The following is a 288,358-nucleotide window of genomic DNA, read 5'->3' on the forward strand; positions in this document are numbered from 1 at the left end:
AAGTTAACGATCGAACGTAGATCATGTTGTTTTGCACGTTCATTAGCATACATTGAACTGTTGTATTGGAAAGCGTAATGCGTAAGAAGAATGTGTTGAAAAAAAAAATAAATCGCATCTTTAAAATGTTGAGTGCGATTCGTTTCCGACGAGTTTCCGTGGGTGTTCGTGTGTACATAAAAATCTTCAACGCATAATGCACATATGCCAACCGGAGTCTTGATGAAAATCGCACTGTATTGTACCAATCATTAGGCTGCCAGCATTCCGATGTACATAAATTGCATCCGTGCTTTGGTTTTAAATTGGCTTTTTTGGGAGTTTTCAACCTCCTTTATCCCCACCATTGCCGGATGTACTTTCGTCTGCATTCGATCGTGTTATATGGAACAAATGATTGCATTTTTTTTCTTTTTTACCCATTTCAATAGCTACCCACGATCAGCCGCGTGCTACGCATTCCTTTCGCCAGCATTTTTCGCGAACGCTAATCGTTGCTGGTGCTTGATTGATCAAGGGGAGCATTTGATTTTTTTTTATAACAACGGGTTCCTGCTTTCAAGTGCCATTTGCATACGTACCGATAATGAAAAGTGCGAACAGTGCTGCAAATTGCACATTTTGCAGCCCAGTGTTAAGTGGTTCGTCCAATGCTTGGGCGAGATTTAATTGGCATAGTGATGCAGCGTGTGCGCTGCTGCAACGCTGTAAATGCATTCACATTTGCCGATGCTTGGATGGTACAATTTATGCAAGTACTGACTGCATTATGGGAGCGTTTACTTGTATGAATTGGTGGGATATTGTTTTTTAAGGTTTATTAGCTTTCATGAGAATAGTGCATTAATCTGATTTGAGTGAATTTTGCATCCAGCACTGCAGTGCTATAAACGACAGTCGTTAAACAGATTTTCTTAAAAAGATGGATACTATTTTATCGCACTGCAGCTATATAAAAGTAATATAGCAAAGAACAGGGCATACTATACCATAAAACAAGGAACGTCTCTGGAGCATTGGATAGTATGCTTAGCATTTCTTAATTGAATTGCTAGTTTATGGCTTCAGAAGGGAAGTTGATGGATAGTATTAGAAATTTACACGCATGTTGTGTTGAAATCTGTAATGATTTTATATTATTAGAAATTTCCTCATATTCAAGCATCAGATTGTTATGAGGAATTCTATTTTAAGGACTTTAGTAATATTAAATCGGCACCCTCAGCCTTACGGCCCCGCCACAGTATGCTTGCAAAATTCCACATTTCGGTTGCAACACTCCATTATATGATTGCAAACCTCCTTGATCCAGTTCCAATAAATTCCAATGGCAGCATTTACATCATCCACAAAACTCCACAAAGCTCATGAGGATAGTCCAAGGGTATGGATTTCCTTCTACTGCTGTTATTCTAATAAACATAGTTCCTCCATACGTGCTTTAAGGAATTTAATATCATACATCTTCCTGTTTGCCGCAATCGAACGAAATGCAAAATGTTTCAAAAGCCTTCTTAACTTCTAATAATAAACTTAAAATCTTTGACAAGAAACGCATTAAGGATGTTATACAATATGACCCCTCAACACGTGACAACATGCTATTTTGAATTGAAAAGGATAAAACAATATTTCATATTGCATACTTTTAGGCGCTCCCAAACAGAGCTCCCAAACAAGGATTCAATTGTTGCGCAATTTTCTGTCCCATTTACTTAGCACAAAATCCAATTAAATATTGCACAATTCGGGTTTCAATGGATTCCCTTCCTTCCCGGGACGCGGCACAAAGTCTCCCATCGCGGCATGATGAAATATTCCAATGGAGTGAGGACAGAGTGGGTGCTGATTTGTTGAAGCAGTCGATTGAGATTTCAAAGCTCAAACAATTTCACCACCATTATGCGGTGCGGAATCCTTAGCCCCAAAGATGATTACAGCTTCGGGAGTGGGCCGCGGAATTGAGAACTCGTAAAAGACAACCATGCTTTTATGGTTACACGTGCAACAATCCGGCTGCTGCGGCCAACAAGCACCATTTCTCTGCCAACTGTGCCGGTAGCCGGAAAGCCTTTCTCTAATGCCCCCCCTGTTCGTGTCAATGTGCCGGTAATACCCGTGCCTCATAAATCCTTATTTGTCGCTCAATAGTTCGGTCGTCGCTGTCACAAAATGTCACCGCAAAATGGCTGCTGCTGCTGCTGGTGCTGGCGCTCCCTACTGCGCCCGGCGGATGGAATGGTTCCCACGAGGGAAGGAGAAACCATACCTATAGGTTCGTTGTACTAATTAATCATTTTGCGAAAATTGTTGTTAAGTCAAGAATAAATGGTCCTGTACGAGCGCGAGGGTCGACCGGGTATAAAATGCCGGATGTCCCGGGACGAAGGGTAACGACACGCAAATCCTACCGGCAAACATTCACGCTCCGTATGGCGTAAGTTAATCGAAACGATAAAATGGTATGCGTCCCGTGTGTCTCCCCGCCGGGGTGTGTCTCCCCGAAGGCACTACATCCATCCGCTGCTTGTTTACAGTTCTTTGAAAGTGGTGGAATAAATTAGAAACCTTTGCGCGGCCCATCTGCCAGTATCACCTTTGAGGCAGTTGGTATGATTTCCCGTCCCGAGGAAAACCGCCCGGGTGTTACAATAATATGCTTCACACATCCTGCCCGAACCTATACAGCCGGAGTAGATCTTCCCGATCCCGGGGAAGGGACGGTGGGTTTGTGTTGTGCTCGGGAGCTATTAGCGCCGTTGTGTTTGAATGAAAGATTTGTCGATAGGCTGCTCGAAAGCGAACCACGCACGTTTCACCTTGTGCCTATCATACCTTCATCACCTTCACGGCAGGTTTACTTACAAGTTATGATTTCCAATGGCATGTGTTCCTGCCATGAGTTTGGGCTTGCTCTATTAGTTGCTGTATGAGTGCAGGGCGGGGCCAGGGGCGAACCGGTAAACGAATATGCTCTACTGTGGCTGACGGGTTTTTTGGGGGCATAATGCTTCGAACAGGAAAAGTTTGCGGTTTTCGCACAGGTTTGGGGTAAATGCGTTCTTTAATGGTTTTGGTTTTGTGAACGCGTATTAATCGCTTACCAGCGTAAGCGGATATAGTTTCGGTGAGTTAGTGGTAGCGCTCCTCCGAATTCTCGGTAAACAAAATATTCGTAAAGCTCGCTTTTTGTTTAGTTTTATTAACTCACTCTTAGAAACGTTTTGTTTTTGAGTTCCATTTCGTCGTCTGATAAAACATTCGTTTTATGGTTTGCTGTCAATAGAATTCTGGAATATTTGTAATGAGTTTGTTGGTTGGTATCAGTTTTGAAGTACTCTTTGAAGTTGCACTAGCGCAAAACGGTGCAAATTTTGCTTTGATAGCTTTGTAGCAACTATAAACCATTTTTTCCGATCGATTAAATCTGTAGGTTTTATATGCTCTAGACTTACCTTAAAACTTGCCCTTTAGGGGTTCAAACCTAATATAGACCAAGTCTGAGGTACTGCTCCAAATGGTAGTTTATTTATTTTGATTTAATTTATTTATTCTAGAAACACCGATTGACTGTCTTGTCATGGAAATACCAACAATTCACACATAGCCATCACACCGTTCCTCTGGTTTAGATAGCCAAGAAAGGATTTGATTGATTACGGTTGGCCAGTAGCTGCATCAGTAGCGAAACATCATTTAATTATAAGGATAGCCATATAGTTAATCCTTGCTGTTCCGGAGGGAATAAATCCTTACTTTACTGCCTACGCTGCTATCAGTTTAGCTCAACCGATTGTCTGTGTATGCAACGATGGATTTTAATTTTGATACAATTTTTTATATTTTATATTTTTATAGATTGCGCCGGTTCCGTACCGTAGCACAGTTGCCAACTCGTGTGATTTAACAACATGCCCGTAATGGTTTCGAGTCCCGTACGGGCGGTGCACACATTAACTAGGACAGATTAACCTGCTGCCAACAGATCACTGAAAGCTAAGCCAATAAGTGGTGGCACATATTCTTGTACGACTGGATAAGTCTGTCAAGCTGACATGACTTCTGCTAGTTTTTAGCGCCGTTTGCCTCAGAGGACCATACATAACCGGTTACAACTATAAACTAAGCAACTTTTCAAAACCCTATTTTTTAGACCACGCTGTATATTGAACCATTTAGGAAACTTAATGCAACAGTCTGTACTAGGGAGTGATATGTGGATCGACTCGCACTCTCCGGGTCGGAGCCATTTGGAGTCGTTCGGGTAGACCCGTAAGGTGCAAGTAGGTCCAGTAGAGCCTAAGAAGAAGCCTAAGCGATTCCACAAGAAAGCCTAAGCGATTCCGACCGGATGTTGCAGCGAGTTGGGGTCGAGCCAAAGAAGGTTCAAGGTTCAATTCCCGACCCGAACATGCTTCACCAACGGGTCAGAGTCGTTTATGTTTTCTTGCACCTACTGATCAGTCGGGTGGATTCGAACTCGCTTCACCAACGGGTCGGATTTTATTCCTATTCTTACCTAGCGCACCCGCTGTAACCACGTGTCCAAATCGATTCCGATTTGCTGGCATCCGACTCCGAGTCAGGTCGTGAAATGAATCGTATATGCCCTCACTACTTGAGAAAAGGTGCCTCATGCGGTAGGATATGTGTCTGTTATTTTTGTTTTATTCTATAATTACACAACTTAATCGTTTTTGTATTAAATTGATAAAATATCACTTATTCCTTATCTGGAATCAAGTAAACTATTTATCAATTATCGATGTTTCATTTAGCAGTTTAAATGATGTGCGTAGATTTCAAATATTTCGATCAAATAAAAATATTCCGTATAATAATTCACACTCATTTTTTATATACACGCTGTCGTTCAAAAATGAAAACTAACCCTGCAATTTGCCGATTACGCGAAAATGTAAACAATGTAAAATTCCTCATTTACATTTTCAAGCCAAACCGTAAGGCATACCAACATGCGTAATACTATAGATTGAACCCAAGATTAGCTGTTTTCAAACCAGTTTGAGCGCTTGAACTGTGCTATATAAACATATTGCTTTCGTAGACATGAAAAAAATGGTTAGACGTATCTGGCTGCTGCTGCATTTTTGGTGTACATTTTATTACACAATTCCAATTTTATTCATTGTGTTACGATAAATATTTATTTTACGTAAAAATAAACTCCTGTTTTGTGAATGTTTCCAAACAAAAGGTTTTAGTGAAGAGATTATCATTGTTTTTGATCTGTTTATTTTTCTTTCTTTCTATGTGTACACGTTTAACCACTGCTTAACATGCCGGGTATTTGTGCAAAACGTCATCCGGCAACTTTGTAGGTTAGCCACGGGAATTCCATCTGCGCGTGCAAAAACGAAGTGCATTGAGCTGAACAAGGGTGAGACGGGCTGACGAAATCCGAGCACGGTGTGTTGGCAGCCGTAGCGCATTTTTGCAACTGCAGCAAATCCGGTCGGTTGTGCAAGTTCATCGATTTTTAGCATTAATTCATAACCGTAGCTCCGAAGCACATCGTTATTATTCGTGCATGGTAGAGGCGAGCAAACGTGTGTCGCTGGATCTAGTAAAGTGAAGATGAATAACATTACGAGCGACGAGATGACGCGGCTGCCGGAGACGATCAACTTTCCGGCGGAGGAAGAAAAGGTGCTCTCCTACTGGCAGGCGGAGAAGGTGTTTGAGAACTGTTTGAAACAATCGAAAGGCAAACCTAGGTAGGTTGTGAACAGCGACAGCAATGGTGACCGACTGGTGTGTTTTGTTGGTGTGTGTTTCATCATGTAATATTGATTTTCTCGCTCCAACAGGTACACGTTTTACGATGGACCACCGTTTGCGACGGGTTTGCCCCACTACGGACACATTCTCGCCGGCACGGTAAAGGACATAGTGACGCGGTATGCGCACCAGCAGGGTTACCACGTGGAGCGCCGGTTCGGCTGGGATTGCCACGGGCTGCCGGTGGAGTACGAGATCGATAAGACGCTGAACATCCGCGGACCGGACGACGTGGCAAAGATGGGCATCAAGGCGTACAACAACGAGTGCCGCAAGATTGTGATGCGATACGCGAACGAGTGGGAGCAGATCGTGGGCCGGATGGGACGGTGGATCGATTTCAAGAACGACTACAAAACGCTCTACCCCTGGTACATGGAGTCGATCTGGTGGGTGTTCAAGCAGCTGTACGCGAAAGGGTTCGTGTACCAGGGCGTTAAGGTGATGCCGTACTCGACCGCCTGTACGACGGCGCTGTCAAACTTTGAGTCGGGCCAAAACTACAAGGAGGTGACGGATCCGGCCGTGTTCGTATCGTTCCCGATCGTCGGCGACAAGGATGGAGCGGCCCTGGTCGGCTGGACGACCACCCCGTGGACATTGCCGTCCAATCTGGCCTGCTGCGTACATCCGGAGCTGGTGTACGCGAAGGTGCGCGAGACGAAAACGGGCAAGGTGTACATCATGATGGAGTGTCGCATCGAGTCGCTGTTGAAGGGGCCGGAAAACTACACCATTCTCGAAAGCTTCCCGGGCTCGAAGCTGGCGGGTGTACGGTACGAGCCACTGTTCGATTACTTCCGCAAGTACGAGAGTGTCGGTTTCCGCGTGCTTACCGACACGTACGTCACGGAGGAATCCGGTACCGGTGTGGTCCACCAGGCGCCCTACTTCGGAGAGGACGATTACCGCGTGTGCTTGGCGAATGGGGTGATCAAGCGCGATCAGGAGATTGTCTGTCCGGTGGACGCGAGTGGCAAGTTTGTGGAACCGGTGACGGATTTTGCCGGCCAGTACGTGAAGGATGCCGACAAGGCCATCATTAAGCTGCTGAAGGAGCGTGGCCGTCTGGTGCTGGCATCGCAGGTAAAGCACAACTATCCCTTCTGCTGGCGATCGGATACGCCGCTGATCTACAAGGCCGTGCCGTCCTGGTTCGTGCGGGTGGAGCACATGAACAAGCAGCTGCTGAACTGTAGCTCCCAGACGTACTGGGTGCCGGAGTATGTGAAGGAGAAGCGCTTCGGCAACTGGTTGCGGGATGCGCGCGATTGGGCCATCAGCCGCAACCGGTACTGGGGTACACCGATCCCGCTGTGGATCTCGCCGGACGGGAAGGAGATCGTGTGCGTCGGTAGCATCGACGAGTTGGAACGCTACTCGGGCGTGCGGGTGACCGATCTGCATCGCGAAAGCATCGATCACATCGAAATACCGTCGGCCGTGCCGGGCAATCCGCCGCTGCGGCGCGTGACGGAAGTGTTCGACTGCTGGTTCGAGTCCGGTTCGATGCCGTTCGCCCAGAGCCACTATCCGTTCGAGAATCCGGCCGAGTTTATGAACAACTTCCCGGCCGACTTCATCGCGGAGGGTATCGATCAGACGCGCGGCTGGTTCTACACGCTGCTCGTCATCTCGACCGCGCTGTTTAACAAGGCGCCCTTCAAGAATCTGAACGTGACCGGGCTCGTGCTGGCGGCGGACGGTCAGAAGATGTCCAAGCGCAAGAAGAACTACCCCGACCCGATGGAGGTGGTGAACAAGTACGGGGCGGACGCGCTGCGCCTGTATCTGATCAACTCACCGGTCGTGCGGGCGGAGAATCTGCGCTTCAAGGAGGAGGGCGTGCGGGACATCATCAAGGACGTGTTTCTGCCCTGGTTCAACGCGTTCCGGTTCCTGTTCCAGAACGTCGACCGGTTCGAGAAGGAGGAAGGCATCCGCTACCGATACGACGCGGTGCGGCACGCCGAGAAGCGCTCCACCAACGTGATGGACGTGTGGATCATTTCGTTCAAGGAGTCGCTGCTGAAGTTCGTGACGGAGGAGATGAAGGCTTACCGGCTGTACACGGTCGTGCCGCGGTTGACCAAGTTCATCGACCAGCTCACCAACTGGTACGTGCGCATGAACCGGAAGCGCATCAAGGGCGAGTACGGCGTGGAGGACTGCTACCACGCACTGGACACGCTGTACGATGTGCTGCTGGCGATGGTGAAGATGATGGCTCCCTTCACCCCTTATCTGACCGAGTTTATGTACCAGCGGCTGCGGCTGCTCTCGAGCGAACCGATGGACGGCAGCGTTCACTACCAGATGATGCCGTGCTCGAACGGGCGCTACATCAACGTGGCCATCGAGCGGGCCGTCGCCCGCATGCAGGCCGTGGTTGAGCTGGGGCGCGTAATGCGCGACCGGCGCACGATGCCGATCAAGTACCCGCTGACGGAGGTGATCGTGGTGCACCAGAGCGAGCAGTATCTGGCCGACGTGCGTTCGCTCGAGGCGTTCATACTGGACGAGCTGAACGTGCGGCGCATTACGCTCAGCTCCGAGCGGCAGCGGTACGGTGTGACGATGCGTGCCGAAGCCGACCACAAGACGCTCGGCGTGCGGCTGAAGAACGACTTCAAGCAGGCGCTCGGTGCGATCAAGCAGCTGTCGGATGCGGACATTACGCGCCAGCTGGCCCAGGGCCACTTCGACATCGCCGGCCACCGGGTGGAGCTGGAGGAGATCCGGCTGATCTATCAGTTCAGCGGCGGCAACGCGTCGTTCGAGGCGCACAGCGATAACGACGTGCTCGTCCTGCTCGACATGACCCCGAACGAGGAGCTGATGCGCGAGGGCACGGCGCGCGAGATCATCAACCGCATCCAGAAGCTGAAGAAGAAGGCGAAGCTCATCCCGACCGATCCGGTGCTGATCTACTACACCGTGAGCGGCGGCGACAGCGAGGTGCGCAGCGTCGCCGAAAGCCATCGCAGCTTCATCGTCGGCACGGTCAAGTCGCCGTTCGTGCCGTACGGCCCGGAGGCAGCCGCCAAACCGGTGCTGATCGAGGAGTCGCAAGAGCTGAAGGGCATTACGCTGACGATCACCATCTGCTCGCCGCACGACCGTGAGGTACCGGCCGCGCCGTGGGTTAACCTTCAGCTCGATGAGGGGCTTGCTCCCCGGTACCAACCTAACCCACCGTCCCGCAAGGCTTCCCTGCTGCTGGAGGGTCGGCTTTCCGGCAAGCCGCTCACGTTCGACCAGCTGCACCAGGAGGTGGTAACGCTGTTCGGGCTAAAGGATGTGCAGTTCAACGTGCTTGCCGGGCCCGACGGGCGACGGTTGGATGCGAGCAGCTACGATCCGAAGGCACTGCACCAGCAAACGCTGTACGTGACGCTGGGGGAAAGCTTACCGGCCGCGGGCTGGACACCGTCCCGCATGCCTTACGCCGCCTTTCGCAACGTACAGAGCGCAAACGGACGAAGCACGACCGTGTTCGAAGAGAATCCGGTTGGCGTGAAACTGCCGGCACCGGCCCTATAAATGATGAACATCCCCTTGGTGGCTTTACCTTACGCGGACACTTGGAATTTGATTTGCGAGAAAACATGTTGTTTGAAACGAACGTTTTAGTTTACACCCACCTAACCCATCTTTCTATCCCCTTCTCCCTGGAACCCTGAGTTGGCTTAATTATGAAGCTTAAGATTGAACTAGTACAATAAAGAATTACCATCATCCTTACGACGCAAGTGTGTGTTCCATCGGTGGGTGTTTCACATTATTAAGCGTCATTGGCGATTAGCATCTCCCTACACATCCACCCGTCCGCTCGGTGCAATCGGTACACCTGCCTCTCGCTTGGTAGAATAAAACTGCAAGTGATGTTAATGTGCCACCTCCTGACCTGCGGGCGCCGATCGGGCTCCCTCCGTGCCCGCCCATAGCGAGTGCGATAGGATGCGACCGATAAGGATCGAGAAGCAAGTGATTAGCTTAATCACCGCCCGGTACTAATGAGAATCAATCATCGGCGTCATTAGCGTGCGATAGTGGTAACGTGTTTCGCCTTGCTGGAATTGATGCGGGCCCTGCAGATTAATTGCATACCATACGGGGAAGTACGGCGAGTTGGCGTGAGCGGGATTTTGCTGTGTGCTAATGCAATTACTACGTGGAATGATGTGAGTGTATTAGACGGAGGAGGATGGAGGGAGATAATTTAGTATTCCATCTCGCGAACGGGGGTTGTACGATTGTTGCAATATTTCCGTTTCCGTTTTACGTGCAGCATTGTGATATTTACCGGGAATTTCCAATTAGTGGGCAATGAATGAATTGAATAGTATCTAAATGTGCGAAAATGCGGTAATTCAATTAGAATGTAATAGTTTTTCTTTGAATTATTATACCATATGGAAGCGAAGTGGAAAGAAGTGATGCAAGGGAATATCTCTCTTACGCCACGAATGAAACTACATTGTAATATGGCAGTGCATTCGCTTCTAGTTGATTATGCAAATATTTATAGATTTACAGGTATGCATCGGAGCACTGAGGGCTTATTCCGAGCTAATTGGAAAGGGTTTCTGGTTCCATGTTTTAGCACGTGCTTTGAAAGTACCGCTGGTATCACCGTTTAATCAAATATGGAAAATCAAGAATGCATTGCTTCAAGGTGATGAGCTTTTTGGACTCCACTGTTCAATTATGGCACTAGAACAAAGCTATCGAAGATTTGGGCGAGAATACGATACAGTGGAGCGCCGTTTATCCGGGTACCTTTTATCCGGCTTTCCGTTTATCCGTGCTGTTGAAAAATGACAGTTCAATACAAAAGTGACATTGGGTTATGAGGAGGATATTTGAAAAAGCGGTTATAAGAGCAGATTGTCATAACAGAAAACACTATAATTCATGGCAAATTTTAAAAATTTTCTTTCAAAAAAGATGAAGTTAATAAAAACTGGGTTATTTTTATCAAAAACTAGAAAAAATTCCAAAAAATAACCAGAAATTGGTAATAAAATATATTATTTGACTCATTATCCGTGTTATTCGCTTATCCGGCCAAACTCAAGTCCCGAGAAGCCCGGATAAACGGCGCTCCACTGTAGTTGAGTTCATGACGATATAGACATGATTGGACTGTGGCTTTTTTACACTCCAATATTGACATCATTATTCAACACACAAGCGAGATGTGTTTCAACAGCTGTTATATGTTTGTGACAGCTGTGCTGTTTTGAAAAACATCTCACTAGCGTTGAATAATGCTGATCATGCTGGGAATTGACACGGAAAACAGTGCCCACCAACCGATCGGAGAACCACAGATCAACGGGGCAACGACCAAATGTGAAACCGCACCAGCTCCAGGTCTCAGTCTACAGACTACAGACTTCCTGCTACTGCTTAGGGCACCCCGCTTACGCTAAACCAGCCAACGTGCGACACTTTGTCGCCAGCGCTCTGGTAGCCGGGGTATGGAGATTGCTTTTTTAATTTGTCCTATACCACACAATGCATTACACTCATGGCCATTTCCTATGCTAGGTTAATCGTGCGTGGGAAAGGCTGATAAAAACGATACCAACTAACGGCTGGTCCGGTGGGTGGTCAAGTGTCGGATAAGCTCTGTTAATTAATAGTAAGTGCGAACGAACGTGGAAGCGAAACAGGGGAACGATGGGAAGGGTTTCATCAGTTACGACATTTAAGACAGACAGATCCGGGGTGAGTAATGATGGGGTTTATATTACAAAGTGATAAATAAGAGCGAAATTCGATATGGCCTTTAATGGAATAACCATTAATGCTGTTAAAAACTTTTCACATTCAAAATTGATAAAAATGACCATTATGAGCAGTTTTTATACATTCAGTGGGTACCAATTGGACTGAGTAGTATAAAGATAAAATAACCATACTCTCACTCACAATATCAGCACGCACGACAAACGATCCACTTGCCACGGAGATGCATAGATGAGCCACATTAAAGTGGGTGTCGAGTTGCATATCATCATGATCGTTTCCTGCCGCGTCATTTCCTCTTTTTTCATCTCCGTTACATCAGGCTCGTGTTTCTATTCGGTTAATAGGCAAGGGCAGAGTTCCATCCGCTGCTACTGCCTCCAGTTGTAAGGCCAGATAAACGCACACACACATCACGGCGACAGAACATCACTGGCAACATATGGATACAATCGATTTAAATATGCTCCAGCCTACCACAAACGCTCACACTCCCGTTTCTCGCCCAGGTCAAACGGTTTTAAGGGATTAGGTGCACAAACCCCAATCGATAATACGAGAATAATGGAATAGACATTGGTGCGATGGATTTACATTGAGTGCAATTTGTTGCCGGTGGCACTCACTCCCCCTGTGCATGGTTTTGTGCAGCTTGTTGACTTTGTTTGTAGGTCAACACGCCGGTGATGCTGTGACACGGTGTACTTTAACCCTACCCCTTTACCCGGTAGATGAGCCCACAAAGTAAACAGATCGTTAAGCATTAATCGCTAACAGCTTAGCCGATGGAGGACAGGGGGTGCGTCAGCGAAACACCCTCTCTAATGTGGTGAAATGGGCCCAGTTTTTATCAATTCATCGATGATGATGTTCGAAAACCCGCGCAGAAAAACAATACCGATCAATCGAAACTCGACAGAGGAATAGACAATGTATTTGAACAGGTGATGGAGGTGCATCGATGCATTCCTTCGTTGGGCGTGCATTAGAGAGGTCCGCCAACACGTTAATGTATGCAAATTAGATTGATTGTGTTGAAATTCTTAAGGGAACATCTATAAATACCGCCACACAAGCACGTTAATATTTAAACCTCGTACTTCTCATTTTGGATAGGTACGGGCTCACCATCTCCTCGTCTTACTGATCGTACATGGTCTTATCGGAATTCAAGTTCTAGAGGCAAACGAGGAATACATCATATCTATTTGTAAAGACAGTAGGAAATACAATTCCTCCGTCAATTGGTACTGTCTAATAACATGTCCGTTCCAGTGGCGGATCTAACGGTAGGCGGATAAGGCGGTCGCCTGGGGCCCCGCCGATTTAGGGGCCCCGTAGATCGCTAGTGTATAGTATGCCGTATGTATTAGATGTATGCCTTATGGACAGAGTAGGGCCCCGGAAGGATAGACGTTGGGGCACCAAGGCTGGTGAGTCATTTGCACCCCCCCCCCCAAATTTAAGCCTGTGACTGATTTAAGCTGTGTGACTGACTGACGATCGTATGGGCTTCAAGTTAACTGTTCGAATCTTCCAACCCAAGTGCCCGAACCACCCCCCCCCCCCACGGACACCATTTACCATTTACAGGGGGCCTCAACTCGTCTTACCGTCTAGGGCCCCCCATACCCTTAATCCGCCGCTGGTCCGTTCTGAACTTAAAGCACATTTAAAAGTAAAAATCGTCACAAATCGTCTATTGGCAATTGGACAAACTACTTTTTTTGACGTGAAAGAAGAACAAGAACCATATTTCCCATTCTCTTTTTCCTCTCTCTCTCTCTCTCTCTCTCTCGCTCTCTCTTCTCTCCTTCTTTTTCTCTCTCTCCTTCTTTTTCTCTCTCTCCCTCTCTCTTGTTGGTGTGCCACAATAGCATGATCCAGGATGTTCGATGCTTGGCTAGAGCTTCTCATGAATATAGGCACCCGATCGACGCTTTTTCTTGCCTTGGATTGCCTGTAAATTTGCTGTAGATCTACATTTATCTTGATTTGGCAAACCCACTTTTACGGATTGAGAACTAATTTTCCGAAGAACACAGTTACTCGTTTTGGCAACACTGAAACAAACCTCCTTCACTCGGCTATGTGTGTTTCGTAATTTATGGACGGCCCGCTAGATAGTCGGGGCGAGTACCGGCTTCGAACGACGAAATCCGTTCGACGCTCATGAGAGAATGAGAATCATGAGATAAAACTGTCAAGCATTTAAAGACGTTTATATCTACGATTCAAGGATGGTTAAGTTTTGAATTTTGATTTTTTTGGCCGTTGGTATTGGATTTCATTCGTTACATCATTATTGGATGATTTGTTATGAATTATAAGGTAGCTTTGCTCACTTTCTTTAAATTTGAATTTAAGTTATTTCATATTTAGGAGGGACGACAGGATTGGATTTACTTTATAAATAGTATAAAAATACTGATTGATTTTACTTTAAAGAGTTATAAACGTTATTTACATGGTGCAAAAGTTTTTCGATATTTTTCTATAAAGTTTTCAGCAGTGTAACAAATTTAAATGAAATACATTAAATTTGACCTTTAAATGCATATTGAAATATCCATATATGTTTATATATATATATATATATATATATATATATATATATATATATTTGGCTACCTCGTGGGTAGACCACTTTTTTATTTGGATTCCCAAGATGTCACAAAATACAATTTTTTACAATGTTTTTTATCACGGGTTACGCAGTTACGGGAGCACGTCCACTAGCGGATGAGAACGAAAAGAGAAGAGAACGCGTGGTGGGAACGACGGCTTTTATAATCTTTTAACGGGAAATAGTTTAGTCTGGCTAAGTTGGTAACTATTGTTCGAATTAGGGTGCTCGAATAAGGTTGCTCGAATTAGGGTGCTTGAATTAGGGTGTTCGAATTAGAGTGCCCGATATTTTGAATTGACGGTTGACGTCAGCTCCGGACTGTGGTGAGGCTATAACGTGGTCGCCACAGTGCTCCCCTGCTAGACTGGAGTTACCGGTAACGAACGGGGATGATGACACGTCGCTGTGAACGCGTAACTCCGGTCGAGAAGTCGTTCGGAGGTGACGGCTCTGTCGGTGGTGGTGAAGCTGGTGGTGGTGGCGCTGATGGTGGTGAAGCTGGTGGTGGTAGCGCTGGTGGTGGTGGCGTATACTCTGCTGCAGATGGTGGCGTAAGCTGTGTCACTGGCTCGGGTTGCTGGAGTGAGTAGCATGGTTTCAGGCGGTCAATAGAGATGTTAGTTGCCCTCTCTTTGATCAGGACTTCGAATGACTTGTCACTACGCCTAAGCACCTTGTAAGGCCCTTGGTACGGCGGGGTAAGGGCTGGGCGGACGGTGTCATTCCGGACGAAGACGTGGCTGCATGTCCGAAGATCCGAATGGACGAAGGGTGTTGGTTTGTCATGCCAGGCCGTTTGTGTTGGGCGAATGGTGTTCATGGCATACTTAAGCGACTTGGTGAACTCGGTGGTGTCTGGCAGGCTGGTCATCGGGCTGCTATTGAAAAACTCCGCTGGGATCTTTAGCGTGCTTCCATAAACCAGCTCTGCTGGCGAAGCTTTGATGTCGTCTTTGTACGCTGTGCGCAATCCAAGGAGTATGATGGGAAGGTGGTCGGTCCAATGAGCGGTGTTTTTGGTACAAATAGCTGCCTTCAGCGTACGGTGCCATCGTTCTATCAAGCCGTTGGCCTGCGGATGATAAGCCGTTGTGCGTAGATGTTTGATGCCCAGTAACTGGTTCAGCTCCGCGAAAAGCGTCGACTCGAACTGCCTGCCTTGATCCGTGGTGATGAACGATGGAACGCCAAAGCGAGCTATCCATCCACTGAGTAGGGCTGCGGCTACAGTCGTTGATGTTATGTCAGGGATGGGAATAGCTTCTGGCCAGCGTGTGAAGCGATCGATGATGGTGAGGCAGTAACGATGTCCATTGCTGATCGGGAACGGTCCAACCAGGTCCAGGTTGATGTGTGCGAACCTAGCATCCGGTACCGGGTAGCGACCTAGAGGGCTGCGGGTATGGCGTTGCACCTTCGTAGCCTGACACGCTAAGCAGTGGCGGACGAAATCTCGCGTATCTCGGCGGATGTTCAGCCAGACGAATCTCTCCGTCATCAGCTTCGTGGTAGTTTTCGCTCCGGGATGACTCATCTGATGAACCGCGCGTAGTAGTTGTTGACGAAACGGTTTCGTGACATACGGACGAATGATGCCGGTGGGGCAATCGCAGTACAAAGCCATGCTGCTGCCAGGTATTGGAACTCGTTGAAGGACCAGGTCCGTCCTTGTCTTCCCGCTGAGGATGTCGGCGAGCTCGGGATCTCGGGTCTGGTCTTCGGCCAATTTCTCGTAGTCGATGGATGTTGATGACTGGATGGGCTCGATTCGGGACAGCAAGTCGGCAGTGACGTTTTCCTGGCCTTCAACATGTCGGATGTCGGTGGTGAACTGGCCAATAAAGTCGAGGTGCCGTGCTTGTCTAGGAGAGGCCTTATCCAGCGACTGGCGGAAAGCATAAACCAGAGGTTTATGATCCGTGTAAATATGGAAAGAACGTCCTTCCAACTGATGACGAAAATACCGGACGGCCAAGTAAACAGCTGCTAGTTCGCGATCGTACGTGGAATATCGGCGCTGTGCGTTGTCGAACTTTCGGGAGAAGAAACCGAGCGGCTGCATCTGCCCGTCGATGACCTGATGTAAGGCGGCGCCGGCAGCGAAATCGGAAGCATCACACCACAGTGATAGTTCGGCGGATGGTACAGGGTGTACCAGCATGGTAGCCTGTGCAAGTTGCCGTTTGCAGTCCTCAAAGGCCGTGTCGGTAGTTGGGGTCCACGTTAGCGATGACTTATCTCGCCGTTTGTTGCCGGGAATCATCTCCAGGAGCGGTCCTTGTGCTCGCAGCGCGTGGGGGATGAAGCGCCTGTAGAAGTTGATCATCGCCAAAAATCGCTTAAGCTCCATGACAGTGTTTGGCTTCGGGAACTGACGTATGGTGTCGACTTTCTCTTCCAGTGGTAGGATGCCTTCAGACGTAACACGGTGTCCCAGGAAGGAGATCTCAGGCTGGGCAAACTCGCACTTCGCAAGGTTGATGGTCAAACCGTGCTGCGTGAGGCGAGCAAATAGCAGTCGCAGGTGTTCGCGATGTTCTTCTGGTGTCTTCGAGGCCACTATAATGTCGTCGATATAGGGAAACACAAAGTTCAAGCCGCGTAGCACATCGTGGATTAGCCGTTGGAACGTCTGCGCCGCATTGCGTAATCCGAAGGGCATCGTCACGTACTCAAATAGGCCGAAAGGAGTGATGATCGCTGTCTTCGGAATGTCCTCTGGATGGATGGAGATCTGGTGGTAGGCTTTCTGTAGATCCACCTTTGAGAAAACGGTTTTTCCTCCCAGTTGCATCGTGAAGTCTTGTAGATAAGGCAATGGATACCGGTCAGGGGTGGTACGCGCGTTGAGGGACCGATAATCACCGCACGGACGCCAGGAACCATCAGCCTTTTTAACCATATGCAGCGGGCTGGCCCAACTGCTACTGGACGGTCTGCAAATTCCTAGCTGCACGAGTGAGTCGAATTCTGCTTTGGCTGCTTGGTACTTGTCGGGTGGAAGACGACGCGAACGGGCGAAAGTTGGAGGACCCGTTGTTTCGATACGATGTACCACCTCGGATTGCATCCGCACACCCGGTGAGTTTGTGATGAGTGTAGGAAACTCGTTGAGCAGGTCGGCCATCGGTGAATTTGCGTCGCATACCTTGACGGCGGTTTGTCGAGTGGTATCCGGAAGTCCTGGCACACGTAGGTTGGTTTGGGCATCCACCAAACAGCGCTGTCGAAGGTCTACTAAAAGATGGTAATGGCGAAGAAAGTCCGCTCCAATGATAGCAGAGCTTACGTCCGCGATAATAAAATTCCACACAAAGGGGCGGCGTAAACTAAAATCAAGTGTACGGAGGGACTCACCAAATACCATGATCGGAGTACCGTTGGCTGCAAACAGTCGCATGGTGGACGGCGTCGGGGGGGTGTAGTTGGCTGGCTTCGGTAACACGGAGACATCGGCACCAGTATCGATCAGGTAACGCTGGTTGGTTCGTCGGTCGATCACCATCAACCGACTGCTCACAGGTGAGATGGTAGCCACCTGCGATCCGATATCTCCAGCGTATCCTCAGGCTGAAGACGACGGCTGGCCGACGCGCTGGCTGACAGGGGCTGGAAACGAACAGGGCTGGCGGCAGGTCCGGGCGGCTGTTCCGTAACGTCGATGGTAGTAGCACTCTCCTTCAGATGGTTCTGTACCGACACGAGATGACACTGGTGGACGTGGGCGCGGTCGACTTTGGCGTTGTTCACGGTTACGACACTCTGTGATGAAGTCGTTAAGTTGCTGTGTGAGTTCGTCCACCTGGCGCGAAATGCGTTGCTCGAAATCGTTGGGTGTGGTGCGCACCCCGGCTACGGCATGGTGCACACTGGCGTTGTTGGATGCGGACAGGCACTCCACCATCGTATCGGCGACAGCAGCTTTCTCAGTTACACTTCCGGGTGCAGCAACGACGGCCGATTGCACATGTGGCGGAAGCTTGTTGATCCAAAGGTCGGTGAGGAGCGTACTGGCCAACGTGTCGCTGGAGGCTCGGTGCATTTCAGCTAGCAGCTGGGATGGCTTGCGGTCCCCTAAGTCCATGCCGTATAGGAGACGATGGAGGCGGCTACGCTGGGATTCCCCGAAATGCTGGAGGATGTTCCGCTTGATGTAATTGTACCGTTCCGTCGCAGGTACATTCTCGATTATCGGCTGGATCTCGTTATACACTCGAAGAGGAATTTGGGCCATCAATACGTGGTAGCGCTTATGGTCCATTTTGGCGGTGATTCCGGTCGCGGCGAACCAATGCTCCAGTGCACAAAAGTACGCAGGCAAATTGTGCAGGTCCATTTCGGGTACACTCAGTCGAACGGCCTGTGCTGCTTCCACTCGAGGATCACTTGCCGTTTCTGCTGCTGGCATGGCATTTGTTGCTTGGGACGTGCCAGTTTTCTCCGTGTTCACCGGAGGTGCATCGTGCGTTGCCGCTTGGGGAGCGGGTTGACGTTCTGGACTATGTTGCATCATCTTTTATTCGCTTGCGAGCACGTGGTTTCACGAGAAGCGAGAACAAAAGAAGTGACGTGGTAGTCGGGAGTTGGGCTTACTTCAGCGAGACAAAAATGGCGGCTGTCAATGGCGTCGAACGTGCAAAATGGCGGCAGTCAACGGCTTTACAAGGAGCGCTTTCTTTTGTCCGGGCTGGAACGATGGGATCGTTGCTCTTCCTTCTCTTTGGGGACGGCGATGTAACCCGCGGCTCGATCCTCTGTAGCGATGCGGGTTCACGATGCAAGGGAAACACGTCGGTGCGTATGGAGAACAATGCACTCGGGACGGGACACTCGCGACACTTACGCACACACGGGCGTGAAGGACACACGCGACGATTACGCACACACGGGCGTGAAGGACACACGCGACGATTACGCACACACGGGCGTGAAGGACACACGCGGGCGTGTAGGGCACTCGCGACGATTATGCACACGCGGGCGTGTAGGGCACTCGCGACGATTATGCACACGCGGGCGTGTAGGGCACTCGCGACACTTATGTACACGCAGGCGTGAAGGGCACTCGCGGAAACCGATCGAACACGGTTTTTGTGCTTGCGAAAAAAAAAGGCACGACACTCGGCGACGCTTGATACACACACTACACGTACCGATTTTACTCGCGGCGTTGACGGACCTGGGCGAACGGGAACCGCGTAGCGTGGAAAGGCGAAAGCGGGCCGATGATGAATCTGTCGATCGGGGAATCTCGGGAATCACGTCGGGGTCACCAGTTTTGGCTACCTCGTGGGTAGACCACTTTTTTATTTGGATTCCCAAGATGTCACAAAATACAATTTTTTACAATGTTTTTTATCACGGGTTACGCAGTTACGGGAGCACGTCCACTAGCGGATGAGAACGAAAAGAGAAGAGAACGCGTGGTGGGAACGACGGCTTTTATAATCTTTTAACGGGAAATAGTTTAGTCTGGCTAAGTTGGTAACTATTGTTCGAATTAGGGTGCTCGAATAAGGTTGCTCGAATTAGGGTGCTTGAATTAGGGTGTTCGAATTAGAGTGCCCGATATTTTGAATTGACGGTTGACGTCAGCTCCGGACTGTGGTGAGGCTATAACGTGGTCGCCACATATATATATATATATATATGTATATATATATATATGTATATATATATATATATATATATATATATATATATATATATATATATATATATATATATATATATATATATATATATATATATATATATATATATATATATATATATATATATATATATTTATATATATTTATATTTATATTACTTTTTTATTATACATATTTGTATGTATATTTATATTCCGATATATTTTATGTTTTTTATATACATTTTCAAAACTGATTTATGATTCAAAACTTTTTTTTATTGGAAATAGATCACAAAACATTTTCAAAATGTTACATACCTCTAAGTTCAATTCACTTCAATCATTTGAAGCAAAATTTGAAGCAAAACGTTACATTGAAAACAACATTCGTTCCAAATCCGCAGCGCAAAACCTCGCGGATTTCTCCCCATACAAACGGGAACGTTCGACCCCGGCAGGTATAACTCATTCTTTCGCGCGCTTCTTACGGTCTCTCAATGGTACGTTATTTTAAAACTGAGCGCCAAGTGAGCGCCTTCTGACAACCGCGGCGAACGGATCTCGTCGTTCGAAGCCCATAGTCGCCCCGAGTGAGCGAGCTTAGAAGCATTTCCGCCCACGGTACGAGAGGATCATCGTCAAAATTGGAAAGAGAAACCGACGAACAGCAACTATTAAATAAACATCATTAATTGTAACAGCTTATTGCTGGAAACAGTTGTTGTGCACAACGAATTTTAACATTAGAATTGCAAATCCGTCAGTTGCTGCTATAAAAGCTGGCTCCGTGTGGTGAAAGCATCAACATTTACTTATTTGCTTCCCACCCAAAATGCCACCGTTGGGCGTTCTCTTGCTGCTGGGGGCGTTGGGCCACAGCACTCAAGGACATCGACCGTTACCGATCCGAAAAGCGCAGAAGTTTGACTGGTGGGAGAGGGGTAATTTCTATCAAATCTATCCACGATCGTTCAAGGATTCGGATGGTGACGGGATCGGTGATCTTAAAGGTAACCCGGTTTGATGCACTTTCTTTACGTTCTTTCATTAATTTTTTTGTTTATCTCTCCCTCGCGCTCCTCGTAGGTATAACGCAAACGATCGATTATTTGAAAACGATCGGCATCGATGGCGTTTGGCTGTCGCCCATCTTCAAATCGCCGATGAACGATTTCGGCTACGACATTTCCGACTTTTACGCCATCCAGGAGGAGTACGGTACGATGGAAGACTTCGAGGAGCTGGCGGCCAAGTGTGCCTCGATCGGGCTGAAGCTAATACTGGACTTTGTGCCGAACCATTCGAGCGACGAGCACGAACACTTCCGGCTGTCGGAGGAGGGCGTAGAACCGTACAAGGATTACTACATCTGGCATTCGGGCGTGCTGGACGCGAACGGTACGCGCCACCCACCGTCCAACTGGATCAGCGTGTTCCGGGGCAGCGCCTGGCAGTGGAGCGACAAGCGGCAGCAGTACTACCTGCACCAGTTCCAGAAGAAGCAGCCGGACCTGAACTACCGCAATCCGGCCCTGGTCGAGGAGATGAAGAACGTGATGCGCTTCTGGCTGAACAAGGGCATCGCCGGGTTCCGGATCGATGCGCTGCCGTACCTGTTCGAGAGCGAGGAGGTGGATGGGCACTACCGGGACGAACCACTGTCCGGGCAGGCGACGGACGATCCGGACAATCCGGCCTACCTTACGCACACGGAAACGAAGGATCAGCCGGAAACGTACGACATGGTGCACCAGTGGCGCCAGGTGGTGGATGAGTACACGGCCCGGGATAACTTTACGCGCATCATACTGACCGAGGCGTACACGGCGGTGCAGAACATGACTCGGTTCTATGGTACGCCGGCCGCACCCGGGGCCCAGATTCCGTTCAACTTTCAGCTCATCACGCTGCTGACGGTGAACAGTACGGGGCGCGACTTTGTCAACGCCGTCCAGAGCTGGACGAGGGCGATGCCGTCCGGTGCGATCGCTAACTGGGTGCTGGGCAACCACGACAACAGCCGCATCGCGTCACGGCTTGGCGTTGCCCGGGCCGACCTGTACAACATTGCGCTGCAAACGCTGCCGGGGATAGCGGTGACGTACTACGGGGAGGAGATCGCCATGGTCGACCAGTGGATCTCGTGGAACGATACGATCGATCCGGCCGCCTGCAATGCGGATCCGGCAACGTACGAGCTGTACTCGCGCGACCCGGTACGCACGCCGTTCCAGTGGAGCAACGGCACGAATGCGGGCTTCTCGAACGCGTCCCGCACGTGGCTGCCGGTGGCCGACGGGTATCGGGAGCTGAATGTGGCCGCCCAGCTGGCGGCACCGCGCAGTCATTTGAAAACGTTCATGCAGCTGACTGCGTACCGGAAGCGGAGACTGTTGGCGGAGGGTAACTTTGTGCTGCGCACCGTCGGCAGGGACCTGGTGATGTACAAGCGCAGCGTGCCGGGAGTTGGGTATGTGGTGGTGGCGCTAAACTTTGGCCCAGAACCGGCCACATTACCGGTGGCGTCGCAATTCCCGGGCACGGGCGAACATTGGCTGAAGGTGATCGCTAGCTCGCTGCAGGCGCAACCCCAGGCCGGCACGTGGATCAATACGCGGCTGTACAAGCTAGCGCCGGACTCGGGCATCGTGCTGGAGCGTCTCACTGGGCGGAATGATTTAATGGCTTGAGTCGGAGAAGCATTGTGTGTGTTGATGGGTAGAATAGAAACGTAGCTAGATGTCATTGTTCGAGAAGATATTTTAAAACCTTATCCGAAATTGGATGTCGTTCTGTGTGACGTAGCGTGTGAGGGATTTGTTGCATTGAGAGGAGAGGCTGAGTTACCTCGATATGGGTGCTGTAACGGGTGAGTGGCTGTTTCGGTGAATTCTACACTTTCAGGACACTCACTGGAAGCGTGAACAGCGACTCACTTCGCAAGCATCCTGTGAGTGCCTCACTCACTTATCACCCGTGCACGTGTCCGTGTCCGTCACCCATAAAAGCAAGCGCTGGTTCAGCAAGTGAGCAGTGATACAAACCCGATGAGCTCATCTCACCGAGCACCGAATGAGAGATGGCCGTGAGAAGAGATGCTGCGCCGAGACGGCGCTCTCACGCAGCATCCCGCACGAGGATTGATTGCGTATGATTGTGACGAATCCGTACCACGGGTCGCGTACGCACGGCCGCTCGTCGACGGTCGGCTAGCGTTCGGCCCGCCAGTGAGAGTTTGTCCGCAACGGTGTAAGGATCGTCGGGTCGATTTGGTGTGAAAACGGCAAAAAAGCGAAAGAAAGAAAAAAACAACAACCACTGACCCCAGTACAGTGCGCGCGTGTACGGCGTATACAGTGCGACCGGGTTTGGCGGGTCAGCGGCGTGCGTGCGTGCGTTCGGAGCACGTTCGGTGTGGTTGTGCCCGTGTGCGGTTGTTTTGCGCGGGGGAGCAAAGGACAATCGACGTCCAATCGGTTCGCGTGATTGCGTTTGTTGCAGGAGCGTTTGAGATGCACAGAGGTAGGGTGGCAGCGCACCGCTTCAGGTCGCTTGGAAGGAGCGCCAATCAAGCAGGGGGCTCCGGTACGGGTTGCAAATTGCGCGATTGATTAGTCGGCGACCGCGCTCGAATGACAGTTATTTGTTTGCGCCGGTCGAAAAAGGGCAACCAGTTTATTGGCCTTTCAACGGTGTGTGTGTGTATGTGTGTGTGCGGCGGGATGGAAGCTGCGGACGACCGGCAAGGAAAGATTGATTGCAAAAATTGGGTAAACCCCTTTTTCTTTTGGCAAACCCCTGCCAGGACCTACAACTCCACAACGCACAATTGCAATCTCGCGGGGGTACCGGGTTGCTGCAAGGTTCCAGTAGGTGTGTGTGTGTGATGATGACGACCAGCATGAGCAAGTGGAATACAAACGCACGTAACGACTGGCACGTGACAGTTGAGTTGGATTTATTGATCGTGCGTGAAATTGCTCACGCCACTTTCATATGTTGGGCGAATTTGCCGGGAACGAAGGTGCTGCCGTCCTCTCCAATCCAAAACCAAACAACCGAACTGTATCGATTGATCGATCTTTAATGTGTCCTTGTGTGTGTGTGTGCGTTTGTGGCGGATGTGTTGGATTGTCTATCACGAGGTACAGATTCACAACGTGTCTCGGTGCGCTTTCGCCACAGCTAAGCGGGCTTTCCGTTCGCTCGTCGGTCGGCCGATTAATCGGGCTCAAGTAGTGCAAGACGGCATAGTAGCGGACACTTCTCGCCATATCGCCGCCTACCCACACCTACCCACGGTCGTGTTCTGCTGGCCGTAGATACACATTTCCGTTCGAACCACTCGGCACAGAGTTTGGATGATGTTCGATTTCATCCTCGACCCTCTTCGCTTTTGATTGGATTTTCTTTGACGCCCGCGCAGGGTGGACAAAGGCCACGGGCGTAGTGGGTGATAAATTAATTAATTTCCACTGCGCCACTGGGCGCGCGTTTGTCTGCGTTTGCCTTCGATTGCGATTGTCCTAATCAGAAGCACTCGCAGCCAATTTGAAGGGAGGAAGCCCTGTAGCGCAGCAAGTGAGGTTTCGGGCGAACCCAGCCTATCCTGCTACCCTGCCTGTCTGCCCTTTTGTTGGTCCCGAGAATTTAGCGTTAACCGAGAGCGTTTGGATGGAAAACGAAACGGAAAAATCAGACCGAGGAGCGTCCTTAGTTGCCACTTGCTCCCAAAGTCACTAGCACGTGGCGGTAAGGGAAACAGTTTTCGCACTCTCTTTCTTTCGTGCATTCAAACCGGCGTTCGGGGAAAGTTGAAGCGGCAAAGCACAATAGTGTGTTGCTCAAAGTGCGGGAGAGGGGTTTGTTAGCAAGAAACGAACCCAAATGTTCACCGTCCTCGGACGCACACACACGCCTGTGTCTTGGCGTACATTCCTGTTCGGTTGCGGTAAAGCGTGAAGGACGACGTGGTTGGTGTTGATGCCCGGGTACTAGCGCCTAGTGCGGTGTCGGATGGTCGTCGGATACGCCACACGTGTAGCACACGGTTGACATGCTTCTCGCGAAAAGCGTCTTTGTCGCCCTCGGGACAAGCTGGGGCCAAAAGGGCGGCTACTGTTTCTAGCTGGAACCGTAACCGTGTTTGTGAGTGTGTGTCTGTATGTTTACAAGTGTATTAAGCAAAGTGTAAGCTAGGATGACGTGCCGGTTGCAGTGATTCCGAGTGACCCAACCGACAGCCACTACAGCCCAACCGTTGACCAGTGAAGTTTCCTGAGTATCTTTAGTTTTTAAATTAAAAAAGAGAAGAAATAATCGTGCGCCATATTATTGTTCATTCTTCAACCCTCTCATTTCCTTTTCTATCGGCAGCAATGTACCTCTACAGTGGTGTCCTTGCATAAGGAAGCAAATCCCTCATGGCAAAGCGCTAAGAGTAGCTGGGATCGTGCTTCAATCCCGTATATCTATAAATATATACACGCACAGTGTTGCACCGTGCAGGTGAGGTGTGTGTGTGTGCGCGTAGATGGATGAAAGTGTGTGAGCCTGTGTTTGGAAGCTGAAAGGGAAGCGAAGAAGCAATTAGTGCCAGTGCGTGTGTGTCCGTGTGTGTGGAAAGGGGTGGATAGAAAAGGGCGGAAGAGATAGTAATTATGTGCATTAAGCTGTGCCGCCGTTCGGTGGCGGGTGGCATCGGCAGGGAAGCGTGGACGGGGCGACGGGGTGTACGGCCGCTGGCAGCGCTGCTGGTCGTGCTGTACGTCGTCCTGGCCCAACTGTTGGCCGGCAGCGTGGTGGAAGGAACGAGCAGCGGAAAGGATGGCGAATATGAAAACAGTAAGCAAAATGAGTGTTAAACTCTTCGTATAATTACAGTTTTTTTTTTAATTTGATTTTCAATGGAATATTTAAATTCATTAAGATAGAGATTGGCCGGTAGAGATTAATGAAGAAGGCCATTAAATGGAATGGGAAAGGTCATTGTTTCTTTTGAATTCGTTCGCAATCAAATACTCGAAAATGATTATGAATGAAGGTGGAACTTCCAGTCCGTCAAACAAGAACCTGGAAATTCTGATTTTCACAAACAGAGACTCACACAACTCTTGTTACGTTCAATTAATGCTCATTTTTTCTCTCAACATCATTGCTTGCTGTGGAAAGATTGGATTGACGCTGCATTAAAGATTAAGGCAATTTAAAGAACTGCAATTGCAACACAAATTTGATCAATTGTAAATAATGCTGAAATGTAGAATTTTCAAAAAAAAAGCTGAAATATATTGCAACTTAAAAAAAATTGACACACTTTGAACATTTCACTGTTAGACTGTTCAAGACTCATGTTGATAAGTTGCTGGTACTTCGAAATGTGACCGGAGTGTACGATTTAGGCCAGTAAACTTACCTTTTCATTACAATGCTTATGAGTTTGATGAATCTATAGCTGGCCACTATGAACATTTTAAAGTGTTTATATGGCTTGACAAGAATGTTTTGTTGTTAAAGTTTTGCTTACAATTTACTACCAAATTAAAAAGCATCTAATTGGAATACTGCGGTTATTACAGTACTGTGTGAGTTAAACATTCAACATTACTTACTTACTTTTCCGGCGCTACAACCGCTTTGCGGTCTTGGCCTGCCTCAGGAGTGAAACCGCTCACGGTCTCGCGCCTTCGTTTGCCAGTCCGTTATCCCGGCCTTAATGGCGGACGCCTCCACGCCATCTTGCCACCTTAATTTGGGCCTATCACGCCTCCTCTGTCCTTGTGGACGGCCTAAAAATACTTTACGGGGCTGGGTCGTCCGTTTCCATGCGTATAACATGGCCAGCCCACCGGAGCCTGGCGAGCTTTATACGCTGTACGACAGTGAGGTCGCCGTACATCTCGTATAGCTCGTCATTATATCGGCTCCTCCATTGTCCTTCCACACATACGGGTCCAAGTATCCTTCTGAGCATCTTCCTCTCGAACGCGGCTAAGAGGGGTTCGTCAGATTTGGACAGTCTCTATGTTTCAGAGGCGTATGTGAGTACCGGTACTATATAAGTACTATATAGTACCAGGTTCGTCCGTCGCGACAGGTTCTTTGAGGTGAACTGCTTTTTCAGGCTGTAGAATGACCGGTTGGCAGCCAGCATCCTTGCGCGCAACTCAGCTTCCATGCTGTTGTCGTTGCTAACCTTTGACCCAAGATAGGTGAATTGTGGGACGACTTCAAAAGTGCGTTCACCTATCTGCACGTCATGCCTTCGTAGATTCTGATTATTTTTTGGTAGGCCCGCTAATGTTGTCACCAACAGTTTGGTCTTTGCCTCGTTTATCTGCAATCCGAGGCTCACTGCCGCCTGCTCGATCCCACTGGTAGGCTTCTGCTACATAGGAGAGCCGCAGACAAATGATGTCTATATCATCAGCGTATGCCAGGATCTGGGTTGACTTCTAGAAGATGGTTCCCGTAGTCTCCACCCTTGAGTTGCGGATGGCCCTCTCTAGCGCCAAAACATTTAACATTAGTTTCACATAATTGCCAAAAAATTTGTGTATGACAATAATAATTTATTCATTCTTCCATCTATTTTCCGCCTAATACCACATTACCGTCCAAGGTAATGATATTTATTTTACGCTTTTGATATTTATTTTACGTACCCCTGAGTGCTCAATTTTGCGCAGAGACGATTCATATTCATCCCTGTTTTGAAGAAAATATGTAAGATATACTCTCCTTTCCGAAGTGAGAAGCGCTACACTGGATGACTGTTCGAATGCATGACCCCGAAGACATTCCAAGCATCTTACTCCACACAATGGTTGAGCAAAGATACTCCAAGAGCACCCAACGGGCGATCTGCTTGACTTGCACTCTTCACAAATATGACCGACGCTTCAGATACTTATATTCGCTTAAAATGCTTTTGCTTGCTATCCAACCCCTTCCAAACACACTGCTTGCGCCGTACAGGTACGGCACAACGCAGCAGTTGCTCTTTAAAGAATGGCACGGAGAACCAACTCTACCACACACAACTTCCATCCATTGTCCACAGCGCACTTACGACCGTAGCTTAGCCCCTAGTTTTGCTTCTGACAGGGCGCGTTTAACTAACCGAAGCTATGAAAGTCAAAAAGGCTCGCCCGCCACCCCTTGCCACCGGTCTCGTTGCGCCGAAAATAACGAAATAACTGACCTGAACCGGTCGTTTGCGTACGTAATGTAATAATGCAAAGTGACTCACTCCAGAGCAGCGCCGAGGACACTTCACTACACTACAGGGGAGGTACGTGCCACTGCTGTACGTTTGATGTGGACGGGTCGGTTCGAATCGGTCCGCTGCGCTCCGGGGCCCGTTTCAGCCGCTGCCCAGGAAGCTGCTGTTTTGATGCTCAAACCACGTGCTGGTGCGGTGTACATCGAGCGACATAACTTCCAACAGTGTGTATACTCACCAGCAGCAGCATCATGCGGAACATGGACCACCCTCCCTGTATAGTGTCTCTATTTCCCTCGCGCCGGAAAAAGGATGCGGGAAATGGGTGTGAGTGTTGTGGGTTTATTTCAATTTTTACATCCCCCACTCTGCCCCCGTTCAGAGGTCAACTCTTTTTTTTGTTGTTGTTCTTGGTCAAACTTTTTTGGTAGTAGAGCTGGGGAGCGCGGAACCCATACGCGTCCACTGCGTACGATTAAGTGGAATGCTGCTGCGTGCCCGGGTGGGGCCGGGCTTTGTGAATGTAAATTTGTTGTCTATTTCATTTTGCACCCCCGTTCCGTCCCATCCCGTAGCCCATGGGGGCAAACTGTAGGCTCTGGTGCTGTGATCAGGCCTTTCCGCAACCAGACTGGGGTGGGAGATAATCAACGGAAGCTGGTGCGTGCGGATTTGGTACGTATGCAAACACACCGAGCCGTACATGAAAGTACGGTGCCATAAAATGGTGAATTCTAGTGTGCTGGACGACAAGTCCCAACCCCCTCCCTTCCCCCTCGTTATCACCCCGTTGATGCCCCCCCCTCCTTCCCTAACGGCGAATTGAAATGAATCTCGTGAGCGTGATTCTCGGTGCCACAGCGCGCTGGGGCACGTAATAGGTTGTTTCTATAGTTGTCTCCGGGTACTGCCCGGTTACCTATCACGGGTGCTAGTTAAGCTCTTCTCGGCCGGATCTTTTCTTCTTTTTTTCCCGGGCTTTAGAACGCAACCAGGAAGTTGAGGAAGGGATGAAGAATGTAGCAAAAAAAAAAGGCAGAAATGCTCAGCCTCAGCTCAAGCCAAGCAGCACACGGACGCCGTAACAAGCCAGCCGCAGAAAGGCACGGCTTTGCCTTTAATCCCTCCCAACCATTCCTGTGTGTGTGTGGCGAATGAACGCATGTAAGGGATTGCCCTACCAGTCCGCCCTCTCGGCACACGGCAAATGCTACCTCCCCCCTTTGGCAGACCATTACGTACGCGCTAGATTCATGGAAACGAAACTTTAGTTCGGGGATGTACCTTGTGGCTGTTTTTTCCGCTTGTTGTCTTCTGGTCGGTTCGGTCCACTCCCCGGATTGTACGATGCGAACGGGCTGCGCTAGGTGTGTGTGTATCAAGGCTCCCTCTCGAAGGCTCGTTTCGCACTCGGCGGTCCGGTGAGTGGACGGCTGCTTTCCGGGGAAGCGGTCCCGGATGAAAACTCCCCGCACCGGGCCGGAAGATGGACGGGAAACAATGGAAAAGTTTGCTGCCCGTTGCTCTACTCGAGAACTGCCCCGCCGTCTGCACCTGATCGTAGGCCACTGATTAAAACAATTGGATTATACAGCAGGGGGAGAAACGAGAGAGAGAGAGAGAGCGAGAGAGAGAGAGAGCGGGTGCATGCACGATGCGGAAGTTGTTAGGATTCACTTGTGTAGTGTGCTCCAGTGCGCTCCGGGAACAATTCATACGGGAACGGGTGTTGGGTGTTGGGTGCAGTGGGGAATATTTTTATGCTACGAACGTCTCTCCGACCGTCCCTCCGAGCAAGTTTATGACCCAAAAAAAAAAAAAAGGAAGCAGGAGAGAAGCGTACAACGTGGCCACGTTCCAAAAAACCCGACCTCCCCAACATGAAGAAACATTGAGTAAAATCAGTGTTAAAGGATGAAAGGATGCTGGCTGAATGGCTTGTTTTTTGGCTGGTTTGGAAATTTAATGCTCTATGCAAGGGAGGCTGCACGGGCTGCGCAGTGTCTGGAATGCTTGTTGCCAGCAGCGTAGCAAGCGGCAGTAGCTGCGGACCTCGCCTATTCTCCATCGATGTGTGGTATCCAGTCGGTGCCGTCGTTGTTCGAGCCGATCGACATTTTTGGGGCCATGCATAGAGTGCATGGAGGCCCTGTTTTTCACAGCCCCGGCAGTTTTGGCTGCACTTCCTGCATGCCCTGCGCCGTAATGAGTTGTAATAATGATGGTAACGAGCAGCTACGATCATCTAAACCCGCTTTCAAACCTCACCGTGTGCCCTCACCCGAGCGGTCGGGGGAGCAAAACCTGCCCATCGACAAATCTCTGCTCACCCGGAAAGATATGGCGATTTCCTATCGGGCTCGCATTTCACGTGCATATGACCGACCGTGCAAACGCTGGAGCGCCTCTGTGTTTCCTGGAGCTCTGTCTAAGTGAGCCATTTGTAAAACGGGAAAACCACCCGGGGGTCCGCTTGGGCGGATGGATGGAAGCATGTAGCAATTTAGGTTGATTTAACTTTTACATTTAAATCAGAACATGCCGCTCGAAGGGTGGGCCGGACCGAGTTGAGGAGGTCGGCAGCAAGCGATGGGTTTTGTGAAGGAGCAAATTGGAAATTTCTCAACCGGCAGACGCTGCAGAAGAGGATGCAGGGAAGCAGAGTGCTTCATGATTGTTTGCCAAGCAGTAATTTATAGAAGCCACCTTTAAAATACATGTATGAGCGCTTTTGTTAAGAGCTTTCACTATTTATTGTAAGACTATCCTGTTTCTTGGGGGAAATTTCCTACCAAAGTGTGAATTTATCTCAAACGAATAATTTCTTTAAAACGATCTGCTTCAAAAGCGACCCCAACAGCCTAGGAACGTTATCGTAACTTTTAATGCAAAGGGGTGTGTGGCTGTTACTCATAAACACACACACTTTCCCATGGAACCGTTCTAAACGGGCAAAATAGTGCATTTCCCCTTGGTAGGTTCCTTTGCGGCCGCCCCAAGGGCGACCAGCAAATGTGCTCACATTAAGTTTTATGTCTTACTCCGATTCCAATCGACAAACACCTTACCGTGCCGGGTGAAGAACGGTGTGTACGATCCAAACGGTTTCCACTTAAAGAAACGTAACCCTCCTTCATACAAGCCTGGACTGAGGGGGAACAAAAAAGGGCTTCGACCGTTGCGGTCGATAAATACACCTTTAAAAATTCATAATACTTTGCGTATCCGGGGCGAGCGTGTTGATTGATGGATTTTCTAGACTCCCTTGTGTGTGTGTATTTATGTGTGTGTGTGTGTGTGTGTGTGTCTGCCTTTGCTGTGGGAGTGAGCTCAACCCACCGGTACCTACCCGTCAACAGGCACCTTCGGTTCATTCCTCTTCACTCCATTGGGGTTCGGTTTTAAGGACGAATGTCTGGGCATCAATCAAACACGGTAAATTTGCCTTTCATACCATCATCAACGCTCGGGAGTTTTTTCTTCTTCCTTTTGCTGTTGGTTTTTTGTTGCTGTTGTTGATTTGTTTGCTGATGAAAAATGTAAAAATGAGTAGCTTATCCAACTTTCCTTTGCCCCTCAATGCTAGAGAGTGAGTTTTTGTGGGGTCAGCTAGCTTAAATTTTTTTTGCACATTGGACTCAACGTTCAAGAGCGTACGGCAAATACCCGAAAAATTGTATTCGCCTCTCAGTCTGGGGTCTGGGGAAACTGAAAACCAAAAAAAGAAGCTAAACGAGAAAAGTTTCATTGCTGCTTTGTTTCATTGCTTTGGCCAGTTTGATTTGAAGGTTGGGCAGTTTGATACAGAAAAGAAACCAGAAAGAAAGCACTGGAGCATCGGAACAGACGATAGGCTAACAAAATAAACAGAAAAAAGGCACACCAGGATAACCAGTGAAATTTTGTATAAAATAATAATGATTGCTTATGCTCCCCCACGCTCCCCACCACGGTCGCTAGTTTGTGTGTGTGTTCAGTTTTCGTTATTTCGTCTCCTGGCACGATCCTGGCACATCGCACCGGTGCCCTAGATATTTGGCCGGACGGGTGGTTTGTACGTTTCGATCTCTCCTTCACTCGGCCGGCTCGCACAATACACCTCACTGGCATTACGTTCTAGCAATTTTTCTTTTTTTTTTGTGCGGTTCCTAGTTGCTTGCTTCTGTTTGTGCAAAAGTTTTTCACGGCACACGGCCAACGGTGCCTGCTGTACAATGCTTTCGTACGCACACGGGGCCACGGGCTTTCGGCAAAGTAGCTCGCCCAACAAATGGCACGAACAAATTTGAATATTTTGCCCCAAAGTGTTCGGGTGCTTAGGGCGTACATTTGCTTGTTAATGTTTTTTGTTTTACCTTCTTTTTTTTGTGTTCATTTCATTGCTGTTGTTGTCTCTCTCACCTTTACTACGGTTCGGTTTGGCGCCCTCTCTCCGCCGCACATCCGTTCGTTCCAATTTCGGAAGTTTAAACGGTGAATAATGCGTTAAGCTTGTGGGATGGGCCACAAACTCGTAAGGTGAAGGTCAAGCTTTCATCCCTCCTTTTAAGCTCTTTTTCTCTCACGCAAATCGTCCGGCAACCAAAAAGCAGTGAAAAATCAAGCGGCAATTCTCGTCATGGTTGGATTTTCGGCCGCTTCACGGTCGATTGATGATAGGGTCTCAGCCTGTGAGCGAACAAGTTCTCCGCTACTACGGCGGGCAGATGATATTAATTCGTCGGAAAATGGAGCTTGTGCAGGGGATGAAAGTATTGCATTTTGTAAAATCTTGTTTACCGCTTTACGAGCCAGGGGTAAGCAATGGAATTGTGCTTTCTTCTACCAACTAATGGCCCCCACAATTTGCGCGGTTTGCCCGTAGGTGTGTACGTACGCACAGTGCACGGTGTTTACGGTGAAAGCTTACGCGATTACGTGGATAATAATTACGTGGAAATTGATCGTTGATGCGTTTGAGCGTCGAGCGTTGAATTAATATGGGTTTTCCAGGCAACTGTTGATGGATCAAAATGGATTCAATTTCAGTTAAAATATAACGCTAAACACCATTGCATTATTTAAGTTTTGGATTTCATTCGCTTGTTTAGTGCAAAAGCTATTGAATACAGTTTCAACGAGAATGTTGTGCCGATTAAAGATTATTTTGGGAGAGGTTTATGAACATAACAACAGGTTTAGTTCACCCTACAGTGTGTCGAAGCATAAGGTATTTAACAAGCTTCAAATCTGTATTGTATCAATTCAGTTAACAGGGTTTCTAGACTACAACTACTAAATGATACGTACTTCTGATCAATCAATTTAACAAACAAAGTCGTTTCGATTACAAACAGCACTACATTTATCCTAATTATTCTAGTTGGTTGTATGTAAAGTTCAAACTAGCTTTCAATAAAAAGTATTTATATTTAATATTACCACGGCATTTGTACCATTGGAAGCAGTGCATAAACTCATATGAATGTGTAAAGCATAGGTCAAGACAAAAAAAGCACCATGACCATGTCATGCCCGCTTGTTTCACCAGCATCAAGCACGTAGATAAATGGGCTTTGCTCTGAAAAGATGCCCTTCATCCTTTTCATGTGCACTGCAGCGTAAAAATATGCAGTAAAAGCTGCACCGCACTACTAACCCGAACGAGTAATGATCATCCCTCATAAGCGTGCGCCTTTTTGTTCACTGTTTTTGAGCTGTTGCTTTTGAAAAAAGAGCTGTTGCGTGGTTAAAAATCGTTTCATTAGGAGTTTGTGTATAAATTTATCCATACACGGGCGCGGGTTGCAGGCAGCCAGCTTTGCGGAGTTCATTAGTGGACAGTGTTGGCGTTGCCTGCTCCGGTATTCGCCATTGGTAGGTTGGTGGTGGTGGTGGTGTTGAAAAACTTTCAAACTGGAGCCATGCATAGCAGGACGAGCACGAACGACCATGAATAGAGTGATGAGGAATAGACAGACTGAGGGCTTATTTAAATACAAGCAGCACACAGCTGAAACCTTTTCCTCGAACACAGCGGACTCAAACGAAGCTTTGCATGGAGATGAAATTCTATGCAGCAAAGCACCCGCAAACAACATTTTGTACGGTAATGTGGACGTTTTTTTTGGTTAGAAAAATTAATTTCAAATTTTATTTGCACTAAACAATCCGGCTGCTGGTGTAAACATTTCCCCGTAGTAGTGGGTTTCATTGTCCTTCCGAGAATGGTGCCGTTCTTGAGGTGCGAGCGTTAATCAGGGTACAGGTAATGATGGTTACATCCTTTTTTTTTAATTTTAATTATTTTATACATTTTGTCACCCCGTTACCCACCAGCTGTTAGTGAATTTTGGGTTGATTTTTGCCTATTTTTCTCTGCGCGTCCATCATACGTCCTTTAGATGGCTGCATCTTGGTAGCAAAACACGGTTCTGTCCAATTACACCACAACAGCTGGCTAAGGGCGGGCCCATTAGAAGAATTGCGCCTGTCATCTGTGACTGTTGCCAACAGTTCCACACTTAGAAAAGCATTCGCTTTAGCGTAAAATGTCTGCCAGTGGGGGCTTTTTTTTGCAGCAGCAGTGCTTCGCTTTCGTGTGCGTTCGAGCTGCTAATGAACTTAGTTCGCAACATCCGCCGCATGACGCAATAAAACGCACATAAAATGTATCCTTTTTCCCCGTTTCGATCCGTGCCGCTTCTGCTTGTGGTGTGGTGGAAGGATTAGCCGGGACAGCAAAGGAACACAAACACACAAAAAAACCCAAACCAAACCAACATCGTACGCACCGAATTTTCCGCAGTCAATAACGAACACGCTGAAGTGCTCTTGACACAATGATGCGAGATGACGGTGGCTGATTATGGGGCGGCGAGGAGCGAGGAAAAGTTGTCACTGCTGTTGTTGGGATTGTTTTACAACATACACATACACACACAGGCGACAGTCTCACTTTTCCCTTTTGACTTCATGTAAAAGGGTAGGAAATCGACCCAATCTAACGGGTTCAGCTTCGGAGTCCCATCAAACGGTGTTTGAGGCAACTTAGCTAACCTTTAAACTTTTTGTACCGGTTTTGTTACCGCTAAGCTTACCGGGCTTGTTGTTTTATATCTGTCTGGGAGAGTCAATGGAAAGCTGGCTACACATGGAAAAAGGACATAAAAGAGGTACACCGTTTCGATGATGGTGGTCGTATTTGCAGATTTAAAGACGGTTTAGGTGGGCGGAATTAATGAGAAGTGGATGAAGCAGGTTGGAAATTCTGATGATGATAGGGGTGTTAAAGCATATGTGCGGTAGTTAGCCTACGATATGCACAGACAGGTACGTAAGCTTTGAGTGTAATGTCATGATACCTGAAATTATGGAGCTTTGCGTTAAGTTGATCGTTACACTTTTACACCACAGCGATGGATTTATTCGATTTACTGCTAAGCCTTCCAGCTTCATTAGTGTATGCATGAAATGGTTCTCAACCATCCCCAAAAAAAAGATTCTTATATATATTAAGATTTGAATAATTTGAAACATTTAAACACATAAAGAGCAAAAATGGCTACATAGAAGAAAAACAGGGTGGAAAAAATGTGTATTTCTGTTAAATAAATTAACTGAAACCGCGTTCACTTCAGTACGTGTCCCCATTAGACTTGCCCATCACTGACAAACGCTTCTTGTACTGATACCTTCACAATAATAGACCTTGTGCCTTGCTTTCTCCTCCATGTCCTGGCGTCCAATCGGAATGGCGGAGTTTCGGCGAGGTTATCCGACAAGTGAAATGATTATGACGATTTTAAAACTTTCCCTCTGGTTGGCGTTCAGGACGATCTGTACCGAAGCTTGGCAGAAGGTACGATGCAAACAGCCGCGCGGAGCATTGAACCATTGACAGATTTTGTGCGTCACGGTGCTGTACCTTCCACCCCGCGGTGTGACTGACAGGCGGCTGAAGTAAAAGCTTACGCGCTGCCAGAGAGCATTCACAATGCTCATTGGCTTACAATTGGCACAAGCAAAGCAGGAGAAGGAGTGGTTGGTTCGGTTTGTTTCTTTGCTTGGCTGAGTCCAACACACACACACGCGCGCCGTACCGTGGTTCACCGACTACGAATGGCGGTGGGAGTTTGTTAATGCGGACGGATTTGTCGTCCGCAGCCGGAGAAGCAACCGGAGAAACAGAATCTGTTTGACTTTTGCCGGTTGCGATCGGTAACGGTGTGACGCTGGGAGAGCTTATAAGCAGTTTAAACAGACGGTACAGTACACATCCCGGCGGCGGCTTTGTTTGGAGCTTTGTGAGCCAATTTTGATTCGATTTGATCCTTGAATCCTTGCTCTCAGCTCAGCCAAGGCAGCAATTGGCTGCCATTGGCTGTGATTTGCATTTTAAATATTAGTCCATCGTGCGCGGTGCGTGTTCTTCTCGCGGGAAGTAGAAACATGTCCAGCTCGCTGCGTTTCGTGTTAAGCACTGCAAAACGTGCAAAGTTTCGATTGATTCAAACACGATCTAACGATCACTTCCGACAGAAGACGCTATACATTTACGTTCTTTTTTTGCTGAATGAAGGTACAGGAAAGAGGAAGGGGAGTAACATCGCTTCGCTTTAGCTTTGCATAATCATTGCGTCTCGCATACGTGCCATTTCGCACGTGGCACTGCACGGTTTATGCAAATGCTCGACTGCATTGGCGCAACCGTTTTTTCTTCTTCTTTTCTTTTGTATGCTGCTTGTGAGACTGGCGTCTTTGAGCGCGTTGTACGTATGGTTGAACGTATACTTCTTTTTTTTGTCTTGCCAAACACACGAGATGCGTCAGAAACGGGTGCCAATTTCAATCGTCTTTGAAGGGAGAAAACCGCAGAATAAATGAGCTGAGATGAACGTGCAGTGGTTGCGGTTTTCGATCGATGGCATGCCTGCTTCTTACCCACTGTTGTGGGGTGGTTTGCTCTGGGGCTGGAAAGTCAATGCAAATAACCAGACCATTCGTGGGTGATTCGTTATGCTTCCCCCGCAGGCTGATGGGAAAAATCGATAGCTTCATTAGAATTTTCATCAATGTCAACAGTGGAGAAGGAGACGTTGATCAACAAGCAGCGAATTTTTGGTTCGATTCTGCGTTGGAGAAGCTTCTATGTGGGTATAATAAATTGTCTTTGGGGAGGGAGGAACACTAGCTAAGCGCACGCAGTGGATGTTGAGCAATGATGGAGTGTTGTTCGATGAACTCAAAGTTGTGGGATCCTCTCCATTTTATTACTCTTTAAAGTTTTACATGAGTATAGTTAGAAGTTTAAATTATATTTTCATGTAATTTCTTTTACTTTAACTCACAACAGTTCTGCTGAATACTCATGCAACTCAGAGAAAATGCCATCTGAAAATTAACATGTAGTAACTCACTGTACAGACCATAAACATATACTTCGTTACCATTCATTCTTCAACTTGTATTCTGCACGAAAACAGGACATTACAAGCTAGTCGACACTTTCCTAGAAGCACGCGTACCGCACGAGACGCGCCATCTACCGCCATCGCCATGGGTTGAGCAGGACAGTAATGCTCTCTTTAGCACCACAAAATCGTGACACAATCGTTGACCGAAAGTTCGAAAGTTGTTGCAGCTTCCGGTGGCGTGTGCTACTGCGGGGAAGGCATACACTAAACACGCCAGACTGCTTTTATTTGTTCGTGATCACACGTCTCCACCAAGGTGACACAGTGGTGTGGTGACCATCTGATTGCATTATGTAGTAGTGATCGTGACTGAGTGCGTATATGTGTGCTGTTTTGTGACTTTTGGGAAATAAGTTCCAACCACACTTTTATCATTCCACGCTCATTCTCCACGACTCTATTGGGTTATGCATAGCCGACGGTTTGTGGCGTGACACAAATACTTTACCTAAAATAACCACATTGTTGTTGAAAAATGCCGAGTTATCATTGCACCAGTGTGTCAGCGCGACACTGATGAATGGGTTGGTAATGTTGGGGATGCATGGGCGTAATCACATTTAAACCACGCGTACATAATGTCACCGCGCTCACATTGTGCTATTACTGTCGCTATCTGTCAATAGGATGATGTGGAGCAGTTTTCGGATCCATCTATTTGTGGAATTATTCATGCTCTAAAGGAGTTATTTGTAGAAGATACAGCCATGCGCACGTTTTTTTATTTAAATTCCACCACTTTGTTTTGGAGCAAATCGCGTTTAATTTTGTTCACAAGGCAAGCCAATTTATTTGCAACAAATGTGCATTGATTTGTACGCTTAATGATGGCGGTTACCTGCTCCCATATTTATCCATATGCTCCACACCAACCGGTTCGCTCACCGTAGAGCCCAAACAAAGCTTCTCATTACTCGTATCATTATGGTGTTTAGAAAACCCCTGTCCCATTCACTGTCCCTTTTCCGGTGTGCGATTTGTATGTTGTCGCCCGCGGGAGGACCGTGCTTCATACGTTCAACACGAATGATTACTTAATTAATTAGTAAATTAAATCATGCTAGCTAACACACTCGCAAACCGCCCGGACCGCAAAGCTGCCAGTTTTGCAAACGTTTTATTTACGTCCACACACACAATGTGTGTGTGTGTGTGTGTGTTTGTGTCTGTTTGTCGTTGGCAGTGATGGGTAGGGCCTGCTGAAATTGGGTTTGCCCATCGGGTTACAACACACCCTCTCCCCCCCATTTCCAGCAGCCGGCGACGAGGCACATGTGTGATGGCACGGTTTGGTTTGGGCGTCGGCAGCCGCTTGTCAGGCCGGCTCTTGCACCGATGAGCGGTGCGGTTAGGGTTTTGCGGGCAGCGAACCACAAATTGACTGCACCGGGCAGATTGTCGGTAAATTATAGGCAAAAACTTTTTGCGGAATGTAGTGGTGCCGGGTTTTATTTTATTTTGTTCATCGGCAGAATTTGGGGAAATTTTTGGCCCCCGAACACACTTGTATGGAGGAAAGTTTGGGGTACTGCCTTGCTGTTGGAATGCTGGAATTGGACGGGACATGCTAAATGAAATGTTTAGGAGCATAGGAGCATGTGGATGTCCCTAACGAATTCATATTGTGTTATTTTGGATGCTTGTATTGTTAGTGAAGTTAGGCGTTAGGAGTGTAATTTTCTTTTTATTGAAAATTGTTTGAAATGTCCCTAATAGCGTTGCGCTTAGGGAATGTTGGATTTAGAAATTTTCAATAGTATGAGTCAAGCTTTCCATAATGTAATTGTATAATTCAAACGCTTTTTTTTATTTTACTATTAACTTGCAAACAATTTAAGAGCAAATAATTAAAGGCCGCTAAAAATGAAGCCAGCTGTACAATGCCAAAGCTTTAAAAATACACGAAAAACTACACCGGGCGCAACGTTCAACAAAACACAAAATGAATGAGCAAAAACAGTCACTGCCGGGTAGCATTATCGGTGCAATGAAGTTGACAGCTTCTTAGTTGAGTTGGCTCTTGAGCGAGAGGCAAAGAAAAACAAAAAATCAAACCCATCCAGCCAACACTTTATTTTTTTGTTGCCATCCAGTAGTGTTATATCCAACTGATTGCACTGTTTCTTGCGCTGTAGGCCAAGAACTTCTTAAGCTCAAAGTTTGTTGTTTCCTTTCGTGCAACTTTTCTTTTCATTTTTTTGGGATTGCTTCTGACTACTTTTCTTCGTTTTTGTTTTGAATGGCCGAGTACTGCTCTCTATCTTTTGTACCTTTCTGTGCACCGATTGTTCGTGGTGCGGTAGACGAGTCGGGATGGGTTTTGAGCCGGTGGAACAGAAAATAATGACACTGGATGGTAAAAATACGCTTGCAACGGTGAATGGGAATGGGGAAAAACCCATGGCAAGCATACTGAAAGAGAGACTACGACTGCGACTATGGATAAAGCATGCGACACAAGATTAAGAACAACATTCCGGCCACAGCGAGCTTACTCTGGATGTGTTGAAAGCAGCGGAAGAAAATTGAACCTGAAGGTCATTTTCGTTTTCTGCACAAAATTTGGTACTTGTTTTTCGACAGCAGGACCGTAGAAGGGAAAGCGGTTACACTGTGGGTTGCTCGTTGAGTGTTGACTCGATCCAGTCGGTCCTTTTGAGGGGTGGCGGTCAGCAATGGCAATACTTGGCCACCGGCCACCGTAAGCATGGTATCGATGAACGCAGAAGTTTGGTTTACCGATGGTCGGCTCAGTACACTCGACTCTCGAGTACTTCTAAAGGGACAACTTTATTCACCTTTGCGAACCCGGCCCGGATGATTATAATGCGATCGGGAGGGCGGTTTGGGTGGGCGTTTTGCTTCGTGGTTACTAGTCGCCTGGTCGACCAGGTGCTTCACGCTCGGCACATAAATATTCCCCTGCCGGTTTGGAGGGAACAGTGAAACAACGTACTGCGCTCAACAAGAACCTGCAATGAAGGTGCTGTATAGTAGAAGGTAAACTTTAGTAGAAGAAAGCACTGTAGCAACTCTCGGGGGCCTCATTTGCTCGACTGTGATTGTACATCCAGTACCTTGTTGTTGGGCAGGAGGATAAATTGATGAATGGAGAAATTATTCTTAGCGTTCCACATTGACGTCACAAGTTGGTGTGCTGGATTTATCTTCTGCACAGATTGGAAAAAAAGGATATAAATAGATAGAGCAAACCAATTTTGGCACTGTTTGGTGTGGAAATTTTAATCAATTTAGTTTTTCTACGAATGTTTGATTTAGAATATATTTTTACTGAAGTATCTGAAGCTCTTCTTTCGTTTGAAATCCTTATTTTAAGCTTGTTTACTAGAAAATGTATTATTGTTTAATTTGGACTGTGATCATGTTATTGATTGCCATGTATAATATAATTCAATGTAACAGAAAATAGGAAGATGCAAAGGCATACAGATACTATGAGAGAAACGATAAAGAATGAGAGAAGTGAATGAAAGTAAGAACGAGAGAGATATAAATATAAGTATATGGAACAAAAGTGAACCAGTCGAAATGGCAACTATGGCTTCTTTGAGCATCAAGTTTAACGTTTTCTAGTACAGACGCTCACTAAACTTATTGGAATCGTTTTTTAGTCTGTACGGATTTTCACCTTGTTTTTTATTTTCCAAGTAGAGATTTATTTTTTCCACCTTCCGATAGGATTGAAAACTCCACTCGTAGTAAGTTGAAAACTTTCAACAACTCTCCAATGCTCTCCATTTCTTTATGGTTTTGAGCGAACGGAACGTTTTTTTTGTTTCCCCACAGCAGCAGCTTATTCCGTAAAGTGGGTTGCAAGAGGTTCTTACGCTTGGGAGCCGTTTTTGTTTGGGAATTGACGCACTATCAAACGGTGCGGGATTTGACAAAGGGATGTTTTTTTTTTGTACCAGCTTACATAGGTTAGTGTAAAGTTTTGCCAACTTTCGCCTCAAAGGGTTTTTTGTTTATTTGAGTAGAGATAAACTTGGAACGATAAATTTGGATTAGCACTTGGGATGAATTTCTTTGTCTCGGCTGCTGTAGAGTTTGTTGTAATCGGATCGCCAAATAAAAGTGTCAATACTGCCAGGGAGAATCTATAAATCAGTGAGTGACGTGTGTTTTTGCTCACCGATTTGCAAGATATTCCTTTTTATCTCTTTTTTGTTAAAATTTATAGCTCATGAGACATTTTCGGGAATTCAGACCATAAAAGAAGCATGGAATAAATTTTCAAAAATGATTCATGGGAATATTGTATGTCTTGCTATTTTTGAATTTAAAGATTGACAAAAACAAATCCATTTCGAGAGAAAATTATTTACAGAGAATGTAGCCTGCTTGAAATGGTTTTCAAAATTGTGGCTAAATTAAAAAAGAAGAAGAACGAACGCTCTAATATTGCTTGACGTAAATCATGGATGTTTGCCCCTGCTGTCTGTCTATTAAGCGTGACCCTCGGGAAGGTTGCGGCCGGAAAGTGCTCAATTTTCATTAGGCATTATTAACCTTGATTATGCCATAACTCTCCATCCAACTTGGGGATGTGATGTAAACTTACTTGTCAACAATATTTTGCATCACTCTTCATCAGGGAGAGAGTAGAGAGTGAGAAAGCAGCACGGAATTACTTTAACTTTATTAACCAACCCAAACTGTACCGAAAAAAAACCCAATAATTCTCCAAAACAGGCTAGCAAGAAATATGAAAGAAAAGACTAAAAACAAGCAAAACGACACACACACACACATACATTCATTGAGTGTAAGCAACGATGAGTTTAATTCGCCCCAGAGCACTCCGTTAAACCTTGTACGACAAATCCACGCTGGGACGCGGTGGAAATATGAGCGTGCGCACGTGGCCGGCGTGGGACCGGAGGTTAGGGGGGAGTGGCATCCTTAGCCGCAAAGTTTCGGTGAATCTCAAACACTGTCCAAAAAGTCGCTGCTAAGTAGTTCAATAAAAATAAACAAACTTTGTCAGCAAATGTGTACGTTATCGTTACAAGGCTACCCGAGAGCTACTGCCGGCACATTGTTCGGGCGACTGTCATCGCCTGCTTGCAGCGGCTTAAGCTACACTGCGTACTCCCCCGGTTGGTGGCGGTAAGTGTGAGACTTTCAGCACAGGAATCTGTGAAAAGCACAATGAAAAGAAGACGAAAAAAACGGCAAGAATGTACAAAAAAGATTTCCTTACCAAGCGCGAGCACGGTATGGAGATTCTGTAAACTTTCCGCCATATCAATGATCAGTTCGGTGTTGACCATGAAGTTCAACGTGAGCGAGGACACCTTCCCGCAGCTGGCCAAGATGGAGGCTTCACTTACTTGCTAGAGCAGGAAATTTTCAACAATTTCTAGAGTCTTTTTACCGAGAATGGGTCGTTGTTTTGTTTTTTTTTGCTTCTGTTGTCCCGTGGAGCTACTGCGGTACCACTTGCCGGTTGGAGCGCGTCGTCGTTGTTTACACGGTTTCATAATTCCCCGAAATGAATATGAGCTTGCGAAAAGTGCCTTCGGCTTCGGTTGCGCGTGTTAGAGTGTTCTTTTTTCGTTTACTGACAACAGGAAAATGACTAGCCTGGCTGTAGTTGGTTAGTATAGATTTTTTACTCTTGCTGAAACTTTAAAACGTTGTGCCGTTTTTTGCTTACTTCCGGGAGAGCTCAGCTTAAACGCACCACAAAACGCACCTTGTCCGCAGTAGTTTAAGGCAGATTTCTCCAACAGTGATGTATCTATGTGCACCTAAAAAATAAAAAGATCGCTGAGTAGAATTGCTTATATTACGCTATAAATGCAAACAAGACACACCGCTTCTTGTTGGGTTGTGTCCATAGCAAAACATGAACTCGGTGTCCTGCCTGTGTATCAGCGGATGGAGCACTGTCTCTACGACCGCCGTTTGTTGGATTGTTTGCAGCAAATATTTTGGCGCAGTAAACAATTTCGGAACCAGGAAGGCCTGTTTAAGGGTGGGGGGGTTTTGCTGACTTGTTTGCAGCGGGAGCGATGCTGCCGAATAGCGAATACACTTCTTCGTACGCATCGCAGCCGCCCCGTGCTGTCTAAGTACGCGCTAGCATGAAACATGGGAAACAGTCAAAAGCTTTTGGGAAGCGCAGATTCTAGTGACGCCGGATGACGGTGGTTGTGAGGCGGTTGGCAAAAATAAACTCCCGGTAGCCGGAGGGCTACCTTCGTCGGGTTGCATGGTACGCGTGCAGGAGTCATGTTTTATGAAGCGACTCGTGCGTTCCAGGGAATCTGTTTTTAATTCCAGCACACGTCTGCTCGCTGGGCGGAATGTAGTAGGTGAGACCGATCTATGTTAAAATTAAGCTTTTTGTTACATGATATTAAATAACATCGCAGTAATTTGAAGTCTGTTCTTTTCAAAGTTCAGTTTCACTTTAATGAGGTTCTAGTTTTGAAGTGTTTATTACAACATTACACAAATATTAATGGATAGTTAATTGTTTTTAAGACTGTTGTTTGGCATCGTTCCGGAATATGTAGAGTGTCGTCTTGGGAACATCCATAACAAGAAACTTCAAGAGCTTTACAATTGTTCCATCCATTGATCCGTTGTACAATATAATCATTCACCTAATTGGAATAATGAACCACATTGAAGAAAGAATAACTTTCATTAGGGGAACGTAAAGGTGTGCACCGAAATTGAAGAAAGAAGCATTTTCATTCACCCTACTTATAGCGCAAAAGTTACCGCCAACTTTCGAGCACCCAATGCGGTAACAGAAAAAGCGCAGCACTAACCTGTAAGACTTTGGCTAAAATAAATGGAAAAGTTAGAATATATAATATATTGCTAACGTATATCGCGCTCCCGTTGCCCTTGCACCCGTGCACCGTTGTTTCAATTATGCTTCATCGCTACGGCTGACGGCGAAAATATGGGACGGTCGGGTTTGAAAGTTGATGTAAATTACGTACCCACCGCTAACCCGACCGTGAAGAGCTATGCTTGTTGAGAGCAAAAAAAAACAGGAACTTTTCGTTCCAAGAATGATTCATTTTCTTACGTCCTCCGGTGCTTGACTCGGGTAAAATCACCAAAGTGGGAAGGTGGTTAAGGTGGCAAGTGGCAAAGATGATGAAGAAGAAGTTGCAAAATAGCTGCAGAAACCAATGCAAAGATTTTTGCACCGTTGGAACTGTCGAGCAGTGCAACCGTTGTGTGAGTGCCGCACGGTGCCAAGGGAACCTCGGTTTCTTGCGAAACCGGAACGGAAAGAAGACGCTGACGGTGACAAATAATTTTTCCATTGTCTTCCCGATGGTTCCTGCTTACCATCGCAGCATCAGACGCTCACAGACACGATGGCACAGAGGCCTTAGGTGATGGTAGTTAATAAGTTCATAATAATTATTTTCGCCTCAAAACTCTCCTGCAAAACGAAACGCCACGCGGAGGAGGGATTGGTTCGAGGTAGCTGGGGAAAAGATGGGTAAAAAATAAAATCTTTAGCCGAGGAATGCTCGCTGGATGAAGACGATGTGATAGAGAGCTAAGAAAGACAGATGCATTCCAACTGTTCGTGTAACTTACGCGCGGAAAGAAAGGCATCTCGAGCAAGCGGAAAGCTGGCGGCGTTTACGGATTGGGGGGTTCGATCGGAGACGGTCGTTAGGGAATGGTTTTTCTGTGGAAGTTTCTCGGCATCGCTCACGAACAGTAAGGGTTCAGTTTTATCATCGTCATGCGGTACGGTCGATGCAGCAGCAGCAGCAGCAGAACGGAAATGAATGGTTGATGCATCGTTGCTTACAGTGAGGGGAGTTTAAAAAACCCTCTCCCAAGCTTTCGCCTGCTGTTGGCGACACGAGCTTTTTGTAACGCTTTCAGTACAGGTGCGGGTGCAGTAGGTGCAGTGGCGTTTGGTTTTGATGCACTCGTTTCCCTTCTGAGTGTTTGGCTCTTAAAAGTTTTACCTTGTTTTAGTGCACATTTCTATATTATAGTTCTTTTCGTTTTTGCACCTAACATGCATCCATTACCTGTTGCTGACGTGTGCAGTACTTTGAAGGTTGGCGCCAAGGGGGCCCTTTTTTCTTTTGATTTATGCGTCACGACGAGCCTGACAATTTGCGCAGCGCGCGCCGGTGCTGTAATATGGAGTGGTGAATATATTTTATTTATTTTATGCTCTTTCATCTCCGTTCCCAGTTACATAGAACCCACGAATACACACGAACACACACACACGCGAGCTGACGTCTTGAATGTTTTACAACGGGTGAAGGAAAACGAAAAGGGCACCGTGCCTTGGGGAAACAGTTGGCAGTGCAGATAATAATGGCACACAAGATCGTATGAAGATCGTCCTGAAGTTGACAGAGGGTGCAGAGTTTTGGAGAGCTATCGCTGGTGAGCTATGCCACACGCTATAAATGCACGCCGGTGCTCGCCGAGACCATAAAACTGTCACACACGTCTGTGCCATATTTTGACGCAATCGTCGCGTGCGCGCGCGCGCTCTCTGCTGCTCCCCATGTGCGTATCTGTGCATCTAGGTGCATCGTTCCAGAGGTGCATTGCTCGGATGTGTGTGTGCGATTCGGTCCCATCTTCTCGCCACAGTCGTTCATGTACTGGCAATTCGTTCTGGTGATGGCACTTTTCTTGCCAGCTGAGCGTTTTATCTTGAGGAGACACAGTTTTGCTTTCTTTATTTCAAATGCAATGTTCGCAATGCACTCTAGCTGGTGCAGATATACTAGAGCTACGCTTTAACCGTGCTCGTCAGCAGTAAAATTGGTGCTGTCAGGTGTTCAAAAACGAGCTTCACATCGTAATAGTTACTTGCAAACGTAATGGGTTACGCTTATGTAGTGGGTAATTTGTTTATGAAAATGCTCATCTTCGTCAGAGATAATCCTTCGTGCGTTTATCGAACCTGATCAATATTAATAACTACGCATGAAATGCATTGGCACACCGTTTTCGACAATCTGGCAAGATATGCTTCCACTTAATTAACCCCATGCGGAAAGCGAACGACGCTTTTGTGCAGCAACCTGTGCTGCGCTTCGGCGGATGATGGTTTAATTAAAAAGTTGGCAAATATGGTTTCATGTCACGGATAATATTGTTCACTTGGCACCTTCTCGTGCGCTCACCGTGGCGACCTCGAATCCCGGTTGATTAAATTAAAAAAGGCCCTTCAATTTATTTTAACAACTTTTTCTCCAGTAATGCCGATCCCAAGCTACGTGGGAAATAATAATACAAAAAAAGAATTTCCTTCATTTACACTTTGCTAAAAGCTTGTGTGGCAGGGTGGACTTGTTCTTTTTTTCTTCTTCTCCTTTTCAACCCCTTTATTCAGCCTGTTACCCCTTTCGAATGGAAGTGTTTTCGAATTCCAGCGCTCGCGTATTTCCTTCCCTTTGCTCAATCACGCGAAAGTACCGCGGGGCACCGTTGCATGAATTAAAACCGACAGTGTGTCTGCGAGTGTGTGTGTATGTGTGTGGGTTTGTGTTGGGCATAACGAACCGTGCCGCAGGATTCATAATTTGCACAGTTTTATGATGGAAAAGGAAGGCACAAAAATTGTAACCGCCGTATCGGTTCGAGCAAGCCACCCTAAAAAAAAAGGGACTTCGCTTCGCTTTCCTGTTGTATGTGGAGGGTGGTTTTTTTTTTTTCATTTGAATTCCTCCTTCAGGGGGTGTTGAGAATTTTTGTTTCCTTTCCTTAGTGTTGGGAGAGTGTTTTTGTTGTTGCTGAGCCTTATTTTTTTACGAGGCCTGCTTACTCCATTGCGGTGAGACTTCCCGTGGGATAGAAGGTGGTGCCCGTTGATGCTGGGGTGATTTGAAATGCAAACAGGCCGCCCGGAAAAGGGCGTTGTCGCTGCACCGGTTGGTGCGCCCATGAGGGTGTGAAATTTTGTTCCGAGATACTTTTTCTGCCCGATGGTGGTGTTAAGTTACGATCACTTCAGAAAATTGCTCCATATTTCCCTGTTTTTTCCCCCTTTTGTCGATGGGGCTTGGTGGTTGGGATTATAAATAACGACATTTAACTACAATCCATGATAATATGTTTTTTTTAGTGGGTTGTTATGTTTTTAAAAGAATTATTGAAATGAACGCTTTCTTGTTTCCTTTTTTGTGTGCTAAAATGTATCAAACAATATTTCGTCTTAATTATTAAAGTGTATTCTTGTGCTTTTTTATATAAAGTTATGTTTTAACTAAAATACTTTAACTAAAACTTATTTCTTTGTTTTGGTGTAGCCTCTTTTGTATTTTGAGTTTAGTTCTTATCACGAGCTGCGATTTACTGTCGTGCAGAACAACTTCTCCACTAGCTGCTCAATTTTATGTTTTGCCCCGGAACCGAATCATGCCGTAACAAAGTGTGACACGATAGAGTTTACCCGTAGAATCTAGCAGAATTGACAAATATTTTTGTGCAACCGTGTGTCCCGCAGTAAAATGTAAAGCGCAATGCGTTGTGCACATTGACATTCTTTTGTGTTTTTAACTTTTTTTTTGGTTGTCATAGTTTCATGTTCATTCCACAACCAAACGTCCTCCAGTTTGCATGACGGGCAAACGAGCAAAAGTTTCTGTACAATTTTCATTACACTCCACAGTCGCTGTATCCGGGCGGTCCGGTTACTGTTTTCGGTACGTGTCTGGTTTGCTTCACCGCGGGCCGCCGCCACGCTGGGGTTAAGTGAAATTTTACTTTCATTTCCTTCCGTCCATGAGTGTGGCCTTCAGCACCCTTGGCTTTCCCCGAGCAGCTTGCAGTGCGCAAATAGAGAGAGAGAGGGAGAGAAAAAAAAGTCAGCACGCATATCCCGTGGAGTCCCGCAGGAGCCCTCGGGAAGCTCTCGGAAAAGATGAAGCGGTTATAAATATTTTATGATAAATCCAAAAGCTTTTTGCTACGCGTAATGGAAGGACCTTACCCGGGCGCCTTAGTTTCCCCGGCTTGGACTGTGGTGGTATGGGAAGGTGCTTCGGCAGTCCCGCGCGGAGCATTTCTTAACGTTGTACGCGCAAAGAAGCTATCTCAGTCTCAACTCCACTCAATGAAAATGCCCTTGGTGGATGAAACAGTGTGTTGTGGACATTACGAGCCGTGGGATGTAGAGGGATCGATGTAAATTTAACCCACTCTTGCTGCTGCTGCTGCTGCTGCTGAGATACTTTCTAACTGCTCCCGATGACGCGCAACTGATGGTGATGATTTTACCCTAGCGAAGAATTTAAGCACAAGCCACAAAGGGGGGGTTGATGTAAAAAAGAAAACAAAACAAAAAAAAAAAAACTCCCCGAGCAAGGTTTTTAACCCATTTTTCCCCTCCCGGAATGAGTGGTGAGCGATTTTTTATTACGCTTCCTCAGCTTTTTGCTATCTATTTATGCGCCGTACCGGTCCTAGCAACACTGCCAAGGGATCGGTAGGGCGAACGCAAATATGATGGATAAAAATAAGTGTAGAAATTCAAGATGGAAAATGTCAGAAAAAGATGGTAGTGGGGGTGGGGGGAAGGGGGGGGGGGGGATCTCTCTCTTCTATTTGCTGTGCGCGATGAGCGCGACCGGGTCCGGTAATCGGATGGAAGATAGACGAAAGTATTTCCTTGTTTCTCCGGCAACCAATTTCGCGCAAAGTGAAATGGATGTGGTTTCGCTGTGGTTGCGCTAATGGAATGAAAAACCGGAAGAAACCACCTCCCCCCCACCCCTGCACACCTTCCGAAAGCTATCATCAGGACGGCGAAATCTGCTCCGCTTGGCTGCCTGCTGTCCTAAATGGTGACCATTTTCAAACATTACCCGCCAGTGAAGCAAAAATAAAGGGAAGTTTTGTCCATTGGGGGATACCAAGATGATAGTGTATGTGTGAGTGAGTGCTGGCGAAGGTGGATAAGGTAAAGTGCGCATCCCCTTGCCACGGCAAAGTCATTTGCGCTAAGAGCTTTCAACCCGACCGGCGTACAAATTGGAAGAAAAATCAGTTACGCAAAGCAGGAACAAGTGAAGCGTACACTCCTCTCCTTGGATAGTGTTATAATAACCATCCGCTGGAGTGTCTGGTTCGAGTAGTTTGAGCTGTTTTTTTCTATCATTTTCAAACATTTTTCATCTAGAGCTCGCGTTGTTTGTGTGTGTGTGTGTGGAAAAAAAAATGGAGTGAGATTTTTTTGGCTTCCCTCTATCGGTACATCATGAATCATCAACGGGGTAGGACGTTCATTGCGCTTTAGCGAGAGCTGCGTTGGAAGGTTTCCAAGATTCACTCGATTCTTTGCGTGCTTCCTGAGCTGATGGCTGTGTGATCTCGCACAATTTTGCCTGACTGTGGCTGCGGACAGTGTAATGGGTTGTGAAGAGCATCCAGATTTATCGCACCATACGGTGTGTGGCGCTGATGGCGGTTGAAATACATTCATCATCGGACGAATCCAGTCAGTGGTACGTGTCGTGTCTCGGGTTCGATGGAGCGTTGTTTCTGGATCAGCGTTAAGCATTCGGGGTAGTGTGCTTGCTTTAAAGCGCGTTATAGATGATGATAATTTTCCATGGTCGATCATCGACTTAAATTCAATGATTCTGGTTTCTTTATTAAGTAATGATTTTTAAGGATATGTCTAGTTCACCTGTGAATTGTGACTAGTGTATTTACAACAGGAAAGTCTGACAAAGAATAAAGATGTGATGTACATAATGGAAATTATACTGAGAGTTTAAAGATACATAGTCCTTCTTCATATTCTACTTGGCGTAACGTCCTACGCGGACATACTGGCCTATACAGGATTTTGACACTTATTGAACCCACGACGAGCATGTTAAGTCGTATGAGTTGACGACGGTACCAACCGGGACTGACTCCAAAGCTATGTAGTTGTGTAACGTTATGCTTAGTCAAACTGACTCCCCTTATCTAGCTTCGAGCTCGATCTAGATCCTTAAAAAGTTATACTTGAAAGGAAAAGATACTTCCGGATCAGTACATTGATTTTTAACAAGCAAATTCAAAACGCCAGTTAGTTTTCTAAATGTAAAAGGACTTGTTAAGATAAATTTTCTTGAAAACTACACATGTTTCATATGCATCAATGAGTCAAACATATGAAAGCTTAAATGGGAAAATATTTAAAGGATCATGTTTGCATTCAAGATCAATCAAACCTATTTTGTCATTTTGCTGAATCCAGTCATATAATTTAAACCATTAAAACACTTCACTTCACGTGTATCTGTTCTATTTATTATTGATTAAAGAGCTAAAGAATTGTGTTTAATATTCAATCATATTTATATTTTCTTTTTTACAGGTAAGTGCCCATATGACTAACAATCTCGAGCAACGGATATGCTTTATCATAGTATCTACTTCAATAAGGTTAATAATAGTAGTTGAAAAGAATATCAAAAAATATTATAGTTATTGAAGGTATATGATGAGTATTTGAAAGTATTTGATAAAAATGATGTACTTGAAGAATGTAATGACATGTAAGTGATATTTAAGTATTATTTATCAAAACTAAATGTATTTTGAGCGAATTCAAACAATCATATTCAATATACATCCACAGTAAATCCTTTGGGTAGCAAAATATCTATAACATTTGCCTCGCTTTATCCTTTAAAGCTTAACAGTTTTCACCAACATTCTTTCTGCCAGAATGATCAACGCTTTAATTGATTACGGTCCGAAACTCTGCCGATAGAGTTTTTGATGAGGTTGTAAAAAGTTTCACTAATCGCTGATTACACAAATTGTCACAAAGCAAAGAGACTTTCACTGCTTCGCTGCGTTCGTTGGCGTAGATGCTGAAAATGAACACCCAGGCTTTATCTCGCAGCGTTTGATTTGAGTTACACGCTTCTGTCGCTTCCCTCTCGGCCTTTTCCCCACAGCGAAGGGAAGGGAATGCCAAAATTCAGTCGTGTCGAACCGTTGGATGATTGACGTCTTTCAATATAACACCCGGGTGACCGGGTCAATGGGTCCGGGGCTGCAAAGGAATGGTTCAAAATGAGAAAAATTGAAGACACCACAGTTTCGTAGGTAGCGATGGTGGTGGTGGTGGAGGTCAATGGTGGTCCAATTTCGTTTCCTACGAACGGTGTGGGGAGAAAAAAAAACTTTCCCGAAACGTGAATGCTTTGGGACATTTTGTAATTAACCCAAAAGGAGTCGTTGTAGTGGGTGTGTTCCTTACGTTCGTTCTTTTCCGACCAGCAGCAGCAGCAGCAACAATCACAAATTAGAACTTTGCGCCCTTTTTTGGGACGTTTTGAGCGTACAAAAAAAAAAATGAAACAATTTCCAGACACGTTTTGGCCACAGCAAAAGGGCGAACGAGAGCCGAAGACGAATGGCAACAAAATGGCCTCCCCTGGCAGCGCAAGATGGGTGTGGTGTGATAAAGTGTCCATTTATGGCAAGAAATAGTGCTCGGACAGAAAGACGAATGCGAATCCTTGTGTGTCCTTGGCCTGCGTCCGCACGCGAACTGCGAAGATGAGCTAAGGAAAACCAGGAAAGACCCAGGGCACCATAAAATGTGGCCTCACCCGAGCAGGGCGAATTTTCACCACCGGGCGCTCATTTAGAAAGCTTTTTGTGTGTGCGCGCGCGTTTGTCTACTATCACCATTTTCGGGTGGCAGTAATGATGCCTAATGGAGACGCCTGGTGGCACGTAATGGAGACGCATGGTGCCCGTGCAGCAATGGTGGTGGTGGTAATTAAACGAGTCTCTTTCGGCTTGCTGGTCATGTACCCGTCAAGGCAGCTTGTGTGAGTGAAAAATGAAGACAACCGTGCAAGTCAAGATGTTGGTCGGTTGTACCATTTGTCTAAGACGATGCAAGGTTTTGCGGGGTGGGAATTGCTGGGGCGCAAATTGTTCCGTCACGTGACTGACAGGTGTCAACATGTGATCTGAATCAGGGACATTCCTTAGCTTCTGTTGCTTGCGTGTTCTATGGCACCAGCAGCATCTGTTTGAACGCACACTTTCAGCTACGAGGAGAAAGAGCAGTGTGTGTGTGTGCGTTCTCAAGCGGTGTTGTCTGTTGTTTACATTAGCTTCAGAGGGTTTGCTATCCGTCAGTCTAGCAACACACCGGCAGCATGCTTGAGTGAAGTTTTCTTTCGGTTTGACTTTCTTCCACTTTTCGACACGCGCACCACGGCTGTACACTTTGGCTCCAACCTTGACCTGTGTCATGTTAATGCCGGGTGCCTGCGCGTCGAAAAAGCTTGATGCTCGGCGCAAAGTAAACAAAAGGAAACGGTGGAAAGGTGTGCAAACCGCCACTAAGTGACTCATCACCATAAACATCACGTTTCGTCTCACCGGAGACAGGAGTTGCTCCGGTAGAAGCTACCGTTCGGTGGTTCGGTGCGTCTGTATCGGTGCAAGAAACGGGGAAAAGGAAGAAACGCCCAAGCCCTGAACCCAACGGCAAGGTGTGGTACGCCCCGAGTTCAATCGGTAGCAGTTTCACGGTTTCGTTCATACTCTTTGAGGCGAGTAAAGAAGAGCAATAACAAGTACGCTTTTTCTTACTTTTTTTTGTTGATGTTCTTGTTGTACATGACAAGTAGACAGACGACCGTTAGCCGTTTGCGTGTTCATGACCTTCAGCATGAAGGCGTCTCGCTGTGCCTATGTTTGCGGAACATGCTTCATTTCATCATACCATATTTCGTAAATGCTCAGCAACAAAGTGTGTTTGTGGTGGTGTTTTTTTTCTATTTTTACTCTTCATCTCCGTCTTCTTGCCAGTTTGATCTTGCGGCTAAATCAAGACGTCTATCGGATTTGCAGCCAGAATCTGAGGCCGCACGTGGTTGCTGCTTGAGTGCTGCGACACGGCTTGCTGTGTGTGGTCTCTTGCCTTACTTCTTAAGAAGATGATACAGTGTCAGCTTAAGATTGTTTGGATGCTTTGGGATGATGATCTGGGATAAGCCAGCCGGCTGCCACAAGCGAACGATACTAACAGGTTTATTACGCCAGCTGAGTGAAGTGTCCGTCTCCATTATGCTTGTTTTGGGTGCACCTTGTAGCAGGGACAGTATCATTTTGGCGTAATAGCATTTTAAAGCAAGCCTAACGAATGGAAGCATTTTGAGCATGAAAAGAAGGGCTGCTGTTTTGTACGCAGTGAAATCTTCATAAGGTGAATTCAAGCGACCGTCAGCTTAGAGAGATACAGTGAACCCACTCTTATTGGAGACTTCTCCAATTTGAAAAACTTCTCTGATTTGAACATTTTCCACAGTTCCTTGATTTTCAGTCCATTTTTGTCTCTCTAATATGGAAAAGCTATGAAATCTCTACCCCTTCTTATGTGTGTGTGGTGTCGCCATGGTAGTTGAATGATGAATGCTCAAATCTGCAATCCTGTTCGCAGTTTCCTATAGCAACAGTCAAGGATGCATACTAAATGTTCTGTCTCTTTCTATTTTGTATGGACTTTTCATTCACGTTCAATCTCTGTAATTTGAAAACCCCTCTTATTGGACAGTCCCATCGCGTCTCAAATACAAGAGAGTTGACTGTATTTATTTTGAGGAAAGCTAATGAAGAATTTGCTATGAAGTATTCAAGAAACCACGTGAAAAACATGGCATCTTTTGACCAATATTTTTTCTAAGTGGCACCCAAAAAATCAGCTTGAAGGATATTTGCCTTTGGGAGACATTCATCTTGACGAGACATAAAATGTATGGAGTATGATGGGACCGTCAAAATGTTCATCTTAAAGAAACAATTCATGTTGAAGAGACTACATCGTAGAGAGGTTTCACTGTAGATATATTTTTTTTAATTGTGTGCCATTTACAGTTTCAATCTATAGGTTGTTCAATCATATTAATATAAAAAAATATGAGTTTAAATACGACTCAAAAAATGTAACATTTTAAACAATGTTTTTGATTTAACAAGCATATTACCAAAGAAAAATTTCTTAATATTCTGGAGCAATAAATTTAGAAACACTAGTGTAATATCAAATCATTTTATGTTAAATTTCCAAACTATAACGAATATATAGTGTATCATTTTTTGATGATATTTTGTGAAGTTTAGTCACTTCATATTGATTATTTTGTTGTTTAATCCTTTCTTCCTGCCGAAATGCAAATTTGCTTTGCGATGTCTTTTCCTCATTACCAAATCACAAAGCGTGTTGATTTGAAGCCTTATTACGTACAAAGCACACGTACTCACCCGTACAAAACCGAGTTGAAAAATCTTTACGCTCACGAACGAATTCCTCCAGTGCGGTTTATCCTGCTTTTTTTTCCCGCCGAACACCTCTGCTCTGATGTCTCGGCAGTACTCGGCAAAACTCCTCGGCTCTAAATTTTCATTTCATTGCGCCGCAATCAATTCAACATTATGCGCAAAGAATAACCCTCCCCCCTTCCTGTCGGTGCTCCGTCTGGTCTGGTGCCCGCCTTCGCCATCCTGGCAGGGAGGGCTGGAATTTTTCCCGCACCGCGTGTGCCTCAAACAACCGTTTTGTGGCCGGGGGTTTGCTCCCGATAGAATACAAGGACTCCCATTGGGCGTAAAAGTATTGCAGCCGCGCGTTGCTCTGGAAGTCAAATAAACGTAGCTCATAAAAAATTAATTGCAACCACAGCATAATGATGTCACATTATATTTTCCATTTTATTTCCACTCTTTCTCTGTGGGAGTAGCTCTTGGTATGTGTGTGTGTCGTCGAGAGGTGGGAGATGCTTTTTTTTGTTATTTTTTTCCTCCGAATTGTTCCCATGCTTCCGTGCCCGCCTTGACCATAAAATCGCTTCGTTCATTGGTTGTACTTTTTTCCTGCGAATCAAATACTGCACCACAGCAAAAAGAGTGTTCCTCCCCAAGCCCATTGCATAAGCTTTTGTTTTGCATTTATTCCAATTATTTCAATGCTCAATCCTCCCTGCTTAACCGAGTGGTTGGATTGCTCGATGCCGGTGATGGATGTGGGCAAAGAATGCCGAACGGATTTCCTGGTCCATTTGTTGTTTTTTTTTATGGACAAAAGCGAGTAAACAATGTTTATGATTTGTGATCAATGCCTTTAGCAGCAGAAAGAAGGGATGAGGTATACCACGAGGGAATTGGATTTTTTACGCACCCGATTGTATCATTTGACCTCATTTTATTTTCATGACGCTAGGAAGCATAAACCGATCGTACATAAAAGCTGCAAATGATGAGTTCGTTTTATTCCCTCCCTCCGAAGAGCAAGGCAGTGCGTAGGAAGCGCACCATTAGAAAAGTTTAATGACTCGATAAAACGGCACGAGGATAAGCGTTGCATGTTGGATTAAATATTTATTTTAAATGCTCTCGAATCAATTGCATGATGAGGTTGAACATCAATCTATTCTTCTACAAATTAAGTGAATTGAAACATACAAAAAAAAAATTGGATTGTAATAGAAATTTATGAAAATTGTGTTCGAAATTTAACACGGGTTTTCCACGATTTATTGGTGGGTTCCCATTATTGTTTGGATTCGTCTCACGATTTAATCATCACATCCTATAGATGTTTGGTTCGTTCCCATAATTTATTGGTATCGTTGTATTGGATATCAATACAATTCAACCAAATTCTGGGAAATGCCCAAAAAACCGTGGAAACACACCAAAAAACTATGGTAAGCAACCAAAAAAATAAGGACACAACCAATAAATCGTGGGTAAACCTGTATATGTGAAGCGTGTGACGATATTTAAAACACTGTACCAGAAAAGTGTCTTTGTAGTGTAAAAATGAGAAGAAAAATCGTTCTCCACGCCCCGGAACACACATGAGCAGAACCGTAAGGTTAGTTAGTCAATCGTGATGCCTTTGACGTCGTTTCCACTCGCCCGTGCACGTCGTCTTTATATAGGTTCTCGAACAAAGTTAAGACATAAATTGAAATTAAATTCAATTCTCCAAACGACATCGCAACCATATTAGCCATCCGTTGCCTGGCACAGCAGCACAGCACGAGGCCGGCTGGTTCTTCGGCACTGAACCGGAGAGGACTCGTGCCGATGCAAAGGATGCAGGCGGAGCGGAACCGTGGAACGAAGCAAAACTTGTTTCCTGTTTCTTGTTTCCTCGCTTTCAACGACACTCACACGTACAGCGCACACACACACACCGCTCGATAAGCTTCATCATCGACCGGTATTGATGCTGTCTCTGTGATAATCTCACGAAGTACGGGGAACCGGCGGTACAGCGTTCCTTCCCTATGACGACCATTACTGCACTCCTGGCAGCAGTTCGGGCTTAGCGATCGTAACGTAGCGTCTTAAACCGGGAGTGTCATACGGTTTTATTCACTCGGTACCATTTGTCGTCGGATTTTGTCGGAAACATTTCTTGGGATTTTATTTCTTCTTCCCGGCAGCGGCCCTGGTCTGCACTCTCGAGCCCCATCCGTGGAAGGGGTTTGCCAGCGTTCGGTAATTCAGCACCAGAGCGTTGTACGCGAGCAAGCGCCACCACTGTGGCCCCTTCTCTAGGCTAGCTGCACGGCACTCTGGCTAGCAGTCGGGCACTCGGCAAACTCGGGGGAATGGTGGTAGCCTCGAACCTGTCGAATGCTGCTTGCCGTTGCGTTAGTGGCAAAGTCGAAATAAAATTTCCAACATGCTCAAGTCTCTGATCAGCTTAACGTCGAACATTGGCCACTTTGTTGTGCCGTTCGTGGGTGCCTTCCTTTTTTTCGGCGAGTTGAGTGCAGCAAAGGAAGAACGGAGAGAGGGTAACTCCGCTCCGGACGGGCAGAATCGATTTCCGTTGATTTTCGAACACGGTACCAGCGCTTCAGGTGGCTACTCGTCCCCTTTTTGTTGCAGGTAGATGAAGGAATGGACGTGCAGATCCGGATTTACGGCAAGACCAGGCTGCATATAGACTTTGCTGGTTGTGCTTTGCTTCATGTGGCGATCGTTGCAGTACGGCGTGGTTCAGTGGGGCTTTGAGAGAGTTTCTTGCGGTAGTTGTTGACCGGGATAGGAAGCCAAGTAATGCAATTTGAAATGGCTGTGCAACGGCTCGTACCACTTGAATGCATTTCAAATGCCGTTACTTGTATAACTTAATAAAAAGAACCGTTTGCACAGCAAAAGCTAAGTATGCTTTTTGTGGGAGTTTCGACGGAAAGAAGCTATATTTACAGACATTACACATTTTCTGGGACTGCATATTAAGTTGATTTTTCAAATTCTCTTGCGAATTGTTCCACAAAAACAATCCAAATGATAACGCAATCGAGAACCGGATGAATTTTCAATTATAATTTCCCTGCACTGCTCGCCGGTGAGTATGGAAATGGTAAATGTTTAAATCACTCCCTGTATGCAGATGGGTGGCAGTATTTTCTCTGCTAGAAATAAAATAATATTCCTTTTATTTCCCAGAAGCAGGAATCAAACGTGAGGCAGAATGAAAGTTCGATTCAATTACGCTCTGTCGGCACGGAATACTTAGAAACTGTGTTTCAACATTTTTGCAACCCAAGCTGATCGCATTCTTCAGATTGCTTTCCTGCCACGTTCCACGTTCCCCATGGCCGATACACAGTACCGTCAGTACAAGCAGCAGCCAGTAGAAGCTCGCCTTCGGGCGACTCTAGTGCCGGGCATTTGGATTGAAGATGCGCCAGTCATTGAATCCCATTCCTAGGGTGCGAGGCTACGAGCTATTTCGTTTCGTCGAATGCCCAAATCCCGTGCGACGCTTTGCGAAGGGGCAAGAAGACACGGTGCGTGAGGCGTGCGGATAAATATTGGAAATTTAAATCCAAAACCCGTAAAGCAGAGAGGCGGAAGAATAAATACACTCGGTCGGTGCTGTCGAAGCTGGTCTGGTGTTTGCGGTGCACTGGCTGGAAAGATTCGTTTCCACCAACCAACTGTGCGAGTGAGCAACGAGATTTCAAGTACACACCGAGCACAGAAAAGAGCCTTAACATCAATTCTGGAGTGTGTGTGTGTGTGTATAAGAGGGTGTGCGAAGAAGCATGATCATGATGGTATCGTTCAATAACAATGTCGCTTTATGACGGCATAACATGATGGTAGAAACATCGGGACTTTAATGCTGCTCACAGGGAGGATGGTAACGATGAAGCAACGTGAAAAAAAATGTGAATTTCAGAGCCTCGTTGGTTACCATCCAGTTGGGAGATAAAATTGAGCACTGTACCACCGCATAGAATGTTAGCGTAGCTACCGCGAAACAATGCTCAGGCGGGAGCTATTTTTTCCGGAGAGACTGGGAGAGCACAAAATCATATGAACACGACGTGCCCCGATAGGGCAGGATTGCTATTCCCGCATTGGTCGTAGAGCGGGATAAAGCTGAGCTTGCGGTGTTTGGGTGTGGTTTGAGAGAAGTTAAGCAAAATACCAAAAACAAAAAAATCCCCCACGACTCCCCCCAAAACATCTTCCAATCTTTGCCAAGGGCATCGCGGGAACAAAGACGCGAGACGGAGCGCAATAACATGCACGGCTTGTGCGGAATGATGGAGTCGGCTGTCGAATATAATATTTCGACATGCATGTACTAAGTCACGCGAAGAAAGCCGGTCGCTATTGAAGTGGAACCCTGGTGGAGGGAAACAAACACGAGAGAAGCAGTAACCATGCTTTGCTACCCGGCAATGCTGCCCGCTCTTTGCCACCGATGTCGAGACATTTTTGCATTCAGGCGGAAAACTGGCGGCACGATGTCGCGGCAACGAAATCAAATATCATATATTCGCTTCGCACATACACTGCCTTTTTTTCGGTGTGGTGGTAGACAATATAGGTAGGAATATGCTAAAGAATAAAGCTTCTGGTTTATTTGACGTGTTCGGAATGGAGACGATTGGACATATTCATAGCATTGCCGTTTGCAACAAGGCTACCATTGTTATGAGTAAAATATGTTCTGCTTTTGAAATTTACAGTTGTAAGTGTTTTAAATTTGTAGTTGAATAGTTTATGTTTTTAAATATTTGTAAGGTGTTGAATCTTGAATCAAGATTGGTTTCAAGTGAATCTTGAATCCCGGACCTGGAACTGTTCCTGACAGAAAGTCCGTTCGAAATTGAGGCCGTACGTACGAAATCAATTTAATGATTTCTACATCTTTACCCTGCTAATAGAATAATTGTTTTATAAGACAGAAGACGTTTTTCCATCCCAGTCGATCTTTTGACTTTAATAGATTAAATCTTTGCTTCGCTTTACTTTATAAGCAGAAAGAGAAGTAAGGCAAATAAAAAAAAGGATAGAGCAGTTTGTTCTTGTACGTTGGGTATGGTACGTTACAAATCTTGCTGGAAATGTGCCAATGTTCTTTGTACGATAGTTTAATGATGCAATTATGTCACAATTAAATCTGAGGCAACTAGTTTTTATTTTAATGATTTTCAATTACGGTATATTCTTTCAATTCAAGGGTTTTAGTACTAAAAATGATTATTAAAGCGATGTGACGTTATTACGTCTCTCATAGTTCAACGTAACAATTACTGATTGTATTACTGAAACAAACAGAAGCGTGCTTTTCAATTAAGTTGATAATTTAAATCAACACTTAACTTTCGAAAATTCTTACCATTCCCTTACGTTTCCAATAGCTTTCCATACATTTTCCAATAGCTTTTTGCATATTTTGTACAATGTAAGCACTTGCAGGAAGAACAAACCATTACTTGCAAATAAACCATGTATAACTTTGTAATTTCAATCATCCCATTGCACTGCCTGCCGCTTGCCATCCCGATCGATGGAACCATGCAACCTTGATCGAATGCTTTTGATAGCGTAGAACGGTGCGAAAAACTTTCACTGGGAATGGGAGCGAAACAGTGCTGTTTTAGAATGGACCGTTTTTGTGACATCAACGTTGTACCGTGTGCCCAATATGTGATTTCCAGCAAACAAATAGAGGGAGTTTTAAGTAGAGGAAAGAGTGATGTGTGAGAAAATTACTTTGGTAAAAGAGTGGGCAAAATGTTGACATCAAAACTGAGTTGCTGCATTCGTTAACGGAGTAAAATACGCCAGTGGAGTAAAATAAGTTTTATTTGTCCTATCAAACCCTTTCATCCATTGGCTGTATGTTCTGAGAAAATTTCATTTCATTTGTGTACAATCTCCTTTTTGTGTCAAAAAGAGAACGCATTTAGGTTTGGTATCATAGCGTCATTTGCTGTTTTTTTTTTGGAAAATGTAATTGGGTAGAAAATTGAAATTTATATCGCGTTAGCAAGTCTAATGCAACTCTCTCCCTTCACTCACGCTTCATCATTCCCCACGGATGAAACGTATTGACAGAATATTCATTTAATCCATCCATCCATTTTGCCAACCATCCAGTAAAAAAAAAAACAAAAAAAAAGATACCCATAGAAGAAATAAATTCAAAGCCCTACCAGGAACCTAGCCCGCTGTGAATCTCCGGGAAGAGTGCGCTAGCCAATCACCCACCGCATACCGCATACAAGCAGCAAAAGCTCTGATCGATGATGTGTTGGTGGCGGCGCATTACTTTGTCACACAGGAGCAGAGAAAATTTCAATCACAGCAAGCCGGCGCGCACTCGCACTGTAAATTGATAGCGCGAAGGAGGGAGGTTGTATCGCTCACCGCGGAGCGTCGGTTTGATATGAAAACAATTCCCTGCCTTCTTGTGTTAGGCGCTGCTAAAACACGCCATGTATCACCTCGTGGCGACAGTTGCCGGCGCCCGTTATGACATTTTAATTTGATTGTAGAAAAATGATAAACGATACATTACGCACACATTCGTACGCCTCGCTGCGCACGATTGAGCACAGAGCTACGCATGGAAAGGCTATTGCATGTTGGTATGTGTTGCTGCTACTGCTGTTGGACGTGGAAGAATGGTATCAAATTGGTTACCACAAGGTGCAACGATCGGAAGGGAAAATCACGCTTTTCGCGGGGGCGGAATGCAGGAACAGGGGGCAGATGAATGTGATTGGCATTCAAGCGAATGCCAACTATGGCTTAGAACATGTGTGGCTCAGGCGGAAACTGTACAACAAAGGTTCAATCAATAGCAACAGGTTTTAAAAATAGCTTTGAAGTTCCGATTCCTCTGCTTCACTGAATTTATATCGACAGTTGGGAATTTAAATCTTGGCTACAACTTGGCTTGTGTTTGAGCATCCCATTGACTCATTTTCATAGTGTTCTCCATTAGGTTCCACTTAGCAGCAAAGGGTAAAGCTCCAGAGGAAAAAGGCACCCAATCGTGACAATTGTGTATGATGTACTCGAGCTGAGAGGACTCTTTACACCATTCTACATGGAAAGGTGTTAGCTTGTATCAATCACACTAAGCCAACCAGGTGATCCACACTGTCACACGTTGTGTAAAGAGTTCATTTAATCAAGCCTTTATACAGCCACTTTATACAGTGAATAAAGTGTTTTCGGTTTTTCGAAAGCTTAAAAGTGTTTCAACGAGTTTGATGGTTTATATGTTTATTTTAGACAAAGGTTTGAGGAGATTAGATAAAGGTTTTACACATCACTGGACGTTTTCCAGGCAAGTAAGAGGTTTTATGTTGAAGGTTCCACTCTTCCACAGTTCAATAACAGTATCAACACGTGAATGAATCAATGAAACAAATCCATCTGTAGCTACAGCAACAGTGCAGAGTGTTTTGCTACATCAAAATCATTGATTTTCCTGACTAGTTTCATCTGCTGTGGGTGCTATGAAATGATATTGATACGTTAATTAAAATTGACTTTTGGTGTATCACGCGTTACGCCGTAAGTTCAAATGTCGTTTGCTCAATGTTGGCAATTAGCGGTATGTGCGAAAACATTAGAATCCATCCTCTACCGCTGTGTGTCAATATTGGTTCGACTAGAGGTGAATGGAAAGCTTGCAACTCTTGTGTACGCATGAGCCTGTCCGTTGTGTGTGTGTGTGTGCAGGCTGATTGTCCCTTTGCTGCTACTGGTGAATCTGTTTGTACCATTATGTTTACGTAAGCTGGTTAGCAATTTGCCAAAGAAAAGGTAGCTCTGGCGTGTGTTTGCTGCCCAGAGTGGGGCAACATTAGCAAACAGTGGTCAGTGGCTGACTTCTTGCTGCTAACGGGTTTAGGCACCACCGTGCCCGATATGCCGCCATTTACGATGTTTCGAGTGGTTAATGAAGCGAAGCAGTTGACGAGGAGGCAATCTGTGATTCGTGAGATTGCGCGGGTGATGCTGCAATTTATGCGTGAATGAAGATAAATGGAAACACTCCGATAATCTTGGGCAACAAATGAAACAATAGCTGGGCGTAGCGGTGTGGCAGTAAGCAGATAGCCCCTGCTGGTTGACTGCATTCTACCGGCGCTGTTAAAGTGATTGAAGAGCTGCAATTGAATTTAATGCTCGTTGCAAGGGCGATGGTGTTTTTTGGGCAATGCTAAGAGGTTGTGGGATAAGTGATGGAAGGAATTGAAGTACAAAGCAAACAAACTGGCATACCCGTTATATCATTAAAGCATTAGGGCCAATCGTTGACAGCCTGCTGGGTAATCAAGAATTGATCGCAGCTTTAAAGACGCTTGCTCAAATAGATTGCAATAGAATTGTGCTTTATAATCCATAAGCCTGTTCAGCTTCTCAACGGAGATTCTTACTCTTCCAAGAACCCCTTTACATTGATGAAATCTTGAAAGTATGAAATGCTTTGTATGTCGCCTTATATAAAAACAATGTAAAAGAAAAACGGTACAAAAGGCTAATTCAATGTAAGTAGCAAAAGATATAACATCTTATACCTTTCACGTCTTGTAATTTGCTAGCACACATGATAATCTTTACCAATCTACTAAATCAGCTTTGTTTACGCAATGTGTTTGGGAGTTTGCGTTACAGCACAGTAGTTGCGTAACTCAGTGCAAAGGGGCATTGCTCTTCGTACTACCCGGGCTGAGCGCCACATACAGCAGTGGCAGCTGGTACAACATGTACCATAACAAGCCAGCCCGTTCCGCGTGTGCGTATGTTGGTCCATAAATGTAATTCGATCATTCGTATGCGATTTATGGAGGCTGGGGCTCGCTGAGACACGTCCCATGTGTTGTTGTTGGTGGACCCCAGATTGGCTGTTGGAGATGCTTCTTGAACGCTCCACCACCCGACACAGCACCTGTCAGCGTTGCAATGAATCATTACACAATTTCCTGCACTGTCGGCAGTGTGTTTCCGCCATGAGCCATCGCTCGACGAGTATCTGTTTGCCAGCAGCACACTGGTTCGTTCACCAGCCCCGTCGTAGTATATCACCAGAACTCGTAGTCACTCCAGACGACACTTTGACACGTTCTCAAGGCTGCTCAAGTGCTCGTCGACGGCTCGTGATGCAGTCCCGTGTAGAGGTGTGTAGCGTGCTGATGTGGCAGGAAAATTCGACACGTACTGTGCCTGTAGTGTTTGCCCTTCCTTCTGCAAAGGAGAATGAGGGGGGGGGGGGGGGGTGTGCACTCCGGGTTCTGGCTGATGGTGGTGAGCGATGGCGTGAAATTTGCCATTCGTGGCTTATGCAGATTTTGCAGTGCACTTGCAAATGATGGATTCGCGTTGCGGTGCAGGTTGACAGGGAGTGAGATTTTGCCGGTCTGTTTGATGTTAGATTGGGTTGATGCTAGTTATGAAACCTTTTTCATAGACCTTTACCTATGTACCAGAAAATGGTGTACTTTAAACTTCCCTACATAGGAACATTCACACATATTGCTGTGCCAACGAGCAGAGGCCTTTCCATTGAAATTCCGAACAAAAAGCAAACGCATACACAATAAGCAATAAAAGTCTGGCTAGTTTGAAATTCAATACTACAAAAAAACGTACACACACACACATCTAGACCGTAAAAAACGATCACGCTTCAGGGACGCGTGCATGAGTTGTTGCCGAACGAAACCGGCTGCCAAAACTTCGGCCAGCGCCCAGAGTCAGAGTTCAACATTTTATCCCTTCGTACCCGCGGGCTCATATCCAACCGGGGCGTTGGAAATCGGAGCAATTTCTATGAGCCATTTAACATAATGACGTCATCGTGAAATGGAATACTTAAATGTATTTATACAAGCCGCGACGCCACATTTTACCCCCCCCCCCCCCCCCCCCTGCCGAACGAAACGTTCTTTGGCGTGGCCAAAGCAATTTTCTTGGACAGCAGCACCAATGTACAACATTTCCATTGCTTGGTTCCAGGAAAGGGAAGGGAGAGCAAGAATAAAACACAAGAACACACAGAACAACAGTATTATCGATTTCTTCGGCTAGGACGCTAGCAGCGGCGAAACGAAATATTTGTTCTACTTGTAGTTTCAGGACCAGGGAACGCCGAGGAACGAAAAAGAAACAAAATAGAACAAAAAAAAACATACACACTCACACACACAGAGCATAATATGTTCACCCGGTCCAGCTTCCGGGGCAGAGTGGCGAGCCGGCCTTCCTCGAAAAATGGCACGGACAGTCAACTGGGGAGAAAATATAACGGGCTCAATAAATCGTTCGTAAACTTCCGCCCGACCAAACCGAGCATGCTGAAGGTACCGTTCCGCTTCTTCTCCTTCTTCTATATGAGTATATGTTTGTGTGCGTGTGTGTGGAGATGCTCCTGATCCGTCGGGCTGGCAGGGTAGTTTTCTAGAATACGGCACACAGTGGGCCGATTCCTTACGGGGCACTGCAGCCAACCGGAACCTCAGAACTAGCTCTTTAAGGTTAGGATCGGGTTTTTCTCCTCGGGTAGTTTCCCCTCACCCGGGTGCACCATCACCGTGGATCGTTCGCCTATCGGCTATCAATTCTGGGCCGTAACGATCGGGTCGCTTGGTTGAGTTTTTTAGAGCAGCCGCCTAACAACGATCCTACTACCGCGACCATTGTTCCCAGGCCCAGGTGTAGATAAAGGATGAGTTCCCAGTTTTTTTTTGCTGCAGCTGAAACACATACACACTGTTATAAGGGCTCTGGTTGCACGGACAAGGGCGAGAAGCGAGAGGCGCCACATCAACTTCCGGCGAGTGGAAAGGTGTATGTGTGTCGTGTAGTTTTATTCCTGCTGCAGCTTTGCACCGGTGTGTCGATTCGTCGTCCGGATTTTCCAAATGCCAATTCTTTATTCTTCCTGCTTTGGCCTACCTGCTGGCGCGTCCCCGTTACCGGGTCGTTTTATCTGTTCGCTGATGTTTTCCTTACCGTGCCATGTTTCGTGTCCAGCTCGGGCTGCAGACGGTACGGCGGGACAAGCCAGCCAGGCCAGTCAGCCGGTGCCGGATCGGAGCAAGTTCAAGGTAGTTTAATTTATTATTCCTCCCTGAGACGATACGCAAATGTTGCCGGGACCGCTAGACGCCTATTTCGCCGTGTAGCGGCTTCTTCTGTGCCCTGGGGGGTACGGTTACCGGGTTTGAATTGTCGGGATAACCATCCAGGTTGTCTTTCTGGTGAGACTGGTGAACACATTCCTCAGGTCCGAAAGCCGAAGCCGCTGTTTGCAATTGACAAACCACAGAGAACACGTAGGCAAGCGTTGAGGAGAACGAGAGGGAGGACAAAAGGCTCATGTTTCCTTGTTCGCATTCTATTGCTTCCGAAAGAAGATGGGCGGGTGGGCAGACGGTGCAAAGGGGAAACACGATCAAAGAAGTGAACCGAATTCCACCACACCCAGGTATGAGCGGAACGATATTTACCGAAGAGGTACAGGAACAAGGCAACCATTTTTCGATTCCTTGTTCCCTCGGCAAGCTTGGGCTTGGGCAGCTAAAGAACGTACGCTTGGCTCGTTTAAGAGACATTCAAATCAGATGCGACAAGCAGGCAATCGATAGCAGACAATCGGACGAGATAGAGAACGATGCACGCGGGCAGTGGGAAGCAGAGCAAGGAACTAGCAAAGCGAATCGAACCGGGAACATTCGCCGGATACAATCAATTTCGATTTACGCTCCACTGGTAAAGCGGCCATATCGTATGACTTCGATTCGTCTTTATTGATACGCTGCCTCATGCCCAAGCATATTGATCGTCTTTCTGGGAGCGAGCATTGGTACCAATGCAGCTTGAACAGTTTTAAAATGTCGCAACTATCGCAACAGGGGAACAAAGAGACAGTTTTGGTAAAAAGAAGCAACATTTGAGTTTTTGAGCATTTTTTTAAATGAAAATAGAATTTAATACGCTTTCAAGTTATCAATGTCTAATAATTCGATTTTCTTTCTCGTTTCAGGTACGTATCTAATACAGTTTGTCGGTGCTGTGGATGTCCTTAACAGGAGGATCAATTATTCATCACGAGTAAAACTGAAACTTCCAAAACATCAGCTTAAACAAAAGCTAATTCGTAAAAGCTAATAATTAATAGTAATCCAAGCCTAGCAAACAACCTGTTACAGCCTGCGCTCTTATTGCCAGCTGTGTTCCAAATTGCGCCTTTGTGTGCAAGCACTTTTAACGACAGTTTGCCCGTCTGTCTCTGGCCAGGCGATTGCGTTTATTGATCCGTTGTGCTTTGTTTCACCAAAGCCATTGCAGTCCATTTCATAGGTTTATAGAATTAATTTCCAAACACGCTCTGTCACACACTACCTCTCGGGCGGTGTTCTACGCCGAGTGGGTCTGTATGTCCATTTCACCACAAAGTTGTGTCGTAAAATGTGTAACGGTCGACAGTAGATCGCCTCTTATTAAACGATACATCAAGAAGCTGCATCGAGCATATCTGCTCCATAAACCATGAAGGTTATTATTTTTTTTTGTCAAATTCTCTTTTCACAAGCGTTCTAAATTGACTTTGTCATTTTTATGTTCTTTTTTGGACTGCGTTCGTCTTGGAGGTATCCGTTAGCGATGGAAAATTAAAATGCCGAATACTTTCAAACGGCAATTACAACACACTCCATACAGAGTGGCACACATGGTACGGGAGTTTGCAAAGTTATGATGACATTTTCGATGTTGCCGAGAGTGGCCAGTACAGTGTTTTTACGAGCTCAACGAATGAAAACCCCCCACTTCATCGGGTGGAGGTGGTGGACCCCGAGAGGACCCAAATGTCTACGTGGTGTGTCCTCGAGCACTGCTGAGACGAGCGCACCGCTAAGGGCGTGTCGTAAAAAAGTGACCACAAGTAGGTGTCTGGCTCGATTTCTTTTTGCATCCGTCTGCATCTTCACCGGACTGGGATGGGTCGTAAAAAAAAACAACGAGGTTGCCTTGCGGGAGTGACTAGAATTCGAAATGGCCATCCACTGCGGCACGGCAGAGCGTCTTGACAGCACAGTGTGGTTTGAGGCGGTTATGTACACATGTACAAAGACTGGCAACGTTTGGAAACACTGCTCCAAACCCCCAAATCGGATGTTTCGATCGCACTTGCTTTTTGGACATGAAACACTTTGGTCATGTCGAGGGGACACTAAGAGGAAAAAAAGGCTGTCTTTGCTTTAGGGCGAAACCTTCGGGCTGATCATGTCACAAATCTATTTTGTGGGATGGTTGTTTCCTTATCGCTTCTATTTGTAATTCTTCTTTGGGTGACATTTTTTTGTTCTTCTGCTCAGCCTAGCTACACACCACGACCAGATGGAGGCCGTCCTTGTGAGTGACCAATTTCATTTGCCAGCTAGCTTCCGCTGCCTGTAACACACCTACGAAGGCAAGCCCGAGGAAGCATGTGACCGAGAACGGGTAATTCTTTTTTACGAGCGCTCATACACGCTGGCCCTACTCCGTTCGCTTCCGAGGGCCTCTTGCCGTTGCGCTGCAGCAAACATTGTGGCCCGAAACGAAACGGAACATGCTCATTGCTTATCGGGTGCCCTTTTGCGGGCTTGCGTTCTGCTGAGTGTGCAATAATGATACATCGGTGGGCTGTCTTTTCGGATGGATCTTTTTCACACACACGGCCTGGTAGCGAGAAAAGGAGCTAAGAAGGATATATTCAAAAATTTGACCACATTAGACCGGTGGTACGTGAGCAGCATTGAAAGCGACCATAATATGCGGGAGAAAATGCGGGATGAAACGATGACAACTGCCAAAACCGCACGTACCAGAAGGACTGCTGGGTGACTCCTGGGCAAAGGTACTTGTCTCCCTGGGGCTGTAACCGTGCTTCCGGTCTGGTCCTCGCGGGAGATGAACGTCCCGCTCTATCGTGTGGCCACGGTTGAGGGAACAATTTCCTGCGCCCGAATTTTTGTGTGTGTGCTTGTGTGTGCACACAAGGGTACTTTTGTCCGGGTTCTCTATTTCTCCGAGCGTTGGACGTTACTCCTTTGCGTTTGTCATCCGATGAACGTGCGCTATTATGAGGCTTCGCTCTTAGCACGTCTCAGCCGTTACGAAAGCGTGCAGGTTGCAGTACAAGTGCGTAGAAGCTACCGGTTTCGTTGCGTATCGCACATTTCACTATAGTTCACCTCCCAGAGTACGTTTGCGGTGTGGTGGTGGTGGTGGTGGTGGTGTTGGTGCTAGTAAATATATTACGTTTGTTGCGCTTACCTGATGCGAGCAGACCAGGTTACCAGCGAGGGAGGGGGCTGCTCATTTTATTTCTTTGGCCGCATGTTTTTTTTCTATACCATGGGCCTAGTAGCAGTGACGGGGCCAAACGATGATGGTTATGATGGTCATGATTATCATTTTCAATTTACGCCATATGGTCATATCATTTGGGGTGCCGGGCTCATCGTCATCATTACCACGGGTGGGTCGATTGGCCACCGTGTGCATTGTTACGCAGCGAGAAGAAGAAAAAAAGCGCACACAGTAAAGAAGCTGTCTTGTCACGTACACGCCAAACACTGACAACACATTGCTCGCTGAACATGCGGAAGGGTGGCTAGGCCGGGGGGTATGTGGATGGTGGTATGCGGATGTTTATGCTGACGAGGCTTGGGGCCGGTGCTGTTGCATAAATGTTGCGCAGTGCTTGGCAAGGTTTTATTCGTTTGCCCAAGAGTGCTGATTAAATCAATCAACTATCGATAGCGCAGGTTATGGTTACTTTTACTTGATTGAATGCTGTGACGTAGCGTATCATTATGTGTTTTTGATTCAATAAAGATTAGTTTAATTGATTTAATAAAAGATGGACAAACTTAATCACTATGGTAAACTAAATGTAATGTAAGCTTAACAAACAGCTCCATTTAAACTAGCAGAAAGGTGGTAGCCGAAACAATATGTAACGCACATAAAAATTTATGAATCGTTACCGTCGTATGATCGTGGTTTTTAAAGCATCAAAATGGACTGTAGACTAGCAAACAACACCAAGGGAACACGATACGTGAATTCGATAATCACGGATTTGAAATGTATTCCCCAAAAATGTGCTGAAAAGGGAGGCTTCGTCCAACATGTGCATACTTACGTTACTTATCCGGCGCTACAACCGCTTTGCGGTCTTGGCCTGCCTCAGGAGTGTCCGAAACCGCTCACGGTCTCGCGCCTTCGTCTGCCAGTCCGTTATCCCGGCCTTAATGGCGGACGCCTCCACGCCATCTTGCCACCTCAATTTGGGCCTACCACGCCTCCTCTGTCCTTGTGGACGGCCTAAAAAGACTTTACGGGCTGGGTCGTCCGTTTCCATGCGTACAACATGGCCAGCCCACCGGAGCCTGGCGAGCTTAATACGCTGTACGACAGTGAGGTCGCCGTACATCTCGTATAGCTCGTCATTATAGCGGCTCCTCCATTGTCCTTCCACACATACGGGGCCAAGTATCCTTCTGAGCATCTTCCTCTCGAACGCGGCTAAGAGGGCTTCGTCAGATTTGGACAGTGTCCATGTCTCAGAGGCGTATGTGAGTACTGGTACTATATAGGTACTATATAGTCCCAGCTTCGTCCGTCGCGACAGGTTCTTTGAGGTGAACTGATTTTTCAGGCTGTAGAATGACCGGTTGGCAGCCAGCATCCTTGCGCGCAACTCAACTTCCATACTGTTGTCGTTGCTGACCTTTGACCCAAGATAGGTGAATTCTGGGACGACTTCAAAAGTGCGTTCACCTATCTGTACATCACGCCTACGTAGATTTGGATTATTTATTGGTAGGTCCGCTGATGTTGCCACCATCAGTTTGGTCTTTGCCTCGTTTATCTGCAATCCGAGGTTCTCTGCCGCCTGCTCAATCCCTTGGTAGGCTTCTGCTACATAGGAGAGCCGCAGACCAATGATGTCTATATCATCAGCGTATGCCAGGATCTGGGTTGACTTATAGAAGATGGTTCCCGTAGTCTCCACCCTCGAGTCGCGGATGGCCCTCTCTAGCGCCAAGTTGAATAGGAGACAGGCAAGCCCGTCCCCCTGGCGCAGACCCTTGGTGGTAGCAAAAGGTCCTGAGAGTTTTCCATCCACCCTCACCTGGCATGTGACGTTGGTCATAGTCATTCTAACTAGCCTTATCAGTTTGGCCGGGATTCCAAATGAGCTCATAGCGTCGTACAGTTTTACCCTGGCTATGCTATCGTATGCGGCTTTGAAGTCTATGAAGAGATGGTATGTGTCGTTTTTGTATTCAGCCATCTTCTCCAGGATCTGCCGCATGGTGAAGATCTGATCAGTGGTTGATTTTCCGTTTCGGAATCCTCTTTGATAGTTTCCTACTATCTCTTCGACGTGCGGGACAAGGCGATCCTGAAGGATCAGGGAGAATATTTTATAGGCGGTATTCAACACCGTAATACCCCTGTAGTTGTTGCAGTCCAACCTATCTCCCTTCTTGTATATGGGGTAGATGATGCCGAGATTCCAATCACAAGGCATCGATTCGCTATCCCACACCTCAGTAACAATTTGATGAATCTCGTTTTCTAGTCGTGCACCTCCATTCTTGACCAGTTCGGCTGCAATTCCGTCGGTTCCGGGTGCCTTGTTATTTTTCAGCCGACGGATAGCCTTTCGTGTTTCATCTATGCTAGGTGGCAGTAGCATGACATTATCTGCTAGTGGCGCTTCTAGCTGTTCGCTAAACTGGTCATTGAGTAATTCATCAAAGTACTGAGCCCACCGCGAGAGGACCTCTGGCTGGTTACTGACCAGATCTCCATCCTTGTTGCGACAGCAGGTTACCTTAGGTACAACGTTGTTTCGGTGACCTGCTATCGCTTGGTAAAACTTTCGTGTCGGTCCGTACGCCTCTCTGGTTTGCTCGAGTTCCCGCATGTTTTGCTCTTCCAAAGCATGCTTCTTGGAGCGGTGAACTCGTTTCTCTTCGCGTCTAAGCCGTGAATATTCCTCTGCGCATGCCCGCGTTCTATGCCGTTGCTGCATTGCTCGGTATGCAGTATTCTTACGTTCGGTCACTTGTCTGCATTCATCGTCGAACCAGCCAGATTTGGTGTTGCCACGACGTGGTGGGAGTATATTTCTTGCACAGTTTATTACATGTGCATATCAGAGGGAATTTTTGAAAATTCGGGATTTGGAAGATTAGAGAGCGGTAGAGCGTTCACTGAATTCACGTAATCAGAAAACAATGAATTAAATTTCATATAAAATACTTTCATCTGTTCTAAATTAGAGCAGCATCAAATTTCAAAATCTATCATATTGTGCCTCTCTATTAAACAAATACTTTCGTTTGTACATTGCGAGCCAGACCGCCAGTGCGTGCAGCAGCACACGCTGACCACGTTCACGGAAATTGGCTTTGGTATTATGACATTTGCTTAACCGGTTGTGTGAGACCCGGTAGCTCATACGGACACATCTAGCCATCCTCGCTGAAAACTAACACAACCTATCAATAGAAACGTGTCCCGTTTGCATTTTCGTTTCAATCATATCCTCCAACCTTCGCCCGCTGGTACTTACGCCAAAGCGTAGATGTCCTTTTTTGTTCCAACCGACCCGCACCGTACGCACACATCAGTCACAAACGACGCAAACTGCATCATGATGAAGTGACCGTATGTGGATGGTGCATCGCATTGGGGATCTGCTCGTGTACTCGTACACACTACCTCGCCTGCACAGTGTAGCTATGGGAAACTCGTTGGCAACGAGCGATGTTGATCAGTTTATCATTTTCCGCCCGCAACGGCTGCCAATGAACGGCCCAAACCACTCACACACGGTTCATTCTGTTTGAAAACAAAGCAAAGCAAAGCAAAAAAAAATACAATGGTTATTTTTTACTCCGAGAAATGTTAGAATATTTGCTCGCTCACACGCTCTCGCTTGCGCATATGTGTTGCTGGCAATTGCTTTAACAGGCGGTTGCTTCGCTCGACTACCCCAGCCCAGCGCCTAGTCAGAGCCGCAAACCATTTCAGCAAACTCGCTTCGGAAAATGTTGGTGCTGTCATAAACATAAATTTTAATATGCTACACACGAATCAGTGCAATGCGAAAATGATGACCGGACCGGTTTGCCACCCGGTGCTCCCGGTGAAACCGAAAACGCGAACGCCGCTGTTGATTTCATGGGCGTGTGCGTACCGATTTCACGGGCTGCGTACGTGTGCAAGGTTTCGCGCTGCTCAGTTGCGTATACATTTTTTAGCTGAAAGGCAACACCGCGTGCCCTCTGCTACGTCGGAAGGAAGTGCGGCCGTCCCGTTCGTGCTCCAAACATACACAGGGAGCCAACGAGAGCGGATATGATATTGGCGGGCGATTGGCTTAGATGGAAGCGTAACTAAAATATTGAACAGGGCCTGGCTGGCGGTGAAGGTGCAAAAATAACAACACCCCCCAAACGTACAACGATGGGGAGTACGACGGGAGGTGTATAAGTATGTGAAACAATCTAACACATACGATCACAGCCGTGTGTATGTGTGTGTGTGTGTTAGGAAGCGAACGATTTTCGTTACGTTTGAATGTTTTTGAGCGGAGTGAATAAATCATTAGATTACTACGCAGCCCTGGTGTGCACCGGGGTACCAGCTGCTTCCTGTCCCGGTTGCCGGAACTTGCCGGCACCGGGCTCCGGGATGGGCCGTAGCAGCAGCAGCCCCATCTGCAGACGGGAAAACCAAATGGTTCATCGGGGAAATCTCCGAGCGATACGATACGATTTCTCCGGCTCCTGCCACACAACCGGGCTTCCGTGGTGTGGAAGGTTTCGTTCCTTTTTCCCCCCGATTTGGAAAGAGAAAGCAATTGAACGCAGGACACTGCACGATGAGTGTGCTCTCGAGGGCGTCTGTGTGGGAGTGTGTGTGTGTGTGTGTCTGTGTGATTGAACAAATCGATAGTCTCGTTACGACGAGATCGAGGGGAAAGAAGCGTTAAAATACCAATAAAAACACATGTTCTCCAATCGTCGCCTTCGTCCGTTCAGTGTGTGTATGTGTCAGAGAGAGAGAGAGAGAGAAAGAGATTGTGTGTGTGAATTGTGGCTATCAACTAGAGTGGCAGCTTCCGACATGGACATTGGCTTTGGCAAATCCATGGGAAACCATGGTCCCCGGCAGTTGGTGTGTGTGTTTTTATTTTTATATAATTTTCTCCCCTATTTTTTGCACCCCCCTTTGTTGCTTTCTTTCCCCCACACCGTACTGCCTAAACCGGCACTTCGATTGGGTGTGATATCACCCTTTTCCGAACCGAACGAGGGATGAATGTTAAATTTGACGAGCGAGTTTCATCGACAACATCGTTACGCCATCGATCGGGCAGGGGCGAGTTGGGGCCGGGAGTTTATTAGGGGTTTATGTTTATGTGCTGTGTGTCCAACCCACGGCACGGCACCCTTATGTCCCGGGGTCGATCCCTCACGCTCGCTGCATGTAAACTGTTGTAACTGATAACTGGGACATACATTTCATGCCGCTTCTCCCCCCCCCCCTCCAGCGTTGCAGTGAACCTTCCTGTTCGTGATTTTTCACACCAATGTTTTCACCTTTCCCTTCATTTTCATGCTTCCCTGTGCTCGTATGTGTGTGTGCATCGAAACCGATGGACTCTTCGACTTCCCGTCAGACATTATCGGTCAGGGCTGTTTTGAGCGGCAGTTGATTGGTGCGGGCGGGCGATGTGCCCTGTTGGTGATAAGATTTTATTGCCATTTCCATTCCCATTCTGTGCTGCCGGCTGTATGCGATGCTTGTGTCAGCGGATTTGCCTGACGGTGTCATAAAATAGGGCCGCTCAAACCGCGCGCCCGCATGGAGTGGCATAAATATCTGGGTTTGATTTCAAGCTGGCTGTGATTCGGCCCCATGCGCACAGGTGTGTTGGCTCGTAGTTTTGCCGTATGACACATCGCTCTAATGGGGACCGCCGGGAGCAACCGCTCACACAGCTCACACTGTGGCACTGGATTTATCGGGCAAACAAAAAACGAGAAGCTGTTTTATGATGGCTTATCGTAATGGTGCAATTGTGGGGCTGATAACAGCCAATTGATTGAATGGATTACCGGCACCGGCACATGGAGTGATCTGTTTTTATGTCTGTCGTATAGTTTTGGGGACCCGAAGGTTTTCCCTAATGTAGTGATGAAGAATGCTGTTTGGCTTTGTTTTGCATAAAAATTGTCGTAGATGTTGTCGTTTTAGGTGTTGTATTTGGAGCCACTGGACAAATGTGGCTGCAAATACATTGAAGTACTGATGCAATGGAAGTACATTGAAGTACTATATGAGTTTGATGTTCTACTAAATTAATCAGGCATCTTTACTGTAATTGAAACATTGAAACTTTAATACTTGAATAAGACCCAACATTGAAATTGATTGTTTTAAAGTATTTTAAATACTGTCAAACAAAACGCAGATATAAGTGATGAATTTGTTATGAAATTTAAGGGAAAAATGAAGGAATGATAGTAGAGGCATTACGGACAAAATTGAGGTATTAAACACAGGTTTTCGAATCATATAAGGGAATAGTTCAATCACTTAGGGGAATGTTGCAAATTGGTAGGGGAATGTTGCATGCAAGCTGTGGAAGTTTGCAATCTAATAGGGGAGTGTTGCAATCGACAAGGGGAATTTTGCAAGCTGTCATCAGATTGTGAGTGCCAGTGTAAAAAGCGTCGAATTGATGCCAATGATGTTTTCTAAAACATATCATTTGGAGTTTTTTTCGTATGGCATTCTGTTGTACACATGATAAACTAAATAAATCCTGCTATGGAGTGATAATTAAACATGAAAAGTTAGTAAAATTAACGAAAATATTGTGGGGTATTTACAGCGGCACCAACAGTCTGATGACAGCTCCACAGTATGCTTGCAAAATTCCCCTAGTCGATTGCAACGCTCCCCTTTAAACTTCCACAGTTTGCTTGCAACATTCCCATTAATTCCATTTACAGAAAAGATGCACACTTTAAATTTTCTCATCCTGCTTCTGTTAAGTTTATTTTTTTCTGAAACGGATCAGTATTGTTTACAGATTTATAGCATTTATGTCATGCTTAATCTGCTTTTCTGTACAACAACATACAACATTAACATTCAACAACATTGAGTACAACATCCCCATTTTACTGAAAATGATCAAAATCGGTGTTCAATTTGTCGTTTCTCAATATCATATTAGTAAAACAAACTATTGAAAATGCAGCAATCGATTCTGCTAAATCGACCAAACAGTCAGAGCATCAAAACAAAACATAACGTTCGTGCAAAAAGATTGATTTGGTAGGCGCTTACAGCACGCAAAATAATAAATTAGGTTAGTTTTCGACTAGCGAGATTACTTTGAAAAGGAAAGTGCTGGCTGCCGTTTTAGTGTGTAAAATATTTGTTATAATCCCCTAAATCCTTGTTGAAATTTCGTGGTGTCTGTGAGCGCTTACTGAACCATCAATCTTGGTACGACAAAATAAAATATAAAAACTGTATCAAACAATGGATGAACATGAGCTGAAGGACTGGCACTCTCTTCACCTCACTAGGAAAGATATATTTCGTGTCTTTTTAATCGCCACCAACTACTGAACGATCGGTAATATCCGAATGGCGTTACACTTATTTCAGTGAACGAGCTGTTATTTTCGAAAGCCCTCAACAACACTGAATGAGTCAATAAACATTATTTTTACTGAAAGGATTACTGCATCTTCAGTTTCAAAATCATACAGCACATCTTTACCGAACTCCTATAAAAAAGTTTTCTGTGTACAACTTAAAAGATATTGAGATTATTGTGTGTAGCTCTGTCATGTTTCGATCATGTATCGCCAAACCCTTCAAACCCCCTTAAACGTGTGTCATTTAGCGTCTTCCTACATTCTTCCCCGCTGAAACCGCACTAGCGCACACGCGATGAAATGAAATTGCTTATTCGATCATGCGTCCGTAGTGTAGTGTAGCTTTTAGCTACAGATTCGATTTCTTACCAACCAAAAAAAACCAACCAAACCAACGCTACAAAAAGCAAACACCCACAGCGCGACACCGGCGAACAGTGCTCGTACCATCTGGTGTGCCCGGGAAAAAATAGATATGTTTTGTGTGTCCATATGTGTCGGGCGTAATTTGGCCGAACCAACCGGCAATGTCGTTTTTCGTCGCCCTAATCGCATCCGACAGCGACGGCCAGACCGTACGTACGCAAGGCACCGCAACCCAATATAACGCAACCGTGCATTTAACTTCGGAGAGGGGGGAAAAGGTTTGCGGTTTCCATCGCTCGTGCGTTCGTGCACACAGCCATGTGAATCCTTTCCGAAGTGTAGGGCGGTGGGTGGATGTGTCGCGCAAGCTGCAAAAACATTCCAGCGCGCTGAGCAGATTGTTTGCCTGGTGAGCCGCTTAATTCCTTGAGACGGCGTGGTCCGGTTCGTGCAAGAAGTGGCATTGAAGCGTGTGTTCCGGTTCTTAGGTGGCAATTTAGAAGCAGTGGTAGAGAAAAAAAGTACAGTAACGGGTGTCTGGGAGATTACTGTCTCGTATCGATGGATACAATGTTGTGCAATTTTAGGATGTATACATCGCAAAGATTGTATTATTTTTATCTGTTGCTTTATTTTATCTTTAATAAATAGTTTATTTATATCTTCGTTATTTCTCAGTGTTTCGAAACCACTCATCATGTCCATTGATATGTCGAAACAGCACTTAAATAAAACACATTTTCAAAGTGTGCCAAGCACAGTTCAAACGCCCAAAACCAAAGTTGATTTGACTGTGCACCATTGTTTGCACCGCACTGTATCCATGGTCAGCGGGCATGCTTGTGCGTGTCCTGTCGTGTTGCCTTAAGCTTAAGCGTTATTATTTTCATTATCATTACGCCGGTCTGGCATACGCCGCTGAAGTGGAAGATGATGCAGTACTCTGCTCAATCGGCGTACCCTCGTCTTAGCTTACTCACACCGGCCGGGCAAAGGAAGGGCGTGCAGTGTGAAAGTCGCCTCCCGTTCGACGTCCAAACCGACGCCTTCCATGCGGTAAGAAAATTATTATACACATCTACCCTTGCTCCCCGCAAGCGGTAGCTAAGCAGCTTTTCCGAGAGATTTTTGTTGTTGTTGTTGGTGGTGGTGGTGTGTTCCTTCACTTTTCCTTCATTATGGGCAAGCATGTACATGGGCAAAAGGGGGAGCTCTAGCATCGCATTATTAGTGCCCGGAACATGGGTTGGGCGTAGCCGTCTAAATCGGACCAGACGGAGCGAACCGGATTGCGTGTTTTTGCTTGGCGAATGTTTCCACACTACGGGCAGACTCAAGGATCGCCACACGTGCACTGCTGTGAGCCCGGTTGTTTGTAGCATTAGATATGATACGCACATTTTCTTAGTCGGGTTTTTTTTCGCCGTCTTCTTGAGCTACAGAGCCTTATGGGTTGTCATGGGTTTTTGTTAACGTTTTACTCATCTTATGTGTATGTTTCTTTTTTTTTGTTCCCTTCTTTTTTCTCCCCTCCATTGCTTTTAATTGTTGGTTGCTGTCGTGTTTTTTCTTCTTACTTCTCTCAAGCGCTAGTGTGATTCGTTTGATTGAAAGAAGCCACAACGGTGTCCGGGGTGGGTGGCTTCGAAGCCGTTGAAGGCGTTCGTTTGTATTTGTTATTCATTACGGAAATTAATTTTTATTGCCGCCTGTGCTTGTGAGTGTGTGTGTGTGTGTGTGTGTGTGTGTGTGTGTGTGTGTGTGTGTGTGTGTGTGTGTGTGTGTGTGTGTGTGTGTGTGTGCGCGTGTGTGTTTGTTTAATATTCCAAATGATATCGCAAGGCTTTCTGTGCGAGGCTCGATTGACGTGCATGAGTGCTGGGGAGGGGGCAGGCCGCTTTTATTTTCACTCCACGCCATACTCCTCCACCATTATCTGCAGCGTTGGCTTTCCGCTATTCATAGGGCACCATCGTCGTCATACGAGTGTCTGGTTTGAATTGCCAGCTTGGAAGGGGTATTGTTGTTGATGCTGCGTTCTCTACTCTGCCATCCTGGTTTTCTCCACCCACTCATGCCACTCTTCATGAAAGGGACAATAAAAAAGCCCCACTCACTCACTCACTCATTCACTTCAACTGAAGCGAGCGTGGTATCTGTTTTTTTGCTGTTGTTGTGATGCCCATACACAATGACTGACAGCACTGACAGTTCCTATGGTCTAAGTGTTTCGTTTTGTGTTGTCGTTTTGTGTGCTTTTTTTTGTTTTGTTCCAAACGATGGGTGTGCCATTTCATAAATGTTCACTCGAAAGCGCTGACAGCACAGCAGCGCGCCTTAACCGCCGGGCGGGCGGAAAGCTCGATCTTGGTTAAGCCTTTTAACAGGCCGTTATCACATGCCGCGCGAGGCGGCATGGCGAAGGATTGCCGGTAGTGTTTCTTTTTACAATTCTAGCATCCTATTGAAGTGTTTAACGTGCCTTTTTTCTTGCTTAAATGGCTAAAGTGCGCATTGGCACCCTTTCTTTTGTAGCTGTTGCGCTCTTCAATGTACTTGAAACATTGCTTTTTAAATTAGAAGCTTTTCTTCGCTTGAGGAAAGCTTTGATACAATAAATTTGCCTATTACAATATAAAGATTACTTCAAATCATATAGCTAATTTTTACCAAACAAAAAAAAAGTGAGTCTCGTTATACTTATCATCAGAAACAATCTGCCTTTTCCGAAGCTTTTGTGAACAGTGAACTAAAGTGGATGGGACAAATCGTGCAGGCACGCGCACAGTGTAATATGCTTTCCGCACCGTAACTTGACTTTTGCAATCAAAACTCAGCGACCCAATTTGGATGGCGGAAAAATGGAGAGCGGATTACTGTCAAACAATTTATCAACATGGCTTAGTATATCGTCGCGCCAGCGCATGGGATGATATTGTTTGTATGTCCCTTTTTTTGCCTCTCTAACCACTCACACTGAAACGCGCCCCATCCCATGTGAATCCACACACACGCACATACACACACACGCGCAAAAAAAGAAGAAAGCAGAACATTTCATTCTTCACAAGTCACGCATGTGTGCGAGTGCGGCTCGATTGCCGTTTTTGCATCATTTGTTTCCTTCTCCATAAAAGCTTCCAGCCCGCGTGGCAATTGAAGAGCTTTCAACGAAATGAACCCACTTCCAGCGCGCGCACACACACACACACACATACACGTTTTTCGTACACAAACACATGCCTGCATACACAAAAAGCATAGCACACAGCCAAAAAAAAAAAGCGTATATACTGCCATCGTGGGTAGCATATATTTATGCTTGCCTCGTCAGTTTCTCTTTGTCCTCTTTGTCCCGGGGCAACCGCGGCGCTCTCTTGCCGCACCACCACCATCACCATCAACACCGCCAGCCTGCTCCAAACCTGGGAGTGGAAGAGTAATGATCTGACGCACGGGCGCCAGCCGTTGATACGTGATGAAAAATCAAAATCACTTCATTTGATCACAGCATTAACGAGCGGATTTAGGAGCTATCGTTCTAAAATTGTCGCTCGGAGTTTTAAGCAAACTGGCTTGGCGTAAAGCGCCACGTGGATCGAACAGTGGGGATCGGAAGAACCGGTGGAAGATGCGTAGCTGGAACATAATGACAATCGTGGGGATAGGGAGCCTTTTTCCCTTTAGCGTGTGTATTGTTTCATAATATCCAATAGTGCTTTAACTGATTGGAATATAAGTTTCCCGTCATTCCCAATGACGTTGAAATAAAATGTTGAAATTTTAAAGCCAATTCTAAATTTGTTTTGTTAATAATTTCAGCTCCACACTACGCCCGAAAGTAATTCTGCTTTGTGCAATGAGTACTGTTTGAACAGCTTTTCGCACAATTGCCCGTCTAGACAATGGGGTAAACAAATGTTGCAACAATTGTGTTGCGTTCTCAAAGACGCAGCTTTTTGTGTATTGATACAGCTTTATTTTGTACTGTTTCTGCTTTGCAATGCAAATCTGTTTTTAAAGGTTGGGTTTAAAATCAAACTCCTCAGCAGAACCACTAACCAGTTCTGTCCAGTGCGGCGTGTGCGAAGCCAAAGCAAAGTTAAGATGAGATTTATAGTCACCGTTTTTGCCATCGTTACGTGTTGGCTAGCATTGATACGTCATAGCGATGCACAATCGGGCGTTATAACTACTGGCTGTGGTGTTTTGCGTGAGTGCATTGGGATGTGGCCATTGGAAATGGAACCGCTTTTCAACCGCTTTTCATACGATCCTTCCATTTGCAGCCAAGTGTGGTGTGAATCAAGTAGCTGCCTGCTGTGAACCGTGCTACTCCGTGTACTGCTTCTACATCAATCGAAACTGTGGACGAAACTGCGTGAAGGGTTGCTACTGTAAGCTGGGCTTCGTCCAGATGAAACCGAACGGACCGTGCGTGAACAAGCTGTATTGTGGTAGAGGCAGAAAATAAATTTTAAATTACATTTTTCATGAAATAGTTTGTGTGATTAGTTTGGGCTGATTTTTAAATTCAATTTATTTAACTACAATAAAAGCTACAAACAAAAAACAAGAACAAAAAAGTGAATATTTTGCCAAATTTAACCGGTTGAGCAAACGCAACACAAATTTCAACCGACACAACGCAATCGGTTCGCCTATTTCACTACTTCCGGCAGAGGGGTGGCAAATCCCACCCAACCGCCCTAGGTTCAAGTAATGTTTTAATTCGAACACAAACGTCAACGCACCCGCTGGTGCTTGTTGAACCGAGCAAATATTAATCTAGCGTTTAGTGGGTGCCGTGCGTTCGCGTGTGCAAATTCAACGCTCACCAGCGTGCGCTAGGTAAGCTCGAACATCTTTCACACACACGTTCGCACGTACGTACAAATACAACCACACGCGGCCAGGTACAATCCTAGCATCCGTCGGTAGTACTGCTAGCTTTTCACCAAACCGGCAACAAAACACAAAAAATAACACGCCGCTGAAGGGTGCGTTTTCTCGCTCGAGCACCTTTCTAGTTCTAGTTTGATCCGGTGATTAGTTTGTTTTGCTCGATCGTGTTTATTTGCTTAACAATCCGCTCAGCCCCCCCCCAAACTCGGCGAACGGCGGGTTGACTCGGATTGGTGCGCCACTGTCACAGCCAGAGCCGCGGCGTGTAGTTTCGTTTGCTGTTTGCATAACAATCCGAGCTCTAGTTCAGTTCAGAGCAGCCGAGCAAAACAATGCAAAAGGTGGTGGAGGGGACACTTTCGCGCTAGGTCGGTGGGGCTGAGCTGAAGTACCGTTCAAGCTCTAATTTCTTATTTGAAGGGTGCTTCACCGGGATCTGCCGTGTGTGTGTGTGTGTTGTTAGGGTAGGGTAGAGTTGGACATTTTTATGCTTTTCTCTCATGAATATTGCACTTGCTGGGGTGCGTTCGACAATGAAAATCAAAAAAAAAGTTATTTCTATTTAGATAGAGCGGCATTTGGCTAGGGTTGAAAGTTTGAGCATGTTTTGTAATTATAGTTTTTATCGATCATTTGTATTTCCAATTTGTGCGCACATTGAATGGGGGTTTTAAGGTAAAATAACACAATTGCAATGGTAGTTTGGAAGCTTTTTAAACATTCTAAACAATTTAATAGAAAATACAATAGAAAGTAGAAACCCCAGTAAACCAATCATGAAATAAAAAGGATTTTTCTTTAATAATTATAACGATTGATCACATTCACTCGCACCATATGATATTTCAAAGATTAAAATGTCATCACACAGCATCTTGTTGTTATCTTTGGTCGAAGATAAATTGGCAAAATTTAATACAAACTCAACTGATTCACCATCGGCAATATCGAACTGATATCACACACTTTCACCTTAAAGCCGTTCCAGTAAGCACAATTTTGAGTTGTTTTATTATGGAAGCAACATTTGCTTCATGTGCCGGCCACCAATGTCTCGGGCTAGAGTGCTGCTTGCATTTCCGATAAATTATGCAACCATACATTCTACAGCAAGCAGCAGCAACAGCAGCAGCAGCAGCAGCATGAAACCTTCCCTTCCTGGCGGCTCTTAAACCGGGTTGGCACACCTTCCCTACCGTGCCGGGTGGGCTTTTTGCATTAATTCATGCTATCAGTGCCCTTCTCCCGAACGCCCGCTGACTCACTTTCAGCGTTTGCTCGGGGTTGATGCTTTCCTGAAAATGCAGCAGATGAGAAATAATTCAGGTATTTGCTGCTTCTTCCACTGCTGCCTGCTACTACTCCGTGGGTCCACCGCGGGCAAGTGGGTGGTTTGGTACCTTTTTGCATTTAATTTCGTGCGCTTTCTCGCATGGTAGAAAATGGAAAACACAGAGAAAACAATGGCACTGTGGCTGAACCTCCGGCAGGAAGAAATTCACCCGCCAGTGTCAGGCGGCCGTTTTTTTTAATCTCATTTCCCGCTCGCTCTTGTTTGAACTTGCCGTATTCGCTCCCGTGGCCATTGCCGTGGTGGTGTTGTTGTGTGCCTTTATTTGTGTTTTGTGAGGTTTTCTGTCCGGTCCGGTCCTGCTTGCCACGATATGCCGGTCGCTTAGTTCCCCGTTCCCTAGCGTTGGAGGGATATGGTGGAAGATGTGCCGGTGGGCTCAGACTGCTTTCCAGCACGAAATGCTGCCACTCGGCACTAGGCTGCGGCGCGTACGCCTTTCCGTGTGACAGCGGCTCGGCCTAGTTTCGGTGAGCGGGGTTTTCGGGACAAAAACAAACATAAACTTTTGTTTATTTGCATTTCTGGTGTTATTTTTACCGCTTCGGCATGCACCATAGATCACTGGGCGACAGTAAAAGCGCACCGGTTGGAGCGGCGGCAAAAACGCGAGAATAGAAGGGCGAGAAGCACCTGCGCCCCCGTAAACTGGCAGTCGGTGGGAACATTGGGAAGCCCTTCGTTTCGTATAAACCGGTGCCGGTAAAGCATCGAGACGATTTTCGCCACCAGCCACTGACATTTGCCACTGGATGGGTGGTGGTGGTGGTGGTGCTTTATCTTACGATTTAAAAGCTTGGTGAGCTTGTTTTTTGTCTCCCTCCTGGGCGCTTTTCAGTCGGCAACTTTGGCCGGAACGGCCAGCGGAAAGAGGATAGAGTGTGCTGCAGGCAAAGATAGATAGTGCATGCCAATGAAAATAACCTGCGGCAAATTGAAAGGGAATGAAAGCAACCACGTAAACGGCTGTCACGCGGAGCACATTCGCCGTCATTCGTTCCGGGAAGCGGCAGCGTACGTGGGAAGGATTTCAAAATATTCATACCGGGGGAAAAAAGGGAAGGCGGAAAGGCAAGCAGTCGGGTGGGTTGAGGTTGGCTCTTTTTTTTTTTCTTCTGCGCACAAAATAGGGAGGGAACAAAGCAGAAGGCAAGCGAACGGAAGCCTTCAGTTCCTGCTCGTACGTACTGCTATCGATGAAGGGATGGTAAATGTTGAAACCATTCCACCGGCATTTAATCAGACCACCCTCTGCCGGTAAAATTATTTTACCGAGCACCGTAAGAAGCCGAGAGCGGTGTGCGTTACGAGCCCCGTCTAAAAGGCAACTAGGTTACGGCTCCGGAAGCTTTTAAGGACCTATTTATCGGTTAGATAAAAGCGATTAAATAAGCGCAGCTCAGGAACGAGGAGGGCGCACTCGTTGTAGCTTTACGCGCGGAGAGCATTTCTTCCCTGTGAAAGTGATGCGCTTTCGTTCGTGTGTATTGAAAGTGCTTCCCTGGTGCGCGGCGGCAGCTGTCTAAAGAAGCTTTTGCCCCCGCCGGCAAACGATACTTTCGAGCGCGAGTTCAATGGAGATAAATACCTACCAAACAGAGGAGGGTGGGATTTCTTTTGGATGCACGGCTTTCTCGGTACGCTTGGTGGGACCGCGGTAGCAAACCAATGTGGACAAGTGCTTGCCGGGTAAGCAGGACACCCGGTGGTGGAGTGGCACTTCATTTGGAATTTGTTCCACGGTTTTGTGCTTTTCAAGCGTTCAAGCGAAAAAGGGCTTTCAAAAGGCAGCCCGTTTGTGCGGCCCGTTTGACGGCGCCCGTTCTTGTTGGACTGTTGGACACATTGGGACCGAGCGAAACTGGAAGGATGCTCCGAAAAAGGGAAAGAATGTTAATTTCCGTCCGTTTGGGAGAGGGAGGTGGCGCCCGGATTGGAAAATGCTTCACCAGAGCCTTAATGACTAAACGACATAAAGCGATTTACGGTCTCGGACGCTCTCCGATTCGTTCCGAGAAGTTTTAAGTGCTTTGCGTTATTTGGTGAAGAGCTTTTCAGAGGTTCGATTTAAATTGGGCTGCGTTCTAAAGACCCCGGGCAGGAGGGGGGGAGTTGACGGTTGTGCGAAACGAATTCCACCCCGATTCGTGTAAACATTTCAATGAAAACTGGCTGGCGAGGCCGGGGTTGAAGCATCGGCAAACGAGGTAGGTTTATTTGCGCAAAGGTGCTTTAGGACCGTTTCGGAGGCTTGTGGTTCAATAGACGGGTGGAGTGGGGGTACAAAACACCGACCCATTTCTTTGGCAGCGATGACAATGACAGTTGTGTTTGGCAAAGATACTAGAATGCCAGATTTTAGATAAATTTGGATCATTATACTCGAATCTGAACATTTCAAGATGCTTTTTAAGGCGGTGGCAATCCAAAGAATGTATACTATCACTGTGCGTTTATGAACCAAAAATGTAGTTTACATACAATGCCAAGAATGTAATAAATATGTGTATGTCTTTAATAAAACTACTCTTATTCTTGGGAGATAACCGGGAAAGAAAAAGTTTCAAGGTAAGTTAGCTTTGCTGATATGTTTTCTGTAATTTTTATTGTAACTTTGTCATCAAGTCAAAAGAAAGATGTTCCTAAAATGTTCACAAGCTTCATATTATCTACCAAAAAAGTGAAAAATTTCAGTAGTATTTTGAAAAGTTACCAAGCTGTGTAGCTGAAATGGATTTTGAAATCCTCTTTACATTTTGATCCCAACAGTGGTTTGCACTTTCAATGCTATAGTAGAGCTTGCTAATAATCCTAACAACCCTTATTGAAACTGATATTCTTGTACAACTTTGATTGAATCGTATATCTGTGTGTGTGTGTGTGTGTGTGTGTGTGTGTGTGTGTGTGTGTGTGTGTGTGTGTGTGTGTGTGTGTGTGTGTGTGTGTGTGTGTGTGTGTGTGTGTGTGTGTGTGTGTGTGTGTGTGTGTGTGTGTGTGTGTGTGTGTGTGTGTGTGTGTGTGTGTGTGTGTGTGTGTGTGTGTGTGTGTGTGTGTGTGTGTGTGTGTGTGTGTGTGTGTGTGTGTGTGTGTGTGTGTGTGTGTGTGTGTGTGTGTGTGTGTGTGTGTGTGTGTGTGTGTGTGTGTGTGTGTGTGTGTGTGTGTGTGTGTGTGTGTGTGTGTGTGTGTGTGTGTGTGTTTAATCCTTCTAGCAGCGTCACGCCGACACAGTTCCCTTTAATTCAATCCATCCAGCAAATTTACTGTATAATCATGAACTAATCTTCTTCGCATACCGATTCCCCAGCAAACCAGCAATCTGCTACCATTATAAGCCTCAACACGCACCCATTCAAGAACGGCTACATGCTACCGAGGATGGGAATATTTCCACTCGCACACACACAAAGACATGCACACATACCGATAAGCTAGCAAAGAGAAAGCCATACACTTCCGCCGAGTTCTGGGTTCGGTTTAGCTCGGCAGTTTTCAAGTGGCACCATGAAAGTACACTGCTTCACAATTTTCTCCCATCAAGATTATGCCATCCTCTCTCCCGTGAGGCTTACGATCGTTAAGTTCCACTCCCGTATCCTCATCTGCCCCGTATTCATCTGTGTGCCATCGATCAAAAGTCTTAGCCTGGGTTTGGCGATGGAGTTAATCTGCCCATGGTCCCTGCTCGTACCAATCTTAAGGGGGCCTTCATCGATGTCGATGAAAAGTGACGGAAAACGTACATACCCCTCCAGTGAAAGATACGCCGACGGGTGCAACCGCTTTTACGGGGCAATTTTCTGAACAGTGGATCGGATCGGCGCGTCGTTGACCTTCTGCGCTCACCAACAGTCAGCCTGAAGGAGCCTAGATTTTCAACTCTTGCTCTTGGGCAGGTGGGATGGAAGTTTTTGCAACCGTTGGCTCGCAAACACGGCTCCCAGCAAGTGGCACGGTGACGACAAGCGGCTGGACAAGCGTAATCGTTCGCATCTGGGCATCGGTAAAACATACGCCTGGGGACTGCTAATCCTGGCCTGTTCGAAAACAAGCTCCACACATACAGTAGTACGCTGGCCGGTGATTGGACCTCTGCCTCACCTGTGTGCAAGGCACTCGTTAGGAAGGAAATCGTGTACGAATAATTGGCATCGTACGTTTTGGCCGACCGTTCTGGGATTGGACATCTTGGTGTCGTGCTTGTGCCATTTTTGCTTCAAGCCCTCTTCCCTATCGGCTTGGTCTAGCGAGCGGATGCAAATCGGTCCTCGAGTGCTCGAGTGCATTAATACAACCAGTGCCAGCACGGCAAGTATGATTATATGACAAATTTAAATAATTGATAAATTGATCATCGCCCCGAGGAGGGATCCTTCCGAACATTCCGGAGTTCCGGATGTTCCAGACAGCGGTGGTTGCAGTTACCGTTACAGTGGTGTCTGGTGCTTTGCTTCGGTACTATCCCCAATATTGATGTGTTGAAATAGACTGCCATGAGGTAGGGGATCTATTTCTGTCGAATAAATGTATATTAATTTATTCTGCGGCTAGAATTCCTCAATCGAAAGGAAGTTCAAACAAAGAACAATATTTTACTTTAGTCTTACACAAAACTTGCCGAAAGCGTACGATTTATCCTTTACTGTTGATGTTCAAAACCTTCAAGGCATGATTGTATTTTACAGACCTTTGTGCAAGCTTACAAATCCGTTCAGCCCTTTTTGCAAGCAAAGAGATGCTCTTAATCGCGATGCTGACACGCTTAACTATAGCGTTCTAAAGGTGCCCAAGGTTCAACATTGCCCAAGGTTACAGACAACCAATCAAATGCTTCAGTTGGAATCTATATTACTCATCAGAAAAGTGCGAAAGTAAAATTTCCAGCAAAAGCTCTTCCCACTATTGATGATACCATACCGATCTAATGACCGGTTCACTACAGCTTGTCCGTTGTGAGTGTGAGCGTCTGCATCTGGTCTTCGATCGTCCGACCGGCCGGTAGTGGTTAAGTATAAATAATGAACTTTGATAGTAACTTAATTTGCCAGCAACCGCACTGTCCTTCTGAGAAGGTGCCATTTTCCATGCATAGCTTCAGCTACACCTGTGACAAAACTTCTTCCGAATGTAGCTACCATGCAGAATGGATCTAGAAAGCTACCATTCTACATCTAACCAATGCTTTTTTGTACAAAACCCTGTTTTTAAACATAGTTTAAAACCTCAACGTTGGGCTTTTAACAGTAGAAAATAATTCATTGCAAATGGGTAAAGAGAGGGCCAACATTTTCACATGTACATAGCAGCATTGGAAAAAGGTTTTCGAAACTTGCGCCACACTCAACTACAAATGCTGACGATGGAATGTTTGAAGCGCTGGATGAATAGACCGATGGAAAACCAATAAATCATTCATGCGAATGAAGAAAATGTTCTACCATCCGTACCGAACCTGAAATCTGCCAGGATGCATGGATAAAGGAGAAGTGAGTGGTGCGAAACTGGACACAAAGGACACTTTTCTCGTGACAGGGAGCTTTTGCAAAAAAAAAAACGCATAAGAGCGAATTGCTTGAACGTGGTACAATAATTGAAAAAAGAGGAAAAACCGTACTTTGTCGGTAAAATGCATTTCTCAGCATGCACTGCAAGCCATACTAGGAAGACCGGCTGCTAGCTGTTCCGAGTTGTAGAGTTTAATTGCATTGCAGCCAATGAATGCTTAGAAGCGAAAGGTGGAAAATAACTTGCTTTCAATTGTTTTCCACCAGGCCATTGTTAACATCGAACGATGAAAAGTGAAAAAAGGGTGGAAAACTTTCAACAGAAGCTAGCTTTCTGTCGTGCTGATTTGTGTATAACAAAAAGATGATTCCATCAACTCCATTTGTATAGGCATAACATAAGAGGAAGTTAGTTCGTTTGTGCTTGGTTTTTTGAAAATTTAATTTTTTTTGTGTTTGCTAAACTTTCTATCTCGAGGAGTAAATTATTAGTTTAATGAATTTGTAGAATTTTTATTTAAGAACGAATGAAAACCATTCCATTTGCTCCGGGCTTAGCGAAGCAGAGCGACAGATCATCATAAGATCGGTAATGTTTGTGTTATTGTTGTAATTTTACAGTTTTTCACTAGCATAAAAATGCGTAACGCGTTCCGCAATACAATGTAAACAAAATCCTTTCATTTTTGTTACCCTATGCCTACGAAAAAAGTGATATTAAAGAAACGGATCAGCTTGTTTGGTTTGGCAAACAACGTAACATATACCAGGCAAGAAAGCTCCCTCGTTCATTGAACATAATGTCACACACGACGTCATATAAAGCATACAGCATATACTTGAATCGGTTGAATGGCATTTTTCAATAAGTGCTTGATGAAAAATCGCTCACAAAGCTTGATGGATTCGGACCCAAGCACTTACGGGGTAAGGGGAAAGCGCGGTCAGGGCGCTTCAAAATGAACGCTCCCCGTTAGAAGGGAGCAGAGCTGAATGTTGAAATGGAATGTTGTTATTTCGGTGGCCTCGGGCTATGGGCTGGGCAGAAGCAGCGGCAAACGGTGGCAGCAAGCTCGTTAGCCAATTCGAATGGGACGCATTTTAAGGACGAACGGACTGACGTAATGCATATCGAGGATAAATGTCGTTGTGCCGCTGGGTGCGAGCAACAGAGGAGAGCTATTTTTCGTTTATTTGTTGTTTCTTTTACTGAATGTGATGAGGGTTGCAGACGAATCGGGATGTTGTGTTAGTGTACGCGTACAGTAAGATTCTTTGTTTAATACTTTTGTATCTTAATACTTGTCGCTATCCTATTTTAAACAATCAGTTTCTACAAAATTATATTTTATTAAATATGAGGATCTTTCTTACAATTATTTAAATTAACTTTCAATACTATAAAATAATAAATTTAGGTAAAGGATGTGGATTGATGCTTGTTGAATTATAAATGTATCGTATTCACGTTGCCAACATAGAACTTTGACGTTGGTTTAGCAAAACAAACTGGCGTTTTACTTCGCTTACAAAGTAGTAGCATTTTCGTGGCATTGCACAGCCCTGATCTCATCAGCGACTGCCTGAATGAAAGTCTATTTTCCTTTTCCTAAAACCAAAAGTGCAAAGTATCGTGTTTGTGAATCTTACCTCCAAGTAATTTTCATTACGCGAAGTCAACAACATACGGCGAACATACGAGCAATACGTGTGCGTTCGAGGGTGTGGTTCCGGTAGGCGAAGGGGATAAAATTAACCTAGCCACGGACGGGCCATCCAAAGACATAATTCAGATAAGTAATTCATAGTATTCTAATTTTAGTGTCGGGATGTTTAACGTTTTTGAGTAAGGGGTTTTCAAAGAAAAACAAATTTAATTACAAATATAGCCTCAAACTAATGCTCCACTTGGTTCGAAGTTATCGCACCAAGACATTTTCAAACCCAATATCTTCTTTCACCTCAAACATTGACATCCATAGCAGCGGTTTTACAGAAATTAAAAAACAGTCTTCTTACATTAGATGTGTTTTAGATTGCAACCATGATAAGCGGTTCCACGGAAAGTAGCCGACGTGTCAACGTGCCTGCTTCAGCCAAGCAACAAGACGAAGTCATTGTTAATGAAAGGACTGGCGTGTAGCAAAAACAGGGCCAAGCAATTCCAATGAACTAAAGAACAGTAGAAAGAAGAAAAAAACCCAATCCAATCACCAGGATGTGATAAAGGAACAAAAAACAAAAAAACACTACAAAAATGGACGCAAAACCGCCAGTGCCACTCACAGAAAACTTCTAAATGAGTAATTGTCCACCGACTGCCAAGACAGCCACCGCACACATACACCAACACACGGTGTCAAGCCAGCTCATGAAGCGAAAATTTGGTCCGACCAGTGCCGCTGCGAAACTAACCGGACACACAGCAACATCCCTAAACTATCCAAAAGCTCACAGACACACATATTCCCACATTCAAGAGAGAGTGGTTGAACGACAAGAAAGAAAAGAATGGCTGAATGAGCGACCGACGAATGGCTTGAAAAATGGCGCACTTCACCCGTTGATGGCTGAGCTTCACCGACAACAACCCGCACAGAAACCGCTGCCACTTTGCAGGGAGGCGAACAAAAACTCGCGCCCTTTTGCGTTTGCGAGCAGCCACCGTTCCAAGGGAAGCTGTCTCTTCCTCTTCTCTTTTTTTTTAATGCAAGCAAGATTCTGATGCAGCATTGCGATGTATATGCAGCAGCAGTCTCACGCTTTTATTATTTCAATAGGGCAGTAGTGGATAATAAAGCATAGAGGAAAACCCGTTTGCCCATGAAAAAGCGTGCTAGCTTTTCGACACGAAACCTTGGGCCGAGTCACGGGAATATAAAGAAAGTCGAGCAAGACTGACACATCGCAGCAGAGTGTTGCGTGATGGAGACGGGGCGAGCGGTGGCTTGCCTTTAGCCAAGCTGTCGCACAGCACAGCGTGCTGCTTCACGTATCGTTTAAGGATGGATTTATAAGAAAACTACGTACTGGGGCTGGGCTCACAAAAGCGGGAAGCGAAAGGGACTACCGCCTTCTCGAACAAAAGGCGAAAAGTTCTGTTGCGGAGGTTTTCGGGCGCTTTAGGACGTGTTGAGGCTTACGCTGATTGCAGTATCGAGCCCGTTGGTGACAGCTTTCTGCACACACTGTTATACTTTGGTGTGTGTGTGTGTGTAACACTTCCGAAACAAATCCAACCGGTTGCGATGTATGCAAGCGGTTTTGTTCGTGTATCGTTTTGTTTTTGTAGCCGTTTTTGAATAAAAGAACAGGGAGCTAAAAGGGAGCGCTGCTGACGTGTTATCGTTGGGTGAATGGTGAACGGTGAAGTGTTGAAGGCTTTCAATGGAATGGAGTAGACAGTTTACTGGAAGCGGGCTGGTGCATTAAAACATATCGAATGAAGATCGCAAACGAAACGTATAATTTGTTTCCAAGTTTCCCTATTTTTTGATTACAATTAAAATTCAACGATATGGTTTTATAAACATATAAATCTAAAATTTAAACTTATTTCAAAATGAGCAAATGCCTTCTTCTTTTTTTTTTCAAACATAGAAGAAGAAACTCAGCCAACGAAGGAAACCATTCCATCTAAGCTAAACGCTTACCGACAGTGCATCGAAAGACAAGCATCGTTGTGGCCTGCACAATGGCGTAGTTTATTGTTTTTACCTTCATCCGGGCCGGCCTACAAATACAAACGGAACGATTGGTGAACCTTCCTCTCCAGCATGCGGCACCAAACACGAACGTACTGAAATTATGCTAGAAACTAACTTCCTGACACGTGTTTGGGGACTTCCTAAGTGGAGGGGGGGGGGGGAGGGGGAGCCTTCAGGCTCTTTTCTTTGCACTCCAAACAAACACTAGTCATACACACAAACACATATACCAGGTCGAGCGCCCAGAATCTCACCATCAAACGTCGCCATCGTCAGGCGGGAAGTTTTCACGTTTACCTTCCGGCAGCTTCCCGGATTCGGTGATTCGTGTTTGCCAACACTGAGACGGATACATGCGTATGTATGGAGCTTTCTGTCCCGTTGGAAAGGTGACGTGTGCTGAAGGGATCTACCTCGTACCGTTTGCCAGACCACGTCAGTGCTGCCTCGCTGCCTAAACACGTTGGTGCGCGTTGTTGCGTAAAATTTGCTCCTTGGCCGTTCCTGGCCACTGTCTGCTTGATGTGGCTGCGTGCGGCTGCATCCGCCAGCGGGCTGACAGAGGCAACATCTCCGACCGAGCAGGCGCGAAGAATCACGATGTTATCGGTTGACGAACAACAACAAGCACGCAAACCGACGCAAGATTTGAACTTTCCGCAGCATAGCAATCCCACCGCCACGAAGGTGACAAAAGTTTGCTGTAGGCTTTTACGGGTTGAATCTTTCAGCTAGTCGTACGGTGGAGCGCAAAAGCGTAACTTTTGTGGCACACAAACACGTTGGTGGGTGAGATTCAAGTGCCGGCTTAATTTTGTGTTGATTCTTGCGTCGGTGTCATGATGAGCTATAAGATTGTTGCGTAAATCATTACCAAACTTGAATCATTAAGACTATGGCAAGTATTTCAGCAATAATAGATTCGAACCAGTGCGCAACGAACCTTAAAGGCAGTGTTTTTTTTAATACATCGTACATTGCACTGTTTGCCAATCTTGCACAATTTCATCTAGTAAATTATTCGCCAGATGTGTTATACCGCTACGTTTTGCGTGGCTTTCTGGCAGATCTATTTGCTTCATCTCAACACCTGATACAGCATCTAGAATGCGCCCACCGCGTTTGCCCTTAGTTTCGCCTTCACCGATACCCATGCGCTAGCGCAGGAAGCGAACGTTATCATTCATAATGTATTTCTCATGCATTGGAAATATGGTCACGATCGATATGAGACGATGCACGCCATGTTTGATTTGGTGCTGTAGGTAATATAAAAAATATGAAATAGAACGAAATAACAGCAACGAACATCATTTTCGGTGGCAGAGACATGGCATCGTTCGCATTGGATTGCTGTTTTGATGTTTCGTTTCGGATGATGCAGGAGCTTTATTATTACTGAGATGTTTCGGATGTGCCACTCGGTGCCACCCAGTATATATGGTACTCTTTTTTTAGACGAATATAGCAGGAGATAGAAAAGGCTTGTACAATATACTTTCTATGTACATGGTATGTTTTTATTCAACCATGGTTAGATGTTGAAACATCGCAAACACTGACTAACAGAGAAATATGGAAAGAATCACCCTTAAAGCACTCACCAAAGCTGACTGTTTCAAGATCCTTTAAAAACAACAAAAAACACTCTGTGAACTGTTGCTTTCAAATGCTTCACACGTGTCGGTGGCGAGAGTTGTCGTAAAAATAGCCCTAGAACAACCGATGGCAAAAGATGGATGGGCCATTTTTGCCGGGACCGAACTGTGCACCAATCGATTCCGAAAACCGAACCGACGCACAATGCCGGGCCACCGACACAAAGCCACAGGTAAGCGATCCGGGGTGCTATTTTAGTTTTTTACACTATCCACGACAGCAATCCATTCATTCGTGCCTTCCATGCACGTCGATTTGTTGGTGGATGGGGTTTTTTTTTGTTCTTGTTTTTTCACTTGTTTTGTCGACGCTTGGTCGACGCAATAGGATAGCAATCTGTGCACCGTGGAGCCATGGATGAGGGTGCATGAAGTGTGTGTGTGTGTGTATGTTTGCTCTTTTTTGCCCTTACTACCAAGCACTTTAATTTGTGCAATCAGAATCAGTGAATGGTAAATGGATGCCAATCTCGGTTACTACTGTGTTCGTTGGCCACTTTTTTCCCCGTTTGGGAGAGAGGTTTGAGGGCGGTTTTTGTTGCTACACGGCAACCGCTTGTGACAATGTGTTAGCAAAATGGCTGCCCGCTGATTGCACGATCCAAAACCTTTTATCTTACAAAAGGTTGCACTTATTTTTATGCATTGCTGACACTTTATGTGTTCGGTGAGTTTTTGTCGGTGGTCAGTTTAATAACAAATGGATGGTAGGGTTTTACTGTGGAATGTTAGCATGGATTGAATTATTTTTGCTTTATCGTTTGCTTTGCATCAATTATTCAACGAAGCTGTATGAATGATGGCTTATTTAGCATCAGGCAGTTAAATGAACTGTTCCAATGTGATATCGTACAGCAAATTGAATAGCTATGTGCAATCAATGCTCAGTACAAATCCGTTCAAATTGCATTGTTGATAGCCATGTGGTGTGTGGTAAAGCGATCCTGTTAATGACTATTCCATCCTCATTACAGCGCTTCCTTTGTGTAGTTCTAGTCGTTATTTAAAAGTTAATATTTATACGACATTAAAAGGTCGACAAAAGTCATGCAGCGTTTGATTGTAAGCTCTTAACCAACACTAGCGCCCACGAAGCTACCAGGAAGCCACAAAGCACGCAACAAAGCCCCCCCCGAAAAACCCTTTTTCAAAACCCGAACCATGCATAAGAAATCCCATTAGCTGGAAGCGGTCAAAGGTCGGCGAAGGTTTCGCGTCTTTGGTCGATGACTGTTACATTTTCGGAGATTATTTCCATTTCCGTTCCGTCGTTCTGTGCGCATGGTTGACTCTTGAGACTCTGTATTCCACCCGCAGCGTGGGCCACTGTCGGATTTTTTTTCCCCCGTTTAAGAGCATTACGAACGCGTGGGTGCAAGGGATGCCGTTACTATAAATCCCAACTACCCAGAGCAACCCACCGCAACACTCAGCCAATGGGCATTCCGGAACCGATTTACGCGGAAGCGTAGCCCGTAGACAGCGGCCGGGGTGGAAGAAAATATGCTCCAGTACGGGCTTACGTTACCCCCGTAACAAACACACAAACACACACACACACACGAAAGGGGAGAGTGGGAAGTAAGACCTTTGACCACCGATGTCGGATCGAAGCTGTTGAAAGTCGTACCTTTCGGTTTGAACTGGGCCGAAGTGTCTGGCCGACGTAACATACGCTTCCTACACGGCCTTCCCTCTTTTGGGTGCTGTTGTGTGCTTGTTCTTTTTCGTCCCCCCCCTCGAGCCCTCCCATTCCCTCTTTTATGGGTGTCAAATTGAATTTTATTGCTTTACATGACATTTAACATTTTCTACCACTTTTGGCCCGTCCCGTAAACCGTACCGTTTGGTGCGTGCAGTGCAAGCAGCTTACGGGAATGCTTCGGGTGCCAGCAAGCGAAGCGGTACCCGGTTCAATACCGGTGACAGTAAACAAGCGTTTGCTCGTGCCTGTGTATGTGCGTGTGAGTGTCGGAAGCTAACCTCGTGACAAAGTGACGGCAGCTCGTGAAGGAAGCGATGCGGCGTGGGCAGGATTTGGTTTCATTACGAAGGCTCAAAGTCGATGAGGGCAATGGGCGCTGTGTGCATGTGGTATGGTGTGACATGGTAATAATGTAGGCTTTACGTGCTGTTCGTGGCTAGATTCCGATCGTGCAAGCGGGTGGCCAGAAAAATCGAACCTACGATTTAATCCAATTTAGGTGCGCATGGGAATATTACAAAGGATTACGGTTCGTTTTGTGTGACATTTTGTTTTATGGACCCTCGTTTTGTTTGCTTAAGTACTGTGCAGAGAGGCGTGTGTAACGCACTGGAAGCAACAAAAAAACGTGACCGAGGGTGGTTATTACTTCCCCATTGTAAAGCTTGTAAGCTTTTCTCGTTTAAATGTATCAAAATCGCTCAATTTTTACAGTGGTGTAACTTCTTGCCAGGAATCTTGTGGTAAGCTGTTAATAATATGAACAGTGTTACAAGGACTATTCAAAGTTGAAAGTGAATATTTTACTTTAGAGATAAATATTGGCTTTTAGATGAACCACCGTCTCAGCAATGACACTTAGTGGCCGTGTTTTACTTCAAAGTGGAAAGAGCAGCGTTGGCAAAGGTATGACCTGGAGACACACAGTGCCCGGTGACGTCATTACCAGTGAACAAGCCTCTCCAACAGCGCGTGATTGAAGTGGAATCGCTGGTCCTCAACGGCATCGTTGTCATGCTCATGATCCACCCAACGAACGACCGCCTAAGTGGATGGATGGATATCCGGTTTAGCATCAAATCTGTTTGACACCGTTATTGATCCGTAACAATCCGTGATCAAACGCGAATCAGCCTGGCTGGTGGGCGGGAGAAGCACCATAGCATCATTATTTGCCCATCCGCTCGCTTGTGCTTCCGTGAACTGTCCACCGACAAAGCCTAGCGAGCGGCGAACCGGTGGTCCCTTTTGGACGGGCGGAAGTAATTGTGTCGCTGGGCAAGAACAAACGAAATTTTCGTTTAGTCTCATCCTGCCTGTCCCCATTTCTTCCACGCGTCCGTCGCCACTGATGTGGCTGCATTTGTGGTGTATCATCGACCGGAGAAAAGGGGAACGTACCGACGACAATCACGGGGTAACAGGGCCCTATCGACAGCATAAAGGAGGATACGATGTGGCCACGTCGATTGTTTGTCCACTACTTAGACGACAGCGACATCGGGCATCGGTTGCGCGTCCTTGGCAAGCCGCTTTCGGGCGCGCGCATAGCGCACCTGGACCTGGAATGTGTGTGGAAAGAGAAGGGAAGCAAGAGAAGAAACTCTGCCACACACGCCCTGACAATGTTTCCCCGAAAACATGGTTGCTCTTATCGGGCGGGTACGTGCGCTTTGTTCGAGCCGTCTTCGTGCACGTTCCCGTGTCCGCAAGCGCCACATGCTTGCAGCTACCGCCTACCGGCACCGGTGCATAATGTGGGATGCAGTCCACAGCCAAATTTGATCATCGTGGATGCGATTACGAACTATCTCGGTACACGGAACCACCGAACGGTAAAGTCTTGGCCTGTTTGAGGACTGACACTGCTCGCATTACAGTCGGGCGTGATACGGTGGCACATCCTGGCTGGGTTTGTCCTCCCGTGTGGCGTGTTTTCCCTCGAGGTCAAACGATTCCACAATGTCCCTGGGATGGGTTTCTCGAGCTCGTTCTAAGGATGGGATTAAGGCATGGTTTGGGAAGACCACACGTGTGTGGTTTAGGTGATCCACGATGAGCTTGTGCGCGGTGGCGTACGATCAAACCGCTATGCTTCGATGTCTATTCGACGGGCCATTGAATTACTTCGCCGGTGTAGGGCTGGAACGGATCAAAAGGGGAAACAAAGCAAGAATTGTGCTCGCGAATAGGCGATGTTTGTCGTTACGGTTCACGATTACCTTCGATTGCGATTTAGATAGGGCGTTGGACGTAGTACGAGCAGTCGTTTGCATTTGTCGTAAGCTTTTGTCGGATGTATGAAATGTTTGAGCACAATGTTCATAGGGGAATCAAGTTAATGGTGTTGTTGAGGTAACATAAATGGTTCCTGCTAAATATGTTGTTATAATTACTTAGTTTCTTCTACCAGTTGCTCTCGATAATTGCAATGATGTGAACACTACGTGCAAATAATTGATTTGTGATTAATTTATAAGGTTCAATATTATATAGCACCGTCAAACACTTAGGAACATCAGTTACGCTAATTGCAATTGCTATTCCATTCCCATTCCATGCAATTGTTATGCCAAAAAAAGAACGTTTGTAACACGCGTCTGTTAAATAGTTACATTCCGAGAATAGCGCGTTTTAAACAATCCATACAGGATTCCTAGAACGATAACGATAAAAGCATTCCTACGGGAATGATCATTAAATTCAATACAGCGAAAAATAATAAAAAAGCAATATATCAATCACCCGTAATGGAGGGGTTAAAACTGGCACAATCAAATTGCTCTTAATATATAAATCCTACCGACGGATTCCATCCACTGTAACATACCCCCTTTGCCGAACATGTGCTGTTCAATGGCGCTTGCAGTTACAACATCCACCGCACAAAATGCGCCCGTTTTGCCGTAGCAGCAGTCCCGAAAGGCGAAACTGCCCCACACGAAATGCACACATAAAAGCGCTTTTCAAATCGTCCTTCCCACTGGACGCCCGTACTTCCACCGCCAAGGTGTGACGCAGGTGGAGGGGCAAATCTTGTGTCGTTTAAATGTCGTTCCGTAAATGGGTTTCACCTATTCACACCTACAGCGCCCCGCTACCTGATGCATTGCCACGGGCTTACCTTACCGACGACCAGGCGTCTCCATTCCCAGTGGAGACGCTCGTGGAAGAAAAAAAACACGGTCCGCGCTGCCACGTTGTTATTGAGCGAACACGGGCCAAGGATCAACCACCTTTCGGGTTGGGAAATAAATTCTTTACGACACTTCCACTGTTTTCTACGTTCCTTTCTTACCATTTTTGGGGTTTGCTTGTTGGCTAGTCTGTTCGGCATTGTCACGTGCTTGCGTTTGTTTCTTCTACTGCTGCTTTTGTTTTGCCAGTTTCAGGAACAGTGTTTCCAATAAAGCTAGCAGTGGAACGATTTTTATGTATGATTTCCTTCCACCCATGCACCCCTTGCCCGAACTGGCCGCCGTCTCTCGGCATGGAAACTTGAGCCAGTTTTATTACCGTTCGTCGGCCATTTTTATTGCCAGCCGAGAACCATTCGGCTAAGATCAAAACAACAAAATGACACTTAATGGCCAACACAGTGCTCTGGTATTGAAGAAATTGTCTCCCTTCGATAGCGGGACCACTGCCAGCATTGATGCCGAAAACAAAAATAGCGACCACATTGCGGGGGCTAAGCAACGGCACAAGAAAGCAAAAAACAGAACACAAGTAACATAGAAATAATATGTTCCACGGAAACAAAATCCCCTAATCTCCGTCCTGCCGTCCAATGGTGTGACGTCCGATGGGTTGGATCAACAACAACAACAACAACAACGACAAAAAGTCCCATAATTGCTTGCCGGAGGAGAACAACCGGATGCCGGTGTGAAAATAACGCTTCAAAGAACGATCTTCCGGCGGCGATTACGAGTTGCGTGGGGCTGTTCTGTGGTGGGTCGTAAATAATATCACCGCTGGCCGTGAACCGATCGTGGGATGAAAGTGCTCGTAACTTGCAACTGTGGCAGGGAAAAGGAATAAACAAAACAAAAAAGATCCCATTTCTCTGCACTCAAACATGCTCTTCAATCGCATTCACACGTTTAAAGAAGTTTGACAGTTATTTTTACTCTCACATGACCACCGCAAATTCGATCGAATGCTCGTAAAAGGGGGGTTATTTTTTGCACGCACACATTTGTGCGTTCTGGTGGAATAACTCGCTAAAAGGATTCACTGTACACCAAAACGATCGCACGGGGAGCTTATATTCACATTGAGGTTTCTTCCGGTTTGCTAGAGCGAATCGAAGAAGAAGAGAAAAAAACAACCTTCACATCCACACCGTCACGTAATCGGTGTGTATCATTTTGCCAGCAACGTCGGGTGTAGGATGTATTGGGCAAAATTTCATGAATGTACTTGAGAGTCGAGGTACCCCGTACAGTAACATAAAATAAATAAATAAACGAACGAATTTTTATACCGTTTGTGGGGTGGTCGTTTGTGCCGCTCGATCGATCATGCTTACGCTTACGTTCCGGCACACTACAGACGAAGGAATGCTTCTTCGAACTATCTGGCAGCTGGTTGAAGCAAGCGGCAACAAAATAAAAAAAGAACCCGTCCACTCCACTGTGCCGATGTGTATTTGATAGCAATCGAAAAAGTTATAAAATCGTTTGCCACCGTACGTAAAGCACCGCTGCAAACTGGGCGAACTGGCGTGTGTGAGCAGTTGTCACAACAGTTTAGGACTTTGCCCGTCGAGCTCGGTGTGCTCACACGTCCAAGCTTGCCGAAATCGTTCGTCGTGAAACGCAATATATATGTGTGACACATGTCATTGAGATGTTCCCCAAGGGGTAGGCCCCGCCCCACAAACCCCCTCGAAGAAGTTCGGCACAAACCTTACCGAGCGGCCAGAGTATCGAAACTTCAGCCTTCGATGCTTCCCCCGGAACCCACAGCTCACAGCAAAGCAAGCACGCGTTGGTTCGAAAGGTTTACTGTTTGCATCGTTGCTGCCCGTCGACCGGTTGGGTACGTCCCGGTCCCTTGACGGAAGGTTGTGTATCATAAATTTTCAATCAAACATAAGTGGAAATGATGAATGATGTTGCTTCGTTGGCATCCAGCTGTGCTGCCTAAACGAATCACGGTGGAGGGCTGGGCTGGGTTGGGTGGCGGTCCGTGAACTGCCGCGGAGCAGCTCGGTCGTCCATTTCACAATTCAACTGTAGCCACGCATGATCAGATCAGAAGCGGGTCTCTTCCTTCCACCTCTCCTCTTTTCACCATTCCCCGTTCACAGGCCCCTCGGCAGCACGGCGGGGCCAAATGTTTAACACTTTACTTGTCAAACAGCGTTTTCGGTCAAATATTTCAAATTCAAATCCAGCAGGCGCGGCGGAATTGGGTGTGAAATTTGCATCCATCGAGCTCGAGGTAGGAGGTCGATCGTTTGGACCAAAACAAACCGAAAGCGTGCGCTGTATCTGTATCGCCAGCCAGACGCCGCGGCCCACAGACGGCGAGTAATAAATCGAAAGTCATCAGTATTTCACTATCAAAAATTCAACAACCGTTCTTCAGGCATGGCCATGGGAGGTGCGGGAAGGGGTGCGGTAGGGCTCAGTGATTTATAATTTGTCACCGGCAGGTTTCGGAACAGCGCAGGGTATGTTAATATGGGCCTGCCCAAAAAGGTTTAACTCGACGACGAATGATGATGATGATGATGATAGCTTGGCGATGATGAGACCAGTCTTTTCGGTGGTTTTGAAGCAAATGGAAACTGCTATTGACAGTCGTTTCGCTTACTCGCTCCTCGCTAGTGAGGAAGAGCCACCACTATTGTAATAGTGTGGTGACAGTGTGGAAAGATTTTTCATCATGCCAATTAATCATCCGTCGGTATGACGGTGACGGTCTGGGTCTGGGATTGTGTTGTGTCGCCAGTGGCGTTATTTCTATCGTCAAGAAAATTTGTAAAGGAAGCAGGTAGAGTCCACTGGTAGCAACATTAGTTTAAGGTATAGAGTTGAATCATTATCATGTTCTTATTTCAACATTGTCCAATGAGTGACTCATAGATTAATATAAAAAGGAAAGCTTTATAGAGCGAGATGAACGAAACATATGGAATATGACTACTTATGATCTTAAGTTGAACCTTCTCCAATACGTCCACAATACACACAATCAATACGTCTACAATAGTGTACCAGGATTTTTCGATAATCCAGCCTACTACACTTTGATCTTTGCCTTTAGGCCCAAAAACGATTCATACTGTATCGTCTTTTCATCATATTCGTATTATCATGCACTCTGTGACAGTAACAAATCAGCTATTCATTAGTGATACGAACCATACGTGCTTGGATTGTTTTAAGGCTTTTAATAGCTGCAAGCGATAAGGATAGCACATGGTTAGTGATTGCTATTGCTAACCAGTAAACTCGTTGACTTTGATAAAATGAAAAGTATATTAAGTGATTAAATTGAATTGAATTGCAAGCAGACGGTGGAACAAAGAATCATGAGTGATACCATACGAATGAAAGCTTTTCTTCAGATGCGCTTACATAATCCAATCTTTATGCATGTTAGTACCTTGTGCACAATGGTCTGTGTAACTTTTGATGTTTTGCGTTCAATACTGGAATTAATTTCTATCTCAATCAATTCCTAACTCGAAGCATCCTAGCTTAATTGGCAATTTGATTTGTCGGTTCAATTTGTTTGTAATCAGTACCATTTTGCAATAACTTCGACATACTCTCAAAAATCTTTTTGTTATATTTCATGCATTACTTATAAATATTTGTATTTAAATTATTGCTCAGTAAAAAAATATCAAATTTAAGGAAATTCATTTAAAAAAAACAAAAACGATCGCAATTATTTGACTTTTTTTTAATTTCTTGAACGTGACTTAAATAAATCTTATCTTCGCATGTTTGCAATTTTTACATTCCCCAAGTTTGATGTAATATTTATTTGCCTTTTTTCATCCACTTACATACTTTAAACCGTGTGACTGTTGCAATCTCGTTCAATATAATTGTTGCTGCTCAATATTACTCGACTGAAGGGGCAATGCTATCGTGTAAAGCTATCGTGTTGCCATTCCTTCTCACAATGACACACCCTTTGTAAGCTTGCTAGTGAAGTCTGGCTACATTATCGTTTCATATCGTTTCATTCCTATGTCGAACCGGAGGATATGCTTCTTCGTACTTCTGCAATGGTTACCCTCCATTTCACGTGTTCGGGTGAAATCTCACGTAAATTCGCTTATCGCCTTCGTTCTCGTTGCACCAGAACCCATTCAAACCCCCTCTAAAGAAGAGCTCCAAAGTGCAAAATGAAGTAAAGTATAAAGTATTTTAAAAGTAGCTGCAACAACAACAACAACGAAAAAATGTCTCGTAAAAGTGCTTCCCAGAATTGATGCAAAACTGTTGGAAAGGTTGGGCGATAAATTTAATTTACTGTCTTTTTCGATGCCACCGCCAATTTCCTTTAGCGCGTTTGTTTCACCGGTTCCGACTAATCGTTGTTTTTTTTTTCTTCTTTTCTTTGCTAATCATTCCAGCGCCGCTGCATCTTTCCGAAGCAGTCCAGGGTACGGTGGGCCAGCTGGAGTGCAACATCACGTCGCCAATTAGCGGTGACCGGGCGATACTGGTGATCTGGTACAAGGGTGCCCAGACGATCCCGTTCTACACGTAAGTAAAGTGCTACCCGTTTCACACTGTTCGGCTGCGGCACTACTGTGTTGCTGTGGGTGCAACACCCCTGTCACCTGGTTTCGAAGGAGTGGCAATAAATTGTTTACAGCTTGCCGTTGCTAGTCACGTTAGTGTCTTAATTAAGGGTGACAAAAGTGCTGCTTATTGGTCGGGCGAACTGTGGTTTTCTAGGAACGTCTATCCGATTAAGCATGGGGAGTGGTGTTGCGCTTTACACGACACGAACATGGTTATTTTCACTTGTTAGTTAGATGTATTTCGTTCAAGTCGTTCCAATGGCATATATTCGATAGAATGGTAACATAAACAGTTACTACTTTATAAAAAAAAACCATTAAATTCATTAGAAAACATTTGATATCGGTTAGCAAAACATTATTCTGCAAATTCGTTTGCTTTTCAACTCTGCCTAGGCAATAGCGAATGTCCGCTACACTGTACACTATTTTCATTTCTATTTCGGTAAAACAATTCGAAAAGCTTGACGTTGGCAAGCCGTATTATCTTTCTGAAATCACTCCCGCTTTATTGTTGTTCTCATTTCCGGTACTTTTCCGCATCAAGTATCATCTGCCCGTCTCCGTGTACTGTTCGTAACTGGACAGGCGCACAATCCGGATTGTTTTCTAGCAATTTTCTGTACGATCGGATAACGGAAAGCACCGTCTGTCTGTGTCCGCGTAATGTTGCCCTGCTGTCTTTGTGTGTGTGTATGTGTGTGTGTGGGTAGATTTTTTTTGTCGATCGATTTCATTTCCGTCAACCGATGGGATGCAGGGGACCGATGGTTTAGGCATGAGCCAGAACACCCAGCTCCCCGAAAGCCGTTCATGATGTGAAGTGGCCCGAGCCGGACACTCGCCAAGAGACCAATCTTTTGCCCGTGGGAAATCGCCTCTTATATACCCGCCTCGCCACACAATCACCCGTTCAGCAGCAGTGAAGCAGAAATAATAAATAAATAACGATAATTTTTTATTTGCTTCCTTCAGTTTATTCATGCTACATCCGGTTTCCGCTCGGCAGTCGCGCACCGCACGGCGTACACCGAGTGTGGCCTGTCGCCGCACTGACCTCGACCATTCGGTGCTGGGCGGCAGTAAACTGAGCGCGAAGAAAGGATGGGCAAGGGTTGGTCAGAAACAAAACCAAAGGAAACCCAAAAGAATGAAATTATATCGGTCGCCTTTGGGCTACACTGCAACATAATGGTGATCGTGTGTGGATGGGTTTGTGGGGTACAGTGGCAATAGGCAGGCCACCAGGCCAAATAAGGCCCACTTCCCCGTGCTTAAGCCCATGGGGAAAATATGAGCGTTCCTAGCACATTTCCTGGAGAGCAGATAAGAGTCGATGTGCTTTGTTGTGTTCTTTCCATTGAACTTATCTGCGTTGCTCTTAGCCACCAATACCAATAAAAAGTAGTAAAGCTGAAAACTGTTTTCAAATAAAAATATGAAATTATGTCCATCTTTATCTTAAATATAGTTTATGTGAAGAATTATTACTTTGTAAATGTTCCGAGATTTGTATGATCTCCCCATTCATTGTATCAACAATTTATTTAAACACAAATGTATTTAATAAACCTTAGCATAAGAAGACCAAAACAGTGACAATAGAGACATTTTCTACAGTTGCTGCTTTTGAGAAAAACCACAACCATCCGTAGATGAATAGCGCTAAACGGATACGGTGTCATAAAAGCAAGCTTATCTTGCCGTTGCTATCTAGCCGCCACGCCGAGTTTTGAACCGTGCAGACTATTTGGGTCTACCAAGATAGAAGAGTTTCCCGCCCACTGGCGCTGGAGATCAGGATTTGTTTGGAGGGATTTTGATATTTATTTATTTTTTCCATATTTTTATATGGAACCGACCACCCTTGTCCCCTTCACAAGACTCAAACATCACCTACAGCCAATAAGGTCACCCAAGCCAGCGGCAAGCGGTTTACGGATGTTTCGCAAAGCACCGGGCTAGTATGTTTTGCCTCTGTACGGATACCATTTTCCACCCTGCGGAAAGGATTTAAATTCATTTTTATCCGATTTTCTGGTCGTTGCACAGGAAGCATAACTGGGGAGGGGCAAAAAATAGATGATGAGAAATGTACAAACGAAAAACCAACCGTTTCAGCATGGTGAATGGTGTGAGGGTGTCTACTTCTACTCCAGGAGTAGAAATTTACTGAGATCTGACGATTATACGTCGTAGATATTCGAGGTCCTTTGGTTGAATGGGTTCAATGTGAACCAATCTTCAATATGAACCAAGGCATGGTGTTTGACGAATCATGCAATCGTGACATATTCATGTGATCAAATCAATTGATTATGGAATATTTTCCTTTGCTCTGGATGAAAAGTTCTTGAATATGGAAGTATTTACTAGAATCCATCCCAGCAATGTAAAATGGCAAGAATTGTTAAAGCTTAGTGTAAGCTAAGACGTTCCTTGTTCTACCTTTTATGAATGTGCTCGGTATCGTGTTCTGGTGACACTTCTATGAACTGGAGCCAATACATCACTAGAAAAGGATGGCACAGAGTCTTTTCTTTTCTTCTTCTTTGGCTCAACAACCGTTGTTGGTCAAGGCCTGCCTGTACCACTAGTGGGCTTTGGCTTTCAGTGACTCATTGATTTCCCCCCATAGCAGGATAGTCAATCCTACGTATGGCGGCACGGTATATTTGGGGATCGAACCCGTGACGGGCATGTTGTTAAGTCGTACGAGTTGACGACTATACTACGAGACCGGTTTTTTCTTTTAGAAATTCTAAATTGTTATTTTACCAATACACAGTATATGCTGGAAAATATCGACATTCTAGCGTCTTTCAGGATATTACCACTGTAGCAGATTTACTGCTAACTGCTGAGATTTAAGCCAGCAGAGCACACCTATTTGTGTTTTACTCAGAACCCATTTATGGATAGAAACTGAGAGCTTCCCTAAACCCAGGCCATAAACAGGAGAAAGCTAGTGCGCATCCACAATGCAATGTTAGCGATACACAGACACCCGTAAGGTAGAATTGAAGAAGAAAAAACCCAATCTAGCAAACTCAGCGAAAGCCCCCATTTGACAAACATCGGGATGCTAAATTTGCGACAACTTTCACCGCATCTCCGTTATAAATAAAGCTTAAACTGATGTCGAAATCAATTCACTAGTTTCAAACAAGCGGATCACTCGTATTCTAGTGTTTCTCAGGCCAGCAATACCCCCAATCGAAGTTAGTGCAAGATTACACTCTTGCTCTATAAACGTTTCCCACGGTATTCGATTCCACCTCGGTCATCAGCTCGACGAGCAAGGCCAAAAAAGACGAGCCAATCCGCGATTCCGTATCCAAAACGCTGGCATTTGCAAGCGCCTCTTGCACAGAAAAAGACACAAATTGCATCCACTCTGACTGGGAAATGTTTGCCTTGTTTGTGCAATAATGTTGCTTTCTCTTCTAATTTGTGTGAAACCTTGATTATTTAACCTTCCTGCTTGAAGATTAAGAGCTGCCTGAAAAATTCCGAATTACTGCACCACTAAATTAGACAAAGAATTAAAAAAAAATCCACTTGTTTACAGGGTTTGCCACGATTTATTGGTCAGCTCCCATGATTTTTTGGTGCGTTCCCACGATTTTTGGTCGTATCCCATAGATTTTTGGTTCGTTCCCATAATTTATTGGTATTTTCCGATTGGATATCAATACAATTGGATTAAAAAATTCTGGAAAACGATAAAAAAATCTTGGGAACGCACCAAAAATATATGGGAACCCACCAAAAACTGATGGGAATTAGCCAATAAATCGTGGGAAACCCTGTAAGGAGAAAACATATCTGCGAAAAATATCAACCATACCCTTGAAGCCATTTTTAAAAAGCTCCCAGAACATCATTAAGATCCAAATTGTGGCAGACAAGCGTCATTACTGGCCGTTCGTTTCTGCTTCCCTCGCCTTCGGTAGCTTCACTTGAGCTGGCTGCACCTTTACATGATAAATGAGCGTATGTCGGAAACGTAATCTCTCTCATAATTTCGTACTCAAAGCCATAGCTGTGCTCTTCTCCTTCCTTCATTAAAGCAGCGATAAGCAGGAGTAAGATGTGTCGTTTTTGGCGGGATTAGGAGGCGACCCTTCCCGTTGCTCATTGGGCGAGGGGTGATGGAATGCGTAAGCGTTTGACAAAGAACATGCCTTGCCGATAAGCCACGTGCCACACACACACACACCTTGGATTGACACGGGACCGTGGGCGTGATGCGATTTTTGGTGAAAGTTCCCGGAAATATTACAACCATTACACATTCCTTGGGTGTTCTTCTTAGCATCACTTTACGGTACATACACTCTCCCGCTCTTCCCCTAGGTGGTTTTCACATTTTCCCTTCCAGGCATTACACCCGAAGCGTGGTTTTCATTATTTTCAATTTGTGTTTTTGATTAAGTTTTAATGGGAAAGTAATTCACCGAAGTGCGGGCTCCTGAATGGTACGTCAGTCTGGTGTGGAGGGTTTTGAGGGGTCTTTTTAGTGTGATGTGATGTTTTTAACGTTCCGGTGGATTCCATATACGTTCTAATCAGCATTTCCCAGTAGATACAGTTGGCTGGGTTGTCTATTTTTATTTTCCTATTACAGTTACAGTTGGGTGTTTTTCTTTCTTTTATTTCGAGTGGTTCTTATTTCTCTTGAATGGAAACCACCACCATAATCCGACACAGTCGCTCGCCGCCGCTTCCGAACCACTTTTTCGTAGCTGTAAGTGATGAAACGTGCTTTTTCAGTTGATTGCTATCCACTTGTACGGTTTCATGAATACTAACTATGGTACAAGTAACTTTTTGCCGTGCATAACTTCAAAGTAATCGCACACAATTTTGGAGCTTTTGATGCCGGCGGTGATTGTTCGCCTTCAATTGGTTGCCGTTCATCAGCGTTTGCAGCGTAGCTAAATATAATACAGGCTAGTGTTTCCATTGCTATTTCTTTATAAAAAAACCCATGATTGCTTTTGAACTTTCTGTATCAGCTTTATCACATTATTTTGCACACACACAAACACCCATAAACTATTCATTTCATTCGCATTCTTTTTTTTACAGATTTGATGCCCGTGACGTACGGGAAGGATCGCACCGCAGCTCCAACTCATCGTTCGACGGGCGGACCAACTTTTACCCGAACCGAACGCCGGCCATGCTGGAGATCCTGCAGACGAAACCGACCGACAGCGGGATCTACCGGTGCCGGGTGGACTTTCACAAAAGTCCCACGCGTAATACGCGCGTCCAGCTGACTGTCATAGGTAAGTCGGGCCGCGAATCGCTTCCGACAATGGTTCCGAATCGTACGGTGGCAACTTTTAACGGTGGCGCACGCAAATGCACCCGGTGCCCTAAAAACAAAACGAAAGCTCGTTAAATAATCCGTCAATGACAGTGCTTGACAAATGCTTCAAAGCTGCATCTACCCGTTTGAGCGCAAAGCTGCCCAATTTGTCATACGGTGATAATGGAAACTTTTACCTTTTATTCCTCCGGAACATCCCACCGGTGGTGCAACTTTTACCCAGCTTGGTACCCAACCATTGAAGCTACCAGTAAAGGATACCCGAACGCATCCCGCACTGGGTTGGTTGTAATGTTCACCTTCATGCTTCCTGTCTCTCGATTTGTTCCGTTTTCTGCTTTCAGAACTTGTTTTTTGAAGTACCATTCAGTATGGATTGCACCGGGCAGGTGAAGCGCATAGAGCGCACCGTCACAGAATGTTCCGTCCTGTTGGTAGTAAAAAAAAACGGGGAACCGCTCTCGTTTTTGTGTTCGCAGTATGCATCGGCAATGATTTCCAGCCGAGCCACTCAGTGAAAAGAGGGCCACTGGAACTGATGCACATCCCGAAATGCACATGCAACCAAAAACGTGAAAAGCATCACCATTTCGCTAGGGAGCGGCTTGAAAAGATGCAACATAAATCAAGCTTCCAGGTTTATGCTAACCATTGCAGACGGGTTGACACAAAAAGGGAAACCTGCGAGCAGTGCGAGAAGAAGTCGAGCATATTTTCGGGAGCGTGTATGAAAAGTTGTCCTTCGTTTTTGTCGCTTTGGTGAAGCCTTGACCCTGCCGTTTTCTTTTTATTTGTCTGCCGGAATGTTACGTTACGCGCCTTTGCAAAATGCACCACTGTTCTCAAGTGTCTTTCAACAGCCGGGTTTGAGATTTGGGGGAAAAAAACACAACAGCCACTGCAGCAGGAAAGATGCTGAAGAAGTTACAGTCATCGTTTGCGCTCGTTCAGTTTCGGCTTCAGTGCAACCGTTATCGTTTTCTGCTGTGCCGTGTTTGACCGAATGGAGGGAAGACAAGTTTCTTAAAAAAAACGGTCTGCCAACCGATGCATTCCACTTCGGAACCGAAAATATTGTCGATTCAGTGCAAGTACCAAATGGTATATTCAATTAAGTCAACAGTGCCGGGCTCGGTCGGGTGGTGAGGGAGAGTTAGCAGGATCCCAGTAGAAGCTAACCAGGGCAAATTTGTACGCTCAACTGAGTTTTGGTAAGTGATGAGAATGCTTATTTAAAATTGCCTCAGTTTCAGTTTTGAGTGGCGTTGAGTTTGAAAATAGAAAGCAAAAAACCCACAAAAGCTAAAGAGCTTTTGTCTCTTTCGTTTCTTTGTCGATGGTGGCGCTTCCCGGTCGGTGGAAGCTTGCATTCTTCGATGGGGAATCTTTCATGTATCCCAATACCAGCTTGCATCGTTCAATCAAACAGGCTACGTGCTGCAATAGCACTGGCTGCAGTTTAATGCTGAGGGGAGTGTATAGAAAATTAAAGTATTTAAACATTGATTAGGGGGGAGTGTTTCTCCGCTAGCCAACACTGTTAAATGATGCTGAGAAATGCTAATATCTAATTCCACAAACCGAAGCATTTGCTTGCAAGTAGGTAGGATCGGGTTGCGAAACGATAAAGTCCCACCCGATAGTACGCTCTGCATGTTTGATTTATTCAATTATTTCATTGAATTTATTTTCTCTTACGTCATGACTTTGCCGCACACGTTCGCTTAGCTGTTCGCTTTCCTCTTTGGGAAAGTTTGCATATGGTTCACGAGCTGATGCTGCTGTTCCTGCTGCAGCAATCTTGTGCTTTCGCCCTTGCTCACTCACTTGCTGCCTGGCACGTATCGTGCCGAGGAATCGAAAAGTTTAACATGTCTGCCTTGGGTAGAATATTGATGGAAAATTTTAACTCTGCTGCTCGCAAATGCTACTCTGTCGGTCGGCATCGGTGATAGCTTTCAAGTGCATTCCTTAATCTCCGCCTGCCTGTCGCATGCGGAACGGGCCGAAGTTTGTGTAATACCATCGTTAATATGCTGTCCAGATGATGCACAGCTGCATCGGATTGGATGTCACAAGTTTAGATGGGCGAAGCGCCAGCATTCGGAGGAAGCATGAAGCAGTTGAATACCGTTCGAGCGGTATCCTGTGTGTTTTGGCGTTGAGAACGATGCAGGTAAGGGAATATATTAGAGCAGTCGTATGATTTACTAAAAACTAAACAAATGGATTGTAAAAGTTAACTTTAGAAAAAGGAGGTTTGTGAGGTGTTTAAAAACATGTTTCTAAAGATGTACGTATAGTGGTACTTGATGTTTTATACCAAGAGATAAGTCATATATCTTACAAAGAAAAGGTGTTTTTTAAATAAAAGATGATAAATTGAACAATACTTCACAGAATTACAAATAATTTTTTAAATAAATACTTAAACAAATACAAAAACGTATAAAGCTTACCACATTCATTTTCTGTTCTTTGTAACAGCTGCAACAGGACTTGAAACATTAAACATTGGTTGCATTTTGTGACAAGTTGATAGCTGCTCTTTTTTTTAATCCTCCCCTAAAACACTCATTTAATGTAATGCAAAACAGACCGAGATCAGTTTGTTTGCTAGGACAGTAGCAGCAAGTCACCCGATGCCCGACTGCCAACCCGTAGAGCTCATTGCTCATCACCCATTTCATCCGTTTGCGTACTCAATTTACATTAAATAACTGCTTCATTTCTACACAAACTACAAACTGCTGCGGTTGTGGCATCGTGCAGTTCACCTTTCGGAGGGTTGCTGGAGTGGTACGGGGGTAGGTTTGTCACGCAGTGGTGTAAATTTATTGCTGCCAACCGTCACCGAAATGTTCCGCCCAGCAACAGCAGACTGGCCTTATCTGCGGTCGACAGAAGCTTGAGGTTTGAGAAGACATGCAGCCCAAGCACAGCTCCCCGCACAAACAACGCTGCAACAACAGCAGTGCCGGTAAGATCGTGTGAACTGAACCACGATCCGGCGGCCGTGTTGCAGTGAGCTTTAAGTCTGTCTGTACAATTATTTCATGGCAAATGGGCGAAAGGGCAAGGATGTGTGATAAAAGGAGCACGGGAAAGTTTTCCTTTTCCTGGAGCAATATTTTTCCTCGGTGTGAAGGAAATTGATGGTGGGTTGGTGAATTTAATGGACTCCTTTCTCATTCCTCTATGGTGCTGGAGAAATGTGTCTTGGGAATAAAATGCTACCGTGCAGGGTTGCGTGTCGGGATGAAGTGTTTTCCCTTCGTGTATTCATTAAAGCAAACTCTCGGCCAACAGAAACGGCATCAATTCAATTTTAGCAAATATGTATTTCTGTGCTTTGAGACGGTGGGCAACGTAATCGGAAACGTAATTTTGTCACCATTAATGTCTAACTAACTAACTTTCTCCACTTTCTTCGTCCCTCTGCTTCAACTGCTCACCAGTGCCTCCGGAAAAGCTGCTGATAGTGGACGAGAAAGGATCACACATACGCCACTACATACTGGGGCCGTACAACGAGGGTGCAACGATCAACATTACCTGCATCTCGACGGGAGGTAAGTTGGTTGAGCGAGGATGATAGGCTGTCCATTTTGGACAGCTTTTGATTTGATTTGATTTGACGTTAATGTTGCTGCACCGGACCTGTGTTTGATCTGTACATCATGGGTGAAGTTATTTCAGAATCTGTTGATGACGTTGTCTAGCTTGATGATCAAAGCTATTGACGGATCAAGTTGATTTTGATTTAGTTTAGATCTCCGCTTGCTGTCCAATGATGACAAATAATCAATCTATCCATATATTACTGGCTTCATATTCATTTTACCCGTTAAACAAATAACTCTCTAAGATTGCTTTCAAAGGAATTTGTTACTGATATTATTCTATCTCATCCCTCAGGTCGTCCCCTACCAAAAGTACAATGGTGGTACGAGAACAAGGTGATCAACAATACCTCCGTCGTCCTGTCGGACAAGCGAGTGAAAAACACGCTCGTACTGCATCGGCTTGAGCGGAAGCACCTGAAATCTGTCTTCACCTGTCAGGCGTCAAACAACAACGTAACGAATCCCATATCAGCTTCGATAACGCTCGATATGAATTGTAAGTAAAATCTCAGTCAACTGTAAACATTGCACTAAATTCTAAAGCTTTGCCCCAAGCGAAGGAAACGCTACCGAAGAATTAAACATCCCATTATTCACCTGGATCACCTTCGCCAACAGTGGTTGCATATAGCAAAAAAAAAGAAGAGTGAACTGTGCGCGCGTGTGGTTTTGTTTCGGTGTCTGTTTCGGGTTTTACATTCTTTACACGCCACCGCTCCAGCCGCTCCAGTAAGCAAACTAACCAAACTCTGACACCGTACACCGGGCAGCAGGTGAACCAAAGGTGATTTATCACCCTAGCTAACAATCGACCCCGAAAGAAAAACCACCACCACCGACCACCGACCACCTGTACCTGTGCCGACCACCACCCACCCGGTAGGACAGTTGTCTCGTTGCCACTGTCGTGTGCTTTTGTGCTGGTGCATTGTCACCCATCCCTCGGTGCCCGGTTGTGACCGGGTTGTTCCGGGTGAGAAAAGGATTGAATTGTGAAATAAAAACCACTTCTTTTTGCCGTCCGGTAAACGCTGGCTGGATCGTTTCGTTCCGAGCAATGGTAAGAAAAACGTATCATTGGTAAAAAGGGAAGCCCACGAACCGCTCATGCACAACGGCGCATGTACGCGCGGAAGCAGTACAATGTGGTACCCCTTCCCCTAGCTCCTCCCTGTCCGAATGTTCGAATGCTTTATGCGGCTCGGTTTCCGGTGGTGATGTTACGGACCGTTGATACGTCCCGGGGATAAGAAACGGGGTGTATCGCTGTCACGGTACCGAATACGGCCAGCATATTGACCGGCGGAAAGCTCGCCTGCACAATGACCGTCTCGAGTGCGCAACAGGAAATGGGAGTGTTTTTGATCCTTTGCCGGTGGGTGGGAAGCTGTGTGATTGCTTGCCCAATGAATCACCGGCACTGAACGACGGGTACAACTCGCACCCGGTCATTTATCATTGGTTTGCTGGTACAAAAATGCACGCTCCACTTGAGCTTGGCCGGAGCTTGTTTCGGTCCTCGCGGAATTCGGTCCAGATGCAGTAATGTACTTAACGGGTCAGTTTTAATGCTTGGTGGAGACAAATTGGACAAACGATTGGATAATGTACAGAGGGATTCTTTGGGTAACTGAATTTTGGGGGCTATTGACAGGTATAAAAATGACACAATCAGCAATGTTTTGTTTTTCCGATTCGTAAAGTAGAATGGAGTGGAATTTATTGATCACATTTTTCGTGTACTAAATTTCTTATTTTAATAATTAACAATAATTCTCTAACAGGAGAGTTACATGAAAGAAGGGCACTGTACCTTTTCCGGTGTTTTGCCACAAGATAGGGTATGTCGAAGAAATACTATAAGAAATTTAACCATAATTGAAAAAAAAACTTCTGTACTGAGGTTTTAAACATATTACAATAATGAATTGAATGTATTTCCTTGCGATTCCCAGCTGACTATTATCTTTTCACTGTGAACAAAACGGGTACTCACAAGAAAATGCAATTACTTTAATAATTCAATATGTCTTACAGCCGAAATAGGGGGCCTTCACAATTCTAGTTAGCTTTTTGTATGGAGTTTGACAGTTGGAGGCTGAAATCATGTAAACAATCCATACAAAACCACAGAAAAAACTAGCCTGCGATTTTCAGTCTAGAAAATTTTAGCCTAAAAGCTAGAATTAGATTCGAGTACCTGCTCGAAAACACGGGTTTGTTTACATTTATCCCAAGGTGCATTAAAGAAATCAGGTGATCGAATCTGGAATCAAAGTGTACGTAGTCCAGGTGGTCTCATAGCATTTTTTATAACCAAATTTGAATAGCATTTTTTGACAGAACGAGAGAAAACTTTTGCTCCAACGAGCTTTCTGGAGGCTTGACGAATACTCAAAACACTCTTACAATCTTCATTCAGAAGCAGAAGCGATAAAAATCAGCCTTCTAAATTCATACACCTTGGGATAAGCCTACCTGTATATTATACTCAGTTTGATAGCTGCTCGAAAACTGCTATACAATGCAAACAGCTGTCAGGCTGAAATTTCAGCCTACGAGCTTCAAACGGAAAGGGCCCCATAGTTGGAAAATTGAACATCCTATCTTTTGGTGTACGATAAGGCATATTCTGATCAATGTTTAATGGAATATAGCAAAAAAATCCAAAATTTTACGTTCAATTTCACTGGAACTGTAACCCAGGCTTGAAGAAACAAGCAACAGAAACAAGTTTCTTACTCATGTCGTTAATACGCTTATCGACTGATGAGCTCTTGCCTCTCTATTCTTCCTTTTTCCTCAAGATGCTCAATCGCTATTAGGAACAACAATACAAACGATTAGTATCGTCCCTGATACTGAAGTTTTCATTACAGTTCTCCCTCCAAACGATTGAAACGTCCCAAAATGGATACTCGCAAATAATCGAATGTGTTACAGAGGCTGTATTGCAAAAAAAACACACACATACACACACATCTACAGTGCTGAGCTTTAGCAATAAAAAAGCTACAACATGAAATGTCCTTACCTGTCCTTTCTTCGTTACCACGGCAAATCTGATTACCAGGTCCGAGTCCCACGCTCGCCACATTTTGCTACGGGAACGAGAGGAGCTAAAGTGAAGACTAATGGACTATCACTTAAAAATTCATCTTCAATTCGATTGCGCTTCGACTTTTGCAAGTGCTCGGGGGTATCACGGGACCACGAATACTGCCTGCCATGTTCTTTCCCGTGTTTTTTCGAATTTTGTTTGCTTCATATGAGCAGTGCTGCATAGATGCACTTTGTGCTGATACGTACGTACGAGCCGTATTCGGCATGGTGAGTCGATGTGTGTACGTGTTGCATGACTCGTAGGAATGATTGTATGAAATGATGTAGTTTTAGTGCTTGACCTCCAACGTCCAACCACAAACAACCCCGTGGGGGAGATTGGAATAGATTAAGCATGATTTTTTTTCTATTGCGATGCTGTTGCAATTTTGATGCTTTATCTATTTTTGGTTTGTCCATGTTCTTTTCTATTTGCTGGTATTTGATGATTTGTGCAGCAGGAGATCTAAAAAAAATACACACACACTTGCTAGACTATGTACGACCATGGAGCGATCGAGTGGATAACTCTCACCCACTGTTTCCCCTCCGAGCACACCCGTCCCGATCGATGGCGGCGATGCAATACCGGAGTCGGTCCGGACCGACGAATGCTGACGACGGGTGGAATTCAATTACAGTTTGCTGGGTTGTTTTGCCTCCCCCGCTGGGAGGGAAATTTGTCATTTCTTCACCGACGACCGAGAAAAATATTCTCCCGGCAAACGGAACCACAACTGCACATGTTGGTGAATGCGGGTTGAGGTTGAGGAGCCTGTATCCGGGAAGGTGCACGGGAAGGTGCCGTTGTTTTGCTGTTGAAAGCGCACAGCTGGTTTTTAGTTTGCGTGAGTTTTTTTTTTGTCCCCCACATCGTAAAAACTCCTACCTTCGTCGTAAATCTAATCATGCGGGGTCCAGCCAGGTTCGTGTGGGTGTTGTGTTTGTGTGATACGTTAACTCAGTGTGGGAAAAGGCATTGTGCAGTGCAGTGGACAAATTGCACCAGTAACAAGCCACATGCAGTGTGGTTTTTCATCAGCGTGCATCTATCTCGGGTGGTGGTACCATCAGTTTTGCTGTGAGCGCAATTGGAAGCATCTTTTTATTCGATTACAATAACGCTGTATTTCCGACCGAGCCATAGTATGCATGTGTGCTGTAAAAGTATGCATGTAAAACTGTTGGATGCAACACGTTAAAAACATGTTTGTTCTGTTCTGATCCACGCTGCTGCTGTAGCTTGTCACAAACAAACTTTTACTAGGAGCGCTATTTTTTAATTTTTGTTGTTTTACTTTTTTCTGAAAATTCGAAAGATATGTGTAATTTGATTTGTATTAAATGCCTCTAGATCATTGTTCAGCAATTATTTACCAAATTTGTATTATCATGGTAATTTAGAAAACATTTCAACACTACAATTCTTTTCGTTCTTTTGCCATGGTTTGATCGGTTCTATAACGCTCCTTTGTGCTACTGCCCCAATAATTGAACTTACCGGCACGAACATTTTCAACACCAACATAAACTGTCTGATTAATTGACTGTGAATAACCCGGAGGCAAATACACCCCACACCCTAAGAAGCCGGAATATCTTCGCATCGAATCAAACTGCCACCCCTCTGCAGAAAAACAATCTAAACAAAGCAAACCTCACGAAAGCCAGCAAACGTCCAAAAACTTCAAATGAACCCTACGGTGTGTTGCGGTTGAATATTCGCCCGCCAGCCAACGAGCTTTTTCTTTGTGAAAAAGCCACTTCGAGCCGAACTTTATTTCCCATTTCCGCACAATTGTCAGTGGTGGTGGTGATGGTGGTGGTGGTGGTGGAATGGGCTCCAACAAACAAGTGCTCAAAGGCAACGGACCAGCAAATGGAGCGGGTAGGCGTTAATTAATAAGTTTCCGAACCCACGCTACAGGTAGTGCAAACCTGGCGGGTCACACTCTGCCGGAACGTACGATTGGCCATGGTGTGATTGGAATGACGTATCGTTTTCCCAGTGCCACAATTAACTCTGCCACGTGTCGTTGCAGCGCTTAATTTCCGTCAGCGTTTCACAATTCATAAAAAAAGAATCCCAAACGAAGTTAAATTGAAATTAATCATTCACACTAAGTGCGACAGCGGACGCGTGGTCCACGGGTCTACGGAGCTGCTCTAATATTATTACCACAAAATCGATCCTTCCTCAATCGCCGGATGATGACACTAATAAGTGCAGACGCTAGCACCGGATACGATGAGATGGAGTTTGTCGAAGAAACAGAGTGAATTAGAGAGAAAGAGAGAGGGACGGAGAAATAACATCAAGGGTATAAAAATTATGCTTTCAAAATCCTTACTCGTCTTTCACAGATTTTGCTCTCCCTCACTTTCCCGTTCATCGCCCCCTGAAAAAAAACATTCAATCCGTTTGTGTGGAGGCTAATAGCATTAAAAGCGATATCACTTTCTGCCCCCCCCCCCTCCCGCGGCCCTCTCTGGTGGAGTGGTTTGCATTGATCTCGGCGCCACCGAGCCGGTCCCGATATCCCGAGCGGAGCACCGAAACTGGCAGCTCGATGTGCTGCTCCCTTCTTTTTTTATGTCCCATCATCATTTGGCGCCGCGTCTACGACGATTTGCTTGCCGAAATGGTTGGGGCGTGAAGTTGGCAAACATGGATTATGTGCTGCCCCCCAGGGCCACCGGGCGGGGAGGATTGCTAGATGCTTCCTCTCCTCTTCAGCTCGGATTTCTATCGGTATAGCTTTTCCAATAACCGTGCGCCACGCCACCCGCTGATCCCGCTAACCCGCCGCCCGCAAAAACGCCCTTGATTTCGGTGGCTTCAGCACATTTTCCGGCCTCATATCCGTCCGCAAAGTGGGCAGGCAGCGTGCGGCGGCAGCACCAGCAGCAGCAGCACGGTTGGAAAATTGATAATTTAATTGACTCTGAAAGCGAACTTCCCGCTGAGATTTTACGCTTTTATTAAATAAAATTTTCAGAAGCATCAAAGTTTTCTTTCATCATCATCAACATCATCATCCACCGCCGTCGACGTCGTTGTCGTCGTCCTCGCCGGCAGTGTGCCCCGTTTGGGAAGGTAATACGGGGACGGCTTTCGAGGGTGGTGGAGTACGGTGGCGTTTCAATGACTCGCCTTTTCGTTTCGAGCACCGGGATTTGAGTGGTTTGAGGGTAACACAATGGAGAAATAATACAATGTCGCTCTATGGAGCGATTGTGGCAAATCGTGCACAATGTAGCGCCCGTGCTATCCGTGCTGGACAGGATACGCCGCTGACGCAGGAAAAGTTTTATTCCCATCAAAGAAGCAAGCACATCCCACCGTATTTGATGGACGATTGCCGCCTGTGTTCTGTTCATTTGATGGATCTGGTCGTTTTTTTTCTCTCTCTCTCTCACACTCTCTCTTTCTCTCCCCATTATATTTATCCATCTCAAACCTCTATAAAGGCACACTGTTTCCATTATGTTTTCAATCGACCAGTTCCTGTGTATGTCTGTGTGTGCTTCCACTCAAAAGTGCGTTAAAAAATGAAAACTGATGGGTGTATTTTACACACCAAATGGACTTGGCGGGAGTTTATTTTTTCACTATTTTTCCACCCATTATTGCTCGGGTCCAGCCGATTTCACTCAACCAGGTGGCACAGTTTAAGCTTAAAGCTTGGTCCCCACTGCTTCGGACACGCATGAATCGCGCCACGCATTATGTATGCACGCACGGCTCACCCGGCCCCCTGCGTCCAATTTGGCAAAATGGTGCAAAAGTGTGAAACGATAAATGTCAGCATATTTCGACACGCCCACAATGAATTAATTATTCGCCGTTGCCGTTTTTTCGAGCTGGGTGAACACCTCATCGTGGCAGAGTTTTAATTCGCAAACCCATTTGCGAGATTGGGCCCGCGCTGGTTAAAGTTTAAATAATCGAAACAATATCGTTTGTTCGTGACGGCGGTGGAAAATGGCGGTGTATCTAAGAGCTGCATGTGTTGCTGGTAGCTGGTGGTAGCTAAATGATGATAAATTGTTTCCATCATTGGGCTAACACGATGGGCGTGAATTTAATTCCTGTTTAAGCAGCTTCAAGTTCGGTTCGAGTTCGGGTCACGCAAGTCGCAGTAATGTCGCATACCACTAATCTCTAAGTACCGAACCGCAACACCGGTTCAGCCAAATCGTTGCTGAAATTGATCCCAAACGCGATACGGTCCGATAGTCGAACAGATACGACGATAAGAGCATTCCAGCACAGCCACTCTGCCAGCGAGCTAATACATTAATACCGTGCTAAAGTCCCCTTGCTCATCTAATATCCATGTCAATGCACATCAGCACACTCGCCGGTTGCCCAATTGGAGATCTCTCAGGACAGATTTTGCACGGACAGGCGGACTCATCGATTGCGTTACGGTTTGAGGCTCCCTTTTACGCAGCGAGTCGGTTCTTTGCGAGTATTATCTACGGGATTTTCGTGTAGGTTCCCCTTATGTTCCGGTGAGCTGTACCGGGATGACCTCTTGCCCGCTTACCCGGTAAGTTGATCTTTTGATCAGCTCTGGAATGTCCGTGCGCAATGCAGATGGTTCACCATGTGTGTGTGTGTGTGTGATGTGGTTTCGAAGAAATGCTGGTAAGAAGATGTATCTAAAACATCTAAAGGCTCAACCGAGATGGGATAGCGTTTGAAGTCGTACACCGAAACGCCACCACGCTATGACGCACAGACGTATTCACTGGGGGGTAAAACCCGTGTTCGGGCTGTGTGTGTTCGTTTGGATTAATGGGATCGGTTTACTCGGACGACAGCAGGAATCCCCACTATCTCTAAAATCACCCCTACCGAACCGATTACGCCATTTGCGTATAATGTTAGTTTTAAATGCGTTTTGTATGAAGCTGTAACACACTTTCCCATTATTCTCATTATTTGCAGTGCGACCGCTGTCGGTACGGTTACAGGGTAAAAACCGACCCCTGTCGGCTAACCACACGTATGATCTGCAGTGCGAAGTGCTCGGTTCGCGCCCAGCTCCAACCATTACCTGGTGGAAGGGAAGCACACAGATGCGTGGTCACCATGAAACGGTAAGTAGCAGATGGTGTCCATCTTTTATGAAGTCTTTCATGTTTCAAATGAGTCCAGCACTCCAGCAAAGCATTGTGCGTATTAGTGTAGTCTTACTAGCTTTGTGTTTGAAACCGTACGGTTGTCTCAATTTACTATTCATTAAAATCTGTACATGAAATCAGAGCAATTCTCTCAAGGAGCTACTCAATTTAAATTACCCTTTGGGAATTCATCCTACTTACACTTCAACCTTTGAAATCATTAAGACCGTTAGTTTCGTTTTTTGTCTATAAAGCATATGACTTCATAGCAGGCATGTCTTGATTAGAGATTTGATTTCTGGTGTGCACCCACGACTCCGAAACCACTAGTTCCGCCTGTAGTTGTAGCCGTCCGGAGACATTTAACTTCCGGTGCACTACAGATCGTTCTTTCTAAAAACACCGGTTCGAGTCAGCAGTAGTCAGAATCGGAGATGAATAATCTGTCCACATTAACATTGCACCAGGCGTCTCCGAGTGACTCCAATCGATTCCGGACGACTCCAGACGACTTTGACTCCATTCGACTCCGATCAACTCCGGATGATTCCGACTCTAGACACCTCCGAACGACTCCGGGCGATTCCAAACGGCTCCGGATAGTGCTGGGCGGACCTATCTTCTGGAGTCGGGTCCGAGATGTTCGGTGTCGTATTGGAGTCGACTCCAGATGTTTGCCAACTTCATCCATCACTAATCGTGATACTAAATATTGCAAAATACAAGCTTCCCATACAGTATGGCTGCCATTCCTTCTATCGGTAAACGAATCAGTCAGAATCTAGAATTCTAAAATAGAAATGAAAGTCGGGACTGTATGAAAAAAATGCTCCTGGATATATTGAAGAATGTATTACATTCAATTTTCAATCTGCGTTCGACTCGACTGTACATCCTAGCTTTGAGATGGTTCCTGTATTATTTACATTTTAAAATAGAAACAATCATTTTCCTATCATTGGATTCAGATAAAACTATGTCCAACTGACACGAACAACGTGCTACGAATACCGTTATTGTCTATTTAAACCGAACGATAGCAGATAAGTAATACCGCTAGCCAAATCTAGCCTTTGATGTGGTACAGACACAACTGCGGTGGGAAGCCAAAGTGAACCGACCAACACAACATAGAAAACCGCGATTCAACCGTGTTTTTTTTTTGTCGGTCGGGTCAGCCTGACACACGCAACTTGGTTTATTGCGATTACAATGCATCATGATGAGTTTGGTCCATTAGTTGCGCTTCCCACCGCTTTGCTGCATCTGCCCACTGTTCAACACCACTCGGTCTCGTGGATGGCCACGTTTGGGTTAACAAATTTGCGGTTGCAATCCCGGAACTCCCCTCTTGACACCATCATTATTAAACATGCAAGCGGGGGAGCAAGAGTAACAATAAAACGCGCACTTTATTGTCATGCTGGGCGAGAGCTGTACGAGGGCTGTGTTACAATATGGTTATATGGTTGATGTTTTTGCGTTGCTTTGCACCCAACACCCGGCTGTGACATTAGTTAGTGTTACGGCTCGGAACGGCCAGATCTAAACCACAGCCAACAACGGGGTGAAGGTGTGGAGAGGTGTGTTTGAACGTGATTGAAAAACAAAAAAACAACAAAAACAGATTAATCTGACAGCTAATGGTGAGTGTGTTTTTTTGTTATTTTTTTAGCAAATGATTAAAATGTGCAATAAGGGTGAGTGCGAATGCAAGCTTTGATGGTAATGGGGAAATGGTCAGCTTTTGACCGTCAGATAAAAGATATCTCATGCGGCGCAAAACACGCGTAAGCTTGCTGTCATCAAAACTAACTTTAAAGAGATAATAAAGTCAGTTATCTGCGCTTAGCAGAAATAAGCTTACAGATGAACTACAGAAACGGAGCGTTTGTTTACTAACACTTAAAATGAAATAATGATAAAACGTGATTAAAATCGAAACACATATTGATAATAATAGTAAATATAGCATAGTAACATGTGAAATCAACCATTTGCTTACAACAAATACACTAGAACAGCCTAAAATAATGAAACATTTCATGTTGGATATGGGTATTAATTTAAAATATGGGGCCCTTTCCGTTTTAAGTTCGTAGGCTGAAATTTCAGCCTCTCAACTGTTTGCATTGTTTAGCAGTTTTCGAGCAGCTATCTCAGTGGGTATAACAAACAGGTGGGCTTATCCCAAGGTGTGTGAATTCAGAAGGCTGATTTTTATCGCGTGTGCTTCCGAATGAAAATTTTATTCAAATGACTGTTTTGTGTATTCGTCAAGCCTCCAGAAAGCTTGTTTGAACAAAAGTGTTCCCCCATCCTGTCAAAAAGTGATATTTAAATTTGGTTATAAAAAAACTTGCTATGAGATCACCTGGACTACATACACTTTGATTCTGGATTCCATCACCTGATTTCTTTAATGCACCTTGGTGGTAAACACCACCTTTTTTTGCCATGTTTTTAAGCAGGTACTCGAATCTAATTCTAGCTTTGAGGCTAGAATAATCTAGCAGGTTAGTTTTGTGTGTGGTTTTGCCAACTGTCAAATTCCATACAAAAAACTGACTAGAATTGTGAAGGGCCCCTATGTCAAACGTTCATGTTCATTTCAAAAGCTCGCTCAATTGAATTTCAAAGCTCGTATTATTTGCCGAAATGCCGAAACAACCAAACTTATTACCTCTTGGTTTCAGACCGCTTTCAGCCGCACACAAAACGAATAGTGAATTATTCTTTCAACCTCTCCATAACTCCAAACCACCCCGTAACATTTAACCTTTTTGTTCACTCTCTCGCGCTCTCTCTCTCTCTCTCTCTCTCTCTCTCTCTTTTTCTCTTGATTGTTCCCTCCTCGATGGTAAATGAGAGTGGGTGCGTTGGTAAAGTGCGAACCTTTCTAACACGTTGGTTTGGTTTTTTGGTTTTAATTTGCATTGTATTTCATCACACTTTGCGCGGCCAGGGCAGATGGTCCGGCCGCGTGTCGGTTTCATGCCGTCGTGGCTGTGGTTAAAAATAATGATCAACTTTCAATTTACTTTCCCAAACCCCTTTTGTTTCAACAACGGTCAGCGTGAAACCGCTCGGGTCCGACACGGATGGTGTGGCACGGGTTGGTTTACTTTTTATTAGTCCGTGGCCGCTTGTTGTGCCGGATGCATGGCGTGAAGTAAAGGCTGTGCGTATCGCTACTACCAACATTTCTAGTAACGATGGACATCGTAGTGAACGTTTGTTCGCATTCAGTTTTATATTTTCTCTGGCGTGTGGGTATGGACCGGCTTAGGAAAACGCTTCTTGATTTGTTTTTTTCTTTTTGTGAAACAAATGATGAAACTAATCTAAGGATTTTATTGTTACTTTGTTATCCTATATTACATTATCCATAAGGCTTTTATATTCACTCTTGAAAAAAGGTAAATTATGCATCTACGAAGTGCATAGGACAGTTGTCGATTGCTTGCAGACATATAATTATGATTCCCACTGCTTTTGCGATACGTTGAACGAAGAAACTTGTATTTTAATTTGCCAAATTTACTTGACTGACACTGAAATTGATACAACTTCTGCTCCAATACTTTACATTACTTTCTTTCAACCACTTCAACCCATACAATACCCCTCGCAACTATTCCTATGTCGTACGTCAAAGTAATGTTGCCCGAGGCTCTTTTGCCACACTGACGTTGCTGGAACGCTGGAAGTCGTCTTCTCGTAACGAAACGTTGCCTCCCTATCGTGACACTTTCTGCGACAGAACTGTGTCATCTATGCTGGAATGTCACCGCGCTCTTCAGGTTCCAGTTTCCTGAACTGAACGTGGCCGCAGCACCCTCCATCCTTGTTGGTCGGAGAAATGAGCATGCATTGCTGGCAGTTCGTTTCCTCTTTTTTTGCAGAAAACTGAACCCATTTGCACGTCGTTGCTGTTGCACACGAACTAAAGGGCACGCGGAAGCTCGAGTAGTACTACCCCTCTCCACCCCACTATAACCTGCCCTAGTATCACAGTGGCGGGGGATGACAACGGAAGAAAGCTGAAACGATAAGCAAGATACGGTATAAAAATCACTGCGGTTTTGCGAAAATTGCACGCCAATGTGAAACGAGCCGAGTTGTGGAATCGGGAAAGTGGGGGGGGGGAAAGCCGAAGCACGGTAAACGGAACTGTCGGTTCGATGGTGGGGTACCATTTGCTTCTAGTGGTTTCGTTCCCACCAGTAGAGCGGCACTCTCCCTGCAAAGCGCAGGCAAGCAAAGGAGAGACAGAGACAAATCGGGCGAGGCTCCCGCGCTCAGCGTTGGGGTGTTGATAGAAAATTGCAATTTGTATGCAAATTTCGTCCCCAATAATAACAATAATAATACGAAATTTATTACATTGTGACAGTTTGCACGCAAAAGCGCAAAGGGAATGCAAGGGAAAACAATGCCAACAAAGAGTTTTGGCCGAAGAGAGCTGGTTGGTTGCGTTTGGTGAAATTTGTTCACCGAATCCAAACCAGCAGAGCAGGGTGAGTTCGCTTGGTTTGCATGGCTTTGGTAGGGTTGGTGGTGGTGGTGGTGGTGTCCGTTAAAAGTGACGACATTTGCTCGTCCCTCTTACCACACTGCTACCGCTGGAATGTGCAATAATTTGTGAAAAATGCTAGTGAAGCATCAACAAAAGGAAGGAGTTGCTTCTTCAATATACTTATGCTTTTTGGGGAAATTCTAGTTTGTGGCTTTAACAAAAGGAATTGAATCAAAGGGGTAAAAGAAAATTGGTTGCGAAACTAAACTAATACTAAACAACTAGATGGTTTGTATGTTCCAATCTAATTTTATTATTATCTGCAAAATTAAATAAGACAGTCATTACTTCCTTCTCCCTACAATGGTTTATCTTGACGCAACTGCCAATATAAGTCATTTTGTAATTGATGCTTGATTGATTCTTCTTCGTTGTAACTGATGCTCCCGTAATCTACGAAACAACAGCACTTTCACATCTCAACAAATTGAACAAATATTCAATACAAACACAATCTGCTACTAATGCACGAAGATAATCAAACATATTTACAGAAATGGTTGTAATAGTTCCTAGACTCATGCCTCGATCACGTATGCTCTTTTTCGCTCTCACATTCTCTCCATGTCCATGTTTCAACATCACCCACTTGACATACTCATTATAAAATGCATACGTAATTCTAATCCCTGCCGAACCGGCTTCTCTCCCATTCCAGACCGATCCGGACGGTAACGTCACCGTGTCGATACTGAGCTTCCGGCCCACCATCGACGATAAGGGCAAATATTTGTCGTGCCGGGCGGAGATGGCCGTCATCCCGGATGCCGGCAAGGAGGATGGCTGGAAGCTTGACATCTACCGTAAGTACGCCTCGGGGTGTTGGAATGCCATCGCCTTCACAACCGTTCTCCCCGGGGCGGGGCACATTTAGACATTGATGAAAGCCACGACGTTTCGCAACCGCACAACTCGCCGATGAACTGCCGATTGCGCAGGCCAGCATGGTTGTGACACTGTGCCGATTCTTGGTAGCCGCGTCACAGTCGTGCCACTGTCGGGGTCCGGGGTGTTGTCCCAGCATTGTTGACAGCTTTCACGTCAAACACGGCTTCCCTCATCGCTCCGTTCCGTGTCTGTTGCCGTGTTTGATGCGTTAATTTTGCTCCCGCTGGAGCCCATCGCCGCATGTGAATGTAGATGAAGATAATTAAAAATTCATTACAACCGCGACTGCCTTACCATAACCACAGTGCGCCCTACCCCCTGGGACGAGCCGCAAACTCTCTCGGTTGTCTTTCGCTGTGCGCCTCTATCGTACGGTGTGGAAAAGCGTCCATCCCTTCTGGCTCATTGCCGGAGCATTTGAATCTCATCGGTGGTGTAGCGTGTAGCACAGCGAAAGCCGTGTTTTCATCCCCCGTGCCCAACACGGCCCCATGGTAAGCTCGACGGGTGAAGAAGGTCTTTCGCGTCTTTCACTGCCCGGAACCGTGGGATTATAACGCCACCCTTCCTACATCTGTTTTTCAATCTCTTGACCTTCTTGGTACGGGTGCGCGATGAAAACCGTGTGGCTTTGGCTCCACCCCGAGGTGCCGGTGAAGTGTAGCGTTGCGGAACCTTAATCAAATTTGCGACCATTTGTAGGTCGATTGTTTCCCTTTTTTAAAACCCATCTCAACGGTGGGATTGCCCACCACGCTCATTCCTGCGCAGGGTTGGGAAAATTCCCACGCGTGTAGCGGTCAGCCGGAGTACGAAGGGGTGGGTTTGCACACTGCTGCTCAACCCTTCCGGGACAGATTGGACACTTTCCCAGCAAAATAGCAGCGAGCTCGCTGTCACTCAGCGTGCCACGGTTTGGTGGCGGTACCGGCGGTACTGGCGGATCGACGCCGGGCGGTGGTCGTGTTGCGGGACCGGGTATACGGGTGTAACTGTCATGTCTGTCATCGCAGTACGCCTCGGTGTCATTAGGAGACCGATTCCAGCGACGTCGGCGTCGTTTGTTGCTATGCAGGGAAGAGGGTTGTGTCGTTTTTTCTCCTCTCTCTCTTTCTTTCTTTCTCTCTCTCGCGGGAAGGATTCATTGTTCGGAAGGTTTTGCGATGCGGTTCCATCGTGCTTCCGTCTGCCTGCGTCTGGTGCTGTTGATAGGTTGTACTAATTCGTTACGGGCCATGTAACAGACGTTTTATGCGTTCCAGCATGATGGTGTGTCTTTTTCTGTGTTTTTATGCTTTCCAGATTAAACGGGTTTTCAATGTAACTTTAACGTTTGTTAATGTACAATCTTTTGCTTCAACTTTGTGCATTGGAAATTAAAAAAAAGATTGATTTAATAAAACGATCTTGCAGCGCACTTTTGAGAGTTTTTTTCGTTGCAAATTTTACTAATATTACTTAATTCAAAACAATGTCTTCAAGCACACTAGTCCTAATTTCACAATGTTTAATGCTTGTTTTGAAAAACGATTTACTAACCTTCAATTCACCATCACCATGGTGCCCTGTACCTTGCGCATGATATCAAAAGATCCTTTTTCGCTGTAATCCCAACAGCACGCGCGTTTCGGGTGGAAAATAGCTAAACATTGCCCTTCCCTCTCTTGCCCTTCTTGCCCTTGGGGACACTCGTTTCTTTGGCCCTGCAGCATGCTTGGAATGTGTAATGTGCGTCCCACATTTCGCTGTACTGTCCCAGACGGCTCGGATGCTAATTATAAAAAAAGGATGAATACTGTACAATTCGAAAGGATACACACCGAGTAAACAAATCTCCTGTCTCTCTCTCTCGCTTCCCAGCGGGCATCTTTTGTCCGCCCTCGGTCCCATCCTGCCCGGGCCCCGGCATTGAGGATAATACCTAAATCATACACATTCCACACTATGGCAGCTTGTGCAAAATCTCATTTGAAGGAAATGCCGCAAGGAAATCTACTCCCGTGCACAACCCGCCCCACCCACCTCATTACATCCGGCTGCCCGGTGGTTCGTTATTTTATACCCACCCCTTCCGGGCATGGCTTGTACCTCTTTGTGTTTGTGTGTGTGTGTGTGTGTGTGTGTGTGTGAATGTGGCATCATTTAACGGGAGCCTCGCCATACTCTGCCTGAGTGAGAAATAATACTACGTGGATAAACTTGTTACAGCGACGGCATCAAGTCGGTGGAAAAACAGATATTAAGCGTGAAAGTGGGGAGTGGGCTTAGCTTATTATTCAAGTTTATGGTTTTATAACGGAATCAAACATCCCGAGGACTTTCTGGGGTGCCGCTGTGCTGTCGCCGTTATTTGCTTCCCGTGTGGCCGACCAGCGGACGCACATTAGCGGCACTTTCTCATGATTTATTCATGGCTGTCTGGTTCGGTACTTTTCTTGCAAGCGCGCTAATGCGTGCGGTACCACCCCATCGATAGCTAGGCGAACTTTAAACAAATTTGTTTTTTTGTTTCCACAGACGATGAAGCTGCAGTGCATGGACAGTTCGAGTCATGCGATATAAGCAATCGATTTTGTACGGGGTTTTTATTAAACCGGTAAAACATATAGGAAATATTATCTACCCCAACAGCTTTGCTTAACGGTCGAACTGTTTGGGGCGAGTTTCATATTAATTAAAACTCGACAAACCCTTTCGTTTAAGGCCCCTAGGAAAACTCTCCACTACACATGCCCCAACATCTTTCAATCTCTGCTCAAACGCAAACACGCAGTGCACCCGTGCCCGTACGTGAAACGGCGTTATGAAAGCTCATATAAACTTACTACACGGCACTTTTTTGGACCTGTGGAAAGTTATTCATCGTTCACCGTTTCATAGGGCCTCGGCCAACACTGAGGTGACGCGGGTAGTTTCGTGCCAAAAGCAGTTGCAGCAGCACCGGATGTGCGGGGCAGTGGGGGGGGGGGGGGCTGGCAAGTGAGAAACCAATGCGTAGGTACCAGCCCCATCGAATTTTGGGTTTTGAGAAGCAATTTCGGGAAAGTTGTTAGCTACTCAGCGCTTCTTTGATCTTGAACCGTACCCAGCGCTTAGAAACAGCCCCAGGATCGTACGGTACTCTGACCCTGGTCATGTACAGCTGGACGCATCAAGAATGATCCACGCCTCATCAACCCCACCCACACTTGCTCCACAATCTGAGGGGCTAAACCGTTGAAGACTGCACTCTGTGGCACTCTGCTGTCACCGTTTGGATGTTTGGTGATAGCTTTTTGGGAAAGGAAATTGATGAGTTTGGGTCCGCTATTGGTACGAAATGAGCTCTCACTAGCCTGGTTGATGATTTTGCATCTTTCCCCGTTCCGGTGGCACTATCGGGAGTGGTAGGGTGCTGATCCGTGGGATGGCATACTAATGATTGAGCGAACGAAACATGCGATCGTAGCATCATGCAAGAGCTTACTTAATACATCCACAGTAGCTGTACGATGTGCTGCACACATTTTGCGGAACTCAGATTAAATTAGTTTACTGTATTTATTAGCCTTTTCAGCCATGTTTTGTAACATAATTTTGGGACGACTTTAAACCCGCCATTGTGAGTAGTCACCGTTGCAATGAGTGACGTTTTAAGTTATATTAAACGTTAATTAGCAATAGAAGGCAGTCGTTTTCATTGAACAAAAAAAGCACATTTCACTTGCTAATCCTAAAAGACCAGGTGGCCGCACTCTTTTCTACCGGCTTTCTAGTAATAAACATGTTCACTTTATCGTTTAACTGGCACCAATCCCTTTGACGGCAATGTAAAGAAAAGAGAAAAAGACCCCAAAAAGATGTCCCACAAATGGCTCTACCCTGTACAGATTGCGCAAAACAATGCATCGCACTTCCTTACGATACAATTATCCTCAGCTGTGGCATTACCCCCTCGAAGCTTTAGCGCAAACAAATGTCTTCCTTAGTTTCTTACCTGCCCTGTGTGAAAGTTCACCATCGGGGAGAGAGGACCCGGCAAACCCGTGGATGCTAAACAACAGCTAAAGCACATTTTTAATGCCGGATAAACATTCTTTTCATGCTCGCTGCTCAACTCAACCCGGATCCTCTTAATTCGGTGCACTTTTTTTTATAAGTCCTTGTACACTCTTCATCGTCCCCCCCCCTCCAACTACAACTCCGAGACGCGTGGGAATTTTCCCCATTGCTTGTGTACAGGAACAAAAACACTTCCCCACCGCACCGAAAAACAACCTTTTAACCATTTTAAATGGTCACCACGTATTCGTTTGTTAATTAATTTTACAACTATCACGCCCTCGCTCGAAAAACTCCGCTCGGGAGTGTACTTTTTGTGTGTCTCTTTTTTGTCAGGAGCAGTCCTTTATTTTCAACCCTCTGTTTTTTCCTGTTACTTCTTAGTATTTATCGTCCACCCTACTAACCCTTTCACTCTCTTGCGCGCCGTTTCATTTGCAGACGTTCCCGTGGTGACGCTCGAGTACGGTACGAACTACAACTACACCTCCTCCATCCCGGAAGGGGTCGACGTGTACTTCGAGTGCAACATCAAATCCAACCCGTGGGTGTACAAAGTGATCTGGCGTCATTACGTAAGTGTTTCCGGTGTCCGACAGTAGCGCATGACCATGGCATGGCAACCAGAAAGTAACTTCTACTGATTGTAGAGTAAGAGACAAAAAGCACACACACACACAAACGATACAACACAACCTGTAAGGCACACGGTGAATATCTCATGCAAGGGATGGGGAGAAGAAAAATTAAATGCTACCCCGTGGCACACATAAAAACAAATTAATCCTTATGTTTTATGATGAAGCAACCCAACACTCACCAACTCCTGGTGCCAAGCGACCACTGTAGCTGGACAGGGCAGGAAAAAATGATAGGAAACTGCCCGGTTTTTTTTTTGCTGTGCGTTCGCATATACAACCCAACAGGAGGGAAAATCCCCGCAAGCCCCCTTACCAAAAGGGTCATCACTTGCCACTGACCCTGATGCTGCATGTGTCATCCTAATGTCTGGATCGTCTGGCAGAATGATACATTCGAGCGTGTGGTGCAGGCGCCTCTACCCCCCCCCCCCCCCATTATATGATGTCGTTTGTTTTATTACGAATTTGCCCCATCCAGCAACCAGTGCCCCATTCGGGTGATGGTGTACGGGTGGGATAAATTGCGTTTTCGCTTGCAGTGCCGGACATGGCCGATTCTACCAAAACACAAAACGATGGTACGATGGTTCTTTGGTAATGACCTCCACTACTAATGCTTTTGTTGCGAGTTGCTGCCTTTCCCGCTCTCTTCACTGTCAGCCAAACATCGTTTCATTTGCCTTCCATCGAGTTGACCTTTACACACTTTCCCACTGAAATCGTGGCAGCGACAACAAGCGAAACAGTACATGTAAAACGGAAATGGGACTCAACAACAAAAAAACGTACACATAGGGCAAATAATGGGGCCTAAATGGAGAGGCCAGTGAGCTAGATACCAAAAAGTGCCAGCGGTCAAAGTGATGCGTAACACTAATTATCTTCTTTTATTGCCACGCTGGATGTTATTAATTTAGAGAGCTATCTTGCGACGGTTGTCGTACATTTACCGACGGGTATGACAGGACAGGACAAACAGGCACTGCTATGAATTCATAGTCCCTGGAATCATCGTTTTTCGGACAGGAACGTATACGAACGTCTCCCACCACGTCCTGGCGCGATGAAGCTAACCGGGGGGGCGACTAATTTATCCGTGGCACAGATCTTAGGCAAACGTTGGACACGGGTAGCTTCCGCTGGGGGCCGCCAGCACGGAAACCGACTCCCTATCGCAGTTTGGCATTTTGCAAATGAGCGAAAGCGATCGGTTGGGACGCAAAACCAAGCCAAGATGTAGATTAACACTTTGACCGCCGGCCTGACGTCACAGTTTGCGAGTGAGCACGTAGCGCATGACAAGAGAGCGATGAGAGCGACAATTGTTCGTGCGACTATTATCACTCTTTTGTTTCATTTCGATAACGGCGTAGCACATGTCGTTCTCGTTCTCTCTTTCCTACCTCATTCGTTATCAAGAGAATTGGTGAGCGTCAGATACAGAGCTGAGCGGTGAACAAAGCCGTCGTGCGATTTCATATGACGCGGCGCTTAAAGTGTTAAGTGCGTACCAAATTAAACGGCTCCGAAGCGAAAGGTCGTCATAATTATTTCACTCTTAAAGGCGCATTTTGTCGAGGGGAGGTGCCCTGTGTGTGCTGTTGTTCTCTTCTGTCCTTCCCTTATTTTTGAGGTTTGTCCTTTGTTTGGAACATTTTTCCGTCGCCCTGTTAACCTCACAGCGGAAATGCTCCGTGACCGGAAGGGACGGTTGTTTTTTTCTAAGGTTTGTTTCTGAACAATGTTTCATCTTGAGCAAGGCCATACGGGTCATTTTTCCTTTTTCCCAGCAACATCCAAGAAACATTGCCAGAAGAAAATAGAAGAAAAAAACTTTGCTTGGTTATAAAATCGACCAAATACGCCCTCTTGTAGTGTGCAATAAAAATGGGACATTCTTATAATTTTTGGGCTAGCAGCTTTTGTAGCTAACATTCGCAATGCTGAGACAATTTCGCCACACACATTTACTTTCATTGCGTTGCATCATTTTTCTCTTTCTCTCTTTCTCTCTCACTTCCCTGCAGGGCAAGGAGCTGGTCAACAATCCTTCCGAAGGCGTTACCGTATCGAACCAGAGCCTGGTGCTGCAGAATGTGAGCCGCAACCGGGCCGGACAGTACACATGCGTCGGCAGCAACCGGGAGGGCGACGGGGAGAGCAACCCCGTCCATCTGGACATAAAGTGTAAGTATGATGATGGTATTGTTGCCCCGGCCGTCCCCCTGCCCTGGGCTGCTGATTATGCTGATTATGCGTACGTCGTTTACTGTGCTGCCGCAGTGATGCTGCAAACAGGCGAAGTGCTGCAGGGCCCCCGTGTATGGTTGTGTTGGCAAAAAAAGAAAAGAAAAACAAAATGGAGCGAATGAGGGAATCTGCCGGTCATTTGCAGCACATGCCTACGGGTTTGAATTTATTTATTTCGCTGTTCTTATTTGTGGGTATGGATGGACGTTTGAAAAGAATGCCTCCCAATGAGCATAATGTTTCACCGATGAGGGGTTAAGCCCAACATGAGATCCTCTTGAAGAACCTATTAGTAGAAAATGAAATGAATAGAGATTTTGGGCATTATGCAGAAGAAGTAAAGCATCAATAGGTGCATGAATGATGGACGATCCGAGAAGAATTGAAAAAGAGCTCCTTTACGATGTATTCAAAGCCTGCAAGGATCGTTGGAAGTTGGTTGTGTATGGAACCTGTTCCCTGGTACTGATAAAGTAGAAACAAATATTAGGATTTATTCTTAACTTTAACTGTATAAGGAAATCTTCCTTCTACTTTTCTTAACCATTCCAAATCATTCTTCTTGTTTTGGGCTGAAATGTATGATCAATCTCAATGCCTAATTTAAAACATTTAAGTTATCAACTGTGATAGTTATTTCAGTTTAGTTATTTAGACTAATTTATTTATTTTTCTTACTTTCTTTCTTATGGACATATCTTCATTTTTGGCTATTTCTAAATTAGTAATTTTTCAAGCGTTTTAACTTACTCTCATAAACGATTGTCCCAAAGATACTTCGAGCGAATAAAATAGCCACAAACAAAACACAAAAAACCAACCATCATTCTTTCAGTAAATTTACTAAAGCATCCAGCATACTGGCAAAGCTTTTGCTCGCATTGTCAGAGTGGATTACTCCAACGCTGCCCGCCGCGCCTCCCGGAGGCTGATCATCCCGCACTCAGAGGTGAAGGGTTTCTTTGTTTATTACATTTCTTGATTTTTCATCGCACTACGAACTAGGATCAACCAGAACCGTTCGTTACGCACGGGGGTTTCTGTTCCTGCGCAACGGTCCTTTCTATCGTGCCACTTCAAAGTACGAGAGTGTCGCCGCTCTTCGCTTGATGGTACACTTTTTCTGAAGACACAATTTTCGTCCATTTTGCTCCTCCACCATCAACACTGTCCGTGCTTGGCGTGCTCTAGGATGTACCATTTCATTCGCCCATTTTCCACCAAACCCGGGCAGACCGATGTAGCGTCCAAAAAGAAAAGCGCGTTGAAAGCTTCAGTGAGTTTCTTAATTAGATTTGTGGTGTTAAAAAGGATCGTCTCTATTTGATGCTTACGGGGCCCTTTCGCTGGAGCTACAATCTATCTCTCCCGCGGCGCTAGGATAAGGGTAAGGGAGTCCGGCTTTGGATGACCGCACCGACACAGCCACCTGTCCTGCCCTGGCGATGGTACCCGGCTTTCGGGTGGGTTCGGCAAGACTTTGGTGCGTTCCAATGACGACGACGACGACGACGACGACGACTATTTCACATCAAAACGACCATCGACTTACGGTCGACCACACGCCCATCGCCCCGCGTAGCCTTTAGCGCCCCTCGCAATCGAGAGTGGAACTCACGGGCAGAAAGCGAAAGAGCGAGCAAAAAAACAAGCCCTGAGATGCGAGACGCTTCTTCCGGCCCGGGCCCCAGTAGTGGTGTGGCTGGTGTGAGTTTAACGTGGAATTTTAATTTTGATAGCATCAGCTTCCGTTCACCATTTGGCGTTCCGGCAGGCAGAGGCAGGAGGCGATGTCTACCGGTCGACACCGACGGTGCGACTCTTGAGATGGATTTATGTTTGCGAAAAGAAGCCTCGGAGACGGGTTTTGTCGTGATCCCGGTGAGTAAGGAAGAAGAAGAAAAAAAGGAACCCATTTCCTGTGAAGGCGAAGCCACAAAAAGCGGCAGCATTTCGTTTCGGTGTTGGCTTCCGTTGCTGTTTTTGCGCCGGGTGATGGCAGGAATCCATCCATCCAGCGCTGAGAATGGGACCTTTTTCTTGCAGCCTGCGACAGTGGTGTGGAAATGTGTGCCTAGCATCCGGGCGCTGCCCGCATCATTTGTGCCGTGTGCCGTTTGGCAGTGCGTGCGTGGTACCGAAATGAAATTATTCTTCCATTCTTCTCGTCGAGCGACGGTGTGACAATGTCTCCCCGTTAAGGTGTGGAAGGTGTCGCGCGATAAAAAGCATTGCAAAGAAAAAAAGAAGACACCAACCGATGTCACGCAGAAATTAAGACATCTGGAGGTGAATTAACAATTCATCTGTCCCTTTTTGCAATGGTGAACTTTCTTTTGTACTTCCTCTTTTTTTGGTAGTTGTTTAAGGATGAGCGTCTTAGGGGTTCTTTTGGTTACAGATGCCACAAAACAAGAAGCGTAAGAAAAAAGGTTTTTATTTATTTATTTTTGATGTTGAAAAACTCAGCATAGTTTCATGTTAAAATGGCAAAAAGCGATACTTTGTTGAACTACATTAAGCTGAAAACATTCCTCACTGCATACGTACTTGACATTGCGCTTGTCGCAGCACTTTTCAGTCCATTGATTTTCATCTCAAATGGAAAGGATTGAAAAAATCCGTATAAATCTTAAACGTATACTTAAGGATTGTATAGCTGGCTGTTACCTTTCTCAGAAAATCCTTCTCCAAAGCAATCCCACCGTTTTATCTTTGCCCTTTTTTTGCACTCAATTCCGTCATACTTTGGCTTCGCAACGGTTAGCCGTAACGTTTGTAAGTTTATCGCAAACCGCCGCATAACATCGCTGCAGCTCTTCGCTTCATCTAGAAATTGTTTCCCCTTCTTCCTTGCGTTGACTTTGCTCATTGAGTGGAAAATAAAAATCACAAACTAATGCCCAAGTGGGCGGAATTTTCACATCACGCTTCAAGTGGCGATGGCAGTGGCGCAAAGTAGCCAAACGATGGTATTGTTGGCATTTTATGGGTTTTCATAACTTTTCACGTGGAAATATTTTGCTTGCGGTATGAAAAATTAACTCCCCTCTCTCGATATGCTTGTTAACCGAACCCAATATAGTGTGAGTGCAATAGTACCGTACCGTGTGCCATCTCACCATGCAAGCAAAGCAAGAAAGGAAACGTAACACCATATGGTCCAGATGGTCAATCTATCACACCAGCCTCGGCACAAGGACGGCCGAGGCTTACTGTTACTTTTGAAAGTCAACCTCCACTATTGTTCAAACACTACCCCAGTAACGGGCACGCCCGAAGAAAACGGACGCGCTGCTACGCGCTTATCAAGCGCTGACATGTGGCTTTCTTCCCTAAGGGAACACGCATGACACCCCCGTTGGTCGTGTGGTGGGTGTGAAAAATTTAGCACACGTTTGCTCCTTTTTCCCCCTTTAGCCCTATCTTCTGCTTGACGAGCTGTGCAACGTGACGACACGCTCGTGTCGCACAGCCAGTGCGCAACAAGGAGTGGCGCAACCGACACAGCCCGCTCACAGCACGGCACGGGATGAAAATAATGATTACTGGGGATGCGAAGGAAAACAATCAATTTTATCGCCCAACGACAGCAGCAGCAGCAGCAGCAGCCGCCACCGCCGCCTGCACAGTAATGCCACAGTGACAATGGATCGATTTCGGAGCTGATTCTATTTGTTCCGGTGTGGAGCGAAGATGGTAGGGAAGCACCAGAGCCGGAAGTCAGCGCAATATCCTCTGCAAAGCATCCCATCAGGGGTGGCATTCCCGTGCCAACGGTATCCTCATCAGGCGTACCATTCTTTGGCCCCGTATCCGTTTCAGCGTACCGAGTGTGTGTGTGTGTGTGCTGTCGGTGAGCAATAATGGGAACCCCTTTTGCAAGCAACCCCATGGCCTGAAGCGTGCACACAAACTGGGCTACCATAGCATTCCAGCTTCCGGAAGTTGATTGAATTAACACGGCACCCACGTGAAGGGCGAGAGCGTGAATGAAAGGGAATTTAGCACCCAACACACGGCTTGCGTGCTGTTTGGCTGATGTTTTCTTCTTCTCACTCGCGCGAGTTGGAAGGCAAGCAAAACAAAAGAAATCATCTCCCTTCGCTACATTACGCTAACCGATATGGATTGGATTTCTACTACTGTTACAAACTGCTTCCCACCTCTCTCCACAGAAATGAGCCCATCAGCTAGGGGGGTGCTGATTCCATGTTCAGCGAAGGGAACGATTGTGTGGCCAACGGTGCGGATAAGTGTTTTCCATGCAGCTGCTCTCTTAATATAGAGAATCGGTCACTGACACTGCAACTGCTTCAAGGGAAAGAGGAAAAAGCTGGGATTAACGTTTGTGTCAGATTACATTTTAAGATATTTACAGCCTTGGACTATTTTTGGAGCTTCCTTTTACTCTTCGAAACATCACATGAAAATGTTTACGTTACAGAAGTTATAAAATCATATTTTCAAAGAAGTCATGGTCAGGTTAAAACCATCATTTAAACTATCTGACTTATACTTATATGTTTTTTTTTACTTATGTCGCAATATTACACATTCCCACAAAAAAGCATTCTTCAACAAGTAAGCGCTCTTGAAAGCTCTTAAATGGTTGGCGCCTTGAACGATCTACCTTTGATGTATCTCAGGTGATATATATGATGATATTAGTATTTGTTATTTCATTTCATTTCATTTATTACTTCCAATATGTCTGTGTATGTGTAACATTTATCTAACAGTTTTCTGTAACCATTCTTTTCGATCTATTGTTATTCTCTATAACAATTGAAAAATGGCTCAATCTCTCTTCAGAAAGCATCCTGAAACTGTCAAACTTTTTTTTTGTTGCCTAACCTTTAATCAAATCATTTCGATTTCATTAAATCATGCACAAAGTCAACCACGGCATACATTTTTAATTCGTACCTATTTCAAAAATCATAACCTTCGTCGATTTTCAAACCAACTTACCGACCTTTTGCCAATGATGTGCTACCACCGCGTTCAGCGCATTAGCGGGGAGCGTGGCCCGTATCATTTTGAGATTTTCATAAAGGATTACAAAAAGTTGTTCGTTTAATTTTTAAACAATCACTACACCCTCATTCACTCCTGACAGCATCCTTTCGAGCGAGCTAATGAAATCAAAACAAAGTTTGGTACCGCCCGGCTTCTCTCTCTCTCTCTGCTGTGCGCAAAAGCACGGGCACTGTCAGTACAATTACCCACCAGGGAGCGAAAGCACGCTTTTCTACGCTGGCCCTATGAGACCATTCCCTTCCTTGCGGGGCTGCTTCATGCAGCTCTCGGAAAAAAGCTACACCCTAAAGTTTATTAAATTTTGCGCTAATACTCATTATAACTCGATAAAGCGAATAGTGTGAGTGAACCCGATGGGCCGGGCAGCTAGGATGTTGCCCCCCAGCGCATGTTGCTGAAACCATCTAATTGGATCATTAAGATCGACATCATTTCTACATTAAACCCAAATCATTTTCGATTAGAAAGTCAACGTGAACGCGGGTCCTAAGGAACATTCCCCCTTCGCTATCCATTTGGATTTTTTTTTGTTCCTGCTGTTTCCACCCTACACTTTTTCACACTTTTCCCAAACAGTTTAGTTTAATCCGTTGCGCTTATTCTTTTCTCTATCTGCCTCTGCCGGGCCGATGCCTAATTGAACCGAAGCGCAAAAACAAACTCTCCCTTTCAGCTCGAGTGAAAATGTTAGCCAGCCAGCCAGTAACGAGCGTTGAGTATTACTTTTCAATTAAAACGCTTTCCACCAACTTTCGGGGGGTGGGTGAAATGCTGCCGCTTACAAGGCGGGGTTTGAGGTGTATTAAGTACCAAGTGCTATTGGATGGCCATTTGGTGGATAAAATCTCCATCTCCAATGCCCTGGGTTATCGACGACGTGCCAGCACGCCTTTTGGCCGGTAATTGAAAATCCCACCAGAACCGAGCGGAGCTTTTCCCTTAGCTTTTAAGGGAGTTTCCCTTGTTTTTTTGCTTATTTTTAATGCAAGTATTGCTTTTTTCTGCCTCGTTCTCTTATCTCACTGTATGTTGTTCGATTCCCCCCCGCATACATACACATACTTTGTTGCGGCAGTACTGGCCACTTCTAAATCCTCACCCCTCCCCCCAGCAAACTCCGCTGGGAGCAAAGGAATCGTCCGAAATCTGGCAGGACCGCATCAGTTTCCCATCGTGCATTCGGTAATTGAATAATATCGATGCTACCAGGCATCTGCCTTCTAAATTTAATCCCCCATTCCTTTGCCCCCCCCCCCCCCCGTCACTCGGCACCATTAGCGAGAGGAGAAACGGAATTGCCCCGGAAAGGAATTGGATGGTGTGCGATAAGCCGCTGCCTAACCGCTTGCTACTTATCGACGATTTCATTCGCTTTCCCTATCGCGACCGGTACCCGGGTACTGCACGTGCAGGTGCCTCAGCCTTCAAGTCCGGAAAACGAACGAACGAACCGTTTGCTTACGCTACGCTCCGCCTGTCTTACGAACCGATGGAACCGATAGCAGTGCCTTCCTCCGCACATTGGGGAGGGGCGTCGGCTGACTTGACCGGAAGAAGAAGAAAAAAAAAGTACATAAAACCCTCACGCTGCCGAAAGCGAAAGGAAATGCTCGCTGCTATCCGGGGAAAAAATCTTCATTTCAAGCTTTCGAGGTAGCGCCTTCTGCCCCATACTCGCATTGCCAATGCAAAGTGGTCCTACTCGGCCGGAATCTAAATACCCAATCAGGCAAATGGTGCAAACGGTTCATCTTCACACCTTCTTTCGCGAGGCGTTTGCAATGGGGGCCACTTTTGCATACACCCATGCACGCACACTAAGAACTGTTCGTAGGAAGGGACCGTCAGGCCTGTAGTCTGTTGTTTGTGGCGAAAGTGAATTCCAAGGTCTGCTGTTCCGATCGGATCCGATAATAATTCTAATTTTGTGTACTCACCCCCCCGAACACACTTTTTGGTGCACAATTTATGCACTGAGCGTCTACTTCCTTCCTTAAAGTACTTTCTAAATCGACCCGGTTTGTGTAGGGTATTTTTTGCTCACGTTTTTTTTACATTTTTCCCCCATTACAGTTGCTCCCGTTTGTCGACCTGGGTTGGTGACGACGTACAACGTGGGCCGGAATGAGCTGGCGAAGATCGTGTGCGAGCTGGAGGCGAACCCGAGCAACGTCACCTTCACCTGGAAGTACAACACCTCCGTATCGGAGAGTCTCGACATTCCCGCCTCGGAGGTGCTGAGCGATCGGACCAAGAGTGTGGCACACTTTAAGCCGGTGACGGAAAAGGTAGGAATGGTGCAATTTAGTATAAGCAATGGTTTTTCTGGGAGAAATGTAAGTGTAAGAAGGATGGAGAAAAAGCTTAAAATATTTGAGCATAAATTAAAGTGTATTTAAAAGTGATTTTGTAGCTTTATCCAAATATTTACGCTATCTATACTCTTTTTAATTGTCGTTAGCTTGTCTTTAATCTTCTGTTTGCTTAGTATGCACCACGCTCACAATGCACTTCCGAAATGAGCCTGCCTGTCTATTGTCGCCCAATGAAAGCAGCGAAACTAACACCTTCCATTCGTCATACTACTGTAATGTTTTCCACTTCAACGCAACAGAATGCTTCAACACTTCTTTTTCCCACTCTCAAAAGGCTTTTAAAGACGCTATTCGGTGGAAAAGAAAAAAAAACACAAACGGATGAGGAGGGAAAAAAACACGCCGTCTTTGTGTAAAACAAGACACTTTACTTCCCGGGGAACCGTGGTCGTGGCACTCTACAAGGCATGGATTAAACCAACTTCGCCAAACAGGCCTTCGCTTTGACACGCGCGATAAAAGCCTCCTGCACGGTGCTGTAACCCCTGTGGTCGGTGCATGGAAAAGGGGGCACAAGAAAGGCATATCAAACAGTGAAAGAAAATCCTTTTCTAGGGGTTGGCACATGGATCCGGTTGTTTTATCCTTATTTTTCTTTCGCACTCTCTCTCTCTCTCTCGCTCAGAAGCGACCGCACGGGGTCTGTTTGAGCAGTGAGTGGAAAATAATCATCAACCCATGGTACAACTACCACGTGCCGAGAAACCGACAACACCGACACCTATTATGTTTTCAATTATCATAATTTCTTGTTTACACCTCGGCAACCCTTCACAAAGCTGTTGGCCTCGGCCAAGCACAAGGGTTAGGTGTTATGGTGACCAATTGCGGGGAGGAAAACCCAGAAAAAACGCCTTCCTCTGGATCTATTCCGTTGTTTTGCGACAAAACGGGTGCCTAGGGTTTGTTGGCTTGTTTTTGTGCCATTGATTCGCCTTTCTAACCCAACGCCCCGCGAGTACGGTTCGGGTCCGATAGTCCGGTTATCGCTGATAACCGAAATCCTGCGGAATGTTTAGGGCCGTTTTGTTTTTTAGCGTCTCTTTTTGTTTATTTTTGGGGTGTGTTTTTACATTCTTCTTTCCAGCTCGCTAGCTGGATTAGATCTCGTTTCGCGACACGAGTGCTGAAGGCTTTCAACCAAGCCATGGTCCTTCTGGACCTGTCACGCTTCCTTCTAGCACATGACCGCACGTTCTCTCCTTTTCTCTCTTTCTCTCTCTCTCTCTCTCTGCAATCGCTGTTGTTGTTGAAACTCTACCAAAGGGATTGAAAACGATTACCACCGGAATGGAAGATTGACGGCGGCTTTGCTGGCGGCTCATCGCCCATCGGGTCCGTCTCCGGGCTTCGGAGGCTTTGATAAAGATCCTTCTCCGAAACCCTGTTTACAACTGGCCGTTACCAACGGTTTAGCCGATCTGTACAGTCCCGCCAGCAAGCCCCGCTCAGGCCCCGCTCGCCAAACAAGGCCGCACAATTTACGCCACGGTCCCGAGCGCGTGTGAGCTATGTCTCCCTAGCGGAGGTTTAAATTCTTTATCCGTTTTCCCGGGGTTTTCACGCGCGAAAAAAAAAGCCCCTTCACGTGGGCCCGGGTGAGAAATCCGTCCCGTTGGCACCCGAAAAATGAAGTCCTTTGTAATTATGAGGGTGTTCACAAACACACCGGCCACTCGGGCTGCATCGGGGGAAAGGGCCCTCGCTAGGGAGCCTTCCCGTTTTCCATCCCATGGATCATTCTCAGCATTTTCCCTCCTTTGAAGCGACCCAAACATTCTTCATCCGCTATCACACTGATTACGCTATCTGGAAACTGTCCTTTCTTTTACCACGGGGTTTTATTTTTCGTTCTATTATTATTTTGCTGTAATGAAAACACCAAGTTTTGTTGTATCCGCCCTTCCGAACCTTCATCTTTCGAACCATCGAAGGAAGTGCTTTGTGTGTGTGTGTGTGTGTGTGTTTGTGTGTGCTTTTCTTGTTCGTGGTGGGAAAATACAGATATTTTACACACAAAAAAAATCGGTATCACAAGACGAACATTCCGTCCTTTCGCACGCTTTCAAGGCTACGACAGGGCATGGACAAATTATTCCCAGATGGGATCGAGAGCAATGGAACGAGAGCTTTCGCGCACCGCACCGAATGTTCATAATTTATTCATTAACTTTTGTTTCTATTCCGCAGCAAGCGGTTTGGATATCGAGGATTTTAAAACAGTCCCTTAATGTGCCCAAACCCAAAGCAGCAACAACAAAAAAATGGGCCCTCTTTTTGATGGTTGTGCCGCAGGTGATGAAGCTATTTGCGACTATCCGGATGTGGTTTTAATTTCATGTTTTATCCGGGTTGAGTATAATGGCGTTTGTTGTTTCTTGTTGAATTGAAAACGTTGATACTAAAATGGAAATGTTTTCATTACTGCTATAACTTTTGCTTTTCTATTTAATCTGGTAGTTTTTGTGAATAACAGCCGACAAAGAGCTTGCGGTTTTATTTATTAATTTAAGTCAATTTTTAGGCTAATTGGAAAACTAACTAATCCGATTGGTGCACGCTGCTCGACAGTTAAAACCACTTTAATAATCAATAATACAATACAAAGTAGTCACTCATCAGCTGTCGTAACCTTAAGTATTAATTGTTTCACATCTTTCATCTTCATCTTGTCATGGGCGCACTGTACCAAGGATCCCCATTGATAGGATGATTTCAATCAAATATTAGTTTATCCACCAAAGCCATTTTTCATCACTGTACAGCGCAACCGTTCAATCAAAACAGTCAATAAAACAAATTCCGCATGTGGTTTAACCCCTTTCGCTGGCGCTTTACATTCCCGTTTACGGCACCATCACCATGCCACACCATCACCAAACCCTCCCCCTCTCGCTCGGCCACGGTTCCGCCAAACGCCGGAAGATAATTTATCAGCCAGCCCAATGACAATTTCGGTCATACGTCTTCATCAGCTCCGAGCAACTGCAAATGATGCGTCGTCCTATTTCGGTCACCCCTCTCGTGGGAGGTTGTCCCCGGGATGGTTCAGCACTACTAGCATTTCCTATCCATATTGCGCACACACACACACAAATACACACACCCCATCGGTGCTAACCGTACCTTTCGGCCGACGACAGTGCCTTCTGTCAATCACGTCAAAGCCCTTCATTTTTCATCATCCTTCGTTGATCTCCAATTTCCATGCCGTACCACGTTACGTGTGGGGAAAAACTCTTCGTCCGGTACAGGCGAAGAGTGACAAAGGGAAGGGAGCAGAGCTTCCAATTTTCACCGTCTGCCCATTATTTTGCTCATCGTTTTTACCCAACGAGCGCACGGGGCCATCGGGTTTGATATTCGATTTTCGGTTCCGATACTGGTGCTGTGTTTCTCCAGCCGACTCGTGGCTCCGTGAGCATAAGGCAGCAAGAGTGAAAACTTTTGATCCTTTCCAAGATAAGGCAGTGGGGTGGGGAATCACATTCTTCTTGTCCGTGGGTTTTGTTTTTTTTTTGCTCTGTTGTTTCTTTCTCCTTTTGCTTTCCTGCATTCTGTTCCATATTTGGGTTTTTTGGTGTATAATTTTTGCACAAAAATCGATTACGGAGCAGGATTGGAACGGTTTCGTCACTGGCTCGTCAGCTCATTTTAACTGGAGCATATTTTCTCATTTCCATACCTCTTTTTTTGCAGGACTACGGAACACTGCTGTGCTGGGGACGGAACGAAATTGGCGCCCAAACGGAACCTTGTTTGTTCAATCTCATACCGGCAGGTGAGTTTTCTTCGTGTAAAGCTGGGGCATCGGTTTGATGATGAATCGCATGATTTGTTCTTTCATTTGTTTTTTGTCTGCACTGCTTTGATCGCTTTCTTTTCCTATAAAGTTACTTTATTTATATAAAGTTTTCCCACCATACTTCAATAAATAAGTGTACAAATAGTGATTCTTCTATGATTTCTATTTTATTGAATTATTATTATTAATTAAGTAAAGATAGAATTACCCAAAGCAAATCGCCAAATCCTTCAACTGTACCAATTTTTACGAATATCAAACAGCGAACAGCAAATAAACTTAGCCACGTTGTAACCTATAGAGAGCATGCAGTAAACAGTCACTTTGCCGCTGCCAATTTGCAGCGCTTTGCCATTCATAACGTTCCAGCTTGGTTTTTTTTTCTCTCCCTCCAACAACACCATTATTAATTTCAATTTTCTTACCACACCCACCGACCCACGCACAGGAAAACCGGACCCACTGTCGAACTGCACGATACTGAATCAGACGTTTGACATGCTGCAGATTGAGTGCCTGGAGGGCTACGACGGTGGGCTGCCGCAGGTCTTCCAGATCGAGCTGTACGTGATCGGAAGCCGGCAGCAAATGACTTCGATTAAATCAACGTGAGTACCATGGCTAAATAGCAGCGAGGTTGAGCGCTTAAAGTAACAATAAGGGCACGTTCCCCCTCCAGACATCAAAACCACCAAGGCATACCGGCACCGGGGGACGGCCGGGCGGGGTGGGGTGTACTGGCCGCGCCTGCTCGTCGCCATGCTAAATGGCACACTTTGCGGCACAGTTTTGCATTCCATTCAATATTCCCCCAACGGAGGATCACCATTAGTTCGTGCTCCTGCTCTCCCTGTCTCGTTCTCTCCATTTTCTCGTCGAAATAGGGAAATGATGACTTACCACAGCTGCAACCAGCGTTCAATTGCTTACTATTTTCGATGGCAATCCGGTAGCGCAAAATGGCAGTCTTGCGATATTCCCTCCTTTCAGCCTCCGCGAACGGTTTCGATTGTGATTTGTAGGGTTGTGGAGTGAACCAATTAAAATTAATTGATGCCGCTGGAAAAGTGGCGGCGAGGGAGGGCGCAAGCATCGCGAAGCGAAAATCCGAGACGAAACACAGTCCAGAAACTCCGGGCAGCTCGGGGGGAGGGCCGTGCAGCCGGCTACAACAGTGAGGCAATTAAAATTTATTAGCATCGATTTGGGATTAGCATTACTTTGCGATCGTTGGCGTGCGCGCTGGCAGAGAGTAAGCGATACGGGTGCAGCGCGTTAAGTTGATTGTATATGGATTTTTTTTTATATTAATGATCCAGCATAATGCCTTACGACAGCTTTCAGCTCTGCAAGCGGTGGCGATAAATATCCTTTGGCCGTAGCATTTTCAGCTGAGCCTTCAATAGCCATTGCGAATGTGCTAATGGTATGGTGCTCGTCTTGTGGGTGTCTTGTATAACCCTTTCTTGGATAGACGGATCGTCTACAGTACGGACAAACCGGTAACATCGTTTGCAAAACAGGCGCAACACCGTAATGATTTAATTAATGTTCATTCGCGATCTGGTTGCTCATTAATTTCCAGAAGTATGGAGAAAGCTAAATTTTGATAGATTTCGGCATAAAAGCTCTTTCATTTAATGATCATGGCAAAAGGCTAACAAACTAGACAGCTAATTTGATTATTTTTGAGAAGAGACCTATACGTAACGCTAAGATCCAATTTTAATGTAAAAAGTATTTTGTTACGATGTACAAAACAGAGTAAAACCAAGAGTAGTGAATTTATCTCTTAAAGTAGATAAGTTATTCCATAAACGTTTTGTATGTTTGCTGGGTTTATATTTATGATTATTTTTATTCCAAGTATTTCGGGCTGAGTGGTTCGGTTTAACATGCGTATAACATGCCCAGCCCACCGGAACCGGCCGTACAGCTTAACTAGCTCTTCGTAGTAGCTGCTCTTGCAAAAGGATTTCGTCAGATTTGGACACTGTCGATGTCTCTGGGGCTCGTCTATTGGTACGAGTATTGGTACTATAAAAGTGAGATATAGTCTCACTTTCCTCTATCGCGGCAGGATATTTGGGATGAACTGCTTCCCTCGGCTATAGAAACTATGATGAGTTGTATTAAAATTCACTCGCACCAATACCAATACCGAAAAGTTTTAGAATTTTAGTTAAAATTATCAAAACTATTTTCGGTATTTTCAACCAACTATATGTAGATCGGCTAACAACCATTATTGAATAAACTTAAGCATCACATTGAGCTATGGTTCCACTTATCTCTCTTTGTTAGCCGATCTGAAGGTAATGACCCGAGCAGTGGAAGAATGTTAGGGTGACTACGCCATGCACCAGATGTAACAAGAGGTCAAGAGGTCAATAATTGCATAAGTTCTTGGATTGTCTGGGTTGTAGACCATCTATAAGGAGTTAATAATACTGGCGAAAACACCTCCAAGTCGTAGTCAAGTGCAACTCAATGTTTCTACCCTATAAAAATAAGCGAACGGCCACAGCTAATCCAGGATCTTCTGCCTAGCCCCTTTACTTTGCTCTATGTTAAGTCATCACAAGTCCGCAGCGTTCGATACATGTTTCTGATTCTTTCGAGCGAAGGTGACAAATAACTGTGTTCCAACCACTACGCTCAATAGCGCTTATCACAAGGTAACATTTTAGTTCTAATTGTTTACCAAGCTACTCTTCCACTTCTCGTGCAATTTTCCACTTTACGCTTCGTTTCACCAAAATTTCTAACTTTCACCAAAAACTCAGCCTAATTGAAAGCTTACTTTTTAATCGTTTTTCATCCGGCTGGCGCGAAATGTCTGAATTTTAAGAACGTCCGCCCGGAGGCAAACGCCACCAGTGAAGGTAACGCCTTCACTGTGCGCCTGCTCCAGCGCGGCAGTGGAGCGGTGCGAATTTGGCGCTTCAAATTGGGAAGAATTTTAAAATTTAGTCTCCCTGCCACGACCTGCCGGACCGAGGAGTGCCAAGGAGTTAATTAAAAAGTTCCACATTTTCTGCGATGATGAAAATGTTGCGCGTCTCCTTCTTCTTCTACTTGCGTGCGTTCGGTTGCGCTCTTGCACCTTGCCAACTCCCGTCGACGGACGCGTAAGACGCGCAAATAAGCTTAGGAACCGAGAAAGATGTAAATAATTCTTACACAACATCCTAGCCCGATGCCACAGCGCTCCGGTGTGGTAAGCGCGTGCGGAACAACCACCGACGAGGAGGCGAAGGAAATGCACGAAAGCTAATTAACATAGAACTTGGCCATTTCCGGTCCCTTTGCGATTCGCGTCCACTGCAGACGCTAATGGATGCACGCATTTTCACCCACTCGATGCTAATTAGGGTCGAGGGAATGTCGGGTCAATTTGCGGGAAAGGGCGAGAAGCGAAAGATGAACAACGGAAGTCAATAAAAACGGCGTAGCGAAAGGACGGACACACAGGTCGATGGGGATAGCGAGGAAAAAAAGCGTTAAAAATTAACCCCAGTCCCGTCCGCTGCCTGGGCAGCTAAATCGGCAGCCTAGTCGGGGCAGTACGATAAAGTTGTCCCACGCGACTCTTCCATCGGCGAGTGTTGTTTGTCCGCCAGGCGCTTGACACGCGAAGCGAGGTCATCAACTTTTTTTCTCTCTCTCTCTCCATCCATTTCACTGCCGTATTTCTTTAAACGTTTGCGCGCGTGCATTGCGTCGCACCAGCGTGGCAGTGTGGGAAATTGACACGACCCATGAAATCGGTTTCCGGTGCAATTAGCCGGAACAATGGCGAACGGTTCGGTTCGGTCGGATGATGCCGGTTCGCATCGAACCCGGCGGTAATTATCGGCACTGCAGCTGAAGCGCGCATTTCATTAAGTGAATTCTGCATCCGCAGTAGGCGGCCTTTTTTGATTGGCTCCGGGTGCTCGGGGCTGCTGACTTCGGTGATGAATAGGATCGGGTTGCTTTGGTGCTTGATGGTGCTTTTCATGCGAACCGGTGCCGCTGCAGTTGAATCAATGAGGTCGCGGAATGGGATAAACTGTTGGTGTGCGTTTAATATTGATTATTGATTCCAACTCAAATGCATCAACAAAAGGGCAAACAATCAGTTGTCCATGAAAATGTATTATATTGATTATTTAAATATTACTAATATCGTGTCATTTTCCTTCTCGTTCCCAATCTACTGCAGCTCGCCTGCGTTCGATCTGAAAGGGCTCGAGCCGGGCGTAGGGTACAACATCATACTCACTGCCAAAAATTCGAAAGGTTCGAGCGATCCCACCTATCTGCAGGCGTTCACGTTAAAGAATCCCGAGAAGCAAACCGGTAAGCAACGGCTCATTTGGGTCCACTTTTAAACTTGGTCCCCACCTTACAGTATGGTCTCCGTTCCACAGATTTGTCGCTCGTCTACCCACCGGCACTGCTGCAGATCAAACCGTTCATCGGCACGCTGCTCGGAGTGGTTGCCGCCATCATCTCGATCGCCTCGATCATCGTGTGCGTGACGCGTCTCCGCGGGTCGGCTGGCCGGGATCGGGACTGCGGTAGCAACATGTCAACGAACGACGCGTCCGGCATTAGCCAATCGATCCCGGATGCTGATCTGGCCCGGGAACAGTGCAACGGTAGCATCGACAGCATCGAGAAGAACCCGGACATCATTCCCCAAGGTACGGGTACGGGCAAGATCCCCGAGTCGTGCGTGGATTTTGTTTTGGTTTCCGTGTTTTTTTTGCCATAAGTTTCAGTCTCTCTAATTTTGCAGCAAAACTACTGCACCTGCTGAAAGAAGACGAGAAAGCGTTCGAGTGGCTGAACAATGCGGCCCACCCACGGCTTTACGCTACGGCCGCAATGGCGGAACAGCAGAGCGGTGGTTTGCTGCCACCGAGTGCAGCCGCCGCTACCTACGATACGCGCGCGTTCTACGCCCTTGCCAGGGACGCCCAGCAGCAGCAGCAGCAGCAACAGCAGCAGCAACAGAACTGCATGCAACAGAACGTCTACCCGGTGGCATCGTCCGACGGTCAGAGCTATATCCCGATGCACGGTACCATCATTTCGACGCCCATCGTCGGTGGATATGGAAGCGATGGTCACAAGGTAAGGTCTGTCCGACCCCCCTTTCGGACCAAAACCTAGCTTGTCAAACATTGCAAAAAGGGAACTGCTTGAGTGTGAGTTTATTTATTTTTCTCCCCTCTTTTTCCCCCACTATTAACACCACTTGCAGCACGATTTGACCTATGCCGATCTTTCGATAAGTGGAGGCGGTGGTGGTGCTGGAGGAATGCCAAAGCTCAATCCCGGCCAGCCGCAGATGTACGTCAGTGCTACCCTCGGCCGTCCACGGCAGTCCGACATCAAGCGGTCCGAGCCAACGATCTACGCCCAGGTAAGTCTCCCGTGGGGCCCAAATCGAGGCAATTTGGGCAACGCTGGAATTGAGCCATTCGCATACCGCTGAGTGTGCCCGGTTGGGATGGGCCACCGTGGTGCGGTGGAGAAGTAGGTGGCATTGACTTTGGCACTGAGAAGAGACACCGGACAGCAATCAGCTCTGGGCGAAGCTAAGTGAAAGCTGGACGATGGAATTGATTTTGTGACTGTGAATGGAGGATGGGCTTGGTATTCACCGAATTGGAGTCCAAATTTCGTTGTTACCGATACAGCAGTACGCTGTGGGTGCGTTTTGTTCTCGGTACGCACTGGCGCCCAAATGTATGCAAATGTTCATACGTAGAACGCATGAAATGGGGAAAACTTAGGTCGATTTCTACAGAAGAATTGTTACTGAAATGTTACTTGTTTACGTTAGCAGTTTTTTCTAGAAAAATACAGTGCTTGTCAGATGCTTCTTCTTAATAGAAACCTATTTCATGTTATTTCAACTCAGTTTGGATGTACGTATTGTAAGCTACATTGTTTTATGTGAAAGATTCCACGAAAAATTGCTCCAAACACTGTCGCCTTGTGCCCACCGCTGTTAGATCACAGCGCCATCCAATGGGACCGAACTTTTTATCCCTCTTGGCACACAAAACGGACACGATCATTAGCGTAACAACGCCCAAACCCAATAGCATTTCAGTGCCGGAGTGCGCCTTTACATTAGGCCACCGTTCGCTCAATCGTTTCACATCTGATTGGACAAATTTCTCATTAGCGACCAAACAATGCCATCCCCGGCGGAACCGCCGCACCGTTGCTATCGTCGAACGTCCAGCCGCTTGACTTCAGTCAAGCCTGGGACTGGGTCCCGCTCGAACACGGCGGCAACGTCTCGGGGGAGTTGCACGCGCTAAAGCCCTGCAAAAGCCGTGTTGACCGGAAGAATAGCTTGCAAATTCAAATCATGACTTTGACCGCTTTCCCACGCCCTTTCGCAACTTCCTCACGCGGTCCCGTCTTACCTTCCCGGACATTCCTTTACCATCAAGAGAAGACCGAAACGATGACGTTAGTGGTGAGTGGGTGGTAAGCGCACGGGAAGTCCCCGTGGGGTAGACGGGGACAGTTTTCGGGATTCGAACCGCCCCCAGCACGGTACGCAATGCACAGTGTGCCCCACCTTCCAGGGAGAACGTTGGCCGAAAATGTTGGCCCCATACTTTGCATAGCTTACGCTGGCGAGTTGCACACGATCCCGCTGGTATTTGTGCGTTCCGGGTTCGCGTGCTAGCAGGCCTGCTAGCGGATGCTGCCCGAGCATAAATTCATTGCATTGCCAGGCACATTATTATTTTGTCCCGACCGTCCCAGCACCAAACGGGTCGCTTCCGTGGTACTTTGTTGCTGTCCACCATTCACGCGGAAACACGCGGCTGGTGCCCTGCTGCGACCTTTGCGCTGACCCGTTTGGCCGAATTTCTGTCGGCTGGTTTTCATATTTTCCCCCATCAGTGACCAGGTGGCCAGGTGACACTCGACATTCCGGCCACTTCCGGCCACCGGCTGCGCTAGCGTGCGTTTGACTGCGAACCCGACTGCGTAGCTACGTCCTTGCGCTTTTGCCATCGTGCATACTATCGGTGGGTGCCATCAGGTGGGTAAGCGAAAAGTTTTTAATGAAATATTTAAAATTTCATCAACAAATCCTTGCGCGAGCTTGCATCCGTGCGCGATCTCGGCGTCACTGCTGTGTCAGGTAAGGTTGGGCTTGGGCAGCAAACAATAGAGCTGGCAGAGATGCTGAACGTACTGAAAGGCTAGCAAGGGCTGCACGCTAAGCAAAGAATATTAATGGCCAGAAAGTAGAAAGTTCGATGCACGGTGCCCGAAACGATCGCTAATTGCATATGCGATCGTAACTGCTGATGTGGAAGTTTCACCCTCGCTGTGGCCAAAATCCGATATGTTGACGAAAGGCACAGTTAGTTTAGTGCTAAGTGCTTCGTGCATCGAAAGTGAGCCCGGTTTAGCATGAGCAACTAATGCCCAGCGTTCATAATTGGGTTAATAAACAAAAGTCAATTTGTGGGCTACCGTTCGGGGTCTGTTTTAAGTCAATGCTGATGAAAAGTCCAACCAATTAGTGCAACGAAGGACTGTAATAATTCAATTTCACAATCATATGGTGGAAATTGCTTGCTGTAAGCGGTCTGTTTCTTCGCTATTCAGCGAATGCTTCATTATGACGTATTTGTTACAGACTAAACTGAAGAATATCGTTGATGATTTCATTACCAAAATTCCACTCTGATGAAAGGCAGCGAAAATCCACAAGTCAATGTAATGAATAATTGCACCTGTTTAACGGGCAAATAATATCATCCCTTTACACATAATCAAAGATCAATTCTTTAGCGCCAACTTTCAAAGCTACAATTCGCGGAAAAATCACTTGCAACCTTTTCCCATGCAAAACATTTAATTACACATTTATGATCCATTAGTTTGTGCATAATTTGGACCGGCAGATATTATGCCCATAAATCCCATCCCAATTTGGTAGCCACAATGCTGAAACAACGCGCTTGCTTGCTGCATTAAATCCTTCAATGCTACCTGCTACCGGACCTACCGCTCCCCGATACCCATCGGGTGTAAATGTTCATTTGCAAATCATTTACAACTGAACGAGCGATAAATCTAATCCTGGCGGCAAAACATCCCCTCTAACCCTTCCGTTCTGCATACAATTGCATGTGCGCTGGCCTGCAGTGCAAAGTGTGGATTAGTGAGAAACTTGTATCCTACCTGGCACGAGTTTCCCTCCATTCCCTTTACCACCCCAGGGGGGGGGGGGGATGTAGGGTGGTTAGCAAAAACTGCGGACGTAGTTAATCTTTTGCAAACGGGTCCGCGAAACAGGGACACAGAGCTATGCTGCGAATGCAAATTACGCCAATCCCCCATTGCAACAGCGCGGGCTCGCGTGTGTGTGCGGGTGGCAGAGTGGAGGATTATGCATTACGGTTGCCGAATTGCAGCAATACAATATTTATGGGGCGGCACACTGTTTCAAATTTTCTGTGATCGGGAGGAAAAAAGGAGAACAAATTTGCTTCTGAGCTCATGCATTTAAACCAGCGGTGAATACAAACGGGAATGAACTGAAAGGCTTAAATAAACATCTAATTCTATTCTCTCTCTCTCTCTCTCTCTCTCTCTCTCTCTCTCTCTCTCTCTCTCTCGCCCTCTCTCTCTCTCTCTTTCGCTCTCTCCCCTTAACTATGTATTAAATTCAATGTCGATACCGTAATTCGCCCTCACCGCCACGCTCGAAACAGATCGATTTGGCGCACCATCCGGGCGTACACTCGACCAACCTGGTCTACACGAATGCACCCCGCCACTCGATACCGATCTCCCATGCCACCGGACTTCCGGTCAGTGGGGCACACCTGCTGCAGCAGCAGCAGCAGCACACGGTGCCGGTGCAGTCACCACTTCAAAGGGCGCCCGATTCCGGCCAACCGTCGCTGACGGAGCGCTACCCACCACCGCCCCTGTTCGGAGGTTCGCTTCCGGTGAGCGGCCAGCAGCACTGTGCCAACGAACCGGTAAGTTAATTTTCCTCTTTCAATTCCCCCGTTGAAGCAGCGAAACATTCCAATTGGAATTTGATGCGTGGCGAACAAAGTAAACGATTTAAGGTGGAAATTGATCGGCTGCTTGTAGTCTGAACGCTGCTGTGGCCGGCACTGGAGCAGTGGAATGCGCTGAACGAGCTGTTTGGTTGGTTTCAATTACACTTTAGTTTATTTTTTTTAGTGAAATTTCCTTTCAAGTATGACTTGTTTTTTTATAATGATAAACAGTTTCTTTTGTTATTGGCTATTTAGGAAGGGAGACGCTAACGATTGAACTATTAAAAACCATGAGCTAGCACTATCCCCGACCTTCACGATGGTAAATTATTTTCAAACCGTTCTCCCATTGATACCAGCGTTCGTTTGTGGAATTGTCATAATGATCCATTACTAGAAGCTGCTTATGCAATATTAATTCTCCTTTGTACTGCTACCAAACGCTATCATCCGCGTCCATTTGCACGCTTCTGTCTCTCTCTCTTTGACCTCAAAAATCCTAAAAAGCTATTTTTCATTTTTCAACACATTTAGCAAATCATGAAACACACCAAACCAATCAACCCCAAAGCCAAAACCCCATTAGAGAGTGATAAATTGGAACCGCATCTTATCTCGGCCAGCCGAAGCAAAGCCGAAATGGGAAATGTATCTGAAACTACTTTTTAAAGTAATGGGTGAAACTGATTAGAATCGAATTCCAAAAAAACCGCCCGAGCGGTGGAATTGGGATGCTTCATCCTGTGTGAACTTCTTCCAACTCGATCCAATTCCTCGGCTGTTTTGGGTTGGCCGATAATTCAGCGAGACTCTTGTTTTCATTCCCCTAATGGACATCACCGAGCGAATCCGGCTTATTGGTTCGATTACGAGCTGGCAGGAGGAACCGTGAAATCGGGAAAGGGGCCCTTTTCCTGTCCCTTCCCCTGTGAACGTATCGCTCGGGCTCGGATAAAAATGAGCTCATTCGCCCGATAATGAACGAAGGTCTTGATTTGTGCGCTGTGCGCAGGAGGGCATGTTTCGGGTGTGATGGGCGTCCCTCCGGTCAACTCCTTCCCCCTTGATCCCGCTTGCCAGTGTGACCCGACAGTCGACTGTTGCTTTAAATTGATTGATCTACGGACTTTGGCTTTTCCATTTCACATTCGGCATTCCCGCATTCCGTTCGGTGGGCGCTTCTAACAGCCAGCGAGAGAGAGAGAGAAAGAGAGCGATGAGACTGTTACTCAACCGGCAACTACTCCCGGCGTTCCGAGCCGTGAAACAGTGATGCCTCAAACACCCGTCGGGTGTCACATCGGTTGATCTTCGGCAAAAAGGTTCGCCTTTGTGTCGACAGTTTCCACAAAAGCGCCCATTCCCAGCCTCCCATGTCGGAAAACCCGCACCATTATCACAAATGGATATCTCGAGCCGGTGGCGTACCGGGGGCTGCGCCTCGTGGAACTCGAGATGCCGGTTAACGGGGTCACACACACACACACACACACACACACACACACACACACAAACAACATCTCTCCAAAACCAAGTGTCCCAACCAATGTCAAACACAGGGCCACAGTTAAGTGTTACCACAAAAAGCAGAAGTAAATTGACAATCATCAGCCAGCGCTGAACGGGAGGGCCGTAGAAAAGGGGGAGGTGGAAAACGAATCGATTGCGGACGGATGGCGAATGATTTATATATATTCCTTTGTAGATGGTGTGTGTGTCTGTGTGAATCGGTTTGTTTGCTTTTTATTTAAGCTGTCTTTCGATGATGGAAGAGTCCTTTGGCTAATGGGATTTCCCTGGTGGGATGTGGGACGCCCGCGCTACCCGCTCTCCAATCGATCGAACGACAGGCGACATCGATTGAACCTAGACCAAGCGCGCTGGAACACGCTCCATTCAACTTCCCTCACAAAACAGAGAGGGCTCTCAGGCCATTTCAGTGTGTGTGTGTGTGTGTGTGTGTGTGTGTGTGTGTGTGTGTGTGTGTGTGTGTGTGTGTGTGTGTGTGTGTGAGTGCGTGTTTTTTACGGCTCTTAATTGAACCTTTTTTGAGGCTGGCCCAACAGGACTCAGTTTTTCAGTGCAGGCGCGCGCTGTTTGCTTCCCGCTAGTACGTCATTTACTACAGACCAGCGAAGCTATTAGCCGTTTTTACGTTGTTTTAGATAAGGAGCTTTGGAGTGCTGCAGTAATTGGAATCGAGTGGACAGTTTGATCTCATTACGTGTCGCAAGAAAGGGAGCTATGAATACCGTATTCACCGGCAAGAAGAAAATCCCATTATCAATGTCATCCCGTCATCTTTTACAGTCATTTTAAGCGAAGCTGATGGGTGCTGAAACCTTGCTCAATATGGTTGATTGCTCGCGTGTTCTATTTAACTCCGTTCAGGATACAATTTTAAATGTTTACACACCTTTAATCGCTAAAATACTTAAAATATCAAATGACATTTTCATTTTTGTCGTTCATCATTTACTTTAATTTTCAAAATATTAGTTCTATTTTGTGTTTTCTTTCGCTTTTTGTTTTCTTCTTCTCTTCAGTTCTTTACCATTCCACCACCACCACCGTCTCCGCCACCGCTGCCACCGCCGCCACCACCCATTCCACCGCCCAAACCTACGGCGGCCGGCACATCCAAACCATCGCTGAACATGGCACAGTACAGCCAGCGGCGTACTTTACAATCGTTTTTCGATGCCAGCCCACCGAACGTCACCGAACAGACCTGTCTGATCGCTTCCGAATAATGTTTCACTCTTCATCGCTGCACGCAAACTGTTCCGCTCTTAATGATGAAAAACAAACCTTCACCTTTACCCACCCCACACAGCCCAGCTTACTTCAAACGGTTCCTGAGCTGCCACACAGCGCGATCGGTGGTGCGTCCAATGGTGGAAACCATCCGGCGCAGGATCTACCCACCGGTGGGCTGCCCACGATCGGCGAGGGTCGATTGCTCAACCACGCGACCCGTTTCTGATAGGAAGTGAAGCAGCTCCACCAAACGACTGCCCTCTAGAGTGGTCAATCGATGTCCGTGCCCGCACACAAACACTTATGGTATTCGTTTTCTCTTCGGTTGCCGGGAGCTGTAAACTGCCATCCTCGCTTAGGTCCCCGGGGTGGGATTTATGTTTCCAAATCCTTCCAATCTTTTGCTACACTTTTCTACTATCTAGTGAGAGAGCTCGTATGAGGTAGTTTATTTTACAGCATTAATTTTGTTTTATTGTTTAAAGCAACCAACAAACTAAAACAATTCCATCCTATTACCAGCCGGACAGAGGCAGAGCTGAAAAAAGAACGGGCGAAGAGTTTCACTTAATCTTGAGCGGTAAAACAAAATTGACCCACACTGATGCAACCGCAACTGATGCTCTGTACATATGAAACATATTCCATGAAGGATTTTTGTTTTTACTAACCTAAGCCACACCTCTCTTTCTATGCTGTAAAAAAGGTGAAAAAAGTATAACAAAGTATTTAGCAGTGTTTCGCCAACACCAAACGCCAACAGCAGCACAGGCTTCAAACAACCAAAGTCAACGGTGTAACAAATGGTGTAACGTAACGTGTAGTTTAAATAACACAGACTAATGTATCTGTTATAAGTTTCTGTTTGTCTATAATCATCAATTCTAAAAACCAAACGGTAATCCCTTAAAACCTAAACTAAAATTGATATTAACAACAACAGCCAGAAATGGGCAAACGAAATGGGACAAAACACTTTAAAACACACACAGTCAATACTAAACGTAACCATAACCTTAACACACACACACACTCCACTATACGGCAAACTAACTAAAAATCATCTTCTTCTAACTAAAGCAGAATAAAGCGATGCAGGTTCGTGTGTAGTAAAGGGTGAAGCGAGCGAACGGTTGCTCAATGGTAAACCACAAGTTACTGGTACGATGGAAGTATTATGAGACGAACAGGCAAATACAAGCATAAGAAAGTATGTGAGTGAGCAAATGTAGTTAACGATACAGAAAAATCAAATTAGCTAAAACATTGAAACAATGGGATCGCGTGTGTGTGAGTGTGTTTGGATGCCGATTAAAGTAAAACGCGATGAAGGCCGGCATGGTTGGAAATTAGTTTTTTTAGTAAAAAGGAAAATGTCAATACAAAAAAAAACACACACACACACATTCACAAACAAACACAAACAAAAGTACTTTCAAACGCTGGTACAACGGAGTGTCATGAGATCGGTGTACAATATTGTAATTACAGACATTTAATAATATGTTATAGGCCATTATCTCTTATGCAGCAGAATGTGTAATGTGATTTGCTGGTAAGGACGTAAAACCAAAAAGTATTACAATAAAGCTCGAAGCTCAAAACGAACGTAAATAAGGCTTGGGAGTAAGAGAACGATAGATAGAGAAAGAGGTAAAGGGACGGAGGAATGGAAGCAGGCGTAAAGCTGGTCGTACGATTTTAGCTAATTTTAGCACGAATGATTTCTCAACTCTTACCGAGAATGAGTTGTTCCGCCCGATATGCATGGATGGAGAGGAGCATAAGTTTTTTGCCTAGAATGATGTAGTTTAGCATGAATTGGATTGTTCGAAGAGCGAGCCGTATGGTTGACCTTGTATTGTATAGTAGAAGCCACACTGTCACAATGCGTGGGGTTTCGTAAAGTGGTTCTGTTTGTACATTAGATTTGATTCATACCTAACTAACATACTTAAAATGCAAGAAACTTCGAATGAACAAAAAACAAAAAACAAAAACAAACGATGCCAGTTTCTAACAAGCTAAGCTAAGAAGGTTAAAAAAGAAAGGACACTAACGAGCAGTAGTGAATACCAAACGGATGTGAAACTGTGTACGTAAACCGAAGGTGTGAAGCTACATGGAAGCAGCTCCGTGGCGGTAATTGTTAAATAGCCAAGTAAGTGGGACGCGACACAGCGACCGGGTGAATGTTCGGGTGCGGGGAATGGATCGTTTTGAAATAAATGAAAAAAAAAGCAGGGATTATTTAACTTACCTCTTTGAATGGTTCCGCTTTCTTTACTCACTGTTTGCATGCACCCTCTGCGACACATCCGAATGAGTGAAAGATTTTACGAGATCAAGCGTAATATTGTCAACGGTATTTCTGAATAACATTTTTACAGCAATTTATTACAACTATTTTTAAAATTTTTGGGTTTCCTCATTTACCATGCAAGCTTCAATATCCGATTGTTACGAAATTAAGCAAAGTTGAATCGAAATGCAGGTTCATACCTACCCTGAATGGCAAATAAAATTGTCGTTCTGCTTCGACAGGAACCAATTAGAAGGTTTTAGCTGGCGCACGGTCGTTTTAAGATTGGTTTCCTTCATTTTCATACATTTCCATTTCACTCCGTTAGCTTCAAAGGCAATCCGCCAACAACAGCTACTGTGGAATGTGCCCAACCCTTGTGCATGTAACGCGAGTACGATCAAATTAAAATAAAGAATGAAATCGGGCCAATACAGGGTCGCCAAATGCTGCCGCAGCTGTACTAACCGTACTTGTGCAGCGAATCAACCACGAAACGTGGAGTAACTACGGAAACGAGATGAAAGAAACATTTTTCATTTTGTTCGTCGTCGATCTAGCTGTTCCCGCTGCTTCTGCTGCTGATGCTCGTTCCCTGCAGTCGTTCAAACAAAACGGTACTGCACACGTCAACGACAAAAAAGGAACACTTATTCAAACGAATTCTGGACTTTGCATCTGATCCATCGCAGCAGCTCGGTGGAAACGTGCAGTTGAACAAAAAAAGAAAAAGAAAAAAAAGGAGAAAAATCGGAATTCCATACCGACAACCGACAACTCGACGAAGCGTTAAGAACCTCCACCTCCACGTCATACCTCCCCCGTGCACCCGAGGGGGGGGGGGGCAATGCAAATGCAAAAATGCATTCACCGATCCTTTGCCATCGCTCGCGCCCGCCATTTTCTGCTCTCACCCCTGCATTTGGGCCTTTCGACAGTTATTGCAAATTGGACTGAATGCAAAATTAATGGAACGCTTCATTGGCGCGGCAGCAAATCCTGGCGGCGGCAGCAGTGATCGGGTTCCACCCATAAGCCACCGGGGTTCCGTTCGTTCGTCCATCTTTCGACGTCCAAATGCAAATGTACAAAGAAAATTAACGATCCCGCAACTACTCGAGCAAAATCTCGATTCTCTCTATCGCAGTTAGACGGTTGGGAAAGAGTTTTGGTGACATTTTCTTGGTGAAAATTTAGTAATAAAAAAAACAATAGAACGGTCAGCCAAGTCAACGTACACGAGAGACATGAGGAAATTGATGTTTTTTTTTTCTTCTGTTTGTTTGGGTGCAACCATCACAACCTGTCGGAGTGTGACGAAAACCGGACCAGCCTGTCGGAGGGTGGTAGCTTTGGGGAAGGGGTGACAAATTTACATCGATCAGATTAATGCAACCGAAATGGGATGCCTTTTCCCTTCTCTGCATACACTCCAGCTCCGTCACGTTTGTCGCGACGTTTGCTCATTTATAATGGAGCGTTCATTATTTGCTAACGAAGTCGATTGAATAAAGTGATTTTTATTTCAATTTGGCAGCGCGCTACACTAAAGAGGAAGAGGGACGAAAAGGGATGGAAAATTGTTCCGTATTTGGTTTATGGAGCAAAAAGAGGTAGTAGTTTTTACACCCGATCCTTGAAATGTAAATGCATAGTTCTGAATATTAAACTTTGTATCATTTCATTGGTATGTTTTTTTTTTGTTTCAGATTCTATAGATTGAGTATGGAATTTACTACATCGTTTTGTTTCTTTTTTTAGGATGTGAAATGAAACGTTACATAGTAGAATTATTTATACCATAGAACAGTTAATGTTTTCAAAGATTTCGTCAAATTCATCAAGAAAAGTGCAAACGACCCTGCCAACTCTAAAATTCACAGGCTGTAGTGGTTATTTAATTAGTGCTTTTTTGTTTAATCGTGTTAAGTTATTAAGCTTAAAAATTTCTTTAACGTTAAAAAAGGTATAAAAAACCTTATTGAAACATTATTCCTGGCATGAAAGGAAAGTATGTTTTATTTTTTATTCCATTTATTCTTTGGTTTTCATTATAGAAAATTAAGTGTTTACTACAAATAATCATTTTTTTTCCTTACATAAAAGCACCTAAAATCCATTTCAACTGATACTTTCCATCATGTTCTGTTACAATATTCAGACAATAATAAAAGAGTAACACTCAATCAAACAATGAATATGTGCAATGCCTTGAACAAAGTTTGGATACAGTGCTGTTAATTTTAAGGCATAACATTATCTTTGTGCTGCATTAATTTAATTGTATTGTTAACAATGCCGAAGGGTACGTACACACATGGCTATAGCAATTTATGAAAAGTGCAGGAAGGAGGAAAAGGTAAGCTTTCTTCAAAACAAAATACGCCCTTCATTACATGTTGCGTCATACGCTTAAATCACAGTCAGCCAATATAAGCCTGATAACCGCTCTAACAAACCATTCCGGCGAACCATGGCTCAAAATGTGATTCTTATACACCGTAAATTACAATACACTTTTGGTGTACTACCGTGCGGAGGAAGGGTTTTTTCGCACGTTCTTACTCTCTGCACAGCAGCACATCCACCTACATATAAACCATTGCTTATCACATCGACACGTGGACGCACATCGTGAACGCATAAATTGTGTCGTAAATCGAAGGCTCTGTCCCAACCGCTCCCTTCCCATGTTAGGATTATCGGTCACCCATCCCTTCTCCACGCTTGTCCGGGCTGAGGTGCAGGCCTGTGTGCTGCAGAGAGTTCAGTACCGACGATGACCACCGGTTCAGTACCGGCCGTACTGGGCGAAAGGAAATAAAGCGGGCGCAAGGGCTTTGATGCTGTAAATCTTGCACCGTTCGTTAAGTTTCCCCCTTCGAGAGCGGGGGGTAGATGTTTCAAAAACGATTTTTATTGTACTAAAGCGGAAGTTCATTCATCTCGTCCCGCTAGTGGTGTGGGAGTTTTACTTCCCGTCTTACCAGAAAGGAGGGTAAGATCATCCTACACAGTGGGGCGTTTTTGTTGATATTGTTGGTTCGCCCGCTCCATTCATTCTTTTATCACACGTGTTTTCGATCGTTCTAGTACGGCTCGGGTTTAGTACAGCCTCGAAGTTTCCCCCTTGTGTTTCTGGTTGCTTTTGCTGGAAAATTGATGCCATTGTTTATGTCATCCCTTCACGCTACGTCCATGGTGTTCGAAGGTACACCTTGTCGTTCGTTCGGAACAGGAAAAGGAAGCGTACGTTTGGGTTCGTTCGTTAATTTTACTTATTCGCTTCTTTGCAGCATAATGGGAGTCATTTTTAATTTCCTTTGCTGTTGTTTTGGATCCGCTGTTCGACAGTGAAGCATCTCAATTACCGTATGGGTTTAAATCGAATTTTTCCCCTCACGATGCTAACAAACAAACGCACATAAGCTTTAGTGGAATTCATAGAAAGATATATTGTGATAGAATACTTTGAACTTTAAGTTGAACTAATAGTGATGGTAGTATGTATTAGTAGTAGTAGTAGTAGTAGTAGTAGTTGCTGTTGTTGTTGTTGTTGTTGGTTTTGTTGTTGTTATTGTTGCTCAAGAATAACACTATAGAAACAGTTAATTCAAAATATTTCCTTAGAACGAACTATTTAACTTTTCGTACAAAGTATATGGAAAGGATTTCATACGAAGATTTCGTCTTACGAGAGAGCTATTGAAAATGATAAAGCTCGTTATGCGAGGATTCACTGTATTATTTAGTATCCTAATCCTTAAAAAAAGTATTCTTTTTCTTCAAAAATCCATCAAAAACACCTAAAATTACATAAAACTGTATGCCAATGGTTTAGATCAAGTTGAATTTTTTACCACATTTCCAACGTGAAATACAATCAAAGGGGCCAAAAGAATATACAAGAGGCAGCAAAAAACGCAAATTCTGACACCCAACAAGCGTGTTAAAGCACCTTTTCACCCAACGCGGATCCTCCGTTCCACTGACCCGACACTGCACGCCGGGCCACGGTCACTCAGGTTGGCTCTCACACACAAACACCGTGTTAATAAATTTTCACAGTCGATAAATTATTCAGTACGGTTGTGAATTAAAATCTGCCCCTTGTCGTACCTTCCCCTGCTGGTGAGCATATTCTTCACGCTTTCAAACCTTTGCTGTGCTTCTCTCTCTCTTCTCGTGCTCCCGTTTAATGCGTACGCCTCGCTGTCTTCTCAAGTTGTGTGCCCTCTGCCCGATTATAAAGTTCCCATGCACTAAAACCCAACCCGTGGGTGTCGTGCGGAGTTTCGTTGCAAAAAAAAAAACAAGTACACATCAAACAAGCAAACAAAACCCGCACTCCCAGGGGTGAAAAACTCCCGTGCCATGCCAGGAGGGGTTCCGTTGCTGCAACGCTCAAACTACCATGTTTTACCCGAAACCCGTTCCCAATCGCAGCCGTGGAAGGTGATGAAAAAAGATTGCTTTTGTTTCTTCCCCCCCCCTTTCTAGCAGTGGTGGGAGCTGATGGTGGCGTGGTACGATTGTTTTGCTTTGTAAGAATTAGATTTACAACGGGACGGAACAAATCCCCTTTTCTCCGGAGCTGAAGAAATAAATACACACACACACACACACACACACATACATTCGCTCCCGCAACAACAAGCACACCATGCGCCACAACAATTCACATTCACCACCCTCCCCGAAAACAACAACCTGTGAAAACGGTGTAATGGAAAAGCGAACTGGGTGTGTGGATGTGTGTGTATGTTTATGTTTGGGCGTTGTTTGTGGGCTTTCTGAAAGGAGTCAGAAAAAAAGCGCACCGTTCAGCCGATTCTCGATCACCGGTGGAAGGGTTTTGCCGTTGTTTATGTGTGTACATTGGCAGTGGAAAAGGAAAGAAAGGAGACGGTTTTTCATTATGTCCTTGAGGCATATCCAGCATTTGTCCATTGTTTGCAACACAGGGCACAGCTATGGTCCCCCCCATGGAACCGCTGGGTGAAAGCGGCAATCTGAGGACGAACAAAAATCGTAAATTATTCGCATCTCACACATACACATACACAAAGGGACGTGCACAAACTGACCGTACGTACGTGTCGCATAAAGAATGCAGCCCGTAAACGGAGGGAAAAGGGCATCCAATTTAAAGCGCAGGATGTAGCTGTTGTACTTTTCCCCGGCACGGTGATGCCAAATCTGCAACGAATCACTATTGTTTGTGCCGGGGTTCACCTTTCCTTAGCCGGACGAGCCGTAATTAAGTTGTAATTGACTGTGGTACGTTTAATTACTGCTTTGTTTCGTATGTGCTTTTGCTCTGCAGTACCTTATTTGCAAGCTCATTTGTTCTTTCGTAAGCTGCTGGGACGGTGAGCTGAAAAGTGGGGTTTCTTAAGAAAATAACGTACATTGCATAAACATACTGTATCATTAGTCGATTGGAACGATCGAGCTATTTATTATTTTTTATCGAATGATCGAGTTTCTTTGCTTATATTAAAAGACTTCCTGGTAATTTGTAGTATATTTTGAGTTGAAATAATTTAATTTAACTTCCTCACGATTAAATTAGCAGTCCGCATACGGTCATTTGTTTAATGATCAAACATAAAATAATGATCTTTAAATAATCTGCATTCATTTTTATTTATTAACAAAGGCTTATCTTACGAAGAGCAATGTCAAAGGAACTCAACAAGCAATTAAGAGCGTTAGAAACAAACTTTTAGATATTATAGAGGATGATGTTTGATTAACTGATCATCATTTTCCTTTCTATCGCACAGAATCATTTTTTTCATTACATAGAGCATTGAAAAAGGCACCAATTGCAAAAGCAAAACAATATTCCATTCTCAAAGTCTTGCATCTCTTCCAAGTAAACAATCCAGACGCTTGTTTTTGGGGAAAGCTCATCCTACCTCGTGACGGTTTGCTTATAAACCTTCACTCCACGATCGCAAGTGGAAGGAAGTGGTCGATCTTTTCTGCGCAAGAGTAATGTGTGCATGTGTGTGTGAGTGTGTTTGCCTTCATAACCATGTGTAATCAAAAGTTGTGCAAAGTTCCGGGCAGGGTGTGTTTTTCGCTTTTATCCTATGACCCGCTCGCCCTTAAATCCCGGCTAGGGGAGTAATTTTCCTAAAGGGTTCACTTTGCGCTGAGCGTACACCAAACACCCGCCGTGCAGTGCAATTTGTACAAATATTCCAAAAAACCAAAGAGTGATGCACGTGGCCCGCGGGGGTGGTTCTGGTCACCCCGCAGGTCTGACTGTTGGCAATGGAGAACGAACCCACTGGAAGCGAAGGATGAAAAATGGATAACCACCGCAAAAACTCCACCGCAATGGCGGAAGTAGGCAGCATGGATGTGTAGCAACGTATGGGGTAGGCTAAAAGGGGAACCGAATGTTCGATTGTTTGCCGGAAGTGAAAAGGATGGACGAGTTAGAAGGCAGCAGCAAACGAAGCACACTAAAAAAACAATCATCCAACGCTGCTGCAGCTAAGCAGAGTTTCGGTGTGTTTGTGCAGTTTGTGTGTGTTTTTGTCGGCACCTTTGTCGACCAGCACTCTCGAAATGACCACCGGACACTAGTCTGGTTTTGTTCGGCAATGCCCTTCGCCCTCCATGCTCCTCCCGCTCGCTAACAACTTTGGTGACAAACACATTAAAAGTGCAAATTTACGATCGTATTTTTCCAGCCAGTTGACCATGCGCCGGCATGCCGCTCCACTCGGCGTCATCCACCCTCGGCGAAGGCGGCAAAATTTCAATGTGTGAACCACCACCACAACCTTTGACTGGGCGAGATTAAGAATTGTTTTCCATCGGCTAATGCACGGGACCATGGGACCATGGGCAGGGCGCAAAAAAGCGAAGGAGAAAAACAAACAGATCTTCCAGCCAAAGGCTAGAAGATACGCCACAGTGATGAATAGTGGTGCGGTGTCAATGGCTTAGCCGGCGAGGACAGGCAAAAACATGTTTGTCTGAGTTAAGAATATTCCGGGTCGGGTTGGGCGGAAATCATATCTTTCATTCATCAATCAGTGCTACCGAAACCTCTGGTTGCCAATTTCGTTGATTAGATGAAAGCGAACATGATTGTGGGACACAAACAAACCGCTCTGTTTTGCGCAAACTGGAACTTTCAAAACTGAAATAGCTACGATTGTTTTTGTCTCTTGCTGTGTAATAATCATAATGTGCTACCATTTTTAGATTATGTAACGTACTGAAGTAAATAGATCGAAACAATCGACCTTCTCATAACAAGAATCGTAAAATATAATAAACGAATAAAACTACATAATGGATTGATATTGGTAAAACATTTGATTAAATATTAATTGAGAAAATAATTTATGGATTTTAAATAATTTTCTAAGAATGACTATTAACTCACATTTAAACAAATTTTAACCAATTCTTGAGAACATTCAAAATTGCATAGGAAAATTTAAGAACCGTATTGTTAAACCCCGAAAATGTTATTACATTTATTTTGAACAAATTTCATACAGCACAAAAACTAGTAAGAGTTTGGTTCATTTTAAACAGATTTAAGAGATATTTTTAACAATAAATTAATCCGTTACATTAACGAAGCTTAAACATTCCTCTGAAGAATAAATAGTTCAAAGTTTCACTGACAATGCAGCTGATTTTGCAACCGTTTCGAAGACAAATTCTCCAACCGGTTTGAATTGCCTAGTTGTGGCAGTACAGAAAATTACAGAACATTCGACATCAGCGACGACGACCCCAAATGTCCCCCCCCACCCTCCCTCCGAAACGCTCCTCATGCTTTGTTTCGTTCATCATCAAAAGAATCCCGAGCTTGCGTATCCCCGCAGCACATCAAAGCACCCTTGGGTGTGATCCTCGGAACATTATCGTAATTCTTCATACACGCACCGGGAGGGGTCTTTCCGTTGGCTCTTAAGCTATTTCTTACCCAAAACCATTCATCCTTTCCCCTGCCTCCAGTGCCCCAACGGGGAAGATTCGCCAAATTATGCGCCAGCATAAACGAACCTCACGCTCCAACACTTCCACCACCTGCGCGGCACGCGCGAACGCCCGGCTCGAAAGTCAAACGCATCGCGAAATACCTGCACCGGCGAAAAGCCAGGGCCCGTGAGTCGTGGCAGCCGTGGAAACCCTTTTTGAAAGTTCGCGCTTCGCATGAATTACAACGGGTACGTGCTCAAGCTGGCGAAGACTATTCGGCCCGTACGGTTGGCAATGGAGGATCATTGTAGCGTTTTAGCTCAAAACCTTCCACCGGGAGCCGGATCCGTGGGTTCGCCTCTCCCTCGGCTGGGCGTAAATTACTGCAGGGATACGCGACGCTGACGTCTGAGACACGCGACATGCGAGGACCGTGGCTGGTGCTGGGCCAGGCGGTAGGTACACGCCGTTTTATCTGCCTCGTGGGAACTGGCTACCTGTGTTCTTATGGGTTGATTTTAAAAGCGAAAGGATTCGGATAATCACCTTCGCTATCAGCTACCGGAGCGCCGGGGAGGCCGGAAAAGTTCTAATTTGAGAAGGTGTTTGCCGATGACACAGCACCAGCACTACCACAGGCTGCCACGTTCGTGGGAAATTGTAAGCAAATGGGATCAAAATGTCTGCGCCGCACAGGAATGACTTAACCAACCAGCCCGCGAGCAGAATGCGTGCGTCCCTTCGCGTACCGGTCCGGGATGGTTACAAGGCACACAGAGGCTGCCGTTGCCATGAATTTTGCTTTGTTGCCGACGAGTGGAAGGAATTTGTCGTCTTGGCAAACAGGGTTGCACAGTCTTTGGCAATCGGGCAAAACCTGGCAACGAATTCCTCGGCTGTTACACGGCTGGAAACGAAAATGTTCCAATGCTCAAATCTTATCAATGAAATTTTGTTACTGTATGTAGGTCCATTAAGAGATTTGAATGCATGCTGCTCATATGATTAAGCTGTGCAAGTAAGAGCGGCAATGTACTTTTGATGGCAATGTAAATTTAATGAAATAAATACAATCAACGCCAAATAAACCTACCGTCCAGGCAGTGTTTGCTCAGTCTCTTAAAACCCAATAGCTTTGCAACATTTCAGATGAAAATGTCATACATCGAATAGCGGCTAAATTTTCCCCAACCGCAAATATTCATACTTAATGGTATGCTCGGCAGTGCATCAAAGGGTACAGTTCAATCAATACGCCTCGTTTAAGTGGCACCTCATTCGACTGTCGTACGTTAACCCGTCCCTTCTACCGAACTGGCACATTTTAGATCCTGTAAGGTTGATTGGTCCTGTTCCGCTAGTTTTGCTAGCATCCGCGCGAATGGAATTCCGTTACCAATCAGCCTATCCCAAATGCGCTGGCAATCAGCAGCCTGCAGCGACGTACGCCAAATTCCTAATCACTAGTTTTCAGTGGTCAGAAATTACGCACCAATCAGTAACAGCAATCGAACGTCATCGCGGGCGGGCAGAGTGGAGCATGGCAGAGGGCAACATCAAAGCATTAGGGCAAATTTCATTGGGTACATTTTTTTGGTTGCTGTTTCCCAGGAGCACATTGCAGGTGCAAATGGTTATTGTAAATCCTCTAGTGATGTTGAACGACCAGCTGCAGCTGGTCCAATGCATAGGCTAAAATCAGTTGTTTGAGACAATAAAATGCACTGCAGAAAATGGTTAAAACAATACGTTTTATCAGTTGCAACGTAGATCATGGAACACACCAAACAATTACTAAACAGTAAATAAACAGACACGTTTTACCAAGTTGTTGAAAAAACTTACTGATATTCATAATTCTGCAAACAATTTAAACTCATCATTCCCCTTCGAACCGCAAAAAAGGCTCACGTGTACTTCGTTAGCGCATGCATATGCCTTCGAATTATTTCATTTGCTCTCCAATTATCAACGAAAACAGCGCCCATCGGGCACGTTCCACAAACCCTACAGGCTAGAATTTAACACCCATTTTGTCAACATATTATGCTTACCACACTCGACCCAATCACCCGACCTGACATTGCCACATTGCCACGCTTTCACTACGCTCACGTCCGCCCTCAACCCACAGCGCGTGGAAAACTGTATGCTCATAATTTCTAGTGCCACTCGATTTTCCCCATTTTGTATACATTGAACAGCGATGGAATAAATACTGTGCCGTGTTTAATAGTTTAACTCACACCGACGCGATGTGCGCTGGCATGTGGCATGTGTTTTACTGTTTTCGATGGTAGGAACCGGGCAGAAACGCATCAAGTGCAGCCCTGGCCAAAAGCCAACGTTTCGATGCAATTCAAAACGATAATATGTTTGATGCGATGTAAGCTTCTGGTTTATCAAAACCGTTTGCAAATTGAATTTATCAGAATAGCCGCAACATCAACACAACAGTGGAGCGTTGGCCACATCTAACAAGGAATGCGGTGGTATGGGAACGCATTGAACCCCGATTCCAGCAACCTGGATTATTGTTATGATAATTATTAATAATGATGAGACGCGGTTTGCCAGCGTGATGTCTTCGGAAAGCCGTGTTGGGTCGTCTGCATGGCACGGTATGACTAATGTTTCGTGACGTTTTTTTTTTTGCCTATTTGTGTGCCTGTCATTGCCTATTACCATACGCGTTGATTAACAGAAGCAACACGGTGAAACAATTCAATTAACTGCAGCTCACAAGCGTCACAGTATCAGGCGTAGTGACCCAATTGTTTGCAGTTGATTGCAGCATTAGTTAGTGCAAAATGTTTAATTGAATCAATTCAATGGCAATAATCATTGTACGTGCTTCAACGAGGCGAGCTGGTGGATGGATTTGATTGAAACTTTACAAATGGGAACATAATTTATGGCATCGTTTACCAAGATTAATGCAAATGCATTCCAATTAATCCAAACAGTTTCAAATGTAATAAATGCATAACGCTCTAGTATAGTAGCAAGGGATTTATGAATTATTATCAGATTTAAGATGATTAAGTTTAAAGATAATCTTTGATATTTACAGTCATAATTTAAAAAAACAGATTAAAGCGCATTTTGCTTCGTTTAACAACACTAGCATGCAGTCCAATCCTTAAGCATGGGCTTCCTTCCCAATGAAATGTCTCTACCACAGTGCTATCGTCACCTTCAGCCCCACCACCACCACCACCACGGTTAGATATCGAGCACGGCTGAACTCAACTAAACGGATGTCCCTAACCGTTCGCGCGAAATAGCCCGAAAGCGAACGGGTTAATTGACCATCCGGTCGCGTGCCTGACCCTCGCTTTGTACGATCCATTTCAACCCATTTCCGCCCTCACCTCAGACGCCCATCACCCCGTTTCAAACGCTCCGTTCGGTTGATTACGGCCACGGAGGAAATGGCACAATAAATCAGCACCTTCCGATCTATTCCGCTGCCATTTCCGACGCGCCCTTGCACCCGGATATGCCACTACTGCTGGGTGGCAAATGGTGAACGTACGTAGGTACGGAGGTTGCTCTGTGCGTTCTCCGTTGGTTCCATTGGTGCGAGATCGGCTCGGGACGGGCTTACCGAACCTAAGATACTGGGTGGCACCCGGTGAAGATGGAGCAGAAATTATCATCAAGCGAACACCGTTCGGATGCGTATAACAATTTCCTGACGGTTTTCCTGACCTGGCACACAGTGCCTTCAGCGAAGCAGGGAGTCGCGTCTTTGCGTCCAAGTTGAATTGATTTTCACCCAAGCGTCACCACGCTTCACGCTAAGCGTTGGGAAACGGTGAACCGGAAATGCGTACACATGAAATAGCGATGCGAGTTGTTGGAGCGGTGCTTTAAGATGGGTCTGCTGCGAATGCGAATGGATGCCCGCGCAAACAGTTGTTTCGATCAATCAATTAGTGAATGTGAGAAACGTATAGCATTCATGGTAATAATTATCATTAAATTTTCAACAGTGTATAAGGTACGTTGCAAGGTTAAAAGATTTTTACTTGGAAGTTACATCTTACAGGAGCACCTTAATTTGTTTAAAATCAAGATTCGAGCTAACAATTCTCCTTTGCAATGGCATATCGTTAATATTTACATAAAAAGAACGTAATTCGGTTGCTGCAATCACGAAAGATTTTAATCTATTGCCACAAACTGTAATTTGCTGCTCAAGCTTTCTGGTTAATAACATTTTATGCAAACATCGCTCCACTGAAACAACCCAAACGAACTCTACAAAGGCATGGAAAACCGTCCCACACATACATCGCTCGGCGCTTGGTGGATGAAAACGTGGGCACAAAAATAAACACAGATTAAATATCATAATTAAATTACACAAGCCAACCAAAGGACGTGCAGTCGCCGGCATAGCGCCTGCCAGCACTGCCTGTCCATGTCAAGACATCCATCGCAGATCCAAACCCTAACACATTCGCATTCTCCTCCGAATGTCTGGCCCGCTCCAAGATAAACAAAATGAAAAGCGGCGTCAATTTTCCAGCACCATTTCCGTATGTTTTCCCAAGACCGTGACCGACCGGTGGACCGGAGTAGATGCCGGATGCACCATCAGCGCCATCGCCATCGTCGTCTGGGTCAAGCCATGTACACCACGTTTGACATTTGGCCACCCTGGCTCGATGTCTGGCGCGTGTACGTAACAACCGAGCGAGCGAGCGAGCGATGCCAACCAGCGAACGTGCTGCAAGCAAGAAATGGATCCACGAGGCACGGGAAGGTGCTGTCTGTGCCAACCGGATTTGCTGTTACGGTATGACACGATCGCTGACGGAGACGTGTGTACACTGGTTCTAAATTATTGCTGCTGCTGGTGCTGCTGCTGTTGCCGATGGCTTTGATTACAGCGCACTCTGGCACCTTTGGGTTTGCCTCGTCGTCCTCACTGCTGATTTCTGACGCTCTTTGTATGATTGGGAGAAATTATAGCTGATATTACAAAACACTGTGTGAGCTCATGAACGCGGAGGACAGCCACGGGAAGTACAAGGAAACGTGCTAAACTCCTTCAGGCTCTCGGAATGGCCTGGACCGAACCTTGAACTCTGCCCAGCGTGTCCATGGCAGTGGTATGGCTTTCATGTGGTTTCCCCCCGTCCCTTCCCAAGATGCACAAGAACTTCTCACTTATTGATGGTTAAAGTGTTGCCGGCGATTGACGGGCTCTCACACACGGACCATGCGATCCTATCACCTGTCGACGACATCGTCGATGCTCTAGCTCCGGCGCTCAATCGCAAATTAATGCTTAAGCTTTTCATAATGGACTACCGAGTAAATTTATTTGCAACGCTTCAGGCATTTCCGAGGCGGAGGAACTGCTAATTGATTTCCAGGAATTACTAACCAAAGCCTTCCATCACGGAGGCGATGGAAGGAACAATCATGGTTGTGTATGCTGCTAACGTGAGCTTCTTATACGATGTTTGCATTTCGTCATGGAAATTACGTTATGAAAAATGTGTTTAATTGATTAAAACTCGTGAAGGAGAAAGATATAAGTGTTCATTTATATAAAATATATGGATTCACAAATTACAATTCATTTTTTCAAAATTCTGCATCCACCATGGAACCAGAATGTGTTAACTCGTTGGCAATATACTCGTATGGCTCAGACAACACTGACTAGAAGACGTGGCAATGCACAATGCATATTTAAATCTCATATGCAATAAACACTCATAGGTGAGGAAGACACATCGGAACTGCTGAGAAGTATCAGTATCAATAGACCTCATAGAAGCATTTTTGTTGCAACTACTTGACTTCTGAGAATCAATCCAACAGAACGTGCTTGTTATGAAAATGATCATATCACTGCGATGGCCTTTAAATTTCTGACCAACCCAACAAATAATCCACATTTCCCGCAACTAGGGTATGCAAATTAACTCGGTCGAAGGAGGAATGATTGTCGGTGTAAACAATGTCTACTTCGGGCCCTTTATCCATGAATGATAACAATAATATGATCAGAAACAATAAAAATCCCAATAAAAAAATCTAATCCTGGATCTGGATTTGGAGCAAAAATCATTCAAATCTTAACTTGTTTTCCAAGTATCCACTTCTCAACCAAACTGGTTCCAATGGTAGAAAAAGCCTTTAAACATAGGATATTTTGCATGGTTGCTTAATACCTTCAAAGCACGGCATTGCAATGGCATTTATCTCACCAAACCAATCTCACCCCCCGTTAGTGTTAATGTCTACTAAGCACCAAGCATTGCCTCTATGGTTTTGCCTTTTAGAGTAAAAACTATATTTTTAAGGGCATTTCGTCTCATTTAACCCGACGACCATGTTTTGATCTTATGTTTTAAGTCCCTCCAAGGGACTGAAATGTAGCCCTGTGCATGACAGTGTTACCCGGGCGTGGCACGATTAAAAAAGCCCGCTCTTCTTTCCTCTACTATCCCCTCTCTTCGGTACTTACATTGCAAACGAATGCTCGGTCGGCAAACGGAGTGTCCCTTGGCGTTCATCATAATCAGTCGGGCCGGGAACGGTGGATGGCACGTAGGCACGGGAGGCAAAATAAAACGGAACGAGTTAAGCGTTTGCACTTGTAAAAACTCAACAAACAGAGCGATGTTTTGTTTGTGCAGCAGACAAACACAGACACAAAGATAGAGAGAGAGAGAAATGTCCAATTCCCACGGGTGGCTTTTTGACAGAATGTTCTGTCACTGTCAGCCATGCCGGTTGACTATTTTTTGCGCTCGCTGCTTTTGCCCAAAACACCAAATGCGGGGTCGACAATTTTTGCTGTTAATTTTCGCCGAGTACAATAAGTCAAACATGAGCCAGGCACATGCACCCTCCCGTTACCCAACCCTGAATCTTGCACGGAACGGAAGCGCCACAATGGGAAATGTGAGTTTAGACAACTGTGCTGTCCTCGTGTGTCCTCAAACCAGCAGCTCAAACCAGCAGGGCTCGATTTGGGCAAGATTAAATGGCTTCAGCTTAACGGCTGACACGTAGTCGAAGACAAGCTTTATCTGCTCCGGCCACATACACCTCTGGCCCTGCTATCTTTTCTGGTGCTGGGTGGGTTGTATTGCCGAGGTCTTGACATGTCCCCAGCTACAGCACAGGACAGTCCCGAAAGGAATGCTACCCACCAACGATGCAAACGATGGCAAGCAACAAGCAAACACTGAACGTTGCGGCGACCAAAGACCTCCAAAATACGTCGGGAAGCTATCGTGACCATCATCTTTGGCGCTTTTATGCTGGTTCGGCGAGTTGCACTGTTCGGCTACCCGATGGTACGGGCTTGCTATTCGGTACACTTAAGAATTCTCTTTGCGTGGATCCGCTAGCAGTGGATCCTTTGATGATCAGCGCTACGGTCACTAACCATCGTTTGAACTAGCCCATCTCTTTGTCTCTCTCTCTCTATCGCTTATTCAATGTGATCATGGTTTTGGCTTTTCGTTCCGCTCTCCTCTTGCTGCATCGCACAAGCACCCACTCTCACTCACCCTGTGGCACACTGTGGTACACACTGCTGCCGTACTCATTTCCGGACACTTCCGTTTCATGTTCCCTCAGGAGATCTCCGGCAATGGGATATGAGGATGTCTTTGTTGAGCTGGCCGACTTTCACTGATGATAGTGGATGCAATGGTCCCCGCCCGGAAGGCGGAGTGTATTTACATGCTATTTTCTGCTAAATATTTGTCCTTTGTTTTTGTTTGGCTTTTCCGCACCGCCTGTCGATGGTTAGGCCAGTGTGCAGTCTCTTCCTTCTTTGGCGAAAATCAAGTGACAAGCTGTTGCCCCGCTCTCGCACCCCAGCACGGGACCCATCGTACGGAACATGTGCAACAATGCCCGTACAACGTGTCCGCACGATGGATCCGCTTCTACATTCCAGCTTCAACTTTGTAGTCATTCGGATGCTTTAGTCCGGCCTGTCCCTTTCCTCAACACGCCCACTCCACGCAGTTCAAGAACATACAAACGGTTTAACATTTCCCATTTCGTATGGTGCTGCTGTTTGCCAACCACGGTCCGGAACGCCTGCCGCATTCGCATTGTGCTCCTTTTAACACTTATCTACGTATCCTTACCTTCTTCAGCTGCCGTACAATTCCACTCCCACTCCCCTTCTCTCTCATTATTACACACTGTTCCACTTTTATCCGGCAACATTACCCCGACCAAGCCTGACGGACTGCCGGAAATGGAGACGCATCACACTGGAGCAACAGCCTCCGGGAACGGGATTCTCACGCAACAGCATCTGCAGCAATAGTAGCAACTACCGGCGAGGAATTTGCCTCCAGTGTATGAGTGTATGTGTGGAGCGCTTGTTGTTTCATTTATTATCTTTCACTCTGAAATGCTTTACATGTTACCACGGTTCTGGATGGCAGATCGGAGAAGCGACCAGGCGGGAAGGGATAAGATGCCTCATTTTCGTGGTCCCACATTGCACCTCGGGTGAGTGCAAAACGATGCATCTCGAAACGTGCGGCGCAGGATAAAAGAAGCCACCCAATCCCGGAAATGAAAGATACATTTAGAGTGGAAAATTATCCCGATACTCGGCGTAATGTACTGCGGAGCTTCTCGATGATCGTCCTGCCGCTTGTGTGCTATGGCAACAGGGTCGTATTGTTACAGAGTCTGTCTAATTGAAGTACATTCGTAACTACCCACGTACGGTGGTTAGCTTATGCCGGGGTTTTGTGCATTCGTTCTCAGTGGTCCAACTGAACACACATAACGTTTCCGATCATTCTGGTAAAATGCATCCATTTGCTCAACTTTCATCACTGGTTGGCAGGAACAGGATTCATTCGATGCTTAATTTTCCGCTACTAATGTCGGTTTGGAGATGGAGTATCTATTACAATGTGCTCGCCCAGTATTCGTCCAGAGAATTAAAAAAAATCTCCTTCTACATGCACTCATTGTTGAAATAGTGTGAAAAGGCACACATTGACTTGATATTTGCTGTTTGACGATCTAGGGTTTTTGATTCATATAGGAAATGGATTAGAAATTAAGGTATTACAAGGGTTTCCAGGAGTTCTCTCAGTTGTGGGACACTTTCTCGACTCTTTCTTACAGGAAGTGAACTTGATAAGTTGGGAATTGGACTCTATGATACCCTTTCTGGACACACTTCTTGTAAATTCTTATAGGATTTGTCCAACAAGGATGCTATAGAGTCCAATTCTTGTTACATTAAGTTAATTTCACTTAAGAAAGAGTCACTAAAGCGTCCCACAGCTATGAGGACTCCTGGAAAACCCTGTATAACTGGTAATAACTGGGGGCGGTCCCGTGGTTTAGTCTTCAACTCGCACGACGTAACAACATGCCTGTCGTTAGTTCTAGAAAGGATCGTCCTCCCGTCGTGAGGACTGATTATCCGGCTGCGTGGTATTGAATAAAGTATCGAAAGCCTGTATAATAAATAAATCCAGCATGTCAGCGTAGGACGGTTACGCCAAATAAAAGAATTCAAGAATTCATGATTCAAGCGAGGCAAGCGAGTTGCTGCTGTTTGCCGGACCACGTTAAGGGGGAACAGAGAGGGAATGAAGAGAGAGAAGAGAGGAATTATGAAATTTATTTTGTGACCGAGTGGAGTGGGTCAGTCTGATGAAAACAGTAAATGAGTTAAGTCGCAACCAATAAAGTTGTGCGTACAGGATTACCGTGTTCAGTACATTGCGTTAGGTTATCCGCTGAGATATCACAATATTTTTATATATTTTTATTCCATTGATGCGTCAGGTCCTACCGGACAGAATCGATTTCCAATCAGACCGCCCCTACATAACAAGCTATGACTTTCCAGCTACGTACCACTAATAAATCACGGAAACTTACATTAAGCAATATCATGGAGTCATACATTGCAAACCAAAACAATCAAACGATTGATACAGTTAACGATATGCCAGTTTTGATGTGGATGGTATTAGTGATGGTTTAATAGCGGAAAAAGGCAAAATCTTGTAAGACAAAAATCAACCCGAATTGCTTCTAAATTTTATACAAAAAAAAACTCTCACCTTCTGCTAAGCTTCTCCGTAATCTTTACGTATTTTCTCAATACGAAGCTTTCGCAAGCTTTTCACCATCCACCCGTTTTATATCCCTACCGCCTTATCGCCTACCCCATTCCTCACATCCCATTTTTAAACACCCCCCCCCCCCCCCCCCCCCCCCCCCACCTATCCAAACAATACCCTGGTGTCTGGTAGTTCTGTATTTCGGTTAGGTTGCGAGCGAGCGTTCGTGTACGATGAAGGATAGCTGATAAACTGTCACCGGCAGGACAAATGAAAGGGCCAACAATTTGTGGAAGGGTTAATTAAAATTCGTCCCCCGGTCCTCGGGGCCTCCTTGGCGTACGGGCCGCTCGCTCAAAACGGGCCGGTAACCCGACAAGGACCTGAATAGTGGGAGCAACAACCAACGAAAAAAAAGGGTGCTATTTTTCTTTTGTATTCATTTCGGATTAGAAAGTTCATCCCTTTTCACCTAGCCGGTCGGTTGGGTGGGGTAGTGTTGAAGTGAAGTGTTTTCCTTTCGCCGCCATGTTTACGAGCGTTCGGAGCTGTTGCTGACTTTTCTTCATTTTCGGAGGTTTCTGGCGATTTGTCCTCAAGCTGCTACTACCACGTACACCTTTCTGCCGCACCGGACCGTGTCAGTGGGCTGCTAAATTGCAATTCGTCTTGTTGTTGGATTCGTCTCTCCTCCTTGCACAGGCGTGTGAACCCTTTGCGAGGGAAAGGGGACAGGAGGGCAAGGGAAGATGGCGAATACTCTTTCATTTTTTATGACAGTTTTTTCCTGGCCTTTTCCTTTCTGCTAGAGATTGAACATGCACCGTAAATTTCCTCCAGGATTCTAAAACGATAAGCAGTATAAAACACTCAAAGTTTTCGTTGTTAATTTCCCCACTGAGTACACAGGGCACACAGGGCCGTACAATGGCGTTCGGACAATGGTACCACTTGTTCCGAGAAGGAAAGGATATTGTTTCCTTTTTTTTTGTTCACCCCTGATCCCGCTTGCCCTCGCAAACGAGTGAAATTGTGACATTCTGCTCCTAGACCGTTTACTACCTTTTCTCTGGTGGCAAAAGATCAAGGGTGAAGTTTGGGAAAAGATTTAAAAATACTTTTTAGTTGCTTGTCCACACACTCATATTCACCTTACCCTGAGGACTGTAGTAGATTGGGTGGTTATGGCAATCGCATCAATCGCCCACAACACCATAACGGGGACACAAATCCCAACGATAGCTTTATCAACAACATGCATGTCCACTAGCCAAGCAATTCTATCATGTCTTGCTGCATATCTCAACGTGCAAATCCATTTCCGCACTACACAAAAAAGCACCGGAGAGCCATATTCGCTAGATTTAATGTTAAATTTCTTGAATGTGAACCCAAGGCAACAACCAAAGGCTGGAAGCTTCAATGCTGAAACAATCCTTCCCGTCAAGGAACCGGGAGCCATGATGGATGGAAAGAAAACATGGCCTCTGTTTACCTTGACGAAATCCGATCCGTATAAAAGAGAAATGAAAGCAAACGGGCTGCGCAAACCCGAAAGGATGGCCATAGCGCGAACACCGCAAACCGGCTGCTCTGGTGGTGGGCCCTTAAATGAGAAGCAAATTTTCTCCGAACTGACATAAAAGTTTTGTCGCTTTCCTCTTTCCGTGCCAGTTGCTACTGAGTTTGTGTTTTACCTTTTTAGTGTGTTAGTTTGGGGAGGTTTTATTTTTTTTTTTATTTTTGCTGACCTACTCCATATCGGATTTGCCCTTTTGCCGGAAGCGCAATGGTGACAATGAGAGATTACGTGTTGGAAGACAGGGGGCGGAGGGGTGGGGGCATGAGAAAATTGTTGACCGGGGTCACATCAACTGCCTTCGGGTGGGACGGCCTGATCGTTCCCTCACGGAGGATAAATATTTAAACAGTTTTTCGAATGAAAAATGACCAAGCGGCCAGCAACCGGATTAGGCTTGGCGAGAAAACGGGCATATGTGTGCCGGAAGGGATAAAGGTTCAGGGGTTTTTTTTTTCTTTTGGTTGTAGCACAGCACGTGCAGATTTTTCACTTTACGTCGAATCAAACATGAAGCAGAGAAACGGGTTTCGGTTGCATACGAAACGATACCACTGTTTGGACAGTATGATTGGTCGTGTGCGGGGAAGATAACTTCGGAGAAACACACCGATCTACGCCTAACTTTCTCGAATGAAATGAAGGACAAGTTTTTTTTTCAAAATGTCAAATCTTTACTGGTGAAATCTTAAAATAGGAGAAAAGTATAAAAATAATTACAGTAGGAATTGAATTGATGAATCCTTTTGATGTCGTTCTAAAAAATTTTCACGTTTCATTGCACCAAATTGTCACATTCTGACTATACGCACGGTAAGACGTCAAATTACTATAAATGTATATCTTCGATTGATCGAAAGCGCATTAGTCTAGTTTGAAATATTAACATAGATTGGAGCATTCGATCGAAATAAAAATCATAAAAATATTAACTAAACATAATAATATCTTCTGTCATTTATGGTTCTTTTAATTTGAACAAAGAAGCAAAAATATTCCTGCGTACCTCATCATTCCTCTAATAAGTATAATGTGGTATACCTGAACTGTATGGCCATTTAGACACAGAAAATAAAATCCTTTCAACCAATGTGAATTAATCCATTTGCATGATCATTAACCATTACCGAATCCAAATCCATTCCGAGAATAGTGAATACATTTAACAAATGATTACGGCGCGATGGATGGATGCCTTTAACAAAATGGATTTGGTTACGAAAGGTTGTTTCAGGTTTTGATACTGATATCCACTGATATGATATTGGTTTTATGTAAGCCGAAAGTCACCTACCCTTTTCCTACAGCTCCCCCGAGTGTAGTGGCCTGGCTGAGAAACATTACCATCCAACATCACGCGCTTATCCTTCCGACATTGTGCCTGCAATTAGTGGCTTTCGTTACGAATCTTTTAATTTCTGACCCAGTAACGTTCGATTCCCCCGTTCGACGCAACCAGCAAAAGCTCACTTTAGTATTTGCTTAACGAAAAAATGGCTCCCAAGGCAGCACGCTCTTTCACTACCACGGTGTCATTTTCATCCGAATGGGCACGTCCATGTAATACGAACCATGGCGTATTGTGCCTTTTTTCCCCCGGCAAAGACACTGCGGTAGTTAATTTTAACGGGCTACATAATCCGTCCGTAATTATCTAAATAAATGCTGATGTGCAGGCGTCATTCGTCCGAGAGGACGGTTGAACCCGTCTCGATCCCTGCCTGTGCGGCGGTGGATGCGGCCCTCAGCATCGGCATCTGTCCTTACCTTTACACTCCATTTGCTTAACGACTATGGGCTACAGTGTCGGCCGGGTAGGTGGCAGTGAAATTCATATCCTCCCAGTTTATGCTCTCATTTGCACTCAAAGCACTTAATAATCTCTCGTCATCTTTCTGAGGCCTCGTCACTCTGTGGGTCGAAAATAGGTAGAAGCCTCTGCCGTAGTGCGTACTGCAAAAACAAAGCACGGCAGCCATTGTCTGTCGTACGATGAGGCAGAAAACGGCATTAGATCAGGAGCATATTGATGTTCTTAAGCAAGCTACATGCTGCGTACTCTCTTAAGCTAGGTTTAATTTATGCTGCAAAGCCTTGAAATACATTACAAACACATAACAGCTTGTTTCTCTTGTTGCGTTCATCTTGATTCCTTGCCCAGGGGTACGATACAGCGCCATGTACGCAAGGAAATGCTTCCTTTTCATTCAGTATCATTCTACAGAATTTGTCGGCAAATCGATCCATTCAGCCGTGAGGTTTAAAGCGTTGCCACAAAACAACACCACACGACACATTCGATCGCAAACGTTAACGGCTTATCGATGCGGATTTTCAAGCTCCAGCTAGGTTCGCATCGCATTCACACGCAGATGCTTACACGGGAAGACCGGTGTACTGAAAGACAGCAGTCATAAATTCACCCTAATTGCACCCAAAAGCCTCATCAATGGTAGAAAAACTGACTCAAAGCGTTCGCTTGAAATGGAACAAATGAGGCGTTAAGGAATGGGCCTCATATCACCCGGGCAAGGAGTGGGAGCGAGTCTAGAGGGAATGAATGATGAATGGGGTGGAAATAATCCACCTACAGATTTTTGTCGCTGAGCGCTGAGAAACAAAGATCAAGAACAAATATGTGACATATCTATTGAAACAGGAAAAAAATATATCTGTGCAATGGTGAGGCATTTTTATGTTCTGAGGGAAATCACTTATAGCTGACTTCATACTGACGCAAAGTGTTGATGATATCTTATCTATCTTTCGTTCTTAAGACTTATTTCAAGTCAAGTTTTATTGTGTTGTATTTTATGAAATTTTGCAAAGTATTTTAGTTTATGTAACGCGCAATGAACCATTACTCTTGATCGCTTTCAAGCTGATTGCATTATATTATCTAGAACTCCCTTACATTGGCTTCACCCAGGGTTTATCAACGACCCATCAAAAGGTCACCTTTGGCAAAGCGTATAAAGACAGCTGCAATGAAGGAGCCGTCTCAAAACTATCATCCAAACACAATCTTCCACCCCTCACCGGCAAACCGATCGCTCGGGGCAGGTGGGCGACGGAAAGGGCGGTGAATTATATGAAGCTTTTCCCCTACTAACGGTCACTATTAATCACCGCACCGGGAAAGTTAGCTCTAGTAACTGTACACTCACTATCAAGCTCTAGTTTCGGGCGAGCAGGAGGAGATCCACTGTGCCATACCGTTCAAACCTTCGCCAAATGAGATGAGTGCTGGGACGGCCGGTCCGTTCAAAGCACTTCCAGCATCGTCCTGCAACTGACAACGGAACCACAAACGGAGGTTTTCTTTCGCAAAAGGGGGCTAAAGTAAAACTTTACCCGTGCTCAGATCAGAGCCAAAGCTTGTGATATATATTTTTTTTGTTTTTCCGGTCAATTACAGCATGAAAAAGTGATCCAATAGTTGTCGGGATTTCGTTGCTGACCGCTTCATCGCATAATTTTCCAGTTCGAGGATGCCGGGGTCGAACGGGCAACGGGCAAGACCGATCGCCGCACACACGTACAAACACACAGACGCAAAAAATGGAAAGATGCTTCAGACTTTTCGGTCCCTCGGAGCGTACAAAAAGTATGCGCCCTACGATTGGTTTAGTTTGGTGCTGGATTTTGCTGCAGGCTATCGAGTTGCGCTTTTAACCTTCATAGAAACACAAACCTCAACTCTAAAGAAGTGGGGGGAGAAAAAGAGAGAGAAAGAGAGAGAGAGAGGGAGAGAGAGGGAGATGGGAGAAGTTAAGTCGCTGGCAAGAAACGGGAGAGACTATCCTCTCCAAATTATTTATACCTCGTAGCGTTGCAGAATGCTGACAAAAGTTTTTCACTTAATTTTTCCACCGACTTTGTGTTTTATTATTCGATTATCTTTGCAGAGCCTAGTAGATGCTTCAAAGGCTAGCTGCGTTAGGGATAGGCCAGCGAGCGCTTCGTTCTTAATTGTATTATTTCTGCAACTAAGAGAGTTAAACGTCAAGGCAAAATAGAAGTTTTTACTATGATCCCTTCAACGCTAGGTCACACATAAAGAAATAAACGGTATTACGATAAACTTGCACATATTGACGATCAAAACCATCAACCTTTTTATGTATTCAATCCCTTATGCTCATTAGCTGTGTGCATTTCTTTGTGTTCTTTGTGATTTGTAAAAACTTCCTTTGCATTCGTTTAATTCAAATATTTATGCTTCGATTGAAATTGTTACTTCAATTTATTTGTATTTGTTATAATCGATGATAGTAACTTTTTTACAACAATCTGCTTACCACGATTAATGATATGTTCTTGGATTGAATGGAAACATTAAACTTGTAAAGAATTTGTTCGAAGCACCAACATGTAGATTCAATTGTAAAGAATATTATGGTGAATTAATCATGTCCAATAATAGTACACAGAAATAGACTACTCAGTATGCATCTTGTATCAATTACAAAGCAACCTTACTGCTGCCTCTTCACGGGGCCTTTCCTTTTTTTATATACCACTCAAACAAATTATCCCACAACAGTCCTGCTGGATAATTGATACTACAATGAGCCGCAATATAAGTTTTCATTATGCATGTGTTGGTTTACGCATTATTCCCACTTCGTTTGACGTGCAATTATTGCAATGTCCCATCTGCCAAGTATTGTTCCAGTTGAATTGTGTCCTTTAATAAGCTAATGGGTTCTCTCTTTTCTATCATTTCTATCAATGCAGTGATGTGCAAGATGGGTTCTGAAGAAGTAATGATGTGGAATGGTATGAACTGATGCGTGCAGTTGATGGTTATCATTATTAAACGACTTTCACACAAAGCTGTGACTTCAAATACTTAGGATAGGAGTTTACGCTCTTTTGCTTAGGAATGGAATGCACAGACCCAACTCTAAATTCTATTATCACAACAAATGCACCATCAGAGATCAAACAAACGATTTGATTACCATTTTTCGAGACTACCAATCCACTCTTCCTTCAAACAGCTCGTGACCACCAAACACCGTTTATTGTCTCCGCTTATTGATCCAAGCAAAAATTTATCGCACAATTCACCGATGTAAAACTCGTAAAATCGTTCGTAACCGGATATATCTGAAACGGTTCAGATTTGGACTGTTGTCTCGACACCGTTTCATCTCAGCGGCCGGGAAGCGCAACCAAGCCGGAAAGTTCACAAGAAAACGTGCTTTACCCTCGTTTGTTCCAGCCAGCCAGTATCAAATCGTTTCGAACCGGCCAATGCGGGAGAAAACTCTTGACGCTGAACACCACTTTTCCGTTCATTGCTGTAACCTGTAACAAGAGCCACCGATGGTCAACAAGCACAGTGAAATAGTCTTGCAGCGAAACACAAGAGGGCGATGATTTTCAAAAGCTCAGCAAAAATAAGAAGCCCCCCCACAGGAGGGTATGGTTCCAGTGAGAACGGTGGATGAACACTTTCCGTACAGCAGTAACAGCTGACAGGTGAAACAGGTACTTCCTGCACAGATCTCGCCTGCAAGAAAACCAAAATATTGAAACGAAAAAAAGAAGCAATATATCGCTATGCAACCAACGCTCGTGCTGGTTTGTTAACCATGGCGAACTTGCTCGTGAAGCGTCTCTGTTTTTCGCTTTGATGGTATTTTATTCGATTTCGGCACCGTCAGTCGTAAGGGGTGTCAGTTCCGGTTGCAAGTATTTTTGGTTTACGCTTTGCTTTCGCTCAACATCGTGACGTCAAGGCAGCATTTCGGTTCGGATTACACTCGAAACAAAATGTGTATGTGATGAATTCTTCAACAGTTAGGTGCTGTTTAGGTCTCTTTTTGGGTTCTACTATCTACATCGAATGTTTGAAAGAGGAGCTCCTTCCTCTCGAAGCTTCTCTGATGAAAAATGATTAACACTACGTAAATCATCAATTGTCAAATCTATGAGAATCTTTATAGCTGTTTGCGAATGTTGTTTTTATTGCAAAACCTTGTTCAGAAAAATTCTCAGAAACTAAAAAGCACTTTTAAGGTCCTCAACAACCTTTCCCTTATAATACTTTCTTCAATGGCTCTCTCTCTCTCTCTCTCTCACCCTCTCTTTCCAGTAAGCCTATCATCGCTTTAGCTTACTGTCAAAATGATGTACTTTCATCGTTTCGAGGACGACCCACGTGTCACCATTAATGGACGGTTAAAAAAGCGGACTTGATTGAAACGCAACCTACTACGGGCATAGAATTTGGAAGATCCGCTACACAGGCATCCCAATAGCGATGTTCTCGCTAGCGCTTACTCCTTACCACGAATTGATTACTCTTAATCGGCAAGAAGTGTCAAACTAGAAATAAGGCGAATCTTTTTGCCCTTTTCCTTAACATCTCCCCCTTTGCACCTTCCGCGACGCTTGTATGTAACCCGACCGGCTTAAGGAAAGAATGAAGCTTCACCAGCTTGGATCGGATTATCATCATTCACCTCATCACTCATCCGGTCTCAACGTGTCATCGTGTCACAAAATTTCCAACGCGCACGAGAGTATCGTTACTTTTTTCTCTCTCATTCTCTCTCTCTTGAATTCGTATACAATCGTCAATCTTTTGCCACTTTTACAGCAGCACAATATCATATGGCTCGTTGATCGCTTGTGAGTGAGTCTCTGCGTACTCGACTGCGCCCCTAACGCCACCATTAAAGTCATTCGGCTGACAGCGAAAATCCTCGGGTGGGTAAATAAATCTGAAGTTTTCTTTTTTTTTTTTGCTCTTCTCTTGCCTTCTTCTTTGTACTGCCGATCTGAGAAGGTATCAAACATTGGAAAGGCGCATGATTGCTCTGAGTGAAGGCGTGTGAAGAATTTTCTTCATATGCCATCCTCCATCACATCGTCTCACTCGCTGACGTGTTAGGGATTGCTTTCTAGAAGAAATAGGCAAAAAAACGGCAATCTATTCCCGTTCCTCACCACCAAAACTTATGTTGGGAATTTTATTCTTTCGAGTAGTACTGTACAAAAACGAAAAGTGAGGAAAGGTATCCTACCAGATTCTCGAATCAATTCCAGTGCATTTGATGAGTACGTTTCCCATTCCGTTTTCCCATGACCGGGCCGAGGCGCCATCGGGATAGGCGAATAAATGTAACCAAACGACCTCAACTGAAAATTGACAGTTCCGTTCCCCGGCTTGTGGATTACGGATGTGTGAAAGTGTATTTTATGTCACTTCTTCCCGTGACATCACCCACGCAGACCGTTGGACCATGGTGGCGCAATGAAACGCAATGGTAAAAAGGTCGACATGATCTCGGCTGTCCATAAAGATGGGACGATTTTACACCTTCAGTCATGACCACAACCTCCTACACCCATATTGCTCGTCCTTCGGGCGAAGCTATAAAGTGTCCAACAGGAAAATGAGTGACAGTATTTTTCGGACCTTTTATTGCCGCCCCCAAACTGGCAGACATGGCCAGGACATGCTTCATTCTGATTGAGGAATCAAAATGTTTGCACATTATTTTTTTCCTTCCAGAAAAAACAAACGGAAAGGAAAAGGGAAATGTTTACGATGGTGATAAAGCTAACCTCAGTACTTGCGTCACAAATTGAAGCTTGATAAAATGGCACGTGGTTGATTTGATCGGAAACCCAGTACATTCCGTGAAACATTTGTGCTACAGATACGATATTCTATACACAGCAAAAGTCCTGGCCTGGTTAATCTCTTGATTCCAATACTAACATTTTTTTCTCAATATCAAATGTAACAAAGCAGAATTCAAGCTACGCTTACAGACCAATAGGATTTTTTGTTTTGGTTTTTCAAAGGAATCGTTTTACCAGGTGGACAAAAAATACAAAAATAAGGAAGGCAAAAAAGAAGCTTCAAATCAATCTAGAGCTTACCGGCACAATCATGCTGCTGGAAGGTACGGTGCAATTGATAAGAGTAACCCACGGTCAATTGAACCCGCACGCCGCAGAAATGATGGGCAAACCTGGAAATGGAAATCATTTTCCCGCTTTTAACGAACTGTATAGCATGCGCGCCCGCAACTTCCAGTGTACGTTACCATCGCAACCGTGCGTCCGTGCGCTGCTGGGCGTCTCCATGGCGAATCGCACCGTTCGCGTGCGCCAAAAGACTCAATCGAGCGTGTAACTTTTATGCGAAGCAATTGTATGGCAAGATCTTTGCGAGTTTGTGATTCACGTTGATTTGCGCCGGTTCGTTTGTTCGGCAAGTGGGGGGGTGGGAGTGATGCTACAGGGGTTTCAATTCAGCACTGCTGCGCACAGCAACGTTAATACGCAGGCGGGCGTGCATGAGTAATAAAATGGCACGTTTTACTAGTTTCACTTTTGCGTAGGGGGTTTCCATGTGATTTGAAATACATTTTACCGTAAGAACTCGGTAGTTTAGCGATAATCAAAGCGGCTTTATCGTATTGAAAGAAGCTTTGTGGCCGGTTTTTGACGAGCGATCGAGCGGTGGCGTACCAAGCATCGTTTCAAAGCGTATCCCCACCATTTAAATCATTCAAATGAGCATGTAATTTCACGAACATAGTTGCTCGGCTCTTTAAGAAGAGCTTTAGATTTACGAGCCATGTGCGACCCGTGCAAAATGCCATTTCGACTGACAGGAAGATAAAACATTTACCCATTTCTGTAAATTGCTGCCTCTGCTGTTGTTGCGTTTGCCTGCAACCATGATACCGTCCGTTCAGTGCTCTGGAGTCGGGTGTGAGAAAAACCACAATTCATTGGATCATCCGTTTTCTCGCTCGCCACATCTCATCCCGCACCTAGCTGTGCCCTAGCTCTTCACTCAAATTGGCGTACTGGCGTAGTGCAGGAAGCGATACACATGGTACGCTTATCCATCACGGAAACATCATCAAATATTAACACTCGCATCTTCACCAACGAGATGCAACAACTGTAAGTGCACTCGGTCGGTATTGCAGTGCAGCAGCTGAACCAGCTGAATGTAGTACGGATCCCCGTTTTTGTGTGTACCAGATGAAGACGATACCACACGCTCGTAAACCAGTCAAATCCGTCTGTCTCGAGTGTGTTTAGTACCTTTTGCTACGCTACGGGCTGAAACACGTCAGGCTGAAGGGATGTATCATACCGTGACTTATCCTTAGCACTTCATCAATTGTCAAAAGAAGCTCACAATAAGCACAAGTGAACCACTCGGCTGAAGAACACAATTTTCTTCGTGCAACACTTACATGCAACCGGAAAATGGAGTGGATTGATCGGTAACTGTGGTAGTTTCGCAACGAGGAACTATAAACGAATAAAGCGTTTTTGTATATCACACTTTCTTCTCTGAAGACAAAAATAGACAGCGCAAATAAGTCAATCATTAAATTACAAGTTCAAAATTTTTTAAAGTAAACCTAAACTGTTGGAATAAAATATGTATCATGGTTGAAAATCACAGTTGAATGCATTTAATACTCCAACCGCACAATTATGTTAATAATTTTTCATAAGAACTAACACCTCACACCGTTACAATCATCTTTGAACACGCTTCCACACCAAATTTGACCCAAAATCATGGAAGAACATCACTCTCTATGAATCAGCTATGAACCATTCTAACAACAACAGCAACCCCACGGAACCGTTGGAATGTCTTACCTTTGCGTTACTGCTTTTGCTTTCTGTCGTCTCTCATTTCGATGCAACCACTTTAATTAGCACGATACACGGGCTACTTAACAGGTTGCGATTCATTACGCCATCACTCAACAACGCTAGACACCGACAGGCTCTCGGGCAATCTCTCTGTCTGTTCGTCGAGCCGTGTTCACGTGTAATCGAAGAGTGTGCGCGTCGCAGCAGTAGCAGCATCGTGGAGAATCGGCATCACATTCCTGCCGCCACCATGATTAGCATAATTATCATCAGCGCACAACAACTGATCTGGGTGAAAGGCGTCGGTGGCGGTGGCGTTGCTGAAGTGGAAGACTGCTCAACAAACAGCGGATCGAAGGTGGAATGTGAAGCAGAGAGTTTTACCCTCGGCAAATCCGAAACCCACACACACACACAAATAGCATATTTAGCCGCATTCCGTACGTACACGATCTGTTGGAATCGGTAGCGATGACGGTGTTCAAACGAAAAGTGATTCAAACACAACCGAGTAGCTGGCGGTATGCGAGCGTGACGCTTATCCTGCACCGTGCTTATCGTTGCTCGACGCTCTACCACGACACGCCACGTACGTCAACTGTCTTGGGACGTCTTGCGTTCCATCCCGATCCCGCGTGAACTATCGGGAGCGTTTTGTCATGCAGCGCTTTTCCAAACACTTCAAAATAGCTTCAATCGCGTTCGAAGCACGTTTTTTCAACCCTTACCCACAGTACGGGAGGAACGGAGTTTTAGCTACATACTGTGTTTGCCCATACACAACAGTCACAAGCGCTGCGTACATGGGGGGGAGGGGGGACCAATGTTTGTGCTCCTGTATTCCGTAGCGCTGCGAAAACAGACACTCGCAACTATATCATGCTGCGAGATGATAACCGCAACAAACTTATGCCACACGTTTGCGGTCGTGTAAGTTTCAGTCGGTTCGGAACATACTACAACCGCCGGGGTTGAAAATCAGTTTCCCTCGGGGGGTTATAGCGGAGAGATAGAGAGAGAGGACGCTTGGAACGGGGGTTTGAGAGTAATCTGTAGCGGGGTTCATTGTCACGGCGGAACCAACCAGTGAGCTGGCGCAGTGATTTTGCCGCAAAAAGTTGCCCCTTTAACCTGCTCTGGGGGGTAAGATTTTCCGACTTTGGTACATTTTCTCCCCCACCGGACTGATCGACTGATACGTCCCTGGTGTGCTGTAGCTTACACTGCTCTGCGAACGTGATAATAACGTCAAAACGCATCATTATATTGATCATGCTGCGCGTGTTTCGTATGTTGTTTCGCTTCGACATGCATCGTACTCTGGGTAAGAACATTCAATGTGCATTTCCATGATAGAATTTGTAATGCTTTATTTTACAATAATTCAGAATGTTGGCATCGTTAGAAATTAGAAATGAGCTATTATTTTATATATGTTCTACAAACATTGTATTGTTTTCTATTTCCTACTGATTTGCCACGTAACGAAGAGTTTGCAACAGTCAACGCGATACCATGCGCCTCCATTCTCGGTACGATTCTAGAAAAACATACAACTTTACATAAACTTTCAAAGCATTCGGGCGTGTAAAATTATGAATTTTTTTATTAAATCCCGTTTATTCAAATAAGGTTTTATTAATGTATTTTTCCTAGAACCGTCAAACAGAACGAAGCAGGTCCAGTAAGTAAATATTCTTCACAAATCGCTTGGAGATTGAGTAAACTCCTCCATTTATCGATCCTGTGGAGGATGGATCAAAACTGCCATCCCACTATTGACAGTAACATGGACACGGGCGACTAGCTAATGCAATCTTATTAGACTCCCACTTACATCGGCTGGGTGGCGGTATTTCGACCTAGTTGCCAAAAACAAACGCGTCATGCGACCGTAAGCGTGTGACGCGTTTTTGGACGACAGCATCCTACCCCAAACTCACACACACAGAGACACAAGCGCACCCGAAGCACAGCCACACTTCAGTGCATTAATTTATGATAATTGCTCTCGTTCACGTTCATGCAGCAAAATCGAAACCTCCTCCCACCGTGCGCGTAACGCGCAATGTCCGCGGGGCAGTGTGCTGCCTGCTCGGCTCTACTTTATTCAGTTAGCCAGTCCCCTAATACTGTGTTGCCCGGCCGATAAGTGATGATTGACATAATTCGCCGGGACATGTTTATCTACGCTCGTTATCGGCGGGGAGGGGGAGCCCATTGAAGTTGACAGGACACACCGGCGGCAGGGCAGCGGCAGGGAGCGCACTTTCAGAAGCAGAAGAAAATGATGATGACAGTGGCCCCGTAACGCACAGTGAATTGAATGTGTTTGCGCGCTGAATTTTCGATCAGCAAACTCAGCAAACAGGAGAAGCAGCAGCCCGAAAGAAGTGGCCCCGCCTTTCTCTAAATGCCCCTGCGGCAACAACCTGCCGCGTCTTGCGAACAACGAATCTGATTAACTTGTGACAGCGCGGCTGCTTAAAAATAGCGATGCATCGACGGTGTGATGATAAGCGGGTTCGCTTGATAGGCGGCATGTTTTTGGTTGACAAATTCTGCCGAACTGGTTTCCACGCACAGCCTCACGGGGGTACAGCATCGCAGCCTAATAGATTGTTAGCGAAGAATCGATTTTTCCCGCCAGGCATGGTGCCGCCACTTATCTGGAAGAATTTGTTTTTTTTTTGTACGAAAAGTAAACATTTTTGGTAACAAATTTTTCGTTCAGCTAAAGAAAGTTTCTTGATTTTGGTTGTTAATATTCAAACGATTTGCTTAACAGACACATATGATACGCTTGTTTTAGTGAGTATGTGTAATGAATAAAAATATAAAAAATGGAATACATCCACAATAAGACACGATTTTTCTAAAATATGTTATCGTTTTACAATATTTAGCCGTATTTTACCTTAATTACCTTATTATAATCATTACGCCATCGCACATGATCATACCAAAAACCCATCCCCAGATGTGTGCTTCAACAGAAAAGCATACTTATTTACGTGCAAACCAACCCAATCAGTAAGGTTAACGCTTTATTAGTCTTTCGAAATGGGACACCAACGGCATCCGTCGGAATCGTGGTACGGGCGCACACACCAGCAAGAAATGGTCTGTTTTGCATGCATTAATTATCGTCGATGAACTAATTTTCTCCTATCTCCTATCAGGTTCGTCTCGGCCGCCCGCCACAATGTAACGCAACCCATACTAAGTAGTCGTTAAAAATTGACAATCGGAAGAAAGAGAACACCAACCTAGCCGGGTCGAGCACACCCGATACCGTCGAAGCGCAAATTTATCATCTCCCAAGCAGCAGCAGCAGCAGCAGCAGCAGCAGGAGCCAAAATTAATCGAAAGAAACACAACCGGTGGAAGTGTGTACCCGGCGTCCCTTCATAAGGGGATCTAATCTGCTAAATTTGCGCCACAAATTTGCTCCCCACCCCTTGTGAAGCCGGTGGAAATTTTACCCAATCGAAACGTAAGCGTATCACTTCTCCGTACGCCAAGAGGCACTGCAAGTTGGAATACTAATTAGCTACCGAGAGAGTGACAGAGAGAAAATGAGACAAAGTGTGATGGAGAATGCGAGCGAGTGTAACGTAAGCGCACGTTTTCGAGCTGAACGGTGCTGGGTGTGTGTGTGTGTGTGTGCGATTGCCATGGATACGAAGCGCCAGCACATGTATAAATGTATACAGCTTTGGTCGATTCCCAAAAATCGAAAGCGTTTTGCAGTGAACGCTGACGCGCAGACTATAGGGGGAAACAACCAGGTGGAGGCAATGCGGATAAGGGGCGGCAGGGGAAGGATCAAAATAAATATTAGTCTTAAGCGCACGTCTTGCCACCTCGAGAACAGGCGGATCAACGGTTCACGTTCTCAACCGAAAAGGCGTCGAAATGTAGAATCGAAAATTCCGCTCACGTTGAACTGACACGTCCCGCCGCTTCGGCCAGCCGCCGGGGCCCGCTTCACCGGCCAAGCCGCGGGCCGCCTTTCAAAGGAGCTCTCTTTTTTTTTTTTGTTTGGGCTCGTGTCGCTATGCAAAGGATATTGCCGTTGTTTGGGTTGCCGGTTAATCATGCGAAGCGAGAGAGTGAGAGAAAGATAGAGATAAAGATAGAGAGAGAGGGAGAGAAAGAGAGAAAGAGAGAGACGATGGTTTGAGGGAGGTTTCTGATGGTTTGCTAATTTTCGGTGCCCCGATTTGCCATCGCATGTTGTGTAATCCATCGTGCGCTAACGTGACAAAAGCTGACGATCAATAACGATGGCTGTAGAAGCTAAAAAGCAAATGTTTCGAACATCGTTTTACTGTAGAGAAATACACTATTATCGGAACAAACCGAAATTGCTAGAAACGGTCAATCATACTTTCTATCGTAACCCATTCATTGCAACGATTCTCAAATGTGTCACTAATGCTCTCTCGTCGACTATTACAGGGGGTTTTCAGGAGTTTGGAACACTTTCTTGACTCTTTCTTATGGGGACTTTATATAACGGGAAATAAACTCTACGGTACCCTTTTTGTACAGGCTCATTTGGAATCTACTTGGAATATTGGAATAAAAAAGAATGCATTAGAGTCATGAATTCTCATCAATTGAAGTTCACGCTCGAGCATCCAATAAGGAAGAATCAGTTAATGTTCCAACACTACGAGAGCTCCTGAAAACCCTTCTAATCTGACAATTTTGAAAGTTCCACACGCAGCAGTTTGGAATTTTACAACCATCTCACGAAATTAATTTGCATTCGCGTCCAACAAACCCGACATGAACATGATCAACCCAACAAACTATCTCAAATAACATACACATCCTAATGCAGTCTATGGGTGCAAAACGCAGCAAGATGCTGTGAAGTTTCCAGGTAAACACTACAACCCGGATCTCGATGCCAGCAAAAGCTCCTTTCGAACGCCCTTTTCGCATCGTCAGCCGTTATCGTTTGCACCAAAACGTCAGTCGGGCGGAAAGCTGTGGAATCGCAGTTGGGCAACGTTGGGCGTCGGATTAGAGTCAACATCGATGAGCGTTGGTTCGTTTCGGGAAAAGCCCACAGTTCACAAAGTCTTTGCAGTTGCTTGGCTGTTATAAATCTTAAAAGTGCATCCTGGATGGGGTAGCATTCGTAACACAACCTAGAGAAGACGTGAATCGTTCCGAAATCTCGGCAAAGGTGACATTTCAACCCTCGGTCGGCCACACACAAGCTCATTTGGGGGGAAAAAAGAATCAAAAAGAAAATAAGCTAACGAGGCGCAGCGTTGAAACAGGACGTTCAGACCATACCGGAGCGAATCTAATGTCGGCTGGGAAACGCTGGATGCACACTATCCATACTGGAACGCCCCTTGTCGTACCGATAACGCGTATGAATTATGGAGACGACTTATGACTTTGATGTTTTCTTTGCATCTTTCTCTGGCCAGAGGAATTTCTGGAAACGGTGAACTGTGCTTTGAAAACTCTGAAAATGTCATACAAGAGGGGAAGCACGAACGCATACTGCTCGCATGCAGGGTGAGTGCAATTTGCTATTCCCGGGGAGGATGCATCCGATCTTTCCTCTCCTTCCGGTTGCACTCCGAAATGGAGCCGACCGGATTGGAATCCAAAATTTCTTGGTTTCAATTGATTGCACCCACATGCTCTTCTCCTCATCACATCCACCGTTCCTTCCTAACCCGTTCACCGGTGCTTCTTATGGGGAAAGTGTTCCTTCCAGCTTCCCTCGAAATGAGCTCCTTCCTAGCGAGGAGAAGACCACTGCCATCCATAATTGAGCGCTAATTGAATCGAATCCGGTCGAGTGGAAACTCAAACCGGATACTGTGCCTGATAGCTTGCTACCGGGCTGCTACCCACCCATCAGCCATTCGGCTCCCTTTTCTCCAACCAAGCCCTCCCAGGAGCACCAAAATTTGCGTCGCCCGAAACGAAGCTTTCAACCCGATTTTGGGTGGGGAATAATTTTTGAAATTTGATTGAATTTCCCTTGCAAACACTCAACCGTTCCTCAAAACGGTGTCTTCTTTGCCGAGCGTTCGACACCTTCGCGGCCGTAGCTGCTTCCCACGCTGACCGGAGCGTCATCGTCCGAATGCACTCTACGCTACGGTCCTGCGGGTTCGGATCGTTTCGCTTGCACTTCATGGTCATTTCGGCCCCGGATCGTTTGATCAGCCCATTTCCGTGCGCTGAGTAGAGCTAATTGAGTTTGAAATCGATACCGATCATTAATGACCTCTGGGCCGGAAAGCACTCCGGCCGTCTCCGGGGAGGGAAAATGCCAAACTGGGCTTCGTGTTGGTATGGTCGTTTGTTTGCTACGCTCAACCCCGGTCGTTTAAGCTAATTTCCCGGGCAATTTGGTCGAGTCGAAGCTGTCAAAGAATAGGCTCAAACGGGTACTTTTAAGCGACGCGGTACCTTACATCCGAAATTTGGAGTTCAACTTTGGCTCGAGTATTGTTGGTGTTATTGTGAATCGAACATGATTCTACGGGTATCCTGATATTTAACCAACAACTCTAGACGATATTTGTCTGCCTAAAGCGATTTAATTAATTCCATCGTATGACAGGGTTGATAAGAATGAGATTTGAACGTATTACGATCATAACTTATGATGTTACCACATGGAACTTACTATAGTAGTTCAGGGAAAAACAATATTGAAATCAAAAACGTATAGAATGTAAACCCTATTTCCAATATATTGGTATCAGTGCGATATATAACAGGAGATATATCTACAAAAACATGAATGTCTTAATCCACATGCTAACCGTATTATTGAACGAATTCCAATTTGATATATTGACGCAAAACCTATTGCGGTCTGAAATACATCATACCGAACTCCAGCAATACCGGCAATGCCATTCCTCGTTAGAGATGAAAATTCGTTTCAGTCACTTAAATTATTAAAAATACACTTTTCCACTGATTATCCCTAGTTGATGGACTTTGCGAACAGTGTGGCCCTACCTCGACCAATGTGCTATAGCTCCTGCTAGCCCCTAGCACTTGTCCCTTCTACGGACGCGTGGAGTTCGCACATAATATGAGGCAAGTTTTCCTGCCCGCTAACAACAAGCTGATCAACTTCATCGCAACAGCTGCTGCGAGGTTCGCTTTCCCAACAACTGCAACCCGAACTTTTCAAACAATCTCTCACACACGCGCCGCGTAGCGTCATCTGTTTTCCTGTCCCCACTGGCCATGCGGCCCTTGCCAATGCAAGAGAGCATTGGGCCCGGACAGTTGCCGATTAGTGTGGCACACGCACACAAACACACATTCACACTCTACAGTACAAAGTCTAACGCTCGCAGTAAACTATAGCAAACTAGCTTTCCGGCTCGAAACTCAATTGAATATGTTCTATTTCGCTATGCAATATGCGCATATTCTACCTCGTTCCATCAGGCCACCATATCCTGTCCATGCCGCACTTACCGTGCAGGCCTCGGGCTACCCTTGGATCGCTCAATAAAGTTGACAAACGACGGCGCATTGTTTGGTGAGAGCTTTGGGTAGAAATGAAGAGAAAAAGAGGCACAGCAAACTTTCTTCCTCGGATCGCATTATTGCAGCTAGTACACACTGGGTCATGGAGGAAAAAAGCAAGAATAAAACTTTCAGCTTTCCGGACGTTTGTTTTTTTTGTGATATCTACTTCATCCCCTTCATCAGCCCACAAGCCGAGACGTGTACAATGAAGAGTGTGAGCACATGCAGATCTATTGGTTCAGCTAGCGAGGTTGTTTTCTTGTTCTCGCTGCCCAAGGAAGGGAATTTGCCACTCGTACGTGATTTCGCTTCTGTTCGTTGGGCTCTGGGTGCTAAGGGTACTACTGACCAAGCGGTTGATAATGGTGTGTGCAGCCGTGTGTGCAGCGTGTATTGATGTGTGTTTGCTAGCATCTTTCGTCTACAATCCCAGAGTACTTAGCGAGATTAAATCCGTTCCCCTAGCGTTCGTCCCTGGCTTAAGTATTGTTTCTGCTTAGAGTGAAAGTTGGGCACTGGATAGTGTGGTTAAATTCTGTGCAGAAAGTAACCACTGCAGTGACTTGGGATGGTGAAGCAAGTTGCTTGATTTCTTAACAAAGCTTGCGATACAAACGGTATGATCGCATTGTTTGTATCAGTTTACACATACATGATCTGTTATGAAGCTGGTTGTTTTTATCTGTTTCAAACCGAAGAACAATATTTTATAAACAAATTAAACAATTAAAAGGGTTTGCTATGCAGCATGTCCAATATGAAGGGGTTCCCAGCGATATTTGTTCAACTACAATATGCATAAAGAAGCTGTATTAAAAATAATACTTTTAGAACTTTTTTGCAATTTTTTAGTGAGTTATTATATTTAGTAGGAATAATAAAGAATCAAAAATTTAATATTTTGTACTTGTGAGAACTTGTAGTAGGCTGCAAAAACTAAAAAGATAATTTAGTACAAAAGAACATACTTATTGAAACAACCAAGTGCATGATCCGAAAGGGTGTTACTCTCTATTTGTTGTGCGCAAATAGTGAAATAGTCGACGAATACTATTATATATAATTCAAAGAAAACGTGCCTTACAAATACACGTTTATTATAAATTCTACCAACACCACTTCCGACGTCAACGTTTTCAGAATCATAAAGCAAACAGTAACATCAATTGGAAAGCAGCCCTATAACAAGCAGCTAAAAGCACTTCCCTAAAAAATCCATAAAACACTGATAAGAAATAGTGTTCATTCTGTCGAATTTATCCACTCATCGTGTGCCCATAACTCCGAAAACCGAACCATTGAGCTGCTTCCCAGCCCGAGCAAGCAGCTTCAACCGACACAGTCAGAAAGCTCTCAGCCAAGGCTCCGAGTGTATGGCTAACATTTTAGTGCTAGCCCGTCAGCCACCCATCCGTTGGCTTAAAAGTGTGTTCACATCGCGTGTGTCCATGGCACCGTGCTCTCTGGTCGACGGTGCAGCGCACGGATAGAAGCTACTTGGCCGTTAATTGAAATTTACCATGCACCCGGGCGCAGCTTACTTCCGGTTGGTCAGCGTTCGAAGTGGAGTGTAAGATGGTTTGCATTAAAATCTTGTCAATAGTTGGAAAAACGAAGACGCAGTAGTGGAAACAGGGCAGTGGTCTGAAAGAAATATCAATTTACAGACATGCACACAGAGCTCAAACGTTTGAATTTGTGTGTGTTGAATGTATGGAGCACATACAGGAGATAGTACGGGTAAGTAAAGGAAGCATCCATTAGCAAACACATGCTAATTTAAACCAGCCATTAACGTTGACTCCAAGAGTCTGCTGAAGTAGCTTTCCATTAGTACGTTATTGAATCATCATTACAACCGTTACCTTATTTACTTTGGTATCATTACTATTGAGCACAGTAAAAACTTCTTAAAATAAAGCCAAATGTTGTTTCAACACTCAACTTGCGGTGCGGCTAATTCTGGTAAGATTGAAAGATAAAATACTGATTTTTTTTCAATATGTTTCAACACTTTTTTAGCTATTTTATCATACTAACATTAAGATAAGGCAGCACAAGAATTGCTTTCTTTTTCAATGTTTTCTTCAACATTTAAACTAATATTTTAACAATAAAGTAAAACTTAAATTACATGGCATTAAAACTACAAGCATCAGCTCACTATTAAGTATTGTTCTTTTAAGTACCTTTTGTTAGAAGTAAAAACGACATAACTCGAAATAATCTTTTTTTTTCCTTACAAAATACAGCAATACAGTGCTTCTCAAATGTACACAAAAACAAACACGCCGTAACTTTCTAGCCACACCATCAGATAAAAAAAAACCTCGACCAGTTTCAAACTCGCGCCAAACCACATGCCAGCATACTTTGCCGCGTTTGTGGCGTTTACCGCTTTCACTGCGAAAGTTCGCCCATCCGCCTTCTGCCACGCACCTCGTACGCTGGCGCTCCATGGAACTAGCCGCAAAGATATCGTGCATATTTTAGCCATAAATTTTAAATGTTTTTCCGCACGTCAGTCGGTAACAGACGATCCTGGGTGGTCTCCTTTTTACACGCTCGCGGACGGGAATGTTCGCTACTCGCGCTTCACCTCCCAAAACGCCCCTCCCGTCTGGTGGTTTTACATTCAATTCCAATTCCCTTCCTTCACCACTCGAAGCAATCGAAGCGATCGAAAAAGCACGATCGCTTGTGGGCTCACCGATTAAGGATCACTTGCGCATGCATGGAAAGTGAATGCGTGTGTGTAAATTGCTTCTTTTACCCGTTTGGTTCATAATTTTGCATGACGTTCTAGAGCCTCACAAAGGAGAGTATTTCCGAGCAAGTGGGACGGGGTTTGGTGACGGCTTCTATTTTTTTATGTGTCCTACAACTTTCAATTGGTTGGCATACAAAAAACACGTTTCATCGAAACTTTTTCAACAGCTTCTTCGCTGGTGTGCTTTCTCACTTCTGCCCACTAAACAGCAGCAAGGAGCAACTGGGAAGAAGCATTGAGTTTGGTACAGGCGAAATAACAGCCAAAACAAATACCACAAACAATCATAATGCTACCTTCTCCGTTTCGATTCGACGGAGTTGGAGTGTTTGTCCCTGTTAAGCTACGGTACGAGCTATCAAACACCCGTAAACCGTCGATTGCTGTTCTGGCACGCTTTGCCTTTCCTCTTGTTTTGAAAACACACACACACACACACACACACACACACACACACACACACACACACACACACACACACACACACACATACAAAACACAAACACACACATTCCAATGGTAACACAAGAGCTTGACTTTTCCCATCCGTTTTCCGCTGCTTGACAGGAGAAAATATAAGTTTTGATCAGTTTTTCTTTTCCATTTTGACATTTTTGGGGATTGTTTTTCTGTTTTGCATACTTCAACACGCAAACGTCTAGATATCGGGCTACCGGTCCTAGACATTAGCTCAACTTTTATGCTAGTATCAGCTCTGAGACCATTTTAAAGCTTGTGTTTTGTGATACGAGAAGCGTGATCGAACACCCTGAGAGAAAATGTTTTCTTTTTATGGGGCTTTTGATTTGTCGAAAATTGACTTCAAAGTACTTCACTTCAAACAAAAATGATAAATGAAATGTCTTTGTTGGTAAAATGATAAATAATATTTTTGTTAAAAATCTTGTAATCACCAAGAACCGTTTAGCTGCTGGAATAATTTCATGGACACACAATATTATAACCAGAAAGACTAAGGGCAATGTTAGCCTCTCCAAACTCTTATCATTCGATCTCGCAATACGGTAATCCTATCACCGAGATCGAAACAAATGTACCTTTCGATCGATATCTCAAGCTCAAACCATACACTTTCGAAACCATTCGAAATAAATGGTCCATTCGATCGGGTAATCAAGAAATGGTCAGTAAAATTCAGTGCCACCCGAATGTTCCAATGAAGTTTTCTGCCGCGTTCTTAACGATCCGCAAACGTGAGGAGTGTGTAAAACCGTACACTCAAACACGCCATTTGCCCTCAGTTCTGTAAAATAAATGCCACCCGGATCAACTACTACTAACACCACCACCACCACCACTACTCCGTACGCTGGTCAACGCGCCAGCGTCCAGGTGGTGCTTGGCACTTGGTACGGTGGCACTAAGAGACCATAAAATAATTAGTTAGTACTGTAAACGACTCACCCGGTCCGTGACCGAATGCCAAATTCCACACAAATCCAACACCATGAAGTCGTTACCGGTGACCAAACAAAAGAGCTAAGACAAGGTATGAAAGGAAATGGAAGCTAATGAAAACAACAAAAAAAAACCTCCCAGTACGACCTGCATCATCGAACAGCAGCTCTCCAGTGCTGGTGGCAAAACGGAAAACTTTCCCATCGGAATGGCCCTCATAATAGCCCCCCCCCCCCCCCCCCTTCTCCACGCATCGCTCGAGCTGGCCATCCCGACTTACATCTGCCTTCGGGCGGCCAGCCGTAAACCGTAATGGCCAACTAATGTCGTCTTAATGCAAATCATTGCCCAACGCCCAACGGTGCATTGGGGTTGTTTGTTTTCAGCGGCGAAATCTTCGAGAGTGCGGAACTTAACGAAAAAGTAATTATCTACTGCTTCCCCTGTCCGTGATTCTGCGGGCGAAGAAAAGGATTTTTCGTCCCGTTGGTTGGCTTTTTTTTATATTCATTTTCCCTTCCACTTTTGCACGCCATTAAAACACAAAGCCACCGTGGGGAAATCGGTCAGAGATCAGCACTGATTACGTGTCGGATATTCCGAACCGCCCCGACTCGACCGACCGCTCGCCCCAGCCGGGGAGAATGTAGATAAGTGGGCTGATAAATTGACATTGCCCAGGGGAGTACGCGCGCACGCTCGGTGCGCTTGGCGCTTGCCCCAGGGCGCCCCCACTGCCAAAGCCCTTGCCGGTACACATTGCAATAGTTACTCGTGTCGCAGCTTCCCTCTCCCTCCCGCTCAACCCCCCCTCGAAGCGTAGGGATCGCTCATAACCGTTAAAAGAAAATGACTTTTTTGTCTGCTTCTCACATTTTACGCTTTTCTCTCAGTTGCACCATAAACTCGTGTTTTTTTTTGTATTCCTTCTTTGTCGCCACCCCTCCTGCACTTTGTTGTTTGCCGCTGGTCTTTGCGGTTTCGAGAGGTCTTGCACCTAAATGTGATTTTTCTATCCACGCTACCGTTCCCGCCAACATTCTTTTCATCCGCTTTGACGGTGGAGCGTAACTTTGACCAGCAGCTCCCCCCCGGCTATCAACGACGACGCCATCGTTCGTGATGCGCTGCCGTCTGCGTCGGACAGGCTGTTTATGCGATATCGCATTCTTCTAGCGGTGCACTGCACCAAGAAGCTTCGTGCATTGTGTGTGTGTGTGTCCTTGGAAACTAAATTAAAACTCAAAAATTGAAAAACTTACCACCGTTGAAGTGTTCCGGCCTGCCTGGGGCGATGCGGACAGTGCGGTGTGGCTCTTAGAATGAGCTTTTTTCCCGATTCAGCTTCGTCAGTAACTCTTTGGTTGGTGCTGGTTGTGCTGTATGATGGTAGACAAACCCGACTGGATGAAATGGGTGCGGATGGGTCTAAGCATCTTTTAGCTTGATGAAGAAGCTTATCGGATTATTGGGAGGAATCATTAGTTGTTAATAAAAATGTACTGGCGCTAGCATTAATCACGATTCAGTAAGTAATTAGTAATAGTGAATAACTAAATCAGATGAAGTTATCAGTTTTGAGTATAATTTAATAAGCTTAGTACAATTTTAGTTAATTTAATGTTAGAAACTGTATTTTTTCTCTGTATTTTTAAAGTTAGAAAAACTTTTATATGATAAAACATTAAAATTTTTCACATAGATTATTTTATTTTGTAAACATCTACTGATACATATCGGCAACACTACGGAAAATGTATCGTTTTAAAACAAAGAATCGTTGTAAACGTAAGCAAGCAATGTGTTATTGGGTAGATTGAAGATCGGGCAAAATCTTGAGATGGAAAACTAACATCAACTGAGCAAAGCTGATTAAGTAGCGTATGTGGAAAAGTGTTTGCCTTGAACAGTACCCGGTACTTCTTTGCCTGGAACATAATCGACGTGGTTTGGCGCGAAAATGCATTGCACTTCGACTTCGATTACGTTTCATGGTATCAGTTCGATATACAAAAACATCACAAATCAAAAAGACCATAGTGCATCCGGGTGCACTTGCAGTCCATTTGTACCGTTGAAATTCGACCCGGGAGCAAACATATCGTTTTACGCTGTCCTGCCCGTAACCCAAAAAACAAATGGATCGTCCAACAACAACCACAACAAAAAACACCACCACACAAACATAAAACCCACCGACACGCATATCTCATTAATGCACTCGCGGCTTTGCGCTATCAATCATCATAAATCATTTAGATCGCTGTGCTTCGTGCGAACGTATCGAATGACAGATCGATCGGTTTACTGGGGTGCCAGCTGCCGCAGCTCCAGTTTTGATTTCCCCTTGCTGATATCTCGCTCAGCAGCCTAGAGTGTCGCTGAAGTTCATTACACACACACACACACACACACACACGTGTACGAGCTCAAGCGCGCACACAGCATGTACCCGTAGAGAATGCATCCTCCGAGGGGCAAGCTTAAAACGCAAGCTAATTGTAGACTAATTAGATTTATTATTCCACCAGTGCAAACGAAATGACCCAGTGTCGAGGGATGAGCCAGCAGAATCGATACCGGCCGCTCACCAATTTACGGCCCTTTTCATCAACGCCCCAAGCGGGAGCGGCCAGCACGCCGCCCGCGGACGGACGCGCAAACAGCAGACACACAGACAGCGTCGTACAGCGGCGCGACGCGAAATGACAACGGCGTGTGTCGTCAGCGTCAGAGGCAAACGGGGAACGATCGCATACAATGTTTATTCTTGCTAATTTATTTGCCACTGCTCTTAATTATGCCTAAACAAACACGGCACAATTTACTGACCTCCCGTTTGTTGCCGTGCCCCGTTACCCCGGGTTCTCTCAATTCCGACATTGTGTCCGCAGTTGCAGTATCGGCCACGGTGCACGGCACGGTACCACTAAAACCACGGCTGCTGACTTCTGTGCCGCAGCTACCATGTCAATGGGTCGGTCCAAATTCAGAGAACAACAGAGAGAGAGAGAAGAGGGGAAGGGAAGGGTTCTGATTTTGTTCGACGCTTCGTGGAACGCGTGGCCAAATAAACACGCACCGACCGGAACTAGTCCGGCACCGGAAAGGCACCACAAACAATGGCTGCTGCGCGGAAGCTTCGTGGCGCGAAACACGCAGATGCATTAGTTAACGAGCGTATGCGGTGCGCTGTTTTATACGTGTTGAATGTCGTACGTTTTCGTACGCAAAAAGCTGCTGGCTGGCTTAATCAAATGCCCCGTAATCAACACCGATGGTTAGGATCAATCTCGGTAAAAGACGTTTCAAGAAAATAGTAGCAAAAGTAAATAAAGTTATACATGATTAAAGCATACAACAGAAGAGCTAATTGACCTGCACACCGAAAGCATACCGATTGTTTCATTTTAGTAGAGCATAATCACACCATAATCATTGACACTTCATTCATACCGGCTGGGAGGAATTGGATTTGCCCACAAGTGGATTTAATTTTTTTTTTAATACTCCTCTAACAATAGAGGCATTCGATTCAATCAGCATCCTTTTGACTTCGCTCGCTGGCGCCTTTTTCTGCTTGAATTCTTTCTTTCTAGAGAGTTTCTCGCTTCATTACTCCGCGCAGTACATTCCTATTGTTCCGCCATTCGTCGTGAAGCATCAGGATTGTTAATTAAGTTTTCTCACAACTAGCCCTAGCATTTGATCATACTGCTGCTGCTGCTGTAAGTACTGTTTTGTTTTTTGCTTGCAATTTTGAATCGATCCTTAAAAGGAGCTGGTACCGTCTAGAAGGATGTGTTTAAGTTAGCGCATTTTTCTCGCTTTTGCGCTCTATCTTCCGTACGCCGTTGCCACGGTGACAAACGCTTTGGCACATGTTTTTTTCGTTCCTCTTAAATCACTTCCCACTATCGTGCGATCGGTGAAGCGTTCGCTTCACTTCCTTTGCCAGCCAGTATTATTATGTATTACTGATTTACTTTCCTTTCGCTTAAGCCATCCCGTCGGGGCGCTCAGGCCAAACGCAGCCACTGCTGCTTGCGTCTTTGTTCGAAATAAATTAAATAATCCCTTTCTTTCTCTATCCACTTCGCAGGACGGCACGTGAACAAAAACGAAGGGAAGGAGAATTTAAATTAAAAATATCATCCTCATCCTGGCACACATTGCTTGCCCGAGCCCGAGTAGTGGTGATGCATTTGCTCGACGATGCACGTTCGATTGCAGCACAGACTGCGGGAGTGGGACCATGCCTACCACCATCACCACCACCATTCACGAGCAAGCAAAGCTCTCCCTGATTCGGATTTAATGCAATCAATAATCCATTCTCGAGACGGCGAGCAAGCAGTGCTATTTTCTTTTCCCGTACCCGTGAAGATGGTAAGAAGATGGTGGAGACGGCCGGCAGATCGAATTACGCTCGATGCAATATGCATTTGGACGGAAGGCTTTGCGCCGCCGAGTGCTTCGTTAAGGAAGAGTTATTTTCATTAAAAGAAAACCATGATCAAAGCAGTTTTTCTGGGGAAAGCTCATGATAGTTGGCTAATACGACAATTTGGAGCGATCGGTACGAGTCGACACAATGGAGTGTGCATTGTGGTTTCGTGCTTCACCGTAGGCCAAAATGGCTTTGCTGTCTTACATCAGGTAGAAGAATAGGAAAATGCATAATTTGCTAACAAACTAAGTTGTTAAGCGAATTACTGTCAAAGTGCTGCTCTTGGATACCACTCAATATCTTTACCATGCATTAGTTTTACGTACATGGTTTATGTTATGAAGGTCTCATATTATAGGATGGTACTGATGTGCTAGTTAGCAAATGATAAATCTCTCGGCCTTTCCAATAACAGTACGATCATAAACTGAATAGATCGAGGTAAATTTTTTTTTAAGTTCTTAATCCGTTTAAATACAAATACTGGGTAAAATCTACCCTGATGCGTGTGCAGCAGTTTATCTTGCTTCATTTTTATTGTTTACTGATAGCTATCTGATTGTAAAAAATAATTTAGTTGATGATTGATTCTGGTTTCCTTTGCAATTCAACATGAAATTTTATTTCTCTCAATTTCAATAATCTTCTGTCACATTTATTTATATTCTATTGTTTTACCCTCAAAAACCCCTGCATTGTTACAGCCTCCATTCAAAGCTTCACAGTTTAATAATATCTCGTTTAGCTTAGCCGTCAATCCAATCAGCGGCTTTAACTGCACTCTCAAAAATTGTTCTCGTGCAATCCCATCGACACATCACAATGATAGCCGAACAGAAAAAAAACCCGCCCCAAAAACCACACCAAACAGTACACGTTTTTGGCGCATCCACAGTGTGAGCGGATTAAAACGTAACAAATCGCATCCCATTACAATCGTCCACAGCACCAAACGTAATCACAGCGCACCATTTTGCCCAGGCCCTGTCTGCGTGCATTGTCGCCGACACCCCGGCATTCGTACACTATTGTTGGGCTGTATAAATCCTTTCGCTCGATACGCAGTGTTCATACCGACACCCCGACACCATCGGTACGTGAAATTGAACGAGTATTTCTTTATTTCTAATAACAGCATTTCCTCCCGGCTGGATAGGAAGAAAAAAAGATTGATGAATTGTTGGATGCGAAAAATACAGCTACAGCTGCGAAAACTAACAGCCACAAAATAACTGCCTCACCATGGTGTTTCAGCATCGTTCGCAATGTCGTGACACCTACAAAGCTAGAACGCGACCATAGGAAACGTCTGACAAAATCTTCCATTCACACGTGGCGTTGTCATTTACGAATGTTTTCGGCGCTTTTTTCTGTACATGCGCTCAACCATTGCAAAAATACTGCCACATTTTAACCAACACAACATTCCTCTGATCCACTAGCTACAGTGTCATTGCTGCTACATACGAGCAAACAAAAAACTACACGAGAATCAGTTGAAAAAGCCAAAGATGTGCCAGTTGAAGGTTAAGCGTGAGAAGAATTTAATTTCAAGGCGTTGCGCTCCGTGGTGAACATTTTCCGAGCTAGTATACTATATGAGTCCGATTTTTTGTGCATAAGTTGAGATGTAAAAAAAAGAGTTAGAGTTAATGTGTGTGTGTGTGTCAGAGAGAGAAAGAGAGAGAGAGAGAGATAAATAAAGAGAGAGAGAAGCGTTTTGCTACTAGCTACGTCGCTGGAACCACATACTTAAAGTAGGATGTCCATGAAACTAGTACCTAACTAGTAAGTTTACATCGTACAGTCGTCGAAGTGACATTTTAAGCATCGCAACGTCATAAATTATGGTGTAAATTGTAAATTATGGTATAAATTTCACATTTAGTAATTCGAAAACTGGTACATAGGTGACCTAATTCAATCGTCACTCATTGTCTAAGGTTAGTAGGAACAATAACAGTTGAGAGCAGTTTTCCGCTTAGTGTCTTCAGAAATTGTCAAGGGTTAAAATTAGAAAATATTTAAGCATTACTTCCGTAGCCATTCTTTGTGAATAAAAAAAGAGAAAATTTATGTCATACCAGACTAAACTACTACAATAGACAACTTTGAATGGATAACTGTTGTCTCATTCTTGCGAATCAATCATTCCAACAACTCCCAACGCATAATTCTCTTTTTTTTCCAGCAGATACTCACACATGCTACTTAGTGCCTTCAAATACCATCGTAATGAAGTATCCAACCTTGGCAAGCACATGTCGGCCGGTGTCCTCTGTAACGAATAATGTTGTTATAAATATGAAAGAGCCTTCCTGAGTTCATTTCTTTTTGCGGAATTTATGCATTCACATCGCATCGGATAGTGAACGTGTTGTCCACCTGCTGCTTATACCATTGAGTATGGCCAGAGTAGATAACACTAGAGTAGAGGAGGTTGCAAAATAAATGAAACAAAACTGAGAGCCAACAAAATTGTCTCTCGACCGTGTACACCCACCTTGGTCCACCTCACCCATCCAGCTATGATGGGGACCGATGGGGAAGATATAAAACAAAAACAACGCAAAAAAGCAACGGACGTGAGATTTGATTTCGAGATGTGAGAAATGATAAATATTCATTCACCAGCGCAAGTCAACGCATCAACGCACACAAGACAATTTTTACTTTCACTTCGGTATTCATAATGTCTTTTTCATGCAGTACAGACGATTCCGCACACGCACTGCAGTGTTCAATGCAAAGCTTTGTGAGATTGTGATCCTGAGCAAGGAAATATGGAGGTTGAGGTCGTTTTGAGCCTAAAATAATTTTCAAAAATTCAAACCTGCTCTTAAAGCATCGAGCAGTCTTCAAGCATGCTATTTATTGCTTACGGTGAACGGTGCACAAAACCCCATTACTCATCCATGCAATGGTTTTACAAAGCTTTTTTTCCGACCGTTCGTTGGCCACCGTACCATTGCTCGTTGAGCTCAACTGTGGTGGTGTAGTGTTGAAGACGGACCCAGCAGTGTGAACCCTGGCGATAATTGAACCATTTCACCGTAATCAACCCACAGCACAGCAATTGGAACGAACGAATCATTTGCTATCGTATTTGGTTTCCATTTTCCACACCAACATTGATTATTCATGGAAAAACGACACAGGCCGGAACGATCGGTTTGGTACGATGGTTGGTGGTGAAAGAGATTTCTGTCAACTGAGTATGCACACGGAATGTTTACCGATTTCCTGGGGGAGAAACAATAATAGGCAACCAATTTTTATTGGATTGGACAGTGTGCATTACAAGTTGTAGGGATGTGTGACGCGAATGTAAGCCGCCTTAACAGCAAGAGAGCATATTTTAACGTAGAATCAATAGAACATAAACATAGAGAATTGTTACCGTTAAATGTTCAACAAGGACATGAATGAGTAAAGACATTTGTGCATTTATTTGTTGTGTCATACACCAACGAAGAAAAGCAACTCTGACAGAGGGTTCAGATTAGAAAAGACAGTAAAATTAGACTTGTGATCGAACGAATTCATACACAGGAAAGAGCATTCTGGTAAGTGGAAAGTCCAATCTGTCACAAATAGCTAAGCCAACAAATGGTTCAAGCCGGCTTCTCGTGAAGCCACCATGAGGGCTAACAAGACGTTTTAAGATGATAACTGCTTCCTTTACTTTAAACATTATACAAGAGTCATATTTTTTGTTCGTAAAACACTTTAATAATATAAAAAAAGCTGAACTTTAACTTGTGCAACGCGTGGAAGATAAATATGATGTAATTAAACATATTTCGGATGAAACATATTTTTAACTGCACGTTTCGCGAACAAACAAACCTATTGAAAAAAGCATGTGATGTAATAATTTTCCAACTCAAACATACCTATCATTCCTTTCAATGCAGCTCCTACACTAAACAAGCTCCAGCACGAACTCCAAAAAAAAAACAGCACGAAAAGACAATCAAAACGGCACGAAACGAACGCGAGACGGGGGAATGGAAATGGCACCCTAAAAACCATTCGCGATCCATGCCAGCAAACATTTACCCGAATGCTCAATTTGGACAATGCAAACAAAGTGCAACAAATAGCAAACGCTCAACCATGGCGCAAAGCGTGCTATCGAATCCAATAGGCACAAGTGCTGCGAGAGTGTGAGCGTACGAGAAGCAGCATGTGGGAAGAACGCGAAAGGGGCAAAAAAAGCCAACCCCACCGACGTACGACCGCACCAAGATGAAATTTCCTCGAAACGCGATATTATTCCGCATTATCTGAATATATATTATGTTATTTGTACGGATTTCCTACCTACTCCTCGGAGCTCCCCCTTTTAAAAAAATCCTCTTTTTTTGTCCGTCATCCCACGGCCGCTTCGGTTCCCTTTCCCGAGTCCTGGTCGGGCAAGCGTTCCTACCGGGCCACCCCGATCGGGAGACGTTTGCCTATAAATATTTATAATGCTCAGCAGATTTGCAGCAAAAACACCACCCACATACACACACACACATGCCTCAGTCACTTGACATTCTTCCCGGGGAATCCTTGTGGCTTTCGGATGCCTGAAAGCAGCAGTAGGTCTACCATCATCCGGCCGCCGCTCCCTTAACCATGTTGCCGATCCCATAAGAGCGATGTACTACACGACCAGGCAGAGAAAGAGATAGAACTTAAAAAAGGGAGTTAAACTGAGCCAACGCACACGGGTAGGGCTCGAGGGCTGGTCCTGTGCCGCACAGAGCCACCGCCGCACCGTGGGAGACGGTATGAATTTATATACGTACCCGGTGGGCAATGGTAATGGTAGGACATCACCCGCTCTTGTGAACCAACCTCCCCTCAAACAGTCGGGAATGTGCAACGACCGTTTGACTTCACCTACAGCTACCACCTACTCCCTTATTTCCTGATCTTCACCTTCGGCAGTTATCTGCTTCTTTCCACCAAAATGGGGGAGGTTTCCCCTCCCGCGGTACTTGAGCCAAGTTACGGCAATGTCTGCAGTACCTTCAATTTGACACAATAGCCGTATTGCTTCCACCTCCACGCGCAATCGATGGCGGAATGCTGTGTGAAACAGACCCGATGCTTGCGCTTTCGGGATAGATGGAGCGAGCGTGTTTCAAACGGAATCCGGCAAACGATTGTCATATTCAAAGTCAAAACATTCTAGGCTGTTTGCCGATTGCAAGGGAATGGCATATAGAAATGTATAAATACATATTGTAACATATTCGTTTTCCACTCGACAGCATAAGTGAAAAGCTTGAAAAGCTGTAGCCTATTTTTGGACTGTGTTGCTTATCCTCTATAGCAATCAAATGGCAACGCCAACAACCTAGGAAAACGAAGTTCCAATTTTCGATATGAATTATCATATGAATCAATCGACGTCATTGGATGAATTTCAATCATGAAATGGAGACTGTAGTATACATGCGGTTGAGATAAATAAAACGTATGGAAAATTGTTCATTGAACTGGTTTACCCTACAGATTATTTCCCTATATATTTTCAAACAATCTACATTTGTATTATGCGTTAAATAATTTAATTGTTTATTATTCTAAAAATTATTACCAGTGCTACAAGTAGATAGCCTGGATTAACAACTGCGTCTAGCCACAGTTTTCAAAGTATGCCTAAGTGTGCTTTATAAAATAAACCTAAAAAGTAAAAACATACCAGTCGCCTTCCTGCAACAACCCTCCCAAAGTGTGCGATTTGTCGGCTACCAGGCGCCTCCATCGCAGTCACTGCTTGGGCCATTCTCACTTTGCACCGAACAAGCTACTCCTCGTTTGGCCAACAACACATGCGAGAAGTGATAAAGTAGTCCGCACAAAACAAAAACCCACTCAAGTAGGATAAGAGGCCGGCTTAACAGGCCGATGGTTGTGTTTCTTTCATGACGTACGATGATATCCACTCGGGCCACTCCTTTGCCCCCAGTGCACTTCCTTTCACACGTCCAACCTTCTGTTAGCAATAATTGGAAACGAGTTCAAAAAACAGCTGGACCACCATTCTTAACATACACACACACAAACACACACACACATGTATGACGCAAGCACTCAAGCTGTCGTCATAGAGATAACAACAATAGTGTATTATAAGCGAGCATAAGGTAGCGCTTGCTTCCGCATTCGGACGAGTCCCTGGGACGAGCTACCCAAACGCTAAATGATATAAATTGCTCATTTATAATAAATACTCCCTACCGTGGCCGTCCACCTGCTGCCCTGTCCCCTTTCGACCATGAAAAAAAACACTGTTCAAGCAGTCATATTTGCAACGTAACGTGCGCACACAGCTTGATACCGAAGACGAAGACGAATCGGCTGCTGCCCCGGGGTACTTTCTTGGCCAGTCGACAGCGAAAAGTCATACTCGCAAAGACACAACAAAGCAGGGGAGAGAAGCAGAGTGGATAGAAAACAGAAACCCCAGCAAAACAGTTCGGACCAAGAAAACGTGCCCTGCTACTCCTGCCAAGTGGCCATCACTGACAATGGCTGGCGGGTGGAGGACGGTGCGAAGCTGTGCGTGCTTCACCATGATCATTTTGGCTTTGCAAGATGAGACACGCCGCGGAAAGGATGCTGAGTAACCTCGGTGAAAAAGAATGAAATAAATTAGACAACGGATCGGTAGCGAATGGTAACGGCGGCGGCACAGCGTGGTGCTTGGGCCGACGAGCTTCCGCATTAGAGCGAAAATGACTGTTGACCTCGGCACACAAGCCGACAGCGATTTGTTTCCCCGAGAACATTTGATGCCCCTCGTTGCCAACAGTGATCGGCAATAATGGGGTGCTCGGTGTTATTAGGCAGCAAATAAAAATGCTCACCAGAGAAGCTGATTCCGTGTACAAAGTACAAACAGCAACTGGGGATCGTTGGTTTGTATTTTTGGAATATACGCTTCGTTTGGGGAAATACGTACATTAGCGAGGTATTATAATATTTCTGACGTTGATGCTCCTACCTGAACCGCACTGTAGCTATGCAAGCAGGAAATATAAAACGTATCCCGTCCCGACACATTTCGTCACACTGGACTGGGAGATGGCGCACAACAGCTTCGCCCGTAATTATTCGCCATGCCAAATCGAATGAGCATTCTCTACAAGCACTCTACACGCCGACTCCGGGCTGAGCTCCTGCTGCTGCTACTGCTGCTGCTGCTGCTGCCATCTTATCCCTTGCTGTGCTTACCCACCTCTGCTGGGGAAGCACACGAAGCGAACAGAACGCTTCAGCTAGGATAATTTCCAGTCCGTTGCCGTTGCCCACCATGTGGTTGGCATGGTGCGGCACACAAAACATGCTGCCCGTAGGATGGATGGACAGGGATGAGCACGATGGCATGGTAAAAGAGGACAGTAACCGGAGGATTAAGCAACCGAACGAACGCTTAGTGAACCGGTGGTCGGGCGGAGCGTGTAAGTGTGTAAGCGGTTAGTCGAAAATAAATGTTGGACATCATAAATGAACGCGAGCCCGTAGGGAGGGAGGAAGCGGAGGCAAAGCGGCTGGATAGCCGAGTGAAAGATTCATTTCCTACGGAAACCGGAACTTCCGTTTCGCACCGACGGTGATTAATTGTTTGCGTCTGCCGGTCCGTTTTACTCCGGCACATTCCGTTTTCGACGGGGGTTCCGTTTTCGCCATTCGCCCATCGCTACCGCTTCCCAGTAAAGCGGGAGTAAAAATAAAACAATAAAAAGTTAATATGAGAAACTTTGGTGCTGTAACGATTACCGAAAATGGCACCCCAACCGGGAATGGACGGAGCTGGGCCCGGCAATGGCTTGATGACAAATCTCAGCTCAGTGCTCTTAGTCTTAGTGGAGGGGGGGGGGGGGTTGTATTCCGTGTGGCTAAGCATAGAGCAAAAAATGAGCTAAAATGGGTTGAAGCGCGTTGATAGGAAATGAAATAGGGGGAAATAATGGCTATAGTTTCACCATTCGTCTGATGGATTCCCTGGCGCGAGTTGCAGTACTGAAGTGTAATAACGGCGATGGGAACTAAAGTATGACAAACCGTTATACTGCATAATACAATGCTTTTGTATGGAGGTTAACTGGCAACCATATCAGCTTATACATTTTTCTATCATTATTAGTAGATCTTATATGCTTTCTCCCTTTATGCGTAAATTGTGGCGTATATGGTTGGGAACGGAATTAAATGTGGTCGTTTAGAGCCATTTATTTTTAAGCTTCTATCCTTCAACAGTCTTACACATCAATACCTGAAAAATTTGGAAACTAATTTCCTTTAAATGAGATATTTAAACAATATTTTCAGATAATTTAAGTAAATAAAACTGCGTGGTAATATCGACTATTAATCACTAGGCGTCTCCATCAGGTCTACGATGGATTTTGGCTCTTTTTGATACTTATTTTAAAAAACAAAATCAATTCAGTATTATTAAGAAAGCATTGTACTCAATAAGTAACACTACACAAAAAGCTTATCACAGTATCTCCTTGGAGTATATAAGCAAGATGAAAATAATGATGAAGTCGGCAATAACCTTTATCAATCCGTTTGATTGTAATTTGATACAATGTGTTCAAGCTGCCCTTCTGGCTTTTATTCCATAACCCTGCATTTTCTTTACTTCAAGCAGTTCTATAAATTAAAGAGAAAACGTTACATGAAGCGCCAGAAACCGCGTTTAAAGTTTAAAATCGGCTCACTCATAATGCGATAAGATTCAGCAGTACAGTGTCCTAGGTGCGATAGCTTTCAAATCCCCGTGTGCGAAACCTGCGAAAGTTAAGCTCGTATTTTATAACCATTATCGTTACACCATACGCCTCACAAACGCCTTCAGATGCATAAACGGTGGTAAGGAAAGAGTGTGGTAAAATGTTTCACTCGCATATCGTATCCTTCAACGACTACGCACACACACACACACACACACACACACGCTAGCCTATCTAAATCGAAATCAATATCGCGATTGCTTAATCTCGCACCGTACGGTAAAGTTCTGCTTCCCTTTCCCACGTGTCGAATATACGGAATCGACCGTTTGAAATTCGACGCCTTCCGGCAGGGCAGACGCTCACTTACGTTCAATTACGACACGCTTCCGTCGATCACGGTCGCGATAAAAGTCATGCGATGATTCACGTAGCGCTAATCACTGATCGAACTCTCATTTAGCCGACGGGCTCAGCATCTACCGCTTCTCGTGATTGGAACTTCCGCTTGTGGTTGGCGAACTGCTGCTGAGGAGGGAAGGTGGATGAAAACGCATCCGACGTCACATTTTAATCAAAACACAATCTCACCCATCCATGCTTCGCCTCCCATGGATACATGTTCATTAAGTATGTACGTGCGTGCTTTAATCGGTTTTTGGTTCGTTCAGTTTTGGCTCCTGCCTGCCGCGTTACGTTACATCCCAAGGCGTCTGTGCTAGTTTACGCCCCTCGTCATGTTGCTCGTTGTGCGCGATGGCTACACAAAGAGGCTTGCATTCCGGTTCACTTCCCGCCTCGACTTTACGCAAGCGGATTAGGGCGTAGTTTTCCTTTAGTGGCTTCAAACCACATAGCATTCCGTGAAGGTTTATGCCATTTTCTCTTACACGCGTGTTTCACTTTTTCTGCCTGAGATGCTCCCTGAATTACTAGCGGACGGTCAGGGTCGACAGTACCTCTTCGTCCCATCCACCAGATGCCACCATCACAATCTCCACCCGACCCACCAATGTCCGGTACCGGTTCGAGATCCTTGTTGAATTGAAACTGTATCCTCATTGACAGGCACTTGAGCACACGATGATTAGTGCGAACCGTCCCAAGGCACCCGCCGGAAAATCCCTTTTTCCGTCACTGACGTGGGTCAATTTTACCTTCCTCCATTCACTCTCACGACCGATCACCATAGTTCCAATGGCGGTAGCCACAACAAACGGTCACAGCTACTGGCGTGTTTGAAGCATGGGAACACCCTTGTCCTTGATCAATTTCGTCGAATATCTTAACCCTTTGCCGGTATGTTTTTGCTCTCTGCTGCCAAAGTCCTTTTCAACCTTCAAATCCGGTTTCATCGTCATTCGTTGGTGGTGCTGCTACTGCTGCTACTATTAGGAATGGTCGATCATCGAGTATATGATTCGGTAGTTGATTGATTGAGGGATTTCGTTGCGTGGAGGGTCTCATTTTCGGAAACCTTCGGAAAAGTGTTTCAAAATATTCAATTTAATTTCCCAGTTGATATGAAATAAAGACGTGGAATATTGCGAAGAATTTATTTCTTATTTCAAATCATTGGATTCTAACCAATGTCTTAAAAGCGTTTTTCTCAGAGACAGTATTAAAGCTAATGCAGCAACATTGAAATATGCTTGAATTAGTCATGTTTTATGTAAACCATAATGAAAATGTCTACGTCATAGTGTGCATTGCGACATAAACGTACTAAAATGAATGTAAAGTATTTAGGAAAAAGCCAAAACATAAAACACATTCCCCTAATCCACACTACAGCTAGTAGTAGCGTAGAAAAAGTTTCAGCGCAAGCAATGGCTCAAACTAAATGACTGGCTGTAAAACATTTACATGCTCATAAATAACTGCCCCCCAAATGCGCACTACTTACGCGATGGGATTTGCTGTGCATTGTGGTTTTAAGTTTTAGCTACGACGGTTAGGGGTAGGGAGATGCGAATGGTACAGAAGAAAAAATAAATAAACCTCCTACCAAGAGACAGCCAAAGATCTGAGCAGCACCAACACAAACAGAAAGGGCCAAGAAATCATCATTAATTCATAAGACATTTACATTTTGGTCTGATTTGTACGCAAATCTGCAACATCATTATCATTCTTCATTTTTGTGCTGTTCTTCATCGTTTTTATTTGTTTTTTTTATTATTTTTATGTTTCATTCACATTCCCTCCATTCTATGTAGTTCGTTTTATATTTAGTTTGCTGTTTTTAAGATTGTGAGAGTTATTTTTATGGTAGAAATGTTGCTTACGTCACTTTCATTGCTTACCGTGTTGTGTTTTCGACATTATTTGGCTTACCATAATTGTACATCTTTAACAACATTGAAGGTCTTTGTATTTATTCAATTACTGTTTCGTCTTGCAAGTCGCAAAACTTCTGGACACCCGATTTTGGCCGATTTTTCTCATTTTTCTTCCACTTGCTGTCTCACATTCTGCAGTTAGGTTGAGTTCTTTCAGCAAATGTCAATTAAAGCTCCACGGAAAACTTTGACAAACATCCTCGTCATGCAATTTGCACTCTCATTGACGATTGTGATTCTCTCCAATTAACAGTCTTTCCAGCTTTTCCTTCTTTTCGTCATCTTATCCCGAGTTTTTTTTTTTTTTTTTGTTGTTGAAGCCCCACGCAAAGGATATGCTTTACTTCAATGACCATGTTTATTTTTGGCAACTCATCGACTTTCATCATTGTTGGGCGTTCTCCGAGTGTTTACTTCCCCTTTTCTTGGACTACGGACAAATGTTGGAGGTGTTTTTTTTTTTTGTTCATTTGTAAAAGAAAATCTCTTAAAGTAGACATTGAATGGTCTATTATACACTCAATATGATCTTTTTTTTTATTTTTATTTCTTGCTGTAGCACTTGCTTGGAGGTTATTTGTTATATTCAATTCAAACAAAGACTTGGTAGAAACGCTTGCTCAATGGAAAAAATACCCTGAACTTCATGGATTCCATTATGTCATGCCGTTGCGTTGATTTTTCCGCTAACGAGTGGGAATGTTTTACCATCGTTACCACACACACACACAGTCACTAATGAAGACAGCGCCCGCAGCTGTGATTTTTGTGGTAGATCAAGCGGAATTGTACTAGACCAAAACAGCATACACATCCTTTGCTGGTTTCACACCAGCTTCGCAGCCGGTTCATTAGGTTAACTCCTCGGTACGCTCGCTGCGACACGCCGCCGCACTGATGACGCAGCAAAAACCATTGTTCCAGAACGGTACCGGTACGAACAAACTGTGTATCGCCACCGCCAATTGACTCGTCGAGTGGCGTACTCAATGCGGGAAAGTATCGGGCGAGCAAACACTTCTGCATCCTGATTTCAGCGGTAGAAGCAATGAGACGGCAAAAACCTTGCAGCGCATTCAAACCCATTGCTCAAAAAAGAGAATGTTGGAGAGTGCTTGAAAGAGTCTAATTGAATCGTCTGTTGTGAGCCGGGTATTGGCTTTTTTTACATGACTTTAGATATTTCACATCATTAGAATACGAAAAAGAAGGCAAGCATCGCACAATTTTATCGTGCGATAAGTTGTCTTCCCAACGTAAATCATTTCATTTTCTCTAACCAGTAAGTTAAAACCATCGAAAGCTAAGATGAATCCATGGAAAGGGAAAAAAAACTGCCAACAAATAATCCTCCGGAACCTCGAAACCACATCCTAAATTCCCATTTCACAGCGAGATCAAAAGTTAGCGCCCCACTAACAAAGACATAGTGAAGGCTCATAACGCCGTAACGGCCATAACAGAAAGCCTTTGAAATGCTAATACTCATTAGCAATTCGGAAAATTTCTCAAAACCCTCGGGGCCGTGGCGTGTTCTGTTGCCAAAGATCTACCGCACGCATTCGAAACCCGGGCGAAAGTGCGACAACTTCGGCCAACCGCAACAGAAGCGAGCACCGAACGCGCTGCGTACGCTTCGATTCATCGATCCCCGGTAGCAGGCAAAACACTCCGTGCCAAACCGCACCGAGTGCCCGAAAAAGTGCCCTCAGCTTTGGCCGAGTCTTTTTCTTTCGCCCCACTGGGCGCGGCTGTTTGCCCTCCCTTGCTAGCGCTGGCAAATCTTTTGGCCCGCACTGTGTGGTCCGCTTTGTTGACTTGCCGAAGCAGACCAAATCCCTGTGCAGGGCACACTGCCAACCAACTACCGTGTGGGCCGAATCCACTGCCCCGTTGGACCCTTTCGCTGCGGTGATGATTTAAAAGGAGCTTTTCCGGTCGGCCGAAGACAAGCCTAAAAGCTAGCCTCCGGTTTTCGGGGAATGTTTTTCCGTACCTACCGAGCGGAGGCGCCTCCGATTACCATCGATTGCGTGCCCGTCTCAGATGGGATCCGAACAAGAGTGCTCTGCCAAACCGTACGAGCAGGATGCTTCGGCCGATTCGGCCAACCGTTCTGAAAGGAGTGTTTTTTTTCTCCTTCTACTTCTTTTGCTGGTCCATCCCAGTCATACCTAAACACACTAATGTTTCCTTCCGGTCATCGACCAAAATCGGGTTGTGCCTTTTTTGTCGGTGCATGGTGCGCACATGAAAAGCGAATTTTTCGGCTTCGAATGGAGCAGAAGCACACTGGCCGGGCAGAAAGAGCGCGAAAACCGCAGACAAGCGGATCGGCACCGTCGGGTGAATAAATAACACATTCGCATAAATATAAGTTACGCTCACTGCGGGGAAATCGGTACAGTGCTTTCGTCTCTTTGCTTTTACGGGAACAGCTCGTTCGTTTTTAAAGAAGACAATCGGCTTCAGCCATTAGCTGCCTCGGTAATAAGTGTCCAGTCTCCAAGTAGCCAGTAGCCGTGCATTTTGCCACAATCGATGCGTAAGCGTGCGGTAATGGGTAAAACATGGAAAAGCTATGCTTACTCCCTACAACCACATATCTACACACAACACACATATGCATTGGGCGGACAAAACTTGGACCCTTCCATCGTACAAAAGGATCTACGTTTTACAGGCGCTTTTGACAATTTGATTAGCTACACACAGTCACACATGGATGGAACGGTTTCAGGCTGCTCGTTTGCTCGGACAACTAACCAACGGGAACAAACGGAAAGCACCGCTCGCTTTATAATTTAATGCCGCTTAAGTAGGGTGGCTTTCTCCATTCCAGTGCCATTACCCTGCACGCCCTGCAGTATGTGCATGAGAACCTTAATGCATGGTCCAAACGAGCCAATTAGAATAGTACCGTGTGGGGCGAAAATCATAAGCGGATCGTTTAAATAATTACAGGAACAGATATAAAGCTTGCAGTGAGCATGGTTTGAGAAGCGCTTGGATGATCTGCGGGACGAGTAGCGTTTTGATTTAATTCCAATTAATTATTTCTCCTCATAATAAGCTATCTCTTAAGAGAGTTAGCTATTTTTAAGCTTATTTTTATGTCTTTATATACACAGTACAGGGTCCGCACTATGAGAGTCTAAAATAAAAAAAAGGCTTAAAAAGAGCATAAAAAACGATCGCGGCCTCTAAATGCTTCTCACTCCCCATAAAACAGTAGTCAGCAAACTTTGAAGCATAAAAAGCCTTTGAAAATGCCCTAAGAGTTCCACGTGAAGAGCCCAATTGATAAACGCAGCATCACAGTCAATAAAAGGTACTAAAAGATGCATATTGGAAAAAGAATCATTCAGGCAGCAAAACGCAGTGCATGCGTAAACGAAATCATTCTCGGCATTCGAGCGGATACAAGGATTTGCTCACTCCTGCAATAAGTTATCATTTTGCCTGCAACTTAAAGGTCAGCTATCATAGCTTATCACAGAATATAAGCCTCAATTTAGTAGTCAAACTTTACAGGTACAAATCCAAAGTGCGAAGCTGCTCCTACACTACAAACTAACTCAAAGAGCAGCAAAAAGTTTCGCAGCACTTAATTCCTTCCACGCGAGGAATGGAACACCCGTACCCGTGGGTGAAGCACCGCCTACTAAATTCTCGGACGATGATGCATTTATGATGCATAAATTACCCACCATCCGTGCCCGTGCTGGAATGCGCCCCCATCGCACCAGAATGACACAAACCAAGTGCTGCGCTATTATTTTATTGCCCTTCGTGCGATCCTTGGCAGTGGTGTGCTAGCGCAAGAAGAAAAACTAAAACTAAAACAAGCTACCACCACCACACCGGTTTATTCCTTGCTTCCCGTTAACATTATCTGTTGAAAAATTGCAAGGGGACTTTTCGCAAAGTTTACCACCTTCCGTCCAAAGGACCACGGGTTTGAGGTACCATTGCGAGCCACTTTTCGTGTCCACACCACTCTCCCTCCAGCACACCATCCACCACTTGACCGGAAAGTCTGGTCCGTCCGGTAAAACATTACACCGAGTTCACACGGAACTCACGGAGCAACATAATTAATTTCTGTCATAACATTTTCAACAAAAGATAAACACACTAAATTGTCGCAGCAAGCAAACTAGGTAAACAGAAACTTCCTCCCTTGGCCGGTGGGATGGTCCATTCCGTTCCTCTTCGCGAGTGCTGTGGCTCTACGCGATCGTCATTATTTTTACCATACGGTAGAAGGACCTGCTTAGGTATGGAGGGAGAAAAAACCATCCTTTTTATGAAGGTGCAAACGATTGGCACATTTTAGGCGTGGACCAGTTGCTAATTGTTGCCATCATTTAGGCAGTTTCGCGCCACAATCGAAAGGCCAAGCTTGTAAGTCAAACCCAAGAACCCACGCTCTCGAAAGGGACAGAAGGAGCAGTCATTTGTTTTGCTGACAAAGGGGATGTAGATTTCCACTCGCACAGCTCGCCTCACCACCGGAATTGTGATACAGCAGCACGGTAGTAGCTAGCAAAAGCTTTTAAGCTAAAAGCACCCAAACTAGTAAATTTCACGGAACAATAAATGCTGCTTCGATTGAGCTACAGTCTTCGGGGGGAAGATAAATTCAGTCGGCCATGCAAATTTTCTTTCCCAAAGCACTTCCCTACCATAAAGGCACCCATGCGGGTCCCACACAACTCCCGCCACGTTAATTGATGGGATTCAATTCCCTTAACGCTACGGGCGGGGTGCACTAAAGGCAGCAAGCCAGAATTAATGGACAGCAAATTGACGATACATTTTTTTGAACCCCTCCCGGTTAATTGCAGCAATCACATTTTAATCGATTTGAAAGTACCGATTTTACAATGTAAACATACTTTTTACTAAGCTTTTTGCTTTAATAACTATAAACACACCTGTAGGGTGTTACTGAGTCTAGCAAAATCAGCAGTCCATACACTATTTTGCCGCTGTACTGCATTGAATGTCAGTAGGAAATATTGAAAACATTTTGCACAACTCAAACACAACAGTACCGCAATACCGCAAGGTTAATTGATTTCGTTGATAATTTTACAAGCGACCGCCTCTGCCCTTAGTTATCACACCGACAGGCTTTACGCTATAATTAAGTGTGCCTAATTGAATTATTCTATCGATCAATCGTGCTCGCCACACATACGTTATGGAGCTTTTTTTTTTCGCATCATCGTTTATGTTTGAACACGGTAAACCTTTTGATGCACCCTCCACTCCCCCCCCTCCCCCCCCCCCCAAGTGGGGAATGTATTAATATAAATAAAAAATACGAGGGTAAACTAGAATTCACCATCAAATAAAATACACAGTAATCAGATGAACATAATCATTATCGTCGTTGCCAACGATTACTGCAGGCGAGAACTTTGTTGGTTTATGCTTTTATTGAGTATTGGTTTGGGCATGATATGTATATGTATATTAATCAGAAAAAAATGTTTTAAAAATCGCTTGGTACACAAAGTAATGCCATTCGCTACTGTAATACAAAACACTCTCTTCGCTCCATTTATACATAACGACAAATAATTCTGTTTTATCTTAGATTATTGGAGTAACGTATTCTTCAACCCTTTTTAAACAATTGCTACTAACCCACAGGAAACATGCTTCTTATACCAGAATCCCTATTCAACTCAACCACATGATTGGTGTTTGTTTCAGAAGCGCGTGTCTCTCCCACTACCGCAAGTTTTATTTTTCTGTTTTTTCGTAGTGTTTTTTTGTCGTTTCCAAGTTTTAATCATGTTGGCTAGAGCTCGATTGGTGAAGGAGAATATCACCGCAAAAAAAAAATCAAACCCCACCTCCACTGCTAAACTTTACTACCAAAAGTCAGCATTGTTCGGCATCGCTTTGCCGGCGGTTGCGTTTTCCAATTGCTGCTGTTGATCTTACGCTGTTGGATGCGCTTCCGGTGCGAGCTCGTGTGGTAAAGTTCGCCATACGCCGACTCGTGGTGCGGTGGTGTACTTAGAGCTTCCATTTGCGAATGGTATGAAGCCCTGGATAGCTTTTCATCATATTCTTCAGCACGATGTCAAGTTAACAAAACGCTTCGCTATCGAGCGTGGAGCGAAGGAAACCAGAAGCTATAGCAACAAACCGAGATGAGGTAAAAGCGACCCGGCAAAAACAAAAAGAAAGATACGCCACGAGAAAGAGGAAAATGAGTAGATGACACCAAACAAAAAGTGTACAAAAATACGATCCCACCCCAATGGCAATGGCAACTCCGGGCGAACGGGTTCGGCACTGCGTCACTGTCAAAAACTTTTCATCAAAACTTTCCCTCAGCAACGGTACCGAGTGCCATTCATCAAACTTTCCTTGCTTCCTCTCGAAAAAGGTGTTCCAATTTCCTTTTCCCGGCGCGTACGATGCGTTACCTTGCCGCACGCGTTACCCTTCGCACCTGGACCTGGACCGCTTCACGCTAAGATCCCGTTTCACACGAAGCAACATCGCACGGTACCGGTAAGGATTGCATACCACTTTTTTACGTTTACTCTGCCTCCTCTCCTGGAGCGAAAAATCTTGTTGGAAAAGTAATTTATGTTGCTGCACTAGTTTCTGCTCTCACACGGTGGCAGCACCTTACGAGCAGTACAACAGCCACGTACCGCATCATCCCCGGGTCATCCTACAGCCGAGCGCACCGTTTACCCGTGAGCCCAGCCCGTGAACATCAAATAGAAGCAGCGCCGTTTGACGCAGCGCTAAGCCAAGACGCCGCCCACGAGAAAGGAATCACGAATTACGTGCATTTACGAAACATTTGTGCTTGCGTGGGGCAGAGCACAAACGCTACACACTGCTCGCTTCCGTTCGGTGCGCTGTTATCACTCACTCACACTGCGCCTCTCGGGGCCACCGCATTCACCTGGCGATAAGGAACGAGTATGTCGTTACACGAACGATGCACAACTTCTTCAACTGTTTGCAAATTTTTACATCCTTTCATTTAGCGTACAATGTGCAAAACTTTTACCCATTTCCACCCCATGCTACGGGTGTACACTTTTGGGCGGGTGTGCTGGCTGTGTGAAAAGGGTCCGAAAAACGTTGTGCTTAAAAAGACAGCCAAGGTTGAGCTCATCCACTACACAAAGCGAAGCGATTGTGGGTGGAAGCTTTAGTTTGATGACTGTTTGTAGCACACTAACGTAATTAAGGCGAACAAACGACCAAACGAAGCTGGTAGCTGGTGACATGCATCGTGCAAGTATGTGTCCCTTGCAAGAGACACTCTTATTAACAAAAACATAGTTTTATAAGTTTCTATCGTAAAAATTTTATGACAATTTTTTTCACGTAAATTAGTTAAAATTTTAGTTTTTAAAACCTTTTTAATATATAAACCATTAGTCAAGTACAAGGTAAAGCTATAATTAAATATTGAGAATAACTCCAACACTTCTTGAGAATACTCCAATACTCCAATGTTCTCCAATATTTGAGAATACTTCTACTTGGCGTACCGTCCTACGCGGACATGCCGACCTGTATAGGCTTTCGATACCTAACTTTAAAGGAGCTGATGTTACTAATCTGATCTTTTTTTAAGTTAATTAATACATACAACTACAAACTGTTGGCCCGAGTTGGTCTACCAAGCGCTAAGTAATTGGTTTTCAGTTTGCAATTATCCCTCAAGCATATTTGCACCCATCATCACCAACACGGCGTGCAAAATTGACTTATTTCCAACAGCTTCCACTCCCTGCCACGACTGCACTACGGTGCAGCCCGGCTGGATGAGTTTCAATTTACCCATCGCATTAGCTGCAATTGCATGAGGGCAAAACAAAAACGAACCAAAGCATGACAAATGAAGCACATCAATAAATTGACTTTTATTTCATTAGTTTTCCCGTTCTTTGCCACCCGGGCGGGAAGGGTGCATAGCGCTGCGCTTTCTGCACCAATTGTTTAGCTTCCCGTTGTGCAAAGCTTAATCTTTCAAAGCTCGGTATATCCTCGTTTTCCCTCGCTTTATTTTTTGCCAAAGATAGCACTCCAGAATTCGAGTGAAGTACATACTCCAAAATCCAGACAAAACAAAACACAAAAATCGCTTCCACTCCGTAACTGCGCCACACGAAACCGAAACGCTAAAGGGATGGGCACATCGCACCCACATGACCAGGCGGAAAGCAAAACCATTCGTCCTGTGTTCCACGCCAGTCGCAATCAAATTAATGACATGCATTATTTATATTTTCTCGAATAACTGATATAACTCTTTTCCGTCCCCGACCGCCCAACGGCCGGGCGGGGAGGGGGAGGAGGGTCTCGTTGGGGGGAGTGGGAGCCGAGAAGGGGTTGCAAAGCTTACGCCAGTAAGCCCGGCGCTGCAGGGATATGATTTTCATCATTATCCTGTGAGTGTGTGTGTGTTGTTATCGCAAAAAACGGGAGAATCTGAAGCAGAGCAGAGACTTCAGCATTTCCTTTACGTTTTAGCGCGCTTCGGTATGGTTGTGTGTTGTGCTGTTTTTTTTCTCGTCGTTTCATTCTAAGGGAAGATAAATTCGTCTCGCCATTTCCGTGACGCTGCGCTTACGGTGTGTGTGTGTGTGTGTGTGTGTGTGTGTGTGTGTGTGTGTGTGTGTGTGTGTGTGTGTGTGTGTGTGTGTGTGTGTGTGTGTATGTGTGTGAGTACCAGGACGGAGCGGATGAATTGTTTATTCCATCTTAGCATAGACAAACTCATCCATTGCCGTGGATGAGGCACTCTGCTCTCAGCTCACCATATCCACTCGCTCGCTGAGGGTGAGTGTTTGGCAATGATGGTGCTAAATAAAAAAAGGGGGAAGAAAACAATACAAAAAAATTGCAACACTCGAACCGTCGAAATCTTTCCACCCAATGACACTCTCGTGCTAACTTCCGAGCGCTGTTTGATTGTGCCACTTCCGGATGGACCGGGATCTTCCGCTCGTTTCCGGTATTAGTTTCTCAGCATATCGGTACCGGTTCGATTGCTGTAGATCACCCGTTTGTACCCGCTTTAACTGGAACGAAGTGAATGAAGCCAAATGCGAAAAACGACTTCACAAAAAATGAACCTCTAGTGCAGTTCCTCCGGTACAGCGTACTGCTTTGTTTATTATTTTATTTATCATTTCTCCTTCCACTCGTTCTTCCCAGCTTTCCGTATCGCTTTTCCGAGATCGATCGAACGCACCGAACGGGTAAATTCACATCCTCACGAGCGGAAGGACACCTTTTACTGCGTACGTTTCTGGGAGCAACTAGAACCGTATAAAAAGAGTGAGAAAAAATCGACACCAAACAACAACAACAACAACAACAACAATCACTAACTGTACAACGCAACTTGCGCGACTTTCCAGCGGGAAATGACAATGTCAACCAGTGCATCGTACGCCGCCTGCTAGCCCTCCGGACGATCGGCGAACCCATCGAGCAGGAAGCTATTTTATTGCAGCTCAGATTAGAATGGAGATGAGCAATAAATTTGAAATTGTTTTCCGTCGTTAGCTTGCCACGGTGTGTGTGTCTGTGTGGCATCGAATACGCATTCCGCACTCGGGTCGCATCCGGGCAGTGTTCGAACCGAGCAACTGCAACCAAAACTAACGGCACCGACGGAAGGACGAGCGACGCACGGTACCTGAAAAGCGGGGCACACCATCCCGAGAACGTTACGTATATCATCCGAGCGAATGTCACACGATTCCACGTCATGCCAGAAACCATTCCCATCGAGGATAATCGCTATTTGGGGCGCTCAATTTCTGCTAAACTTTTCGCAGCACTTTCTGGCGCTGGGATGTTGTTTTTCGCTTTGTTTTACCGGATGCATAGTTTCGAGTAGTCTCGTTGCTTTTTTTTTTGGGGGGGAATTCTCACCACCTCGACCACCGTGATCGCTGAACCGTGTTTCGTTAAACGAATCCCGATGAACAATCGTTCTTATCTGCTTTCGGGGATTTTTTGGTTTTTTTTGTGTTTGTGGAGTGCACCATTTGTCCTGATCGTTCCCAGATTTGAGACTGTCAGTTGGATGAATTTATTTTTGGGTTAGTGTGCAGTGCTACTTTTTTGTCTCTCGCTTTCGCACCTACCCGTGTTTGGTAAGTAATGCTGGAGCGTTGCGAATGTTGATTGAAATTCAATCAAACCTTAAATGGCAAACCGAGCGGATCAATCAGAGATCAGTGCTTTTTAAATCGGTTAGCTGAGGTCCTGTGCACCTGCACAGTTGCAAAGGAGCGATTGCTTTTTTGCACAAACACACACTTAAACCACTCTCAAGTTTAGCTACTTTTATGGTGCTTCTATCATTGCAGTAGTAAATCAATGATAAATTAAGGTTAAAGTATTTCTAAAACTGTGCAGAATACGAACAGAGTTAAACAGATGGAAATGAGCGGTGCAACAGACACTGTGCATAGTTTGATTAAATGTGCACTAATACAGCCCATTACAAACTTGAAGAGCTTTAACAGCTCATTATATTTGAATTGAAAACATCAATAATCAACAAATCGCTTTTAAACTGTTCTCAAATTTTCCATTCCAGCTTAATCTAATCGCGACACGTTGAACGTTCTTTTGATGAATGTTACTAATGCAATTATGAGCAATATCCTAGTCCTGTTGATAATGAGCTTCAAAACACAGTAGCACTCCATTAAACAGAATAATTCGGTGCCTCCTCCAGCTGCTCCCAACAATACCATCAGCTAGTTCAGCGCAGTTACTTCCAACCGCCATACTATGCACTGTGTACATTACGCTCGCATCCAGTAACCGCCTTGGTGCTGCTGCGAGCCGTACCGAAAGTAATTAATCATTCCATCAAAACGTACACCGCTGTTCAGCTCCAGCACAATACAGCATACATCCGCTGTTCCATCCTGCGCTGCGGAGAGCATAAAGGAACGCCGCCCAGGTCCGGTACCCTTCAAACGGGTGGGCTGGGTGAGCTTCACTGTACCATCGATTCTGTTGCACAGTCACACAGTCGAGCCGAAACGGAACGACAAATCCCGAACCACTTTGACTTGATCGACCGAGGCAGATCTCATTTTTCGGTCAAACCCGGTGCCCACCCACACCTTCACCCACAAACCTACGCCCCACTCGCCCTGTTCCAATGGCCAGTAAATCATCTCACTCATCAGCACAACGTTTGATGAAGCATTAACGTAATTAGCATTGTCTGGTCCAAAGCATCCCTCCGTACGCCCTGACCCCTCGCCTTGATCGGGTGAACTTTTCGCTGTCCCGTGTCCGGTTCGTACGCAAATCCGGATGGGCACACTGCTCTTTGCTTTGCAAACCCATCACGGAAATTGGCCATCTGTGTAGCACGGTGGGCGCCATGGTTTTGGGGCACTGCAGCCCCCAAAGCCATCCTGCAGCGAGTTGCTTGCATGGGATCAATAAATTTTGAACAGTCACCAAAAACTCGGCCACGTTATGTTCCCAGCTTTGGGATGGTGCATACATTTACCCGACGAACACGATGCACAACGACGGTCGATATGATGGTTGCGGTGGGCCGGGGACAAGGGAAGGTAAGCGGAACGGTACACTCCTGATTGAGGCTAACAGGGCGAGGCAGCCGAACGATCTGTCGGTGATAGATTTATGCTTTACCTCACGGGTCAGTTGTTCGGGCTGGGAAAAATGATTTTCCATTTCAATAAGAGGTCCCCTGGGGGCCTGCTGGATAATTGCAAAATGCTCGTCACAAATAAAACCGTAATCCTTCACTCTGCACAAATACTTCAAGTGGGTATGAAATTCAAACAATTTATACCAGGTTCAATAAATAAACGAATCAAAGAATGGCCATGAATGCAAGCTTCTTGACGTACAGTTGCAATTCCGGTGCCAATGTTTGCAGTTTTAATTTGCAATATGAATCCTTTGTTCTGTATGGTTCCGTGTAAAACCAATCAAATGCGTGTTTTATGAGCACAGCAAATAATCTAATCAGACGAATCAATAAACTAAAAGCACATCAAAGAATGGAGCTGATAAATCCAGATCCAAACATTGATCTGTTGACCATCCGATGCTACCATTTTGCAGAACAACTCGGCAAATTATTGTTATTACAAACCTATTAGAGACTCATGTGTAAATACATTGCTGACTAACTGATGCTACCGAACATCACGACTAGAACCATACACAGGCACACCCTCTTCTGGACCAGTTCCAATCATCGGCCGGAAACCGAAACCGATCTCAAAGTCAGCAGCTCAACGCCAGCCGCAACGTCGTCGTACCTGCCGGAGCGGTATGTTTATTTCCGGTTGCTTTTAAAACGATAAATCACCAAAAGTATGCCTGCTTTCAAGGGAAGTAAAGAAACGGAGCAAGTAGAAGAAAAAAAAACAAACAAAAACAAACCCCAAACAACAGCATCAATAAAGCTGACCCAGACCCAACATGTTACCCTCTTCCACCGTGCCTGCCCTTTCTTGGTTTGTTCCAAAGACAACCGGACGACAGGTGAGTGAGAAAAATGGCAGCAGGAGATTTCATTCCTACGCACACCAACACCCTGACCGTATCAACACAACAACCACACACACACACACACCCTTGGAAGGATTTCCTCCGCTTGCCGAGGTGGGAAATGTGTTATTAGAAAAGTATGCAAGCCGCACATAAATTAACCCCAACTTATTGGACCGACCGGAGATGTGCCAGCTGCAGTAGCACCGGCAGAACAAGTCTTTGTTTCGTCACACCAAACGACCGGTATGCCACACGGGACGCAGTTATACTCTTCCTTCTTGCCGAAACCTGGGGAAAAGAAATTTCCTCTTTGCGTTGATGTGACTACCAAGAAGCGGAAAGGTAGCCCCTTCCTGGGGCCTCAAAACTTACGGCCTACCAGGCGAACAGTTCAGCAAAGAAACCACAGGTACATCATGTTTTCGGAATTTGCACAAAGCTAAGCAATATACGGACCAACCGAAGCCATGTGGACAGGCAACGAACGAATGGACAATTGTTATCCCCGTCGCAAACCAGAAAAGATTAGTCCCCAAATTCGTGTTGCATGCATGCAGCGTGTGCTGCGATGTGTGTTTCGACGAGCGACGAGCTGGCACGGACGGCGGAGATGTGCCCGTAATGAGTGGTGGATGAAGCATGATGAGACAACGAGTCGAATTCCATTCGGTCCAGCTTAACCCCGTGTTCCATTTCACAGAAGGACCGATGCAGACCCATGTATCCGGCGACGGGAGCATTGCCATCGTACGGGCGTTTGCCACTGACAGCGAAAGAGGTTCAGTTCGTTCGATTTTGCACCAGCCCCAGCTGAACGGTACCAGATGCTGTGGTTGTGTAAACACTGCCCCAAAATTTCTCGTAATGGTAATGTCGTGCCGATCATGGCAGCTCAACTGATAAGATGCCGAATCGGACGGTGTACCTACGGTACGGCAGGCGTTGTATGGGCTTTCCGGATCCGGATGACATGGTTGTGGTTGCGGTTGCCAAAGACGGGTGGAAACAATTTTTCGAACCTACCGAGGCTGATGGCCGACACATTAATCGTTGAGAAATGTTGTACCCAACTACCGGAAACGAGCGTACGTACACTGAGGCAGCTGAGCCTTTGCTACGGAGTTGACGATCACTCCTGCGATTTAGATGAACGATGAGGGAAGTATTCAGTGAGGTTAGGTGCACAGTTTAGCTATTTATGATAGACTGAGTGCCATATTGAGAAGATTTAGAAGTAAATTTACTTTAAATGTTACCGAACTCAACCAAAATCCCAAAAAAAGCTATTGTTTTAATTCCTCTGGTTTCCAGCTTCAATAGTGACTCCCGTTTCCATCCTTTGCATAATAATGCATAACTTACTTACCAAACACGGTTTGAAACAGAAAACAGAAAAGGAGCACAAAAAATTTCTGCATGAAATAAATCCGCTCCACTCGCTACACTGCCGGACACTTCGAGCCGGTCAAAGATGATTCGTACCAAACTCGAGTCGTAAACTAATTTTCCACGTCGGCTAACTCATTGCACAAGCGTTTCGCTTCGTCTATAATGTACATTTTGATTAGATTAACCGCGCGCACCTCGCGCGCACCTCGTCCCAGAAAGCCTGTGGCAGCTGGTAAAGCTAAGGGATCACAAATCCTTACTCCCTCCCACTCTGGCGAGCAACATTTTGCTTCCAGTTGCAGCACAAAAATAAAAAACCAACACAACACACAGCGAAATATTGCGCCCAAGGTGTGCCGAAGGAATCGAATCAAATCCATTCGGCTCCGCGCAAAACAGCCGCCAGGAACGGTGAGCCGCTACGAAATTGCGTTAACGTTTGCTTCGACGGCGCGCGCCTTATACATTTGTGTCGCCGGCGAAGCGAGAAAATCGGAAAAGATCAAAGCAAAGATCAACCGAGTGGGGTCCGAATGGCAGTGAACCGAGTCCGTCGTCGTCGCCATCGTCGTCGTCGCCGGTTGTTAACGGCGTCCTGCCTTCCTGGTCACTGTGAGCAATCTCAGCAAAACGGCCCAGATGAAACAGGGATTGGGGCGCCGCCAATCTTGTGCTGGTGTGTTGGTATGTGGCAAGGATTTTGCGTCCGGTACACGGATACATACGGTAACAGTGTTTTCTGGGCCCCAGTGCAAAGATTGGCCAACTCATTCCAATCTTCCACTCGATATAACAACTTCAAAATTGAGCCCTATGCGGTACCGTGCCTAATCGTTCGTGCTATAATACCACATCCAGTGTCCGAAATCATCATCCCTAGATGGGGCCCGGTACGAGAGTAGTCATAGTAGATCAGTATATTATCTTACCGTACATATTCCTTCCTCGGTATCAATTTATCAATTACTCGACGCAAATTGTTTGCCGCAAACGGTACGCCTAATATTGAAACTAATCTCGGTGTACGGCAGCTGAAATTTGACTCCACCCGAGGGTGCTTGTTATGTGTAGCTCCGTGTAGTTCCTAAGAGGTTGAGGCTTCCCCGCTCCCCCAAACTTCTACGTATACGGTCTCACCTGTCACGAACGTCTGCTGGAAGTGGAAGATTCCAAAATCCGGATCTTTGCTGCTTTCGAGAGAACAGTTTAGACCCAACTTTTCCAAGGCAACACAATATCTGCAGTGTATATTCCTACCGTTCTGTGTTGCGGTAGTTAGCATGAGGAAACTCTCTTAAATCTTCCCCGTCGCATACCTGAAAACAAAACACCCCCAACCCGACTGCTCCCAAGGAACCCTTTGGAAAGTGAGGCGAGCGAGGAAAAATTATTACTTAAAGCAGATTTTAAGTGCTCTCCTGATACACCCCGTGCCGGGCTGACTTCATGCGAGCGGGATTCATTTATTATGCCGCTTCGCACTGCGTAAGAGCAAGTTGATTTCATGCCTTTCGAGCCATTGTGCCCTTTGCACCGTGCACAGTAGTCCTTACCGTTCCCATCAGTAGTTGAGCGGAGGAGGAGACTAGCAGCAAAAGTACAAAAAAAAGGCAAGCTAAAGAAACCGTACCGTCCCGCAACCCCTTCTTCCTCGGGTAGTCGAGCCTGCCGTAAAAGCTTGGCAAAATCAAATCGATGCGTGGAAGAAGGGGAAGGCGCACACAAGCTGTATCTGCCGCTTGCCACGTGCAGTACACAGCAGCACCAGCAGCGCTTTGTGCCCGGTTGGTTGGCAAACTCATGTGAGGAGAAGCTCTTGCAAGAAGATAAGTAAGAATAATGATCACTGACGTAAACATGCGTCCGACTATCTGCAACCATTCTTACCACACCACCGTCAAACAGGCGAACAATCGTGAGCGGGGGCAACCCTCGTGCGTTGGGGGCTGATTCTAACCGGGCGGATTTAACGTGCCCACTGTGTGCCGCACAATACGCAACCGGCGGCAACTGAGCTTTGGTGTTTGATTTTTATTTTCGCTTACTTCTTTTCTTACGCACTTACACTCACACACACACACATACAATCTCTCGGTGAAGCTTACACGCTGCAGGGGGTGGTTGCTCTCCCCGGTTAATGGTGTTTTCTTCGTTCGCCGTTGGTTGGCGCAGTGAACGAGCTCTCGGCTCTAATGGTGCCTAATTTTACCGCACAAATACAATTAATTCAACAGACAGTTGATAAAACGCTGATGAAGATGGAACATAACAGGATGGGATGGGATGGGCGGGGAGCGTGAAGCGTCTGCGTGAGCAGCCTGTGGGCGGTGGGCGAAAGGGCAACCCGAGTTCATGCGTTAGTGGCGTTTGGTGCGAACGTTTTACGCCATTCCGCTGATTTGCCATTGATGCTGGTTGATTGTTTTTTTTTTTTTGCTAGCGTGTGCATGTGTACATATTTTTGCTCAATTTATATCAATGATGACGAAGACAGTATTGGCGGACGCGCACATACACACACACTGGAGTTTATAAGACGTTGGATAGAATGAATTAACATTAGCGCTGTGCTTGATAATGGGAAGGAAAGGTTGCGACAGCTGTGGGAAAAGCAAAAACCCATCAGTAATGTTTTTATATTTACATTTACTTTTTATATAAACATATTTAGTGCTAAATGATGTGATGCTGGATGGTACACATTTATTTGGCGTAAGAACACGCTTCAACTAGAGAAACCATTTATAGAATTGATAAAGAGGCTCCAAAAGTTCGGCGTTGTATTCAAATTACAACACAAATCAACACAAATTAAAATTGTGTTTCCACATCCAGCTCCAGCTAGGTTTGTTTATAGCTAAATTCAATTAAAACGATGATGTTACCTTTGCGGAATGTATGGTTTTAGCGTACCTTTATTGTGATTTCTAAAAACATTGTTTAAACCCGCTGGTATTTAAAAGAGAGATTTTATTGAGCTGGTATAGATAAAGAAGGATGCAATAGATTCGTTTAGGAATCATTTCTCTATACAGGCTTTTGCCCGATATATGCCATATTCGATGTACGCGAAATTTGACAGTTCTTTGAGAAAATTGTATTGATTTGACAAATCAAATATCAAATGGAAAATAAATTTATTTTTTATTGAATTTTAAAAACTATTTTAAAAATACAAAATTGTATTTTTCAGTTGAAATCAGATCAAATAACTAATTTAGTGAGTACAAAACATATCAAGCGAAACCTCAAAATTCGACATACGCTTATACTTGTGATACGCTATTGCCTCCGGTCCGCATTAATACCGTGTATCGGGGAATACCTGTACATGTATAAAACTCGAATTGCAACATGTGTTGAACTTAATTTTATTACAAAAAACAGCTTAAAAAATATTTCATTTTCAGATTTTGTATCTAGATCTAAAATTCCTTGAAGTGTTTAATTTTTCTATACGTGTAAATTGATCAATTATTAAAAAAATAATCACTTCAAATTGTTAATGCTCCTTCAGCAATTGCCTAATGAAAACACCAAACCATCCTCGCTCCAGCAAAAGTTAACATGAAACACAGCACACGCCTACTGTGTGACACAATTTTCCGGCACTTTAAAACAAAGTGCCACTCGGAAAACCCTCCCCGTAACAACTGCCAGGAAGTGTGCACACTTCCTACCCACCACCATCCACGCAATCAAACAATTAACCCGCGCTAACGGTTGCACTTTGTCTTGGGAAAATGAACTGCAAATTGAACATCGTAAATGGACGAATGATGAACAAATTGCTCTGACGGGCACGGCAATCGTGCCGGGCAGCCACCGTGTACCCCACCTGATAGCATAAAACGGATCATTTCATCTCTAGCCCGTCCGTTCTCCCGAACCGAACGAGCCGAGTGGTTATTAAACATTTTCCAAAACAACACCAACACCTGGTGGGAATGTGCGGGATACCTTCGTACGCGGGAAAACCAGCCGGCCGAGCAAATAACCAGCATCAGCCCCCTGTCTGCCGACCTGGAGTTCTTCTGTTCACGCACACGGTCGGCCACGGCCAAGTGGGCCCGGGAAAATAACACAATATTTCCACTCACTTGCCAGATTCAAGTTGTTTCATCCTTTGCTTTTCTAACGTTTCCACCATCCGGCAAGGCTCCGCGTGGAGTGTGCCAGTGTGCTTACCGGTCGAGCGGACTGGCGAAAGAAGAATACGAAGCAAACAACAGCAAAAAAAAGTTTCTACAGACACGAGTGTAGCAATCCCGCATTCGGGATGGTGAGCAACAATAACATTAGCGGCTTAATTTGGCGTGGAAAAATCATTAAAACATAATTTATCGAAGTGGCTTTCAAGTAGCGCACGCGGAACCCTGCGTAAGCAAAGGGCCGGAGGGAAACCGGCGGCACCGCAATGGCGGTAAATCGCCCTAAGAAATGCCAATGATGAGGTTGCACCATCCTTGCCGGTGTCGATGGACCCATCAAAACGAAAGGGAACCCACCCCGAGCGCAGACGGGTGCGGGTGATGGATGAAAAACCTCTCGGTGTACATTAAGCATGGGGCGAGTTTTTTTGCCCCCCCTCCCCCCTCGTTTTCCCTCATACCAATGGACAACATTTCGGTGGATCGTTGACGCAAAGAAAGGGACACCCGAGTGGAAGAGAGAGAGAGAGAGAAAATACCCTCAACCCAACGCACGTGCCCCAGGGTGACGCGCGTCGACGGTGAATGGTGGGTTTGGATGGATGATGCTGGAATGATTTTCTTCGCCCGGAACCGCCGTGTGATAAAGTTTTCTAATAAGGAAATTATTTCTGCAATATTTTCTCACCCTGCTGCCCTGGTGCCGCTGGCAGCACGCTTGGTTCAGGGGTGGGGGGAAGGGGACAAGAAAGTTGCAGGTTTTTGTGCGGCGGTTATACCGTTCTAGCTAGTTGTGGGACACGAGCAAACGACGCGAAACGAGCCCTCCGGAACATGTTTTGCCATGGAACCGTGGAAAATTGCACAAAAAGGTAAGTAAGGAAAAATAATCCGTTAAAGGGAAAATCATCAAAACTGAAGGAATGATACGGCATTGCGTGCATATATTACGCCGCTGCCTTGGTAATGTTCAAGAGTAATTTATTATTTTTAACTATGGTTAAATAGAATCACCAATGTAAACGTGTTTATAGATGACCAATTATTGAGTAATTAATTTCTGCTCTTTTTTCATCGTTGAAATATTTCTTGACTTAATTGAAATTCAATCGAAAAATCACATTTGAACTCTGTTTTCTTATTAGTACTCCAAAATTCAAAGCATAAAATGTTAAAGATTGATTACATATAAAAGTACAATAAAGCGATCACTCAAGTCATGAAATATTTCACATTCCAAAACTCTGACCATTAAACATTGTACTCGTAGCACCTTATTTATTTTTCAATTAATTTACTTTTTAAATTAATATCTAGCTTCCATATGCTCGTCATAATTCTTTGGACCATTTCCTCCGTAATACCGGCGTAATACAGGCAACTATGCTATCGAACATCCCTCGATAAATGGTCATTTCACGCTACCAGATTATAGAAGTGTTTCCGTTACTAAGAAGTACGCTCTTTTGCTAAACGAAGTCTTTCAGTTGCAAGGAGAAGCTTTTGGGTACCAACAACAAGATTACTCCTGCTTTCCAAATAAAATTGTGTTAGCATCACTTTTACCAACAAACCGGTGACCGAAGATTATGAGAATGCTTGAGCTCAAAATGGGAAAGGATTGAGTGAGCAACGACCAGCAACAAAGACTGCATTTGTTTAATTCAAGCAATCCAGAATCCTTTCGTACAATCTGCAACTGTGTTTATCTACAACCTACAACAACACGGCCAAACCTGTGCAGCTTCACACCTGCACAAAATGGTGAAAGTTTGATCATCCCTTAGAGCATCCAGGATTAGAGCACCTTTGCCTTGCACCTGCACCTGTTCACCATCGGCCAACGGATAAAGTTGAACAACAAATTTCACCCCCCGATTGCTGCGCCTCCGAACGATACGGTACGAAATTTAAATCATCTCTTTTGGCATATTTCAATTTTTAAACCCACTCCACGAAGGTGCAAAAGTTGTGTCCATTCTGCCCGCCTGGTCCGGACCTGCACGCAGGAAAGTAAACTTCAATCACTCCTTCCTCTCCGGCGAGGGTAGTAGGTATTTCGGAAAGTGTTTTCCCATTCTTTCCCGCCGTCGAACCGGAAGAACGAACTTTATGTTTTCTTCATCGTGTCAGCTGGCCGGTTCGATTGAACCGAATATAAGCTTCCAGAGCGATTTCGGCTCCCGTTGCCAAAACGCCAACCGACCGCAACACGCCAGCGAGCGAAACTCGTCCACGTACAGTCCATTTCGTCAGCTGGATAAATGCCAGTAAGGATGGAAGAGGGCACAAAAAAAGGGAGAAGGGAGAAACATTGGAGATTGCGACACACACACACACACACGTAAAAAATGCACAAAACTTTCACTCGCCTCACCCTTTCCTTCCCTATGCTTCACTAACAAATAAGTCAAATGGAAAAGGGAAAAGTTTAGAAACAACGATTCTCGGGGCAAGTTTTATAACCTTCGTTTTTGAGGCGGGCAGCCACCGTTTGTTCGATTGCCGTTCCAATCCATTCCGTGGTGGTACGATTTGTCGGGATGTTTCGAAAATTGACGAGCAAGAAAGAAACTTATTTGAAAAGCTATTTAAAGAAAGCAACCACCAACACCGCTACTGCTATTTCAGCAGCCGAAACTTACGGTACGATCGTACAATAACTTCTTTCCGCCGATGCAAAGGCTTCGATGGAGCATATAAGCACTACAAAGAAACTGGTACCAACAAACGAGCGTTGGCACGGCGTACAAGTAGCAGATTAACAGCAACAACAACAAAACCTTCCCTCCACTAGCTTCTTAGCCAGGGCAAGCAGGGATGGTTCACAAAACTTGTGCTGGTAATTATTTTCAAACAGAAAACGGTACGATAATGGTGTCGTAAAAAATAACACCTAACTTCGCAACCGCAAACCACCGGGAAACCAAATCGCATAAATCCTTGTTCATTAAGGCTTGTTCATTAATAAACTGAAGCGTTTGTTGGAGAGTTTCGGGAAAATAGATACCGACCGTAGGCTAATCCTGGTAGTGATGTTACCATTAAGGGAGCCGAGCCGGTCCAGCGACCTCTAATCAACTGATCCTTCATTTGTTTTTGCGCATCCGCCGCGCGTTGTTTCATGCTCGCCTAAAAATCCACAAATTCAACAAACAAAAAACCGAACGATCCCTACGTAATTTAACCACCAAAACGCAATGAAGCCAAAATGTTCCTATCCTTCCTGTGTTTAGAAAATAATGTCATGTTCAAAAAAACGCCCAGCTGAATCGCTTCACAGGCGCCCTTTCAAGCATCCGCAGCATTGGCTTGATTAACATTAGGATTACTTTCTACTCCTCTCTCTATCTCTCCCTCTCTCGTTTGTTGCTTTCACATTTCATTCCCCGTTTCCGATTGGCAATACATGGGTAAAGAAAAATACCCAGAAAAATAACCTTCCAGAAATGTTGGTACAAGAAAAAATAAATGCTTCACCCGTTTACCATTAACCAAGCTCAAAGCATCCATTATAGGTCCCGCATTTGATCAGTCCCCGCTCTACGGTTCTGCTCACCCCTCTGGGCTGCCTAAGCTAAACGCAGCCCACAAACACACACGCACACACACAAGAAAAGTTACGACAATTGGACTACAAACTTTCCACACTTCCGGCACTACCGGCCATCGTCCCATTCCGTTTACCCTCCGGACGTGGTGAAAGTTGTGTCCGGAGGTTTATCGAAAATGCTCCAAACGGAAACATGCCCGTTTCCATCTGCTGTAAAACGGAAAAGTTCGATAAAAAAGTAAAACTCCCTGTCCGGAACTACCGGGAGTTAGCTATTGCGCAGGCAGCAGTGAAGGAGACCAGAAAAGGGGGGGTAAAGTAAAATGGAAGGTCGGTCGGTCCGGTGGGTCGGTCGCTTTCAGATCAAAGTTAAACAAAATTAAATTGTTTTACCCATGAACCCATGTGATCAAAGGTGATGGCAGCAAACCAGCAGCTGAGCGGCGTGCCGGAACGTGTCTCTCGCTCCTGTGGCCAGTTGACACAGGCAGGGCATGGGGTTTTGCGGTAAAGCGTTTGGTACTGCGGTTCTGCCTTTTCCTTTTTTCCACCCATTTTCACTCTCGCTCTATCCCACGCTCTCCCACATTGATCGATTGATGGTCACTTTCCATCATCCATCGTGCAGGCGATCAATTTCGCTACCAAGCCAAAGGGTGGGAATATTCGAAACACTGTAAAGTGCACAACCCTCGCACAACCGTACAAGAATCAAGCTCCAACACGTCATCGACCGCTCGACGTTCGACGTGGCTTGAAATCCTCCCGAAACCACAAAAACTTTGACACTCTTCGGGCACAATTGAAGCTAGTCGAAAGGAAGCAAATGGCAGGATCGATAGAGGAAAGCAAGGTGTTGGAGCTAGAACAAAAGTGTAGTACGCCTGCTAGGACCGTCCGATACGGTCCCAACCGGACGGATTCCGATCGGATGAGCAGCTCCGGGGAATCGGGGAAAAGGTTGATCGAGGAGCAGCACCAGCACCAGCAAACGATACCCAAGCACCGCCAAAAGCAACCAAACGAATAACGAAGAATTCCAATTAACTTGCCACAATATTCAATTATACTTTGCACTGGGCAAAGCTCACACACGCGCGATCGGCTCCTGGGAACCCAAGGCTTCCGCATTTGCCAGAGAGTCTTGCGTTTGGATTTACGGGTTGCCGGTAACGCCATGTGTCGCTTTCCTCCCCCCATCAAACCTGGGGTGGAGAGAACCAATGCATTCCGATCGGGCTCCTGTCACTTGCACATACACACGTTAGTATACACCTACATTACTAACTGGAAAGTAATTATGTTGAGAATTTACTAACCGAAAGCCGTCTCCCGGTCTCGGTCTAAAACGAAACGCTGTGAACACTTACTCCGACACATGCTGCTGGCCGGCGGTTGGGTCGGTCCGGGTTCTGGCAGACGTTCAGCTGCTACTAACTTAATTTTTCAGCTGCAACTTCCAACGCCCTGGCACAAAGTTGCAGTGGCGAACAAATGATTGTTTACTCAATTAGTGCGGAATGGCTTAAAGCTATTTTGTATGTTTTGTAAGATTTTTGGGGTAAAACATTTAATGGGCCTTTTTTTGTCAATGGAGCATTATGAACATTATTTTTATGTTTAGAATTATTCTAAAACTGCGTCTTTTACATAAAATCGCTTAGTATTGTAGTGATACATATTATATTAAAAAAAAAAAACGATTTAAACCGTACTCATCTTGGTTCATGGTAATAATATGTAGCCTTAGCAAGTCGATGAAGAAAGTTACTTACTATTGCCCCCTTGGTCCTGATTGCTTATAAGTCTTAGTTAGCTAGATGTACAAATTCTCATCCCACTTTGCTTTAAGTCTAGCATTCTTTATCTTCTAGATATGATCTTGATTGTAATTGAAATTTGTCCCCAGAAATTAAAGTACATGATTATACAGTGGAAGATATGATCGTGTACATAGGAACACAGGAACGCCTTCTTCTCTTACAATGATCCCTTGGAAACAACCGATTCGTTATAATGTTCTTCCCAAACGAGAAAGCTAACTATTGAGACATTTACTACGATCATCTCTAGTTCAAAAGCTGTTCAGCTGTTATTGCATTTCACGATTCCTGTACTTTGTTGCATCTGACATCCTACAAACAATACTCAATCGTATGCCTACGGCTGTGAGCAATAGAGTCTCCATGCAGAAGGGAACTTTGATGACTTTGAGAAACAAACCTAAACGAGTATAGGACCTGTAATAGTGAAACAATTTAAAAAGGTCCACATAAAAAAGAATTGGTTGAGATCGTATTTACATGCAAAACAATAGCATTAGAATTATTTGTTTGTCAATAAACGCTGGTCATAATTGTTGAGGATGATTAAAAACGCAACTCCTGCTCTCATCGCAATAGCCGGCCTATCATCGATTAAGACCAAGGGAGAATGCCAATATGAGCACGCATACTTTGGCGCATACGTAAGCTACGCACGGCAGAGTGATAGAAAAGCTCTCGACAGTTTCGTATAACGTATATTATTTACTGTGCATCGTGTATTAAATGTTCAATAAAAACCAAAGAATACAACTCTCAACAATGACCTAGCTGATGATCACAGTTTAGTTAATTTACAGAGCCATGATAGTGCTAACGCCATAACAGTCTTGACAATAGCTCTAATAAGCTTCCAATTACTAAAAGTAGAAGTAAAAGTAAGTAGAACTCCGATTTGCCGATTCCAATAGTGTAAAAATCAATCAGAACGTCGATGGCTCTTACCTTTTATCCTATCACCACAATTAAACCAACACGCTAAGCTTTCATCAAACAATTAATGAATTAAGCTAACTAAAACACACCTAATTTACATTTACTTTGCTCTATTGCAGGAAACGATTATTAATCTAACGACACTGGATTAACCAGTAAAGATTCGTTTAACGTATGCCATAACCATCCTCAAGCGGTACAACGTATCCGAACCGCGTATCATCTTCCACAGAACGCTCCAATGAGAAGGTTTCCTTACTCTCCGGTTTAAACACTCATTTCAATAATCGCTTTCAGAGAAATCGTTCGCATCGCGGTGCCCACATCCGAACGGCAGTGCACGATATTTTACACGAATTTCTGCGAAAACAATCGCAGAAAAAGCAAACGATACCATCCCCATGCCCGTTCCCCGCTGCTTCCCAGTTTTTGGAATGAGGTTACAGTTTTGCTTGAAATGATCATTTTTATAGCATCGATTAGATTTGACACTTTTCCAAAGGTCGTCATCATCATCAGCATCACTGCCTCGTCACCCTTTCGAACACGACGGACGATGGTGACGGCCTGTCTACGTGTCTAGGAGCATCAGTTTCGAGACAAATCAGCCTCATGGGATCGGTAAGCGGTTGCCCTCTTCAAAGGATGAGGGTAAAGGGTAGTCTCTTTTTTTTTCTTTTGCTGTTGTTACGGGGTGTCGAAAAGGTCACCGAAACGATTCCTCCCCCGAGATGGCTAGCTGATTGAACCACCAGAATAACAATTTAACATGTACCTCTGAGTGTGTGTGTGTCTATGTATCTGTGGCCGCTTAGGGAAAAAAGGATTTGAATTGTCCACCAATCGGCCCAACCCATTCACCCTGCCTCGATGGCACTGGCAAGGGCTTTTGCTTCCCCTTCGGGTCTCTCAAATCTTGACACACGTTGGAAAAACAATTGTCAAAAAAAGACCAACTGCTCTGCAACGACCATTCTAACTGCTGATCAATAGAAACCTCCAAGTGGGCAGCAAGTAGAGAGCACACACTTCAGGCACCAACCCTCCTACCAATCCTAGTGTACGTGCACACCAAAGCTGGGTAAGTGCGAGGGTGCGGGGGTGAACAAAAGCCATCGACCAAATCGAGAAAATCGGGATTCCGAATATGGAAAATCCATTTTCACACAAAAGCGACAGCAATCACACGGTACGGTTGTTATCTGCTCGGTCCCAGCAATTTGCTCCTCACACGTTTTGCCCCTTGGCAGACCGTGATCCCGTACGGACCGATTTCGTGTGTGAAATCGCTTCCCTTATGGGTGTACGCCCGTACTATAACAATTCATTCAGTTAGTTCGAAACTTTCTCCGTTGAATTGTACGGGTCAGTTTTTTCCCCCCTGGTTGCGGACAGTCCCTCCAGGGAAGGATAGTTGTTTAAAGTGTGTATGTAGCTTCCTTTGCCGTTCGTGGGGAGTTTGCTTCTGTATTTTAACAAGGGATGTTTATGGTATTGAAAGAAGGAAAGTAATAAAACAGTATTTTATGTTGCAGAAAAAAAGGAGAATGATAAAATAGCAATGTTTGACGAACGCAAAATGTCAACTAGTCTTTCAGGTCACTGTCTGTTTTGATATTAAAATTACTCACTATGTCAATGCTCTTATTGGCATATAGCTCAAGCATGCCAATAACGATGCCACATGCTTTCATCGAATCCTGCTCAATTATACATTCCTATGGTTTCTCTAATATGGCGACCTTTGACCTTTCAGCAGGAAGAATTTATTGATTGCGAACCTTTCGAATGGGATTGAACATTTTTTCCATTGAAAATTTCCATATTGGAACTTTTAATATCATTTCATCAACGACAACTCATAAAAAGCTTCAAAGATTTTATCTTGAGTAAGTGTACCGCTAGAGTACTACTACAAATTGCAGTGATGATACAATGTTTAATGTATTATTGTTAGTGATGTTTTCATGAATTTAAAGTACCAAAAAGGAAAGGATGTTAGTACAATGCTCCATTTTACTGTGGAAATAAGCTTAATCTTTCCAAAAATAACATTTTTTACCACCAATTATGGTTTACACAATCAAACTATGCTAAAAAATACTAATTTATTCGTTCTCAGGAATAGATATTCTTAAAGGGACAATTTAAAACCGGTATGTAACAGGAATCTAATAGATTCGGCTATCGAATGTTATTTTTGTACATTCTAAATTACATTGCCATTTTCACTGATAAACCATTAAAATTATTAAAATAAGTAAAGCAAAATGTTTTACTTTCATCCCCTATTCCCTTACTAGGCACATTTCCCTGCTGTCATTAAACTGAGTTCGAGTTTTTATCATTAAATTTTAATTAATTCATACCCCATTCATTCCCCTGCACGAAGAGCTTTTCCTTTTTGCCTGCTCGCGAACAGCATCACAATTGATAAGCCAACACTCGATGGAAGAATTATGTACAATCCCTACTAGTGCCGGTCGTCTTTATATTTACGACACTTGCTGGCCATTTCTAGCTCCACCAAAAGGGCTCCACTTTCTCAGTCCCGCTTTGATGGACTTTCGGGATAGACCCTCAGCGCTAGCATAGAAAGCGGGGTAGAAAAATGACAATTTAAGCAAAACTAATCCGATTCGTCCCGTCGTCAACTGTGTGGCGGCGTTTGCGTGCGAGCAATCCATCTTTATTTCAATGGTTTGGCAATCTCCGGCACCCGGATACGCCCGATCTGGTGAGAGATTTTTTGCTGTTGTTTTGTGGCTTCCTTCCCAATCTTTGCCCATTCGACAAGCCCCGGAACCAGGCGACACTGCAAAGAGAAATCCATCCGTACGGTGGAAGCGTTTATGAAAGCGAGACTCCCTGCACCCAGCAACGGAGCTAATAAAAGCAACGAAAAGGGTTCCTTTGAAAAGAGAGGATTTTCTGCCTCCGCACTGTACTGTACTGTGGAAAGTCTTCACCAACCGAGTGTACACCGAACTGTTGCAAGCAGCGTGAGTAACCTTAGATATCGTGGTTTCATGATAAACGGAATAAATGATTAGATAATTTGCGACGGTTTAAAACCCGCCATCCGTATCCTTTCGCATCGCCCTGCTTGGTGACCGTTTTGAAGTCGAAGTAAAGCCTTTTTTTAAACAGAAAAGCGTTTAAACGTAGCTCCGTTCCACTGTCCTCTAGCAGCGTAGCTGCCTTTGCTTCCAATTCCAAGAATTTAATGCTGCCTTTGCGTAGTTCGCGGTTCTCTCTATTGAATGCCCGGCGGGCTTCTTGAGTGCGGCAGTGGGGGTTCGATTTTTGACCTAAATGGATTCCTTCCTTCCGGTGAAGCTTCCGAGGCCCGATCGCTTGGTATGAGGGGGAGAGGTGGCTTTTCACCGTACCACACGAAGGGAAGGTTATATTTCACTCCGGCACAATTGACAGTCAGTGTCAACGGGTGCAAAGGCGTAAAAGGGGAAGAATTATTACAGCTCATTTCTCCGTTCGATAACGATTGGAAAAGCGACTTGGCGGTTTGGCGTTAGGTGGAGCATATTTGCTAGCGATTATCGAATTACAGCATTGGTTATCTTTCATATTCTTGGGTCGGCTTTTTTGATTTGCTTTTTGATTAGTGTAATACTATTATAATTAATTTTCAATCATTTCCTTTCTTATCTTTATTCCTTCAATTTTTATCATTAACATAACATTCAAAACAGTTTAACTCCCATTCGCAAATTAACAGCACCAATAAAGGTATCATGCAGCTATTGTAAGCGAAAAAAAAGATGATACTCCCAACCAAATAATGGCATCGTGATAACAATGATAACGTGATAACCCATCGTATCCCAGCTAAGAACAATAAAATGTCCCCAGCTCGTAATCCCCCAAAAAACGCCGGACCGAGGCTACAAATCTCGACCGCGAATGGCCAATGTTCTTGTCAACTGGGTAGGCAAAACTCGTTGCCCCGGTTGTCCCAACCCCGGAATCCAACACGATCGATGAGCAACGAAACGGTGTGCACGATAAATGATGGTTCGCGAATCGACAACAGCACCAAACAACGGGCACTGCGAGAAAGTAGCTGCCAAAACAAAACAGGCAGAACAATGTGAAACACGGGGAGAGGAGCAAAAAAAAAACCCTCGCTCGGTTGGATAAAAATTACAGCCCTCGCCTCTGGAGCTGCAATAGCTCATTGAACAGTGAAAATTGCTTCGATAACGCAATAACGATTAAATTAAAACAAATGAAGGGTGAATTTCGGGTTGTTCTGGTTTATTCGGTGATTTATTCCCTGTTGCGGCCCTGCATGCGCTTTCTGCCATCGTCCTTCTCGTTCGTTCACTGTGCGCTGAGAGCTTTCTCTCTCTCTCCTTCTTTTATTCACGCACACTTTGCTTTCCATCGTTGTACTCGGTTTACCGGCCTCCTTTGTTGGCTGGATTGGGTTGGGCAGCGTCCAATCGATGCTTTTGTGGTGAATGTTCCCCCCCCCCCCCCCCCACTTCCAGCTTGCAGCTTCTCACCTCACCGAATCTGGCTGAATCGACTGGATCCAGTGGGAGAGGAATGGGAGGAGGACGAAACCATCTTTAACCAGTTTCACCAACTTGCCATCTGGTGTTAACATCTCCGCTGATAGCTGTTTTTCATTACTTTTATTTTAATCTCCTGGTTTTGGTTTGTTTGTACGCGTCTGTGTGTAATGTTGGTTTTATTATAATTACAAAGTCTGTGGCAACTGCATGAAATTTGCAATCAAAAATTGGAAAATTGTATCCCAAAAAAAATCCCAAACTCACACTGATCTTATCAAAACTTCACATTATTTTCACAACACACTTCAAACAGTGTGCCCCCTTCAAAATTAATAAAAGAAAGGGGGTGATATAGGGACGGAGCACACACTCACACGCACACTATCGATGACCAATAATGGCCGTAATGAAGTGCCATCGTAAAATAATGATAACAATAATAATAATAATAATGTTAAACTGATGATTATTTCGAATGCGGATCGACATAAAGTTGTGGCCCCGCATAATGTGCGCTCGGTTTGCGGCCCCTTTGGTGCAACAAAAGTGCGGAACATCAACCTTCGCTTGATGTGGTGGCAGTGAGCGTGGGCAAGAGCCGGGCGGAGCGTAATTCGAACTAACGATACACGATCCCGCCGACAGCTGGATCGGGCCGGGGTTAACGGGTTTAACCCTGCTACCCCTTCTACCGCCATTTCCTGCAGCTGATGGATGGTGCAGTGTGGAGTGAAAATAAAATTTCCATCGAAACCACACCATTAGCGAAATTCGATGGTTTCGAAATTGCCTGAAATGCAGCGAACCTTAAAAAAGCGGAGGGGGGGAGGGGGTGAAAGGATATGGCACACACAGACACACATAGACGCATTCAGCGCACGCGGGAGCTAAAACTTTTCCTCCGCGAGGCCAATGGCCGATGACCTTTCGGTGGCCATGCCTGGACGGGATGAGTTTTTGTTCCACGTGCCGCCAGCAAGGCGGGGAGCCGACACACACTGCCACTGCGGGGGCGACATTTCGGACGATGCCGGCTAACCGCCCAAACCTACGTGGCCGTTGGGTGGGTGGGTGCAGACCGGGATGTCCACAGTTTGGTGTCCGCCACCCAGGCCGGCGGCCGGCCGATCGGTCGGTCAGTCAATTTGGATTATTGGTTTAGGCGAAATCTAGGCAGCCACCACACCACGCCACCGATTTTCGGTCACCATGGTTACGAACCGGCAAGATGGGTGAGAGGGAGGCGGGTTTGTCTGTTTGATTGGTTCACCGCAAACGCACCCCTGCCCGATTACGCCCCCTTTCTACGCGCAACCAACAGGGACGGTTTCGTGGGCAAGGAAGCTTTGGACATTACTCCACCTACGACGGTTGTCGTGGAGCGTTTGAGTGGTGTAACTTTCACTGTGTGACTGATGCAGCTAATAACAGCACTTAAGAGCAGGCTCCTCTGCTTCGAAACGGAATGAAGCGGGGGAAGTCGGGGGAAAATTCGGATGAAATTAAGAAGTTATCTGCGAAATGGCACGCATTCCTACCCGCGCCCACTGGAGGACGTTAATTTTTCAACTACGCAGACAGAGAAGCGGAGTGAGTGGTTGGGGTAAGTTGCGGCATACTTTCTTTGCCCATCCCATCCATTTCGGTTTGCTGCCATGTTTTGAAAGCTATTGATAAACTTATTACTTTTTCATTACTTTGGGGGGAGTGGCAAGAGGGTTGTTTTTGTTTTGTTTGCTTGTTTTTCATACCTGAGCGTTTCTCTGCGCAATTTTTTTGTCTGCAGCCGCCGATGGCAACGGTAAGTGGACAGATTTGTGGCGTGCTGTGAGTTGGAAAATTGTAATAAAACCTGGAATGAAGTAGATAGTTACGTTTCTTAGGAGCGTAGCAAATAAGGTAGCAAGAAGGGCGCATCAGGATTTGTAGGGCAGGATTTGTATCAACTCGGTATGAATTTAATAATTATGATTACTGTTTGATTCAATCATGTTCAGGTACCTCACTGCTGACTAGTTTAGTTGCAGGTAATTGTAAGCAGGTTGTTCGAAAGCTTTAATGTTTATTTATCTACTAATGAACGATGGAATTGCGATCGATTTGAAAGTCGTTAAGAGCCGATCGAAATCATGCCAGCTCTCAACCGACATACGCAAAGGAACCGTTTATCTTCACACGAACCGCCCACTCCACTCCACAACGATACATCGCTCACCCTCACAATCATCCAATTTTGCTGCATAAACTTTTCAATTTCCTTACCTTTGGACAGTGCAAGACAAATAATAAAATGCATACCGACCGGAAAGTGTAAAGCGTGTACGATATCGGGCCCGAACCATTTCCCGAACGATTCACCATCTGTGCAGCACCTCTGCCCCAGCTTGGTTTTATTACTTACCCACTTCTACCATACATTTCACACACACACGCTAGGTGTATCTATGTTCCTGTCTACTGGGCTGTGCAGCCATCTTCTCCGCCTGCACACCACCTGGTTGTGTCAAACGGCGCGCAAGCGATGCATCGATGACACAGACAGTAATCGTAGCAACCATCGCCGCTCATCTACCGCTAGCAATCTTGTCCCAAGCAGCTGTTGAGAACGATTTTTGCTTCATTCGATCCCGTTTTCGTACGTAGACAGTCTCGTCGCCCGTCTCAATTGAAGCACCACCCACGGTGGTGAAGGTGAGAGGAAAATTCAAAAAAAAAAGTATATTATATCCCATTTACGATCCGTACATTTGTCGTGCACACAGCGGCGGTCGAATCAGTGCCGGGTGGCTCAGAAGCCAAAGGTCATCTGATCAGCAGTAGCGGCGGTGTCGGTAGCGCAAGCAAACTTCCAAATTGACAATCTATTACCCTCTGCCAGCACACTCGGCCAACCCAGGTACGTTACGCTTTATTTCAAGAAGTTTATACGCTATCAACTTCTTTTTAAGTAGAAAAGGGGCGACAAAAAAAAAGTGCGAGAATAAAACAATACGGCTTTGGAAATTCATAAAAAAATCACAACACTCTCCAGTGTTATCGCACTTCTTTTTGCCCCCCACCCATTATAATCGAACAGCACTGGAAGAGAGGCCTGCTCATGCTTTTCTACCGAAATAAAAACAAAAGTTTCGCAAAAGATTAAGATACCTAGCCCAGCTGTGTCGGTCCAATCACTGGCCGTCCCTCTATCCGACGGTTGCTACGGGAAACCAAATTCGCCTACCTTTCACGATAGCTTGCCCAATAGGGAACGCTCGCTCCGTTCCCGGTTCGTCTCGTCGGGGGCCCGCTCTATCTGGTGCTTCATGGCCGTAGCCGTAATCTATCTTATATTAACTTCCTTCTGTTTTATTTCTCACTCATCTTCTCGACCCCCAACCCCACCGCTCCAGACTATCGGATCCAATCAGGCAGTCAGCCCAGCCCCGGAGTAACAGCCGAAACAGCTTCGCTGCCCCGGTGCGATGCGGAAAACGATGGCGCCCACCAGGTCCGTCCATTTTATTGATAGTGAAACGATTTCGAAGCAAATATTTACCCCGGCCCGGTACAATCTGCCACTGTTTCTGTGCAAAAGTTAGTGAGAAAATTATGCCACCACCGTGGTTCTACCGCCACCAGCGTTTTTCCAACCCCTAGGAACAGAGGGTACCATTATTTCCCATCTGCTCGGCCACTCGGCACCAACCAATCTAGCACCAGCAGCGTAGGATAGTAGCGTTGCGTTCGGCTTGCACGCGAGACGTTGCTTGTTCGATTTTGCTTTCACACCTGTTCTGTCGCTACTAAAACTACTATGCCTTTCCTTACCCATACTCCCTGTTTCTCTTTCTCTCTCTCTTGTAGCAAAGCAGCAAGCTTGCAGCCCAAACTTTTGCCATTCCGGGCCGTTTTTGGACTTTTGGGAAACCTTCTCCCGGCGCAAGACCATCGCCAAGAGAGGCGCTATGTAGTTCACGCGACTGCGAGGAAACGATGGGCCCTCAAAAGCAATCTGATCGGAAGTGGGAAATTTTTGGGAAAGGAACGGTTGCTATTGCCGAAAGGTGAAGGCGAACTGGGAATGGTCGAAGTGTAGTCGAAAACCATTTCAACAACAAATTCGTCGGCCAACGGCCAACCAGCACGGTCTGGTGGGGGTGTTTTTTTTTCGGTGATTCGGAAACGATTTTGGTACCCGGTTCGAAACACAAACGTTCGTCCGGCCGGCCCTGCAAACTGCACCCGTCCCAAACAACGATGCGTGATTTTCTGGATGATGATTTTTCTCCTTTTGCGAGTTGGGGAAGATGATGATACAGGGTTTCCCACGATTTATTGATTGGTTCCCATCAATTTTTGGTGGGTTCCCATATTTTTTTGGTGCGTTCCCACGATTTTTTGGCCGTTTCCCAGAATTTTTGGGTCTAATTGTATTGATATCCAATCGGAAAATACCAATAAATTATGGAAACGAACCAAAAATCTATGGGATACGATCAAGAAATCGTGGGAACGCACCAAAAAACCATGGGAACTGACTAATAAATCGTGGGAAACCCTGTAAGATGTGTGGGGAAGGGCTTAACTGTTTTTTTCCGAAGACCGTTTGCTGGTGGATGGTCATGAAGAGAAAGTTTGTTTTTCTCATTTAGGGGACCGACGCTTCGTTGCGCTTGCGGGGCTGATTCCGGTTAGGAAGTTGTATCAACTGCAACACACCCATCTCGACGGTGCTGTAGTGAATTGAAAAGAAGGATAGCGCACGTGTGTGTTTATGTTATGCCCTTCGACGTGTGTGGCTTATTGTGGCAAGAGCCTAAAGATAGGTTTGCGGCCAGATTTCGAAGGAGATTTCTACCCTTCGCAAGAGATGAACTGCCCAAGCGTTGGGCAGGAATGTAAACCAAGAAGCTGGTCTGCTTGTGTTAGTGGCATTACTGGTTTTCAATTTTTCGCTCGGACGCAATTGCAAGGTGTCCATTTTCTATGGCCCTTCCATGGGGACGCCTTCGCACACAAAGCAACGCAGCAACGGCAGTGATAGAAAATAGCAAAACTTTTATTGTACATCTTTCGATTTTTTTTTCTTATTGCTCGCAACCATTCCTTTCGCAATGTTTTTCCACTTCCCCGACGAGAGGCGGAGGATAGCTTTCAACGCTGTACAGGGGCTGTTGTTGCCATGCTCATCAGAAATATGCCTCTCCCGTGCAATATGCCACCGTACTTTTACTACTGCTATGGTTTCGTGGTTCTTGTGATGTTTGAAATTTCCTAAAATTTCATTTCAAAGGCAAATCACATTACTTCTGTTTTTGAAAGTTGATCTAGTTCGGTTGGTGTGGATTGCGGATTATTTCCACGATGGGCTGTTGGATGTATTTTTTTCATGGAGCAGGTGGGACTAGTAAATGAGCAACATCGAGCAATCGGGATACCCATTTTGCCCAATAAGCTTCCGGGAAATACAAAACCATCTAATAACATTATTTCTCTGTCTCTTTTTTGCATACTAACAAGAGCTGAACGTTCGATCGACTTCTGTCGAAAGGAATACAAAGCAACAATGTGCCAGAAAGCTCGAGCAGGCCTCACTGTTCCAGCGCATGGCGAAATATCATGTGAATGAACTGACGAAAGGTAAGCGTTTTGGAAAGTTTGTTAGAATATTGCTTTTAAACTGTATTTTAAGTCGTTTTAAGTAAGTCGTGTAGTTTTAAGTAATTTTGCAAGAAAATATCCTTCAAAAGTAGAAATGTTTGTGGACAGAATGGATTACTCTTCAAACTGTTGTATGATATTAAAAAACATTTGCGGAGCTATGGAATTGTTTCACATAAGTATAACAATATCTATCTTTTACTACTAACATTAAACCACTTCCGCTGTAATGTTGCAGATGCGTTTGGCGCTGTCGCAGACAAACGGAACAGCCTTTGGTTGTCGCGTACCATCCTTCGTTCGCCTTGCGGTCCAACCACTCTCCCAACCGCGCTCAAGCGACACCTCTCGACGTCCTGCCGGCGGTGCGATGTAGACACGGCGGCCAAATTCGTTGGAGCCAGCCTGGCAACGATCGGCGTTGGAGGATCCGGCCTGGGCATTGGAACGGTGTTCGGTGCGCTTATCATAGGCTACGCACGGAATCCCACCCTGAAGCAGCAGATTTTCTCCTACGCCATCCTGGGCTTTGCCCTGTCCGAGGCGATGGGCCTGTTTTCGCTGATGATGGCCTTTTTGATGCTGTTTGCCTTCTAGTGGAAATGTGCATATGTGCGCAAAGTTGATGCGATTGGCAGCTTATGCGTTTAATAAAAGGATGTAAAATAGATGTTTTCCCTCAGACGATTCAAAAAGCATCACATATGGATAGAGTTCAACTTGAAGGATTTATTTTCAAGCGCAAGGATTTATTTCGGTTGGTTTTTATCGAATACCAGAATAATCGAGATGAGGACCCTAGCAACTAAGCCAACAGTTATTTTTTACAGGACAACATCTTTTATGACCTCATGACCTAAACCTTGCTTTTGTTGTTCGTTGAGCGGGCGCTTGATTGGCGATGCCCTTCCCAAACGTCCTTTTGACCCGGGTAGAGACAGTTCCACGTGAAGAAACCGGGATGTGATCAATAGATCAACCATCGTTGTTATGTGGGATTTTAGTGACAGTTTCGATGGGTTTCGATTTTACGATCCACTTTGCCGTCGTGATGGCAGCGCGGCAAATGGAGCACACAGCGCTTGAACGACAGTCAACATAAAACACAAACAATTTCAAATTAGTTCCATCGATGAACGAACAACCCATCATAAAATATCTAATTGGCGGAACAACTGCCAGCACACAGCGCACGCTACATACCCGGTGACGATTGCCCGGTAGAACTTTTGTGCTCGGTGTACAGTAACGGACATTAAGATAGGACCCTTTTTTTTCAATGCACCGTGCACTTGTTTTGCCACGTTACTCGTGTTTGTGTGTGTGTATGTGTGTATTTGTGTGTGTATGTGTGTGTGTGAGTGTGTGTGTGTGTGTGTCTGTTTGTGTGTTTGTGTGTGTGTGTGTGTGTGTAGTAGTAGAAAGTGAATGTGCTTTTTAATGTGTATTAGCAAGTGCGCGGGTTTGTGTCTGAAAAACATAGCTTGCCATGATGTCATATTGCGTTGAAATTATTCTTATTATGTGTGTTATCATGTGAAACATTGTGCGTTTACACTTGGATAAAAACTAAAGTTTGCATCGACAGCAGCGCTTGTTTCTCAGACGAAAACGCAGGTGTGCTGTTTCATGAATGTGAATGCGACACTGGTGCGAAATGGACACGCGCACAATAGCAATGAACTCGGCATTCCCTCACAGGTGTTTCTCCAGTGCGCGCCATTGAAAGGCCTTCGTGCATCTCTGCGTTGCACGTTGTGTGCGAATGGTAAACTTTGTGCGTGCATTGAGCTGGCGCGCAGTTGTTCTTTTCAATGGGCGTTTTGTTTCATGAGCGCGGCAGTATTCTTTTCTCGATTTTGAAGGGAAGACGCTTTCTCGCGTACTCGTTGATAGTTTTTATCCATGCGATGTTTTCGCTGCTCGACAACGATGTAATTCATCGCGTATAGAAGTAGAACACAGGCAGAGCACGGGATCAGCCGTGTCCAAGTTTTAAACCAGCGCGTTCTTGACGGTCCAAGCAAGCAATGTTAGTAACAATGGGTCGAGGTAAACGTTGTACCGATTATCAGCGCCATATGTAAAAGCGAATGGCTGCTGCTGGCATTAAGCGCAAAAGGATCGAGTTCGTAATGGAACGATCGCGCACTTTTGTGGCAAACGCGCTTCGGACAACCGAAACGTGCTTAGACAACTGAAACGCGCTTGGACAACCGAAACGCGCAAGTCAACCGGACGTCCTCAGAAGACCACGGCGAAAGAAGACCGTAACATTGTTAATATATCGAAAACACACTGATCGCGAGGGCGGTGGTCCTGCTTATCACACCAAAAACCTAACCCAAAACACAAAAAAACTACTTACAAATCTATACGACACGACCTACTTGTGAAACAAAGACACACATCAATACACATTCAAACATACATACACACACACACACACACACACATGCACACACACATGCACACACACACACACACACACATACACACACATACACAAACACAAACACATACAAACCACACATAAACATGGCCCAACGGGTGCATGGTGCGTTAAAAAACCAATGCCCTATCTTTCTGTCCGATACTGTACCACCTAGTTATACCTGGTGCGATGGTAGAGAGTTACAAAGTTTCTGCTAACAGTGTAATGAGCTATGAGGTGAAGCTGAAAGTTGCTCGGACGCTCTTATTGGCTGGTAGCAATGTGGCTCTGGGTGACTGTTAGGAGAAATAGATGAAGCTGGATGTGTTTTATTTGAATTGCAAGCGTTGGACGAGTTGTGCGATAGCAATAAATGGTTGTGCCAAAGGAAAAAAACACATTTATTGTCCACATGGAGGCGCCCAGTACTTTATAAATTACAGCAATTTTCTAAGGCCCTCATAGACCCCACAAGCATTGCGTATCAAAATCTTTTATTTAAATTAAGAGCCTCATTTTATCTTACACCTCCAGCGAGCCGCTAATTGGTAACGGACTGCAAGATCATTTAAACAAGAAAGGAAAGGTTTTCGTTTTGCTATTTCACGTAAAATTTACGCTCATTCTCGATTCCTCGTTCCTCTTTCAGACCGGCACGAAAAGAAGTCATCTCCAATTACTCAACCCCAACCGCCCAGCTGCTCAGCTGTGCACGCGCACCGTCGATGTAGTACGCACCGGTTTGCATGGCCCGACTGTCCTAGACCGTTGCGTGATGGGCGCAAGGAGTGGTGCCTACCACCGGGCAGGTAAGTCGCACTTTGTCGCTTTGTTCTAATTTATCGCACCTACAATAAAACCGAAGCTCAAAAGCCACCCAAAAGGGGGTAAAGTCAACTGGAAAAAGGCAACCCTCTTCTTCTCAAGCTTCTCACGTGCGGCACTCAATCAAATTTATCTAAATTTTCCGCCCCTTTTTTATTGCCGTTTAGATATTTTTATCACAACCGAAGTGGTGGGATGAATGAAAAGTGAACCTACTCCTTGATGCTTCGGTCCCCAGCTCCACCCAAGGCTAGATTTTGAATGTTGTGCACCTAACGTAACGTTTCTACTTCACGGCAAAAAAAAAACCGACCCGAATGGGGTGGATCGCTTTAAACAAGCAAATTGACGACACTCGGAACGCGTGCGGAAGTGCTGAGAAAGATGAAATTTATCTTCCACCACCGCGCAGTGCCAGTTTTCCATCAGCCACCATCGCACCCGGCAAAGCCGGCTCCAACCCCCAAAACGGCACACGTTTCCCTCGAATCGATATCCATCATCTTTCCCGGCACGCACCTGGCGCTCACACCCGAAACGACCAATTTTCCATCTCGTTTAGTCGGCTAGGCGGCCACTTTTGTGCACGAGCCCCGGCCCTCTTCTGCCCTTATGCCCCCATTTCACCCTCCCAGCCTCATAAAAGCCGCACACGGCGGGCATGCTGCTTTGCTAATGTTTATCACCTTGATCCGATCGGATCCGATTGCGTTTCGATTGCGAACCTTCCGGTGCCGGTTTGGAGGCGGCCGCCTCTCTTGAGTAGCTTTTTCACCAAGGCACAGACACAGCTACACCCATCATCACAGGTTTTACTTTACCACTTTTCGGATCCTTCCCTAGATCCTGCTGCTCACACGATGGAGCTGAACACACACACAGGCACCAAAAAAAAAGCCAGGACTAACCCCGAACTTCCTTTGCCATCCCCTGCTTAAGTGGCCCAGAGCGCCCGTCGAGTGCTGAGTGTGGGCCTCGTTCGTCGTTTCTAAAATTTTATATCGATGCTATTTTGCCACCCTTCACACTCTACCGATATCTCTTTTCGTTTTTTTTTTCTTCTCTCCCCTTTTTCAACGCTTCCGTTTCCTGCTTATCGGGATACGCTTCACCCCGGCTGCTGATCACGCAATCATGATGACGATGATGATGATGATGGTGGTGGTGGTGGTGGTGGTGGTGGGTATTTTGCGGCAGATATCGATTAGGTGGAAGTCTCGCAGATTTAGCTAACCAATCAACAGGTGGCGACAGCAAAGCAGTACGGGACGGCCCCACTAAAGGTAGGTTGGCGGTTTTCACCTGCGTGTCTCCAGTTCCCCTCTTTGAACGGTACGGTACGTTTGCCCAAACCGCTGTGATGATGCTTCTATTAATGGCGATTTTCACGTTTGGCAAAAGCCGAAATTTACTAGCCGGCTCCGATAGATTTCCGGGGCAATTTCTCAATCCGAGGACAGCCCTAAGGGTTAGATGGATGGATGCAAAGGGTTTGTAAAATGGTCTATAATTCTTAGTTCTTCTTTGGTTCACTCAATCGTTCAAATCACGAGTTAAATTGATAGTTTAAGAAAATGGTTTAAATGTTTGCTTCAAAATTAACTCATCTTCAATAACTCATTCGTCGGCTTAACTAACTTAATAACACGTTCAGGTAGGTAAAGGCGGACACATGAAGGAAAATGTAAATATTCTAGAGAAATATTAATACAGCGACCATGGAAATGTGCATACTTTGCGTAACATACATATTTTTCTAGAAAATGTGTTAGACATTTTTCGTTATTTAATAACTTTTGTTTCGCGCAGTTTTAAAATGTTTGGATAAGACGAAGACCTTATATGGGGAAAATGGATGAACACCTATAGAAATTTAAGTTGCAAACGTAGGAAATTTAAGAGGGTTACAGGATTGCATTATATTCTATTGCTCTCCATTCCCTGGCGGGTACATACAAAATATTCTTGGCTAATTGCAACGACGGTTCGTTTAGCCGTTTCATTTGGGAATTGCAAGCACCGCTTTTAACATATCGTAGAATGCAGAATCTAAGACATTACTGAAACATCGGGCACTAAGAGATGATGTTGTTTCAGCTTTTAGAAGAACAGTTTAGAGCTTCGCTTCAGGGTGGGCATGTTAAAAAATAGCCTCTTCAGGGCGTTTTTCCCACCAAGCCAAAATTCAGCTTTAAGATAATTAAAATCCCATAAAATCTGTATTCTACTACTGTAATGATGTCTAATTGATGTTGTTCATTAAACACACAAGCAAATGGTCCAAGTCGAAGCAGTATTTGGGTTTTCTTGAGATGCCTCATCAGTGTCGCGCGAGTATTACCATAACGCATGGCTACTGTTATGATCGGTGTTCAGTTCCTCGCATATTTAAATGCTTCCTCTAGTTGCTAGATGGTTTATGTCTTCCGATTAGCGTTATTAGAGGTATTTGATGACGTCTGTTCATCACCAATTGATACAAGAAGTAAAATAAATTTAAAAAAAACCGGTGTCAATCTTTCCCTACGACAGAGTGTTCGTCTTTTTCCCCCATTGGTGTCAGGATGTTTAAACTGCCAGGAAACAAAAGATTTTATTGCGTTCATTGTCGACCTTTCACCAGTTTTTTTTTTTTTTTGCTTAATAATTGAGACAACTCATTCAATTTGTAAAACTGTCGGAAATATAAACAATGCATGTAGTAGAGCGTAAAATACGTAAAAGTCAATTTAGATCCACAAGGGTGCGCAGGATTGAAAATTTGTTTTGTTCATATATTTAACCAATTTTGCAGATATCATGCCAAAACAGATGTTCTCAAATGTGTTGTAATACTTTCAGTTTGGACAATGGATTGTTGAATTATTTGATAGTTACTATTTTCATTGTGTTTAGGATAAGTGCCCATATTACCCGCAGTGTCCGTTCTTACCTACCTTCCCCTAGTAAGTAAACCTTAAAAAAGAATGTAAAGTGAAATCAAGTTAAGTGATTGAATAATAACAATATGAAAAAATAAGAAACAGGCCAATCAAATCCCCCTCAATACAATTCAATCCAATAAAACAAAAATATTAGACAGTAACATATAGTTTTCAGAGATATAATGAACAAACGCGAATTATAGCACACTAAACTGTTAGCAGCAACAAAACGTTCCAAGAACAAGCGAAATGTTAAACGATATAAACAACAAAGAAGCTTTGATTCAACTTTTGCATAGCTTTGAATGCAGTTACCATGCATTAACTTACTATACGCTCACGGCGCATATTCACCATACCCAGAAGGATCTGTAAAATAAGTATGCATCACTTCGGAGCGAGCTACCCCTGTATACGCTACTATCTCGATTCGCTGCCAACTCGCCAGCAATAAATAGTTAATTGGGTGTTACTCTGCGTTGCGAGAGGAACCTCTCACATCAATTGCCAATTGGATTGATTTTTTGCCTGTTCGCACCCGCCCCATTATAATGCGCTATAATCCTTCGCCCCATTCCAGTGCAATCGGATTATGCAACTGTAATTTTCCGCCAACAGTGAGAACAGGATATGGGAATTGTGAGGGGGGTGAGCACAAGCATCATAACTGCCTAATAGGGTTATTTATTACGTGCCACCGAGGAGGAGGAGATGGGAACCGGAGCGCATATTTGTTGCTTACACTTTTCACATTGCTTACACTTTCCAGGTGGATTCGGATGCGGTGGCGCCACCGGCCCGAACAGCAGCCAGCGCCACCCGGTGGACATCAACACGATCAACCTACCGGCCGAGATGAATAAGTTATTGCATCCGCGCAAATACTTTGTCGGTAAAATACGACCCGGTAAGTGTACTATTTATGTACGCCTGTTCCGTGCCATCAGGTGAGCAAAGCTCGTGTGTATCAAACGCTCTGCGTTGGCTTATGTTTTACGGCACTTTTTCGGATGGAGGAGGAGCGTGCACGGGGACTTAAAAGTAGGTGGAAACGGGTACCCTTTGTTTGGAAAGTCCGGTAAAGCGCGGTTGTTTTCGTGTGTCGTGCTGCTTGTAAAGGGTGGCTTCTGAACATATGCCGGAAGCTTTGCCTGCAGTTGGCATTTCGAGGGGGCAGTTTAGCTGGTGCAGGCGGCCAGGTCAGTAACCTTCTTTGGTCGCCCCGGCGGCTGTACACATGATCTCGTACACCCTTGCGGGCAGTCCATAAAACTTTTGCCATTCATATTTACATTTTTTTCCTGCGAGTGTGGTCCTATTTTATGAGCTTTCCGGGGTAAGAAAACGCGGCCAACACTTCCTTCTTGCAGCTTCTGCTAATACAGCCGATAAAATACAAACAGTACTTTAAATAAACATAAACCGCCTCTCCAAGCCGGTCACCGTTGCAAGCAGCAAAACTGGCAAATGCTTTATGCGACACACACACACACACACACAACCAGCTATCGACATCAATGTCGCTCGCAATGGCGCTGTTGCTTCACGGCCTTCTAAAGCCGTTTCCGTCCCGGGATTGCCGGGTTGGATCCGTGTAGGGACAGGACACGGTTGCTGGTTCGTTCCGCCAATGTGCTCAAAATGGAATGGAAGAAGTCTTGCACGAAGGATGAACCAAAAAAAAACTGGGACGTTGCTGTGCCGGTTTGACTCTTGGTTCAGTGTTGCTATACCCCATACCCATACCCGACATCGGGGCAATGTGTGGCATTCGAAGGAAAGCTGGTAAATGGAAAATCGTAAAGCCGAGTCCTGGCCAACCAACCAACCATAACCAGGAGAGGGTCGGCAAAAGCCGGGGGAACGGTGGGCGATGGGGGTGGGCTGGCGCCTGTGACGGATTCAAATTGGGTAGGTGTGGCAAGGAGAGAAGAAATGCTGCCAACGGGGTGCTGCACAAGAAAGGGAATAAGAAGCGCACACATACAGTGGGGAGAAAAAAAGTGCACACGTCCCGAGTCTTGATTTATAGCCAAAGCCAGTATGAATATGAAAGTATTTCTCAGTGTGTAAGTAAACGTATGGTGGGGCAAGGAGACGAAGCCCGGCCTTATATATTGGCAGCGATCCTCACCATCCACGTCGCTGTGCCATGCCATGGAGGCGGGAGGTGTAACTAACCGTACGTCATACCGTGCGACTTTCCCATAGATATAGACATGCACACATACATCAAATGTGTCTGTGTGTGTGTGTGTGTGCGTGGTGTACACACATCATTGAATCTATTGAAAGGCGAGCACTAAGCGGCTTGACCTCCTATCCCCCCCCCCCCCCCACACGATCCTTTCTGAGGGGAGATCCTTTGGCGACGCGCACCAGAAGGAAACAGGGAACAGGTTGCACTCTGGGGGGGGATCAACGTGGATGTGTTGGGAAATGGATTAAATAGCCGTGGGAAGGGCAAACGCACGGCGCTGGTGTGGGGGAAGGCAGTGTGCGGGCCCTGGGCAAATAAAACATATTCCGGATGCGCGATGATGTACGAGCGAAGTTGATGGGATGAATAGCAAAAGCGGATGAGGGCTTTTGAAATTAAACCATGCCGATTGTGTACCGAATCCGGCGCACACTGGCTGGGATGTGGTTGACTACAGCAACAGGGAAAAAGAAAACTCCCAGCAGAGTTTTTTTTTTTATCCTCTCTCTCTTCTTACACTCTTTTGCTCTGCATCCTCTAATGTCAGTTCGTTGGACGTTCTATTCTATGTGAGCTATATTTGGTCAATTGGAACCACTTTCAAATGTGTTCTGTTTTGTTTATCAAGTAGGCGAATTGTAATGGACCGTTTAGCTTAATAGAACTTCTAGCTTCATGTAAGAAGAATACTCTGTTACTTATTTTAAATAGTGCCCAGTGCAATATGTTGTGTTTGAATTTGTAGATTTGATTGTTCCGTTAGTGTATCACTATACTTTTCCATTTCTCAAATACTTTTGGCCGTTAGATGTGGTCTTTTCTTATAAAAATACGAGATAAATAACTAGATGAATAAATTACTAGCCTAATAAACAGTGTTTTTATATCACATAAAAATGGAATAATTTTGTAAAATAATTTAGTTTAGCAAAAAGAACCTATCAAGCTGTTCGATTGTTTAAATAAACTACTAGACCACTTTGCCAACACTAAAACTACTTAACTCCTTACATTACAATCACTTGCTCGCCATAAAACATTGCTGGGTAAAGTTATTGCACCCTAAGCGTCAAAGCACAATGATTTATGTGGTCCAGCTTCCAGCGAGCCAGGGGGAATCTTACGAAACTTGTGAAATTTCACAACCACGACCAATCATCTAGCAAAGGGGCGTATGTGTGAGACGACTACGCGAGTGCTTGGGCATGCAAATAAATTGGAAATCATTACAATTCCAGTCATTCGCTACGGTGAGAGCACTAAGTGAACTTGCCCGGCCCGAAAAGCTTATATGCACGTTTGCCTTCCCGCCACGGAATACTAAATATGTTTCCGAGCACGAGCACTTAGAGGACCGTAGCACCGTCCAAATCCTGAACCCGAACCTCCGATTCACCAGCCGTCAAGGGGGGGGGGTGAAGGAATTGAAGTGTAGAAATTCTACCAAAGCACATTTCGGCGCTCTCGCCCGGCCCGAATGCATCCACGTGGCTTATTATGGGGAAAACCCCGGGCCCTTGCTTCTTTTGGCAGCCATTAAGACGCCACCAGAGATGTGTTTTATCTTTGCCTCCCTTCTTTTGCTACTCGCACGCACAACTGGGTTTGATTTTTTTTAAATAAGTGCTGGTGTGATTCATGTTTTGCTACCTTTTTAAAATTATGGAAATGGATCAGCCTAATGTTGGCTCGCATCTCCCCGGCCCAGTCATCATTCGGAAGGAGGAGATTATTTCAATGGGCTCAATAATTTAACCACAAAAACAAAAAACACGATACATCACGCTGTACAACAACCAAAATGTGTGAAAGAGCATGGTGGTTGTTTTGTCCACACCGCACCGCGGAAAAAAAACGCCAAATAAACAAACAACTCACTCACCGTGCTGCCAGGGCTAGGAACATGGTAGGAGAAGATCATTTTCCCTCGAAAATATCACTTCCAGTCGACCGGAACCCTTAATTTGCATTCCCCACAACAACGTAACCGCTGCGCCACCGGATGCCGCACGTGAATGCCGCCCGCGTACTGTGTGTATGTAAGGTCGTTGACGTGAGCGGGATTATTTCTTGCCTCCCATGTCGGGGGAAAAAAAGGAAAAAGTCTGTGTATGTGAGTGTGTGTGTGCTTTATGTCAAATCTTACGACACAAATGTTGATTTATGAGGCGAAAGCATTTCTCTTTTTGTGTGGCGGAAATAATTTTGCATTTTTAGAAACCATTTTTTGTGTGTGTTTTTTACATCCGTGCATTGAATCACTACACAAGCGCTAGTTTCTGGAGGTAAGTGTTCTCCAGGAGGAATGTAGACGGCTGTAATGTAAAAGAGCAGCCCCGAGCTGTGGGAAGTCTCAACTCTTAAACTCTACGAACAAACTATCCCCGAGCTCTGGTCTCTGCTGCTGCTAAATAAATCCTTATTAACGATATTACCCACTAGAGGGCGCCATTTAATTGGATTTACTATTTCCATAACTACGTGCTGGGTTGACTAATTTCGAACATTCGCTCACACAGGTGATCGCATGACCGACCGTCCCACGCTGCGTTTGGCCCTATCTGAACCGACGGTTTGCTACCGCGATCCGAACCATCCCGGTCCCGGCAACTACGATCCGGCAAAGCCACAACTCCCACCACACCCCGGACAAACGGTCAGCAAGCAGCGCCCTCTTCCGCCGTGCTGCTACACGTACGATCTATACTGCCGGGAGCCTTTCTTCCGTCCACCTCCGGGCCGGTACGACATCCGTGACGCGCTGCCACCACTCGCTTCCGACCAATCACAGCCAATCACGGTACAACCGATCCCACCGATACGGTACGGCAAGGCAACGATTCGTTTGAACTCCATCGATATTCCCGTCCGACCCCGGAAGGGACGCCGTAACATGAAGGTGGCATTTCTGAGCGGAACTGCCCGGTTTCGGGATCGCGACTTTATGCCTATCGGTGGGCTGGGAAAAGCGACGCCAACCGGAGGAAGTTTCACTGGCAAGCGCCTGGAAAAGCAGCAGGAGAAAACACCAGCAGCAACATCAACATCAAAGAGATCAGCCAGTCCGCTGCTCGCACAAACCTCACCACCTCGAGACTGGCTGGAAGGGGCAGGGCGTGTCTCAACCGGCGGAGAGGGGAGTGCTACACCACGGTCGTCACAAGTCGAACAGGTGGAAGGCCAGCCGGAAGGGGAGGATACCGTCGAGGATAAAGCGGAACGAGCTGGAGTAAGTGAGGATTTGGTTGAAGTGCTTGTCACATACGGGATCAGCCGGGGAGACCTGCCACCACTGTCCAGGCACAAGATACCGACGAAATTCTTCACAGTTCCTAAACTAGCTCGTACCGGACCGGTGGCATTGGTTTAACCAAACATCGTGCTCGTGCTTTATATTTTTCGAATCCTAAATTTAAATTCATGTGAGCTGGTCGTTACTATCACGTTTAATGCATGAGTATCAATTCTTATTATGTTTGAATTGGTCAGAATTGTAATATAAAAAAACAAACACATAGCGGTTTTTTGTATCTTTGACTGATTTGAATCCTTGGTCGCAAAGATTTTGATCACAACAATCTTGTTTTGCGCACGACCATGAATTTTGCGACCAAGAAGTTTGTGTAGGATTGCGCCCTACACTAGATTACCTTAAACTCGCGATTCGAGTTTCAAAGGAAGCAAAAATCAGCACGATACCAAATACACCTGAGAGCGCTGACAAGTGTCAAGTAAGAGCTACCCGCCAAGGACTCTGTACAAGATTAGACCAAGAAGGTCGCAAAATTCTTGGTCGCAAAATTCTTGGCCGCAAACTTCTTGGTCGCAAACTTCTTGGTCGCAAAACGTATGGTATTAAACTAAACGAATTTAATTGAATAGAGAGGTGAGAGCGGGAGTAAAAGTTTATCATTCATGGAGGCTAGTATCAATACCTACAACGAATTAAATGCATTAGCGGAAGCACCCTCTAAGCTAGGAGTTAATATCTTTATTGGTGGGGAAAAAAATACACTAATATCTTACCTAGTACGCTATAATTGCGTAGCATTAAACAAATTAAGGTACGTCACATATATGCGATGTTCATGTCGGCAGTCCTAGGATTTAAAACATTTGCAATGAACAACGAATTTTCTTTTGAATGTCCTCACGAGAGTGCTTGAACAGAGTTGAACAGTTTGCGAAAAACTGTTCTTTGCATGCAAGTTGTAAAATGCTTGCACAGAAGTATTTCACACCCCGAGAACCGGAGTGAAATATTTCAAACGGTTTTCCTCGAATCGAAAGCATCTCCTTGTGCACAATTTTTCACATGTTATCGAAATTGTACCGATCCTTCAGCTTCTTCCGTATGCACAGCCCCATGATCAACCGTCGCCAGTTCCCATAGATACGCTTCCGGCGCCGTTCGTCCTCCTTCTCCTGCAGCTCGACCTGCTCCGCGTACCATTCGTCCAGTAGCCGGTCGCGAAACTCTTCGCACACCACGAACCCATCGTACACCGCCTGGCAGCCTCCGTTCCGGTACTCGAACCCAGTGATGGCCTGCGCACAGTCGATCCGCATCCGGCGACAGATTCGATTCAGCCCGGGCAGCTGCAAATGCACCGTACCCTTCGGCAGCATGCACGGCTGAAACAGGTCCACATTGCCGTACGCGCTGCGTGGCACCAGCCCATCCTTTGCGACCGGCGGTACGTAGTCCTGTACCTGCCACTCACCGAACAGTTCCACCGTCTGCCCGGTAATGGCTGCCCCGGTAAAGCGGTCGTACTTTGCCTTCGCCTTTACCACCTTGTACGGTTCCTCGTGTAGGCGGACCGTTTTCGCCTGTCGTAGCCAGGACTCGCGCGAATGGAGCGTGTGCACGCAGTCCCGCAAATAGATCGGTTCGTCGCGTATGTGTCCGAGGATGGGCGCATCCCGCGGGTAGATTGCTTCGTTCCGCAGCAGATACCGCTCGATTGCGTACTTGGGATGGTTTTTGTACTCGCCAATCTGCTCCGGGAAGGGCCGCTTGTTGAGCAATCGATCGAACTTGACGTCTTCGATCAGATCCCGCTTGGTGCGCTTGCCACGGTACGGTCGGAGCGCCTTCTCTAGCCAGGCGTCTTCGACGCGTAGTTTACTCTTCTTGCTACCGAGCCGGGAGATGTAACGGGGTGAGACGTCCTTGATTGTGCCGTCATTGTTCCAGGCCAGGACGTACGCGATTGGTTGCGTTGCTTGTTTCTGGAAACAATAGAGAGAGAGAGGTATACAGCATTAAATTTCATTTAAGAAAACCAAATAAATTGCAGCCCTTACCACAATATCCTCGAGATTATAAACGCTCCCTTTAAGCACATCGATCGTGATCCATTTGTCCTCATGCTCACAAAACACCTCCACCCAGTAGTCCACTCCACAGCCCACCTTTCCATTCGCCTTCTTCTTACCATCGTCACCCTTTCGTTTGGCGTCTTTTTCCTTCTTGCTGGCAAGCCGTGCTGCCCGTGCCCGATACGCGGCCAATATGCGCTGCCGCCTTTGCTGCACCTCATCCGGCACTGCACTCTGTTCCTCTTCATCGTCCCCTTCCACCGGCAGCGCCGGTTTCCGATTGTTTTCCACCCTCAAAAAGGAACCCTTCATAAGCTTGAGCTTTTGCTTCTTATCCCGTGCCAACAGTGACGGCTCATCCGCACCGCCATCGAGCTGCGGTATGGAAAATCCACCACCACCGCCACCACCAGCCGCTCTCCGCTTAACGCCCTTCCCGGTGGAATCCTTCTGCTTGGCGATCAGCGCACGCAGCTTCTGTTTCGCCACGTACACCATGCTGTCGCGCGGTGCCTGCCGGAAGTCTTCCAGCAGCTTCCGCTCCATCGCCATCTCCTGCGGTGTTTTCGGGTTCATCTTGTACAGCTGATCGGATGGGACGTGTTTCGGGGGAACGGGCGGGGCAATGATTAGCCGCGCATGGACGCCCACTATCCGCAGCATCAGCACAAACAGCAGTATGTAGTCCCGCCGGCAGTAGGTGGCCTTTTTCGCGATCGCGAATATAAGAAACTTCCCAAGGGCCGGATGCTGCCGCTGGCGGTAAAACATCGTATCGTCCTTGAGCGTGACGGTGCGCCGGTAGTAGCGCGTCAGCTCCTGGAAGTACCGCACATTGGTCAGCCCATTCGGACGGTTGGCCGCGCTCGTCTGGCCCATCACGCCCGGCAGCAGCTTCTTCAGGGCGAAGCGCATCAGCGACGGTTTGCGCAGCACACTGTTCACGTACGTGCCGTGCCCGATCCAGCAGAGCAGTGCCACCTTGTGGACGTTTATCTGGCTGGTGCGTTTCTCGCGGTTCATGAACCGTTTCAGCGCGGTCAGCACGTCAAAGGTGCGCTTCTGCGAGCCACCCTTACCGTCCCCTTCCGGGCCGAGTTTGAGCGTAATTTCGATCTCCTTTGGCGTGTCCGCCTTGGCCGCCGGTTTGGACGGTGCTACCTTCACAAAATCGGTCCTACCAAAGCCGGCGGTAAGACCTTTTCCCTCCCGACCGGGCAACTTCTCGCCCGCGACCAGCAGCCGATCGATATCTTCTTGCTGACGGGATTCCGCGGTAGCTTCTTTGCCCTTGCCCGCCTTCGATGACCCTGCACCCGGATCATTGCCGCCCTGCGGTGGCACGTTCCGTGCCGTTGCCGCTTCCGCTAGCCGGACCATTTGGACGTACGCTTCGCTGGATTGATTGATTTGCTGAATAAGCTTCTTGCCCAACTCTACATCGGCCAGTTTTCTCTCATTGTCTACCGCCGTTGTGCTTGATTCTCCCCCGACGACCCGATCGCTTGCATCTTCCTCTTCCTCGGAATCAGTCAACTCGACACCGGCATTACAGTCGAAGTAAAGATTGACCGCATGCCGCTGTTCCTTCTCCTGCTCGGATGGTCGAAAAAAGTCCGAATTCAAGTCCAACTCGCTCGGGTCGACCAAATAATCATCGCCACTGCTCTCAGACTCATCGCCCGTACCATCGCCGGCCGCTGAGTTGGGTTTAGTACGCTTCGTCGGAGGAGCGGCAGGTGCCTTCGAAGTGCTCGGCCGTTCGGGATGTGCCAAATCCGGACGATATTTACGATACAGCTGCTCCACCGTGAATGTGGTCAGCTTGATCGGTTCATCGTCAGCGGAAGGTGATTTCTGGCGCGCGGGTGGTTTCCCCTTTCTACGGACTGGTTTCCTTTTCGCTCTTTTGGGCGCTTTCTTTTCCTCCTCGCTAGCCGACTCATCCTCGCTGGAGCTTGGCGCTGGAATGGATTGGGCATTGGCCGGCAGTTCGGCAGTTTCTGGCTCTTCCGGCAAAACGATACCCCTCTTGGCGGCTATCCTTCGCGACACACGGGCCGGCACAATGCTGTGGGAAAGGCAAAGGAACATGTTACATACCGTTGTGCAATGTAGATGGACTGCGGCCTTTATACGTACGGTTTTTTAGCCGGTTGGGCTTTCGATTTTCTTTTCGGTGCACTTTTTTCCGCAACTTTGGTTTGTTCTTCCTTCTCCGGTGTCCATTCATCTTCGCTGGCGGAAAAATCACCAACGGAGGAAGCATGCGATGCTTCATCACCTTCATCATCGTCGACATCCTGCTCGTTTTCTGCCTCATGCTTCACGTTTTCAGCTTCCATTGTACATTCATAGCTTCGAACGACAAGATATGTGCAATTTTATTGCTATCGTGGAACTAGATCTATGCATGAAACACATTAAATGATGAATAATTTAATTCTCCTCCCTACGCTACATTGTTTGCCTGCCGGAGATTAGTGGGAACTGCGAATTGTAAACAAACTAGCGCCGCGTTCTGCGACAAAGTGACCAGTTTTGTTTAGAGCCTCTCGTTCTACTTCTTGTTCGACACTTCGGGAAGGCCTACAATCGTGTGACTGCTTGGAGCCCAATCGAAGGTAAATAAAATTAAATCAAAGTCAATAAATTTTAATATGAATTTTTTGTCAATGTAAGCTGATAATTGATTGCGTTTGTTTCTTACTGTTGGTGCTGCCAGCTCCTTCTAAAATCCTTAAATTTTGGTGTTCCTACCGATAACCGCCAAAATAATCTGGCCACATTGTTCTGCTTTGTTCATTTGGATGTCGACTTTCAAATGGATCGGTAGCATGGTGGTCGACAAAGAACTTTCGGGAAGGAAAATATCTTCCCAATTTGGAATAACTACTCATTTTAAACTAAAAGTTATTTCTATCTATATTTCAACCTTGTGGATGGCTTCAATAAAGCAAACAATTCAATATTGATTAAAGAGATGTTCCGTTTATTGTTAGAATGTAATGTTTTCCCATTTTTTTAATTGCCCGTTCTCATCTGACGCTCCTTGTACGCTTTTCTACCCAGCTCAACCGCAACCGGATAGCGTAACTTGCCACCCTCCGCATCATCCCGCTCCTGCTGCTCCTGATGCACTTGCTCAATGATGTTCTCCACGAACTTGGTCAACCCGTAGCACAGCTGTTCGAAAATACGCGCCTCGTGCTCGCTCTCCGGCAACCCCAGGTAGCACTGCAGCGTGGCCTGCAACGTATCGTACAGCACTTTCGTTTCCGGTGCCAGCCGCTGGGGACGGTTGTGCTGCATCTTTACAATTAGCTCGGGCATTTTGTCGAATATCCGATTGGCCAACGTTTCGAACGCTACCTTGCGCAAACTGCAATGCAAATTTTTGTAGATCAGCTCGGAATTTCGGGGTAGTTTAATGGCGGACTGTTGCGCTTCTGCCGATGCAAGCTTTTCCGTCCCTCTGTGGAAGAGATTAACCGTTAGTGAGTGGAAAATGTGAGACATCAAGACGGCCTTACCTCAGCTCGCTGATCAGTCCCTTTATACGCTCGATCGCCGCGTCCTTCATTCGTCTACCGTGCCTTTCGAGCGTTTCCTCCAGATGGGCCACCTTCGGGCGTGCCAGCTTCTCTATGCGCTCATACTGAGGCCCTCCAGCAGTGACGGAGGGTGTCGTTTCGCGAGCAGGTTCTTGCGCGGCTGGTGTTGCATCGGTCTCTTCTTCAATGCTCGACATTCGTGGCTCGAAGGATTGCGACAGTACGGATATACGGGAAACGTCCGTTTCTTCCTCCATCTCTTCTTCTTGCAGCTCTTCCAGCGCTTCCTCCATCTCTTCTACCACTTCCTCTTCCTGTTCCACGATTTCGGATTGCTCTTCATTTTCCCCACCGGCCATGATTCCAAGAACGGGTTTGTACGGGCTTTATGCACGAAAAATTTTGAAAGCTGATCGTTACCATCCAACGGTGAAAAAGTGTTTGAGCCCGCCAAAACACGACCCGCTGGTTACTATGATTAAAAGTGGCTGAACATTTTCAAACGCCTTCGTGCACCGTACCATTCGCCCATGTTCATCATAAACGTGGAATGCCGGTTATTGTTACAATTTATTTTAATTCGACTTACAAATACAGTTTACGTTGGCCATTACGCGCTCTACTCCACTATTCGCTTATGTATGAAATGGAACTTGTCGAACAAACCTTACACCTACATTACGAAGGGCCATGGAACACCCCGCACCCACCCTACTCCAGGGTAGGCATTTTTTGCTTCGTCTGCGACTCGTGCCATGCCTTGTTGATCATGCGCTTCGTTTCCGGGTCGCCCGACTCGTACAGCTGCTGCATAATGTTCATCAGACCGGCGGACGGATCGTCGCTCGTCGCCTTCTTCCCGTCCGACATCCGTTCGTCCTTCAGGTCCTGCAGCCGCTTGGCCGTCAGCGTCAGGTGGGCCCACTTGGCCGGTCCCTGCTTGGCCAGGTAGATCGCCACCATGTCGGACTTGACGCGCCGGTAGCTCTTTTCCGCGTCGATCGAGTTGAGCAGGTTGTTCACGACGAAGATGTAGTCCTTGTTGTTCAGATCGCTAATCACCAGCTGGAACGAGTTTTCGGTAAACTCCACGTTCACGTTATCTTCCGGCACCTGCTGCACGCCGTTCACCGTCACGAAGATTTTGATAAACTTGTCGCTCTGGTCCCACGCGTACTCCTTCAGCTCGACCTGATAGCGCCGGACGTCACCGGGGACGGAGGTCTGGACCGGTCGGGCAACGGTCTGTTCGCTGCTGGCCGCCTGGGCGGCAAGCAGATCCCGCTGCCGCTGTATGTCCGTCTCCAGCTTGCGAATGTCGATGGCCAGCATCTGTTGCACCCGGCTGCGCTGGGCACTCCCTGCCAGCTTGCGCATCTCCTCCAGGTCCAGCGTCAGCTGTGGAGAAGAAAGAAAGGAAGCACGACCGCGGGTATGTTAGAGGCCAAGGGCGTTCACTGTTGAGCACGCTGCACCGTGTTGCTTACATTTTCGATCGCTTCACGAGACATTCTTGTGTGTGATAGCTCGCGGGAATACAGGTTTTCTTGCGCAGCGGGGGATAAATCGTTCAACAAATGAGAAGCACGCACACGCACGTTTCGGGACTAGCGTTTTAGCCTTTTCGCTTGCTGATGAATTGATTCAGAACTTTGACAGAACGGGATGCTGCTTCTTCTTGACGTTTCCCGAAATTTCCAGCGCCGGTATCACAGTGGTCGAGGAAAATTCAATTCCAAACATGATTTCGTAAGAAAAATGCACAAAATAGGTCACAAAAGCACGTTTTGCTAAACTTTTAAATATTTTAAAAAGCTTCTTTATTAACGATAAGGCAACATTACATGTTTAGAATTTTAAAATAAATATTTAATATGCTGACCGCTTGCCACTCCCACTGTGCCAACCTGTCAACGGGAACAAAGGTGAATTCGGCGAAGGAAAAAAAGCGGGAACCACTGATAACAAACGTCACGGCGTCGAGGGCATCGATTTTCCACGAACACCACCCACCGTGCACCGAAATAAACAAAACAAACTACCCACAGGCACCACTTTCTTTTTCGCGCACAGCGTAGCACCTTTCTACCCACCGGAAACGGGGATCCACGCTTGGAAGGACACGGTTAGCAGGGCACGTTAGTGTAAACAGTAACAGAAAGAAAAAACGGGCGTGCTGGCGATCCCGAGTGGTGCTTCATTTTGCTCGAGTACCATTCAAACCCATCTGGTAAGCGTGCGCGATCAGCAAAAAGGTTCCGTGAGAGCGCGGTGAAGGAGATACGGCATTGGATTCCTTATTTGCCTGCCGCAGGTCCGTGCTTCCTTTGCCATTGCCATCCCAGTTGGCCACGCTCGGTCGGTCGCTGTATTTTGTGTGCGTGTGTGCTTCGTGTCTACGTCAAAGTGCGCCTGTCGTCGTCGTCGTCGTCGTCGCTGGGCGGATACCGCGCCGGGGACATTCTTTCGCATCGCACCCGTTGCGTAGTCGTTCAAGATAGGTCAAACTAGAAGCATGTCCATGAACGAGGGCATTGCAGTGGTCACGAAGGTGGTATCGACCGGTGTGCGCCGTGCCCCGGAACCGGCCACGGTGCTAACGCGCGAAGATCTTGACGCGGGCCCGGTCAGCTTGGACGAAATCGAGCCGGGCCTGTGGCTGGGCAATGCGTCCGCCGCGGCAGACGTCGGCACGCTGGAAAGGCACACCATCCGGAGCATCCTGTCGGTGGATTCCGTGCCGCTGCCGGTCCACATCACCGACCATCCGAATCTTCGCGTGCGCCACATCCAGGCGGCCGACGTGCCCCGCGAAGACCTGATACGGCACTTCGAGGACAGCAATCGGTTCATCGCGGACAGCCTGGCCGAGGGCCGCCACGTGCTGGTGCACTGCTACTTCGGCGTGAGCCGCAGTGCCACGATTATGATTGCGTACATCATGCAAAAGTATCGGCTCGGGTACGAGGCCGCCTTCCAGCGGGTGAAGGCGAAGCGGCGCTTCGTGATGCCGAATCCGGGCTTCGTCAATCAGCTCAAGCTGTACGGGCGCATGGCGTACCGGATCGATCGCACGAACGAGCGGTACAAACTGTTCCGCCTGCGGCTGGCGGGGGACAATGTGCGGAAAGCGAAACGGCTGCCGACGGAATGCATGGACGTGGTGAAGCCGGACCCGGGCGTTACGCAGGAATCGCCCGAACCGTACGTGTACCGGTGCCGCAAGTGTCGACGGGTGGTTGCGTCCCGGAGCAACCTGCTGCTGCACAAACCGAAATCGGCCACGGTGGCACAGTCGCCGGCAAAGGTTGGCCGCGAACCGGAAGCTACACTCGAGGAGGAGGAAGGGGAGGAAGAGGAGCAAGAGGAGCAAGAAGGGACTGGTGGCGACGGTGCTGAGAGTGCCAGCAGACCGCACGGTGCTGATGGGGAAAATGTGGCAGACGGTACCATGGCAACGGGATCATCAGCTGTGGACGGTGGCGGGGTGCACGAGCTGGGTGAAAAAGTGCGCCGCTGTTCGATTAGCAGCGAGCATAGCAACCGGTCGTCGGAGAAGGATACGCCGATGTGCAACAAAATATTCTTCATCGAGCCGCTCGCCTGGATGACGGACATCTACCGCAACACGCAGGGCCGGCTGTACTGTCCGAAGTGTACGGTCAAGCTGGGCAGTTTCAACTGGGTGATGGGTAAGTGTTGGAGGGCAAGGGGTTGAACACTTTCAACTGCTACCGAAATGTTGGTTAATGTGAACCCCATACGCTATTGTTGTCCCTTTCTAGCCACCAAATGTCCGTGCGGAGCAGAAATATTTCCTGCGTTTTATCTTGTCCCCTCGAAAACGGAATACTCGACCGTGGTTCAAAACGTGCAAGTGACGGTGTAATTCAGTTTGGTCGAGCGCACCTTTGAGCAATACCAAAGATAGCTACAAGAGCAGCAGCAGCAGCAGTATGTAGTAAGTGGCAGCGGGAAGTGAGCGGCCCGGCTTCATTCAATATTTATTGTCGCCCTTTATTTATTATTGCTGCCCAATTTCATTATGTTTGAGGATTTGCGTCATGAGGGCTTTGTTTAGGGTAAATGGAATCGACAAGCGTGTGAACGTGGCAGCTAGCAGCTCATCACAGCACCGCTCTTCCTGGAGAAAGGATTCAAATGAACCGTAGCCATAGGAAGAATGGCGTATTTTTTGAAGAGGGCTGATAAGAGATACTTGAAACGCGGGAAAGAAGGGAGAAGAGAAACAAAAACGCTTCACAATAGCTGATGCTGCGGTGGCGGCAGCTGGAAAACTTTCTCATCGCGAATGGTCGGCCGTGCTGTGATCGATGGAAAATAGCTAAAAATAGGTCAATTGGCGTATTTACACATCTTTCTCGTGTGGCTCAACATCAAATGGAACGATGGTTATGACGGTGATGATGATGATGTTGATGATGATGATGAGTTATACGACAATGACATTGACGCGAGAAACTCTCGTCATTCTGGTTTGAGTGATCGACAAAAAAAGAAGGATACCGACAGCAGCGCAGCAGTGAAATAGGATTCCTTTCCCATGGCATCGTCCGTCGACTGGGAACGAATGGGAAGTAATGAAATCGATATAGGATTATAGCGGTATAGAAATGGAAAAAACCTCAACACAAACAATTATCACACCAGGCCGGAAGTGAAACAATGAAACGACGAGATGTCCTTCCGAGTGTAACGATTACAGGCAAGCTCTGCACAATGGCTTTTGTTTCAGCATACGCCTTGCCTTTCTAACAGTTTTTTTTTAAATATTTGTGGGCAAATTTTTGGTTCGTTTAATTCCAAGACTTGCTGGCACAAGTGACTGATGCGCGCAAAAACTACCTTCTTCGGATTAGGCTCCACCAAAGCCGAAGCTGCTGCTGCTGCCACGTTACGATTGAATTGATACTACAAAAGCGTCTTCCGGCAGCCAGAAAACGAGTAGGAAAAAAAATCGTTATTTATGAGCCAAAAACATTTGCAAAAGAGCTTCTACCGTTTAGTATAAATTGTTCTACGTAAGTATTATGCTGCTTTGCATTGCAAGCGGTCGTTGGCGTTGAAGGAAGATAAAATAGCATCTAGCAGTAGGCAAGCAGAGCAAACCAGTAGAGAATCATATTTAATCTTCTGTAGGAAACATGCGTAGCAAAAATGGAAGGCATTGCTCTCTCTCTCTCTCTAGCTCTCTCTTAACGTAACAATACAATAATCTATACAATTTGCTATCTTATTTACGGACTTAGAAAATTGTGTCGTACTAGTGTGGTAGTGCAGAAACGGCAAAAACACACCGTAAAGCATTATTTACGATTGCAAAATCGAACGGAAAGAGAAGAGAAATGCAAATATACTATTACTATTGTTGGGGGTTAGTGTAAGGAGAACAATACACGACAGGCAAAACAATCGCACACAATGCGCAACTTGATTTCGGCTATACGGGTTTTGCGAATAATGATTTGTTGCAAAACGAAAGCTCCTAATTTAGGCAAAACGTGGTCCGGCGGGAGTGTGTTCATCGAATCGCGAGGTATCGATGATAAAGATCACTGTAAAACAAAGGTCACAATTAAATTTCAACTATCATATACACAAGCAAAGCTAGGCTCGCATACATATTTACTCATCGGGATAATTGGTTTTGGTGCAGTTTAGGCAAAACAAAGCATACGAGACTAATGGACAAGAAATATTTAATCCAAGGTAAAATCCCAGCTGACTGGAAAAATAAGCTTTCCAAATTGGTAAAATGAATGCGAACCATTGCATGACAACAATTAGCGTGTGTTTGTGTCTGTGTTTGTGTGTGTAGACGACAATATAAAATAATCCAAATTATTTACGTCACAATTTCTGGACAAATGATTACGGTTTCTTTCTCGACAAGGTGAAAAACACCGGCACCACTACTAACACCGAACAAAAAAAAACAAACAAAAAACTGGGAATATACGGGTGACTGACACACATACAAACACACACAAGCTTAATATGTAGGAATCGTATACAAATAATATAGGACCTTGCAAAGGATCCGCTCATAATATAGCAAGCGAAAGTTAATTGAAATAATCAAACTCAAGATAATCAAATTTGCATATTGTTTTTTTGTGGTACAATGTGGGAAAAGCTGAAAAAGAGCCCCGTCGTCTTTGTGCAACTATTAGTAGTAGCAGCTCGTTTTACCCTGCCGCGTACACAGTACGGCTGTTGCAGTAAAATCAAACATTATACAAAGTACATAATGAAATAAAGAAAAATCAAATTATACTTCAATAAATCAACAATACCACGCAGCAGCTAAACCGTTATTCTAAACGAAACATCTTTTTTCACTGCCTTCTCTGGACGCAACCTGTCCCAATTTTACTCTGCAAAAACACGCAGTGAAGCTGTTTTGCCACCAAAATGAAATCGTTTGTGACGGGAATCAACAGTTCACGTAACTAGGCCCTTCCCTGGCCGTATCCGAACATCCCGCCCTTCCGTAGAGTAAACCCATTTCCCGCGCACAGCCGTACGCAATTTTCGTTTGTTTGTTGTACAATGTTTGCTTCTTTTTTTGTTGTGTATTTTATGTGTATATATATTTTTTGTATAAAAAAGAGAATAAATCACTATTAGAGTTCACTAAAGTCTAAACCACTCTAAACTAGAGGAGATAAAACGTTCTAAACAGTGAGAATGAAATTAATAGCCAAGGGAGTAGAAAATAAAAAATGAAAAAAAAAAATCGCCAATCAGTGGCAATAATGACCAATATCGTAATGCGAAACTGTAACGCCAACAAAACTTCCTCCTCCTCCTTCTCGCCCTGGCCCTGGCTGGCACGATAGATAACAACGAGTGCCACTCTAACCCTGGGTGCCGGCAGTACCAAAACAAACAAAAGCTCTAAATTCTAAATAACGTTCAGCGCCTAATCTCGTGTTTCTGTTTCCTCTTCTTCCGCTGCAGTTCCTGTTGTTCGTCTTAAAATCATCCCTATCTAAATTCAACGCGGAGGAGGCGCGCACGCTCCTTCGTGTATTACAATTTTAACGATTTACACTGTCCGTTTCCATCTCCATCATGTGTCAGCAGCACCGCCTGAGTAAGCAATCCGCTTGTTTGTTACCGGTCCGAATCGGGGTTTTGGGTTGTTTTTTTGTTTTGTTTGTATAATTTTGTTCATAACAAAAGCGATCGCTTAACATCGCCCTTCACTCTCAGTGGTATTTGTGTTTGTATGTGTGTGCTTTTTTTTGCTTGTTTGTTTCAAAAGCTCCAACTTAACTGCTTATTCTACACTAGCTAACAGAACGAAACACAACATAATCAACATGGATATAAAAAAAGAAAGAAAGATATAAACTTATGGTCTACACTACCGAAAGAACGCGGTCGTACGGAAAGGGATATTTAAAAACTAAACAAACAAACAAAAAACCTTGGATGGTAGTGGTTGGTGGGTGGTGGGTGGCGGGGGTTTTGGAAGGGTTTGATACTGCAGCAGACGAAAGCAACGAAAACTGCAGCTACATTATTAACACCGTGGCAGAGAATGTAAAAGACAAATGGAGCTCTTCTGGCGCAGATATTGCGCAGACGAATGGATGCTGGATTTAACACTTCGTAGTACTAACTGACCATTTTTTAATGTTTTGTTTTGCTGTTCCGGAAACGAATGCAAGATGTTGTTGTTTCTTGTTCTTGTTCTTTTGCCTGCCAAGTCATGTTTGCTTTCCTGCCCTAATAAGCCTGCCCAATACAAAAAACGGATGCACCTGGCGATATTGGAATTCTCTGTTGTGTACTAATATAATGCAAACATCTAAGGGATTGATTTTTTTTTGTTAAAAATACATCCAACAGCCATTTTGATTCAATTCCTCCCTAAAATATGTCCTTTCCTTTCTTACACGTACACGTAGAGACACACACACACACACGGATGGTGCTTTACTGGATTGGGTCCTGTGCTCCTTAACTTGTGGCTCTGTTTTTTGCTCCATTTAACATGCGTTCCACCACTAACGCCGCAACATGTGCCAGAATCCTGTACAAGAATAAAAGCTCATGCACGCTTTTCTTTTCGTGTGCGGGTACCACCACCCCATCGCGTGTGTGTGATGACCGTGTGTAACGGTGTAATATGATATCGTCGCAGCACTTTTACACCTGTTCTAGCGGCTTGCATGAACCTCCTCCCCCCTCACACTCGGCACCATTGATTATGTTATTTACAAAAAGGGTTTGTGTTTGACTTTCGTTTTTTTTTGTTCTGTGTCGGTGTGTTTGCTAGTAACATTGTCGATAGGAAACTTTTCGCCTTAAGTGGGCTTAGTTTGAAAAGGGGTGTGTGTTTGCCGCAACGCTTGTTGCACAAAACCAAATCCTTTCTCTTTTGTTTGAGCGCGAAACGGTTTAAAAAACCAACCCACCCCTCTAACGGCTCCCTAGTAAATGTTTTGTTTTTACTTCTTTTGTTTGTTTAACTTGAGCGTAATAAAATGTACTACTACCACCGTCAGCGATGAATTCGGCAAATGGGTGTTTTCCTCTAACTTTACTCGAGATATCAAATTAGCTATAAATACACGACACCGCGACCAAACACAATGTGGCGATCCATCGCTAGGGCGGGCCCCGGTCAGCGTACCCCGTAGGTCATTTCCAAAACAGGTAAATTCGTATTGCACAACTAATATAATATGCCCTGGTATGTATTGCCGGCGATCTCCTGCAACTGTCGATGACAATCAACCAGCTCGATGGTGGTACCAGGACAATCCAACTCTGTGCACCCCATCTTTTTGTTCGCCTCTCTTGTTGCTGTCCGAACGCTAGCCGTAATCGCGGACCATGTCTTTTTGTTTTTCGATGTTTGCCCTCCCACTTTTCTACCTCCTCCCCCTTTTTACACTACAAAGAACCACAGAATTCATAGTTCATAGCTCTCAACAGCCGATAGAAACAGGTCGTTTGACGGCCGAACGCCTATTATGGAAGAACATCGGGCCGGGTCGATGTGACCACCATCGGCGCCAGGGCCAGACAGAATGCTGTATTGCCGATCGCGGGATGTGGTGGTGGTGGTGGTGGTGGTGTCTTTTAGTGACAGTGCTCAGTAACGTCGACGATGACGGACTTTTTCCAACCGAACAGGAAATACCCAAGGGCGGCACCCAGGACCACCGCCAGACAGAGCCACGTGTTGTACGTCATGAAGATCAGCATCAGCAGGAAGCTTAACGTGACCTGTAGGATGTGCAGCAGCGTTTGGAACAGGTGCATCAGCGACAGCATCGTCGGTCTGGAATAGAAGAGGTAAAACGTGAGTACCGGGCTAAGGAACCGAGCGGAATGCTTTCCACTGTTTTTCAATGGAATGCTGTCCCCTGTTGAAGGCGGTGTACACAATTTGGATAAAAGTTATGGTTTGTTTCATTATTAAAACATTCACTTGCGCGATTAACCAATGCGAATGCAAAAAGCAAGTGTAAGCGAGGCATAAAATGGGACATTTAAATGGAAGCTAACGACCTTCGGAAGGAACCTCTCCGTGCCCACGTTAACTCTACTAGTGTGGATTGATTTCGAAGAAATCCACAACACAACCAATACATATATATCTGTTGTGCCGGCAGCAACCTTACTCCCTCGGCTAACGCACAAACAAACGGTGGCACAGACTAATTGACATAAATCAAGAACAGGCACAGGCACTGCACGCTCGGAGACACATGAGGATTCGTAGAAGCAGCGCCCCCCCCGGTACTTCGCACCGAGCCAGTCGCTGTGACTCTCGCACTAAGTGAGAAGATAAACTAATCGTAATGGAAGCGCGTTGCGGAACAAGCTGCGACACAACATGCATTCATGCTGTTAATTGAGATGGTTTAATTAGCTCCAGCAGCACACGGAGGCTGACGAAGGACACACCCACACACACACACACACACACATCAGAGATTTGAAAGCAAGTTTATTGGTGAAAATTTGCCGGGTGACAACGTGCACTGTTGTAAGGTTAATATTCGTCGGAATCATTAGGGGACAGGACACACAGAGACAAATTAAATGGTCTTCGCCAGCGTCCCAATATTCGCATGTATCGTTAATTTATCCCTTATCAGCTTCCAGCTAAAGGAAGGAATATTACGGTAAAGCAAGATGGATTGCAGCTGCGCAACTGCAACAACGTGTTAGAAATCATTGCTAGCATGGAAAATTAAAACAAAACGTGCTGCAGCAGGAAAGGGCGTTAAGAGATTTGTTCTCGCCAGTGTCTCAGGAAAACTCAGTTCCACGTCGGATTAAAAATCAGCGTCCGACAGTTTGTGCCATTAAATCACTTATAAACCCCCAGGAACGTGACCCCATAAGTGGTCCGGCAAGGAGATTTTTCCAATGTGTGTGCTTTCATGCTTTCATGCTCAACGATGCATGTTTTTCCCCTCCACCAATCCACCCCACGCTGGTAATGCAAGCATCATAAGAGCAAGCAGAAGATTAAACAAAAAAAAAAAAAACGAAGCTTGTAATGGTATTGAAAAAGTTTGACCAGAAAGCATTGCCAAGAAGGTGGAGCGACTTTTCTTGTGCAGCTATAAGCGTCTACACAGCAGCAGCAGCAGCAGAAGCAGCAGCAGTGGGCAACTGACAGCAAAAACATTCTGATTCCCTATAATACGATTATAAGTTGGTTTTGCCAGTGGCTCCGCGGTGTGGCCTGCAGGGGAAAGGACAAACAAATCAAACGCGAATATTCATACCTGTACTGGCTTCTGCAGATAAGACGCAACACAGTGCAAAAAAAAAAGCGCACACCCAACCCAGTCGGAGCGTGTAGCAGTAGCAGTGACATGCAGCGTAATCGTCCAATCCCCCCGCGTGGCGTGGCCCAGCAGCAGAAGGAGGAAAAGCGGCGGATAAAATGAAATGAAAAATAAAAAATGAGTCCGTGAAAAAGAGCATGCCAGCACGCAGGGTAGTAAATGGAAAATGCACAAAAGCCTAGAGCGCGGGTAGGTGCAACCAAGGGTCTATGTATGTTATGGGAAAGGTATGAAGCAGATGTAGAGCCGGTTCAGTCCTTCAGGCGAAAGATAAAAAAAAACCCATACCGACAGATAGTACGGATTTTCCTTTTTCTGTCTAGCTTGAGGTGTATTTGTGTGTTTGTGTATGAAATTTACATTAGCAGTGGAAAGGCTTTCAATGGAGATAGTGCAAGAGGTAAATTTATGTTTCAGCATTCACTTTTTTCCTCTTCGTTTCATGCAAACTAACGTAATGTGCTTATTAAACAAAAAGTATAAATTAAATTAAAAAAAGCTTAATAAGCTTTAAATTTAAATTCCGTTATTATGACTGTATAGTGTAGCTTAAAATAAAAACAATGTAAAAATCCAAATCCAAGAAGAAGCTAGAAGCTTAGCACGCGAGAGGGAGTTGGTACAGACGGACGGGTTGTTGTTGTGGATGAAAATGTATTTACAATATGATTGAGCGAAACTTACGGTTGCTTGTGGATCACTTCGCCAACCATGCTGTGGTTTTGTCCATTTATTGATGATATCCGATGGCGGTAGCAAACACGGTCGCATTCACGGTGCAAATGGAATAAGACGCAGGGTTTCCGAAATGTTTCCGATGCGATGCGGCGATGAATGTTGGCGCGAATGTAGGTAGAGCAGGGTAGGGTTGATGAGATGATGGATTTGTGTGGTTTGGGTATGTTGAATGCATTTGTACACAGCAGCGGCGATACGATTGGATTTCATTGTTGACGAGCGCAACAGGACATTTGTCGTAGAACGTTGCACCATCATCCCAAAATCGATTGAGACACACCGTTGACACGACAGACAGGCAGCAGCAGTAGCGGAATGTAGGTGAAAGGATGAAACCAAACCGAAGGGGGGAAAAAAATACACAAAAAGAACGAGAAAATTGTGTGAGAAAATGGCCTGTTTCGGGTGGCGGGGGTCCTTCACTCAACCCTCCCAACTGCCTCAGAGCGAACGGTGCAGCACCACTCGCGCTGCTTGATGGGAGGGGCTCGTAGTCTCTAGAATGGAATGTCTCCATTCCGCGCACGAGCCGTAATGGAATTGCCGATAAGCGATCTCCTGCAAAATTTCGAGACAAAACTTACTGCACAATGCGGGCGCCCTCCTCAGCGGACGTGCCGGTGCCGCTGGCTCCATTGAGACCGTCGCCCACGCCGGCACCGCCGGCCCGGTCGTCGGTCGCTGTGCCGCCGGCCACCGTCACACCGTTGCCGTTGCTTTTCTCCGTCACGGTGACCGGGCGGTACTGGAGCGCGTTGTACGTTCGCCAGAACAGATGCTCCCGGTAGTACTTCAAGCCCTCGTACAGTGCGGCCATCACGAAGATGAGCAGCATCGACCAGAGCAGCCCGCTCAGGCTATCGATTTTCCACTGCTCGAACAGAATCGTCTCATCGTAGCCGCCGTGAAACTGCAAAGGGAAACAAGCGAGCGTGGAATGAACATTGGATGCCCTCACCACCCAACCAAAGAGCACACTACTGCCACACTACACTCACCGACATCGACATCATGTGGTGCACCATTCCGGCAGGGCTGGCCGCACCCATGCCGCCGGCCGCCCCGTGATGGTGATCGTGCGCCCCATGATCCATCATCGTGTGATCGTGTGCACTGTGGTCCACTGTCCCGTGCCCGGTATGTCCTGCGTGCGCTCCTCCACTCGACATGTTTGCGTGCTGGCTGTAGTCGTGATGCTCCGAATGGTCCATAAGTAATGGGTGGTGGAGCTCGCGAACCGTCCAACGGCCGTGTACCGGGGATGATGTGTGTTTGTGGCTTACAGCAACGTCACTTTGCCGGCTCCCTCTCTTGCGATCCCTTTTTGTTCCTGGTTCCTGGTGCTCGGTCGTCGCGGGTGCGTTTGGTCACGAGGGAAGACTAAACGTTGCTTAAAGGCCTGCAAAAGAAGTGGAAGCAAAAACCGAGACGACCGAATGAAAAATAACTTTTATGGAGGACATATTTCACACGCTGGGTGACGTCCGCCCATGAGCGGAAATAGGTACGAGGGTGTGGGGGGGATAATGCTTTCATAAGCAGAACGAGGTAAAAGCCAACTCCTTCTTGCTTTTTTGCACTGGTAATGACTTTTCTTTTCACCACCGGTCAAAGCCGAACCGATCTCCCAACTCAGAACTCTCTCACACACACTGACACGAAGGACCCCCGAGAGACCAACGACGTTGAGACCAAAAATTAATTGATTCCACACCATTCCAATGGTCGGTGTCGCTCCGCCAAAACGATTAGAAATGCATTCCAGCAACCCGACCGAGCAGCACACAACCCGCACGTAGCACAGCACGGATGAGTTTGCACAGTTCCCGGTTGCCCTCCCTCTTCCGCCCGTTACCGTGTCGTGTACGCGAAGAATGTCGCAAGGAATTTATCACGTTAAGAGCGTGTTCCTGCACACTTCCGGCAGAAACTCGGCGTAGATTGCGGGCACCATTCGTAGCAGATGCAGGGGAGGAGGGGAACTTTTCACTTCCGCCACTAGTAGACTAGTTTGTCTAAGCCAACGAGAGGGAAAATAGCGGTAGAATAGATACAGGGGAAGGGGCTTTGTATAACTCTCTCAGCCCCCAAAATGTGCCATCCGGCCACCGTTAATAGTGTTAGGGTACGTACCGTACCAAACCAAGGACTAAGGCCTGTGCGAGGATGCCACTTTTTCGCGCTCTCTTTGACATTTCCTCCTCGTAGGCGTTGCACACGTTTGCACAGTATTCCTTCCAGATAACAGCAAGCAAACCCCAAAAAAACAACCTTTTAATCCCTTTCGAAAACCGGTCAAAAAGTGAAGCATTTTCACACGCCATTGGAAAAGCGCAATTCGGTGCGGAATTTGGTATTTAGTACGCATTCCGCCTGGCCTGGCCTTGCTTTATCCGTTCCTCTTCGATGGAGGAGCCGTTTCAGACAAATGCTGCCGAGGAGCCAAAAGCTCAATAGACCATAACATTGGACTTTTTTGAGGGGTTAGGAGAGCTGAAAAAAGCTATCAACACGTAGCGCGTGCCATACCATAAACAAAGGGGAAAACGGAAAGTACAAAAATGCAATAATTGGAAGGGATGCATGCTATTGATCGATTGCATCGTTTGAGGACATTCCTGAGCATGAATGGAGGAGAAAGGACTAACCACTAGTCTACGTTCAGTTCGGTTTGACGTTCGATGAATAGAATGTTTTCAACTCATTTGCATGAATTCGTTCCCCGTTTTTTTCCCCCCGTGGTTATGCATATGGTTAGCCTAAATTCAAACCAAATCCTTGTCCGCTTGATGTCACTTTTATAATCGATCCAATTGCCAACGATCTTCAGAACAACCCGATGAACATGATTCTACCAAAAAAACAGAAAAAACAAAGCCCAATCATCTACTCCCTGCTGCTGTTTGAATAAACACTACACTCGGGCAACACCAGCCTAGTGTGTGTGGTTCTGATTTTAATTACACATTCAACATTGGTCAAATTAGTGCAATCCGTGTGCTGCATATTATGCATCGCTTACCGCACGCTACTGCATCCGAAACTGTTGGTCGTACTGAGAACATTTCTACGGTTGAATAATTTTCGTGCGAAATGCCTGTTCCAGTTTATAATAAATTCGGAGGGGCAACATTAAGCTTCCGCGATAGCCGATGAGGATGAATAGGAAGAGGAGGATGATAAAACTCATGAGTTTGAATAATAAAGCCCAAATTCAATCAGCCGAACAGGATAATTGTACTGGTTGTATTTATTTAATATATTGAGCTAGTAACTGAAACGCTAAGCTCGCTAGTGAATTCGATATTAAAGGTCCAATTTACTATGCTGTGCCAACTGAAGGTCTCCAACTTTGTGCTGTGCATTGCAATCATTGTAATATTACCTAGAATTCCCAACAGCCTCATTATTAAAATCGGTGCTGGAAATTTCCATGCTCAACATCTCAAACCGCATCTACCGACTCCAATCTTTTATCTCAAAACAACTGGACCTTGTGTGTCGCAAAACGGCTTTGGCAAGAGGGCAATCAAAAACTAATGTGGTTTATCCCGACCACAATAAGCTGATAAGGTGACGAAGTAAAAGCATATTCTAGCCACTTCTTGCTGCTGCTGCTGCTGCACAAGATGGCAATTTGCATAGCTGGTGGAAGTGAGTGTTTGATTATGGTAGGGAAGAGTCATTTTGTTTTACACAAGCAAACGCATCCACAGAGTCGTAGTTGGTGGGTAGGACAACTACGGACGACGGCGTGTTGACAGATTTCCCTACAGACTGGAACATCACCACCACTTGCTTGTGGATCACGGTCCGTAAAGTCCGTGTCAAGTGGGCAACACCGATGGGCAGGACACGATGTGCCACGAGGTGTCAGAAAAATGTATAAAAATTTGCATAATTCATAAGATAGAAGAAGGTTGCTGCTCCCGCTTAGTGTCGGTACTATATTTTAGTAAGCTGTCGTTACTACTGCTTCATCTCACAATCTCGCTAGCTGTATAGCTAAAAAGGCCGATAAAGTTGTAATCCGAAAGCATATCACAACACAATGCAAGGGATCTGATCTTGATGTTATCCTCCTTTGTCCTCCGCTTATATTTTCATAATTTAACGCCCAAGGAGTTAGAGTTTTACGTGACATTATTCTGACCCTGCGCTAATGCACTTCTGGTTCGTGGAATAATTACCAAAGAAAAATAAGCAAATAGAACAAAATAGCAACTGAAGAAAAACAAATCATACAAACAATAGTGGCCGGCAGAATGAAAAGCAAAAAAACGCCCCTTTTTGCAAGGTTTTGTTCACTTCAATGTTCACACAACCCGTCTGCACTGTTGCTGAGAACGGATGCTGCTCAGTACTGTGGCCACCCCCACTTGCCGGGTGCAGCTCGGAACGTGCACGGAATTGTTTCGATCCCGCCACCAATTAGTGACAATTGTCCATCGGCCGCAATCTGAGACGAGAGAATATCACCCTCGGGTCCCCGCATGTACAGATGGGCGCGCGAACGCGAGACGTGTGAACGCTCCCGCGATGAACCCTCTGGTCTGGTTGTGATTTGGGTGTGTCGGCATGGATTTGAATCACTGCTTGTTTGTGTTTGTGGATGTGTTTCGTTCTGGTCACACACAATTCCGGTGTAGAATTTTCCCACCACTTCCGGGGTGACTGATACACGCAATCTCCCTTATCCCTTCTGTCACCCATCCGTCCGTGCGGGTCCACAATTAAGTTTGTCCGGTCCGGTCGTACGATGAGGTATTAGGTGATGGTGGTGATGAGATTGTACGTGGCTACAGCTAACTTCATCACCAGCATCGCTACGACGGGTTGTGACGTGGTGGACGATCCCCGGCGCACCTTTTGCTGCGACCAGATACAGCTCCGACCGCAGCGCACACCTGCAGACGCCTTCGCGTATGGAAATTGGACTCGAATTAATGCAAACTTCAATTCAATTCGGAGTTCCTGCTTTTTGCTTTTCGAGTTCTCTTCGATTCGGAGCCCCTCGAACGGTACACAAAACCTTATCAACCACTGTCGTCGTGTGTATTTACGAACCGACGGTGTTGGTATATGGGAGTAGCTCCCGACCAGAGATCATTGTCCGGCTCTGAGGGGTTGTTTGGTGCAGGGGTTGAACACACGCTGATATTGATCATGTTTACAGCGGTACGTGTTGGGTCGGTTTCGATTGGAAAGGGGGGAGGAGTTCGCCCTGGGGGGAGGGGGGGGGAGTACAATATAGTAAACAAACAACGGAATCGATTGCACGAGCAAGGGTGACAGAAAGGATCCCTGTCCCTATCCTTGGCTTCCACGTTGTTTCTGATCACGTACCGATATATGGGTCAGGATGATATTTCAATTATACGAACGCCAAATGGAGGGAGCAAAAATGGAGCATCATCCCAATAGGGGGACAACCCAACAGCAAAAGAATGCGCTGTGCAGCATGTTAAAAACATGTACAGCATAACGATTAATCTGTCCATGAGGTACGGTGATAATTAAATTTACATCCTTGATTGCAAATGCAAGAAGTAAAAAAAACAAAAAAAACGGTGTAACAATCGCCTGTTTTTAGCATTCTCAACTTTAACCTATAGAACAAACTATAAAGCTCCAAGCTACTTACAGGGATTGTAGGAGCAAAAGTAACAAGAAAAAACACACGTACATATATGCTGCAAGCTCAAAAGACATTCTAAGCCAACGAAGCAAGAACGGTATTATATATTTAAAAAAAGGTTGGGCAACAAACAAACCCTCCAAAATGAGAAATATGTACACGCCTTTCACCACCATCGTCAACGTCCTAAATTGTGAAGCGTTCCCGAAGTGCAAAAGCTCGCCCAACCAGCGAACAACATTCCAACCAACCTCCTCTCACGACGACACGGGTGGTGCTTGGGATGGGTGGCTGTGGTACACTACTACCCTGCTTGCTTCACCCGAGCTTTAGGCATTAGGAAACAACGGACGCTCGAAAATCGACCAAACTGGATGACCTTGTGTTGTGGGGCGACTGACTGACTGACTGACTGGTTCGTGGACGGTAAGCAAGCTCTGGTCGTGGTGGTGGTGGTGGTAGTGACTCTATCGTCGTAGTAGTAGCAGTAATTCAAAAACCAGCGTTTGGACACGCTCCCACCTTTACCAGCTTCGTACTCATAATGACTTCTTCCGAAACAGCGAGTGAAACTTCATTTATCGTGAAAAGTTTTTCATAGAAAGCCACGGCTGCTGTGGAACTGTGTTCGTTAGCTGGACCACGTTTCAACAACTTTAAGCGGGAGTGAATGAGCCAAGATCGTCGGGCTGCCCTGGACCAAATTATGTCCACCTCTTGTGGGGCCACTTGTTTTGAAGGTAGCGACAATGGTGGTGGTGTTCACAGTAAATTTGTTTCCTATTGGACGCGCTTTCAATTTCCATTTAGATTAAATTTGGTGATTGGTTTGTTGCTACCGCGCCCAAGACTGAGGAGCCCGTTAGCAAGCTGCCAATACCCCAATATCAACCCACAATCTTCCGCCTGAGCGGATTTGTCCGTTGCCGTTGCCTTCCAGCAAACTTGACGATTCTCCGCTAAAGAGTTGTTGTTCTAAACAAACAACGGTGCGCACCCACTGTTTGTGCAACGTTTAACGCATCGTTGCAAAGCTTACTTTTTCCCGCGAAGGAGCGATTATGGGGCGTAATTTCGGATTCCTTCGTGTCCTGCACAGTCCAGCAATCTACGTTTTCATCGAGCAATAATTACACTTAATTAGATCGCAACATGCTTTCGCTCCGCTAATAGCTTCATAGAATGGAAATTCTATACTTTTATTAATTCCCTTGCTCATAGCTCATAGCATACCCTGCTGCAGTGGAATTTAATGTGATGCCAAGAAGCATATTCTTGGAAAAATTGCTCAAAAAGATCAAAACCAACACGAGAAGATGCTGTCAGAAGCACACAAACACAAAAAAAGAACCATTGCAGGTTTCAAAGTTCAAATTCCATCTCTCTTCTTCTGTTCCCAATAATGTGAATACGTTCATCAGAAAACAAAATAATTGAATTTTGGGGAACTTCGTTAAGCAAACGATTAAGCAAGGATGAGCCTGGAATGTAAAAAAATGATTATCTTATGTTTTTTGTCCTGATCACAAGAATGTTAGGAGATAATTACGTCCGTTTTTGTATTACACTCATTACATTTATTGTTTAAATTTACTATTTCAGCTACACTCGTCACTAACAGAACCAGACATTCCAAATAACGCCTCATGGCAATTCCACTCCTCAATGTGGATGGATTATGAGACATCAAGATATGTACTTTCGCAGATGTCTGAAATAAACCAATGAATTTAATGTATTCAATAAAATAAATTATCAATTTAATTCAAGTTAAACAAAACATTTGAAAAAGAAAAAAAAACCCGCAACAGTCTGAGTTTCAACAGAAGCGCGGATTTCTTTGCAATCAAAACGATAAAATGGAAAATGTGTCACACCTAGCCAAACACTGTCAATCGTTCCTCCAACAGCACACCTCCTCACTGGAGAGGAAATTGGGGAAAACAAATGAAGCACAAATCCAATTCCAGCTCACCGATCGACAACGTTCGCTAGTGATGTGATTTTTGATTATGTTTTCCACCTGCCGAACATAATGCGCTGCCATGTAAGCAGCTCCCAACCAAACAGCTGCTGATGTGAAACTTTCCATTCAAACCACTTATGCAACCATTGATAAATTAAAAACTTCTACAACTAACTAGCTAACCAGATAAACATGATTCAATTCAACATCTCGCGAACTCGGTGCTTTTATTTCTTGTTTTTTCCATGAATTTTGGTGCAAAACCATCGGGAATGCTGCAACTTTGTGTGCTGTCCCGCCAACTTTGGTTGATTATTTGCGGGGGATGGATAGGGGGTGAAAGAGAGAGAGAGAGAGAGAGAGAGAGAGAGAGAGAGAGAGAGAGAGAGAGAGAGAGAGAGAGAGAGAACCTCTTCAAAATGGCAAAATAAATCGAATCGAATATTCGCTGCCCGATCAACCTTGGGGTTGAGAAGAAAAAGCGTACGAAACTTTCTACAGCAAGCCCAACACTCGCGCTGCGCCGGATCCTTGCGATCCTTGGATGCTGCCCCGGGCACAATGTGATTGCTGCAGGCGTTCTCGGTCCTTTCCACTATCCACCAAAATATATTCCTCTAATTCGGAGCAGATTTTGCACCACCATACGAACTCAAACTCGGTGGGGGGGGCAAATACTATTGGACGGAACGAACGAAATGGGAGCAAATTGGAATGAACTATCCATTCTGTTATTGGAGAGACTTGTTCAACAAACTATGCGAAATGTGAATCATGTTTAATTAAATACGATAAATTTCTCCCACCGCTCGTTTGCAGGAAGCGATGGGAACGGGAATGCTGCAGCAATCGAAGGGTAAATATGAGTAAAAATAGAAAAACGTTTTAAAATCAATAAAAGAGCAGTGCTGCACACGTCGGCCACAACAGGGAGCTCGAATTATCAAGATAGATAGACATTATTTCAGTATGGAGAGTAAATAGAAGTAAATTATTAAGCTAACTAAGCTTTATTAAGTTTATTTCTTCTGTTTCGAGGGATTTCATTTTTAAGATCTTTGTTGCTATCTCACAGCAAGTACAATAATCGGAAACGTTTATGAGTTATCGTTGTCTCTTGTGTTAATTTCGCCGACACAACAGGCATAAGAAATACTTAAAAAGCACTACTCGCACTTCAGCAGTTATGAATCGCACAGAAAATGAGGGGCAGATACAGTCGTTGCCGCTAGATTTTCGCTGTAAAGCATCTATTTTTGACAGTGTGCATCAATGTTTGCCTCTAAGGCATACGCTTTTGACAATGCGCACCAGTTTTTGACTCTAACGCACCTATTTTTGTCTGTAACAATGGGGCCCTTCACGATTCTAGTCAGCTTTTGGTGTGGAGTTTGACAGTTGGAGGCTGAAATCATGTAAACACTCCATACAAAACCACACACAAAACTAGCCTGCAATTTTCAGCCTAGATTATTCTAGCCTCAAAACTAGAATTAGATTCGAGTACCTGCTCAAAAAATTTGGCAAAACAAGGTGATGTTTACATTTACCCCAAGGTGCATTAAAGAGATCTGGTGATGGATTCCAGAATCAAAGTGTATGTAGTACAGGTGGTCTCATAGCATGTTTTTATAATCAAATTTGAATATCACTTTTTGACAGAACGGGTGAAAACTTTTGCTCTGACAAGCTTTCTGGAGGCTTGATGAATACACAAAACACTCTTAAAATCTTTATAGATAAGCAGAAGCGATAAAAATCAGCCTCTAAATTCATACACCTTGGAATAAGCCCACCTGTTAACTATACCCACTTAGATAGCTGCTCGAAAACTGCTATACAATGCAAACCAGCTGACAGGCTGAAATTTCAGCCTACGATCTTAAAACGGAAAGGGCCCCAATGTTTGATTATCGTAGGAATCATGATACATTTACAAGGTATGTTAGCAGATTTATGAAAACTGTAATTTGACAGCATAAAAACACTACAAAAATCGTGCAATTTGAAGGCAATTTTAAAAACTAATGAGATTCAATAAATTATCAAGGAATTGTTTACACTTGAAAAAACATGCCAAATCTTTTGCACTCCATGAAAAATTAAAATTGGCAAAATAATTTTAATATTTTAATTTCTATTAATTAAATTATTAACTGCTTAACATAAATTTAATACTGTTCAGAACAGACAGTTTCAGATATCAAGTAAAAACAATTGACTTACAATCAATAAATAGGTGAGTTAGAGCCAAAATTTAGCAGCAACGACTGTA

The 288,358-nt window shown here is 45.4% G+C and overlaps 10 protein-coding genes across 23 annotated transcripts in view; 5 read left to right on the forward strand and 5 right to left on the reverse strand.

Moving 5' to 3' along the window:
• Window positions 1-5,329: 5,329 nt before the first annotated feature.
• On the forward strand, window positions 5,330-9,546 carry LOC120948748 (isoleucine--tRNA ligase, cytoplasmic). The gene is made up of 2 exons (XM_040365441.2): window positions 5,330-5,738; window positions 5,832-9,546. The coding sequence occupies exons 1-2, from the start codon at window positions 5,599-5,601 to the stop codon at window positions 9,343-9,345; spliced, it is 3,654 nt and encodes a 1,217-aa protein (XP_040221375.2). The 5' UTR covers window positions 5,330-5,598; the 3' UTR covers window positions 9,346-9,546.
• An 8,207-nt stretch (window positions 9,547-17,753) lies between these two features.
• On the reverse strand, window positions 17,754-18,701 carry LOC125906730 (uncharacterized). The gene has a single exon (XM_049606977.1). It carries the CDS (start codon window positions 18,699-18,701, stop codon window positions 17,754-17,756), a length of 948 nt encoding a protein of 315 aa, XP_049462934.1.
• A 1,761-nt stretch (window positions 18,702-20,462) lies between these two features.
• Window positions 20,463-22,568, forward strand: LOC120953018 (probable maltase). The gene is made up of 2 exons (XM_040372665.2): window positions 20,463-20,833; window positions 20,910-22,568. Exons 1-2 carry the CDS (start codon window positions 20,656-20,658, stop codon window positions 22,511-22,513), a joined length of 1,782 nt encoding a protein of 593 aa, XP_040228599.2. The 5' UTR covers window positions 20,463-20,655; the 3' UTR covers window positions 22,514-22,568.
• A 309-nt stretch (window positions 22,569-22,877) lies between these two features.
• On the forward strand, window positions 22,878-157,554 carry LOC120949947 (nephrin-like). Of its 2 annotated transcripts, none has more exons than XM_040367595.2 (19): window positions 22,878-23,345; window positions 25,200-25,667; window positions 103,352-103,484; window positions 108,620-108,822; window positions 112,325-112,438; window positions 112,785-112,988; window positions 120,552-120,703; window positions 125,965-126,109; window positions 130,677-130,810; window positions 132,904-133,063; window positions 140,243-140,457; window positions 144,244-144,325; window positions 144,798-144,957; window positions 148,557-148,693; window positions 148,765-149,040; window positions 149,136-149,473; window positions 149,604-149,765; window positions 153,103-153,375; window positions 156,239-157,554. In XM_040367595.2, exons 2-19 carry the CDS (start codon window positions 25,484-25,486, stop codon window positions 156,386-156,388), a joined length of 3,222 nt encoding a protein of 1,073 aa, XP_040223529.2. In that variant the 5' UTR covers window positions 22,878-23,345; window positions 25,200-25,483; the 3' UTR covers window positions 156,389-157,554. The 2 variants fall into 2 exon arrangements, with proteins under 2 accessions (XP_040223529.2, XP_040223531.2); XM_040367597.2 differs by having other exon boundaries at window positions 22,880-23,345; window positions 149,163-149,473.
• Window positions 157,555-246,165: 88,611 nt separating this feature from the next.
• Window positions 246,166-262,373, forward strand: LOC120950834 (uncharacterized). 4 transcript variants are annotated; one of them, XM_040369182.2, is made up of 8 exons: window positions 246,496-246,680; window positions 246,752-246,885; window positions 247,382-247,565; window positions 249,492-249,611; window positions 252,716-252,875; window positions 254,089-254,174; window positions 256,585-256,722; window positions 260,535-262,373. In XM_040369182.2, the coding sequence occupies exons 3-8, from the start codon at window positions 247,454-247,456 to the stop codon at window positions 261,383-261,385; spliced, it is 1,467 nt and encodes a 488-aa protein (XP_040225116.2). In that variant the 5' UTR covers window positions 246,496-246,680; window positions 246,752-246,885; window positions 247,382-247,453; the 3' UTR covers window positions 261,386-262,373. The 4 variants fall into 4 exon arrangements, with proteins under 4 accessions (XP_049461646.1, XP_049461647.1, XP_040225116.2 ...); XM_049605689.1 differs by having other exon boundaries at window positions 246,166-246,885; window positions 247,382-247,479; XM_049605688.1 differs by having other exon boundaries at window positions 246,496-246,885.
• On the reverse strand, window positions 261,987-265,847 carry LOC120950833 (DNA repair protein complementing XP-C cells homolog). The gene is made up of 3 exons (XM_040369181.2): window positions 265,483-265,847; window positions 263,326-265,411; window positions 261,987-263,250 (listed from the first exon to the last, which is right to left on the reverse strand). The coding sequence occupies exons 1-3, from the start codon at window positions 265,683-265,685 to the stop codon at window positions 262,327-262,329; spliced, it is 3,213 nt and encodes a 1,070-aa protein (XP_040225115.2). The 5' UTR covers window positions 265,686-265,847; the 3' UTR covers window positions 261,987-262,326.
• A 464-nt stretch (window positions 265,848-266,311) lies between these two features.
• Window positions 266,312-267,366, reverse strand: LOC120951401 (uncharacterized). The gene is made up of 2 exons (XM_040370092.2): window positions 266,874-267,366; window positions 266,312-266,815 (listed from the first exon to the last, which is right to left on the reverse strand). The coding sequence occupies exons 1-2, from the start codon at window positions 267,251-267,253 to the stop codon at window positions 266,365-266,367; spliced, it is 831 nt and encodes a 276-aa protein (XP_040226026.2). The 5' UTR covers window positions 267,254-267,366; the 3' UTR covers window positions 266,312-266,364.
• A 79-nt stretch (window positions 267,367-267,445) lies between these two features.
• On the reverse strand, window positions 267,446-268,560 carry LOC120951402 (calcyclin-binding protein). Its single transcript, XM_040370093.2, has 2 exons — window positions 268,382-268,560; window positions 267,446-268,292 (listed from the first exon to the last, which is right to left on the reverse strand). Exons 1-2 carry the CDS (start codon window positions 268,403-268,405, stop codon window positions 267,606-267,608), a joined length of 711 nt encoding a protein of 236 aa, XP_040226027.1. The 5' UTR covers window positions 268,406-268,560; the 3' UTR covers window positions 267,446-267,605.
• Window positions 268,561-268,723: 163 nt separating this feature from the next.
• Window positions 268,724-270,807, forward strand: LOC120961727 (dual specificity protein phosphatase MPK-4). Its single transcript, XM_040385718.2, has 2 exons — window positions 268,724-270,586; window positions 270,680-270,807. The coding sequence occupies exons 1-2, from the start codon at window positions 269,410-269,412 to the stop codon at window positions 270,781-270,783; spliced, it is 1,281 nt and encodes a 426-aa protein (XP_040241652.2). The 5' UTR covers window positions 268,724-269,409; the 3' UTR covers window positions 270,784-270,807.
• Window positions 270,808-274,560: 3,753 nt separating this feature from the next.
• Window positions 274,561-288,358, reverse strand: part of LOC120961728 (high affinity copper uptake protein 1) — a 25,548-nt gene continuing 11,750 nt past the window's right edge. For 8 of the 10 annotated variants that reach the window (XM_040385722.2, XM_040385719.2, XM_040385720.2 and 5 more), the window contains 5 exons: window positions 279,478-279,878; window positions 279,064-279,389; window positions 278,426-278,455; window positions 277,679-277,690; window positions 274,561-276,216 (listed from right to left, as the gene is read on the reverse strand). In XM_040385722.2, the coding sequence (XP_040241656.1) occupies window positions 276,015-276,216; window positions 277,679-277,690; window positions 278,426-278,455; window positions 279,064-279,389; window positions 279,478-279,690 (783 nt within the window). In that variant the 5' untranslated portion in view covers window positions 279,691-279,878 and the 3' untranslated portion in view covers window positions 274,561-276,014. The remainder of the gene's footprint in view (window positions 276,217-277,678; window positions 277,691-278,425; window positions 278,456-279,063; window positions 279,390-279,477; window positions 279,879-288,358) is intronic. The other 2 variants (XM_040385727.2, XM_040385729.2) reach the window with 2 other exon arrangements.

This window comes from Anopheles coluzzii, chromosome 2, assembly GCF_943734685.1.
Source record: "Anopheles coluzzii chromosome 2, AcolN3, whole genome shotgun sequence".
NCBI lineage: Eukaryota > Metazoa > Arthropoda > Insecta > Diptera > Culicidae > Anopheles > Anopheles coluzzii.

What these genes read in the sequence shown, in the direction of transcription:
- LOC120951402 (XM_040370093.2), bottom strand. Translation starts at nt 268,405, where the DNA reads ATGTCTCGTGAAGCGATCGAAAAT. An exon ending in CTCGTGAAGCGATCGAAAAT is followed by an intron (nt 268,293 to 268,381) that starts GTAAGCAACACG and finishes TCTTCTCCACAG; the next exon opens with CTGACGCTGGACCTGGAGGA.
- LOC120961727 (XM_040385718.2), top strand. Translation starts at nt 269,410, where the DNA reads ATGTCCATGAACGAGGGCATTGCAGTGGTCACGAAGGTGGTATCGACC. An exon ending in CAGTTTCAACTGGGTGATGG is followed by an intron (nt 270,587 to 270,679) that starts GTAAGTGTTGGA and finishes GTCCCTTTCTAG; the next exon opens with CCACCAAATGTCCGTGCGGA.
- LOC120948748 (XM_040365441.2), top strand. Translation starts at nt 5,599, where the DNA reads ATGAATAACATTACGAGCGACGAGATGACGCGGCTGCCGGAGACGATC. An exon ending in CAATCGAAAGGCAAACCTAG is followed by an intron (nt 5,739 to 5,831) that starts GTAGGTTGTGAA and finishes TCGCTCCAACAG; the next exon opens with GTACACGTTTTACGATGGAC.
- LOC125906730 (XM_049606977.1), bottom strand. Translation starts at nt 18,701, where the DNA reads ATGATGCAACATAGTCCAGAACGTCAACCCGCTCCCCAAGCGGCAACG.
- LOC120953018 (XM_040372665.2), top strand. Translation starts at nt 20,656, where the DNA reads ATGCCACCGTTGGGCGTTCTCTTGCTGCTGGGGGCGTTGGGCCACAGC. An exon ending in CGGGATCGGTGATCTTAAAG is followed by an intron (nt 20,834 to 20,909) that starts GTAACCCGGTTT and finishes CGCTCCTCGTAG; the next exon opens with GTATAACGCAAACGATCGAT.
- LOC120949947 (XM_040367595.2), top strand. Translation starts at nt 25,484, where the DNA reads ATGTGCATTAAGCTGTGCCGCCGTTCGGTGGCGGGTGGCATCGGCAGG. An exon ending in CGTCCAGCTGACTGTCATAG is followed by an intron (nt 108,823 to 112,324) that starts GTAAGTCGGGCC and finishes ACTGCTCACCAG; the next exon opens with TGCCTCCGGAAAAGCTGCTG. An exon ending in CTGGAAGCTTGACATCTACC is followed by an intron (nt 126,110 to 130,676) that starts GTAAGTACGCCT and finishes TTTCATTTGCAG; the next exon opens with ACGTTCCCGTGGTGACGCTC.
- LOC120950834 (XM_049605688.1), top strand. Translation starts at nt 247,454, where the DNA reads ATGCGGAAAACGATGGCGCCCACCAGGTCCGTCCATTTTATTGATAGT. An exon ending in GCCACTGTTTCTGTGCAAAA is followed by an intron (nt 247,566 to 249,491) that starts GTTAGTGAGAAA and finishes CATACTAACAAG; the next exon opens with AGCTGAACGTTCGATCGACT. An exon ending in TGTCGGTAAAATACGACCCG is followed by an intron (nt 256,723 to 260,534) that starts GTAAGTGTACTA and finishes TCGCTCACACAG; the next exon opens with GTGATCGCATGACCGACCGT.
- LOC120951401 (XM_040370092.2), bottom strand. Translation starts at nt 267,253, where the DNA reads ATGGCCGGTGGGGAAAATGAAGAGCAATCCGAAATCGTGGAACAGGAA. An exon ending in GGACTGATCAGCGAGCTGAG is followed by an intron (nt 266,816 to 266,873) that starts GTAAGGCCGTCT and finishes TCTCTTCCACAG; the next exon opens with AGGGACGGAAAAGCTTGCAT.
- LOC120950833 (XM_040369181.2), bottom strand. Translation starts at nt 265,685, where the DNA reads ATGGAAGCTGAAAACGTGAAGCATGAGGCAGAAAACGAGCAGGATGTC. An exon ending in GCCCAACCGGCTAAAAAACC is followed by an intron (nt 265,412 to 265,482) that starts GTACGTATAAAG and finishes CCTTTCCCACAG; the next exon opens with CATTGTGCCGGCCCGTGTGT. An exon ending in ATAATCTCGAGGATATTGTG is followed by an intron (nt 263,251 to 263,325) that starts GTAAGGGCTGCA and finishes TATTGTTTCCAG; the next exon opens with AAACAAGCAACGCAACCAAT.